Source organism: Scomber japonicus, chromosome 1 (assembly GCF_027409825.1).
Source record: "Scomber japonicus isolate fScoJap1 chromosome 1, fScoJap1.pri, whole genome shotgun sequence".
Taxonomy (NCBI): Eukaryota; Metazoa; Chordata; class Actinopteri; order Scombriformes; family Scombridae; genus Scomber; species Scomber japonicus.
The window spans coordinates 2,530,737-2,819,094 of NC_070578.1; the positions used below are offsets into that span (position 1 = coordinate 2,530,737).

Genomic DNA, 288,358 nt, shown 5'->3' on the forward strand with positions numbered 1-288,358 from the left:
TATGGTGTGAGAGTCTCTTGTTTGGTTACATGCTGGATGTCTCAGTGGAGAAATGAACTCAACCACAATGATCTAATAGCACACAGTAGACAGGCTCTGCTTCTGTACTGTACTGTACTGTGCTGAAGGAAATGGACCACACCTCAGAGGGAAAAGAGGGTAAAAAACATCCTCAGTAAACAGTCTGAGAGCAGGAAACCCTCTCTCTCTGTTCTTTCTGGCTCTGACCTGACAATGTTTCACTTCCATCTCTGAGCTGAAGCTTGCAGACGCTGGGTTGGGTAGATTTGGGCCTATATTTAAACACGTATACACTCCCTTCCCTCTGATCTGAGATAGGACACAGTAGACCTGCTTTGACTCAAAAAGCAGTGCATTTATTTCTTATGTTCTAAAGGATTCTGTTGTTGCTTTCTTTTGATTTTAACTGATTTTCAACACACGCAAAAATCACAATAATCCCCTCAACATCACACAGTGTGCCTGACCCAACTCACTGCTGCAGCCATCAGAGCAGATCAGGACATGATCCCCCACTGGCTTCTCACTGGCAGTCCTCCCAGATGTGTTAACTGTGACACATGTCAGAGCCTGTTTATTGAAGGTGGGCACTGTACACTTGCACTTGAGGTGGGAAAAAAGCAAGTGCCATAAAATATAATCACGGTCTGTGCTCAGGATAACTCACATCTTGAAATAGTGTTTAAAATATCAATGTTGTTAGTGCACATAAAAGACGAAGAGCTCTCTACAGCCTTTCTACAGTTTACATGACACTGTTTGTACAATTTAGTAACTGTCACAGATGTGACCGACAAGAATGATGCACGATAATGAAGGCTGAATGATAACTTAGTCAGCTTCAACTTCTTTTTTCTCCCTTTCCATGATGTTGGTGATTTTTCTCCCTTTTCACATGTTGGAATATTTAATTTTAATTTTTAATTTATTTGTATTTATTATTATTATTATTATTATTTATTTTTTTTTATTTCATTTTTTCACATGTTGGCAGATGTCTCAGCAGCAAAACATTTTTATTCACTACATATATATATACATATATATATATATATATATACATATATAAATAAATATATATATCATTCACTGATCGCTATTACATTCTGAATTTCTACAGTGGATAAAAGATAGTAGGCAGGGCTGGAGCTACACTCTCAGCACAAAGGGGCCAAAATATTCTTGAGGAGCCCTTCAGATAAACATTGTCACAGATTATCATTTTTTAAGCCAAAACACACAATCAAACCATTTTGTCACATGAGCTTGTTTAGAAGAACACAAAAAAGAAAAAACCAGATCGCCAGTTGTGTTCAAATGTTTCAGCAGTGAGGACAACATGCTGTGCTCTACGTGCACCTTTTATCCAAGGTGCTTGGAAAAGTTGCACTATTGTCAATTGTTTCACTTGTTACTAAGCAACCAAAAACCCCTTGTATTGTTTTGTTTTTTAATGACATTTGGCAACAAGTGTTGGCTGACCTTTCCATCGGATGTTGTGATGTCCTTGGACAGAAAGGGTGCGGCAAGTCCTGTGCTGTTTGGGTCATTCTTGTCACATGACCTGTAGTGCGCTTGCTGCATTTAAAAAAAGCTGAGATTTTTTTCATTGTGGTGCACTGCAGACTAACCCGAAAAAACAGCTGCGTCACAACATAACAAACCATACCAGAGGCCTGTACTACGAAGCTGGATTTTCTCTAATCGAGGTAACTTCAGGGTTAACTCTGGGTTTTCCGTACTACGAAGCTGGTTCACTTCTTACCGGGGTAAATCACCATGGTAACTTATGCTGAACGGCTAACCTGCTCCGGAGCAGGTTATGTTCTGGATAAGAGATCAATGAGTACAAAAGCACCACCTCCTGACCAATCAGTTCTCTTAGAAAATGACCTGCCCATTCTTAAAAGATCCTGTCATCATTGGTGCGGATCGTGAGAGGAGCGCTTAGGAGAGAATGAGTTTTTAGGGATAGATGCAATTTTTTAATTGGCCAAAATATATATTTAAAAAATAATCATTTAGGGAACGTGGGGGATATTATTCTGTAGGTTTGACATCCTGAGATCAAAGTGTGAGGGAGCATAATAACTGTATTTATTTATTGTAATTGTAAAAAATTGACGAAAATATATATTTAAAAAATAATCATTGAGGCACGTGGGGGATATTAGTCTGTAGGTTATACAGTTGGTTTGAAATCATTCACTCAAATGGTTGTAGCGCATAATAGGTTTGTATTTTGAATGTTGAATATTAAATTAACTTAATGTCTCTTATGAAAGGAAGGGCACTGAGGAAGCGCTCTGCCCCAAACGTCTGTGCCGTAATAAAGTGACATTGTGTGATCAGAGTGCTGTCCGTTTATATTGTCTGATAAATTAATATTGTATGATCTCATGAATTTACACATTAACAGAGTCGGCAATTTTCTGCCAGCATTCCTTCCTGGCTTTTGCTGCAGCATCAGAGTTGCTTTTGGCCTGGATGATGTGTTTGAATTCTTCATATTTATGAAGAATAATTGTCTGCTCCTCCATGGTAAAGTAGTCTGCTCTGCAGGGTTTCTGCATGTTTGTGATTGGTCAGATGCTGCAAACACCTCCCCTTTATGTGAGCGCGCAGAGATCCAGATTGGAAAACCCTGGGTTGATTTACCGAGTTGATAACCAGCTTCGTAGTACCGCTTATCCTAGACTGCGAATATCTGGATAAGTCAACCCAGGTAACGGAGAGAGATCCTGGATAGGTTAATCCAGCTTCGTAGTACAGGCCTCAGAAGTCTAACAAAAACTCACAAAACAACACTCAGTCACACAGCTGAGGCCTGTACTACGAAGCTGGATTTTCTCTTATCGAGGTAACTTCAGGGTTAACTCTGGGTTTTCCGTACTACGAAGCTGGTTCACTTCTTACCGGGGTAAATCACCATGGTAACTTATGCTGAACGGCTAACCTGCTCCGGAGCAGGTTAATGTTCTGGATAAGAGATCAATGAGTACAAAAGCACCACCTCCTGACCAATCAGATCTCTTAGAAAATGACCTGCCCATTCTTAAAAGATCCTGTCAACATTGGTGCGCGGCAGGAGCGCTTAGGAGAGAATGAGCTTTTAGGGATAGATGCAATTTTTTAATTGGCCAAAATATATATTTAAAAAATAATCATTGAGGCACGTGAGGGATATTATTCTGTATGTTATACAGTTGGTTTGAAATCATTCACTCAAATGGTTGAAGCGCATAATAGGTTTGTATTTTGAATGTTGAATATTAAACTAACTTAATGTCTCTTATGAGAGGAAGGGCACTGAGGAAGCGATCTGCCCCAAACATCTGTGCTGTAATAAAGTGGCATTGTGTGATCAGAGTGCTGTCCGTTTATATTGTCCGATAAATTAATATTGTATGATCTCGTGAATTTACGCATTAACAGAGTCGGCAATTTTCTGCCAGCATTCCTTCCTGGTTTTTGCTGCTGCATCATCAGTGTTGCTTTTGACCTGGATGATGTGATTGAATTCTTCATATTGTTGAATAATAATTGTCTGCTCCTCCATGGTAAAGTAGGCTGCTCTGCAGGGTTTCTCCATGTTTGTGATTGGTCAGACGCTGCAAACACCTCCCCTTTATGTGAGCGCGCAGAGATCCAGATTGGAAAACCCTGGGTTGATTTACCGAGTTGATAACCAGCTTCGTGGTACCGCTTATCCTGGACTGCGAAGATCTGGTTAAGTCAACCCAGGTAACGGAGAGAGATCCTGGATAGGTTAATCCAGCTTCGTAGTACAGGCCTCTGGTGTGGTTTGTAAGATAACATTGTAATCACAGTTACACATCCAACAGTTTTGAGACAGGCGTAAACATGCTATATCAACTTAGCTTGCTACCTTGCAGGTCGTAGTTGTCTCGATCATCAGTAATCAGTCAGAAATGCAATGCCACCAGGGGGCTATTCCAGGTAGGAGGTTCAACAAACTCTGAGTCTAACCCTGAACTCTGAGTTGACTTACTCTGAGATGGGAAACTCTGAGTATCCGGTTCCAGAACAGCTGATCTGAATTAGTTCAATCAACTCTGAGTATGTTCACCTTGAGTTTGGCGCGTGCGCGACCACCAGAAAAAGCCATCATCATTGGAGCCCCGATACCTTTATTCACCATGGCAACTGCTGAGAAAACAAGCTCGAGTTACGTCACCTCACTGTAACTAGACCTCCCCCTGCAGGCCTGTGGTGAATATGAACATATATTTCACAAAAAGTAACACCGCTGCAGACGCTAATAAGGAGAGAGAAGCGGCATGGGAGAAAATTGCTGCCCGAGTCAATGTTTAAGTTTTAATGCCCCCCTCCACTGACTAACATACAGTACCTCATGATTGTACCTCGCTTTGATTTTATTCATAGTTGACGTAGGCTATTAAACAAAGTAAATATTCATTCAGTGGCTATTTCAACATGTAGTAATTTAAACACCCAACAGAAAGCTGTTTAACACATATGTCCTCTCATCTAATATCCTGCTTAGTAGATTAACATTTTATACTATTTTACTTATTATACATATTGGAGTCATTGATTTTAAAATGTGAGATGTGTACTACATGAATATTAAATAAAATACTTCCTAAAAATAAGATTAACAAGAAGGCAGATATGGCCGGAGAATGCTAAGAAATGATTGAGTGTAATGAACAGTGATACCGTTCTAACAGATATTCATCTATGAATGAAAGCACATCCAATTGAGCCCTGAATACATCTCTAGACATAAGGCATTGAGAGTTAATTCTGCCTCGATATCTATCAGATTGCGAAGAAAGAAAGGGACAACCTATGTCTGGCAGCTTGCTTCAGGTAAGAGGAGACAGGTAGAAACTCAGGGTTCCTTAAAGAAATGTTCACAGAGCCAGTTACCATGGTGACTGACTCTGAGTTTCAGTTACCTCTCTTTCTGGAACGGATAACACAGAATTTCCCTCATCTCAAGGTTAAGGTTGAGTTTTTGATATAACCCGCTTTCTGGAATACCCAAAAAAGGCCAAAAAAGACTTAATCCCATTAAATGATTTTGTGCCATTTATGTGTGGTACAAACTGTGGCTTAAGTCCCCTCTGCTGTCAAAATTGGAGCTGATTTATATTATTGATATTAGCTAGCTCTTCACCATGTTGCATACACTGATGCCTTGCAGAGAAGAACTTGTGCAGTCAAAACAATGCTTCATGCTTTAAATCAACAATCAGTGGATTCCTGTGTATTCCTAAACTTGCCATGTTCCTTTTATTCATGTGAAACAGGACATTGTCTAGTGACTGTGTGTCTGACTGGAGAGTACAGTACATGGGTAAATGGGGAGGATGACGTCACACCTCTTGAATGTTCCTAGAAGAGATGGTTACTGCTGGTTCACATTAACTTGTGCACACGCTCAAATACACATATGACCCTGAAACATACCACATGCACCCTCCTCACTGCTATTCATATAATTGTGTTTTTAAAATGCTTGGATATACACAAAACAAGATGCCTGGCAGTTGAAGAGCAGGGGTTTAGCAATTAGGGCTGCAATGACTGAAAGATGAAAAAACAAGAAAAAATGTAAAGGAGAAAAAAAAGGTGAAATCCTACCTTATTTAAGAGTTTGTTTAGCAGATTGAGCCTTAAACAGCTGCAGCAAATAATCCCAAATTCCTCTCACAGGCCATCAAAACGGACAGTGAGCTGTCAGATATTGTACCTGTCAATCAAAAAATTAGAGAACTGCTTTGAAAGCAAAGCATGTATTCTACATAATGTCATTTGAGCCACTTTTGCAAGTCCAGATCCATTCGCACATAATGACAAGCCTGTGAAAATAACCCTGATGATGTCATCAGCTCGGGCTTGAGATGTCAATCTGCATTTAAAAATGAGAGCGGGGAGTTTGAAAGACTCCAGTGTAATGAAAGATTATGGGAGGTGTAAGATTCATGAACAAAAAATGAAAATGCACATCTAAACTTGATTTAACAGGTGCTGGGTGAAAATAACTGCAGCTGTAATAAGAAGGAAGACACCCGCACACTGTATTATGCGCTCCCGTGATTTTAATTACATACCAACACAACGTTTCAACCCGAAAGTTCTTCGTCAGGTAGGATTCATGACACTCATGAACTAAAGTCAGGATATCCCCTGCACTTTTCACCAACATTTTTCTTATCTGTCTCTTGCATGTCCACCAACTTCATAGAGGAGGAATGCTAAATCTTTGAAATTCTCTTTAAACTGACAGAAGACTGTAGATTATATTGTCTTGATAAAATGCTGAGTTTTACTAAATGAAATAGTTTATTATGTTTTTGACCCTAACCGGTCAAAGCAGATGGCTGTCTGAGGTTTCTTCCTGTTAAAGGGAGTTTTTCCCTGTTGCTATCATCAAGTGCTGCTCATGTGGGAATGTTGGATCACTTTAAATTAAACTAAAGAGTACAGTTTAGTGCTATGAGATGACTTTTATTGTGATTTGACGCTATATAAATAAAGATTGATTGATTGACTTTGACATGACTTTTAGCACAAATTGCTAGCAGTGCAAGTCATTACATTATGCACTATACGGCTTCTCTGATTACTCATGGTCACAATACAGCAACTCTTTATAATCACAAAATATTGCTATAATGAGACCATAAGTATGTCATCATCTCAAAGCATAATTGCCTTATCACAGCAAGCCCTACATATCTTGTTATAATAAAAAACAACAACACTTCCTATTACAACAATGAGGAAGATATGACGTTAGCAGACCTCTGTAGGAGGCTAAATGAAGCTAACTCCTCCCTGTATTACTCTCTCTCATTCATGCTCACTTATTTCCTAGATGTCAATGTTCAGGAGGTGTAGTTTGAGTTTCAGTTGTCACCTGTCACTCGCACGCCAATAGCACAATGCCACACTTTCATTGTTAACCAATCATCTAGTCGCGGCCTATTTTAAATATGTCTCTCTCTGTCTCTGCTCTAGTCTGAGAACTACAGATGTTATGTGCACCCCGCCACCTCCAAATCTCCACCCAATCTCCACAGTCCCATCTTTTCATCATTCTCTTTTCATTTTTTCTCATTTACTTGTCTCTCCTGATGGAAATGCTATTTAGGTGCTTCAGTGTCACGCTTCTGGTATTGTGCATGCTGTGTCAAGATGTAATCATGGTTGTCCAGGGTACACATACTGTAGGTGAACATGCACTGAGGTTGGGTTAGGGTTAGGGTTAGTATGGCTGTTTCTTTTCTACCTGCATGCAGCAGCTTTACATTTGTTGTTTCCCCGACAGCTTTTGAATCCAGCAATCAACTTGGTAGACATGCAGGTCCACACTTCATGTTGTTGAGATTTGGAAGCTGTACACGTTAGCTTCTCATAAGCAGTGTTGGGCAAGTTACTTCCAAAATGTAATATATTTCATATTACTAGTTGCTTGCATTTGAAAGTAATACATTTCTTTACAATATTACCTTCTGTGTAGTGTAATAAGTTACTCATTACTTTTTAGTGACTTTCACCAAAATAAACATCACAAAAGGCATCACAAAATAAAGGCGCACAATATTTGTTGCTGTGCACTCCAGGTGTTTCTTGAGGTTACTTGTACTATTTTTAGCCGTAGACAGTTCCCTCAGCTTCCCAACACCACATAAAGTCCACCTTACTGTGAGGTTCTTATCCTTTTCTGTGACAAATTCAAAATACTGCGTATAACCACTTAGAAAACGTTGAATTATCAGTTGTTGCCATCTTGCCATCTCCAAACCAAACCTCAAGCAAGCAGGAGAAGCAGGAGGAGCTGCAGACTCACACAAAGAGCTGTAATAGCTGTTATCATCCAACCTCCACCTGGCTTAAAGACAAGAGGAATTAGGATTAAAACAAAGCAAAACAAAAAACGTCTGCCTCTTCTGCAAACACTTTCCCACAGTACAGATGCATGAGGTGAGCTTCTTCCCTGTTCATTGTCAAACCAGACTGCAGTGACTGCAGAGGTGAACTGGGACACAGCCCTGTGTAATGTTTGTGTTTGTGTGTGAGGACAATAGTTAGCAGGGTGGGGTCCTGATCAGGGACAGGATATGAAGTGTGTATTCTGAGCGGGGAGTGGGCTTGTGTTAACAATGTGAACACTGTCTGCGCATCAGGAGGAAGTTCTCCAACTACTCTGAATCCAAAAAAAGATTCTGAAACCACTGTGGCTCAAAGGTCAGTGTGTGTGTGTGTGTGTGAAAGTGTCCAGCCAACCATCACTTCCCTGCACACAGGTCCAAAGAATAGGAGGGTCACAACATGGCTAAGGTCAAAGGTCAGACTTGTACTGTGGTGTGAGCCAAAGAAGGGCTGGGCCTGGAATTAAAAATGACGAGAGACAGCCAAGTTTCCACATTCTGAGCCTGCATGTGAACGGAGGGTGTTTTCAGTAAAACAGAGCAGATGTCAAGGCTGGAGAACAACAATTCAGTTCCATCACCTGCAATAACAGCATTGGATCACCTCCCATCACTGTTCACCACTAGACCTGCTGGGATAGATCATCTGAATCCACTGAATGCAATACAGCAAACATGCTCATTATAGTGTTGAGCCTCTCCACACTGCTCTTTACAATGGTTACAGTACAAACATTAAAGTCACCTGCTGTTTTCATTTAAGTTCACCATTTTGGGAAATATGCTGACTCGCTGTCTTTCCAAGAGTGAGCAGAGAAGAGCAATATCAATCTGATGTCTGTATGTCAGGTATGGAGCAGGAGTCAGGAAGCGGTTATCCTAGCTTAGCATAAAGACTGAAAGCTTTGGAGTAAAACCATGGATGTATTGTAAGAGCTGGATACTGGACCAAAAATGGTGCTTATTCAGTCCTATAAGAATTGCTCAGCTGGTGCATACTGTATACCAAAAAGAGTTTCTAGCATCTGGGTTTGCTTCCATGTTATGCAGCCCACTGAATATAGACTTTAGTGTTTCCCCTTGGAGTTCCTGCCCAGTCCATAGACTTTACATTGTGATGACATCACAAGAGAGTTTTAAAGATATAAAACCTCTATGGGATGAAATTTAATAACAAAAAGAATCATGATTGACCTTTTCAGTTGGAGGTGTCCTGTCAGCAGTTTTACAGACATCTCTTTTATAAAGGTGGTCTATTGGTAAACAGGGCAGCAGAGAGATTTTTCACTGCAATATCGCAAGTGACCACTAGGAGAAACTGGCTGCAAGGCTGAACGGAGCCCTATCCAAATTCCAAATTCAAATACTTGCGGTATGATTAGATAAAAAATAAACTACATTGTGTCTTCCCTGATACTCTGACTACTGCCACTGTGGAGCCACCGTGGAGCCACACTGGTAGTAATCAGAGAACAGTAGGATTCATCCTCTGGAACAGGAATGTGTGTACAAAATTTCATATTAATCCAACCAGTAGCAGGCTGACATTTCCACCCGTGTGGCCAGGAGAAAGTATAGAGTGTCACGTAAAACTATTGTTATCTCATCATACTTCAAACTATTGAATTTAGTGAATCAGTATCTCCTGAACAGTAATACTCTTCTGAGTGTGAGCAATAAATGAACTCTGATGCCAAGAGGAGAGAGGAGTGTTTTCTCAACCTTTTGTCTTTTGTCTGTCTTGTTTGTGTAACAAGTCTGCTTATTTTATGTGGTACAAATCACATTTAGGCCTGAAATGTACACTAATAGCGGCGAGGTCTAACCTGTGACTGTAGATAGATAGATAGGTAGATAGATCATGAGACCAATCTTCACCACACATATGTCAGATTTTATGCTTAGATCATGTGACAGATAGAATGTAACCACCACAGCACTCCAATTTTAGTAACGTGACTGAAAATAATAAAGGAACATTGCAAGTTTCCATTGATCTGCTTTGTTCTTGATGCAGATAAATAAGATCATGATAGAGTAATACCTTTGTTACTTGTTATTCATCAAGAAATACATCCAGCACATTACTCCCTTTAAAACCACTGCTTATAGTTTTCATGAACACGTTTGACTACATCTACATTGAGCCGGCTAGATTCTAAAACACTGTTTTCGAACAAAAATAACATGTGTAACACAGCAGACATTTCCGCTCATTTCTACAAATACCACATTAAAATTCTCCTTCTACAGGACAGACAAGCAAGTCAGCCTCAGAAAACCAGAGAAGAAGAAACAGTGCACTGTTTACATATCTGCGGTTTCTTCCTGACATTTTGTTTATTACGAGCAGATTACAACAGTTTCAACAAAAGAAAGTTGGTTGCATTTGTGGTTCAGAGTGAAATATCAGCATCCTTGCAATTATGTATGAATCATTGAAAGGATGCTGTTAAATATGTCTAGTGATGAAAACTCTGTGATGCAGTGATGCTGAGCTAAATGTATAATTTCCCTAATGGTAGAATACAATATATCTTATCTGACACCTTGATGAATTCAGTTTCAATAAAGTCTTGCACCAACTTGCCATACATTGTATGTCTGGTGAATGTCACCCGTTCATGAGCAGGTGAATTCAATCATAAACATAATCATATCCATAGTCAACACTACTAAAATTTTCTTATAAGACTACTGCTCCATTAGGAGACAAGTTTTTTCAAGAATACTCCCAAAGAGTACAAAAAAACATTTATACACTGTGTCCTCTTATGAGAAATCAGCAAATGAAAACAGATCATATTTAGCAGTGTCAGTAGTGTTTTTATGAAACAATGAGAAAACAGTAGGGCAGTCGACTGAATTTTATGAATTTTAAAAGCTTTCGTTTAGTGTCCACTAGTTTGGTTTGTGGCCAAATACCAGCCAAGCTCCATCAGTCTCGGCTATACTTTGTGTTTAGTGCTAATTAGAAAATATAGCATGCTAACATGATGAAATAACATGGTAAAAATTATACCTGCTAGACATGTTAACATGTCGATTAACTATCATGACTGCAGATTGTTGGTGTAATGTTAGCTGTGTCAGAGCAACAACAGCACTGTCATTTAATCAGACAAGCCTGTAAATAATTAAGACAGGATCAGTTAGCTCCTCTCAGGTTACTACAACTCAGCTGGAAACACAATGTGCTACCTTGCCTGGGTAACAGGAAGAACATCCACCTTACGTAGCACTAAGAATTCGAACCAGAACCTGAACACTGGTAAAAACAGCTGAACTGAATAACCAACAATAATTTATCTATCAGAGGCTTTCTTTATCCTGTCAAACCTGCTCTGAACAACAAAGAGATACAAGACAGTTGGCAGCAAGATCCGACCAAGCATGTCTTTACGTCTGTAAATCAGGATAAAGCTCCAGCCACTGCCAGCTTCTTTCCCCTCAGACACTGAGTCGTCCATGCAGCAGGGATTGGAGCTCCTCTGGGGAAAAGGATAGGCAAGTGTTTCCCTCCTGCAGCAGGAAATGGGCGAAACCTTGCCCGAAATTATGACTGCAGCATTTTGTCGTGTGAAGGAAGCCACTCCTGATAGCACAGGCTATAGGTTTCCTGTTGTGGGCTAATAGTTTTGGCTTCAGCTTGTGCTGGCAGGAAGGTTGAAGAATGCTGGGTCAAGAGCTGTTGAGAGCCTTACAGCTTTGTATTGCCACAAAAGTCTAAAGCACTGAAGGTATGAACTATTTAACATAAGTATATAGCTACATTTAGGGCTAGTTATTGTAAGTAACTATATTTATATAGCACCTTTCAAGAGCAGGGACATCACAAAATGCTTCACCTTTCTTGGTGAAGCATAACCATATAGATATAAAACACAATAAAGACAAGTCTAAACAAATGGGTCTTTTTTTGAAGGTGTCCAGGGAGTCCACAGATCTTAAGTCTAAAGCATTCCAAAGTTCAAGAGTAGCAACCTCCTTTAAGAGCTCTCCTTATGTTTTGAGCCTATATCGAAGAACAACCTGCAAACCCTGATCAGAGGACCTCAGAGGCCTGCTGGTGACATAAGGCTGCAATAGATGTAGACTCGTACCTGACCATGTAGAGCTCTATTGGTCATTACAAGAACTTTGATCCTGATTCTGAATTTGATGGGACGGCCAGTAAAGAGCAATCAGAATCAGTGTTACATGAGAGTTTAGCAGCAGCATTTTGGACCACTTGTTAACAATCCAGAGGTGAAAAGGGGATTGCCATCATCAGGACAGGAAGATATAAAAGCATGAATGAACATTTCCATCTCCGCTTGAGACACAATGGACCTGAGCTAAATCAGACACTTGATACATTAATCCAGAGTCAGAGCATGACATGGGGATTATGGAAAATTTAACTGACAAGATAAAAGATCCAAGACCATCCCTTATCTTAGGGAAAACACTAGGGTGGGGCAGAGATAAGTATTTCTGTTTTGTTTACATTTAGCTGTAAGACATGATCTGCCATCCAGTTTTTTACAGTGTACAGTTATTTAAAATGGACAATTTAGCTATGTCAAAGCATAGCTAAATTTAATGAGACATATAATTGAATATCATCTGCTTAGCACTGATAAGAGATACCTTTAAAATGCTGTATTATCTGTCTAGAGGGGAGCATATACAATACAAACAGAGTAGGCCTAAATACCATCATCATACATTTCATTGGTCTTTCAGTATTGACATGGGTTTAACTGCTGGAATCTTCTTATTGTATAATATTAAGATTCTAGCTAAAAAAGTCTTAACCCAAGGTCCATATGTAAGCTTTTTCAGAAGCAAACTCTACCCATTGACAGAGACCAAAGAAAACTGTAGACATGACCACTTAATGGACTAAATTGATTTTATTTATAACAAAAGGATGAGGAATGTACCACAATTTGATGAATGTGCCTTGTGTATTACAACTATATATTTCAATGATTTATCCCCATTTGAGTCATGGTAATAATGTTTAGGTGGATTATACCCCTCTGATGTCCACATGCATCATGCATGAACTCCCTCCTTATTTACCACACAGTGCACTAGATTTAATTTATAGCATGTACTACTACTCTCCGCTAACAATCCCACAATTCAATGGGGCACATTTTTTTGATAGATTTAATATTTATATTAGTTGGGCAACACTACACCTGTCATCAGACAAGACCAATAGTCTACAGACATAAAGTTGACTATACCCACCATCTTAATTCAGCATGCTAACATTTGCTAATTAGCACTAAATCTAAAGTGCAGCTGAGGCTTATGGAAATGTCATTAGTTTTGAAGGTCATATGTGACAAAGTGAAGTCTTTACCTGATATTGGTACAAGATGGGAAATCTAAGGATCAATTTTATTGCATACATTAAACTGAGAGTTATGTTCATATACAGTTCTGTGCAAATGTTTTAGGCACTTTAGATGCTGCTCCATAATGCAATACAATCAGGGAGGAATTTGATTGGTCCCAAATTTATTCTGCAGCATGACAACCAGCCCCAAGTATCCAGTCAGAGTCATAAAGAACCATCTGCGGCAGATGGTTTGGCCGCCAGAGTCCTGATGTCAACATCATGGAGACAGTCTGGGAGTACATAAAGAGACAGAAGCAGCTGAGGTGTTGAAATCCACAGAAGAAGAGGAACTGTGGCGACTTCTCTAAGATGCAGGAACAACCGTCTGGCTGAGTACCTGAATCACTGTGTGCAGGTGTACTGAGGAGACCTGCTGCTGTTGTAAAGACAAAACTGCTCACTGCTTACATTGGTTTCATTTAGGTTTCTGCTGTTTACTCAACTTTGGATTAAGGTAACTGAAAAGTAAAAACTAGTCATGGCATTATTTACTACCCAGTACTGTATGTTAAGGGAATTAACTTTATCTCTGCTCATATTCTTCAAACACTTCAATCAGCAGAGCCTTTTTCCACCAAATCTCACTGTATACTCATTTACTATAAATGGTCCGTTGTCTCTGACTGAATTTAGTTTATGAGTGTGAGGCTGTGTGAAAAACACATTTCCTAAAAACCACCCAGGATACCAAACTTGGCAAACACTCTCCAGAGTCATATCAGGGTTACCTGCACTGTGTTATGAAAGGATTCAGATGTGATTCAACTTCAAATGCTGTGTGGATGACATCCCTATATAATACATTTCATTAAATGAGGATTTGGGTTCTGTGAATTGCCACAACCCAAAGCTTATGATGGCTTTACTCCAGAAGGCGTGTGTCCTGGGATGAACTGGAAAGGGCAGGAAGGGAGCACACACTGGATACTGGTCCATGTAGTAGGAGGTGAAGTATCATGATGAGTGATACATCATGTGAGATTGAAGGTAGTGATGGGAAAGATTACTTGTTAGAATTCCCAGCCAGCATGTCCATGTGGGCCCCACGTGGGTTAAATGCGGGCTACGTGGGTACTGAATGGGCATGGGTTTGCCATCTGAAACCCAGTCAGAACCCACTTGAGGGCCATATGGGCAAACACAGGTGGGGCCACCATGGAAACTGTGAATAAACCCACTTGGGACCCATATTTGCAGCCCAAATTTAACCCTTATGGGGCCCACATAGACATGCTGGCTGTCGTGTGAAGATTAAAAGTACTGTGTATGTACAATATACTGTAGCTCTAGAGCCAGGAAATATGAGCTGTGTAATTAACAGAAAAAACAACCTTAACTCAAAGTCTGCTAACTAGCTTTTAACAGAGCTTTCAATCATCTCTCAGTCTCTGTCAGCATTAAGTGTCCAAAGCTGGTTTTATTTCCTTTAACTACACATTTTTAAAGTGATATTTCTTTAGTTATTTAGGCACGTCCATATTACTTAGTGTTATGTCAGATATATCTTCCACATTCTTTGACACTTGACCATGACAACAGACCTTTTCATGGCTGATAGTTTTACACGTAAAAGCAGGAAAAATACTTTTGGGAAATTCACTTATTTTCTTTCTTTTAGGAAACAAAATGAGAAAACAATATTGATCTCATGCCTGTGTGTTAAATACAGCGCTTAGTCAGCACTGGTGAGCCTAGCTGAGTAGACAGGAAGCAGGTGGAAACATTTAGTCTGACTCTGTCCAAAGCTCAAAAACACACCTACCATCACTGCTCAAGCTCACTTGATAATATGTATCATTGTTGTATAAAAAAAAAATGATTTAAAAAAACTGTTTGTTGTTTTAATGGGAGCTGGCAGCTGTAATTATTCTTGATTTGGTTACTTTGAACATGTATCTGTTGGTAGCTGTGGGCAGAGATGCTGCACAGAAGTAGCAGGCAAATGGATTCACTGTTAGTCAAGAAATGACAGCATGTAACTTTTCCCATCTAACTCTAGTCATTTTTAAATGTCCAGTTTCAGGGTGTTGCCAGCTCAACAGGCCTCTTTCACAGCATACAAACCTCCCAATACTGTCGAAAATCACATGAGACTTTTCTATTCTTCTAATAGTGCATTCATTCTTTACCTTCCCCACAGGGAGGCGAGCCGTCAGGGTCAGCTACAGAGGAACAGTCTGGATTCAGTGTGTTGCTCAATGCTTCAGCTGCTGTTTGCTGACACAGGAGCATGAACATGAGTCTAGTTGAAGCATTCAATCTTTATAACACATAACCACCAGAATGTGTAGACTATTATTTGTATTAACTCTCTTTTTTAAATCAATAGTTTAGTTTCAGAAAAAAGCACCTGTTACAATTTACCAGCTTTAATGAAGACATACTGTACTTTTTACATTCATCCACTTCTCCTGTGGAGGGTTAGGTGGATTAGGGGCCAGAGCCGATCTCACTGGACATTGGGTGAGAGGTGGGGTACACCCTGGACAGGTTGTCAGTCAATCACAGGGCTGACATATAGTACCAGTTAAAAGTTTGGACACACTTTCTCATTCAAGGGAATATTAAGGTGTGTCTGGTATTGACTGGTACTGTAGAAACATATAACCATTCACACACACATTCACACCTACAGAGTCACCAATTAATCCGAGTCAGAGTCTATACATAACACCAGTTGTCGGCTTACTAAAAATTCAGTTCTAAGTAAGTAGAACCATAACCATCTTTAACATTAGAATGGAGCTTAAATATAAATGCATCAGAAAACATCAATAACTCATGATAAAGTTTCTGCATAATGAATTATTGAAGTGTAATTCTTTTAAACCCTCAGGCACATCCTCAGGCTTATGTGTGTGAGGACTGTTAAATACTGCTGCCTTTTTACACACACAGCACGTCATGACAATAAAAGCTGAAAGAGTTGCTTTTTTATGTCTGATGGCAAGAGGTGAATACTATCCAAGTTAGCAAGTCTGTACTTAAATAGATACAACTCTGAGGGTACAGCACGAGGATGACATCACTGTTAATCTATTAAAATCATTGCTCTGCAGGACCAAGTGGAGAGAAAGGGGGAATGGCTCCTTTTTTGAACAGAAACCAAATCTATAACAGTGAATACTTGAGCTATCCTCAGATATGGAAAGTACAAACTGTATTCATTAATTCATCTGGTTGTCAGGTGACAATAGGAACACTGACACAGCTTTTCTTCTTATAATCTCTTCCTAACAAGCTTCCAATGGAAATGACGGGGTCAGAATCCAGTCAAAATTATTCTGGAGTGTTTTTGAAGATAATATGAGGCTTCCACTGTTGTAATATGGATTTCTGTCTCTGCGTTTCCCTGTTGAGCTCAGGTTGATGGATTGTAACAAAAGAGGGATATTTGTACTGATTCTGTTACTGTGGGAGATTTACACTGACTCAGACTGACTGATGAAGGCTCAAATGAGCTTCAAATAAGCTTTTGAATAGATTATGCACAGAGTGAGGACTGTGGATTTGTCCCCATCACTTACACTGGAATAACATTATGACACACTCATTGCTAATGCTGTGTATGAACAGGAGGAATGATTACAGTTAAACATGTTTCAGTGTTCATATTAAGATAGACTAATGGAAAAATTGTTAACATGTTCTTTAAGTACAAATGAACTGATTATGCTACTTCTTTTACAATGTTTTGTAGTTTTCCTACTTTTACATAAGAATTTGAATTTGTCCTGTTAACACCATTATCTTTGTAAAAAGTTACTACTTACAGTAAGACCTTCTTACTAAAATTAATTAAATGTCTGGTTTAGAACTAGCATGAATTTATCACATCCTCTGAATGCTGACTCACATCATGTTACAAGGAAGTAAACTGCAAATGACCTGACGGAGAGTCTCCTCAGACATCTTCAATCATTTTCTCTTTCGGGTCAGTGTCTCTCTTCAGTCTGCGCGCACATACTTTTGGTTTCATTTGTGTGCAGGTTTGCAGATATGTGTCTCTGGGATTTCCCACTGGAGACTGTTTGTGTACAGAGCCATCAATGCCCTCATCTTATATACACAACAAATGATTTGTGAGCAGATTTCAATCATCTTTTTTTTCCAAAGGCATACTGTATAAAAGGCTTTAGAAGCTGGAACGACAGGCTTTGTTGGTAGATAAGAAATAGTTTACAAATGCTTTATAGATCAGCTATAAACTGTTACTGACATCATCTGGATTGGCAGGTTGTGAAAACTCCCTCAGTCATACAGTCAGAGGGGTTTTCAGAACCTGCCAACCCAAATACTGTTTTCACTTATTCATTAGACCTAATCTATAAAACACAAGTAAATGATTTATTAAGCTCTAATAGAGTCATTAGATACATTTTATATCATGCTTTATTTTATTTTTTTGAGCACCACAAACTAAACTCTATTCAGCTCTGCTCTGTTTGGGTGGAGGCAGAAATCAGATATCTGCACACATGGATGAATGAGACCAAAACTTGGAAGCAAGACTTTTTTTCTTCTTTTTTGTTTGTAATTTAGGTGAACTGATCTGATCAATGTGGCTTTTCAAAGCACATTAGTCCAACAACAGCATGTCAGAAACAACATTTTTTAATAGTTGAAATAAATACTCCATTACATGCATGATCAAAACACATTAAAATACTATGGGAGTCTGGTAAATAGTGTAAAACCTATGGCACACACTCACAGCAGCTTTTACCAATTAAGAATTCACACACAATGAGAAAAAAAAAACAAAAAAAAACAAGCATTGAGACACTCGTCACTCTTCCCAATCTCACAAAGCACATGTACTCGAGCAGGTCAGCCAACCATAGGTTCACACAGCGAGGCTACATCCATCATCGAGGCTGGTGTTTTCGCTAGAGCTGAAAACTGAGGTAAACTTTTCAGGTTTGAAGGCTGCTGTCTGTTGGTGAGCCGGAGGTCAAGCTCAGAGCGGTGAAGCGGTCCATTTAACAAGGTCTGAGTCACATCCAGCGCGACACTGAACCCTGTAGCTGTTGTTTTAGTGCTGCTCTACATGTTAACACACTTCTACCACCTGAGCAGACCTGCAGACAGCCTTCCTCTGATGTTACTCTGACTCTAAACCTGATGAGCAGGGATCACCCTGCTGAGTCTCTTTGGTACATCGGTATAGGACAGAGGGGGGGGACTGGAGATCATATTGCCTCTTCCTGAACTAATTCACAGAATGAGAGTTGACTGGCGGCAGAGTCCTTGGAGAGGAGCGTTCTCTGAGTGCCTGAGTGAGCAGAGTGCAGCCGTCTGATACAGCACACGCCGAGTTACGCAGACGCTCCCTGTAGTCCGCCATTTTGGAGCTGCTCTCGGGATGCTGGGCGACGTCCCTGAGGCCCTGAGTGAGGAGGACGCAGGCTGAAACCACACTCATGGCCCCCCCTAAAACTGCAGTCTGTACCCCCTTCCCATCAGCGGAGATACTCGCAGCTCTTCCCAGGAACTGAGGCTCTGTGGCAAACCCCACCAAGGCGCTGACGGTCTGGACCAGAGCGGCGCTGAACAGGACGCAGCGGTTCCTGGTCAGCTCGCTGGGTTGAGTCTTCACCTCTTTGACACAAGCCAGGAAGGCAGTGCCACTCGTGCTCATGCTCTTCACGCTCAGCTTGAACTGTTCTTTTGCAAAGCGGTCCCTGGACCTCTCGATGGCCAGCGACGAGATATCTGTTAAAGTCTTGAGGTTGGTGGAGATGTTCTGAGAGAGCTCGAGGAGGAGCTGGGGGGTGAGGTCCGGCAGGGGCGTAACTCGGAGGACTCCACAGCTCTGGTCCACCTCGTGCCGGCAGCGAGTCACCTTGTAGCGGTCCACCAGACCGGGCGAGCAGGGCTGAGAGCCGGGGGTCTCCACCGCAGCCAGGTAAGCGGCGTGGGCCGAGCACTCAGTCAAGGAAACAACCAGATCGGCCATCTCCAGCAGGCGGTCCCCCACCTCTGTGAAGCGGCCCATGTTGAGCTGGCTCTGGATATCGTGGGTGAGAATGGAGAGCTCTTTAGTCCTGGCGATGACCGTGTCGCGGCACTGGTCGAATGTGTCGGCCACCGCCACGCCTTCGGAGGTCATGACCGGCCGGGTCTCGCTGGACAGCAGGAGGAGGTCGGCCACCAGCTGCATCTTGCCCTTACATGTGTCACAGACGGAGGAGAGCCGCTTCCTCTGCTGCAAACTGCCACCGGGTGTGCTGGCTGATCCCTCGCTGGCCGATTTGCCAGAGCCACCACTAGCCATAATAAGGAGGGGGAGTTGGGTGAAGGGAGAGGGTGGGGGGTGAGGGGGGTGGAGAGAAGGTCAAACTGCTCTTCTGGAGGGGTTCAGTTATAGTTTTCTGCTGCTGCACACTGCATTGTACTGTTTAAGACATTTCCAAGATAAGCCGCAGCTCACTGTTTTTTAAATCTTTTAAATAACAACTGGCCAAACAGTCTTCCTTATATTCCTTCAGAGTATGGATAAACTGTACATTATATGCTGACACACAGGACATGTAATCTCAATGTAAACATGAAGAAAGAGCAAAACTAAATTACTGCATTACTGGAATGACTTCCCCTTTGTTAACTGCTGTGTTTCTAAATTCTGTTATAATATAAGTCACACACTATGACCTGGCATATTCCCACAATGATTTACCTTGATGATTAATAATGTCACAATATTACACAGTCAAATCCAGACAACTGCTGAGTAATCAGTGTAATAAGCTATAATATGCTCTTATCTCGACACATTAATTTAAATGCCCTGAACAACATAATTCAAAAGTCAATATTCTTATTAAAGTCCCAAGTTTTGTGTGGAACAGAAGAATTCACAGGTTGTTGAAATAAAAAAAAAGAAATCACACACAAACTGCAGTGCCGCCAAGGTGCCTTCTATGAGGCAAAGTGCAGATTGAGATTTATATATTTTTTTAAAAGTCAAAAGCTCCTTATGTTTTGAAATAATAGCACACTATCAATTTGAATTACACTTGCTATACTGCCTTCGTGCTATTTTAGTAACGTTAGATGCCTTTACTGAGAATCTATCTGTGACTAGAACCAAGAAAACATCACCTCAACATTTACTAGATGCCTTAGATGAGTCTTTTTTTTTTTTTTTTTTTACTGTGATCAATAACATATCATTTTATGTCCACTCGCAAGAGAGCAAGTAGCCTGTAACAGCACCGAGATCTTGTCCGACTTGTTCCCAATGAGTTTAACCGGCCTGGCGTACTCATGCTGGTTCCAAACGGGGCACCACCCGGGCAGCTCTTCTGGACAGCGGGAAGAGTTGTGTTTCCCTCCAGCACCATCATTTCATGAGTCCTTCCCAAAGTTAAATCCACCGAAAGGGCGACAGTCCAACAACACAAACCACTCAATCCACTTTCAACCTCTTCTTTTTCAAACACAGCCCTGGGTTAGAAGCTAGCAGTTGCTCCGGTCGCTTCGACTCCATATGCATCCTCCGTCTGTCCGCCCCCCACCACCTCCTCCACCTCCTCCTCCTCCTCCGCGTCTTAACTCGGGACCAGAGAGTGTGTAGCCCCGCATATCCTCTGCTGGGACTCGCTTCTTATATCCATACCGGTCCGTAGTCACCGAACATGTAACTCACTTGTTGTGGTTGACTCCGCGCTCCCGTAAACGTCAGCAGAGCTGGAAGAAACAGCCGTTATTCCCAGATTCAAAGCCGCGCTGCGCGCTCCCGCTGCAGTACTATGAGGAAGCAGGGAGGGTGTGGTCGCGGCGGAACGGCGGCTGGACTGAGCGAAGTTGTAGCAACACACCAACACGAGGAGCTCTTCGCTTTAAAATGAACTTTCCACCATGTCTGAGAACTGGCTGCAGTCTCTCATGAACCACGTCGCGGGGGAAGAGTGTAATTAAAGGGTAGCCGAGGAGCTCCGGAGAGTTTTTACGACTGCTTTTCCTTTTAGGACTGACTACTCCGCTGCCATGAGACAGACAGACCCCCGCCTCCTTGCTGCGTCACGTGATCCGCGTAGGTCTTTTCAAAATAAAGGCAGTCGTTCAGCGCGCAGTTTAGTTAAAGGTATATTCAGTCATTCTGGAGAAAGCTTGTTTATATTAGAACTAAACACCCAAACAAATCCACCCCTTCCTCATGGATGCAGTATAAGAGCTGGATAAGGCTCCACTGTTCAGACTTGCAGCCACTTTTTTCCAGCGGTCAGTCACAGTATTGCAGTGAAAATCCCCCCTGCAGCCCCAAAACTGTTTCCCCATAGCATACCATTGTAAAAGAGACATCTATAAAACTGTTGACACCTCCAGGCAATCAATACATCCATGCCCTCCCTTCATGCTCCTTCAGAAGCTTCGCCCCCCAAATTCATAGACTGGTATTGCCAAGGCAAAGCAAGCCTCCAGGAGGAGCACAAGGCACTGCTCCAAAAGCATTTTTCCTGGATACAAAAAGGAGCGGCTATAAAACAGTGGGTACATTTTCTGAGCATCATAGCCCCCACAAAAAGACTCTCTTTACTGTAAGAACATTTTAAAAGCCCAGTAGAGCAGCACAACTGAACTGTTTTATCCCCATTCAAGTTAGTCAGAGGACTAAACCAGAAGTTAGCTCTCTTAGATGGTTGAAGAGAATATGTTTTCATTCAGGTAATTTCTTTTGAGCGGCAGTAGCTTTTTGGCTTCATGCACCACAGAGCAACTTTCATAGGAATGAAAAGGGCTCCGCCTCTATCCAGATACATCAGCTATTACTTATTATCTTTGATTCTGTGAGAGACATGCCGTCTAATGACAATGAACTAGTTGTTCAGTTCAAGTGTGCTGCCTGAGCCGTAGCCAAAGATCATTTGTAAGGTAAGATGCTACTTTGCTCTGTTTTTGTTGTCAGTTGCTGTCATCATTAGCAAAGTTCATCAGCTGCCTTCCACAGGAAACATTCCTTTTTAAACGTGTTTCACTTCTTCACACCTTGAGTCTTCATTAAAAACTTTGAAGCTTAATGGCTGCATCCTGAGTCATGTCTTTTGTGAACTGTGAGTTGGCTAGCTGTGTAATTGTGAACGCTCATATTAAGGAGATCATTATATATTTCCTCAGTGAGCAAGCACAACACACTTAGCCACTGATTTGTTCGTCAATAATGGTTTCTGAGTTTAATCTTCCAGTTAGATATCTGTTTATAAGATTCCTTCAGTCCATTTGTTAGAATAGGTGAAGCAACCTCAGAGGTATGATGGTCTATCATCAGCTTCCTTTCAACAACTGGGCAGATGTTCATCTTCTGCCTGTGCTTCCTATGTGTGTCCTAATGGCTCTGGAATAATTCAAACTCAAAGTTCTCTAAAGCCTTGACAGCTCTGGTAGACAGTTGGTGGTTGTGTGTTTTGTCTCGTCTATTATTCAGCTGCATTTTCTAATTAGTCATTTCTGGTCACTGCTGACCTCTTTTGGCAGGTCCAATCATTGCTGAATTTCAAGTCATCAGTTTCTTTTACTGCCTAGGCCTACTTCTAGCTAAGTTCAAATTGTTTGGTCAATTGGTCATGTGACTGTAATGACATGTTTTCCTTATGATATATTGCTTTATGATTTATGTGTTTATACTTTGATGTGTATGTGCAGTGGAATCTTTTTTTTTTTTTTTTACTTGTATAACCCGTGTGTGAATAGAGAAATTGTTGACCGACGCTCATCTTCATGGAGTGTCCTAGAACATTCTGTGACAGGCATGGCTATTACTATAAATGTAATATAGACGTAACTATATGCTTCTCTTAGCATGTCTCTGTCTAACCTGGACTCTCACCGTTAACCATTGCTGCCTGTTATTTCTGTTTGTTCTTTTATGTTACTTTTTATTTATAAGCACTTAAAGTCTAATTTTACTGTGTCATGCTTATTATTTCATTCATCTCAGAGCAGATTATGTTGGCTTTGTATAATTCATTGAGACCCATTGAATTCCTGCTTGGTAGCTAATAGCTGTTCAGGTCATTTCTGCAACGTTTTGTTTATAAAGTATCATTACAGGGGTTTACTATTAGAAATAAAATAAATGATTTGATTCATTGCTCTTTCGATTTTGTCTAAAGATTTATGCTTGAGCAGATTAGAAGTATGAGATGTGTCTGGTGGTGAAAGTGGATTGTTATCAGACAGAGTGATACAGAAAAATGATCTTTATAGAAGGATTTACATGTTGAAGGCTGATGTGAAAGTGTTTACATTAGCTGCCATAATGAGGGTGAAAGGGATAACATGGGCATAACCCTAACTCTAACCCTAACCCATACAGGTCGATATCACTACATGTTAAACATTAAATGAATTATGCATGTTTTCTGGGCAGTAAGTAATATTTTGTGTATCTGTCATGGAAATAAGAACTTTGGAGGAAACATTTAATTAAAATTCAGTTTAGCTAAAAATGAGTTTTAACACTACATGTGTCTTGGACTGAGACTGTATATTTTATACATACATGATCATTCCTGCAGCAAACCCTGTTTTCTGCTCGGTAGGCGGCTGTGATGAACACACTGTGAGTGTAAATGCTGTTGCACTGTCAGTGGGGCTTGCAGCTGCACAGGGCACAGTGCCATTGGGTGGAGTCGGTCAGAGAGGAAACAGCTCTACAGTTTGTGTCAGCAGGGCTGATCTCTGATCTCCACGACCCAGTGAACTCTGCTGGCCTTCACACACTCCTCTCTAAACTGTCTGAACAATCACACTACATTTTCAGTGAGGGAAAAAATATTTATTATGATTATGTTCATGACTGTACCAATAATTAAAAAAAAATGTATTAGTCTATTACTGGCCATTATGTTATCATTTCCTGCCTCTGATTATAATGGAGGCTCCTCTCTCTGGTTGTATTTTTTCCATTCATGCTTTTTGAACTTATTTGCATAAACGTGCAAAACAAGAAGAAATCGAAACAGACAACTATTAAACACTCTTGTATTTAAAGGATAGGTGTGGTCATAATAGATAGATAGATAGATAGATAGATAGATAGATAGATAGATAGATAGAAAGATAGATAGATAGATAGATAGATAGATCCAAAGCCTTATGTCTTATTCCTCTGTGTCATAGATATCCATTGTTGTCCAAAACATATTAAAAACACATTACTGACAAATTAACATTATTAACATTATGAATATTGAAGCATTATGTGAGCCCACTGTTTTCTTGTGAAAATGACAATAATAGAACACATGTAATCATACACAACCCTGTTCAAAAACAGCGGTTTTTAACAGCATACAGTCAATAAACTTGTTTCTCTGACATCTATAAATGCAGATCATTTATCTGATAGATTTCAGTTTGTAAATCCTCCATGCAAACAAAAGTTAGACACGGTTATCCTCAAGGTTCAGTGCTTGGACCAATACTATTCACCTTATATATGCTTCCTTTAGGAAACATTATCCGGAATCACTCAATACATTTTCATTGTTATGCAGATGATACTGAATAATATCTATCAATAAAGCCAAATGAAAGCAACCAATTAAATGGTAAATGGACTGTACTTATATCGTGCCTTTCTAGTCTTTGCGATCACTCAAAGCGCTTCCCATTACATGTCATTCACCCAACACTGTGCTCCCAGCATGCAGGCCTACTTGTGGTTCATAGTATCTCTAAAAGTAGAATGGGAGGCAGAGCCTTCAGCTATCAGGGTCCTCTCCTGTGGAACCATCTTCCAGATTTGGTCCGGGGGGCAGACACCCTCTCTACATTTAAGAGTAGGCTTAAAACTTTCCTTTTTGATAAAGCCTATAGTTAGGGCTCTTAGAGCTCTTAGCTTATGCTGCTATAGGCTTAGACTGCCGGGGGAATCCCATGATGCACTGAGCTCCTCTCTCCTCCTCCCTCTCTCTCTCTATCCATCCATCTATATCCATTAACATTCATGTACTATTAATGCATTCAGTAACCTAAACTTCTTCCCCGGAGTTGTCTGTGCTTTCTTACCTCACAGGTAATCTGGGCCTGTAGACGTCCAGATGACAGATTCCAGTCCCGGACCTTCTAGCTTCATTGTTGATTTTCATTGTGCTTCTCTTCTCTATCCTTCCTTTCTCTCCTCAACCCCAACCGGTGGAGGCAGATGGCTGCCCACTCTGAGTCTGGTTCTGCCTGAGGTTTCTTCCTGTTAAAAGGGAGTTTTTTCTTGCCACTGTTGCCAAGTGCTTGCTCATGTGGGAATGTTGGGTCTCTTTAAAATTAAATTGAGATGACTTTTGTTGTGATTTGGCACTATATATATATATATAAAGATTGATTGATTGATTGATTGATTGATCATTCCAAAAGGTGATTGTTGGTTTATCACTTACACTGACAGATGACAGACTGTAAATAAAAGTGAATGAGCCAGAGATACTTTTTAAAAATACAGACATATATGTGTAAAATAATAATAATCAACATAAAAAGTAAAAGTAAAAGATAACATTAAATGAGCAAAAAATACCGCAATATACAGTGGTATTAAATAAATGTGTTGATTCAAAACAAACATACAAAAAGCTCAAATGTATCAATACTATTTCAATTGTATTTTTATTTTGAAACTTCCTCCTCTGATGTGTGTACCTCCGGTCGGCTCGAGACAAGCTGGTCACGTCTTGTGACCGGCTGACTCCAGAACCAATCAGAACGCACCATCTGTAAACATGGCGTCAGTGTTCAGGTGGAGATGTGTGCTGTTACTGCTCTGCGTCTATCTTCTTTCTGTTCTAGCTACTGACAGCAAAGCAAAGCCCAAGAAGAAGAAAGACATCAGAGACTACAATGACGCAGACATGGCGCGGCTGCTGGAGCAGTGGGAGGTAAGCTGCTACTGCTGCTGTCTCACAGGAACTACTAAGCTACCGTTAGCTGTGTGTGTGAGCCAGGCTTCATCAGCTACACACACCTCAGTTTAATATGGAGCCAGTCTGAGCTGGAGAACAAGTTCCTGTCTGATAATCGGCTATTTTCTGTCCTGATACTTAACTCTTAAAGGACAGGTTCACACTTTTTCAAGTCTTCCATAAAACAACAGTGAGGAGCTGTAACCATTCTTCCTGTTCATACAGACAAAATCCACAGTCCTCCTTGTGTGTCAAAATGTGTTTAAAAGTTGATGTGAAGCTAATATGAAGCTTCAGCATCCAAATGAGTCAAATCTTCATCTTCTATGTTTCAGTGTTACAGTGTTTTTAGTAGCAAAGTTCCTCTTTTTGTTCCTATACTTCCACCACAGCTCAACAGGAAACACTAAGAGGGAATCTGATGGTAAAAAGACTGTAAATGTGTCAGATATCACTTGATATGATAACTCATACTGCTGAAGCTCAATAGAAGCTGATCATTTACTTTTAAATGATTTAGTCCTCCATCACTTCCATTGAAAGCACATTTGAAGGAGATCTTTTACTGTTGGACACCTGACTGCTGCTTTAACACATGCTTAAATTGTGAAAGAGTCCTTTAACATGTACACTAACTTACAAGCATGGTTTGTGACATCACAACTAGTTGGAGCAATTTGTGGTTTAATATTGTAGAGGCAGATATGTGTGCATCATAGTAAAATGTGAGAACAATAAGAGAGACGAAAGGTCAACAGTTGCACCAGTTGGGGATGTTGGAACAAGCTCTTTAAGGAGTTGTTTGAACCATATCCATATCCCCCAAAAAGAGATCAGATGTTAGGTTTCCAGGAAATCTGATGTCAGCTGAACATGTCGGGTCAGGTTGACCTGACACACAGGTTGACCAGACACTAAACAAATAACATCCACATGCAACACAGTAGTATAAAGTGTTTGGATGTATGGGGGTTTGGGAGCTGTTCTACTGTTGTCATGGTTTCGTTGGTGTCTGCAGTGTTTGCTGTATCATGATTAAAGTCCCAGTTGGCTGTTCGACGACTTCTGTTCTCAGTCTCTTACTTTAGGGTTACTGAAGTTAAGTAATCAAGTAATTATCTTACAATATTCAACTTAAACAAGTGTGATGTGGCAACTTGAAGCCTCCAGTGCACAAACACAGAGAATGGACTTAACAGTAAAAGAGGAGACATCATGTGTCCAGCAGAAACAAAGAATTATCCAAGCATGCCATAACATGTAGAATGATTACAGAGGGTGAGGCAGTAACAGTAGGTTAATCATTTCTCCTCTTGGCTCCACAGGAAGATGATGACATTGAAGAAGGTGACCTTCCGGAGCACAAGAGGTCTCCTCCTCCCATTGATTTTGGCAAAGTGGACCCGTCCAAGCCTGAGGAGCTGCTGAAGATGTCCAAGAAGGGCCGGACTCTGATGGTTTTTGCTACAGTGTCTGGGGATCCCACAGAGAAAGAAACAGAGGAGATCACAGGTCTGTGGCAGGGAAGCCTCTTCAACGCCAACTTTGATATTCAGAGGTACGAACTCACTGATCTCATTCAACATCAACCAGTACTGTGTTTAGCTGCTGCTCTTCCTACCAACACGCTCCACTCTGACTGTGATGATTGAAATAATAGACATCATGTGGTGTCAGTTTTAGAGAATGCTCACTTTTGTGGACATTACACAGACTTGCATCCATTTTTCTGGGGACTCTAACCTTAACTATTGAACGTGAGTGTGTATGTACATGCTGCAGTATTCCTCTGTAAAAGAGCCAGTAAATGCAGCTGGATGGAGTGATGACTGTAGACTGAAACCAGGATGTTTGGATCCAAACCAATAATGAACTGATCTACTGTATGCTACCAGAGTCTAATACAGCTGATTCCTCTGTGCCTCATCTGTTCACGTTATTGATTGATTGATAGATATTTATTTTGGAACATGTGTAAAAAAAAAATACATATATATATATATATATATATATATGTGTGTGTGTATATATGTGTATATATATATGTGTGTATATATATATATATATATGTATATATATATGTGTGTGTGTATATATGTATATATATATATGTGTGTATATATATATATGTATGTATATAAAACAATTTGTACATACAAAAGAAAGAAAGAAAAAAAATGAATCATATAAAGTGCTGATATATAACCAAACACTGTTCATTCATCATAAAGAGTTTTGGCATGATATCTTGTTTAGAAGAAAGATGAATAACTGTAATCACACTTTGAGTCTTCAGAGAGGAGTTGTGTGTGAGGCAGTGCTACTGAGAATGTGCTTCTGACTTTCTGTTACATTGTAGTAGGACATCATGGTTCTAGCAGTTTAACAACATTTGAAATCAAGTTATTTGCATATTCATAGTCTACATGTTTTAATGAGGGAGAAGAAGAAGGAGTAGGTGACATTTGAACAGTGGAGGGTCTTGATCCTGTCTTCCTGTCCTCCTGCAGGTTTGTGGTGGGCTCCAATAGAGTGATCTTCATGCTGCGGGATGGCAGCATGGCCTGGGAAGTCAAGGACTTCCTGGTGGGGCAGGAGCGCTGTGCTGAAGTCACCGTGGAGGGACAGGTGTTCCCTGGGAAGGCAGCCAAGAAAGACGACTCCAAACACAAGCAGCAGAACGAAGTGAAGAAGAAGAGCAAGAAGAAGACGGAGAAGTCAGACCTGGAGGGGAACAAGGCCAGCCATGTCAAAGCAGAGCTGTGATGCAGGAGCAGGGAGGGGGCACAGGTCCGTGTCTTCTGGACTCTTGACATGTGACGGCCTCAGACTCTGTTAGACAGGAGCACATGACCAGGCCATGGGTTCAAAGTCTCCTGGGTTCAATCAGTATGAGTGCTGAGCTGTCCCTCATCACTGCAGTGACACCTACATCCAAAAAGCTCTTTAATCTGTTGCCTTCTTTTTGTTCATTTCTGTCCTTTGATTGTCACACATGTATGAAAGGTACACTATAAACATTATTAAATGTCATTCTGGAAGCCATGAATCATGTGAGGTGTGGAAGTGGTTTTCCTGGTACAGACACCTTCAGGTCCTGGTCTGTGTTAGACTCTGTTCAGGTTCAGCAGCACTTCAACATTTGATGCAGCACCAAGTTTACTGTCTGATTTTTCACTGAATATGAAATAAAAGTTTTTATAAAATGGATTGATCATTGTTCTATTGGTGATATTTGAATATTAAGTCTTTGTAAGTGTCTTATAGAGTCTTATACTACTACTAATACTAACTGCATACAGTATATACTACTTACTAATCTTAACCCTTACAGTACATACTGTTCATATTCTACACCCTCACATTGCAGTATGTTCCTGGTCTAAGAATCCTCTCATAAGAAGTTTCTATCTATTGTAGTGTAAATGCTAATGCTCAACAAGGAGCTAACAGCAAACATTAAGGTTATTTTGTAATATTTCAGGTACTTGTGTTTGCAATGTCCAACAGGTTTCCATGGCAACCTGGGCAAATTTGGTGGGAACGCAGGCAGTTTTCTCTTCAGTTTAAAGGTCCCCCATGAACTATGTCACTACTGTCCCATAAACTCACGGACATGGCATGCGCATTTGGGTCAATAAGGTGACGCCTACATTTGCTGTCCGACTGCATTTTATTCAGTTAGAAAAAGGTTTAAATGGATAAATAAATACCATATATATGTAGTAGCTTTCCTTTTATATGTACTCACTTGAAGTTTTCAAAAACCACAAGTTATTAGTAAGTTTTCTGTTATTTAAAGTGACAAAATATCATGTGGTGCGACCGTCTGGCCATGACTGCTGTTATGAAAACTTATTTGAAATTACTCCAAATCTATTCAAATTTATTTTCTGCCCTTTTTGGCATGTTTTCCAGAGTGTTTTATAGTACTGTACAAAATTACAAACCCTTTGTATTTATTTTTCCGTCATAACATATAAACAAACTTTGTTTGATGATGATGATTTTATGAAATATCATGTGGTGCGACCATCAAGAAACAACCACTCTGGGACTTTTATGATGAAAATCATTCAAAGGCAGGATGCTGCATCATACACTAGTTTGCCAAGGACCCATGGATGCAACAAGCAGATTTGTAACTCGTTCTAAAATATGGAAAAAATGAAGCTTTTTAATGTCTGGTATGTAGTTGCCATATTTTGATATCATGTGGTATGACTTCAAGAAAACAATAAATATGACGTTATTTCTACAAATATATATTTTGATTATAAATTTCATAATGACCTTTTTGTGGCAAGCTAGCTTGTTTTGTTTAGGTGGTCAATTCTGTGCCTGTAAATTTTGACTGAACTTGAAAATATCATGTGGTGCGACCACTGCAGAGTGTTTTCAATGACAGATATGTCCAAGATTAGAGACTTATATTCAGTCAATGATTTATTTACATTAATTTCTTTATTTTAGTATTATTTGGAATATATTTGTATGCAATTTAAGTCATTTTTTCTAAGATTTCAGAAGCAACAGTTTACGTTTAATTTTTGTATAATATGAGAAAAATGCAATGTCACTTTGGCAATTATGCATTTATTTGTAATGCATCATTTATTTCTAACTGTTATAATCTATTTTACCAGATCACACTCCCATGCAAGGTAAAAACTGCTTGCCATTGGCAGTGTGTTAATTCTGACCCTGCAGTAAGAGCGGTGTACCCTGCTAGGAGAAGAGAAAGGTAAAAATTGTAAAAATGAAATCCAAAAATAAAGCACCATGAAGTACATATCGCTCTGGTATGTTTTTCATTACCTGGATGGATTGCTATTTTTGTATGCATGTTCATCTACACTATGTAGAGTATAGAGTAAGTATTGGGCCATGTGTCCATGACACCTACATGAGCATTCATGATATCCATTTTTAAATCCACAGGAATTAATATGGAGTTGTAATTATTACAGCTTCCACTCTTCTGGAAGGCTTTCCACAAGATTATGGAGAGTGGCTGTGGGCATTTTTGTCCATTCATTCAGAAGAGCATTGCTGAGATCAGACATTAATGTTGGATGAGAAGGCCTGGCTCATAATCTCAACGCCATCTTTGTGATGAACTAGACGTGGTCTGCCACTTTGTGTCTGAGTTTCTGTTGTTCTTAAACATTTCCACTTTTCAATAATACCATTTACAGTTGACAGTGAGATATCTAGCAGGGAACACATTTCACAAACTGACATACCAAGCTTGAATTCATTGAAGTCTTCAGAGCAACTCATTCTTTCACAAATGTGTGTAAATGCAGACTACATGGCTAGATGCTTGATTTCATACACCTGAGGCAATAGGTCTGAATAACACACCTGAATTCAATGATTAAGAGGTGTATCTCAATACTTTTCGATAAAATATATCAATAGTCCAAAGTGAAACACCATAGATTTATGGCATGACTTTGCATTTCTGTCTCAGCTAGCAATGAAGAAAACAGTAGAGAAAGATTCAATCTATAAAATTAAGTCAGCTTGATGATGACTAGATAATAAATATTTCTGTTCTAAATGATTCAATAATCCAAATTGACTTATTCCATTGTCAAGTTAAATGAAAAGTTTGTTCATGACAAAGCAATGAAGGCGTGCTGCACTTATGTTTTAAAAATGTTTATGAAATGTTTGAGTTTATAAAAATTATGTGAAATTGTAATAAAACCACTGGTTTAATTCTATTTTGTATTAAAGTCATTGTTTTTTTTATTTCTTTCAATACATTTTTAATGATATGAGGTCATTATGTCATTTGGTGTGACCATTCATCATGTGGTGCGACCAATAATACCAATAACTATTAAATTCAGAGTAAAATATCACTTTCATGTGGCAGTAATATTAATCACTGATACAGTATGTTTAACTGAATTGTATTTTTAAATTTTTAAAATAATCTTTAAGCAATTTACAGGAAAAATAAGTCTTACATTCAATTAAGAAAGCAACTGTGACATTATAGAACATAAATATGGGATTATTATTTACAAAAACTCAAAAGACATGCAAAAAGTTTGTTTCTAGACACTTTATATTACTCAAAACTTGTAAAAAATATTTAAGCATATTAAGGAAATTCATTTATTGTAAGGTAGATCATAGTTGCACCACATGACTTTTTTACGGTCAGCTCTATTTCATTGAGATGAAAAAACATAAAACACTTAATTTACTATTTAAATATGGATTTATGTGTACTTTACATTCTTAATGTTTGAACTACTGCAATATATTCCCATTTTTATTATTTTAAAATTGACCTGTTGAAAATCCTTTGACCCATTTACAAGATTCTCTAAAAGCACAATTTTCCTTGATTTGATCTAAAAGACATGTCAATACATTCTGTGTCAAATTTGACCCAGAACAGCTTCAATGGATACAAATTTGTAGCACCTACAACATTTTGGGCCACTTTAGAAAAAGTCATCAAATTTCTGAATAAAAGACATTTGTTTTTTTTTTGTTTTGTTTTTTTACAGCTGTCAAATGTCAAAATGGGTAAAATTTGACCTGAACGGTATGTACAGTAAGGGTTAATAGAGAACTGTTTCTGCAGCCACTATACAGTAAATCAGCATACTACAGGATTTAATTTATAGCAGGAAATGATGCAATCCATGCATTGTCAAACTGAGACCTCACAATACCACAGTGAGTTAAACAGGAATGTTTTCTGAGCAGTTTCACTGTTCATTCTTCCTCCTGTCATCAACAGCAAACTGAAATCATTTTTAAAATTTTGTCTAACTGATATTTTCAGTCACAATTCATTTTCCTTCATTTCTCAGATTAAAAGTATTATCTTCATGACAGCAGCATGCAGACAGAGCAATCTGGCTCTGATAATTCAGTGGAAAGTTTGGCACACTGAGCTGTATATTAGGTAATAACAAACTGTGATGTCTAGATTATCATAATATGAAGTGAGTACTTACCGGTAATTATTTTTGGAGGATGGACTCAACATATGCAGGCCACATTTCCTCCATCTGACCTCTTTTACCATTAAGCATAGAAAATACTGTAGTGTAGGGAATGAAAAAAGAGACTCTTAAATTAAAAGTTAGGCATCAGACAGGATAATAATGTAGAACCAGCTCTGTGGTTTTGTAGGCAAACACAACACACACAAATGAAACAAATATGTGAGTACCTGAGTACAGAACGAAACCCAGCTAGCCTGTCTCCCTAGCAACAAAAGGATATTTCCCTGAAAAAAACATGATGTACTAAAACATCTGAAATTAAATGTTAATAAGGACAACAAGCAAAACAAAACAAAACCAAACACTTAAATCCATTAAGGGTATAAAGTGAACTCCGTGAGCAGAGTGAGGGAAGAAGCCTGGAGAGTGACAGGCCCAGCACTTATCTGAAGGATCCAAGCTTCTGAACTCAGATGATCACACTATTTTTTGGATAGGGATTGGTGTTCATATAATAGGAAAGAACATGCTATTGTATATTTAATCAAACCTTAATAAATGATTCCAATCAAATAAGTAGAACCATTTATTTTACCAATAAGTTTAACTCCAATCTGTTAACTGTTTGGGACACATCCAGACGTTCCATCCGCTCACCAATGAAACAGCACGTCAGCATCACATGACAGAGCAGTTGTTGATTAATGAAGCAGATCATTAGTGGCTCTGGCAGATGTGGATAGCACCAACTGTAAGAAACTGATGAACTCACTCATTTTATCCAGCAAGCACAACAGACGGAAATTCATTCTTCATATCTGGGTAACCATCTGGACTTGATGGTATACCAATAGAAATATACACAACTCTCATTGATCTGATAAAACAACCATCACTAACATGCTTTAATCACTTCAATTAAATAAATGAATGTAGAAATACAGAAATAGCCTTAAAAATATTATTTATGGAAATGTAGAGAATAAATCCAGAACTGGGCGCTCATTAAATTATGGAATCATTTTTCAATTTTTTTTAAAATAGGCCTATCTGTGTGTTACATAAAAGCGTTACATTTGTTTTCTCCCTAATTGCCCTTTAAATAGTGGTCAAGAACCCCCCCCCAACACAAAAATGGTTCGGCCCCTGATCAAAATTTCATGTTGTCAATTGTGTTCAACTTCAAGTTAAGTACGCTCAAAATGTCCGGTGCTCAGAAAAGTAGAGAGAAGAGAAGAAGAAAATAAAGGCCTTAGAGATTTTCTAAACAAATATTTAAAAACAGGTGGTGACAGTGAAGCTGGAACTAGTGAAGTCAACGTAGAGCAAGGTAAGAAACAGCGCAGCCAACGTTTACCATACCAGCCTTGTAACGTAACCTAACAGGTCAACTCTAATGTTAACGTCCATTAGCTTGTATAAAGGCCTGACACAACACATTATCTTTGACAGAAACAGTTGAGTTCTGTCAGACAGGATGAGACAGAGAGGAGAGAGGTCCAGCTGCAGTCAGGTGACAGAGAGAGTGATGCGGAGTGACAGAGAGCAACGGAGAGACAGAGTCGGGCTACCGGTGAGAGAGAGAGAGAGAGAGAGAGAGAGAGAGAGAGAGAGAGTCACAGTGGAGCGGGAGGGGTCCGCTGCCCCGTCAGAGAGTCTGAGCATTATGGATCAGAGACTGATCAGATATTTAATTTCAGCAATCCTGCATTATGCAACTAAAATGACCGAGTCTGATAGAGACACACTATATTTTGCCTATAAAAACCCAATACAAGGTCATCTTTGGCTTTGTGCCATTTATTTGTACCATTATTTGTACCATTGTATGTACCATTAATTATGTGCATTTCACTTTTGAAAATTAGCCAACATATACTCACCCACACACACAATTACATCAGCACAATACTTCACTTAGGCTAATAATAACTGTTCCATAGGCTATGCAACAAATAAAACATATTGCAAGCAAATAACTGATTCACCTCTGTACCATTTATTTATTTAATGTATGGAGGCCTAACATTAACTATGTGCATTTCATTTTTGCAAATGAGCCAACATGCACTCACACACACATGCACTCACACACATGCACAATTACAACGCCACTTGAGTGTGAACGCTTCATTGTTGCTAAATATTAGGCTATGTGTCGTCTTGCCTGTCGCTTTGTGTGCTGTCTACTAAGCTGCATTTTGGATAAAAATTGTGTGATTTTGTCACATTGTATCAAAATGAAAGATATGGGGGGGGGGTTAGGGTTAGGGTTAGGGCCTCTTGGTGTCGCACCATCCCCCCAGATTGCTTAATAAAACTTTTTATTTTCTTGCACATCAGCAAAACAAATTACTTGACATAACTTTATGTATTTCAAGTGTAACAAAACATATGTGCCTTAAAGTCATGACTGAAATGGAAAAGATTAAACTCGTTACACAACAGCTCAATGTGTATAACACTGTGTGAATATATTTCTTTTTTTTTTTTTAATTCACACAAACCTTAAATCAAACACTGAATCAAACCCATATCAGTCCTTAAGTCAGCCTGTTCTGGTTAGACTAAATAACGCTGAGGCACTTTCACAGGCAGCTCCCACTTGCTGCCTTGCCTAATCCTCACATTTTCTCCATCTCTGAGATCAGGCAGTGCCCTGGTTCCATGGTCAAAGTATTGTTTCTGTTTTTGCTGCCTCTTCACAAGGTCACTCCTGGCATTTTTGTAGACAGCTGGCTGCAATAATGTCTTTGTCACAAGCAACTTTGATTTGAGCCTTCTCCCCATGAGCATTTGAGCAGGTGAGAGACCAACCCCGCTCAATGGTGTATTCCGGTATTCCAGCAGGGCGAAGTAGGGGTCACCCGCGCTGTCCTGTGCTTTTCTCAGCAGGTTCTTGACCGTCTGGACAGCCCTCTCGACTTGCCCATTTGACTGTGGAAAAGTCGGACTGGAGGTGGTGTGTCTGAAACCCTACTCGGCGCTGAAATCCTTCATCTCCTGGCTCACCAGCTGTCTGCCATTGTCTGAGAATAACTCGTCCGGCACTCCATGCCTTGCAAACATCGACTTGAGTCCAATGATGATATGTTTGCTTGAGGTTCCACTCAGTTTGACTAGCTCTGGAAACTTTGAAAAATAATCCACACACAGTAAAAACTCTGCATCATTGAAGTGAAACAAATCCACACCTATCTTTGCCCATGCTCTCTCAGACACTGGATGTGACATGAGTGGTTCTTTTGGATTACTGTTCTTGTGTGTGTTACGTACAGCACACTGAGCCACAACTTCCTCTATCTGTTTGGTCATGCCCGGCCAGTACAGTACATCACGGGCTCTTTCTTTACATTTCACCATGCCCATGTGTGACTCATGGATTTCACTGAGCATTTCACTCCTCAGTGTGTGTGGAACTACTAACGTTGAGTTCTTGAATATGAGTCCATCCACATAAGCCAGTTCTTCTCTAAATGTCCAGTACTGTCTGATGTTGTCTGGAAGATGTCTCTGTTTTTCTGGCCAACCACTCTGAATTGCTTTGGCGACGAGTCCTAACACAGCATCTTCTTCTGTGGCTTTTCTGAACTCCTGCAATTTCTCTTCTGATACTGGGAGTTGGTGGTTGACAAAGTTTACTTCCAGTTCTTCATCAAGGAGCTTCTCATTGTGTTCATTCAGAAACACTCTGCTTAGAGCATCAGCGATATGCATCTCCTTGCCTGGTTTGTATTTGACATCAAGACTGTACTTTTGTAGCCTCATGAGCATTCTTTGCAGTCTGGCTGGGGTGCTGAGGAGTGATTTTTTGAATATCACTTCCAGTGGCTTATGATCACTTTCAACATGGACCCGTCTTCCATAAATATATTGATGGAACTTCTCGCAGCCGAACACTATTGCAAGCAATTCTTTCTCAATTTGGGCATAACGTTTTTGACAGTCAGTTAATGCCCTGGAGCCATATGCTACTGGCTGTCCTTCTTGAAGTAGCACCGCTCCAAGACCCTCAGAGCTTGCATCCACAGATAGTGTAACTGGCTTGTTGACATCATAGTACTTGAGTACTGGTGCTTGGCTGACAAGAGCTTTAAGTTTATCAAAACTCTGTTGTTGCTCTGTTCCCCAATGCCACTCCACATTTCCATCCAATTTCCTCAGAGGGGCGCTTATGTCTGAGAGGTTAGGGATGAATTTTGAGAGGTATTGTAGCAGTCCGGTGAACCTCTGGAGCGCTGCTTCATCCTCTGGTGCAGGCATGTCCTGAATGGCTCTGATCTTTTCAGGATCAGGCTTGAGTCCCTGCTCACTGAGCACATGTCCGATGTAAGAGATTTCAGTCATTCTTATCTTACACTTACTTCTGTTAAGTTTCAGATTGATGCTGCGGAGGCGTTCCAGCAGCTGCCTCAAACGACGATCATGCTGCTCAATGCTCTCTCCCCAAACAAGGATGTCATCTATGACATTGACTACACCCTCTAGCCCTTCTAGGTGTCTGGCTATGCACCGCTGAAACACTTCAGGTGCTGAGGATATACCAAATGGAAGTCTTTTAAATCGATATCTACCAAATGGTGTGTTGTATGTACATAGGTGAGAGCTTTCTTCGTCTAGCTGGATTTGCCAAAACCCATGGTTTGCATCTAAAACTGAAAAGAATTTGGCATTTGGCATTTCAGCTACCACTTCTTCAATTGTGCGCAGTGGGTGATGTTCTCTCTTAATGGCAGTATTCAGATCTTGTGGGTCAATGCAGATCCGAACTTTGTTAGGTTTTGTTACAGTTACCATACTATTCACCCAATCAGTAAGTTCTGTTTGTTTGGTTATCACACCTAAGCTTTCCATTCTTTTCAGTTCAGTTTAAATTTTTTCTTTCATGGCGACAGGCACTTTCCTGGGTGCATGCACGACTGGAGTGACTTCTGGATCTGTCTTAATGTGGTATACAGCCTAATCCAGTGAATAGGTCCTCGTATTCACCAAGAATGTCACTCTCCGTTTTGAGCACATGTAGTCTCTTGACAAGACCCATTTCCTCACATGACTCTCCTCCCAGAATTGCAGGTGCCTTGTTCTTTATGACTTCAAACTCCACATCATACTTTTTATCTTTGTACTGACATGTCAACATGACTTTTCCTTTAGCTTGAATGCGCTGGCCTGCATAAGCAACAAGCTTGGAATGAGATTTGCTCACCTTTTTGTCCACTCTCAACTTTCTGAGGTCACTCATGGAGATGACGTTACAATCAGCTCCCGTATCCAGTCTGACTTTCAAAACTTTTTTGTTGACAATCAGATTTTCATGCCACTTTTCTTTCTTTGCATCCACAGTATTAACCTGTGAGACTGGGTGGTCATGTCTTCCTGCTTGGATTGAGCCAATAAAGAATTCTTGGTCATCTGCCTCTGCTTTGTTTATTTGTTGCACTTTATGGTTGTCTGTGGCCATTAACTTTCTTGTTGATAGCTTGTCGGTTGCCGCTAAATAAATGTATTCTTCATTCTGATCTGATCCTATCTGTCTGCCAGGACTCATCAAGAGAGACCAGACTCCCCTGGACCCAACTGTGTGTCCTTTAAGAGTGACCAGTCAAAGGAATCACCTATTATGTTGAAAGATGGAAACAATCCTCCTGAAAAAGAGTAAACTCCAACTGAAATTAAATTGCATACTACAACATCTGCTCTGTAAATCACTCCTGTGTTCTCCTTTGCTAAAAAAAATCAAACCAAAAAGAAGAAATTTATATTTTTTATAATTTATTTATATTTTGGTTTTATGATGGCACCACCTAGTTCTGCATTAATATGATGGAATACCATTAGGTATACAGGTGGGTCCATGCCCTTGGGTGAAGTGAAATAAACTCATCAATCAATGCTCTCAGCTCAAACTGCCACTTGGGAAACTACTGCCCCTGAATTCTCAGATTATATCTGTCTCCATGTACAGGATCAACAGAGACCAGATTCCCCTGAAACCAGCTGTGTGTCCTTTAAGTCAAAGGAAGCACCTATTGGGTTCAGACATGGACAGTGTTCTCCTGATAAGAGGTAAGATGTTACTAGTATTAGATGATTTATTCATCTGGTAAAGTTATGTTAGGCATGTGCTTTATCTATTATTGTAATGTTATGAGGTTTTAACTAAGTTGTTGTACCTAAACAGAGAGGTAGGTTGTATCAATGCTTCCCAAAATGATCGACTCAAATGGTCATTATCTGAATTGCAAATTGAATTTCAACATGAGAAGGATGATGTTTTCAGTCTTAAAGATGTGACAGTATGAATCATGATAGTATGGTAGATAGCAATAGTATGCAAATCTAAGCATATTTAACACCCAGAACAGATACAAACATTTTGATCCATACAAAAATATCAACAACTACTTGTTACATTGCCATGCATGTTGGTCCCCAGAGAATGAATCCTAATGACTTTGATGAAGCCCTGACTTTTCATTCAGTGCCACCAACAGTTTTTGACCAAATGGCTGTAAAAGTGTGTGAAAAGAGAAGAACATACTGAGTGGATCGAAATATCAATTTTATTGAGCCCATATAGTAACCCAGAAACCCAATAGTTTCTGGGTACCCAGCAGGTTCTGTGGATGATCAATTAGATGGTGATATTCCTATCTGTCTGTCAGGATCCGTCTGGAGAAACCAGATTTCCCTGAATCCAGCTGTGTGTCTATGAAGAGTGACCAATCAAGGGAACCTCCTTTTACATTCAGAGATGCACACAATTTCCCTGAAATGACGTATGTAATACTACCATCAAAATTACACTGCATCCATTATTTTTTTAAATGTATTATTTAATTAGTATTCCAATCCTTTCAGCTAATCTAAGATGTTAAAGGAAGAATTCCAAAATCTGGAAGGCTGGAAGACATATTGCAGTATGTGCCAACTCCTCATGCTTTATTTCATGTGTACTTCACAGAGTCAACCAGAAGAGGGCAGATGATCCATTGCCTGAGCATCATCAAAGAGACTTGGACTACATATTCATGGTGTGTAAATGTAAACCTTTTACTTCATCTAGAAGAAATGATATGAATTGACAGAGTCAGTTTTATAATAGTCTGAATGCAACATCCTTTAAATCAGTGAGATGTTACAGTATTTATGTATCAATAGACAATCCTTCCATTCATTTCTGAATTATTTTATAGGTCAGTGTATTGGTAGTAACCTAATAATAATATCATGATGTATCAATATATCAAATAATATGAAAAATGTTACATTTTAATGTTGCATATGATATTTAATGTAACATGAATTAATTATCTTAATTGTTGTTCTACTTCAGAATGTCCTGCAGCATGCCAGCCATTACCGTTACCGTCCTCTTCCGCTTATCCGGGGTCGGGTCGCGGGGGCAGCAGCCTAAGCAGGGAAGCCCAGACTTCCCTCTCCCCAGCCACTTCGTCCAGCTCTTCCCGGGGGATCCCGAGGCGTTCCCAGGCCGAGCCTCCTCATCTGGCTCCTCTCAACGCAGAGCTTCTCACCCTATCTCTAAGGGGTCTTTAAGGAGGAAGCTCATTTCGGCAGCTTGAACCTACAATCTTATTCTTTCGGTCACTACCCAAAGCTCATGACCATAGGTGAGGGTAGGAACGAAGATCGACTGGTAAATCGAGAGCTTCGCCTTTCGGCTCAGCTCTCTCTTCACCACGACAGATCTGTGCCGAGTCCGCATTACTGCAGACGCCGCACCGATCTGCCTTTCGATCTCACGCTCCATCCTTCCCTCACTCGTGAACAAGATCACGAGGTACTTGAACTCCTCCACTTGGGACAGGATCTCATCCCCGACCCGGAGAGTGCACTCCACCCTTTTCCAGTTGAGAACCATGGACTTGGATTTGGAGGTGCTGATTCTCATCCCGGCCGCTTCATACTCGGCTGCGAACTGATCCAGTGAGAGTTGGAGGTCACGGTCTGATGAAGCCAACAGGACCACATCATCCACAAAAAGCAGTGAGCAGACCCAATCCTGAGGTCAGCAAACCGGACCCCCTCCATACCCTGGCTGCGCCTAGAAATCTTGTCCATAAAGATTATGAACTGGATCGGTGACAAAGGGCAGCCCTGGAGTAGTCCAACCCTCACCAGAAACAAGTCCGACTTATTACCGGCAATGCGGACCAAGCTCTGACACCGGTCATACAGGGAACGGATGGCCCGTATCAGGGGGTCCGGTACCTGTATTCCCGGAGAACCCCCCACAGGACTCCCAGAGGGACACAGTCGAATGCCTTCTCCAAGTCCATAAAACACATGTGGACTGGTTGGGCAAACTCCCATGCACCCTCAAGGATCCTGCAGAGGGTGTAGAGCTGGTCCACAGTTCCACGGCCTGGACGAAAACCACACTGCTCCTCCTGAATCCGAGGTTCGACTATCCGACGGACCCTCCTCTCCAGCACCCCGAATAGACCTTACCAGGGAGGCTGAGGAGTATGATCCCCCTATAGTTGGAACACACTCTCCGGTCCCCCTTCTTAAAAAGAAGGACCACCACCCCAGTCTGCCAATCCAGAGACACCGCCCCCAATGTCCACGCAAAGCTGCAGAGTCGTGTCAACCATGACAGCCCCACAACATCCTTCCTGGCCCCAGGGGTGGATGAGATCCACCCCTGGGGCCAGGAAGGATGCCCTGCCACCCCAGAAATAGGAGAGCCCACACCCGAGCCCCAGGCCCTGCTTCCTTACCGGAAGGCGTGTCGGTGGGATTGAGGAGGTCTTCGAAGTATTCCTTCCACCGATCCACAACGTCCAGAGTCGAGATCAGCAGCACACCAGCATGCCAGCATAAACTCAATTCTAATCTGAAAGGGAGGTTTGAGTGTTTGTTCGAGGAGATTGCCAAAGCAGGGAACCCAACTCTCCTGAATGAGATCTTCACAGAGCTTTTCATCACAGAAGGAGGGTCTGGACGGCTCAGCAATGAACATGAGGTCATACAGATTGAAAGAGCATTTAGGAAACATTGATTACATCTGAAGAGATCTTCAAACCTGGAATAGATCCCCCTATCAGGACACTGATGACAAAGGGGGTGACTGGCATTGGGAAAACCATCTTAACACACACACGTTTGCCCTGGACTGGGCTGAAGACAAAGCCCACCAAAATATACAGCTCACATTCCCAGTCCCTTTCCATGAGCTAAATTTGCTGAAAGGAAAAAGGTACAGCTCGGTGGAACTTATTCATCACTTGTTGATGGTGAGACCAAAGAAGCAGGGATCCTCAGGTTTGAAGAGTTCCAGATTGTGTTCATCTTTGACGGTCTGGATGAGTGTCGACTTCCTCTGGACTTCCACAACAATGAGATCCTGACTGATGTGACAGAGTGCACCTCAGTGGATGTGCTGCTGACAAACCTCATCAGCGGGAAACTGCTTCCTTCGGCTCATCTCTGGATAACCACATGACCTGCAGCAGCCAATCAGGTTTCTCCTGAGTGTGTTGACATGGTGACAGAAGTCAGAGGGTTCACTGACCCACAGAAGGAGGAGTACTTTAGGAAGAGATTCAGAGACAAGCAGCAGGCCTTCAGGATCATCTCCCACATCAAGATAACACAAAGCCTCCACACCATGTGCCAAATCCCAGTCTTCTGCTGGATCACTGCCACAGTGCTGGAAGATGTGATGAAAAGCAATGAGGGTGCTGAGCTGCCTAAGACCTTGACTGATGTACATCCACTTTCTGGTGATTCAAACCAAACTCAACAATGTAAAGTATCATGGAGTAGGTGTGACAGATCAACACTGGAATCCAGAGAGCAGGAAGATGATTGAGTCTCTGGGAAAACTGGCTTTTGAGCAGCTGGACAAAGGCATCAATATCAGAGAGGCCTCAGTGTGCTCAGGAGTGTTCACACAGGTCTTCAAAGAAGAGAGAGGGCTGTACCAGGACAAGATGTTCTGCTTCGTCCATCTGAGTGTTCAAGAGTTCTTCGCTGCTCTTTATGTCCATCTGACATTCATCAACTCTGGAGTTAACCTCCTGGCAGAAGAACAATCAAACTTCCAGACATCTGATCTGTTGAGTAACAAATTCCAACTCTTCTATCAGAGTGCTGTGGACAAGGCTTTCCAGAATCCAAATGGGCACCTTGACTTGTTCCTCCGATTCCTTCTGGGCCTTTGCCTTGACACCAACCAAATTCTTCTATGTGGCCTCCTGACACAGACTGGAAGTAACTCACGGACCAACCAGGAAACAGCTGAGTATGTCAAGAAGAAACTGAATGACCATTCTCTAGAGGAGGAGATCCAAGCTGAATTCAGGAAGTCTCTCTACAGAACTCTCTCCCGCTCAGTGGTCAGCTCTGGTCTTTATCTTATTGTCCTCTGAGGAAGACCTGGATGTTTGACCTGAGGAAATACTCCCAATACTTCCAAAGAAGCTATTCTGAGCTTCCTGCCAGTGGCCAAAGCCTCCAAAAAATCTGTGTATGTAGACCCATACCTTCATAAGTCACTGCAGATATAATTTAAAATTATATTTTTAAAAGAGGTTTATGTTTAGGTTTTATCATGTTGTCTTACAGTACTGACATGTTCAGTAAGTATGTGGAAATGGGCTGTGTTAGCCAGTAACATTGCGACAAGTAGAGGTACTAGTCTCCTCAGTAGTGTGGTAGTAGAATAGCTGTTAAATGTAGTCCAGCTGGGCTACTTATCATGAAAAAAAGAGAGAGAATTTAGGTTTTTAGGTTGTAGATGTGTGATGCAATGAGGAAGTTGCTCTCAACTTGGAAAAGACAAATAAAATAAATGCCAATAGGAGAGAAGAGATTATGGAACAGAGGAAATGTTACTTATACTTATAATGTTACTTATATATCCAACATATGGTACAACAAAAATGCAAGTGTCTACAAAATGACTTGCATTTTTGTTGTATCACCAGTATGGTGGTGAGTCAAAATGATTTGTATGAAATTTATGTACATAAATGTACATACAGTGAGGAAGGTGTGTCCAAACTTTTGACTGGTACTGTATATACATAAAGGCAAATCTGTATTGTATTAAGACAGACAAATAAAACCTGCACCTATCCTTTAATGTATTTTTGCACTTTCTTATGTTCTCAGATTGAGTGGCTGCAACCTATCAGAGAGAAGCTGTGAAGCTCTGGCAACAGTCCTCAGCTCGAAGTCCTCCAGTCTGACAGAGCTGGACCTGAGTAACAATGACCTGCAGGATTCAGAGGTGAAGCTGCGCTCTGCTGGACTAGAGAGTCCAAACTGTAGACTGGAGACTCTCTGGTCAGGATTCAATCTGTTCATCAGATAACCCTTTAAATTTAGAACATTATCACTGAACAAAGGACCAACCTTTATAGTATTTTCTGTGACTGGTTCTGTTGCCAATCTTTGGCATAGCTTCTGGCAATCATGTAATATTGTGTCATCATGAGGATATTTAGTTATATTATCTAATCACTGCATCACTGCTGTTAAAGCCTAACAGAGTAAATAAATTTCAGTTTAAGACACATTTTCCCATTAATTTGTTAATTAATTAATTAGTCTCGATTTCTGCTTGCAGGCTGTCAGATCACAGACGAAGGATGTGTATCTTTGGCCTCAGCTCCGAGGTCCAATCCTTCCCATCTGAGAGAACTGGACCTGAGTTACAATCACCTCGGAAACATGGGAGTAAAACTGCTCTCTGCTGGACTTGAGAATTCACACTGGAAACGATGGTGGAAAGTGGTGCCTGGACAATTTTATTCTATTGTGTATGCAGGTGGCTAACTTACTCTCTTTTTGTAGTGTGAGAAATACACACCTGGTCTACAACAGTGGTCTCCAACCCTGCTCCTGGAGAGCTACTGCCCTGCATGTTTTATACACACCTGATTGTAATTATTAGCTGAAGCTCGTTAAAGGGTTTGATAACGTGCTAATAATTAGAATCAGGTGTGTATCCTAAGGGGAGATACCTAAGGGCAGTAGCTCTCCAGGAGCATGGTTGGAGACCACTGGTCTACAGCATCTGAAACAAATCACAAACCATTGAATAGACTCAAGGTTAAAAGCTGGCCAGTGGGATGAGAAAGATAATAATAATAATAATAACAACTTTATTTTGTATAGCGCCTTTCATATAACCCAAGGTCGCTTCACAATAACAGGAAAACGCAGAAAAAAACACACATTTAGCCGGCAAAAGCCTGCAGGAACAAGTGCCTCTTCAACAGAGATTTAAAATTGTCCAGAGTTGGTGTCTGGCGAATGTCCTGAGGGAGCGAATTCCACAATGTAGGGGCTACCACACTGAAAGCCCTGCTCCCGAAGGTTTGCCTTCTGGTGCGAGGGATGGACAGGAGGCCCAAGTCAGCGGAGCGCAGGTCTCGTGAAGGGTGGTAGATATGGAGAAGGTCTGTTAGGTACTGGGGTGCAACGGCATGAAGAGATTTATAGGTGAGAAGAAGAAGTTTGAAAGTGATGCAGAACTTAATTGGAAGCCAGTGCAGCTGTTTGAGTGTGGGGGTGATGTGCTGCCAGGGTTTCGTTAGATGGACTAACTGTGAATTCAATAAAATATTTGTGATGTGTTCTTTCATCTTAGGTTTCATATTTGATATTTTCACTCACACAAATATATTAATAGTACAGTTACATGATAGCAGATAAGTTTATTTTAAAAAAATGTACAGTTATGGTCAGATCTACCATACTGGTAATCAGGCTTTACAGAAATGTTGATAATTATGGTCACAGTAGTATGTCCAAAACAACATATGGAGTTACAAGGTTTCCACATGACAGCAGCAAAGGTCCCTTCTTGGATTTGAACGAGGGATTCTGCCGTAATGTGACATGCGCTTTAACCACTCAACTACTCAAGTGCCCCCACTCGTGTTTTTAATAGTATTTGGCAACAACGGAGGTCTACGGCAAAGAGGAATAAGATATATCAGACTTTGGAAACACACACAATGGTTGTCAGTAGATCAGTTCAGTTGGTTTGGCTCTGTTTCAAAAGAATATAGATAGTTGCCAGCCAGGGTAATAAGGACTTATTACCCTGTTATAGCTACTTGTTCCTGATTGATAGAACTCACTAGAAGCTAATGATCCAATTACAAGCCAGAGGTAATTAGCAGAGGCCTACTTTCCACAGAGTGACTCAGTTATAGAACGTGGTGTCCAAGCTCCAGTTACCCTACCAGTGGAATATTTAATGTGTTCAGCATTTAATGTCTTTCCTGAGAGGATTAATCCTGCACAATATGAGTGTTTGACCAAAAAGTAAGTGACCTATTTCTGCTGCATTTAGTGTCAGCTACAGTCTCTATGTGAGAATAGTTAGGTCATTCATTTGTACTTCTCTGTGTTGCTTTACTGTGTGTGTACTCCCAATATGAAACATTAGAGCACACCCCTAAATATGTTGAGCTGCTTCATTTGTCCTAATAAGGCCCAGTTCAGTTGCTGTTAAAAACCTTGCCAGCAGAGGGCACTGTCAACATTACTCTGCACTGTCAATTGCAAAGCCAGTCTTTAGCATTTGCAATGGACATGATGGCACCTGTATCACTGTCTTCTGGTGTAAACATCTTGTTACAGAGCTGAGGACAAAAGGAATTCAACTTTATTTGAGCTCTCATATGTTACTATACATGTGACATCCTGAATATTATACAAGGATATGCTATAAAGAGAAAAGGATTCAGAGAAGCAAAAAGGGAAAACGTTCATAAATGAATCCTCTGTTGAAAACTGAATCATCTACATGTTGGAATAACATTTTTTACAGCTCTCATGACAGCAGGTGGTAAAACAGACACAGTAACATAAGTTATACAGTAGAAAAAAAGAAACATGTTGGTGTGGTATGGGTAATGTAGTCAGAAGGTCATCACAGCTGGGATGGTTGAGGTGTAGTTTACATAATTTAAACTCCTGAAACAACAAGACAGAACAAGTTAGACGATTAATTGAAAAAAAAATCCTCTTGTTCTTGCAAACAAGGTAACTTTACAGCTCTCTTCACTGTGAGGTGCTGAAATAAAACATATCAAATTTTGCATGCATTAAACTCATATTTTGTAAATGTCAAGGCTAATTCAAAGTCAGTGTATAAAAGATTGGATTTCCTTTTCATGTATTTTTTCAACACTGATAAATCAAAGTTAAAAAAGACATATGCACAGTATAGAGTAAGTAAAGTGGAGTATACGTAACCTTAAAAATGTGAATACTACATATATTATAATCATCTATATACTTGTATACACAATATGAAAGATATAATGAGAAGATATACAGTACCAGTCAAAAGTCTGAACACATCGACACATTAAAGGGTTTTTCTTTATTTTTAACTATTTTCTGCATTGTAGAAAAACACTGAAGACATAAAACATATGGAATCACAAAGCAAAACAAATATGCAATCATGCAGTAAACAAAAAAAGAGTTAAACCAAACCTACCAAAATATGTTTCATATTTTAGATTCCTCATGGTTTGCTTTGATGACAGCTTTGCACACTTCTGGCACTCTGTCAGCCAGCTTCATGAGGTCTTCACCTGGCTGCTTTTCCCATAGTCTTGAAGGAGTTCTCACATATGCTGAGCACTTGTTGGCTGCTTTTCCTTCGCTCTGCAGTCCAACTATTCCTAAACCCGCTGCAGGATGTTGCAGTAGCTGTGCTGGTTCAAGTGCATCTTGAATTCGGAATAAACCGCCAATATTGTCACCGGCTAAGCCCTTCACACCTCCTCCACCATGCATGGAACACTGTTGGTACCCAGCTAGCAGGGAACGTTCCCACACCATTGGCTAACATTCCCTACAGGTTCTGTTTATGTTTTATAGAAAATGTTTTTATCTAATGTTCAAAGAACATCATAATGATGTTTATTATTTCAAATAATGTTCCTGTATTGTTAAATGTTAAGAAAGATAGAATGTTTTAGATGTTACATTTTAAGGATGTTTGGGGGATGTTTGTGAGGTAAACAATTATTGAATGTTCCCCTATAAAACATTATCACAATGTTCCAAAATAACAAAGGAAAGACATTCTCAAAAAAACATTTGAAAAACATTTTCAGTGTGTTATTAGGGCCTCTGATTGCAATATGTTATTTATAAAACATTCTTACAATGTTCTACAAAAATTAGGAAGGAACATTCTTAAAGCAATATTTCACAAGTGTTTTCACAACGTTATTGATTGTCATTTAGAAACATAGGAAGAACATTTTATCTATGGCATTCTGAGGATATTTTAGGAACAAAGTGTAGGTAACAGATTACAGAATGTTATCAATAAAATGTTCCAACAATATTATTATATGATGTCACACAAAGAACATTTTCAAAATAATATTCTAAAAATGTTTTGAGGATGTTATTGATACTTCAGGTTATGGGGATTACTGAATGTTCTTCTATACAACATTTCCTTTACGTTACAAGAAAACAACAAAGGAACATTCTCAAAGGAACATTCAGAAAACGTTTTTAGTATGTTGTTAAGGCCTCGGATTATATTATGTTATTTATAAAACATTCTTACAATGTTATATGATGATAAATGAAGAATATCACAAAGAAATATGTGGAAAATGTTTTCAAGATGTTATTGATGCATCAGATCACAGAATGTTTCTTTAATGTGATCTGTGAACAAATAGAAGAACGTTTTGTCTGCAACATTCTGAGGATATTTTAGGAACAATGTGTAGGTAACCGATTATACAATGTTACTTATACAATGTTCCCACAATGTTAAATGGTATCACATAAAGAACATTTACCAAGTAATATTTAGAAAATGTTTTGAGGATGTTGTTGATACTCCAGGTTATGGGGAAAAAATTCATGGACCTGAAATTATACCCCGTTGTAGTTCGTAAGTTGTTGTTGTTTTTTTTTTTGGAGGGGAGGAGGGGGGGGTATGATTATACAATACAAACATAAATATAAAGTGAAATCTGTGTGTTTAGGCAGAACTACAGTCATTTATGAAAGTAGTGGCACCCCTGGAACATCTCTTCTTCATCTCATCTGTTTCTTTTGTCTTATTAATATTTTTTAACTTAGTTTCAGTCAAGCTTTTATTAAATCTCTTTTATTTCATGTTCTCTTTTGTTTTGTCTTTTTTAAAATCTATTTTAACCTATTTTTTAACTCTAACTTCATGAAACGTTTCTTATTCTCAATTATTTTTATTTATTTATTTTTATTATTTATTTATTTACATTTTTATCATTCTTACTTTCTCTTCAGTGCATTGGTCTCAATTTCATATCGACTCATTGTTTTTATTCCTTTTCTTTATGTTATCACTTGTTCTGTCTTATTATGAGCTCGTCAATCAGCTGTGAAGCATTATGAACTACATTAACCTGTATGAAAGCTGCTGTATAAATAAAGTTTGATTGACTGATTGATTACGGTATACCAACACTACACTCAACAACTCAGAGAAGATAAAAAGTTCATCATCAAATAGTAAAAATAAAGACAAACCCATAAATTCAATTCATTCAAAACACTTTATTTGTCCCCGAGGGGCAATTTAAAAGGCATGAGGAGTAGTAGTTCAGTGAGAGCCTTTATAAAGGGTTAAACCTACTGAAGCACTCATGGAGCAGAAGTTACAAATTAAGATCATGTGATATATAATCTTATTTTATATATATATATATATATTATATATATATATATATCTATATATATATAGATATATATATATTGTTTGTTTTTCATTTTGTTGTTGTGTATATATATATATGTTGTAATTGCATTTTAAAGTCATTTTATTTAGTTTTTATTTGTATTGTTGTATACATTTGTTTTTTTTGTTTTTTTTCTATATCACTATTTTTTGAGCTGCTGTAGCAATGAATTTTCCCCACTGTGGGATCAATACATTTATCTTATCTTAATACATGCTGTATCATACAGTAGATACTAGAAATGACACCTGTGTGCTTGTTTGATTTCAGAAAGCTATGTGACCAAACATGAGTATCATGGACAGGGGCACCATGTTAACACATCATCATTGATAGACATTAAAAGAATATTTCATTTACAATTAAATTAACATTAAACTAAAGCTTTATTTATATGCAGACTGTTGCATGCATGTCTACACAGGGTTCTATTATCATATCATAGCTCAGTGTCAATACATATTGTTGGTTGGTGTGACCTGTGTGTGTGTGTGTGTGTGTGTGTGTGTGTGTGTGTGTGTGTGTGTGTGTGTGTGTGTGGTGGGGCCCAATGTGATGTATTTTCATGGGTCCCAAAATCGCTGGTGGCACCTGATCATGGATACATAGTATTTGAATGAGGATGCAGTCTTGTGTACAGTATGTTGCTGCATTTGTGCCAACAGCTGGATAGAAAGGAGCAGATGTGTAGAGCTAACGTTCAGTCAAAGTGACAGTCACACAAACTGTTCACCATCATTTATTTCTGTACAAAAGTCTTCAAAGGAAAACAAAAAAAGGAGTTTCATCACTTTACAAGCTCAAGCCACATATACAACATTTGGTGTACAGTGAAAACATGTCATATGTATGTATGCAGTGAGTGTCTGGTACAAGTCTTAAAATGGAACTATAATGCTTTCTTACATACAGTATACATACAGGACAGGAATAACATTACAACTGAAAAGATGTTTCTTATAGACTTGGATCAACGGGGTCTGTACAATAAATAAGTATAAAATATATCTCTTATCAATCTGAATTTTTAAAAACACATTAAACATACAAAACACTCAATTACTGCTACAACCTCCGAAAAAAGACCAGCTATTTCGGCAAAGGGAGGGGGAAATCTTTTTTCAAGCCAGATTGGAACAAAGATTTCTCTGTCATTTTGAAATGGGGGGGGGGGGGGGGGGGATTGCACATTTTAAAGTTCCCTGATTTAACATTCAGTGGAAAATTGAATTTCATCTTGTATATTGTTGTGGGATTTCTTGCTGGTTCACTGCATAAACAAAGACAGATGGATCACAAACACGGATATGAAACAAACAGAGGAAAAAACATCACAATATCAAGTGAGCGAGTGCTCGGAATGAAACACAGTTAACAACCACTGGTTTGGATGCAAACGCGGAATGTTTCTTTTTTTTCTTTTCTTTTCTTTCTTTAAACACTTGAATCAAACAAAGCAAGACAATCAAAGCACTCAAACTTCTATGTCTGTCACATATCACAGAGACCTGCATGGGAAGTGTTCTCATTGATGCACATATACATGCGTTTGATTAGCAGGCTCACACTTGCTTAGTATTTGTTCCCTCTGTCGATATTGAGGCTTTGCAGTTGCATCACAAATCGCCTAGCAACCATGGCTGACATCATGGAGGTCCATCAGAGTATTGGTCAGTAGTTAGTAATGTGTGAATATCAAATAAACAACAAAATCACAGCAACAATTACTGTTAGATTATAAAGTAAAAGTGATGATGTAATACCGCAGATGTAACTTACTGTGACTCAGCAAACCCAATCTCCTACAAACTACAATCATATGCAAATTATTTGTATTAGCAATTTATTTTGATTTCCAGTGTTCGCTAATTATAGTGTGTTAATTATTACTCTCTATTTGATTCAGTTCAAACAAACCTGTTTGCTTTGGTTTGACATTTTTAAAAGGAAACTCAGAACCTGTTCAGCTTGGCCTTTGATTAAGAACTGATCTTTTCATTGTCTTTTTATTTGTTTTGATGTTTTTACATTATTCTATTGTCATTCTATAGTTTTATCTTGTTTTACTGTCTGTTTCTTTTGTCTTTTAATCTCTTTTTAACCTAGTTTTAGTTGAGCTTTAATTAAACATCATCTTTTATTTTGACTTTTACTTTTTAATCTATTTTAACCTTGTTGTTGTTTTTAACTGTTAATAAACCCTTTTTCTTTTCTCTCTTATTTTATTTATTTATTATTATTATAATACACAATTTTTGTCTTTTAATTTGTTCTTTATTTGTATTCCTTTTCTTTATGTTGTCTCTTATTCTGTCTCATTTTCAGCTTGTCAATCAAATAATAGTAAATCACTTTGAACTACACTAGATAAATAAAGTTTGATTGATCTATTGAACTGAACTTGGATACTGACCAACCTGGACTGAGACCAGCTGTAAAGGTCTTGGTCAAACTGTTGTCAAACTTCTATTTCCATGAACAAGAATAAACTTTCCCAGCAGATTGTTTAGAAAAAGAATTGATCTTTTTTCCAGGACCGTTCAATTTTGAAGGAACAGTTTGAGTGAGGGAATAGTTTTCTCTTTACTTGGCAGTTAACATCATGTTTTCTTCTAAATGTTTTTTTGCAAACACAAAATATTTGCATATGATTGTGTTTGGTTGTGTAGGAGGTTAGAATGTATTCATTTCTGTGAGCACATGCATAGATCTGTAACAGACTTCACTATTAGTTTGATCCTAGGCTGTTTTTAGTCTGCAGGCCTCAACGTATGAAGCCCTACAGCAGTGGTCTCCAACCCTCCTGGAGAGCTACTACTAGTTTATTCAGCCCAGAGGTGTCTCCAACATGCCCAAACACCCAGCACTCACATACAAGCTCTTCTACAGTACCACATCTGGCTCCAGGAAGGGGCCCAGTTTCCTTCCCAGGTGAGACCGTTCTGTACTTGAAAGAAACCCATCTAGGTTGCTCATGCACATGATCTGGATGCCTCCTGGATTCCTCTATGGAAGTATTTCCAGGCACTCCCAAATGAGTGGGGACCCCAGGGGCAAGACCTACCACATGCTGGAGGGATTACATATGTCATCTGGCTGGATGTGCTGAGGGATAAGGACACCTGGGGCACTTTTGTTCAACCTGACCCTGACCAAAAAAGATGGATGGAATACACAGACTACACACTGAAGCTGGTAAATATCTTATGTGACTTGAGAATTCAAAAATTGATTTAGATTTCACTCTTTTAAGTCAAGCTCCTAGCTAGTAAATCACTAATCACTACTCTCCTAAACTTTTCAAAACATTTTTATCTGCCTTGTTCTGTTTGATTCTGTTGTGTAAAGCACTTGTTGCAAATAAGTTTATAATACTTATCATAATCAGTCACACCTACTTCATACAGTGATTGGTGAGGTGTGAGACTGTCTTTCAACCTACATCTGACAACTTTTGTAACTTTCCAGACTTGATCATATGACCAGCATGATCACTGGTGCAGAGTTTGAACTTCTTTCTGTCTCAAGATCTCTTTTCATTCCTCACACTACTACTTCTGTCACTTTCCTGTGTATAATCAACAAGAGCAGCATGAATGCCTTTGTGCAGTGACTGACTAAACCAGTTGGGCGATTATGTGTCTTTCCCCAATATGGTGTCAGTCAGTCAGACACGTTCACACCTGTCACCTAACTGTGTCTTCTAAAGGCCCATTTATGCTCAACGTACGTACGAAAATGTATACGTCCTTTTCAAATGATGCAACTGTCACTGCTCACATACTTCCATGGTTCCAGTACCCAAGATAGCCCACCCCAGGGAGCCCAAGCACTTTAGACCTGTGGCTTTAACCTCGCACCTCATAAAGACCATGGAGAGGATTTTGCTGAACCATCTGCAAACCCTGGTGAGTCCAAAGCTCCACCCTCTTCAGTTTGCATATCAACCATGCATCGGAGTTGAAGATGCTGTAATCTACCTCCTGCACAGGTCCCTCTCACACCTGGAGAGCAGTGGAAATTTTGTGAGTGTCTTGTTTTTTGATTTTTCATCAGCATTTAACACAATACAACCAGCACTGGTCAGGGGAAAGCTGGAAGAGGTGCGAGTTGACTGTCACCTGGTGGCTTGGATCATTAACTACCTCACCAATAGACCACAGTACGTGAGGCTGCAAGACTGTGTGTCTGACACACACTGATACGGCCATTGTTGGGTGCATATCTGAAGGAAACGAACAGGAGTACCGGCAGGTCATCAAGGACTTTGTTAACTGGTGTCAAGTAAACCATCTTCACTTGAACGCCAGCAAAACACAGGAGATGATCATAGACTTCCAGAGAAAGGCGCCTCCAACAACACAGGTGAACATCCTAGGCATGGACATTGAGACAGTATCATCCTACAAATATCTGGGGGCGGGGGGGCTCGGAAAGTGACAGGAAAAAAATAAACAAACTGATCAAAAGAGCCAGTTCTGTCCTGTCCGGCCCCCTTGAGTCTGTTGAGCGGGTGGGTGAGAGGAGAATGCTGCACAAACTGACTGCCATAATGGGCAACCTCTCTCACCCTCTGCATGGGACGGTGAGCGGCCTGAACAGGCTGAAACACCCCCAGTGTAAAACAGAGCGTTTTCGAAGGTCTTTTATCCCCATGTCAGTTAGACTTTTTAACAGTTCTATTTAGTTTGTAATGTCTGTCGCACTTTTTTAAAATCCCTGTGCACTTTAAATTGTTTCTTTATTTATAGCTGTCTACCAGCAAGCACTTTTTAATCTGTTATTTTGCCCAGCAGATAGGGAGCACAGTAGCATCTTCTTCTTTTGCCGCCTTCTTCTTTTAAAGTATTTCTACGAATTGTGTATTTTATTCTTTGTATAATTTGTCCTGTTTTTCCTTCTTGTCAAAGCTGCTGTCATGAACAAATTTCCCCTCGGGCATAAATAAAATGAGTCTATCTTTACGTTGGCATGGATGTTAACCAATACATCCACCAGGGGGCAGCACAGAGTCAAAAGTTTATGACAACAACAAACTCAAAAACAAACATGGCGACAGTGGAGGAGATATTGATAATGTTCCTCTTGCATAAAAGACAAAAACAATATGTTTAAAGTTTCTAACCAACTCGCACAACCTTTCCTCAAAAAGTTCCTCCATTGTTATTTCTTCTTCGTGTCTCACTAGAGTTACGTATCAAGTAGTGACAGCAACACTGCCCCCTCCATGGTTTCTGGTGGTACTGCTCCGTTTGGTCCGTATCTGTAAGCTTTATGGACATGTGCGAAAATGAAACGAAATGAACGCAGAGCACGGACAGAAGGCTCCGTCCATATCCATATCCGTGTTTAACGTTGAGCATAAATGGGCCTTAAAAGTGACACCAGAGAGCGTCTACATTTAGATTTAGCTTCATGACTCAAGGAGGTTAGCATCCTGACAGTGAAGTCTGTTAGAGAACACAGTACTATGATGTATTTGAAGGTTGAACTATCATATCAGTCTCTAGACTAAAGCTAAAAAAGGTGTGTTTGTCTTTGTCAGATCAGACCTGCTAGCTCATTTAGCAAATAGGCCAATGTTGATGTTAAGATGAAACTGTATTACGGTCAATGTTTGCTGGTGTATAAAACAGATGTTTTTACAGCATGGCAATAATGGTAAGCTAACCGAATCCAATGGTTACATAACAGACAAGCTAACAAGCTATAAACACAACAATGAGCAAACATGTCTGTGGAGACCATGTTTCTGCAAACACTGCTGGCTGTTGTGAGCCACTGTTGCCAAGGAACCTCCAATATGGCCGCCAGAGGGTGCGTTCTCACTTTAAAGCCCTCTACTAATGTTGGGGGTCTTACACACTTACAGTTCAACGTGGGCAGTGCTGGCTCTGGGTGTTTGGGGGTCTTCCCTTATCAACACATTGAATCACATCATTCTTTCTCTGTGTCGAGCCTCGAAATAAAAACACCACTAGTTCCTGGACCAATGGCTTGGAGCAACCGACTGTCACTCTGCAGTGCTGGCTGTGTGTGTGTGTGTGTGTGTGTATATTTGCGTGTGTGCTTGTGTGTGTGTGTGTGTGTGCTTGTGCATTCTTGTGGGGGGGTATGAGTGCCAGTATATGGGGACTACATAGTCTCTTGGTTGTCTGCCCCACTCTGTCTGCCACTCATAGCTTCATCTTGTGGACCACAGGGACAGGCAGGACCTGATGGATCTTGGCTCGGTCAGTGTCTGCCTCCAGATGGACCCAGTCAGGTTTAAAGGAGCCCTTGAAGCCCACAAATGCCAGCTTATCTGAAGCAAAATGACAAATGTTGTTTATATGAATGACTTAAGTGACTAATGAAGAGTTGTACTGTCACATTTTGACAAGGTTCTTTATGACCTGTCAGACCTGTTGCACTTTCACTTACAGGTTTCGTTCAAAGAAACAAACAAAAAAACCCCTCAACACCCAAACAGAAATCTCAGATGCATTTTAAAACTGATTCCTGATATAACTCTGTCAAAACATTTCTATGTCTCAATAAAGGAATTTCATAAAGAGAGAACTACTCATTTGTTTAGTTATATATAAATCTATCTTACATGATAATTCAGAGAGAGGCATTTCATAGACTAAATGTGTATTTAGTTGTTCTTGATAAATCTGTCAACACAGTAAAAGATAGTTATAGTGTTGGGTTGTAATTAGTTCCATGTAACATCATTATGTAATTTAATGAGAAAATAAATATAAGTGTAATCTATTACAGTTACTGAGAAAAAATGTATCATTAAATGACAGTTACTGATGAAAAAGGGAGGTTACATCTGAAGTCACACCTTTAAGATTTTGCTCATTTTTTAATATTCAACTTGTTACTGAATACATATATTGCTGTTTTTAATTCTTTGAAATCCATATATTTTTATATTTAGTACATTTTTATTTTTAATTTATATATACTCTCTCAATACATTTTCAAATGAGAGATAAATGTTGCTTTATAAGAAATGATCTCTCTTATAAATCATGTCAGTATCCATGAAGAACAGTAAATGAGAGCATTTACCTTAACAGCTGGAAACATTGGTTAGAACATTAGAAAAGTCATCAAATGTAATTAGTTACATTACTTTGATTAAGTCATTGAAATAGTTACATTACTTATTATATTTTAAATAGAGTAACAGAGTAACTAGTAATCTGTAACCTATTTCATTTCAAGTAACGTTCACAACCCTATTTAGTTAGTTAGTTAGTTGCTTTACTGCCCACACTGTGAAAAAGTATCTTTGGCTTTACCACATACTGTTAAAAACAATGCAGGACAATAATGAGGCATTATATTATTATATAAAAGCATAATTGGGGATGCAATATCAACAAACAACAAGATTTCAAAGACAGAACAGATTTTAGTGAAATTCAAAGAATACTTTTCTTTCCGCATCATGTTGCATTTGGTAAGAAGGAGCAGCTTTCCACATGTTTGGTGGCTTTTGCTTGCCTATAGCTCCTCCCTGAGGAGAAAAGCTCAAAATACAAGTACAAAGAGTGATAAGGAGTACTTAATCTATTGTTTCCCTATAATGCCAGCTACTGCATATTTACCAGATAGATTCAGATTTCCAGAACATCATATTCTATCCACCAAACCATTTCCACAGTTTGTCTACCAACATCATCGTCATGGAACATCTTAATTATGTATATATATATATATATATATATATATAAAGAGGCATTTACAGTAGTAGTAACACTACTGCCATTTAAAATGAGTATTTCTGGATAAGATAGGTTCATTGTTTTTGAACTTAATTTGTATTCATGAAGAAATAATACTATTTTACTAGTCAGCCAGCATGTCCATGTTGGCCCACATGGGTTAAATGCAGGCTAGGTGGGTTCTGAGTGGGTATGGGCTTGAACTGGGCACATTTTGCAGGTCCCACATGGTTTCAGTAACATGGGCCACACATATGAAGCCCACATGGGCTGACTGTATGAACCCCATGAGGGATGTAGGTGGGCTAAGCAAGGCAAATTGTATGGGCCCCATATGAATAAACATGGGCTGGCTAAATGGGCCCCATTTAAGGTCTATTCTGATTCCACTTTGACCCCATATGGGAAAACATCTTGGGCCTACATAGGTCTTGTGTAACTCACATAGTTGGACCCCACCTGAAACCCAGTCAGAACCCACTTGAAGCCCATATTTACAGCCCAAATTAAACCCTTATGGGGCCCACATGGACATGCTGGCTGGGTATTATTTTGGGTCACCAACTGTTGAAACAACAGCGTCATCTGCTGCAGCTTTGTTGAAAGTGTTGGATGTTCAATGCATTTTAGATATACTGACACATTCATCACAATACACCTACAGATATACTGTAGTTACAGTTACCTTTCAGTTTGATGCCTTTGTCTGCTCCAAGTCTCTCCAGGGCTTTAGTCCAGGCTCCTCGAGTCACCAGACGGCCTTTAGACGTCACGAGAACAACAGAACTAGAGAAGGAGTGAACGACGGTCATTGTAGTGTTCATGTTTAGCTATCAGAAGCTGCATGTGTCTTTTAGGCTTCAGCATGTGTGTGATACTGAAGTCTCAGATCCTAGTTAACCTATTTAGCCTTGTGGTAATGTAATTTAATGTCTGTGGATGTTTCAGCATCCCCTAAAGCATGATAGCTGTTCAATTAACATTAAACAAGGTCCACTTACTCATTTTCAATCAAATCTTTCTCAGTTTTGATATATTCCTGCATGAGTAAAATAGCATTAAACCCAGCAGAGTGATAGTAAAGTGGGACAGTAGTCCACTTCTTACCCGTCTCTCAGTCCACTGATGTATTTGTCCAGCTGAGTAGGAATGCCTTGTAGGATTGAGTTCCTGAAGCCTTTGCTCTCCACCACTTTCCCATCATGCCCGTCGATTACAGTCAGCTGAACCCCATCATCTGGTTGGTACAGCTTCCTGCCATTCACCTGCCAATCACAACAGAGCCAGCCAATCACACTGCTGTTCTAGGAGTGACCATAAAGCACACTCCAATAATGTCACAAACTCATGTGCATAGATAAAAGTTTAGATAGGTTACACTAGCTTGTTAAAATAAACAGCAAATGAAGCTGTAGTTTAAAGTAAAGAACAGTAATATTTAACAAGTCTAAGAAGAGCTGTTTAAGAGAAATAGTTTGAACATTTTGACAAACATGCTTATTCTCTGTGTTTGAGAGTAAGATAAGAAGGATCTCAGTCTCATCTCTGTGTTAATACAGAGCTGAGCTGTGTCCAAAATCAATGAATCAATCAAATGTATTTATACAGCAGCTTTCATACAGGCTAGTGTAGTTCAAAGTGCTTTACAAGCTGATAATAAGACAGAACAAGTGACAAAGGAATAAAAACAAAGAACAAATTAAAAGACAAAAATTGAGAACAATGCACGCAAGAAAAAAAAAGGATCATAAAAAATGTTTAAATAAAATAAGTTAATAAATAAAATAATTAAATAAATAAGTAAAATGAGACAGAAAAGACAAAGGGTTTATTAAAAATGAGAGTAAGCACTAGGATAGAATAGATTAAAAAGTCAAAATTAAAGATTAAGTTTAATAAAAACTAGTATTACTAGATACTCAATAGTTGACTAAATAATGAGCAAGACATTTCTGATCATCTTTTCTATTGATCATCATCACCAGTATCAGCTGTAAAGTCATTTTTGCATTTATAAAATAAGGCATATTACATCGTGGGGTTATTAGCATGAATAACAAATGCCCTGGACAATGTTTTCATCCAATTATGGAGTTTTTTGGATGTTGGTATATAATGGGTGAATTCATACACTCTTGGACAGTCAAATAAAATGGCACAGTATAGATGTAGAGCACTGTGCAGTGAATAGGGAGAACATTTGGACACTGGTGCAAGGATGTGGTTAGACTAGCTTAATATAATGACTAGAAACATATGGATTAGAGTATGTCCATGTACACAGTTCTATAGATGAAATGTCATGACTATATCTCATTGGTTTAGCCTGAACACAAACTGAAATGTAAGAACAGCACAGTGACTGGATACAGCTTACTGCAGTCATGACATCACAGTGAGGTTGGCATGTTTGGTACTGAAAGTAATGAGTTGATGTTTGTCCAGAAACAGTTCCAGCACAAACAGCTCTGTACAACACACACTCATCTCACTTTGCAAAGAAGAGTGTACTTTCTAAGGTGTTGAACCATTCCTTTAAGAAAAGATTTGAAAACTATTCACGTAAATGTGTGTCTAGTCTATGGAGGTTCTTCTCACATTGAGCCCTGACTGAGGCAGCAGCTGATCTCAGTAGCTGGGAGCTAAACCAGCAACGGCCTTAAACATGACTTATGATATATTACCATCAACCCTACAGTAGAACCTAGAGGGAGATGACATAGAGGTAATGTTCTCTTCCTTACACGAGTTCATGATAACTGGAACTACTTGTAACTGCTTGTCTGGTTTGTTTGATTGATTGATATGGACAGTTAGCAGTATGCAGGATAGGTAACCAACCAGACACTTACATGTAATGGGTGTAATAATGAAACCATTATTGTGTTCCCTAAATGAAGATGGAATACTTCTTATAGTATATATTATAGACATTCTATTATAAATGTAATGGTGTAAGTGTGAGCTGTGTAGTAACTGTCATCCTGTGTTGACTGTATGAAACAAAGGTTACCTCAGTGAAAGCAAAGTCCTCCTTGATGTGGAAGAATCGAGTGTTGTAGGACTCTAGTTTGACCTCGAGGAAATGTTCTGCTGAGTGCTGAGACAGAAAACACAACATTTGACATTTCACTGGAAACTCTTTAAAACCTGAAATTCTTACTAAAATGACAGAGCAAAACAACTGAGTTGAAGTAAACAAGGTTGCAAATGTCACTTTGATATAATGTGAAAATATTTCTAATGGTTGCTGTAAGGGAGACAGGAAACCATTTCCAAAATAAAACAAGATGCGTCATTCACATTATTCACATAATGACAATTATGTATTGTATGGAATGTATTACTAGAAATAGAAATATATGCATAAAATGTGTGAGTGACATCATTTATACAGTATGTAATAATAAAAGTGTGCTGATAAAGAAAAAAAACAACAACCTAATATCACATATGTTATGGCCTGAACAGTGTCAGTTGGGTAAAAACAAGCTCTTTATAAAATAAAGTCTGCATTACATTAGAAATAAATGGAGTTGATGTTTCTCACCAGCCTGGCGTTGGAAATCTTTCTGGGCATGGGAACATCTACAACAGGAAGCTCAGAGTGTCTGGGATAGGCCTGGGCCATGCAGTTGCTGGGTGGGCTGCCTTTAGGGATGATGGCTGTGATCTTTACTCTCTCACATCCCTTGATGGAGCAGAAGGCAAACTGCTCTCTGTCGTTGTGAGCCTTCACCTTCAGGAACAGCAGGCTGCAGCAAAACAACAGTACAGGTTTAAACAAGGTTGAACTTCTGTGTGTGTGCTCAGCTTTAAACCCTCTTATCATATCTATCCACATCTATTTCTCTCTATTCCTCTGCTCCTGATGCCATACACCCCTTCATCATCTCTGCTTTGCTCTTTACATTTTAACCACTACAATGGTTTTTTTTAAAAAAGCATTTACAACAGATAACAGAATTTAGTTTCCTTATTATTATTTTTTAGATATTACAAATGTTTTTTTATCCTGCACTTTACAATCAGCTGTATTGACTACTTATTTTACCCTTACATCTCCTTTTTATTGTCTGTTGTTTGTTACTTTATTATTTGTATGCTTATATTGAGCTGCAGGAAACCTGTATTTCCTATCAAAATATATTTATATATTTTAGGTGCATAAAGCAACACGTGACTGAATCCAATATGAAAACATTTTGGGGCAAATGATTGAACAATTTGTTGCTGTGTGGACATAAATTAAGGTGAAAACCACAAAAAGAAAATGTTTAATACAACCTAATTATCCTTTAATTTGGGGGCAGCTGTTGACAACAAAACACTGACATATTGCAATATTCCTATTTACCTATCCAGCAGACACAAAGCATCATTAGTATTTATTTGGGGTCATGTTTCTGTCTGCCTGATGAATGTAAGTCCAACATCCACCTGCTTTTAGCTCTGATTTAGTTTAATGAGAAAAGTCTCTGTGTGTTTCTTCACCAGCTGTGTCTTTCTGCTGTGTGGTGCTGAGCAGGTACTGTAGAGTGACTTTAGCTTTTTCAATAGAAACAGCTGCATGCTGCTGATGATGATGATGATCAGAGCTGAGTTGAAGGCTGAAGTTTTGTGCTGTAAAACCAAAACAGTCTCTGCACAGCTGAGCAGCAGAACTACAATGTTGTTAATAATGTTGTTCTCTGTGAGTATGTCACCATCACCATTACACACTTATTTGATCCATTGTTAATATATGTATATTGATTCATGCAGCTTTAATCAGAAAACATCAGAATGGACAGTGTGTCTGTTAGCTACATTAACACAGAGCATAATAGAAAAATCAACACAGGAAAACTATAGTAATCAAGTTCTGTGTGTGTGTGTGTGTGTTTTTCTATCCTGGTGGGGACCGCAACCTGACATATCACTCAACCTGTGGGGACCAATAGGGTTGGTTTTCCTGACTTTGTGTGCACCCCAGAGTTCACACACGGTACTGCAGTGTACGAATTTCCCCGGTGGGGACCTTTTCCTGACAAAGTGTGTAAGTGTGTATATTAGCATTAGATTTGTATTAGCTTAGCGATTAGCTAACCCTAACCCCCTCGCTAACTGGATTATTAGATGCAGTGTTAATGGTTAGGGTTTCAATCCAACATTTCATCAAATACTGAATATGAATTGTACTACAGTATGGCTAACAGTGATGTCAATTGTATGCTAATAGACGTTAGCATTACTGGTCCCAACGAGGGGGGGCAAAATTCAGGTTTCAAATTCATGTGAGAGTTATTGCTATTTCAAGACATTTTTTTGTTCAAACAGACTTATGATGACTATAGTAGTAAAAATTACGTCTCTAGACCCTTTAGAAAGGGTGGAACCCACGGGACATCACCCAGTCAGGAGTCCCCACGAGGTAATAAAAACGGGTGTGTGTGTGTGGGTGGGTGTGTGTCTGACCCAGTGTCTTCCTCCCAGTAGTAATAGCCTCTGGCCAGGTGGGAGTGGTTGATCTTGTCCCTCTGTGTAGTCTTCATGAAGACTCCAGTCTTGCGGGTCTGTTTGGTCAGGCGGTTGTGGATGTCAGAGAGGATGGTGAAGGTGGTGCCTTGTGGGTAGCAGAGGCCCACACTGATCCAGTCATTTCTGAAACATAAAAAAGCAGAGCAGTTTATACTCTGACTTCTGCCTTTGTCTAATAAAGTGAGTATCACATGAATAGAGAACAGATTAGTTACTGATCAAAGATAAATGACTAGGACTCTTCCAGCCTCTTCAATGTGATGACCTGCTGCTTTGTAAGCTCAAGTATTGTTTTTGGTTTTGGATTAATAAGTCAGACAAAACAAACTATATCAACTATTTTTTTTTCCATTTTCTAACATTTAATAACACATCATTTGTGCTATCATCTTGTCTCTCATGTTGATGATATTGGATCAAAAAAATGAAAAAAGAAATTCTGGTGTGAAATCCATATGCAGTGTATGCACGTGTTAATGAAGTGAATGAACAAATTGCTAAACTAAGTTTAAGGAAAATTCAATGCGAAATATACATAATATTCTTCTCAGTTATATTCTCACATAGCCGTAATTTTTTTCATGAGTGGAACTGAACTTGAAGTGAACTGAATTTAAAATGACTATAATATCCTGTAAACACATCCTCTGGCCATCCGTTATCTTCATATATAAATTATTCATTAGCAATCACTTACACTATGTCTCATTTATTCACTGCTCTGTGTGGCTGATTATCAGTCTGTTATATGCAGCCTGAAGGATACACTGTTCTCTGATACCACTTATTACTAATCAGATTATACATATATGTATATATATATATATATATTAAAGCAATGTAACCCATCAACTCCATTTATTCTGAGGGTCAGAGGTCAATATCAGACATCTTGTACATCTTTACTGAGTACTTTTTCAATACTTGAAATGTACACCAAATTAATTAAAAGTAGTGCAGTATTATGAGTGATGTAGTATGGAGTATTACAGTAAAAGAAGTGCAGTATTATGAGTGATGTAGTATGCAGTATTACAGTAAAAGTACTGCATTATTATGAGTGATGTAGTATGCAGTATTACAGTAAAAGTAGTGCAGTATTATGAGTGACGTAGTATGCAGTATTACAGTAAAAGTACTGCAGTATTATAGTGATGTAGTATGCAGTATTACAGTAAAAGTACTGCAGTATTATGAGTGGTGTAGTATGCAGTATTACAGTAAAAGTACTGCAGTATTATAGTGATGTAGTATGCAGTATTACAGTAAAAGTACTGCAGTATTATGAGTGGTGTAGTATGCAGTATTACAGTAAAAGTACTGCAGTATTATAGTGATGTAGTATGCAGTATTACAGTAAAAGTACTGCAGTATTATGAGTGATGTAGTATGCAGTATTACAGTAAAAGTACTGCAGTATTATAGTGATGTAGTATGCAGTATTACAGTAAAAGTACTGCAGTATTATGAGTGATGTAGTATGCAGTATTACAGTAAAAGTACTGCAATATTATGAGTGATGTAGTATGCAGTATTACAGTAAAAGTACTGCAGTATTATGAGTGATGTAGTATGCAGTATTACAGTAAACATACTGCAGTATTATGAGTGATGTAGTATGCAGTATTACTGTAAAAGTACTGCAGTAGGGAGAGTGGGGTAATTTGTGCCAAGGGGTAAGTAGTTCCACCCCGGTTATCTAGAAAACCATAGAAGAAGTTGCTCATGTGACCACATATTTTTGAAGAGGCATCCATTTCACTCATCTTGTGAAGAGGGGAGACACTTGGCTTGAGAGGTTGGCACATTTAAGTTCAAAAAACAATTTTTTGCCCTCCAAAGTAAAATTTCTATGATCAAGTTTTTTTTAATGCTGTGTTTGAACAATTGTAGACAACTTTGAAAACAGTTCATACATGTTTTAGTGCTTTAGTAAGCTACAGCATGAGTATATACAGTTAGCATGATACTAGCTCAAAACAGCTGGGGGATACATTTTTTTCAAAATGGTGGGTCTGGGGTAATTTGTGCCAAAGGCCTGGGTTAAGTTGTGCCACTGGGACAACTTAACCCAATTTATGATTATTTATGATATATTACTTAATTGTATTTTATTGTTATTGTATATTGTATTCTTACATTTGATCACTAAAACTATGTGATATTCTTAATTTTAGACCATCATGCCACACAAATACAAATACAAAAAGGAGACATTGAACCCTTCTATGCTCCGGAGGAGAATTTCACCTCTAGCAGCACAATACGAATGTTTTTATAAGTAAATTGTATTGAATTTGTTTTACTTTTATATAGCATTATCATTTGTGAGATTAAAATGATCTGTTTTACTTCAATTATCAATGGCACAATTTACCCCACTTTATTCTCTCTAATGGTACAACTTACCCCCTACCGGGGGCAAGTTGTGCCACAGGACACTTTTTTTTCTAAAGCTATATTTCTCAAACTGTTTGTTTAAGATCCAAAGTAATTGTTCCCAGGGATGCACAGCATCCTAAACTATATGTAGATATCTTAGTTGGAGGCATTACTGTTGTCCCCTTGTTTTAAGGGCACTTTAAGTAAAAATTGGCACTACTTACCCCACTCTCCCCCAGTTAGTTAGTTTACACTACTTTATATAGCCTACAGTTAGCTGGTTTACACTACTTTATATACAGTTAGCTAGTTTACACTACTTTATATACAGTTAGCTAGTTTCCACTACTTTATATACAGTTAGTTAGTTTACACTACTTTATATACAGTTAGCTAGTTTACACTACTTTATATACAGTTAGCTAGTTTACACTACTTTATATACAGTTAGTTAGTTTACACTACTTTATATACAGTTAGCTAGTTTACACTACTTTATATACAGTTAGCTAGTTTACACTACTTTATATACAGTTAGCTAGTTTACACTACTTTATATAAAGTTAGCTAGTTTACACTACTTTATATACAGTGAGCTAGTTTACACTACTTTATATACAGTTAGCTAGTTTACACTACTCTATATACAGTTATCTAGTTTAGTCCAGTGGTTCCCAACCTAGGGGTGGGGTCCCTCCAAAGGGTCAGCAGATAAATGTGAGGACTGGTGAGATGATTAATGGGAGAGGAAAGAAGAAAAAACTAAGTTCTGATACACAAATGTGTTTTCAGTTTTTGGACTTTTTCTCTAATCTTTGATTTTTGAATTTTACATGTGAGAAATTAGTGGGAAAAAATATCAGGCTGCAGCTGTTTTCTTCACTGGAATCTAAAATAAACAGATCAGATTTCAGCTCTCCTTGCAGCTACACCTGCTGTCATCTTCTGTAACCTGTAGATGGCGCCATTGGTGTATGCACCATCTGTGGGACTAAACTGCTGTGGCTCTCCACTGTCTATGTCAGGGTGGACTCAGGCTGTGGGGAATAGTTGACATGCCTGAAATGACACTGTGTTAAAACAGCTGACAGAGACGCTGTAAACATCATGAGAAGGGAGGAGCACAAAGTCTAAACAAAGTCAGGCTGTCCCGTTCCTGTGGGGAATCCTGCTTAATGTCAGGAGTGAGAGGAATGATGTGACAGCCTCTGTCAGCTTCATACACTCACCATGAATCATCCCACTGACCTCAGGATTTGCTCTGCCATTTAAACCAGGGATCAGCATTCAAAATACATATGAACCCTGACAGTTAACTTCCTGTGTCCCAAACTCATCTTTCACAACATGTTCATGTAATTCTCTACATCCCTTCTTTTTTATATTCTTTCTTATTCATCCACATCATGGAAGGTTTAGATATGATCAATATAATTCCATCAAAGAGCTCATCAGCCTTCAGCTCCACCTTTACATCATCATCATCTGTCTGTGAACACAACAAAAACAGCACTGGGAAGAGGTCAAAGGTCATTGAGCTAGAGTCAGTGGAAGACCAGAGAAAGTTCAATGAGGACATTCACACATCCCTGAACAGAGAGTATGATGATCCCTCAACCCCCATGTACATTACACTTATTTTTATCATGGGACCTGGTGTAAGTACGGAACCTCAGCACATGACACCTGAACTGGATAAAGACTCTGAAACACTAGAAAATTAATTTTTAAATTAAGATTTTTTTGTAAAAATAAAGTGAATAATAAATCTCTATCATCAACTTCATGATGACGTTTACATTAGACACTCTCCATTCCTGGAAGGCCAATGAATGTCTCCTCAATGTGCTTAAAGGAAAGTCAAAAGCTGTCAAACTGTACTGGACATTTCTGCAATGGACCTCTGAAAAATCATATAATAGACATTATGGTGATGAATGAACAAAAACCCAGCAGGCACACCACTTTCTTTTCAATGCTCTTCTACAGTTTACAAATCTAACACATGCTGCAGAGGAAAAAGGCCACCCGAATACTTAACCCTCCCTTTCACTGCTCCTCGCTTCCAGACATAAAGTCTTCCTCTTCCACCTCTCCTTTTCCTTTCTGAGTGTGTGCTTCAATGCTGCTCCAGTAACAGTGTGATGGAGGAGTTGGAGGTAAAATGGAGGTAAAATACAGGCTAAAATTCACTTCATGGATGGCTGACTGCAGCAGATGAAGCCCTCGGGCTGCTCGGCTCAGTCAGAGAAGCGGGCTTGTAAACAGGTCAAACGCTGCTGAGGGATTGGCTGGATGCTTTATGTGGGATCAAGGAGGTGAATTATGCTGCCTGGGATGATTTGAAAGTCTGTTCAGACTGACGGAAAAATGAAAATTCTCCTTTAAATAGACTGCCTCTCCTACTAATTTTGACATAACATCTGGCAGCTATAATACAGCTCACATCCACCTGACTCCATTAGCACATTCATTAATGTCAACAAAAGACACTCCACAGAGCACCAATAACCTTTTCTACTTCTACTACAGAGTTGATCAGGTGATTATTGGAGGAAGTAAAGGTGTGTAAGCATTAAAGAGAGAAGTCTGCACACTGCAGCTCCCAGTGCAGGTAGATGTAGGATATGACCAGTGTGATATTTCCAGCTCTACATTTTTCCTCAGACTAAAAATCAACTAGAACATCAGCATGTTAAATACACAAAAGGCCCAGGTCACCTGACAGTCACATGATGTGTCAATCCCACTTTATACAAACAAAGAATATATGTAAATACAAAATATGATAGTACCATGACCCATATGTGATAAACAAAAAATAATAGAAATATTTGAAAAATAAAGCTAGATATAGATGGGACCCACAATAGAGCATCAGGTCATATAGCTGTCATAATATCTATATCAGAGGTGTCATTTTCATTCAAGGGCCACATACAGTCCAATTTGATCTCATGTGGGCGGGATCATTAAAAAGATGGAAGGAAGGAGGAAAAGAAGACAGGAAGGAAAAGAAGACAGGAAGGAAGGAAGGAAGGAAAAGAAGACAGGAAAGAAGGAAGGATGGAAGGAACAAAGGAAGGAAAGAAGGAAGGACAGAAGGAAGGACAGATGGAAGGAAGGAAGAAAGGGTGGGAGGAAGAAAGGAAGGAAGGAAAAGAAGACAAGAAGGTAAGATGGAAGGAATGAAGGGAGGAAAAAAGGAAAAAAGAAAGAAAGAAAGGGAGGAAGGACAGAAGGAAGGAAGGAAGGAAGGAAAAAAAGACAGGAAGGAAAGTGGGCCGGTTTGGACCCCGAGGTGGGCGGTTCTAGCCCACGGGCCGCATGTTTGACACCCCTGATCTATATAGCTGGATTTAAAAAAAAGAGGTTCCTCTATATCCTAAAAAAAGATATCCCTCATTTAAATGTTACAGAATCTTATACATAAAAAATAGATCATCACATATAAGAAACTAAGCTGCCAACATGATACTGAATAATAGTCTCATCTTGTTCTGTTCATAACTGTCATATATAATATTTGATATATGTTGTCTTGGGTACCTGTGTGTGTTATCCAGTTTAGTATTATTTGAAGAAGTTTAGTCTCATCTATTGTTGTGAAGTCATGTCACGTGTTTGTTTTATAATCTGCCCAGTTGACGAAAATTATGAATTTGGCCAAATCTGATGTTAATTAACATCTGTACCTGCCCAAACAAACCCAATTAGACTGTGTCTGCTGTTAATATGCAGGTAGGGTTGTGGTGTGGGTATGTGCTGTATGTGCTGTTGCGGGTGCAGCTCGTGTGTGTGTGAGTGTGTGTGTGTTGACTGACTTGCTGAAGTTGATGAGCCAGATGGTGACCTCAGCAGGAGCCACCTGGTCCCAGTGGATGGTGTAGCCTTTAGCTAGTGTGATCACTGGCTGGAACTGCTGGTAGTGCTTCCTCTTCCCCAGAGCGCCCTCTAGTGTGAGGGGCCGATCAGGGTACTCGTCCTTCACCATGTACATGTTCTGGTTGGCAGGGTAACGTGTCTGGACGTAGATCTGGAGGAAACACAGAGTTGTAAACCTGATTCCAGTATTTACAAAGTTTTTTTTTGGGACATACCATCATCAGAATATATTTCTTCTAATATTATTTGAGTGTGCTAGACATCTAAAGTTTAACATGTTGCAATAGTTTTTTCTTATTTTACTCATTTAGCTATTCAGAATTAAGACTCAAGATTTTCTTAAATTTGGCCATACATATATATATAAAATAACAGACCCTACATAAATACATTGTGTGTGTGTGTGTGTGTGTGTGTGTGTGTGTGTGTGTGTGTGTGTGTGTGTGTGTGTGTGTGTGTGTGTGTGTGTGTGTGTGTGTGTGTGTACACTGGGCGAGGGTGTGAACTTCATGAGTGGACGAGGATGGCATCACTAATTTTGTAGAACAACAAACGTCATGAATATGTACTGTAAAACATCTGCTTTATAAATGGCTCAAAACATTTGCTCTCCATTAAAAGCAGCATCTGTACAGTCCAAACACATAAGAGATGATGTAGTTATGTTGCAGTCTGTCACTGTGGACATTAGCACATGAGCAACATTGTAGATCTTTATGACTGCACTCTGTGTGTGTGTATATATGTGTTATCTCTTTATGTCTCAGTTGCTGCTTTTGTGGGAGAAACCAAATCAGAGCAACTCTATAAGGAACCCCAACTGTCTAACTCACACACACACACACACACACACACATCTATCTATCTATCTATCTATCTATCTATCTATCTATCTATCTATCTATCTATCTATCTATCTATCTATCTATCTATCTATCTATCTATCTATCTACTGTATCTGGGTGACTAATATGTGTCTACATAATCATGATTGATTATATATTATATATTAAAGAGATGCTGATATTAAAATGCATGAAATTAATCAATGACAAACATGGTTTAACAGAAAGTAGAAGCTGAGTTGTAAGAATGGATGTGTGTGTGTGTGTGTGTGTGTGTGTGTGTGTGTGTAGCCTGCTGACCACACCTGAGCATAGTTGCCGCTGCAGATAGCGGCCTTCCAGTCAGGTACATCGATGCAGTCAGGGTGGCGGAGCAGCCAGTTGTCCTCTTTGACCAGGAACGCTCCAGGATATTCGCTGACCGAGCCATCAATATCGTGGAAGATGGTCGTCTTGTCCCCGTCCATCTCCATCTTATTAAACCAGGGACCAGGCTCCCCAAAAAACACCCGAGATGTGATCTACAGGAGGTGATAGGAACACATTTATACATGATCATAGACAGTATTTTGTGCTCATAATCAAAATAAGGACAATTCCAAATGTTCCAGTCCAGTTATTCCTATCAGTGAAGTGAAGCATTTCCGTTTTGACCAGAAATCTAGATTCTACTGAACAAGTCAACTGGCTTCATCTGATACTGCAGTTTACAGTGAGCAGGGAACAAGGGTGTCAAACTTATGGCTCACGGGCCAGAACCGGCCCACCAAAGGGTTCATTCCAGCCAACTGGATAGGTTTACAAAGTATGAAAACGGCAGAAAAGAAATTCTGCTTCAACTTTTTTTTCCCACCCTGACCAGAATACAATAATCTGAAAAAACAATACATACATATATTTTTAATATTGTATAACATGCCTGTTGTGTTCATATTTAAAACATTCATAGACTGAAAAAAAATGCAAAATGTTGTCAAATCAGCAGCTTATGTGCAAAATAAAAACTAGATATAATATTGTTCATATTGTTCATCTGTTTTCTAAATAAACAGTTTATTATAGTAAAGTAGTATTATATATATAATTTTGTACATTAGTATGAGATCAAACTGGGCTCAAGTGGCCCTTGAATTAAAATGAGTTTGACAGCCTTGACTTAGAAGCAGAAATGTGTGTTTTGCTTTTTGTTCCTTGAGTTGAATGTTTAACTTTCAGTGTGCAGAGTTTATTTTTACATTCATCTGCTGAAGGAGGAACTATGAGCAGGATTCCTCACATCACTACTCATTTGAAGCCAGTTCAGTAACAACTTTTTGATGAGGGAGAAGTAATTGGAAGTAATTGAGCTTTTTTGTCGTAAAAAATATATGAGACACAAATTATTATTGAATGTTTTATATATCTTTTATATATCACAGAGTGAGGGGGTGGAGGTTTAAGGTCTGGTCAAATATAAGAAATAACACACTTCAGTATGTATGAGAACACATTTTTACACTGCAAGACATTTGTAAACAAACTATACACAAACTGGATTATACTTTCTAGTATGTGTGTGATGACTTTCTTCCATGTCTTTCATGTTTATTACTTTTCACAATAACGTTGCCTACCTCTCAATGAACATTTATGAAACTGAAATGAATGATCTGGTTTTAATCTCAAAACAACATCGAAGTTCCTCATTGTCACTGAATCAGTCCACATGTTTCATTTCAGAATAGAATAGAACAGAATAGTATAGTATAGAATAGAATAGAATAGAATAGTATAGTATAGAATAGAATAGAATAGAATAGTATAGAATAGAATAGAATAGAATAGAATAGAATAGAATAGAATAGAATAGAATAGTATAGTATAGAATAGAATAGAATAGAATAGTATAGTATAGAATAGAATAGAATAGAATAGTATAGTATAGAATAGAATAGAATAGAATAGTATAGTATAGAATAGAATAGAATAGAATAGTATAGTATAGAATAGAATAGAATAGAATAGTATAGAATAGAATAGAATAGTATAGTATAGAATAAAATAGTATAGAATAGAATAGAATAGAATAGAATAGTATAGTATAGAATAGAATAGAATAGTATAGTATAGAATAGAATAGAATAGTATAGTATAGAATAGAATAGAATAGAATAGAATAGAATAGTATAGAATAGAATAGAATAGAATAGTATAGTATAGAATAGAATAGTATAGTATAGAATAAAATAGTATAGAATAGAATAGAATAGAATAGAATAGTATAGTATAGAATAAAATAGTATAAAATAGTATAGAATAGAATAGAATAGAATAGAATAGAATAGAACAGAATAGTATAGTATAGAATAGAATAGTATAATATAGAATAGTATAGTATAGAATAGAATAGTATAGAATAGTATAGTATAGAATAAAATAGTATAGAATAGAATAGAACAGAATAGTATAGTATAGAATAAAATAGTATAGAATAGAATAGAACAGAATAGTATAGTATAGAATAGAATAGTATAGTATAGTATAGTATAGAATATAATAGTATAGACTTTATTGTCATTGCACAAGAAGTACAACAAAATGTGCTGTGCCTGAATATAAAAAATACAAAATAGACAAACACACACATGTACAAATCATCCCATAATGTATATATAAAAAAGGCCGTGACTCACAGGTACTTGGTCGAAAGTGATGTCAGTGACGTTATTGTTGGGGCAGCTCTGCCACGAGTTGTTGAGCCTGAAGCCGAAAGCACTGGTGTGTCGTCCATCCAGTGCAGTGTATTTACGAAATGTACAATTCTGCACGTTGATTGGCCCGTCGTAGATCTGCATGCCACGGATGGGGAAATCACTGCAGGGAAACAAAGCCAACACACACCCTTCAGTTATTTCCTCCACAGATGGAAGGCGGGTGGTGTTGATGGTGTTAGGGTGTAGTTCAGTTCCATCTCATACTATCATCATTTCTTCCCTGACCTGAACCATTTACCTGCTTAGATTAGTCCTGAGTCAGACAGTCAGTGTCTTGCATAAGGAAGCATTTCTCTCAGTCATGCTTCAATGACTCATTTTAATGTACTTTCATCCATGACTGAAGCACAGACTTTGTTTGAAGGACTAAAGAGTGTTCTCCACAGAGCCTCTGGTCTCTACATTTTCAGTCTAAAAAGAACATTCTCATCCAAAGCGCTCTGCTAGCACCATCCAACTTGGCAGGAGTTCACTGCTTATTTATTTACACATACTGTCTTTGGTTCACACACTATTCCATTCACAGTATTGTGACTAATATGTTACAAGAAGGAAGTAGCACACTGGAGTAAAACATAGAAAGTCTATTAAAGAAGAGTCAAATTCAGCTGGAGTTAAAGAGTGAAGAGTGAACTTTTGTTGACTTTGACAGTTGGACTAAAGTTGAAGAATGAGCATTTCCACTGCAGAGACAGTCTTTCATCACTCAGTTACTGTCTGTCTTTAATAGAGTGAGTAATGCAAATATTTTAGAATAAGTGCAGACAATGCCAAATTCCTTAGAAGTAGCTGTAAAAAGCTGATGCTGTATAGATGTATAGTGCCTCCTTGTCACAGAAAGTCAATATATATATATATATATATATATATATATATATATATATATATATATATAACTGAACCAAACGATCGATGATCTTCATTTCACATTAATTGAAAATGCATACATCTTTTTTTTTTTTGAATGAACGATGAATCAAATGATTCTGTATAATATCAAATATGTCATTCATAGCTTATTGTCTTGGTATTCAGGCCCACAAACGTTGATCTTATCAATGCAGGCACACACACACACACACACACACACACACACACACACACAAACCAGGGTTATTATGGTTCTACATTTTTATTAGTTTTTATTTTTATTTCGTTTTTCAGTTTGCTTTGTTTAGTTTTAGTTAAACAAGTGATTAAGTAGTTTTTATTTTGAGGAATTGACTAGTTTAAGATGAGTTTAGTTTTAGTTTTCCAGGTATAAGAAGTCAAACTCAACAGAATACAGTAAAAAGAAAACTAAATCTAAGCTGATTTTATCTGCAATTCAGTTTTAGTTTTAGTCTTAGTTTTAGTTAATTATAATAACCCTGACCCAGCCTCATATTATGTGTCTTTGATTACCAGAGGTGCACACATACACACACGGACGGACGGACGGACGGACGGACGGACGGACGGACGGACGGACGGACGGACAGACAGACAGACAGACAGACAGACAGACAGACAGACAGACAGACAGACAGACAGACACAGTGGAGAATTCAGAACACTGACAGCTTGTATTTGTAATGTTAATATGAGCAGTCAGTCTGGTAAATGACAGTACGTCACAGTCTTGTGTTTTTGGATGTGGGAAGAGAAGCATGTGCACAGTTGACTCCCTGCTATGGATGCTGATGAAAATCTTTTCAACCCAGTGGCCTTCATCAAATGTTCGGCACTGCACAGCATGGGGGGAACTTGTGCAATGCTGTGCCCGAGTATGTCTTGTTGCATCAAAGAATGTCAGGCTGAAGATAAAGCATCCAGACACTAGTTCTTTCTGTGGATTTCTCTTTTTCCGACACAATAGAGGAAAAACACTGCTGTTGAGACATTCCATCTATACTCTGCCAAGTGGGCCAAGGCACAGGAATGATTACTATGTCTGGTTCTCACACATACCAGTCTCTATTAAACTGGTACTCCACCCAAAGTCTATCTTTGGGGTATTAAAGCACTCACCCTCCTCTGGCTTGAAAAGTATCTTGCAAAAAGAACAACAAGAATTCAGTTAGAATTCATTTTTAAAGGCTGACATACAGAGAAGCTACTCAAACCACTTCTACACAATAATCTACCTCTTTTCTGTCCATCTCTAGAAGTATGATCCAAACAATCATAATATATAACAGTGCACTTAAATTCCATGTAAAGAAAGAATAAATATGTGTTCTGAGTTTGACATACCACAGAAAAGTGTTTGATTGATTAAAATTTGAATGATTAAAAAAATCGCCAAATATATGAAATTAGTCTTCAAAATTGTGTAAAAATCAGCCTCTTTCTCTGATACCAAACGCTGAATTCGCTGAAACCCCGCCCCCTACCAAGTGTCACCTGTCAATCAAAGTCACCATCTCTACCAGAAACATGGACGCTAGAGCCTCTCTATGGCGCTGATGGATGCTACGTCTGAGAGCTTTCTGCTGTTTCCAATGTGATATATTTGAGGAAAAAATGAGATGCTGCTGCTCTTCAGCTAAAAATAAAGTTGGGAAGAAGGCTATGACGCACATGAGTGATGATCTCTAACCATCTGGAGTCAGGCCAAAGAAAAGAACACCATAATAATAGGAGAAAGTTATAACTGACCGGTTTGATGTGTATCTGGTGTCATTTTCAGGTGATTTAATGAAGGTAAGCACAGTGAACGACTGTGTGTGATGGTACTGAACTCTGACTTCTCTAATCAGAGGCTGCCGATTTATCTACACATCAGTCCTACTGCCTTCTGATGCTGCAGAGATTTAATGAAGTGAAGGAGAAGCTTTTCATAAAGTATAAAGCATTCGTATGAATCACTCGGACTCATTTATAAAGTAGATCAATGCAAACTGATTTACTGATGTATAGTAACCATTATTTTTTAAGCAGATTTAAACACATCCAGTAAATGGAAAGAGGTTATTTTAAATAGTTTCTTTGCATTTGAAGCATTATATTGTTATTACTGCACATTTGCTCCAAGTAAGATGCATACAAAGTAATGTAAGTAGTGATGCATACTTCAGGTTCTGACATTACTATTTTCAGTGCAACATCTAAGACTAAACTTCCACCAAAATATCAACAACTCGCTTTACACTACTTCATTTAAACCAATTCTCATCACCAGATTATCACACAAACAGGAGAATAAAGAGAATTTCAAGGTTAGAAAAATTGCACAGCATTCACATCTGCAATCTGCTCCGTTCTAAGGTCCAAAAAAGATTCTGCACTAATAATATGCTGGCAAAAATACGGTCATAAAGTTCTGCAGCTGAGTGCAATTGTCCTTGTTTTGTGTCTGTTTGTGTGAGTGGAGCAGTTTCCTGTTTCAGGCTTTTCTCCACATTTCAGCTCACAGATCGATCCATAATGAAAACTGCAGAGAGCACAAAAGCCTCAAATTATGTGTCTTTAATTAACAGAGGTGCACACGCACACACACACACACACACACACACACACACACACACACACACACACACACACACACACACACACACAGACTTCCATGTATTTTACTTATCTAGTATATCACATCTATAACATAATCTACTGAAATATCAAATATCAGAATACAGTTATTAATGTGACTCAGGCAGGTCATGTTAGATTAATGTCACAGCTGGCCCAGATGTGTGTCACAGCTGGCTGCAGCATCACACAATAGTTGAAACAATAAGTGCATCTCCAAACTGAGAAAGACACATTTATGCATGTGGCACAGCGGCAGTAATCTCATTAACACCAAATCGTTCAGGATCTGACAATAATTAATGTTCTGTGTTCTGCTGCACATCTACACAGGTCAGCTGTTCCACTCACATTCAGGTTTATATGGTGGGCTTGTAATAATGGATGAATCCTCCATCAGAGCTGTCAGAATGACTGAATGTTTGAATATTACCTCATTTACATACATATATATGGAACAGGTGCACCATGACTGTATTTTCTTGGCAGTGTGGTTTGTGGTGCATTTCAACCTTTTTGCAGGTACTTTGTGAATTAGACGCCATCTTTTTGTCTCATTCCACAGATTTAGCAGCTGCTGAAGCCACAAAATCCCTGTGTGAACTAAAGTTAGGATCTGCTATATGCTGAAATACAGTCATTTAAATAATTAACAACAATACTTATATGTAATCTAGAAATAATGCATTTTTCACTTTTTAAAGCTGCCACAACAGATTTTTGTGAGACAGCAAGCAAAGAAAGAAGAAAATAAAACATCCAATTATCTTTTAAAGTCCATGTAAAGTAAGAATAAATATGTGTTCTGAGTTTGACATACCACAGAAAAGTGTGTTGTTAACCACCCTGCCAAATTTGAATGATTAAAAAAATCGCCAAATATATGAAATTAGGCTTCAAAGTTGTGTAAAACTCAGCCTCTTTCTCTGCTCCCAAACGCTGTGGGAGTGCCCGCTGAGTTCGCTGAAACCCCGCCCCCTACCAAGTGTCACCTGTCAATCTAAGACTACGTTTACACATTCCCGGATATTTTCATAAATGGACATTTCATCCTCTCTGTTTACAAAAAAAACTGCGTGCACACCAGTCCATTTTCAGAAAAGTTTCCGTTTACATTAACCCGTGTATATATGCCATCAAGAGCAGCTCAAACCCACGTTAGCCAATCAGAATCCCGCATAGCGACAACAACAACAAAGGGATTGCACCAGCATAAATGCGACTGCTACTCTGCATGCATCCATGATCACCATAGATTGTAAACATAGACTGTAGATTGTAAACAATGTTGCATTTAACCATAGACTGTATAAAAGAAATGTATTTATTTATTTATTTAACCCAGGAGCAGTTTCTGTCACACAATCTGCCATCGGCTCCCCAAATCTCCATTTTTCTCTGTGTACATGCAAACGTGCAAACAGAGTTTTCAAAAATCTCCACTCTGGCCGGAGTTTTTAAAAAGCATCGTTTTCAGGGGCAAATTCTCTGTTTGCATCGAGGATGCAAACAATGGTTAATGTCTCTGTTTTTAAAAATAACCGGGTACGTATAAACGGGGCCCCAGAAACCAGAAACATCTACCAGAAACATGGACGCTACGTCTGAGAGCTTTCTGCTGCTAAGTATATTTTTTGGGGCTTTTTGCCTTTAATGTACAGGTTAGTAGAGAGAGACAGGGAATGGGAGTCAATGACATGCAGGATAGGACCGCTCGGCACAGGATTCAAACCGGGGTCGCCTGCAGCGAGGACTGTAGCCTCAGCACATGGGGCGGGTGCTCTACCCACTGAGCTAAACACTTCCAACTTTCTGCTGCTAACTTAGCTGCTAGCTCGGCGGCTAACTTGGCTGCTAGCTCGGCAGCTAACTCAACTAATTAGCTAACTGTAGACTGTAGTAGTAGTAGTGTGTGTGCTGAATGTATTTATACCTCTACAGCAGCAGGGGCGGGTTTATGCCCACTAAATCCTGAACACAGAAATCTTGAAACACAGTTTGTGAAGCCTAGCTCCACAATTCAAATCTAAATGGTTGAAATGCTTTTTACACCTTTTTTAGAAATACATTTATGACCTATTTAATGTGTTTAGAAGAAAATGTCTGAATTCACTTTACACTTTGAAGTTGTCATGGCAACATTAGCATTCATTGGGTGTGGTTTTTAGCCTCACTGATGTAGCTGGAAACACTGTTGATGAGAGCGGAGTTTGAGGGCAAAGAGCTAAAAGATGCTAGAAGTGTCACTTACATGCCACGTGGTAGGGTCCTGCCGGTGTGGTCAGCACCTCCTGGACCCCAGATATGGTTGTCAGGGAGAGACATCCCACGATTATCACTTTCACCCACAAACAGTGAGTTCTTCACCTGCTGACGAGAGCCGTCATCATCTGGAAACGTTCCTCCACTACACACACACACACACACACACACACACACACACACACACACACACACACACACACACACACACACACAGCAGTACTGGCATTAGTAATACTAGATGTAGCAGCAGTACTAAATGGTAAATGGACCACTACACACATTCATCCATTCACACACATTCATACACTGATGGTGCAGCAACGGGAGCACTTTGGGGTTAAGTGTCTTTACCATGGACACATCAACATGTGGACTAGAGGAGCTGGATATTGCACTGATCTTCCAATTGGTGGACGACCTGCTCTACCTCCTGAGTCACAGCCTGTTTTATTGACTCCACCGTTTGAATTGCTTTATTATTTAGTTAAACATCCAAGACCAAGATATTATTCAAGTGACTAAAAAGTGTGATTGTGTTTCTTTGTAAAGTAAATATAGGATTAATCTCTCAGCACTATAACATATAATTTCACTTAATGTACAAAACTGGTGGCTCTATATGTAATTTGTGAGCAAAAGATGATCTCTGATGTTCAATTAGGCCTACAACACATAAATAAAGACTGAAGTGAGGACAAAAAGCTTTATTATGATGCTCAGACTCTCTTATGAATGGATTAATGTTCCATCATTTCTGAAAACATCTCTAATGATGAGGTATCAGGAAGCAGTTTGTAATATGGATTTTAGGAGTGTCTTTTGATCATTTTATTCATGTTCAAATCTTTCATCATGTATAATCTATATTAAAAGGTTACACGTCTGCCTCTCTTCAGTCTGAAATCTATTTGGACAGTGTGCAGAGGTCAGTCTGTCAGTAATGTAGACGAGTGAGACAGCTGACATCACCCGATGAATGAGCATTACTTACAGGAAAAGACACAGCATTATAATGAATGGAGTTATTACTGCAGGGGCCAAATGCTCTCTGACATGATGTAAATTCATATTAAAAGTAAAAATTGGAAGTGGACTAAAATAAATCATACTGCATATGGTTTCAGTGGTATTTCTAAATTCTGTCCTCAGCAGTTAGTGATATGGTCACTGAACTGGAAAATCAGAAACCTGAAAGCTGGAACCAATTTGAATAATGAGCATACAGCATTATTCTGAATCTGCTGTGTGGGGTGGAGCTTCTAAAGGTACAGTAACACCATATACCATCAGTAGCGCATATGTTTAAAACCTGCCTATTAACCTGTAGCCAGGTTCATGTTATGCAGCTGTGTTTGAATCCCTTTAAATTGATCTGAACTGTCAAGAATCAAAAGCAGACTATAATAGCCCCACATGATCAATAAAGACAAATGGCTTGAAAATGAATGACATATATGCATATCAAACCAAAGTTTACTGGTGAAGCATATGTTACATCTGGATTATCTACAAGCCAAAGATCTTTATTACCTAGTTGAGAGCTGCTATGCTTCTGCTTGCACTTGAAGCTGGTCGATTCAAAAACATCTAGGAGGAAAACAGATTGTGTGAGCTATGTGATGTAGGTGAAGTGGAAAGCGAGACCCTCCTTCTTTTTGTACTGTCCACATTATGATGATTTAAGAGATTTAATGTTCCAGCAAATGACCCAACTGGCTCCTGAAATATTTTGGCATTCTGATGAGCAGAAAATGGAATGTTTATTTCATTTTGATATATTTAGGCTTGAAAGTTTTATGGTAGTTTTATTTGATTTTATTGTTCCACTTTTCATATCTCTATTGATCATTTATGCTGGATAATGTTCTGATTATGAAAGAAGCTTCTGTTACCTTATTTACATTTTTTATTGAAAAAAAAATCTTGTTGGTTTTTGTCACTTTATCTTTATTATTGTCAACTTTATTGTCAATCCTGCTACATGTACAGGATTGAAACCCACAGTGAGGTAGATGACAATAAGATAAATAACAACAACAATAGTGCAACTAAAAAGTAAAACATTAAAAAAAAACTGTACTGTACTAAGAGTAGGGGCAACAAGGCACTTGGAACACTGAATATATTTGTATATGCACCTTGCAGATCAATCAATCAATCAATCAATCAATCATATCTTTCTTTCAGGAGTTGTGTACATTCAGCATCCCCAGCTGATATTTGCTTGGTGTGTTCATGCTCAGTAAAGCCAAAGAATCACACAGAACCTTGAAGAACTGTTCATCTAGTCTTTCCTGAAATCATTTGCATCTCACCTTCATTATTCAACTAGATGAAGGAGGCAGAACCAACACTGTTTGACCTTCTCAGCCTTTTCCCACTAATTAAGAAGCAAACGATTCTGATTTTAAAACACAAACTCACCAGTTTTACACATTAAAGTCTGTGTAAAGTAAGAATAAAGAGTTTGACATACCACAGAAAAGTGTGTTGTTAACCACCCTGCCAAATTTGAATGATTAAAAAAATCGCCAAATATATGAAATTAGGCTTCAAAGTTGTATAAAAATCAGCCTCTTTCTCTGCTCCCAAACACTGTGGGTGTGTCCGCAGAGTCTGCTGAAACCCCGCCCCCTACCAAGTGTCACATGTCAATCAAAGTCACCACCTCTACCAGAAACATGGACGCTAGAGCTTTCTGCTGCTAACTCAGCTGCTAGCCCAGCGGCTAACTCGGCTGCTAGCTCGGCGGCTAACTCAGCTTAACTGGTTAACTGTAGACTGTATAGTAGTGTGTGCTGAATATTTATACCTCTACAGCAGCAGGGGCAGGTTTATGATTTTCAGACCCGCCCACTAAATCCTGAACACAGAAATGTTGAAACACAGTTTGTGAAGCCTAGCTCCACAATTCAAATCTAAATGGTTGAAATGCTTTTTACACCTTTTTTAGAAATACATTTATGACCTATTTAATGTGTTTAGAAGAAAATGTCTGAATTCACTTTACACAGTTTAAGATCAGTTTACATGCTGTGGTTACTATTCAGCCTTTGTTTATTACTCAGTTTGGAAGATGGGGACATCCAGGGTAGTATTAAGGTAAGGTTAAGGTAAGAATAAACTTTACTAATCCTCTTGGTGGAAATTCAAAATTGACAACAATATACTTGTAATAAGCGATTGAAAAAACAGAAAAAACTATATAGAATAAACAATATCTAAATACTATATATAATAAATGTAGGAGCGACAGTTCTTAGCGTGTAACCCACATTACAGATTAGAAGTGTCAGGATGTCTCGACCTCTTCTGCATCTTAATGGAAGTGTAGAACTAAATATGTATCACCTTCTCAGCCTCTCAGGTATACACACCTTAAACCTCCAGAATCTCTCTGCGGTTGTATCGTCAAGAGTATACATCCTGCTTTGTAAAGTCTGTTGAAAACTTCTCACCAATTCCCACCTCTGTGGCCATCGCACCCCTAAATTACTTTTCACACTGCATCAAAGCACTCCGTTTCCCAGTGCATCCTAAGCAGCCTCCATATAAGGTGTTTTCCAATTACTCACACAGACAGAGGGAGAAAGAGGGGGGTGGGGGGGGGGTCGGTGGGGGGTCGTTCCTGCATTGCCACCAGTAAATGCAAACAGCAAGCCCCTTTATTTTTAACCACGGAACACAGAAATATGAACAGTGATTTAATAGCGGGGGGGGGTCTTACCTCGCCAGAGTGAGGCCAATACCGTTATCGGCGAATCTAAACAAGAAAGAGAGAAGATTATCGCTATGAGCACAGTCTGAGGTCTCTAGAGAACACACACACACACACACACACACACACATACACACACACACACAAGAAGGAGGTAAAGTTATATTACATAGGGATGAATTTCTCACTTTCATCTCTGATATCAAACAGTAAAAACAACCTGCGCTATACTGTACCTGAAATTCAAAATGATGATTTTCAACCACATTCAGCCAAACTTCACACTTCAAACATGTACCTACTCATTTATTCATTTGACTAAAGTATCACACAGTATTGGCTGCATCCGTGCACGCAGTACTCACTGGCAGTCATCCAACCACACATCCCCTCCTCTCAGCCAGGCTCCGTGGTCCTGGTTCTTATAGGCTACCAGGTGGTGGATGAGGGCGGGGACTCTGGGTTTGAAAGGGTCAGCATCCTGATGGGGGCCATACCTAAATATCCAAACCAAAAAGACTGTTAGAATTTGATTCATTTATTTATATTGTCAGTCTACTCTCACTTCAAGTTACAGCGGTGGTTGCTTTGGTGAATCTATGGTTACTACTGCTGTCAAAATGTATCAGGAATACAACAGATGAAGAACTGTTTTTAAAGGATGCATTAAGAATGAGTCAGCGAGTTCTGCCAATTCACTCCTGAGGGGCAGAACTGCAACAAAACAATCCTCTACAGTCTTATTAAGGATAAGATTGTGAGAGCCAGTAACATTTAAGGTCATGTTCTCAAAAATAAAAAAGGCTCAATAAAGCTATCAATGAGCGAGACAGTGTGTAGGAGCCTTTTTTCATTTTTTGGTCATACATTCATCCTACTCATCACTACTCAGGTGTGTAGAGATTTCTTCATGTTCAGATTATGTTCTCAGAAAAATACCTGTATTGTTCAGATGCTAACAAATCTCTTAATCTCTTTTATTACCCATTGTTCTTTTTCATTGAGAGCAATAGAAAACAAAGGGCCTGATTTATTAAAAGTTTGTGTGTGTAAAAACGTGTGCAAACTTGACATCACCCGCAATGCAGCGCACTGAGGTTTGAGTCTTTCAACTGTGAAAGATAATACACACTGTCCATTTAGTACGTTTTCTATAATGAATATGTAATATGAGGCGTTTTAACCTCAGTGTGTAAAATACAGGGAGGAGAAAATGCAAATATGTTATTTAGCACGCACATTGTGATTTACCAAACCTGAAGGTAATGTTTCTGACACTAACTGCGTCTATAAATAATACCTTTGAAGGACAGGTATTGACCAGCTGTTACTATGGAGACGAGGAGGCACAATGACAGAATACATACAGGACGGAGTTTTTACACCTGTGTTATAATTTTGGAGTGGAATATTTTTGGTTTTACTAACAGCATCGACTTTATCAATAATACTCTCCCATATGTGTTTCTTTCTGGTAATATTAGTTTTTGTAATAACTGAATATATTAGTTAAACTCTTCCACTAGAACCTGATCACATTTCATTTTGCTCATGCAGCTTCTGTCTGCACCTGTTGCTCCTGTTTTCATGCACGCAATTTAGTACCCATTATTTGGGATCTTAGTAAATCAGGCCCTTAGAGTATAGGCAAGCAGCTTGTCATGTTTAGCCAACCATCGTGTCTCTGCTTAAGATGAGCAGCAGCAGATTAGATCAGGAAGGGTAGAACATGAATGTTGATGTAACAGCTAAAATGAAAAGTTTTTCTGCAGCTGAAAGATTTCACTGTGCCACGCCTACAATTATTACTACTATTAAGATTATTTACTATTATATATTATATTATATATTTTCAGGTTGTAGGTACAAATGAATATTATGTGTATATTATTTAAGCTGCCAATAAAAAGTGTTGTGTTCCTGCTTTCACACATGTTGAACACCTAATAAGATTCCATTAAGGATGTGAAAAGATTCAGATTCAGTGAAATGGATACTCAAATTAAATTTGATTAAATGCTATTAAACTCTATCCCTGGACCCCAGAAGTATTTTCTCCATAGACTTCTGTTATAAAAGCGACACCTGTAAAACTGTTAAGACAGACTTTGAATAGCAAACCAGATCAGTTACTATTCTGTTTATGATGGATTTTGAAAGTATGAAGGTTAATCAATTGTAAAACATTCCCAAGAAAAAATATATATTTGATGTTATCAAGAACAGACAGAATGATATTAAGGTCAACTTTATTCAAAGCTTCACAGACCTCATCAGTGAATGGAGTTTGCTCAGTTGTGACTCTTGTGTCAGGGTTGATGACCTTTGACCTCTTCCCAGTCAATACTGTGAGCAGCTTTGGTTCAACCCTATGAGCAAACTCTAAGCACTGATGAAGATGTGGTTAAAAGCTCTGGGAAATGTACAGTAAGCAGACTTCAGAGAAGATCTTTGTTACTGATGCTATGAATGGTTACACAACAGTTATATTTGCCTTTATTACTTTTAAATACATCTATCCAAGTAGATTTTTCATCAAGTGTTTTTTTTTTTTGTCTTTCCAGTCTTTCCATTACATGTGTTTCCTTTGACCCTTTTCCCATGGGGCAACAAGATTGAAAAGCATCCTTGAAAGATGAGGAGGGAGTGGTTGGAAGGGTGTATTCTTATTGACATTTTCAAGCCAGAATGACACACTGGTCCTTTCATGCTGACAACATGGGATTTACTGCTTAACCACCGTTTGTGCTTTTACTTGAGTTGATTTTAGTGCAAATAATCCCACCTCTGCTTAAGTAAGTGAGATCTGACGTGACACTCCCTGCTGTGGGAGTTGTTCTACATTATACTGAATCCTAACATTTGTCAGTTACAAAACATCAACAGGAAAACAACATGATTACAGATTGCAGATCCATCATGCTGAGTCATACTGGGTGTGAGACCTTCAGTTTGTAATTCAACATGTTTATTTATTACAGAGTGAGGAGAGTCTGACCTGGCTCCAACCAGAGACAGGAAAGGTCTCTTGTCCTTGTCGTTTGCCTGGGTGGTCTTTACTCCATTATCAAGGATTATTCCAGCCTGAAACAGAAGGAGGATAAAGTATGTATCAAGAGGTTTAATACAATGACCACACGTAAAAGAGAGTAGAGCACTGATAGACTGATTCTTGATGATTAAAGGTAAAATCAGCGATTCTAATCCAATACTTTTTTGTCACATTTTTTCAAATATCTCCTCACAGTCTACTAGCTGTCCATTCTGTATGTGTGCTGAAAAACAATCAATGTTCACACACAGCACTGGCTCTGTAAATAGACATGTATGGCATACAGTGGCTTGGAGCAAGTCACAAAATTGTTATTTATTCTTTTATGCTTTCTTTTTTTAATCGAGTGTACTGCAGAGATGCCTTTGAACATTTTGTTACACATCATATGATGACAATAAATGACTGTTCATTCATTCATTCATTAGAGCAGCTGTCAGGGTGAGGACATGACAGTCTCACTTCCATTTTTTCATGCTCAGAATCTGTTTCCGGCGCATTTAGTGAAGCGTCATTTGAATTTGAAATTAGATTTTTTGTAATTTGAAATAAATCAATAAATACAAATACTGTAGATTTCTTCCCTTGGAGCCAACATGTAAACTACTTTGGTTCAGTACATTTCTGCTGTCAGTCAGCCTGGTGAACACAGTTTGTCCAACCGCTGCAGCTGACAGACAGCTGCTTCTGTGGACAGAGACACTGAACGCAGGTGGAGTGAGAAGTGTGGAGGCTGCAGAGAGGTGGAGAGTGGGGTGGACTGTTGCGCTCACATGAGACCACATTTTTTTCCAATGAGAGAAACAGAAGTGACTCTACAGCTGATGCATCACTCTGAATTGTACCATATTGCCCTTTTGTTCATTGATGCAAGTCCAAGAATTTGATGGGTGGAGCTTCTGAAGGGAGGGGTGCATTTATTTGGGTGTTTAGTTCAAACATCAACAATTTTTCTCCAGAATGACTGAATCTAACTTTAACTGAGGAGTCAGATTGTGTTTGGCTGCAACGAAATCTTGTTTTTGTTGTAATAATGAGAAATGAATATGAATCAATATAATCTGTATTCATGTGCAGTTGTTAGAATTTTTAATTAAATACTTGATCTTTTAGCTGAGCTGAAAACATTATTCTGGTGGTCCTTCCTCTCTCCACCCAACACTCACCACGCACTAAAGTGCGTGGTGAGTGTAGTAGCAAAACATGTTTTTTTGGCTTCTTCAACCAATAATCAGGCTCAGTAGCAGAGGACTTACATATTTCTGTTGTGGTTCTTTCCAGACACATGTTGAACAATCTGACATCAGGTCTTAATTAGCAGTAGTGCATTCAGATGAAATCAGCTGCAGCTGCTTTCACTTGTATCGTCAGTCTTTAGGCACAGGCATAGACAGACCTCAAAGGAGGCCTGAGCACCTGCAGTTTGTGCCCTTTTTCAGGGGTGTTTAAAAACAATGTAAGTAAATAAATAAATAAATGAATAAATTCCTGTTTGGAATAAAGGAAAGAATGCTGTCCTCATGCTTAGGGAAGGCTGTTCCACAAGCATGGTGCAACAGGTCAGAAAGCTTCATCCCCCATTGTGCAGGGCTTGGTACTAGGGGCCCAGAGGAGCAAGCTGTTGGCAGATCTGAGGGTGCAGGTGAAGGTTTGTCTTATGATCAGTTTCTGTGAACATGGATGGATATGACTTTGTAGTCAGTCTTGAAGGAGACCAGTGGCCAGTGCAATGAACAGAAATAGTGTTTTATGTTGATGTTTTTGCACTCTCATCAGCATCCTGGCAGCACTGTTCTGGACCTTGTGGATGTCCTGCCAGGATCCCTATGAAGAGCACACTGCTGATGAGTGCAGCAATGCATCTACAGGGTTAGAGAGGGACAGAGTTTAGAGATGAATCACCAGCATAGCAATGTATAGACATCCCACATCTGCTGATGACACATCCAAGGGTGAGCATATAGAGGGTAAACAGGAAGGGGCTGAGAACTGATCCTTGCAGAACACCACAGCTGATAAGGAGCGATCTAGACCTGCATCCTCCAAGTGAGACACCACTTCAGTGCAGAGTCTGATAGTCCAATTGTGGTGTGGATGTGCTCTAAGAGGATAGTGTGATCCACACAGTCAAATGCAGTATTCAGATTAGTGAGAATCACATAGAGAAAGGGACCCTGCATCATCTGCCATCAGCAGGTCATTCACAACTTGGAAATTGGAAAGGTAGGTCTGTAACTGGGAAGAACTTTGGATCCAGGGTGGGCTTCTTGAAGAAGAAGGGGTGGGTGAGGGGACTGAGAATGGGGATGTATGATTTGAGCAGAGATGTGGGAATGGTGTCCAGGGTTTCATCTTCTTAAGGATTTCCTCGATGTGTCTCTGCCTGTAAAATGGAGTAAAGACAGCCTACCAGGCAGAGGGTCAATGACAGGAGGAAACCCAGAAGATGTTGTTGACATTGGCTCTGAAAATGTCATGAAGCTATTCCATCCTTCTACTGTAGCCTCTACTGTAAGATGATTGTGGCGTCAGATGACTTATGGTGGCAAAACGATGCTTAGGATTGCCAGGATTGTTATTAATTAGGTTGGAGTGGAACTGTGAACAAGCATCTTAAAGGAACTTTGAGTAAGTCCTTTGATGTTCACAGATGGTCAGTTTATGGATGGTGAGCCAAGAGCTTCTTAAGAATCATCCAGGACAAGTCCAGCTGTTTTTATTTTCCGCAGGTCATGAGTGAACAGGCGGCAGAGCGTGAAACATTGACCTCACGTGTCTTGACAGGAGCATGAAATCAAAGACACAGCTCACTGAGATGCATTGTAGAAACGCTACCAGTTCATCCAGTGACATAGCTGCATGGACAGGATGTGCTGACACTTTGTGGGGTTTGGTTGGGAATGACAGGAATGTCAAATCCATTGAGACACCTTGTGGTCAGACACACTCAGATCATAGACCTGTTGGTTATTGAGTGAGTAGGGGCATGCTTCTTCAGGCCATGACACTCAAATCACGCCACTTGTCCAAGATATGGTCATGTATGAGGAGGGATTTATCAGTGAGAGATTGTGTATTAAATAGTTCCATTGAGCTGAGAATGGAAGTATCTGAAAACTCTGCAGTACATTGTGATTCACTCCATATTTGGCATCTTGTCTGGCACAGGGTAGTCTTGCAATGCTGATGGTGATGCCCATGTTTGCTTTTCTTCTGTATTCCACATTGAAACAGCAGCATGAGCCTCTATGGGTGTAACAAGGCCTGTTTCTTAAAACTGTAAACTCCCCTGTCAATTGGAATTAGGTAGCTACATAAACTCTGTAGCTGTGTGATGGTGTAGGACATCAATATTAAAGCAACTGTGTTGTTTGGACAGAATGGCAGCGTGGTCACACAGTGGACATCTTACAGCAAACATGAGGAGTCCAGCCTAAGAAAAAAAACCTCAGTCACTAGAGTCTGTCAGTCACATCGCAGCTCTGTGTGATTCCTGCTCTGATAGTGAGTGCAGGGGAGTCGAACGGGGCTTTGTGGCACACCTGAGCTAGCACACTGGAGGAAGAGAACGTTGTCTTCTGGAAAAAAAGGGATCCCAGTAGAGCACACAGGAAGCACTTTACATTGAATTAGACAATATTTGTAAATCCAGTAGAGAAGATAGGCAGTAAAATAGTTAATCCAACATCCAGCAGTTCCATAAAATGTATTCCAACTCAGGGAGAGATCAAAATACGCAGACAGAAAACAGAAAATTATATAAGGTCCAACAAAAATGCTACAGGAGCACCAAAAATAAATAAATAAGTCTAATCTTGTACTTTTACAAATCTTGAAAATAACATTACTTCTAGAGCCAGACTGATATATCGGTCAGCCTATATTGGCCTGTCACAGATATCTCGGTGTTGCCGTATAGGTTGTTCAATATGTACTGTTATTTTTAGGTTATCTTTAAGTTATATAGGGAGCATTTGATCCTTTTTCTGAATTTAAATTAAATATATATTTTTTAAGTTCCCAGAGTATACTATTTCAGTGCATTGATGTCATTTTATTATTTACTATAAAGTTAATTTTCAAACTGTTTCTTACATATCTTTTTAACAAGTGTTTGATAACTACATTTAAGGGATCAATGCAAAAAAATGTATGTTCATGTATATATTCTTTGTATATAAAATTAGCGGCTGACATATCAATATCGCAATTTTCAACCCCAAAAATCCAGTATTGGTCAGGTCCCAATTACTACCAATGCCAGGAGTATATGATTAGCTACCTACATTATTATGTGGGTTACACTCATAGACTGTATAGAAGAAATGGACGTAACATCTGTGACGTCACCCATTGGTTTGTGGACTGCTGCTCGGAAGCCAATAGTTTCGAATCTGGGCAGCGCCATCTTGAAAATTTCAGTTGCATGCTGGGAAAAATAAAAACACGGATTCTACTTAAATGGGCATGAGGCGGGGCCATGGGCGGAGCGGGGGGTTGCGAGGGCTGGATCTCTGGAACATTGTGTAATCAACCTGTCAATCAGGACGTAGCCACGCCCTAATGCATACCCTGCTTTATCGTCAAATATAAAATCAGGGAGGCCAAAATTTCACAAATGAACATCATACTGCATTGAAGAAGGCTTTAAACTAGCGATTGAGACCATAAACACATTTTGAAAACATTTACTGAGGTAAGAAATCAAGTGAGAAGTTGGTGAATTCTCCATTGACTTGTATAGAGACGGAAGTCCTTTTGACACCAAACGGTCGCCTCCTGGTGGCCTTTTGATAGAATGCAGTTCTAAGTTACTTCTGCGTTGGCCTCATTTCAGAGGACCGGAGCCTGCCTGGTTACACTGTGTTAAACCAGTCCTGGATGCTACTAACTCCTGTTTCACATGTTAAGGTTTATATATATGTAGGATATCATGTATGCATATTTCAAGTTTCTGATTTCAAACAAGTCAGCTGAATTGATTAAAAGCAAACATTTTAATGACTCCACAGAGTTAATGTTAGAAACTATAACTATATTTGTCATTTCATTCAGCCAGATTGATCGGTGTTGGCTAAAACTGAGAAGCTCATTTTGTCCTCTGTTTGAAATAAAAGGCCAAAAATGTCAGAAATGATCAAGGTTTCTTAATTGATTTTTCTGCATTTTTTGGCTTTATTTGACAGTTTTTTAAAGTGCATATAGAGAGTCAGGAAACAAAGAGCTGCTGGAGCACAATAACCTTTCCTTATATAAAAATAGTAGTAATAATAAAAGCATCCTCAGCCAGCTGCCAGCTTCAAACAACAACCTCCAACACAGTGTTCCTTCCCCTGAAAAGCCCCGACCTGCAGCCCTGACGCAACTTTGTTTCTCACAAACATCCTGAGGTGGCAGCCTGACATGAGTTATGCTCCCATTAGGATGATCCAAATTAAAAGTGAAGAAGGGAACAAGGGAGTGAGAAGGGAGAAAAAAAGAGATCACTGTTGGGGGCAGACAAAGGAGGGAGGTAACAATAACACTTCCTCTCCACCAGCGCCTCATAAATCTCTCTCTCTCTCTCTCTGAGCTGTGCTTGATGCCGCAGGCTCTTCCAAACTCTCCCCTGTCCTCTCCATCTCATCCCTCTCCTTTACCTCACTTACCTCTCTTTCTGTTGTCTGTCCTCTATGTTGTTGTTCTCAGCTATTCACCTATTGCTCTTCCTCTCTCTCTGCTTTCAGCAAGTCATATCTGACCCTCCTCGTAGCTATTAGTGATGTCATTCCAGATGTTAAAAAAAGGAAATGAGATACAAAGTACAAGTGTCCTTTATAGGGGACAATAACATAAAATATTCTGATGGTACACAGAAAAAAACAATTACCATAACTAAAAAAAAAGAAAAAAAGAAAAACAAACAAAACCAAAACCAACCTTAATGCATGAATGCTTCTAGTGAGGGGTATGCGGGGGGCTGAGCATGGTGGGTTCTGCCTATTGATTTGATTATTCAAATAATTAACCTCCCAAAATAAATCAAGAGTCAACTGTCCTAAACTTTTAACAGCCCTCCTGGCTCCAGGCAGCTCAAGACTATTTTCAAATAATATTATATTATATATATTATAATTATATTATTATTATAATTAATTAAATTAATTTTAAATTAATTAAAATTTGATGTTTCCACTTCCACTGTGTTTTATGTGTTTCATTTGTTTATTTGACTACTGGTACTGGTGCAGTTCCTGTTCAAAATGTACCTGAGAACAGCTGGATTGTTTGGCCTCCAGCTGTTACTTTAATACATAGAAACATGAATACAGTTGATGTAAGATGTACAAGTACATGAAGAAACTAACAGAGCTGATGTAAATAAGTACTAATAATAAGTGCTCTACTTACAAAATGATCAATCAACAATCAAATCATCTTGAGCTCTTAGATTGTTCCTACTTTGTGTGCCTTCAGTTCAGATTTCAGTCTGTATGTTTGTTCCAAAGATTTATGTTTTGTCTGCAGTGCACTTCATAATCACTACGATCTCAGAACATATGAAACATACTGGTTTTAACTGCTAGGTGGAAGGATTTGCTTCGTTTTAAGCATTTAACTACAGTGATTGTTGGACTCTGAGCACTTCCAGATGACCTACGCTCAACCATGTACTTGAACGCCTCATGTGTATTCACTTGCTGCTGATCTGTTAAAAGTGCTGCTAACGTTATGCTTGTAGTCTAGAGTCAAAGTGTCTACTTGCCTACTTTTAGAGCACTTTTCTCTGACTTGTGTCTCATCTCTGGTCTCCAATCCATGCAGGAGTCAGGAGTAGAGCTCTGCAGAGTAAATGTTAAATGTACTGTACTTTTCTAGTCTTTGCGACCACTCAAAGCACTTTTACACTACATCTCATTCACCCATTCACACACATTCATACACTGATGACAGGAGCTACCACACAGGGTTCCAACCTGCTCACCAGGGGGGAAGCTAACCATTCATACACATTCATACACTGATGCTCATCAGGGGGGAAGCTAACCATTCATTCTCATTCACACACTGTTGGCGCAGCAACGGGAGCAATTTAGGGTTAAGTGTGACAGGAGGAGCCGGGAATCGAACCGCCAGTCTTCCAATTGGAGGATGACCTGAGTCACAGCCGCTCATTTGATCACTGCCTGATTCAAAACTGATCAATATCAATGTATCACTTGCTGAAATTGCGCCAAATTTGATGCAACATTTCTCTTTTTCCTCAGCAATGCACCCAACGAGTGTGGTGTTAATTAGATAAATGATTCAAGTGTCACGCAAAGGACAAACATACAGTCAGACATGCTTTTTGTTTCTTTCATTCTGGTGGTAATATTTTTTTGTAAAGCTTTTTGTACAAGGTATATAAATTTGGTTTATTATTATTATAACCTGCTAATGCTTATGTGGTGCTTTTAAGTGAGACTTCTTAAGAAAGATGATGGTGTGGATGGATGAAACATCAGACTGACATGAGAGACTCACCCTGTAGTTGGAATGAGCTCTGTTGTTGGTGAAGTGGCCCATAGGTACATGTTCAGTGTGTCCAGGAGAGTAAAGACCCTCTGATGGTCCAGTGGGCACATGGTGGAAAATAAACCAGAAACCTGTTTCCTGAGGGAACACACACACAAACAAACAAACACAAACACATTTTAAGACATATAAAAAATATTTGTACAGCTTTAAAAACCTTAAAATCCACTCCTTCATTCAATTTCCAGAATCTATAAATATGCAAACATATTTAATTTCAAAAGTATATCAGTTGGACTCAAGATTGTCTTTCACATCACACTTTCACAAAGAAAAAACGAATATTGGACCAGGATTGGCTTCAAAATGACTTGTAATGTCACAAATCACGCTCATAGGCCTTAAAAACTCATTTTCAATAAGCACAGAGAAACTTTCCACTGTCAGCAGATGAAAGTGGAAACAGCTTCTAGTGTTAAACTCTACACACATCATTATGCAGAGTGAAGCTTAAACATGTTCAGCTGGGGGAACAAAAAGATAAACAGTTTTGAGAGGAGGGGAACTTTGACTTGTATAAACAACAAATAATCTGAACAGGTGTAAGTACATGCAGAGCTCTTATTCTTCATACATAAACACACACACACACACACACACACACACACACACACTCCACTCAACACACAATAGAGTGCCTTGGCTTTCCCACTTGGCATGTCAGCCTGTCTGTTTCTATGTTGTTCTTTGCAGGTATGCAAATGAGAAAAATTATTACACCGGTGAGGATAAATGAGACTCCATTCTGCCCAACGCATCCTTGTGAAATCCCAGAAGCATGATCATAATTGGCACTCTATCATAGTGAAACTGCAGCAGTGCCTCTGTCTGTTGTCTGCTTGATTCTGAAGTTAATAGGAGTATACAGCCATTAATCTGACCTGGCAACGTGGTAATGAGACAGACCTCCACCTGGAGAGATGGGAGCGGGGGGTGGGGGTGGTGGGTGGTTAGGGGGTTAGAGGGGGGGAGTTGAGGAAGAAGAAAGTAAAAGCAGAAGTGAGAGACTTACCTCTGAGCCTGCAGCTGCACAGTTGATGAGGTTGTTATTGGGATTGGCGATCCAGAAAGTCGAAGTTGCACTAAAAAAAAAAAAAAGAGAGAGAGAGAGAGAGAGAGAGAGAGAGAGAGAGAGAGAGAGAGAGAGAGAGAGAGAGTGTCAGAGTAGGGGAGAGGTAGAGGAAGTTTTTTGGTTACTGGATTTCAGTCAAATAGTGATGTGATGGTCAATGAAAGGAGTGTGATCACTGATGGAGAGAGAATGACTTATATTTTTTGTATATCAGTATATTTGTATAAATTCAGTCCTATAAGGTAAAACCAGGCTTATTTGAATTTGACATTACACACATAAGCCCCATATAGAAAATAAAATAAAATGAAATGTATATTCTTTGAGATTCCAACACATTCAAGTGTTCAGTATCTGTCACGTTTTAAGGCATCCTGTGTCCTTTTCAAGGCTTCTAATTGGTCAAATGAAAGTCACAGTGCTGCCAGCGATGTAATTCACAAAAACAGAGGAGTTGTTTGTACGCTCAATAAAATATAAATAAGGTCATAAAATATTGATCCAACACAACACAAGCAAACATTGATTTTTATTAGAGCTCATAAATAACACAGCAGTTCCCTGATTGATTTCAAGTCCTTATACAGTAAATCATTTACAGAAATATTAACAAAAGTTACAAAGACTGCAAGGTGACTGATCTAATGACAGCACGGCTCCAACACATCTCTGTTAGAACATCCAGCACAAACATTTAAGAAATTCAATGACCTCGTCAAGAGAAGTTAGACTAAATAAATCTCCAAAATAAAACTTCTTTACCCAGAGCTTTCAACCACAACGTCTTCATCAGTGAGTGCAGTTGTTGACTCAGTTGTCATGGAGTCATCAAGTTATCATGTCAGCCTATGACAACTGAACTTCATTCACTGATGCAGACCATGAGATGCAGCTGAATGTTGTGAAAAAGTAAGTGGAACTGGAGTTAATATTATTTAGTCAAATAGTTGTTTTTTTAAATTTGCAAGCATATTTAAAGACAGTGTAAAGTGAATTCAGACATTTTCTTCTAAACACATTAAATAGGTCATAAATGTATTTCTAAAAAAGGTGTAAAAAGCATTTCAACCATTTAGATTTGAATTGTGGAGCTAGGCTTCACAAACTGTGTTTCAAGATTTCTGTGTTCAGGATTTAGTGGGCGGGTCTGAAAATCATAAACCCGCCCCTGCTGCTGCAGAGGTATATATATTCAGCACACACTACTACTATAATAGTCTACCATTAGCCAGTTAGCTGAGTTAGCTGCCGAGTTACCCGCCAAGCTAGCTGCTGAGTTAGCAGCAGAAAGCTCTCAGAAGTAGCGTCCATATTTGGGATAGAGGTCATAGACTATATATATATTTTCTGTGGTATGTCAAACTCAGAACACATATTTATTCTTACTTTACATGGACTTTAAAACATGTTGGCAGCTCATGTATGATTGATGTGGTAACAGATGCTCTCTCATCTTTACTTTGTATCTGTGTATATGAACAGAGCCATGCACTGCATATGACTGGAGCATTCTTTGTCTCCCTCATTCTCTCTATAACCAACTTTCCATGCAACTGTAGTACAAATCATAATCGGTGTTCCACCACCATTTAGATGTTAGTGGTGAAAAGAGGAGCTATCGTAGAGAGAATTCCTCATTTGAACTAAATGAATCAGCATCTGGAAACTGGCTACTAAGGGAGGGTGATAAGTTCCTTATATTACAGTTCATATGTTGTATAAGAATGCTGGCATTGTGTATATATATATATATACAATGCCAATATTTATTGTAAAATAATACATTTATAACTTGGATATCCAGAGTTCATTACAGCCCTCAGCTAAAACACTTTGAAACTAACTTGTAAGCATACAAAATAAATAAATAAATAAAATGTCTCATATTCCAACAATATCACATCAGTTTATACCTGGACCAAACCATTTGCAATTGAATTGTAGCAAGGTGGCTTTCCTCTGCTACATGTTGGCCTATGTGTTAACCTCTCTCCTCACTTCCACAGCCTTAACAAGGGTTCATGCTCCTCTAGCCTTCACCCTGCTGCTGCTGCTGCTCAGTTTGGAGGAGAAAGGAATTAGCTCTGGTGTAATCAAGGTCTCAGTCAGTCTCAATCAAGGCTCAGTCCTACCAAAAGCTTCTTAATGTGTTTTCTGTCTGAGAGGACAAGAGGGAGAAAAGTCCAGACAAGACAGTCAACTCTCATTTAGAGCAGACAAGCAGTGGAAGAAGTTTTTCTGATCCACTAATTACCAATACAGTAATGTAACATAGTAAAAGTCCTGCATGAAAACGTCCACCTGCAGTATTATGAGTGATGTAGTATGCAGCATTACAATAAAAGTACTGCAGTATTATGAGTGATGTAGTATGTAGTATTACAATAAAAGTACTGCAGTATTATGAGTGATGTAGTATGCAGTATTACAGTAAAAGTACTGCAGTATTATGAGTGATGTAGTATGCAGTATTACAGTAAAAGTACTGCAGTATTATGAGTGATGTAGTATGCAGTATTACAGTAAAAGTACTGCAGTTTTATGAGTGATGTATTATGCAGTATTACAGTAAAAGTACTGCAGTATTACGAGTGATGTAGTACGCAGTATTACAGTAAAAGTACTGCAGTATTATGAGTGATGTAGTATGCAGTATTACAGTATGTAGTATGCAGTATCTACACTACTTTATATATAGTTAGCTAGTCTACACTACTTTATATACAGTTAGCTAGTTTACACTACTTTATATACAGTTAGCTAGTTTACACTACTTTATATACAGTTAGCTAGTTTACACTACTTTATATACAGTTAGCTAGTTTATACTACTTTATATACAGTTAGCTAGTTTACACTACTTTATATACAGTTAGCTAGTTTACATTACTTTATATACAGTTAGCTAGTCTACACTACTTTATATACAGTTAGCTAGTTTACACTACTTTATATACAGTTAGCTAGTTTAGTCCAGTGGTTCCCAACCTAGGGGTGAGGCCCCTCCAAAGGGTCAGCAGATAAATGTGAGGACTGGTGAGATGATTAATGGGAGAGGAAAGAAGAAACAACTAAGTTCTGATACACAAATGTGTTTTCAGTTTTTTGACTTTTTCTCTAATCTTTGATTTTTGCTGAAATATTGGATGATTTATTGAAATGAACATTACATTTTAACATTTTCAACAATACCCCTCAAACCAACCCCTCCAGTGCAACACAGTGCAGAATAGGGTGACCAGACGTCCTCTTTTTCCCAGACATGTCCTACTTTTCAGGCCTAAAAAAATGTCCGGGGGGAATTTCAAAATTGTCCGGGATTTTGGTCAACAGTCTCAAACACATTAGGCTACCCAGTGCATTGTTTCGATTGACACTCCGTTCCACTAGTCCGTTCCAGGTTTCTCTCTCTGACAAATTAGTCACGCCCTTCTCCCCAAATCCAATCACTTTGCATTATGTGCGTGAGCGTGTGTGGGAACTACTGAAAAAAAGAACAGTCAGTAGACTTCGCTTCACTTGCTGGGGTTGCCGCTTGATCATCTTCTATCCTCAGTGTCAGTGACAGACAGGCGATAGCACATGTGTGTCCGCCGATTCAACGGCAACAATGCCTAAACGAATGTGTAAATTTACGGAGGAGTTAAAGAAAAAATTTCCGTGCTTCCGTTAGGGTCGTGATCCGTATGAGGCGGAATGTTTGACATGTAAGTCAGGCACGTATGTGTCTGTGGCAAATAAAGGTGCCAACGACCTGCAAGTGCACGTCAGTTCAGCAAAGCACACGAAAGCAGTCAGGGGCGAGAGCTCTTCGGCTTTGAAAGCTGGGTACATTTGCAGCAACATTTGTGTCACTTCATATCACCCCCCCCCCCCCCCCCCCCCCCCCGACATAATGTGTCCTCCATTTCAGAAACCCAAATATGGTCACCCTAGTGCAGAATAAAGCTATTATTTTCAATGCAAGGTGCAGCTCTGCTCTCCTGGTTTCACACCTGATTTTGCTACCAAAGCTCAACCATATGGAAATTGAAGTTCAAGCCCGAATATGACTTTTACAAGGCCAGAGGCAATCTGGCAATAACAGGAGCTGAACGTTATAATAGTGACATTACATTTTACTGTAGAGAGGAATGGAAAAGAAACAGGGATATAGGTTAGAAAAGTGTGTGATTGAGTTTAGAAGACTAGAACTAGTAGCTGGACAAACATATATATGACAATATTAATCTCCTCTACTCTGGATCCTCTTCCTGGCCTTATCCAAGGCTGACTTCATCAACAGATGGAGTTTGCTCAGTGTACATGAGCACCCATTATCACGTAAAGTTCCATAGTTGGGTCATAAATGGAACATGATAATAAGCTGAACACTCAGGAAACATGACTAGTCAGAGACAGACAGATATTCAGGGTTAAAGGGCTGGTCCAACCAAAAACTAGTGAGTGAAATTAGGCTGAGATTTATTTGCCAAACATGAGTAGTATCAGCAGTCTGTAGCATCATTGTTAACTGCTTCATGCTCTGTACGTCATGCAGTCTACTCACACACATTAACCCACTGACTGAGAGTAAAACAGAAAATATTTCTGGCAAGACTGCCTATTCCATTCTCCTCCACTATAGTGGATTCAATAGGGACGAAGGCAAGAATCTAATGGATCTGAAAACCTGTAACCTGTAGATACTGCTAGAGGAGACACGTGTTCTGTGTAACTTTGGTGACCCTTTAAAAAAACAAAAAGACACTAAATTCTAAACATGAAAGCTTCTGTTTAGTGCTCATATAACTGTCAGTGTGCTGTATTCTATGTATGTACTGTAGATTTGAGTAGAACTGGGGAAAAGTTCATCTTCTCTTTTAGACTGATTTTTTGTTAAAAAATGACAGACAGACAAAGGAAATAATTGGCCTATTTTAATATATTACATCCTGAAATAGCCTACATTCATGCCTATTTTATTTAATATAATGAATATAGTTCTGCTGTTTTGTTCTGTTATCATTTCTGTGCCATTCACACAGTTTCTGAATTTGCTTGTTTTTTTTGTTGTTTTCAGCAGGTTTGTGTGTTTCATTATATTTTCTGTTATTGTTGTGTTTTGTGTCTTTTGTTATGTTTTCTGTACATATTGTGTTTTTTTCCTAAATGCTGCCCATGTGTTACCAAACTGATGAAGATTCCTTTTTGCATGCAGTTCATAAAGTTGCGAAGCATTGAGCCACTGTCTATTTCTAAGTTTTTGAATCAACGTGTCAGTTATAGGCTTCTTTTTAATTACCCTTTATATTTATGTGGCACTCGCTCTAAGTATTATTTATTTTTATTTTTTTCATAATGTCATACATTCTTTTTGGTTTGTTTTTGTGTGCCTATATTTGCCCAAGCAAGCACCTTTCACACATGAACCAGACATAACACAAAAATCATTATAGTTCCATTTGCAAGTATGTGGGAAAAAGCAGCTTAGGGTAATGAGTAGGAATACCAATGAGTATGAATAGAAATGGCAGATGTGCAGTAAATGACAGCACTGCACCTTAAGCCTCTCCTTTCTCCACTTCCTCCTCCTGTCCCCCCTCTCTCTCACTCTCGCTCTCTCTCTCTCTGTCTCTCTCTCTCTCTCTCTCTCTCTCTCTCTCTCTCTCTCTCTCTCTCTCTCTCTCTCTCTCTCTCTCTCTCTCTCTCTCTCTATCTGTGTTAATCTCTCCTTCACACAGCTAATAGTCACCTCTCTCACTGAACGGACAGATTCTGGCCATTGCTTATGTCTAGACACACTATGACACACATGACAAAATAGATTCATGTCTTCATTTAGTTCATATAGTTGTGTTGTTCTGGATGTGGATAATAGAGCAGGAAAGTCCACTTATGATGGAGGTTGGGATGGAATAATGGCTCAACACCATATCAGACCATCTTAAAATTGTTTCCAGTTTTCTACCATCCTGTAAACCAACATTGTTTATTTGCTGTCTCTAACCTTAACAATGTTATTACTGCATGGAAGCTGGGCAGGCACATGAGGCCTTGCTTCTGCATTTAGCTAAATATGAATCAAATATTAACCCTGCAAGTTCAAGTGAATCATATGTGATCCATGAGTTTTATAGAGCACTACATCATCAGTGTAAAAACCTGATGTGTACGATCAGATACATGTAGTGCACAGATAGACCACCAGCGGACCTTTCATTTGAAGCATGGACGTTGTCAATCAGTGACCCACTATTTTTTGAAATAGTCAGATACTTCAATAGGAATAGTTACTGGATTGATGCAATGTTGAATGACTAAATATTTTAGATACAGCAGGTATAGAAGCTCATTTATCTGTTAATCTGTATGTTATTGTTTATTTGAAAGAAAAATACTCAGCATTTAGTATGAGGTGATATGACCTTTATGCAGGATCTATAATGACTTAAAAATGTTTCATGCAATGTTTTTATTTGTTTAACCTTTACATACTGTTCAGGGTCAAATTTGAAGTATAAAAACATGCTGTACTTTTCCTAATGTGACTAAGAACATACAAAAATGGAGATGTAGTCCATCATTGATTAATTTTTGTAAATGTCCTTTTCCCCCATAAATAAATAGAATAGACAGTTTGCTCTCTGGCAGCTCTCTGGTTAAAAATATATGCTACGAAAAATACATTGCAAAAAATTCTGGATGTATCAAATAAGATAAACAGAGTGCAGATGTGGCAGTTAACAGTTTCAATGTAATAGAAAAAGGACTGCTTGTTACAATCAGGTATGTTGATGTGCTAGAGAAAGTTAATTGAGGGACTTTGTGTGTGTATGAATGGAAACATCACCACCAAAAAAAAGAAAAAAAAAGAAAAGATGCTTAAAAACACAACCAACTGCCACAGCTTGATGCTGGAGGTGGCTCACACACACACACACACACACACACACACACACACACACACACGCATACACTTTAAATACATAAAGTGTTTAGGCTGAGCATTCATCTGGCTTTGTTTAAGTGGCAATTCTCCTCCTCCTCATGCAGCCTACACGTCTCCTGTTGCCAGCAAATCTGACTACAATTTATTGTTCTCATCCGAGCATTTAAATTCAACACACACGCAACTCAACAATGACATGGGAAGAGACAGAAGGAGACACCAGGGACTGTGCCATGCTGACTGGAAATTAATCATCATGAATCTTAAAGTGGTGAACATTGTTAGTGCAATCATGTTTGATTAAATTGGAATTTTTGATCCACAGTAATAAATACAGTGGGATTTGGAAATCATTACTGAATACAATGATCCAGACAAATCTGACAAAAAGCCTCATTAGTGATATAGTGCATTGTGTATATAACTGGATAAATTAGGAGAGCAGAGGAGAAGAAATGAAATGAAAGCAGTACAAAGCAGAGGCTAAGTAACATTAGACAGAAACAGCAAATCCTTCCAGTATATTCATGTTGGAGAGCAGGTGGATGGCTCCATATCAGTGAAAGCCTGTGTCATTATGCATCCCTAACCTTGGCCTTTATACTCTGTAGCTGAAGGCGAAGGCAGTGTGAGGAGATAAAAGTCATGTGACCTGGATTAAACTGCTTTATATTCAAAGCTGCATCTTTATGCTTTAAATATAATGCCTTTCTAACAAAGTGAAGGTGCCATGGGGGGAAACAGTGTACCTCTGCTGATAAATGTTTGTGTGTGCTCATGTGATCCAGAGAGCCAAGCTGGGTTTTTGCGAAATAAGGGTGAGATTCAGTGTTTTTTTGGTTTTACAGTAAAAAGAAGATTTTAAGGATGAGGACTAACTGGTTGGTTCTGGCAGATGTTCAGTACATCTGGTTAACCATCCCTCCTCCAAGAGTAGCGTACAGAAGTTTCCCAGAGCTTTACTTAGGGAGAGTCTGGGACTGTCTCCCACACAGTGAGTGAAACAGTTGGGAGTTTTGGCAAGACCACACAGCATCATCCATCAAAAAAGTTGAACCTTGTTGAACTTTGGCTTCAACGTAGCGTCATCCATAAAGGCACGGTGATGGCCAGTCACATACATTCCTGGTGGATTACTTTGCAACGTGATTGTTGTATTTCTACTATTTACCTCAAAAGATAAAGCAGTTGCTGCTGTGATAACTGTGTATATTACAAACTACCGTGCAGTGTTTTGGAATGTATTATATCTTTAACCATCCTGTTTAGGGTCAAATTTGACCCATTTTACATCTAAGAGCAGTAAAATACTTTTGTCTTTTAGTCTGAAATGTGATGACTTCCTCTAATGTGACTCAGAATATACAAAAAGGAAATATTTCATCTTTTTAAACACATCTTTGTAGCGTTTCATGGGTATCTATCCAAAAAATAAAAATGTTCATTCTTCACATTTAATATCATTCATTGAGATAGTTTTGTTGGATTATTAGAGTGTTTTTTATATAGATGTTTATCATAAAAACTAAAAGATAAACACATTTGTGCTCTCTGAAAGCTTCATTAAGGATGAATCACACATTTATGTGACTGATGAGTATTTATGAATCATTTGTGCTTCAGAAGACCAATTATGAGGAAATACTGTGATGGATCAGAATATGAACAGTATGTGAGGGTTAAATGCATTTGGCTATATTAGCACTTGAATGCATAAAATTAAAGTCTCCTTTAGAATTAAAGTGTGTTTTTCCTCGTTCCCCCAGTGGAATATTACAGCTTCACTGCAGGATGATGTGTACAGAGTTTAACACTAGAAGCTGTTTTCACATTCATCTGCTGAAATGCTGATTTTAATGATGAGCCTACAAGCAGGATTTCTGACACCTCAACCAGTTTAGAAGTCAGTCCTGGTCCAATATTACAACAACTTACACGTGTGATGTGTAAACCTGTTACCTACACTGAGAATGGATATTTTAACTAAATATGTCCAGCAGTTACATTTTTGAAAATGAAAATATTTGCATATATATAGATTCTGGACTCTTTAATGAAGAAGAAGGAATAGATGCAATTTTAAAGATTTTAGTGAGGTAATTATATTTCTTTGTGGAAAACCATAATAGACACATTATTGTTCCAAGCAGGGTATTTCTCTGTCTTAAAAAAGGAGATTTTTATGAAACAATACAGAAGAAATCCTATTGTTGTTTTGTTTGTTATGACATCAGTATACAGTATATGATCACCATCACTTATTGACCTTTAAAAATGTTAATGTGAGTATATATAAATGCCAGACATCCTTTTGATGGATGGAAAGTAATTGCAGTTGATGCAATAGTCACTAAACTAAACAGATTATAATAAAAAAGCATTATAGTCAAAAACAAAAGTGTGTGTGTGTGTGTGTGTGTGTGTGTGTGTGTGTGTGTGTGTGTGTGTGTGTGTGTGTGTGTGTGTGTGTGTGTGTGTGTGCAAATTTGCATTCAGCCTCTCTCCTTCTACGCTGTGAAAGTTGTAGATTGTTCTGACAGCTAACTCATTATTTGTTTTCTTGTTTTATTTTCTCTGGTGTGTCCCTCAGGTCAGAACAGAATTAGCGCTTTATAGAGTTTCTCTGCTGTCATGTGTAAGAGTCTTATTCTAGACCTAAATCTCTAACTTTAAATGTAATTAGCATGCAGACGTGCAGCATTTTACATAATTATCCAAACTTCTGAAAAAGTGTTGTGGCAGGGAGCAAACCACTTTTTGTGTAACAGTAATAATGTGTGGGAAGACGTGAGGAATTACTTAATTAGCTTGCGATGAATTGCTGTTGTTTGTGCTTGTGTGCTGTTGGAGCTGTGTGTTTATGTGGTGGGTCAGCACTAAGCCCTGCACCCCTCTTAAAATGATCATTTCACACTCCATCCAAACTCTGTGATTGGTTAATAGTGTATGTGTTGCTGCATGGTAAAAAATGAAAAGCTCCATTATTATTAGAAGCAGTCATAGTACGAAATGAGACTGCTGCAGATGTGTACTGCTGAAAGGGACAATGTGTATTACAGAGCATGGATGGAAAAGCTCTAAATGCACCCTCATTACAAACTAATTGCTTTCACTCTGTCTGTACAGCGGGAGAAGGAGAATGCTACACTTTTTTACTTTTTTTTTCTATAATACTGCTACAAAATAAAAAAGGATGAATCATGCAGGACAGTAATTAAAAGTAAACTTGTAATCAATAAACTGTAAAGAGCAACTAAAATGAACAAAACTGTAAACTATTTGAGAAATGTGTCTGCTGTATCTCTCACAGGCCTCTATGAGTAACACTGTCCTCAAATCACAATGTATGTAGGTAGTCAGGATGCACCTACTGATTACATGTGTCAAACACAGTAAACAGTATAAGGAGGCACTGCTTCTCTCATCCTTTCTCATTTAAGGTAGGGCTGGGCAATTAATCGAAAAATAATGTAAACTGTAAACTTAGAAACTCTAATCGACTTGATCTTGCTCATGTCAATTAATGGTGGTGTTCACTGTTGCCATGACAGTAAAGGTTGCATATCTTTAAGGATTGTGAAAACTTGTCTCCAGTGATCATTTGAACCCAAACCATGATCTTTACATAGTTCTAATCAAGTAAACTAGACATTAACCACAGCGTCACACCTTAAAACATCTTTATTTTCACTCCCTAAAGATCCTCATGTGTGAGGGCAGCAGTGGAAAATACTTAACTAAAGAAACTGTGAAAATACATCATTGTTCATCAAGGGTGGAGATAATCATTCATTAATCGTAATCGAGTTAAGTTAAGAGTTCAATTAATCATGATTTAGATTTTTGCCATAATCGCCCAGCACTAATTTAAAGGATGGCAAATGTGCTTTCTATAGATGGAGTCTAGCTTGATAACAGCCACCGATGGACATCTCTTCTCTTTTGAGTACCTGTGATGGAACCAAACAGAGAGCAATGTGATGTGCACCTCACTGTCTTCACTGTAAAGGTCTTCCTCTGAAATCAACAATGGTGGGACCATTTTCTGCAGTGTGACAACAGCTTGAGATAGATCTCAGCATTGATGACGAGTCCAACACTTTGTATGGCGCTCCACTGTTGGCAGGGACTGTCCTAATGGCTTCACTGATGGACAATGACAACAAGCTCTCATCTGTGTCTACTGACCTTCACAAAGCCTCCAACTTTGGTTAGGGCCATGGCAGCAGAGTGTACAGGGCTCACACTGCCCCCGTCCATCCTGCCCAAACTGGTTAGCTGGCTACATGAAGGCTTTTACAGCCCCTGCCTTTATTTCATCCCCTCTCCCAGACATTTGGCAGTTCGTCAAAATACTGATGCAGAGACACACAGAGAGAGGCCCCCCCGCCCCCCAACGCCCTCTTGGAAAAGGCCCGCATAGCCTTCCTGATTCCTCACTTAGCTGGCTGGTCAGCGAGCAGGAAGCTGTTACCTATGCTGGTGCATGTAAATGCTAATTTCAGTGGGTGATTGTGTGCATGTGATTGGAGCAGAATATTACCCATGGAGTCAAATAGAAGGCTCCATTTATAATATCATAACCTTCAAGGTAAAATGGTAAATGGACTGTACTTATACAGCACTTTTCTAGTCTTTTTAAACCACTGAAAGTACTTTTACTGACACAGCATCAGTACGGCTGAGAACATCATCTGGTCAGAGACAGAGATGAGTAAATTGGAGCAGGTTTGATATAGACACTGACACAATCTCTCTTGGAGAAACAAAAACCCATTAACATTACACTAAGAAACCCAAAGTGACAGAACTACATAGAAGTAACATAAGACAGATTTTGGTGTCTCCTTCAGACGACAGAACTTATCAGAGAGACTTCACTTCCCTTTTCTACCATCAGATTGGAGTCACACAGACCACCGTCATAAATTAAAATACATTCACATGCACATAACTGAGTTCCCCCTCTGTGTGTCTTGAAACAAAACCAGTTGAAAGAGGAAAGTGTGAAAGAGAAAATTAGGGTGTTAAAACTTGTAAGAATGTTAACTTAATTTGAGAAAGTGTTACATTGATGTTATGTTTACATTATGATGATAATCAGTTATCTATCATATAGTAAATAAAATGACAATGTGTTCTGCTTGATCATATTCATTCTAATGGATAGGATCCAAATATTTCATTAATCAAGAGTTGATGTAGTAGTAAAAGTAAAACTCAGTAGAAGTTTTTTAGTTTCCAATTAATTATATATCCTTTATTTAAATTCATCATTCACCTTCATCTTTCATTCATGTTGCTATATTGAGTAACAATCTGTTGAATTCATATTGTATTGCAAGTTTATCATTACATAATTGTATACATAATTTATTAGTAGTAGTAAAATTCACTCAATTGTGTATGTGTATTCCTTGAATTGATACAGGGGACCTATTTGACTGATTTCTCAAAATGTAATTAATCAATTAATTAATTAAAATTGTCTTACCAAATCTGGTAGGTGGTGCCCCTTTATGAAGGAGAGCTTATTGATAAAACATTCAAAATTGCTACAACACTATAAGACACATTCACCCGTTCACACACGTTCACACACTGATGACAGGAGCTACCACACAGGATGCTAACCTGTTCATTCACACACATTCATACAGGCCGTTGACACAGCCACTGGGAGCAATTTGGGCTTAAGTATCTTGCCCAAGGACATGCTGGAGGAGCTGGAATGGAACCTTCTCATTGGTGGGCAACTGCTCTACCTCCTGAGCCACAGCGGTCAATGTGTGATGTGACTGAGACATGACACGAACAGAATATGTGCAGGTGAAACCAACAGGCATGAGGTGTTGTGTTGTCTCTGAACTCCAGCATGTTGGATATGAAATGGAACAATGGATATGTGACTAAGTGCTAACATGCCTCAATACTAGAGATTACTCTATATGTGTTGGGTTTGTCATAACTAGTAATTTCACAATTACTTAGCCAATTGCTGAGAATCCTCTTCTTCAAAAAAGGGTTATTACCAAAGCTGTATTACTTACACCATATGCTGCATATAATCAGTGTTAAGTAACCACCATTTACATATCTTCAGCAATTTAATAGCTAAAGCAGGAGAGAATTGCCACATAAACCTTTTTTAGCCCACCCAATGTTTTTAAAGGCTGTACGTTTACATAAAATGGAAATATTCTACATGTCTTGCGCATTATTTTCAACGTTGAGCCTCTACAGAGTGGGAGTGAAGACAGTAAACAGATTACCTGCAGTCTTGGCGTGGGTTGGCTACATATCCTGGGTAGGCTCCTTCAGTGATATAACGGCACATTTTGCTGTTTCTGTCTGACGGCAGCAGACTCCCCGCTCGCACCATCATACCTAGGCAGTGGTCGAATGTGTTCCTCTCCTCCGGTCCATCCTCTGTGAAAAAACAGTGTCCCAGCGAATCGTAGCCTACTACATTCTTTACCTGTGAGGGCACAGAGATACATTTAGCTTATATGACACACTTCAGGTCTTCTCTCGCAAAACTAACTTGAGAAATAATCACAGGCAGAGTTCAGTCAGCAGTTAAAGTATCACATTTCCAATGAAAAATCCCTCATCTTTGCTCCTCTTTGTTAAAGTCCATGTAAAGTAAGAGTAAATTTGTGTTCTGCATTTGACATACCACAGAAAAGTGTGTTGTTAACCACCCTGCCAAATTTGAATGATTCAAAAAATTGCCAAATATATGAAAGTTGTGTAAAACTCAGCCTCTTTCTCTGCTCCCAAACGCTGTGGGAGTGCCCGCCGAGTCCGCTGAAACCCCGCCCTCTACCAAGGGTCACCTGTCAATCAAAGTCACCACCTCTACCAGAAACATGGACGCTACGTCTGAGAGCTTTCTGCTGCTAACGCAGGTGCTAACTCGGCGGCTAACTCAGCTAACTGGCTAACTGTAGACTGTAGTAGTAGTAGTGTGCGCTGAATGTATTTATACCTCTACAGCAGCAGGGGTGGGTTTATGGTGATTTTCAGACCCGCTCACTAAATCGTCCTGAACACAGAAATCTTGAAACACAGTTTGTGAAGCCTAGCTCCACAATTCAAATCTAAATGTTTTTTACACTTTTTTTAGAAATACATTTATGACCTATTTAATGTGTTTAGAAGAAAATGTCTGAATTCACTTTACACGGTCTTTAAAGTATCAAATTTCCAATGAAAAATCCCTCATCTTTGCTCCTCTTTGTTAAATGTACCAGCATTCTTAATGGAGGGTTCCTCCACTACCACCTTCATCCATGTTTCATCTCCTTACATCCACAACTCTATGTGATTGAACATTGCAAGAAAGTATGTAAATGTCACCCAGCGGTTCAGACTATGTGGCCATAGATGTACTGAGAGAACTGCATGCTGTATTCTATTCTTTCCAAAAGTCACTCACCAAGGACATTTCCCAAAAACATTTCCAGCTTTGTATTTTTATTTTTGAACTTCACTAGAATAGCTCTGCATGATTCACAGTTAAAAACTCCTTACTCATCTTACACTGGCCTTTTATGCAGCCCTCCAGTTCAGCCTCTATAGCTTCTCTCTCTCAGGTTTATTGGGGCTTTAATTCTATAGTTAACACACACATGTGCAGTGATGGGGAAATCTAGTTTGGGGTTATTGGGAGGATAAGACAGCATGGTCCTCACCTGGATCGTAGTCAGATTGTCCAAACTAAGAAATTTAAAATGTTACTAAAAGCTCTGGATTTTTGCAAAGCTCTGGATTTTTGCAAAAGACATATTTCAGTTTTTTTAGTGTTGCTAACATTTATTTCATGCTTATATGATATATGTTCCATTAAGCAATGTCCTATGTGTCCTGTATTTTGTTAATGATGTACAGTATGTCATTAGCTGTAATAAATGAGCTCTGAGATGACTCTGATATGGCAATGTGCTGTATATGATTAAAGGAATATTTTGACATTTTAGGAAAAATGGCTATATGTTATGAAGTGATAAATCTTATAAAGTCAGACAACAAGATCTATGCATACCATATGAACCCTTATATACTGTTCATATTCTACACCCTCGCAGTATGTTCTGGATCAATTTTGACCCGGGCTAAGAATCCCCTCATATAAAGTGTCTATATCAAATTTGGAGCCATGGATCTGTTTAGAATGCATCAATGGTGGATCTGACTGATCAATAAATGTGATTAAACCTTCATTCATGTTTCAGAGAGCAGAGAGAGTGTATTTTTTAGCTTTTTCATTTATGAAGAAAACAGCTACTATCACACAATATCATGTCCTATTTTACCTAAGACATGAAAATATAACATAACAATAATGATGGAAATGTATTTAATGTCAAATTTTGTCAAATTTTTGTCAAATTTGACCCAAACAGTATGTAAGGGTTAAACTGTAATCAGTTAGCTTATTTTAGCATAAAGACTACAATCAGAGGGACATAGCTAGCCTGACTCTGTCCAAAACACATAGTAGTTTCATACAAACAAACACAAAAAACTCACCAGTAGTCCGTTGGAGGCATGGATGGTTACACAGCGAGAGAAGGAGTGGTGGATGGATAGATCACTGACGAAGGTGGGGGGGTTGTAGCCTCCCCTCTCGTCCACGTCACCATTCATATGGAAGTGGACGGGATAGTGCCCCATTGTCTGCTGACCCATGTGCTGAAGCTCCATGCCAGATATATGAACTGCTCTGAAGCCTCGCTCTACCTAATGACAGCAGACAGGATGAAAAGGCAGTCATTCTTGCTCAATAAAGAAATAATAAACTGATAGATTATGACAAAATCACAAAAAAAATTCCCAAATGAAAGTAAAATATTGAAAATATGAGGAGGAAGATGAAGAAGAAGAAAAAGGGTGAAAGGAAAGAAAGCACAGAGGAGGCGATAGAATGATGTAACAAGAAAGGAAGGGTGTAAAGAGGGAAGGAGCAAAGAAAAAAAATATTAAGACTAAAAGGAAGAAGGTAATGATGATGAAAACAAAAAGAGAGAATGTAATACAATGGTGATGAGATGCAGGTGGGGACTGAGGATGGAAGGATGGAGGAATCAAGGAAAGGTGAGAAGGAGGGATGACATCAAAGACAGGATAGAGAGAGTGACGTTAGACAGTTTACATGTGAGGTGGATGAAAGGATGGATAGAGGTGAGAGTGAAAAAAGAGTGAAGAGGAGAAAGGCAAAAATAATGAGAAAGGCATGGAGAAGAGAAATAAAACTTTTGGATATAGGGAGTGGAACAGAAAAGGGGGTGCAACAAAAAATAAAGGGAAATAAAGAGAAGAAAGCAGAGAGACGAGGAGAATGAAGGAAAGATGAAAGGATGAGACAGTGACAGAGGAGTGGATATGGGCAGATGGAGCACTCTTCACTGTAACTTCAGTTGAAAGAGTGCAGCTTTTGAGGAGATGCTCCAACTGCAGCCGATCTTTGTGGAGATACGAGGTTTAAACGCAACAATAACAGCATGGAAGGGTAATGCTCCGAGGCTACTTCACTTTCCTATCTGTGTGTGTGTGTGTGTGTGTGTGTGTGTGTGTTGCTGGTATTCTGCACACATACCCATGCATGAGAAATATGTGAAATGACATGATGGAAATGTATAATAGGATATGATAGCTTGCCCTGGGCAGAGAGTGGAATCAAGCCACAGCCTCTCTTCTTCTTCTGTCTTTTCCTGTCTCCCAGCATCGCTCCTCTTTCTTTTTTTTCTTCTTCATGCAGACAGACAGACATGCTGCTACATAAAGCATAGGCTTTTTGAGCATCTTAACTTGCTCTAATTTAACCTTGAGTGGTATATTAGCGCATAGAATTGTAAAACTGATTTTTTATAGAAAAATATGGAAATATTTGCATTTGTCTTTGATTTTTCATTGTATATCTACAGTTAGTTGACTTAGCACTTCAAGAATTTGACTTAGCACTCCTACATTCACCCTTCCATGCATGAAGATAAATATTATTAAAAACTTGACAAAAGAGCTCATTGGTGCATCTCCTCTACGTGCAGGTTTTTAACTTATGATTTATGACAGAGAGCGCCAAAAATGATATTCAGATGGAATTTCAGATAAGACGGGGTGTTTGCCACCAGGATGGTTAGGACGTGGTACTACAACTTAAATGGTCCAAAATGACTTCCAGATATCTCTCTAATGTATTGGACACCATGCATGAAAGGGTTAAAGACCGTAATATGAATTCAGACATTTTCTTCTGAATACATTAAATAGGTCATAAATGTATTTCTAAAAAAAGTGTAAAAAGCATTTCAACCATTTAGATTTGAATTGTGGAGCTAGGCTTCACAAACTGTGTTTCAAGATTTCTGTGTTCAGAATTTAGTGGGTGGGTCTGAAAATCATAAACCCGCCCCTGCTGCTGTAGAGGTATAAATACATTCAGCACACACTACTACTATTACAGTCTACAGTTAGCTAATTTAACTGCCGAGCTAGCCGCCTAGCTACTAGCTGAGCTAGCCGCTGAGCTACCAGCTGAGCTAGCCGCAGAGTTAGCCACTGAGTTAGCAGCAGAAAGCTCTCAGATGTAGCGTCCATGTTTCTGGTAGAGGTGGTGACTTTGATTGACAGGTGACACTTGGTAGGGGGCGGGGTTTCAGCGAACTCGGTGTGCACTCCCACAGCGTTTGGCAGCAGAGAAAAAGGCTGATTTTTACGCAACTTTGAAGCCTAATTTCATATATTTGGTGATCATTTAAATTTGGCAGGGTGGTTAACAACACACTTTTCTGTGGTATGTCAAACTCAGAACACATATTTATTCTTACTTTACACAGACTTTAAGTGTTTGTATGTGTAAATGATGCTTTAGCACTTCCCAATCCTTTTTAATGGACAGTAATAACAGTTGATTCAACACTTTAGTTCAGACTGACAGATCTCCACAACTATGAGCTAGGCTAACAAAACAAAATGCCAACTCACTGTCCGCTTACTAGTTATTTTCCTGAGCTTTCAACTTTATCACACAGTTTTCATTAGCTTATGATCAATGAAGGGCTACAACTAACAATTCACTGAGTGTTTATTCCATAAAATAGACAACCAGGGGGCCTTCCCATGATGCACTGAGCTCCTCTCTCCTCCCCCTCTCTATCCATTTACATTCATGTACTATTAATGCATTCACTAACTTAAACCTCTTCCCCAGAGTTCTCTGTGCTCTCTTGTCTTACAGGTGGAGGTGGAGGATATCAGGATGACCGATTTCTGTCCTGGACCTACTATCTTCAATGTTGATTTTCAATCTCTCTCTCTCTCTCTCTCTCTCTCTCTCTCTCTCTCGCTCTCTCTCCAACCATTCGAGGCAGATGGCCGACCACTTAAGAGTCTGGTTCTGTCTGAGGTTTCTTAAAAGGGAGAGTTTCCTTGCCACTGTTGCCAAGTGCTTGCTCATGTGGGAATGTTGGGTCTCTTTAAATTAAAGAGTATAGTCTAGACCTGCTCTATGTGTAAAGTGCCTTAAGATGACTTTTGTTGTGATTTGGCACTATACAAATAAAGATTGACTGATTGAAAATGTGAGAAAATAGTCAAGTTTGTCCTAGGTGTGTATCAAATGTGTTGTTTTATCTAGCCAACACTCCAAAACCTAAAGATATTCAGTTTACTGTCATACAAGACAAAGCAGAAAGCAGAAACAATGACTGTTTGGTAGAAAGAGAACTTAATCAACTATTAAAATCGCTGCTGATTCATTTTTTGTCCACCAATTAATCAATTAGTCTCAGCTCTACATTGATAAATGAAAAGATCAATCTCCATGACAACTGAGAAAACTCCATTTGATGATGAGGATGATGTGATAAAGCTGAAACCTACAGAAAAATACATAGTTGAGGATGAACCTTAATGTATTGTGATGACTGTCTGAATTTTGGTTCATGCATTCATGTTCCCCTCACGATTAAAGAACTTGCTGTATGAGATAAAAAATCCATAAATATTTTGGCATTTGATTTATGTTTTAAATCATCAGTTTGTTATAATTCAATTTGCTTCCTTTGACTCTTCCTACTACATATGTATTCACTGATAATAAGTCTTATACATGATCATACTTTTTATGTTAAACCAAAGTAAGAACAGAGGAAATGCCTTCATGGATAAATACTGCGGTTAGTATAGAGTTTGGAATTTGACCTTTGACCTCTTTATCTCTATATTTGTTGATCAGCAGCTCCAGGAAAACGGTCTGGGTGGATTTCTTTAATTGCATTTTCAGTGAAGCTAATTAAGATGAATAATTTAGATATGGTTAAAAGCTGAATATGTCTATATTAATAAAACATAACTTGCATCATAGCTAAACAAACGATTGGCAATGGCCTCAATATAATTCATTTGCATTAAACCTGCTATGATTGGCTCCAGTCTGGTTAAGGCAGATCAGTGTGGGACAGAAAAGTTGGGAAGAAAAGTAAGAGGGTTTATGTTGTAATAATGAGAAGAAACAGTTCAATTCATTCTGCTGTCTTTATAGACCAGCTGTATTTAAAGACAGTTTACAGCAGGGGTGTCAAACATGCGGCCCGCGGGCCGGATATGGCCCGCCGAGGGGTACAATCTGGCCCACTTGACATCCAGTGCTCCATTCCTTTCTTCCACCTGTCCATCCTACCTTCCTTAATTCCTTTCTGCGTTCCTTCCTTCCTTTCTTCCTTCTGTCCTTCCTTCCATCTGTCCTTCCTTCCTTCTGTCCTTCTATCCATCCGTCCATCCTTCCTTTTGTCCTTCCTTCCATCTGTCCTTCCCTCCATTCTTCCTTCTGTCCTTCCTTCCATCTGTTCTTCCTTCCTTTCTTCCTTCTGTCCTTCCTTCCATTCTTCCTTCTGTCCTTCCTTCCATCTGTCCTTCCTTCCTTTCTCCCTTCTTTCCTTCTGTCTGTCCATCCTTCACTGTCTCTCTTTCCTACCTTTCTTCCCTCTTTCCTTTTGTCTGTCTTTCCTTCCTTCCCTTCTTATCCCCCCCCCCCCCCCCCCCCATCTTTTCAATGATCCGGCCCACATGAGATCGAATTTGTGTGTATGTGGCCCTTGAATGAAAATGAGTTTGACACCTATGGTTTACAGCATTACAGTCTGCTATAAACAGTTAAACTGTGCCATTTTTGCTCGTCTCAGGATAGACTGCTACAACAGCTGTAACCATGGTAACTGACCATGCACATCAAAGATGGTGACAGTTGAAAATGCTTAGAGGACTTTATAATTAAAAATGCTGAAGGAAACTGAGGGAAACTAGACTCAAATGTTTAGCATATGTTAAAGCACACAGAGCGCTGCAGACAGATGTGCAAACAGGTCTGACTGATATGTGGACACCACCGTACCTTCAAATGTCCTCCGAAAGTGTCGAAATCAAAGAATTTGCAGAGCTCATTGCCATAGCAGGCAGGTTCCATCTCACCACGGAGCAGGATGTTACGACTCAGCAGGCCGACCTCCGCCCTCATATCCACTCCATTCACCTCCTCACCCATGTGGATGAACTGGGCCTTACCTACACACACACACACACACACACGCACACACACACACACACACACACACACACACACACACACACACACACACACACACACACACACACACACACACACAGGAACACACACAGGCATACACACTGCTCAGCTCAAGGGGCTCAACATTAAAACATTACAATAAGCACAGTATATAGAGACATCTGTTAAACACTGCTGTGTGAATATACACTCATCTGTCAACAATGCTGCATTAGCTTCACTGTTTCTACTTAACACTCCATTCAGCATCAGATGTGTACAGTTTAAAAAGATGCATATTCTCACCACAGACTGAAAAACGTGTGTGTGTGCGTGTGTGTGTTTGAGCCGATGTTTGCATATAATTGTGATGCAGAACATAATGCTGAATGAGTCAGAGTTTGTAGCAGCACTTTCTTCTCTTTGTAAAGCAGAATGGAGAGGCAGGATGTAACACTTATAATAAAATAATGCATACTGTTTCATGACTTTGTGACTTTGAGAGCCTGTCAGACACTAAAACACAGCAATGAAGTTTGCAGGAAACCACAGGAATGTTTACAACCTGTTACATGTGAGAAAGATTTAATCAAATGTTGTCAGATCAATCTATTCAAGCTTGTAGCCAACTTAAAGGATAAGCACGTGATTTTCTCAATTTTTTTATAGTCAACAAATCTCATAAGCAGAGCCAAACCAACAATGAATTGATCAACTAACAAGTATTGTGTGTGTATTCAAAGTCTGATATATCTTAATCCGCTGTGCTGTTGATCTCTGTTATAATAAGCCACAGCGCTGCACTGGCTGACATGTTCCTTCACACTGAAGACAATCATTACAGTAGTTTAGAAACAGCTCCAAAGACTAAAACCAGGAGAGTTTTCTTGCTGATCTAAGCTGTAGAGTGCATATTAGTCAATTTTTACTTTTGGAGCCAGGTGTAGCCTTTGATGACTGTTGCACTGCACTGTATGTCAGGCTCATGCTGTGCAGGGAAAGTAATGTGCAATCATTTGGTGGTCCTTCTATTTCAAATTGCTCACTCTTGTGCCAGAAGTTTCAAAACTATTTCGTCTACTGAGCTCACTGCAGACACAGGTAACATGATACTACTGGTTACACTTTATGTAATAAACTTTAAAGTGAATTGTTTGACATAATATGACATGTTGTCATATTAAAGGAAATTGCATCAGAGGCTAACAGTGACATGAACATGTATAGTTAAGTGCACGCTGTATAGAACATATGCTGGTAAATCATAACATATCTCCCTTATGCAAAGATAATCTTACATTCTGACGTACACTCAGTTGCCAGTTGATAAGGTTCACTAAGCATAAACTAATGCACTCTTATACAACAGTCCTGCAGCAAGTCCTAACTTCATTCAAGTTTTAATGTTCAAACAGCACTACAGCCTCCAAAACCATCCTAATGTCCTGTATGAACTCAAACCTAAACTAATCATTCATTAACATTGTAAACGTGTAGATGCACATTTAGTTTTGAATCTTGACATTAACTTTTTATGCAGACTCAGCTTTAACCCTTTACATACTGTTTGGGGCAAATTTGACCCTTTTCTTACATTTGACACCCAAAATGTCTTTTATTCTGAAATATGATGACTTTTCCTAAACTGGCCCAAAATATTCTTAGACCGGGTCAAAATTGACCCAGAAAATTACAGAACAGTATGTCAGGGTTAATACAACTAATTGCTGATCTCTGTATATGGAATCAGACTGAAAACAGTCCTGTGTTAAAACAGTACATGGGGCTGTGCTGTTGGGTGTGTTGTTGGGTGTGTGTTGTTGGGGTGTGTTGTTGGGGCTGTGTTGTTGGGGTCGTGTTCTTGGGGCTGTGTTGTTGGAGTGTGCTGTTGGGGCTGTGTTGTTGGGGCTGTGTTGTTGGAGTGTGCTGTTGGGGGTGTGTTGTTGGAGTGTGCTGTTGGGGCTGTGTTGTTGGGGGTGTGTTGTTGGAGTGTGCTGTTGGGGGTGTGTTGTTGGGTGTGTGTTGTTGGGGCTGTGTTGTTGGAGTGTGCTGTTGGGGGGGTGTTGTTGGGGGTGTGTTGTTGGGGCTGTGCTGTTGGGGGTGTGTTGTTGGGGCTGTGCTGTTGGGGCTGTGCTGTTGGGTGTGTGTTGCTGGGTGTGTGTTGTTGGGGGTGTGTTGTTGGGGCTGTGTTGTTGGGGGTGTGTTGTTGGGGCTGTGTTGTTGGAGTGTGCTGTTGGGGGTGTGTTGTTGGAGCTGTGTTGTTGGAGTGTGCTGTTGGGGCTGTGTTGTTGGGGCTGTGCTGTTGGGGGTGTGTTGTTGGGGCTGTGCTATTGGGGCTGTGTTGTTGGATGTGTGTTGTTGGGTGTGTGTTGTTGGGGTGTGTTGTTGGGGCTGTGTTGTTGGGGTCGTGTTGTTGGGGCTGTGTTGTTGGAGTGTGCTGTTGGGGCTGTGTTGTTGGGGCTGTGTTGTTGGAGTGTGCTGTTGGGGGTGTGTTGTTGGGGCTGTGTTGTTGGAGTGTGCTGTTGGGACTGTGTTGTTGGGGCTGTGCTGTTGGGGGTGTGTTGTTGGGGCTGTGCTATTGGGGCTGTGTTGTTGGATGTGTGTTGTTGGAGTGTGCTGTTGGGGCTGTGTTGTTGGGGCTGTGTTGTTGGAGTGTGCTGTTGGGGCTGTGTTGTTGGGGGTGTGTTGTTGGGGGTGTGTTGTTGGGGCTGTGTTGTTGGGTGTGTGTTGTTGGGTGTGTGTGGTTGGGGCTGTGTTGTTGGAGTGTGCTGTTGGGGGTGTGTTGTTGGGGCTGTGCTGTTGGGGGTGTGTTGTTGGGGCTGTGCTGTTGGGGCTGTGCTGTTGGGTGTGTGTTGTTGGGGGTGTGTTGTTGGGGCTGTGCTGTTGGGGGTGTGTTGTTGGGTGTGTGTTGTTGGGGCTGTGTTGTTGGAGTGTGCTGTTGTGGGTGTGTTGTTGGGGCTGTGTTGTTGGAGTGTGCTGTTGGGGGTGTGTTGTTGGGGCTGTGTTGTTGGGTGTGTGTTGTTGGGGCTGTGTTGTTGGAGTGTGCTGTTGGGGGAGTGTTGTTGGGGGTGTGTTGTTGGGGCTGTGTTGTTGGGGGTGTGTTGTAGGGGTGTGCTATTGGGGCTGTGTTGTTGGGGCTTTGCTGTTGGGGGTGTGCTGTTGGGGGTGTGTTGTTGGGGCTGTGTTGCTGGGGGTGTGATGTTGGGGCTGTGTTGTTGGGGGTGTGTTGTTGGGGCTGTGTTGTTGGAGGTGTGTTGTTGGAGGTGTGTTGTTGGGGCTGTGCTGTTGGGGCTGTGCTGTTGGGTGTGTGTTGCTGGGTGTGTGTTGTTGGGGGTGTGTTGTTGGGGCTGTGTTGTTGGGGGTGTGTTGTTGGGTGTGTGGTGTTGGAGTGTGCTGTTGGGGGTGTGTTGTTGGGGCTGTGTTGTTGGAGTGTGCTGTTGGGGCTGTGTTGTTGGGGCTGTGCTGTTGCGGGTGTGTTTTTGGGGCTGTGCTATTGGGGATGTGTTGTTGGATGTGTGTTGTTGGGTGTGTGTTGTTGGGGTGTGTTGTTAGGGCTGTGTTGTTGGAGTCGTGTTGTTGGGGCTGTGTTGTTGGAGTGTGCTGATGGGGCTGTGTTGTTGGGGCTGTGTTGTTGGGGGTGTGTTGTTGGGTGTGTGTTGTTGGGGCTGTGTTGTTGGGTGTGTGTTGTTGGGTGTGTGTGGTTGGGGCTGTGTTGTTGGAATGTGCTGTTGGGGGTGTGTTGTTGGGGCTGTGCTGTTGGGGTGTGTTGTTGGGGCTGTGCTGATGGGGCTGTGCTGTTGGGTGTGTGCTGTTGGGGGTGTGTTGTTGGGGGTGTGTTGTTGGGGCTGTGTTGTTGGGGCTGTGTTGTTGGGTGTGTGTTGTTGGGGCTGTGTTGTTGGAGTGTGCTGTTGGGGGTGTGTTGTTGGGGATGTGTTGTTGGGGCTGTGTTGTTGGGGCTTTGCTGTTGGGGCTGTGCTGTTGGGGGTGTGTTGTTGGGGCTGTGTTGTTGGGTGTGTGTTGTTGGGTGTGTGTTGTTGGGGCTGTGTTGTTGGAGTGTGCTGTTGGGGGTGTGTTGTTGGGGCTTTTGTGTTGGGGTGTGCTATCGCGGCTGTGTTGTTGGGGCTTTGCTGTTGGGGTGTGCTGTTGGGGGTGTGTTGTTGGGGCTGTGTTGCTGTGGGTGTGATGTTGGGGCTGTGTTGTTGGGGGTGTGTTGTTGGGGCTGTGTTGTTGGGGGTGTGTTGTTGGGGTGTGCTATTGGGGCTGTGTTGTTGGGGGTGTGTTGTTGGGGCTGTGTTGTTGGGGTGTGCTATTGGGGCTGTGTTGCTGGGGGTGTGTTGTTGGAGCTGTGTTGTTGGGGCTGTGCTGTTGGGGGTGTGTTGTTGGGGTTTTGTTGTTGGGGCTGTGTTGTTGGGGGTGTGTTGTTGTGGCTGTGTTGTCGGGGGTGTGTTGTTGGGGCTGTGTTGTTGGGGGTGTGTTGTTGGGGTGTGCTATTGGGGCTGTGTTGTTGGGGCTGTGTTGTTGGGGTGTGCTATTGGGGCTGTGTTGTTGGGGCTGTGCTGTTGGGGGTGTGTTGTTGGGGGTGTGTTGTTGGGGTGTGCTATTGGGGCTGTGTTGTTGGGGGTGTGCTGTTGGGGGTGTGTTGTTGGGGCTGTGTTGTTGTGGCTGTGTTGTTGGGGGTGTGTTGTTGGGGCTGTGTTGTTGGGGGTTTGTTGTTGGAGCTGTGTTGTTGGGGGTGTGTTGCTGGGGGTGTGTTGTTGGGGCTGTGTTGTTGGGGCTGTGCTGTTGTGGGTGTGTTTTTGGGGCTGTGTTGTTGGGGGTGTGTTGTTGGGGCTGTGTTTTTGGGGCTGTGTTGTTGGGGGTGTGTTGTTGGGGCTGTGCTGTTGGGGGTGTGTTGTTGGGGCTGTGTTGTTGGGTGTGCTATTGGGGCTGTGTTGTTGGGGCTGTGCTGTTGGGGGTGTGTTGTTGGGGCTGTGTTGTTGGGGGTGTGTTGTTGGGGGTGTGTTGTTGGGGCTGTGCTGTTGGGGGTGTGTTGTTGGGGCTGTGTTGTTGGGTGTGCTATTGGGGCTGTGTTGTTGGGGCTGTGTTGTTGGGGGTGTGTTGTTGGGGGTGTGTTGTTGGGGCTGTGTTGTTGGGGGTGTGTTGTTGGGGCTGTGCTGTTGGGGGTGTGTTGTTGGGGCTGTGTTGTTGGGGGTGTGTTGTTGGGGCTGTGTTGTTGGGGGTGTGTTGCTGGGGGTGTGTTGTTGGGGCTGTGTTGTTGGGGCTGTGCTGTTGGGGGTGTGTTGTTGGAGCTGTGTTGTTGGGGGTGTGTTGTTGGGGGTGTTTTGTTGGGGCTGTGCTGTTGGGAGTGTGTTGTTGGGGCTGTGCTGTTGGGGGTGTGTTGTTGGGGCTGTGCTGTTGGGGGTGTGTTGTTGGGGGTGTGTTGTTGGAGCTGTGTTGTTGGGGGTGTGTTGTTGTGGCTGTGTTGTTGGGGCTGTGCTGTTGGGGGTGTGATGTTGGGGCTGTGTTGTTGGGGGTGTGTTGTTGGGGCTGTGTTGTTGGGGTGTGCTATTGGGGCTGTGTTGCTGGGGGTGTGTTGTTGGGGCTGTGTTGTTGGGGGTGTGTTGTTGTGGCTGTGTTGTTGAGGGTGTGTTGTTGGGGCTGTGTTGTTGGGGTGTTCCATTTGGGGCTCTGTTGTTGGGGCTGTGTTGTTGGGGTGTGCTGTTGGGGGTGTGTTGTTGGGGGTGTGTTGTTGGGGTGTGCTATTGGGGCTGTGTTGTTGGGGCTGTGCTGTTGGGGGTGTGTTGTTGGGGCTGTGTTGTTGGGGGTGTGTTGTTGGGGGTGTGTTGTCGGGGCTGTGTTGTTGGGGGTGTGTTGTTGGGGTGTGCTATTGGGGCTGTGTTGTTGGGGCTGTGCTGTTGGGGGTGTGTTGTTGTGGCTGTGTTGTTGGGGGTGTGTTGTTGGGGGTTTGTTGTTGGAGCTGTGTTGTTGGGGGTGTGTTGCTGGGGGTGTGTTGTTGGGGCTGTGTTGTTGGGGCTGTGCTGTTGGGGGTGTGTTGTTGGGGGTGTGTTGTTGGAGCTGTGTTGTTGGGGGTGTGTTGTTGTGGCTGTGTTGTTGGGGCTGTGCTGTTGTGGGTGTGTTTTTGGGGCTGTGTTGTTGGGGGTGTGTTGTTGGGGCTGTGTTTTTGGGGCTGTGCTGTTGGGGGTGTGTTGTTGGGGGTGTGTTGTTGGGGGTGTGTTGTTGGGGGTGTGTTGTTGGGGCTGTGCTGTTGGGGGTGTGTTGTTGGGGCTGTGTTGTTGGGACTGTGTTGTTGGGGCTGTGTTGTTGGGGCTGTGCTGTTGGGGGTGCGTTGTTGCAGACGTGTTTAAGAAACCAGTGAGACAATGAAATACAGTCCTGAAAGTCCAGCTGGAGATTGGTGCATTTAAAGTTTTATCAGACACTCAAACATCACACAGTGGTGTGAATGTGCACTTGCATGTATTTGATTGGCCAGAGCTGCGCCTTGCCGCACAATGTCACATTGCAGAAGTCGTTTTTTCTTTGGTTTGCGTTCTCTGCATTGACACCCCCACTGCATCAACACAGTGCTACCATTCAAATCAATGAGAAGGCTGTCTTTTAACACAGAGTCTTTCTAATCACAGCTTAATCTAGCTACGGTTGAAAACATTCGTCTCTCGTCTCTCAAGTTTTACTTTCTACTCTAAGACATTCTCCAGAGTGGAAACATTTGAAAACTCTGGTCCTGTATTTCAGTGTGAGTGGGAAAAAACTTGATTTTGGAAAACAACATAGTCTGAGGCTGCGTAGCAGAATATTTAACAGGACTACTTCCTGTCGCACCTAATAGCGTCTGGCATCACAGATGGAGATTTCACTAGCAGAGACTCAGGACAATGATCAATTTGTGTCTGTCATACTGCTAAACATATGTTGGCTGTGAGGAACAGTTTTGTTGTTTGTTGACCGAATGAGGGACAAAGAAAACATTTGTTCTCTTATTGTTCAGGGAGTTATAGTGTGGACAGAAGTGATTTTTACTCATTAACAGCGTTTTAAGACTTAGCCAGCTTAGTGTGGATGAAATATGGCACGGCTCTGGCTCCGTAGTTTTCCTCCCTGTTTTCTCCTGTGTCTCTGCCTCCCGTGTGTGTGTGTGTGCAGCTTCTCTGACCTGGCACCTGTTTCAAATCTACACCTGTCTGCAATCAACTCATCAACTCACAGCTCAAGTACTCTCCTTCCACTCATCACCAACTTGTTCAGTGGTATCTCCACTCTCTCAGTACTTGAGTTGAATTTTTTTATCATCTTCTTGTGCAACTATTTATCCAACTTCACCTGTGTCCAGGTCTCCATTGCCAGCTCATCCACATGTCATCTCTTGCTGCATCGCCATGCCAGGTTCACTCAGCCAACAACCAATCTCTGCAGCCTACCAGCCTGCCTAAGTGTGCTGATTAAGGATGTACTCACACTAGGCGATCCATGCTTGTAGAGGTTTGGGCAGTGTGTGTAATCGCTAACTGTGACATCAATGACGTATGCTTGCTCGGGCTCGGAGTGTTCTATGCAATGTGAGTGCAGGCCAGTGGGGGCGTGGGCGTGGGCAGGGGGGGACAATCGTGCTCGACATGGTACAAGGCAACCAGGCCTAGTGTGAGTACGCCCTAAAACCATGCTATCTCCTCCATTCCCTCTCTGTTTCTACATCCGACAAACAGTGTTTCTCAGATCATTTCTGACCATGGAATCAGAGAGGCTGCGGCCAAGAGTGTACAGATAGACATTAAAGACCGTGTAAAGTGAATTCAAATTTTTTCTTCTAAACACATTAAATAGGTCATAAATGTATTTCTAAAAAGGTGTAAAAAGCATTTCAACCATTTAGATTTGAATTGTGGAGCTAGACTTCACAAACTGTGTTTCAAGATTTCTGTGTTCAGGATTTAGTGGGCGGGTCTGAAAATCATAAACCCGCCCCTGCTGCTGTAGAGGTATAAATACATTCAGCGCACACTACTACTACTACAGTCTACAGTTAGCTGCCGAGATGGCAGATGTAAATATCAAACCTGATTAAATTGTAATGAGAAAGATAGACCACATGACAAATACAATCCAACACCTCACACACTACAACAGTAATAAACTGTAATGGCTGTCAGCACTACTGACCCCGACAGTCTCATTCCAGCTTGGCTCAATCATTTGCCAAACAGAAATCAGATTTATAATCAACTCAACAATTATAATGTATGTCCTGCCTTCAGGCAGTGTTTGAACTCTCTCTGGGTCATTATTTTCATTCTTCACTCCACTTCCTTCACTTTTTGAGTGAACCATCAAGTTCAACACCATAAAAGCTTTGAGGTCTGTCCATGTGCACTGCTAACCTCACCGTGCTGAGACTGCAATGATGAATAAAAGAGTGTTGGAGAGAAGTTGGAGAGACAGCAGGATGCAGTCAGGACTTTTCATCCCTCCATGACTGATTGTAATGATTCAGAACAGACCATTTCAGTTGAAGTTGAAGCATACTGAGGCCTTTAGAAACCCTTCAGTTCTGAACCTGAGTTTCCACCCACACATACACTCACACTGGGCTTCAACAAGTTTGAAAGGAGCAGTATTCTGTATTTCACAAAGAGCAGCTCACTGGAAGGCCAATTTGCAGCTCAGCAAATCAACAAGAAGAAGAAGAATCCAAAAGGAGTGCTTGTGAAGAAAAAAGGGCAACAAAATACCAGTAAGAAGTAACAGTGTGGAGGAGAATGGCGCAGCAGTGATAACAGCTCTGCTCCACACATCCTCCACTCCTACACATTCACATCTTTAACAACACAAATGTGCTGATTAGGAAAAACAAAGTGATACCAGGGGAAGAAAATGAAATCAAAGAAATGTTCAAGGATGAAATCTGAAAGACAGAAGATCACACACCCACGTGTTTAATCCTTTTTCTCCTCCTACTCTCTGTAGCAGCGGAGCAAGGACTACAAACGCACATTTGAATCTAGTGCAAACTTACCAAAAATATTGGATTTTTTAAGATCCCAGTTTACTAGTGGTGCCTCCTGCATGTTCTCATATGTCATAGACTTGTTTGAGGATGAATATCCAGCCTTTATTTTGTAACTCTCATGCACAGAGTTGCTGCTGGTTCATAAATTGCTCTTCATTAGGGATTAGCAGGTGTTGCCTAGCTGCCTGACACAGGATGCTGTGGCTGGTACACCCAAGGGAGCCCATGTGACTCAGCAGGAAGTGGTGTAAAATATGACAAAAATTAAACAGGTTATGTGCTCATAAGAATATAATCAGCAATATCTAATTACTTTTTTCTAATTCATCTAATGGAAATTGAAATTCCACGAGAACTCTGACCATATCTGTCTGTCCACATCACAGACATTGTTACTGTATCTTTAAATAGTAATTAAAGTATTACAAAGATGGTCTTTTCTGCATTTTTAACCCTTACATACTGTTCATAATCTGACCTGGCTCAAATATGATTAGTATAATTCATACTTTGCGTTCATATTTTCTTTTGGTTTGATAAAAATGGTTCATGGTGTGAAAATACATTCACAGTCACAATATATTATGATGATATATATATCTAAAGTGAGAACATAACTTATAATTATTTCTGTTCATTTATTTAAAAATAAAGGATGCAACATTAGAATGGTAGGTTTCATGATAACCTTTAACATTTATACCAGCTGCAATAAAAAATAAATCATTTGGAAATATTTAATTTTTTGCAGATGGCCCACTTGAGGAAAAGTCATACAATTTCAGGCTTAAAGATATCATTAGGGTGTTTGTATTGCTTTCAAATGTCAAAATAGGTCAAATTTGACCTGGACAGTATGTTAGGGTTAACAAATTCAAGCAACACACTGTCATTTATATGAATAGTTAAGTTGAACAGCAGGACATAATGACAGTATCACAATGAAAACCATAGGACAGGGAGGAGAGTCACTGATTGTGGTGATGAATTGATATGATGGTGGAATGTGCCATGCCTTAATGGTGGCACATTCTGATATGACTAATTCCTGTCATATGATGTTTATGAAATGATCCAACACTAAACAACAAGGCCGGTTGTGTTTTGCATTCAATGATGTCATGGTATTTGTATTTACTTGAGACAGAATTCTTTTCAAAAAGGCTGTTAGAGATCAATGACAGTTATAGTCTTTACTGAGACCTAACCACATCACCTGTACTGTGATGGTCTTTCCTTCTGATTTTCAATCAGGGAGACCATGGCAGCTACTCACCTTCAAAACTCTGGAACTGGCACCAGTTTGAGGAACATTATTTCCTGTTTCAGCAAAACAGAGCAACACAGGTCCATAAAGAAAGGCTTTGCACACTTCGCTGTGGAAGAACACCTTTTGGATAAACTGGATCACCAACTGTGAACCACAGTGTTGGAGCTAACTAATGCTCTTTTGGCTGAATGGGAACAAATCCCTGCAGCCAGGTTCCAACATCTGGTGGGAAGCGTGGAACCATAAAAGTGGAGGCGTTTAGAGCAGCAGAGTCACAGCCAGGGTTTTGGAAAGGTATGTCCAACTGTCTGTCACATATTGGTGGGAGCTTTTGTTTTGACAGTTCTTAATGTATGGTGCTTTTTTTCTTATCTTTAGTCAAGGAATACCAATTTGGAATATCAATTTGAGAGCATGATTTATTGATTTCATGTTGTCCCTCAAAACCCTGCTCTCGCACTCAATAGCCTCTGCTTGTGCTTAGATTTGCTCTGCTTCTGCTTAAACTGTATGTTTACACTCATATTGAGTCTTGGTCTGGCTCTGAGCTACATAACAGATATGTTTGACCCCGTATGAGCCAGCCCTCAGCCTCAAATCCACAGGTGGGGCCCTAAATCTAAAGGTGACCACGCTTTTGCCATCAGGGCCTGTTGGCTTTGGAATGACCTGTCTGAAGATAAGGTTCACAGAATCGGTAACTTATTTTAAATCACATCTTAACACTCATTTCTATAGACTTGCTTTTATGTGCTGTCATTTGTTCATTTAAAAAAAAAAAAATTATTGTCTAATCTTTTTGCATCATCTCCTTATTGTATTTCATTGTCTTCTACTTTCATTTCCCATGTTGGCCTTGTTACTGCTCTGTGTTGTATGTCTTTGCTTTGTCTGTCGAAGCACTTTGTGAAAAAAAGGGCAACATAAATAAAGTCCAGCAGATCACTGTCCAACATGAACCAAAGTCAAGGACCTCAAGTTTTTTATTTTAATGGTGCTATTAGTTACTTCAAGCTGAACTGATAAAGACATGCTTGGCTTTCAATCAATCAATCTTTATTTATATAGGCGCCAAATCCCACAAAAGTCATCTCAAAGCAATTAATTAGATTTAAAGAGACCCAAGTGTACATTATGTGAACATTGTTGCTAGGCAACAACTAATATCAAAATGAACGTTGCTGTATTTTAGAGGTTAGGAAATGGAGAGATACCAGCAGCAAAGATAAATAACTTAGCTAATGAAGACAGTAGAAAACTAAAGTAAATTCAATGAGCTCATATGTTTTACAAACACAACTGGTGTAATTGAAGAATGTGAAGAGAATGTGAAGTTATATGAACAAAGTGTTTGGTATGCACCAGGGGCAATATTACAAAATCTGAACATGAAATCAATAAATGGTGCTCTCAAATGAATAGTGAAGCTCTTGAATAAAGATAGGAAAAGAGCTCCATATATAAATGTGGTTTATGTGTTTTGAGAGGACTCATCATCTAAATAATCTTACTTGCTGATTGCTGGTTGAATTAGTTTGACAGTGGATATTAAATCTCATGGTGAAAAGATGCAGCCTGGCTTTACAATGCTAGGTAAATGTCAGGGTAGAAGTAGAATAATACTAAATCCTACACTACTGCTCCAGGCCACCGATCCTCTCCACAACATTTATTTTCTACACTCATCATCATTTATGCTATTTAGAACTGTCAAAAGTTCAACATGTAAAACCCTGGCACAAGTTATTGGACTCAAGCTGATAAATAGCCCTGGGCTATTCTGTCTCTCTCAGCCATCTCCCAGCTCTCACGTTAGCAACAACAAAAACAACACAGCCTCCTGTCTGTGTATAACCTCAGGGGGGCTGGGGAATAGACTTGATTATCACTACATGTTCAAAAACAGTGTTGCAAAGTGGCACACAGGCAAGAATTAATGAAATAGATTACAGTCAGGTGCAGACTCAGAGAAAGCAGCCTCATAAAAATAGGATTTCCAGTCTGGATGGCCAAACAGCCAGTGACGTCAGAGAGCTGAGGAAAAAACAGAGAGGAAGGTGGGGAGGGATGTAATGGACCAATTTTGTGATGCAGCTAGGCAGGAGAGAAATGCCAGCAGCTCAAGCAGGGATCTGAAAATAAATCCTTGACTCGGAAATCCATAGGCTTGTGAATGAATGTTGGGAAGTGACAGCTATGAGAGTACATGTCATGACTTTTAGCCACTATGGGCACTGGGGGCGTTTTCTAAGACAAAGGCCACTTTAAATCATACAAGAGAACACTGAGAGCTGACTAGGCTGATCTGAAGAACTCTGCACGATAACTCCATGTGTATTTGTGCATGTATGATAAGGGATGGGAATTGAGAAACGGTTCCAAATTGTCCAATCCATCAGAATCATCTCTGAGTTAATTCTAATAATTCCTTTAATCCATACCAGGCATGTGATGTTGATGGAATAAAAAAGGCAGTGTGAGGGCAGTGTAGCCTTCCAGACTGTCTCCAGCACACACATGCTGGAGTTATCCTCAGCTATCTTGTTATTCATCTTTGAAAAAAGGCAATGTTTGCAGGCATTTTTTCATTTAGCATTGCAATCCTTTGGAGACTGACCGGCACACTCTGCAGCATTAAACGACTTCAACAAACTATGTACTGAAAAGGAAAAGAGAATAAAAAATAAAATAGTCCGTTTCACTTCAAACCCCCCCCCCCCCCCCCACTCAATGGCCTGGACAATAATGTCTTTCCCTGGAGCTGTACTGCTGGAGACATGGTGGTAACACGGCACAGTGCTCTGACTTCTGCTCATTTTCTTATTCTTTTACAGGCAGGAGACTTCAAATTAATGCATTCATTAATTACTGCAGTTAACTTGTGGCTGCAGACAATTCATCTTATCTACCAGTTATGTTTTATATATTCATCAGCATGCAAGGCCATTGATAATCAGTGGAGATAATAAATGGTTGTGCTGTTACTGAAACTCTGTGTAAGCTAACTCTTTCCACAGAAAACTGGTCAGGAATCAATAAAGAATTGAACCAATAAACAGGATTATTAACATCATTGGTATCAATATAATCTTAATAATTCCCATCTTTATTTATGATGGTATTTGTAAGCAGTGAGAGATTGAGAAAGAAAATAAGTGTCTGTGTTCATAGTAAGCATGCGTGCCAGTGTGTGTAAGCGTGAATGGGCTCAGTCAGGAACACACAGTCCTTCAGGATGCAGGCTGAGACTTTCCCTTGGCCCTGAGTCAGTTCAAACACCTTCCACTGACTCCCACACACTGCTCAAGGCTGTCTCAACCTGGCCTCTATCAGGCAGGGTGTTTATGAGCACACACACACACACACACACACACACACACACACACACACACACACACACCACACACACACACACACACACACACACACACACACACTCACACACACACACACACACACACACACACACCTATGTAGGCTCAGTCTTAACTCTCATAGAAGGGTTCCTAAAAATGAAGATGTTTCAGTGTGTGATTTTAATCTTTTCAGGCGGATAGAAAGACCAAATCACTATAGACTACATCTTAATTAAATACAAATGATCTCATCCTGAAGGAATTTCTGTGTTTTGTCAGCAAAGAAAGTATTCCTGCCATTAAAGTCAGAATCCTTCACATTTCAGTCCTGGTTGATTTGGTAACAGCTGTGGTCACTGCTGGTAATAGCAGGTGTCCTTTGACACACAGCACAGACAGTTCAGTTGAAAATGATACATGTATGGACCATTGGCAGCAAACGCACATTGAGCAGCTACTCTGACAGAATGCAATAGAAGAAGAATGGTGTATCCATTTCCAGGGGAGCCAAACAGATGGCGAGTTGAGAAGATTCATCACCTGATTTCTGTTTTAATAGAGTTACAAAGTATGAGCAAAGAATTTTTCCCCACTGTAAATTCCTTTTTCAAAGTTTTCTTTATCCTAAATGGTTCCTGACATGGAAACAAAAGAGACTCCTGAATAATATAGCAAAAGCTTTTAGGTTGTTGTATGTTACAGGCATCACTTTGAATCATTTTTAACTTCATGGTGCATGGCTCTAAATGCTACAATACAAATGAGGGGGGGGGGGGGTTAGAGTACTTGGATTACTGTTTTGATGTAACAAGTAACCTCCACAATAAGTACTCATTTGTTTAGTTACATTTTCAAAAAGGTAATCTGCAGTAATTTTGTAATGTAATAATGTAATATGAGCTACAGCTGCCTTAACTAAAAAGAATAAATTCAAGTCAGAACTTAAGCAAACTCAAAATGTTTCATTGATTCATAACCGGCCATTCACACAAACAGTGTCAAAAGCTGGGATGGTGATTGGTTGCTGCTAGCTTTGCAGCTCAACACTGACCTCAAAAGACTGAGAAAACACCCAGCTACACTACAGGGTTAAAGCTGAAAGAGACTCAACTTTATGCAAATGGTCTTGAATACAATGCGGGAGCCAATCACGCTCACTTTAATTCCTGTGGTAACGGAAGCACATGAAAGACTGTGAAGAACCAAATGGAGGAAAAGCCAATCATGGCAGTCTCCGGTGTCCCAGTTCTATTTGTTGTGTGTTTAACAAGCTACTGGGACTTTAGAAAGAAAAGGAAACAAATTGTACATAACACGCTCAACAACACAAACACAGAGCTACAGATTCATTTAGGCCAGAGACTGCATACCACTATGTCTCAGGGAGGAGAACACTTTCACTTAGTTGCTGAAGTCATCCAACATCAATGCAGAAAAAAAACTGTTAAATGTTTAATCAACAGAATCTTTGAACAGTTCAGGATTTAGTGGGTGAGTCTGAAAATCATAAACCCACCCCTGCTGCTGTAGAGGTATAAATACATTCAGCACACAATACTACTACTACAGTCTACAGTTAGCCAGTTAGCTGGGTTAGCCGCTGAGTTAGTAGCCGAGCTAGCCGCTGAGCTACCAGCAGAAAGCTCTCAGACGAAGTGTCCATGTTTCTGGTAGAGGTGGTGACTTTGATTGACAGGTGACACTTAGTAGGGGGCGGGGTTTCAGCAGACTCGGCGGACACTCCCACAGCGTTTGGTAGCAGAGAAAGAGGCTGATTTTTACACAACTTTGAAGCCTAAATTCATATATTTGGCGATTTTTTTTAATCATTCAAATTTGGCAGGGTGGTTAACAACACACTTTTCTGTGGTATGTCAAACTCAGAACAATATTTATTCTTACTTTACACAGACTTTAAAGCAGCAGTTGGTAAGTCTTATAAAAGTAACTTTTTGTCATATTTTCTAAGACTGTCACTATGTAAAGACAGCATTACATGAAACTAGAATCTGTAAAAAAACCCAAAAACAACAGGCTCATTTAGCCCCACCTACTGCTCCTACTGCAAACGGAAAAAAGAACCAATCAGAGCCAGGATTGTGTCTGATGGAGTGTTTGACAGCTGTCGATCACTGCTCACTGCTCTCACACACAGCCCCCTCCCCTTCCTCCTCAGCTCGGTCAAGCTCATGTCTCTGAGTTTCTAGGTAAGGTATAGCCATGTGAAAGTCACTGTAAAGCGTTTTATATCTAGCTGTGTGGAGTGTAGTTCATGTATTGAACGTGGCCGCGTGCACGTCAGCCTCCTCTGGGGGAGGGACTTTGGAGGCAGGGCAGGAGTGCAGTGGAGAGGGAGGGGGAGGGATCTGATAGTTGTACTTCTTCAAATTTGATGCTAAGTCCTCTCTCTCCTCAAAGTTACCAACTGCAGCTTTAAATGCTTCAGATTGAAATGCATCTTGGAAGTCGTACTTTATGTAGTATACTTTGCTATAACATTGTGCTGTAACAACACAGTGACATCACTAAACTTTGGCCAAAAATGGGGAACCAATACTAACTGTTAGACAATCACAGCAGTGAATACAGACTGACTACTCTTCTGTGTTTTTCAAACTCTGTCTGCACTTTGCATTAAAGTAAACTCAGGGCCAAACTAAGTGTGATTAAGCTTTTGTTATTCCAACATTTACACTGTGCAACAAGCAGCCTCACTCTGTTAAAGGTTACCAGAATTCATTACCATTTTAAGAAAACGGATTCAAGCCACCGTTTTACCTTTCTGTGTAAATGACGCACTTGTACTGCTTGTTATATGTGCATGGTCTTTTTCATTAGGCTAGCTTGTTTCTTGTTCCATCACCTTTTGCTTTTAACCTTGCGAAACACTTTCCATCAAAATGTTTGTGTTTTAAGGCCTATAAGAGTAAAGTGGTGGCTCGCTATTTCAATTGAGAATGAAATTCCTTCAAATTAAGGACAAAATGTGTTTGTGGTTATTGTAGCTGGGCCTCTCTAATATATTTTGTTACAGCCTCAAATGTTCTTCCGGCACACTGTGGAAAACTGTGTTGAGACTTTTAAGGATTCAGCACTCAGCTGATTACATGCCAATCAGCCTTTTGGATTTGAACCCTTCTATTCAAGAGGAAATTTAGTCTGATATTGGCACTAGAGGAAAGATCACAGAACATATGGGATTATTATTGTCAAGATTTACAGAATATTTTATGGTAATCTGACCAGTTGTTGTCAGACTACCTTACTATATCCTCCATTTTCGTCTCAAAAACAAGTGGACTCTCTGTTTTAGCATGCTCCAGCAAACAGAAGGACATACTTTTCATTGATTTCATTGGTTATGGTTATGCTGTGCAGCAAATACAATTGCGTCACAGTGTATCATGGTGAGCATCCTCCATCATCTCTCTTCTCTCACACACTCCTCTATTGTATGTAATGTATGGCTGCAACCAATGAATATTTTAAATATTTGTTTGAATTATCTTTGGTGTGTTGTAATAAAAACACATGGTGTCCACTGATTAAATGCAGTTACTGACTGGTTCAAACCAAAAAGCTCATACTGCCATTCAAAAATATACATCTTTATAACTAACCAATTATGATCAGTCATCTTGTAATCAGTGAAAAGCAGAATAAGGGTTCAGCTCCAGTTGTGCCATTGAGCAGCTCCACATTGGTCAAAATTTGTCCGCTAGACTGTTGACCAAAACAAAGTGTATCTCACACATTACACCAATGGCAGTTTAAAGTACTTTAAATCACAAACAAGGCTCTGAATGATTTGATGACGGAGTATATAACTGAAGTTCTTACACCTTACTGTCCCAATATGCCCCCCAGGTCTTCCTGTCAGGGTCTTTTAACTATTCCAGCCTAGTCCAGACTAAACACACAAAACAAAACAAACAAAACAAAGGGTGATGGGGCTCCTCGGCTCTGGAATGGCCTTCCATTCAGGTGAGCTGACTCTGTCACTGCCTTTAAATCTCATGTGAAACGTGTTTCTATAGAAAGGTGTTTTCTCAGAGCTGATAGATAACACCTGTGTGCTCATCAGCTGTTGGTTGCATTGGTATTCCTTTCATTGAGAGTTTTATTTCTGTATTTGTTTATGTGCATGTTTCATTTATTACTGCTTGCTATTGTTTTGAATTTTTCTCACCTTTGGAGAGCAGTTTGTACTATTGGCTGGAAAATGTTCTGTAAATAAAGTTATTATCATTATTATTATGTGTTAGTTCTGCCTTGTTAATGGATGGGAATTGAAGGGGAACATCAATAATTCACATTCAATCACACTAAAAATCTTGTTTTGAGTACAAGGACACAGACCCTTATTGGTATCACAGTCAGTTTCAGATGTTTCTAGATGTAGGAAAGAACAGGCTACTTTTCCTACTTTTGTCTTTACCAGGACCAAGAAATTAAGTGAATTTTCCTGAATGGGCAGCATGCTCCTTTAAGCTAAACATTTAGTTCCAGCATTGTAGGTACAGTGAGAGCCTAAAGGCTTTAGTAGTGGGTTTATGGCCCACTTTTCCAGCCGGTGGTCACTTCAAATACAGGAAAGGAAAATGTGAGCAGGGAAAACTAGTTTCACTCTCTACATCCACAGCCACTCTCAAAATAGCCTATTACTCCATGGACTACACTTTATGTTAATAGCTAAAACTGAGTGTGAGACAGTGATAAGTCTGAATGCTAACTGCACTTATGTTAGCCTGCTAGGTAGGTTAATTCACCTTGGACCTTGACCTGGTTGGGTTTGCAGGTAGAGCAGGGAAGCAGGGTGAACTCCTCAGCCTGGTGCATGGAGTAGTCAGTACTGGCCACCACCACCCGATCCCCAGATCCCCAGCCCTCTGGATGGTCAGCCAGCTCCAGGATGCTGCTGTTGGACAGCATGTCGATGGTAATGGAGGCCTGTGGACGAACTGCAGAGGGAGACAGTGAGTGTTAGCGTAGCTGAATTTACACAGGCTAAGTCACACACAGCACTGGATTACATTGGGAAGGTTCAACCCCATTATTGTGGATCTGTTCCAGCGTCTTCTGGTCAAGGAAACTCATGTCTGCTTATCTCATACTTCAGGTCACTACAAGTATGATTGGTACAACAACCACATTATTACTGACACAGCACTAAACTACCTGTTTATCTTGTGCTACATCTTACCCTCACTCAATAACAAGACCCTCCAAGATACTTGAACTCCTTCACTTGGGACAGTTATTCTCATTTATCCTTCACATGGCCTGGGGAGGGGAAATGGCTTCATAATCCCTGCCACTTCAGACTCGGCTGCAATCAGTCCCAGTCCATGCTGGATTCATGGGTCAATACTGCCAGTAGATCAATAGAGATGAAATCCTGAGGCCACTGTGCCATAACTCTTTACCCCATATCTTTGACTGGAGATTCTGTTCATGGAATTAAAACTGATGCTCTTGTTCCTTTTTTTAGCATGACTCAAAGCAGCATCCTTAGCACCTCATAGTCCCCCAGCACACCGATCTAGATATCCTGAGGTCAAATCCAAAGCCTTCAAACCCAAAATACATATGACTGAATAGACCAACTCCTATGACCTGGAGCAGCTGTGGCACAGGAGGTAGAGCAGTTCATCAACTAATTGAAAGATTGGTTGATTCCTGACTCCACTCCACTCCATTTTTGGCAAGGTACTGAACCCCAAATTGCTTTTGATGGCTGCACCAACAGTGTATGGATGTGTGTGAATGGACAAATGTGACTTGTAGTGTAAAAGCGCTCTCAGAGGTTGGAAGTCTAGAAAACCACTATCTAAGTGCAGTCCATTTTCCATTTAACCCTCCAGTATCCTTGCGAGGGTACAGAGTTGATCCCCTATTCAACACCTAACAGAATTTGGGCCATGTGATTTACCCACTGCCCATTCAACGTGATTGTGGTGCTGGCCACCACCACGTAATGTGTAGTTAAGTGACCATTTCACAAATTTCTGTGAGATCAGGTTGATGCCAATTTCTACACCCCAGATCCAGGAGTGCCATAAGGGGTTTAAAAGTTAGGATGATTCTAAGGGCCCTTGACTGACAGGGGCCCTACATTTTTTTAGAACATTATATTTTAAATATTTCATATATCATCATTTCATTTAAAATGTTTATATGCAGTACATATTGTACAGTTAGTATTGGACTATAAGAGTTGCAAGTCATCACAGGTAGAGGTGTGCTTACACAAACTGCTCATGGTTGGTGTGACCTGTGTGTGTGGTGGTGTGATATATTTTCATTGGGTCCACAGGGATTAAAGCAAAAAAAAATCCTGAGCCTGAACTTTTTTAGACTTGTGCACGTGTTTTTATTGGTGGCTTCATCAATATCCAATGAAAACATGACGTTTTTTAGCTTGTTGGAAAGCTGTCTTTTGAACTCTGGTGTTATGCCGTGTGTGTTCAAATAGCTGGCATGTTGGTTAGATACTGACAATTTATTTAAAGCAATTTTGTCTTCAGCTATTTTTTGGCACAAATCCACCAGAGGTTGGGCGATCTTGGAAGACAGATCATGCTCAGCAATGAATGCGCACAAACAAATTTTCAGATCACACACACGGTCAGTAATTGATACCGGTACATCCGCCGTTGTTGTTGCTCCTGGTAAGCGCGTTGTGTGTGGTACAGTGCAAACAGCTGCTCTATGAGCAGGGTCTGACTCGTGACGAGGAAAACCTTTTTGCCGCTGGATGCGTATTTAATCTTTCTGGAGCACAGCGTGCAGAGTTTCGTGATTTGATGCAAAATACTCAGACATGTACAAACATGGTGATTCGTGACAGTATGCCTACGGAACATTTGTTTTGCTGCAACATGATCACCGAGCATCAGAATTTTTTTCCAAGTAATTAGAATTGGTTTCATGGACTGTGGCCAGAGGCAGATTTGACAAATGATCCTTGAAGCATGATCGCCTACTAACACCATGTTTACACAGACTATCGCAAAATAAGCTAATTTTGCAGCAGCAGCAGCTTCAGTCTCCGTATACACAGGATGGGTTCAAGCGCAGCACTGAGTGTAGGTAACCTGTGTTTTGGCAGTGCACAAAGCCAAACACATAATCACTTCAGCTAGGCGCATAAAACGTAAGAAAAGACTTGAAGCATAAAAATGTGCTTCAAGTTGTAGTTTACATTTACAGTGTGAGTGAATAACATGTCTCAGTTCACAATAAAGGGAAACAGAATGAGTGGGCATACAGCTGTACTATGACATCTAATGTGTGCAGGGCAAGTGTGGAATGATGTGAACGGATTGTACCCGTGGTTAACTTTGACAAAAGATCACGCCAGCACTCCCAAGCACTCTCTACATAACAGAAACAGAAACAGCAACACACACACACACACACTCAGACAGACAGGCCCAGACAGAGTTCTGTGGTATCGCAGTGTGGTTGGAGCAGCGCCTGTGAACTCTGAGCTTGCCGTGTGGCAGTGTTTGCCTGCACCATGATGTGAGCTCCATGCATTCCTTCCATAGCACCCTGCCCACGCACACAACACATACTCAGGAGCACAGCCAGAGTGTGTGTGACTGTGTATATATACACTGTATATACACACACACTAACCGATACAATACTGTTACCCAGAGAGCCACTCCACACTTATTTTGACCCAGTTTTAGTATCATTGTTTATATAACTATTGGGTTAACTAATGCTTATTGTAATCTATTCAACTCTTTTTAAACATACGTCACAATTAGAAATTGGCTTTTAATGACATGCATCTTTTGCAATTTTAAACCACATACTCACATCATTTCGTATAAGTAATGATACATTTTGGGCAGTTTTAAGCTTGAGCTTTGTGTGTTTAACACTATTTCAACCATATTTAAGTTTGGGTTAATAAACCAGAGTGTGCTTCCATTTAAAAAGCATGCAAATAAAAAAATGCTCATTTTCACATTACAGTCACAAACATACCGACATAGAATGACAAGCTTACCAAGTTTTCCACAAAGGAAACGGACTCTGTAGTTGCGACAGAGGCCATGAGCCTGGTCCTTGTTGAGACAGACAAAACCATAGTCCTTGGTTTTCTTATGGATCACGTCTCCTGTCTGGTTGGAAGGTATGCCATCAAGGGTTTCAGCCTGGACAAGGGAAAGGCGGATTATAAAATGTATACTGGTATTTATAAAAGCCAATTTCAAACATGAAAACCTTGTCAAAGTTTCTGACACACCAATGGTATAAGCCTTTTTCCCAGCAGATATTTGGACTTGTCAAAGTAGGAAAAGCACAGGAGTTACTAGACACATTAACAATAGACCATGAAACTGAAGCATATAAATGGAATTTAGCCATCGTTCATTTAATTAATTACACCTGTGTTCTTCCTTTTGTCACATGTTAAAATGTTTTCTCTAAGAAAATCCCTACTGTGCCTAACAATGCTCCTCAAGATTAAAGGCTTCAAAGTGCTGGGAAATATGCTTGTAAGAAGCTTGAGAGACAGACACAAAGAGATCGCTTGCCACTTGGCATTGGTACATCTCTTATTTGCAGGCATCAAAAATTAAGATTTTTTTTCACCAGACATCTGGTATTTGTCTGGGGCCTAGTTTATATTCTTGGCAAACTGCAGGAATTTCATTAAGACTACCAGTACTGAGAGGGAGTCCACTGTTTTCCATTGTTGCCTATTCTCAGTCCTGGGGCTAGTTCTGCAAACCGGCATCACAAAAAGACTATTTTCCACACTGCAGGCATCACAAGCATACAGCTATGTGATGTGATGACACTCATTCTGGTCAGTTATTTCCATATCGGTATTATGAAACTGTTACAGCCTCACTAAAAGATTACTGTGGTTTTGTTGCAGTTGTTATGATATCATTGGAGTGTCAGTTGCAGTGGGGTTTTTTTGTAAGTTGTTTGTCTTGGTAATTTCCTTTGTCACATAAAATCTGTGTACAAAGAATTCTTAAGGTCAATTTATGCTTTCTGTGTCTGCATGGCTGTCATGTGAAGATGTCTGTGGTGGTCTGTGTGACATAAATATCATTTGTCCATATCTGCAGCAGTACTGACTGTACACAGCGCATGTGCTAGAAGAGCAAACAGGAATCCCTTTCTCCTCTACTAGCTATATCTATGTACTGTATTCCTATTCTCATCAAGTTGCTTTGCTTTTTTCTCCTGCATTCAGACTGAAAACAGTCAGGTGTAAAACAGTAGAAGGGGCTGTGTTGGTGTTTAAAGTCCATGTAAAGTAAGAATAAATATGTGTTCTGAGTTTGACATACCACAGAAAAGTGTGTTGTTAACCACCCTGCCAAATTTGAATGATTCAAAAAATCGCCAAATATATGAAATTAGCTTCAAAGTTGTGTCAAACTCAGCCTCTCTCTCTGCTACCAAACGCTGTGGGAGTGCCCGCTGAGTCAGCTGAAACCCCGCCCCCTACCAAGTGTCACCTGTCAATCAAAGTCACCACCTCTACCAGAAACATGGACGCTACGTCTGAGAGCTTTCTGCTGCTAACTCAGTTGCTAGCTCGGTGGCTAACTCGGCGGCTAACTCAGCTAACTGGCTAACTGTAGACTGTAGTAGTAGTAGTGTGCGCTGAATGTATTTATACCTCTACAGCAGCAGGGCGGGTTTATTTTCAGACCCGCCCACTAAATCCTGAACACAGAAATCTTGAAAAACAGTTTGTGAAGCCTAGCTCCACAATTCAAATCTAAATGGTTGAAATGTTTTTTTACACTTTTTTAGAAATACATTTATGACCTATTTAATGTGTTTAGAAGAAAATGTCTGAATTCACTTTAAAGTTTAAATACAATCAGGAAATCCAACTGGAGTAACACATTATTGCATTTAAAGGCTGCCCTCCTGGTACATTACTTGCTGGTACCTGACCCAGTGTGGGGCAGTAGTCTAGTCTAACTTTATTGCTTGCTTGGTTGCCATTCCTCAACTGAATTTTATATCATGTTGGTTTAGCTAGTGAGCTGTAAGATATCTATAATTTACTCACTGTGAAACAGCTGTGGTAATGCAATGGTGAGAGTCCCATATCAAGTCAAATGTTTATACATTTTCCCACATTGTTTTCACTTTTTTTCAATTCACTGCCAACCTCAAAATTGCTCTCTTATATGGACGTTATACATGGGAACTGTGAAAGCATTACTGCTGCATGCTTATACCAACAGTGCTCTAGTGCTTTCCAAGAGATTTCCCTTCATAACAGAGCCATGGCAGTGGAGAGGCAAGCAGAAGCTGCCAATTTCCCTCATTTTTATAGACGTGTTCATTTGGTGAATGATGCTAATGTCTCAAAATTTATGTGGTAGCAAATTACTGACAATTCTGTACATGTTTTTTTCTGATAAGTCTCTCCCAAAAAAGTAATAAAACTACAGATTGAACTTCAGTATCCTCAGTGTTACAGTTACAGCACCAAGACTTGGAACAACAAGAGGAGAGTACAGACATTTGGCCTCAGGCACTGAGAAACTCCACATTTCCGTAGAATGGTCAGATAACCACATTATGTAACATATTGAAACGAGACCAAAAAAAAACCACTTGGTTGCTAAAAATAAAGATCCCACAGAGGCAAATTAGACAGTGAAAAGTGCAAACTGAGGAAAACTCTGACTATGTCCAGACTCTGCGGAAAAATGATGACACACATAAGAGCTGAAAACCCGAGCAGGAGATGGCCTTTCTCACTAATACATACTAAATAAATAGTTAGGGATTCCTACTAGTTGGAAAAAGACAATCAAAAAACTATGATTATTATTTCCAACAGTCTATTTGGAGTTGTTTTTCATTTTGCAAAAAGAAAAAAAACACTCCATGAAGAGATCAAGAGAAGAGGGCAGACTGTAGAACAGCTATAAAAAGATGCAATGAAGGTAGCAAATTGATCAAGTTGTTGCACAGCAGCCATAAAAAAGGGCAGCTACAGGCTACAGTAGCTATTTTTCATGGTAATGGTATGGGTGTTGGAGGCAGTGTGGGCAGATTTGGTGCTGCTGCTTATCTTCATAGAAGGCAAACAGCTGCTTCTTTATGGTGCCAGCCTGGATCCACATTCACTGACTGCAGCCTTGTCATGTCCCAGCAGCACAGTAATAGCAGGCTGCTTCAGTGCTGCTGAGAAGTTAAGCAGTTAAGCTTAAACTGTTGTGGGAATCCAACAGAACATCAGTATTGCTGGTTCAGCACAGCCTGTAGCTATATTTTTGATCAGAGAGTTGCTCTGTGGCTTCCTCTTTCTTTGGTGTGAGATTTGTCTGGGCAGTGAGAGAGTGAGAGACAGAGCCTGCAGGAGAGAGAGAGAGGGGAGAGTTGGCAACTCTCGTGGTCAATAAGAGATCAAGACCTGAGCTGCTGAGTGAGTCACTGTTGGTCCGATAATTCTCCGATGCTCCTGCTCTTACAAATACATTTTCATTTTCCTCTTTTCAGATACACTTTGTTGTTCCAGGGTTGCTTTGGTACTTTGGATTGTCAGGTGTGCACCTGATCATTTTGTATTTGAATTTTATAGTTAGTAGGTTTGTTGTGTTTTTGTTTTTGGGGTGGCAACTTTGTTCTTATTGATATATTCAGGCAAAAAGAAAGTGCTACATGATGGTGTATAGCAGGGGTACTCAATTAAAATTCACTGAGGTCCAATTAGTGAAAGTGTCCTCAAGTAAAGGTCATGTGTGTTATTTTTCAGTATTTCGAAGTAGCATTGTAGTTCCATCAGCATCTGTGGCTAGATTGTAGACTGTCACAACTTGTGGGACTCAAATAAGTGTAATATAAGTATATAAATAAAATACAAATAAAATAAGAATAAGGATTCAAACCAAGGACGCTGTGTTTATGTGGCATGCACTCTAACCACTCGACCACCAGAGCACTCCAGAAGAAAGCATTTTAAAATATAGTGCATTACAGAAAGCTTTTGATTGTGCTTTTAAATAAAGTGTTTCTCTCTGTCTCTCCTGTATCTTCGCGTGTCCAAATGCACAGATTTGATTGGCTGATTAGCATCACATGAAAAGATTGGCTATGCACATTGGTCTGTTAGTTTCTGAGGGCCGCTCCACTTTTAGCGTAATAGCTGGATAAGCTGCACCTCTTAAAATAGAAACTCTAGGACAAAATTTAACAATCCTCAATATTTCATCAGTTACAGGTCTGGGTCTGGATAGGACAGCGTCTGGGTCTGGATCTGGACCACGGTCCTCCTATTAGTGACCTCTGGTCTTTCATATTATGTCTACAACATAATGTTATTACATTTTATAGGGACATACTGTTTACAGTTAATTTTAATGACAATTGCAGTCCCTTCATTCTTTGTTGGGGGGTTGCCTTCAGCCATTTCTGCATGATTGCTTTCTTGCTGGTATACAAAAGTATCTTAAAGACACATTCATGACTGAATCAAGTATTTTGTAGTTAAACTGTGGCAAAAAAGCAATTCACTTCTATTCCAAACATTTTAGTGTCTCTTTAGAAGAGCCTTACCAGTATAAAAGAGTGACAGGGTGACTCAAAACATATGAAAATGATAAGGCCTCCAGCAAATCACTCTATCCCTGAGAACCCTGCTGTATGAATTTCAACTCTGGAATCACAAAATATTGTTTATGTTTTTTCAGCACAGTTCTCACCAGGATCTTGAGTTGGTGGTTATAAAGTGGCTTCCCTATTATTCCAGTCATCCTCATTTATCTACAGGCCCCATTCTTTCTTAAATTTTAGTTTCACAAAGTCAGTAGAACAGCTTTAGTGCTCCTGATAATACAGTAGATATTTGTTTTTTGTTTTTTAAAAAAAATCTTATTTCCATCTGTGAATATATTGACCCAATTTGAAAGGTATTTAAAAGCCTTTTCATTACTTATAGTGAAGAAAGCTGTCGCACTTTTCATTTCTACCTAAACTGCATATCAAGAAAGTAATAAAAAGTGTCAACCGATCATATGTTCTTGTTTGACTATTTCCTGTTCTATTCTATGTAAAACAGGGAAGAAAAACTGTGACACTAAGAAAAAGAATGCAGCTTAGCAGAGGGTGACAGCTACTGTGGGAGCTTGTGAAACATTCATTATTAAACAAATAACAGCTAGCTGTGGTAGTGTGTTTTTTAATAAAACTAAATCATGTTTACTATTCATTAAAGATAATGATAAAATAATGTGGTACATGTCAACGAGCACTTGAGTAACACTTCAACAGCGACTCAGCCACTATGGAGCTGGCCACACTTGGCCGTTTTGGAGCTTTGTTGCTCACAGTGTGAACATCTCATTATGTAGAATTAATAACTTGATATATCTGTTTGATGGATGGGAAATGAATGTAACTGCTTGAATTCCTATCAGCTCATTTGTAGTTCATTTTCATCCTCCTCTGTCTCTTCTTCTCTCATGCACCAACTCTTCTGTCATTATCAGATCCTACCACTCCCACCTGCCCTGCAAGACCCCCCCCCCCTGTGTTCCCAGCATGCCCCATTCCCTGGACAGCTGTTTTCACTTCCCCAGTCAACCCAGCAGTGGTTCATCTTTAAAATTCCATCGATATATTGGCTGATGTGGTTATCAATCACTTGTGAAAAAGATACATAATGAAGGCCATGATATTCAACAGTTTAAGAATAAACTTAATCTTTATAAAATGACAGTGCAGTTAATCAGTGCACTGAAACAGTAAACTTCACTGGGAATTTAATATGTTTTTATTAAACTTGAATTAGGAAAAAGGCTGAAATATCAAATGTAGCCTATATATATTTATATATATATATATTTAAAATAAATATCGGCATATATCGGATGGAATAAACATTGAGATACTGTAGTTATGATATAATATCGGTTGACCAATATATGAGTCTGGCTCTAATGGACACAACTGGCTGATTGTACTATTTACATACAAAAGACAATAAAAGTAAAACAAAGAGCATAATGTGGGTGATTGTGGATAGAAAGATCTACTGTAGGTTATGTTAACTGTAGAGCCTATAGAGGCAAGTGAAGGTGAGTCAACTTTGTGGAATGAAGCTAACTTCAGGTTAAGGTAATATGCGGTAAGTCTTCCATTTCATGTTGTTGAAGTGTTAATTCTCTGCAAGCCTTTACTCACCATTTCTCCTTCTTTTTTAAATTGAATGGTATCCATCAGGTGACACATGTGATGTCACTGCTCACCGATGTAATTTGCAAATATCAAACATTAAAATCTTCACATATCACACACTTACTTGGTTTCATCACTTGTCGTATCCAATCATATTCATAATTAGCTCTAAAGTAGTAATGTGTGTCCCTGCCTTATATTAACAAACAAGCATATTTTCCAAGAATGTTGGAATGTTCCTTTACCTCTCACATACATTTCATATATTCTACATCGTCACAGTATGTTCCTGGTCAATTTTGACATATGTCGTTGAAATTCTGTGCTCTTGGTGAAGAATGAAATAGAGACTTCTGCCGGCCGACAAGGTTTTATTTTCTTTGCAAAGAAAAGGTCAATCAACAAAACATGCGAGCGGTTTCTGAATGAAGAGAGACCCCGAACATTGGGAAACATGAACATTTATACCTGAGAGAAAGGCCCACCTCTGGGGTGTGTTTAACGTCCTATGTCTGCTGTGGGGTCAGCCTCTTACCTAAGGTGTGATTCCACACTCTTTTGTCTTTCGCAGGTATCGGCACCGACCCCCTGAAGTGTGAAATTAAGAGGTCTAGACAACCAAATTTAAAATACACAAGGTTTGAATGGGTGTCTCAGGTAGTAGAGATGCAAAGGAACTGAATTTACAATTATAAGGTCTAGACAACACAATTTAAAATACACAAGGTTTGAATGGGTGTCTCAGGTAGTAGAGATGCAAAGGAACTGAATTCACAATTATAAGGTCTAGACAGCTTGGTGAGAAGGTGGGAGGTTGGGTAATTTACAAAGGAGTTGAAATTACTATTACACATACAAAGTGTCTATATCAAATGTTGAAGTACAGATGTGTTTAGAAAGCATCAATAGTGGATCTGACTGATCAATAAATGTGATTAAACCTTCATTCATGTTTCAGAGAGCAGAGAGAGTGTATTTTTTAGCACAGCTCCTATCACACAATATCATGTCCTATTTGACCTAAGACATGAAAATATAACATAGCAATAATGATGGAAATGTATTTAATGTAAAGGTAAAATGAGCAGAACTTTATGGAAGTGTGGGGTTTATTGTAGAACCATTAGAGCCATCAGTCTTCACTGCTACATCATAAAAACTACTATCTTATTAAAACTATTAACTATTCATTTCACAAAAAGGGGTGTTTTTACAGCTGTTAAACGTCAAAATTGGTTAAATTTGACTCTAACACTATGTAAGGGTTAAGAGCAGGCCTGTGAAGAGAGCTACATTAAGACTTATGGACTACACACAGCATTGAAATGCCAGAGGCGTCTACTTAGAGTTACCATTACTTCATCTGAAGATGAACCTGAAATATTTCTCAAACATTCCACCTGTGCAGTTTGCTAGAAACAGACGTCCTCAGGCAGTAATTTATGTAGAATGACTGAATATTACCTTGGCACACTATTTAAGCTTCAGAGTTCCTGCTGATAACCTAACTGTGCTGTTTCATATCGCTCCAGAAGAATGAGATAATTACCCAGTTGCCAGCATCAGCAGCTCTCATCTCTGTGGCTTTCAAACTGCATTTTACTATCAGTGTCTGCTATCAGTAGACAGGCTATCTGTGGGACTTTGCATATATCTATGTGTGTTTGATGAAGTAAGAGGAGATTTACCTGGATGTCCAGTGGACTGCTACACAGCCGGTCTGGATAAGCCTCATGTAGGTCCGATAATTTCTCCCAATCTCCAGATCCCCTTTCATCATCCCTGTCAAACCATTCTGTCCACTCTGCCTCTGTGGGACACAGACACACACACACACACACAGACACACACACACACACACACACACACACACACACACACCACCAGTTCAATGGTCAGACAGCCAAGCGGTAGATATTACAATAATCTACGTCAAAGTTTTGATTTATAGACCATTTAGGCTGTCAGAGAGCATTTGTCGCAGAGTAATTGAAGGACTCTCTCCTCCCATTATGTTCTCTGTCTGCTTGCCACAGCGGGGGATATGCATTTGACTACAGGCCTGAATTTCAAACTGAAGCCCCAACACAGTCAGACTGCTTGAGAGTGTTTGTGTGAAGCTCTCACACCGTTCCTTCCACTGTGTGTTTATCTGCATGTGTGCGCACACATGTCCATATCTGCTGCAGAGTGGCAGTTTCATTAAAAGTGCTGCTATCTGATGGGAGAAGAGAAGCATCTAATTGGAATCAGCTATGAAGCGATGGTAAAGGAAGGGTCGATAACGGCGGCAATCCAGACGGCTGGGGCCGAGGCAGACGTATTGATGAGAAGATGATGTGGTGATGATATTACCGAGGCTGATCAATTACAGCTCAGGAAGAATTTAAAGAGCCCAAGTGAGATGATGAAACAAGCGTAGGAGTTTTGTTTGCCTGTGTGTTTGTATTTACTGAGGTCCTGTAACAACCAGCATACCGTCAGGCAGAAAATAAGCTACTCTTAGTGCTGCCTCTGTTTTACACTGAAGTAGCTAGCTTCATGTTATGTAATCTTATCACAGATACGTGGACTGGACAAGTTTATAAAATACTGCTGTGCAAGGTATTTATGCAAATATGCTATATATTGTTTTTTTAAATTTCCCATTTTATTTATTTGACTTCTCCTGTTTTATTATTTTTAATATACAGCACATCTATCTATCTATCTATCTATCTATCTATCTATCTATCTATCTATCTATCTATCTATCTATCTATGTCCACATCAAATAATTTTTTCCTGAAGATGGTTTTAGGTAGATCTTAACACGCTGATGTTTGTCCAAGTGTTCAGTTTGTTTTGAATGAGTTTTTTGACAAAATAAAAGGGGTGTGACACCATGATTAGCTGCAGATGATGGTAAGATATTTTGGCTTCACTTTTGCCAGACACATTGTGAAGTATCATATCTAGAGTTCAATTTCATCATAGTTCAACTTCAGAGATGTACTGATATTATTAATAAAGAAGCTGTGGTGGGGCAGAATGACTACAGAGAAGGCTATTGTATTGGTTAAACATGGAGCCCACTGAGTTCAGAATGCTTTGTAGTGATCATTTTATTAAATGATGACTTACATATTTTAAAAGGTGACCACAGCCATCCATTGAGAAACACTGTTTGGATTAGTTAGATTTGGACTACTGGACTCAATACAAGTTTTACAAGATTTATTACAGTTAGTTTATTGCACACATATGGTCTAAATTCAAGTGCAGTTGTGCTAAAAATATTTTTGTTCATTGTTTTTATCACAGAGGTCATGCCGTGGTCAAATAAGGCCTGTGGTGTTTGCTAGAGTTACCTCAGCTAATTAAGAAATAGTCTGGATACATGTGGGTCAACATGTGAACCATTCTAAACCACTCTGGAGTGGGTTTAGACATTTCAGACATGCATCTCCTTACAAAATGCTTAACTCATGTCTGACTAATTGCATTTATCATAAAAGTCACTGTGGTAATCTTTAAAAAGCCCTCAAACAACCACAGTAATAATAATAATAACATTCATTCATTCATAGCAACTGCATACATGAATAAATTCATATCTAGTAAAATGTGTCACATAGAGCATATTAACTAATAGGAATTGACCAAGAGTCCAAACTTAATATCCTGCCATTCAATGATTGTATGTGTCAAAACAATAACATTTAATTTAATGAAAAAATTTAAGTTGTGGAAAAACTAATAAGTGGACCATGTGTTGAGGACACACTTTGGAAATGGAAACAAAAGGGAACTTAAAATGTTACCTTAATGTCTATTATCATCAACACTATTTATGAAGAGGTAGCTTAAAGGGCGGATTCATACATTTTCAAGTAAAGCCAAAATGAACATTGTGACATGTTTTTCTTGCTGTAATGATTCCTCCTGTTCATACTGACCATTAGAAGATCTTTTCATAATGCTCTTACAATGGAAGTGATGGAGGACTAAATCCACAGTCCTCCTTCTGTGCAAAAATCTATCTAAAACATTATCTGTGGCTAATATGAAACTTCAATCAAGATATAGTAGATAACTTTCTTTCAGATAAATCAGGTAGATATATTTCACAGTACAGTTCCTCTTTTTGTTCCTATACTTCCACCACAGCTCAACAGGAAACACTAAGAGGGAATCTGATGGTAAAAAGACTGTAAATGTGTCAGATATCACTTGATATGATAACTCATACTGCTGAAGCTCAATAGAAGCTGATCATCTACTTTTAAATGATTTAGTCCTCCATCACTTCCATTGAAAGCACATTTGAAGGAGATCTTTTAATAGTCAGTATGAACAGGAGGAATGATTACAGAGAGGAAAACCTCTTTACTGTTCATATGAACACCTGACTGCTGTTTAAAGCACTCACTTGAATCAATATAGGACACTTCAAAATTGTACAACACTACAAGACATTACTGTGCTTCTGTGCATGTGTGTGAGAAGAGTCACCTTGCACCCATTGACTGCTGGCAGTGATGGTGAAATGCTCTCCATAACTCCACTGGAAACCACGAGAGCTCCGGGCCTGTGAGGAAGCCTTGGTTCCTTTAAAAAAACACACACACACACACACACACACACACACACACACACACACACACACACACACACACACACACACACACACACACACACACACACACACACACACATTATAGAAATGATTATAGTCAGGTAAGATTATACTGTGACAAGTTTATCATGCAGGGTTTTCTGCAGTGGTACAATGTGCAAATGTAATGCAGCAACACAGAGGAGCTGTGATGACCACAACTGACTCTACAGTTTAGTTTGCTTATCTATACAGGTTCATTTTAGTTACAGACAAACACACCAAACAATTGACACTACACAGTTTGTTTGAGTGTTTAAGTGAAGCGCACTATTATGTTGGGTTCACAGAGTGTTAAAGGAAGAAACAGAAGAGAGGAGGTCGTATTATTGGGTTAAAGTTTGATCACACTGGTTTATATAAGACATTATTTTTATTGGGGAAAGTTCATTCACAAACATGTACATCATGTAATATAGTTGAAAATGCTCAACATGGTATTAATGCACTGTTGCAAATATAATGAAGAGAGGGTAAGATTACAAAATAGGATACAATAGGTGGCAGTATGCACCTTAAAGCTGATATTGCAATCTGCCAAAAAAAACTCAAAGAGGAAGAGGAAGAATTATGTTTGGTCAGTTTTGTTGTTATATCTTTTTATTAGTTATTAAGTTGTTGGTAGAGCATTTCAGCTTTTTTCTGCATGTTGTGGACAGTGAAAGATCAGTCTGAAAATAACATTTAAAAGGGATTCCTACCTTGATAAACAGCGTGATCCTCCACAACAGATGAAGCATCACCTTTCACAACTATAAAAGTCCAGGGATGCCTGAAGAGAGAGAGAGAGAGAGAGAGAGAGAGAGAGAGAGAGAGAGAGAGAGAGAGAGAGAGAGAGAGAGAGAGAGAGAGAGAGAGAGCGAGAGAGAAACATCTATGTCAGAGTGCACACACACTGTATGGCATAAAGACAGCACTCACATTATTAACAAACATTATATTTCTAATGATGCTGATGTAAAGAGTTAGTGGCTGACCCTCATACATGGGTAATGAAATGAGCTATCCCAGCATGCATCACTGCGGTGATGAACAGAGGAACAGGATGGCTCGGTGCATGTGTGTGACTCCTGGTCTGGCTGGAGTGAATAGATGTGACGGGTTGTATATGAATAGTAGAGGTCATACAGCCTCCACCTGTCACATGAGGACGTACATCACTGTTCTGCATGGAGGCTCCATACACAAAGTGAAGGTAATCAGGGTTTCTCTGCCATTATGAAATCAAAATGGGATGGATAAGAATTTCCTGCAATTGAATGACTCCAAAACAGAAGTCATAATAATCAGGTCAACTATTTCTCCTCTAGTCTGGTCTGGGAGCTTTATCCAGTAACATGTGCAAAGAGGCCTGCAACCTATAGGTGTGATCTTTGACTCTGTTCTGTCCATCCTGTTTTGCTCAGCTGAGACAATAAACCAACATTAGGTTCTTTCTTTCACATGCAGATTTAGAGAATGTCATCTATGTTTTTATTACTTCTAAATTATTGTAGTGCATTTTATTCTGGCATTAGCAGGGGAAACTTACACAGACTATAGCTGGTAAAAAACTCTGCAGCCAGGCTTTTAACAGATACTAAGATTACACATTACTCTAATCATTGCTGCTCTTCACTGGTTACCTGGGAGTTTTAGAATGGATTTGAAGATTTGATTGCTTGTTTTTAAAGCATTGAATGGTCAGGCTCCTGCTTATATTTATGATCTGTTAACTCCTTATGAGCCTGACCGCTGCCTGAGGTCCTCCAGCAGGGCCCTACTAATGCTTCCTCTATCTATTATATGTCACTAGACATAGGCCTTTGGGCCTCAACTCTGCCTGGAGATCTCAAGCAGGCTAACTCACTGTCATCTTTTAAATCTCTTCTTATGACTCACACTTATCATCTAAATGTGCCATATAAATAAAGTTATTATTATTATTATCATCATTATTACTATTATAAGACTCTGGGGCAGCACCTCTATCACCTGTGCCTAAGCATAATGAGCAGTGTGTGTGTTTGTGCTACTTCTGTCCTCTGCTCTCTGTGTTTGACGTATGCACACACACATACACGCACGCACGCACGGACACACACACACACACACACACACACACACACACGCACACATACACAGCGAACAGCACAGCAGAGCAGAGAGCAGTGGACAAAGTCAAGTGAAGATAACTCAAAGAGAACTTAGGTTGATGTCTGTTAATATGAATAACCATATTTTACAATGATCATTTGAAAAAGCCACTGCTTTAACTTAGATGTTCAGTTTCTTATTAAGTCAAATATTGTTCTGGTATGGTTTTCTCCTGTTCCAAACAATCATTTTCATATTTGCCTTTAAAAATTTGTTAACCATTATCGGTCAGTCAAGAAAACATTGGAGTGTGTAAGCTGTGTGTAACACTATCTGAATCTGAGGGTCTAACCCAATATCCACACTGCGGTCTTGAGCACACAAGTACATTCTTAGGCAAGTGTGTTCCATATCTGAAAAATATAGAGCCAAATGGAAACTGCAGGCAGGTACTACTTTCTAATCTATTTATTATTTAATACAACTGTTTTTTATTGGATTGTGACTATAATTACTACATTGCAATATCTGGTAGCAGTATCTCACGTGGTTGTGTGATGTCATGACATGCTATAGTATATTGTGAACGTACTATCCAGTAGTGAGACTTTGCTTAAATATACAGTAGTGAAGGGATTTTTTGTTTGTTTGGTTTTGTTTTTTTAAAGCATGCCCAGTCTTTTAAAATAGTTTACCATGTTTACTTATAATAAGACAATAACTGGCTGTTGTAGACATATCAGTGGTATACAGTAGAGTTCTGTCCATATGGTAGATACTAAAGATGTTTTGGAGGAGCTGCAGCTTTGTGTTCTTATTGAAAATAACTGTCATTAGTCATTGACACCAGTGAACTTGCTGAACCCATGTTAGTACCCATGTATTGGAGGAAGCTGAAGACAAATTTCCACTAAGGACAATAAAGTCAGTTCTATTCAATTCAAGTGTGAATCTCCCTCTGTGTTTCTGATGTTCTCCTGTTTTTGAATAATGAATGTGCCAACACATGGCGTGTAGTTTAGGGGTTCTGGGGAGCAGAGCCAGAAAATCTGGACAGTCATACAGGAGGAGTGGCTGTCATTGATCAATAACTCTTGATGTTGATTGATTATGATCATTCTTTACAGTGAGTCAGTAACATTTTATTTTCTACACCATAAAACAGAAATGTATAATAAATCAAATTGAGCATCCAACATTTAACTTATATTATGCTGAAACAGTTTGGTTGGTTTCCAGATTGATCTGAGTTTCCATAGCTCACAATTTAAAAATGTATCCGTTATGTTCCTGACTTTAAATTCATTTTGGATGAGCTTTAAAAAAAGCAGCAGCAGCAGAGGTGTGCTGCTGCATATGTCTGTGCTGCCACCAGCACCACTGTGGCAGCTGCAGTAAACATATGCAAATGACATAAGTGAGAATGTATTGCATAGCCTACACTCTCTCATAAATTCCAGCTTATTAAAATGTCTCTGGGTGCGCCGCAAATTGCACAGCCTCTCTCCTGATGACACCAGCGTTGGCCTGTTTGGCAACGGTGTCAGGAGAGAAGGCGACAAGAGTCATTAGGCAAGAATCCCTCTGTCGCCTCACCATCGCTACCATCCATTTACTCTGTCCTCCACAGCATCCACAGTATCCACAGCCATGGAGCAACGTGCAAATTAGGAAAGGGAATGTTAACTCTTGCCCTGTCCTCGTGTCGTTTATGAAACCCTCTCAGTGCTTTAGGTTTCATAACACTGCCTGGCTCAGAGGCTGACCACAAGGCCCACACTGCCAACATTCAACAGCTTTTTTTTCTTTTCTCAGCCCACAACAAGCCTTCTTAAACAGCAGATGACTCGCTTTGTTCAAAACACATTCATACAAGCTTGTGGTTAACTGTGTAAAGCTCTAACAAAGAAATTTCTTCAAATTATTATTTTCTCTGTAACAAAAGAGCACAGCTGAGTCTTATTGGAGGAATCAGTTTACAAGTGTACACATTCTTAGAGACTCACAATACTATTATGTCAGAAACTCAGACATCTCCAAGGGTTTTATTATCAGGGTATGATTCACTTTCCATTTCCCATGCATTCCTGACATACTAACACTGCCGCTTTTTCCCCAAAAACATTGTGTGCAGTGAGAGACATCACTAAAGCACACACAGGATTAGCTGCCATAGTACTCCATAAATAGGAGTGTGTGTGTGTGTGTTTATGTGTGTGTATCAAGGCTAGGCAAAGTTTTTACAAATATATATTTTGGAGCATTTTTTTTGTCGTTGGCCAGCTGACAGAGAGGAGAGGAAACAGAGAGAGAGAGAGAGAGAGAGAGAGAGAGAGAGAGAGAGAGAGAGAGAGAGACATGCAACAAGGATCGCTGCTGGAATCAAACTTAGGCTCTTTTCCTTCATCCATCTATCCAGTCTACCCATCACCCAGGTAAAGACTTTTGCTTTCTTTTCTTTTTTTTAATCTGTATTTATTGTCATCATTCTGCACTTATACCCCCTATCACACAGCAATGACAACCTTTTTAAAAAAAAAATGTGATCAAGTGTATTTCCCAGTGTAAACAACACAATAAATACAAAATAAATAAAATAACTAGAGCCTGACCCATACTGGATTTTTGGGGTCGATGTAGATACCGATATTGGGGAGTTAAAAATTTCCGATATTGATATATCAGCTGATAATCTTATATGATAAGTATACAATATGCAATGGAGACATAACATGTGCACAGGAGGAAGGAGTGTGACACTCATACCTCGACCTTGACACAATCTCCTACCAGTGCTCGTTTCTTTGAACTGTGACCCTGATCTTAACCAGGTGACAGGTTGGTGGCTTTATTTATGGTTTAAGGATTTGTTGTTTGGAACAGTAGGGCTATCAGGCTCATTACTGGACAATAATGCCACTTGTTTCTTCCTGTATATTTTAGTGCCTAAAATGGACATCAGTGTTAGGCAGTCTGATGTGATGCTGCTACAGTCACCTGATGTCTTTGCTGCTGTTACATGTCAAAGTTAAATTGGATGCTTGAGGCTAGGTAACTGCTAGAGTTACTTAGGCTGCAAGTGGCTATTATGTAAGGGATAAGAGGGTCAAGTACTTTATCAAACCAGGGGCCCGTTTCAGAAAGCAGGTTTAGTGAAAACTCTGAGTTAGTTAACCCTGAGATGAGGGAAACTCTGGTTTTTCGGTTTCACAAAGCCAGTTCAGCTTAACTCTGAGTCAGTTACCCTGGCAACATACTCCGTGAACCTAACCTACTCGTTGGCAGGTTTTCTTCAACTAACCCTGAGTTTCTCCTCCTTTTTAGTTGAAGCCCGCAGACTTTAAGGAGCTGTCAGACATGGTGTGTTTCTTAAAGAGTCAGTTAATATTGAAGCACAAATACTATGCACAAATCTCCGTCAGAGGATCGGACCCCGCTAGAATGTTTTATCATTCTCTGGTGATGTTCTGTTTGAGTGTTTCCATTTTTCTGTACAATCGATAATTTATCTGAACAATATTCTCAGCCCTCGTATCGTCTGTACGACACCACATGGACATGCTCTCAGTTCAGAATAAGTTCTCTGTTCAAGTTCATGTTTCCAAGGCAACCGTCTGTCGGGCTGTCACAAACGCAGCATTTGAAGGTGATTGATAGCCAAGTGGTTACTGCGCATGCTTCATAGTGACAGTGTCGCTGGTTCATACCAGTGAGGATCTCTCTCTCTCTCTCTCTCTCTCTCTCTCTCTCTCTCTCTCTCCCAGCTACTGTTAAATTAAGGTGAAAGTGCCCAAACATAAAACTAAATTTGACTATTGCACTGAAACGTTTACACTAAAGGCATAGGTGTTGCTTTCAAATAGACAATATTAAATACTGGCAGTGTTGGGATGGCTGAAAAATTGACTCTTTTTTTCTTAGAAGATTTCATCAACTACTGAAATATATATAACATGTTGAATGTAGCATTTAAATGCTGTTTAATGAGGTAGGGCAGGCTAAACAATGCCACAATTGCTTGTAATCAATACCTTACTTGTTTGAGCTATATTTTTATATTTCATATTCAGTTGCTGCTAAGTAGGCCTATGTTTTGTACCTGTTGGGGTCTGCATGAATGTTAAATGTGTCACGCACACACATACACACATACACAGAATATAAATGTTGAATAAGTCGACCACTCGAGACAAAATGTTTCTCTTCTTTTTTCATTAATACTCACTGTTGACTGTCTTTTCTTAAATATACCGGTACTCATCATCTGCATGTATTCATTAATATTTCTATATAACTGACTGGTCTGATGAGTGTAGAGGTGTGTGTAGTTATATGCAGCAGCCTGGTGTCATCAGCTGATTTAATAAACAGTGAACAGCTGTGTGTAATAGCACTGCGCTCTGTGCAGCATCAGAGGCTACAGACTTTCATAGGTTGTTAGGACTGTCCACAGTGGCGCTCTCCATTTTTTACAATTAATTAATTCTGATAAATATTATGACTAACTAATATGACTTGTATTTTTAATATGTTGATGTACATCATAATACGAATACACATTGTGGTTCTTTTATTTGTAATGTTTTGCATGTTTGTTTTGCACAAGCACAGTGTCTGCGCCTACATACCCGCATATTGGACTCTTGATGATGCGCCCCTTAAATAACAGTGAAATATGCACCAGTGACTTTGTAAGTAGCAACGCACCACCAATGCGCCTGACCACACCTCATTTTAAGACCAACACGCCCATAGGCGCACAGACTGGTGCAAGTGCATTTGCTATTTAGACAACGTGGGCGCAGGGCGAGAAAATGAAACTAACAAAGACATATGCGCCAGGCGTGCCATCTGCTGTGCGCCGACCGCAAGATAGGGCCCCTGGTGTCTACAGGTCCATCCAGTGGTCGTAATACCATTTGCAAGAATACAACGCTCCCCAATCAAATCAACATCTCTGTGTGTATCTCACTGACGGTCGAGTCTCTCTACATGTCCCAATGCACAGATTTGATCAGCTGATTAGCGTCATGTGAGAAGATTGGCTATGCACATTGGTCTGTTAGTTTCTGAGGCCTGCTCCACTTTTACCATAATAGCTGGATAAGCTGTGCCTCTTAAAGTAGCAACTCTAGGACAAAATGTATCCTCAATATTTAATCAGTTACAGACTGTACACTGTAGACTTGTTACTGTAACATTTTCTCATTATGTCACAACAATGAATAAAACCAATGCTCCATACAATACAGTGCTGGGAGCTTAAGCAACAAATTTTCTTTGCTTACAGAGCGTGAACTTTATTACCTCTGAGTTTGAATTGGGAGAAGTGAGCAGATATGTTGAGATCATGGTACTGATCAGTTAGGGTGTGACTAACAATTATTATAATTTATTGTGATTTAACTATTAATCTGTTTATTAAATCTGTCTATTAATCTATTTTTTATTAGTTTTATCTTTGTCTAAGAAATTAAAAATGATAAGGCTACAGTGATGTCATCTACAGTAATAGAATATTTCAAGAGCTCACCGAAATCCCAGACTGCTGATGTGCTGGCTGCCCAGTCTGGAGAGGCTCTTCTTGGCTGAGTCCTCTAAGTTGTTGGAGCCCTCGTCATTAACCACCACGGCCATTATGAGTCCCGCCTCCACACTATCCACATACTTTGCAAGGCGACGACTCTCATCTTTACTGCGGTATGTGTCAAACCTGTGGGAATGAAGCAGGTAGTATTTATTGTGTAAATATTTCAAGTCTTCACTGGACAACTAACAGAATTGAATGTTATATTTCTATTTCAGTGGGTAGGTGTTGTATGATTTATGATTGTTATTTTATTAAACTCCAGGTCCTTTTTAAATAAGAACCAAATGCTGTGTTATCAATCCAAACATTAATCATCTGTAAAATCATTAGGAGAAATATTTATATAACCTCTTCTCTCTGCTTTTCCATGAGTGGATGAAGGACAGAGCTGTTATTGTGTACCATTAATGACATGGATATTATTTATGAGGTAAATTAGCCACAGTTTGCCCAGGCAGAACTACAGAGTGTCAGGTGAAGTTTGAAAATGGATTACAGAGTTAGTTTGTTTAAACAGAGAAGCACAGATTTTAGTACATATTCCATAAAGCAAACTTTGAGTCAGGCTCTTTGTATGTGTGCTCACATGTGCATGAAAGAGAAAAGAGAGATAGAGAACAATTTTGGTGCAAAACAACTCAAGTTAAAACCAAACCTATGCCCTTGTTTTGAGGTTTAGAAATGAAAGTATCATATTTATATAAATTCTCCTGCTAGAACAGTCTGGTAAGTTCAGAAAACTACACATTTTTACAGTAATGCAACATTTAAAAGCAGGAAAAGACAACACTGATGACATATCACAATATTACAATATCCTAAATCTAAGACAATATCTAGTCTCATATCACGATATGGGTATAATATCGATATATATTGCCCAGCCCTAATGTATACACACAGAAAGGACAAATGATCAATGGTCAAATTTAAGCATGAACCTCAAAAAATGACACAGAAAAGAGTGAAATTCTAGTTAATTTCCTTCTGATATGGTTAAAATTCAACTGATATCAGATTGCATGTTTTTCTTGTAACAGCACAATAACTCTTTGTTTTGTGAATTACATATCTCTGCTCACTTTTAAGAAAAAGGATTTTTTTATTTGAGTTGCTAATATCAGCCCTAAATCTCAAAAATATTATTCCAGCTCACTGGGTAATTACAACTTTTAGAATAAGGGGACACTATTGGTTCTCTAACAAAATCAGGAAGTGTATCTCCATACAAAGTGGAAGCTAAAATAATATCTAAAGAGCACAAAAGCTAAAGACCAAATATAAGTTGAATAACCATTTACATCCACTTGTGTAACACTAACCCACTTCAAAGCAATATTTTCTTCTTTTCCATTCATAATGAGCATTGAATTATTCTCTAATCTCTCACTTACACTCATGCATATTAAACATGTTATAATGACCCTGTATTAAACACTGTCACCTTTATATCAGACATGGTGTAACAACAGAAAATGACACTGAATTGGATGCTGTTCACTGCCATGCCTCCCCCTCTGAAACAGCTTAATCGATTTACCACAATAAAAACTATGATATCCATCTGGAATAAAAACATGATGGATAATTTATCACAAAACAATATTAAGGATGGCATCAATTCCTAAATTTAATATCTCTGCATGAAACAATACCAGAGCCATTTGAGGATTGTTTTTCTCTTTTATTACAATCCTGTGGTGAGACAGTTTATGAGCCATCAGCCATCGTATCATTTCTGCTCCAATTAGAAGTGTCATGATGGTGAAGCAGCTCCATGCGTTGATAACACCCTCACCTGTCATCACGCAGCACCTCTCCGGTCTTGGGGTCGATGACGTGGATAATGATGCCTCTGTTCCCCCAGCTTCTCTGGAAGAGGTAGTTGTTTTGGTTGCTCTCTCCAGGGTGGAGGGTCTTGTTGAGGAAAGTCCACGACAGCTTCTGTGCTCCGTGGATCTCCAGTGTCCCTCCCGTCCCTACGCCAATGTACTTCCGGCCAAAGTAACTGTGTTCCTGATCACTGTCATCCAATCTGAGAACAGTGATCATCATTCAGTTAAATACAAGTTGAATATGAGATTTAGATGAGATATGAGACTTAGGGTAAAAACTATGTGATGCTTGCTGATGCTGATCTTTCATTGATCCAGAGTGCAGAGGTTGCCTAGGTGACTATGCCATTTGGATGAGAATTTATAATATGGCAAATAGAGGGGGACAGGATAAAACAATTTAAAAAACAGGTAGAGTAGGGGAGAGAGTGTGATAATAGTCCCTATCTGGACATGAACTATATATTATTTTTCCTGACTCAAACCAACCAGTATTGTTCTGTCAGTAGTTTCTGAAAAACATTGGCTCCTACTGAGGATGCAAATCTTTTAAAAAGGAGGAGGAGGAAATGTGCTTTTGTGCAGGATGAATCCACATTTGGTGCTCTAGTGAGTATTTCTGGCAGCAGCACAGTGTGTGTGTGTGGGACTGAGTGAAATCAACCATTGTGTGTGTGTGTGTGTGTGTGTGTGTGTGTGTGTGTGTGTGTGTGTGTGTGTGTGTGTGTGTGTGTGTGTGTGTGTGTGTGTGTGTGTGTGTTGTTTTTTTATGTTAATGAAGGAACATGACACGCAGTGCAACAGCATGGCTCACTGATGTGTTTTAGTATGAGAGGTGGACAACAGTGGAGCTCTATGATACAGAGTAATACGATATAACATGCTATAGATACACACACAGTTATAGCCCTGATCCAGTCCAAAACACTTTCTACCTTTATAAACACTTTCTAACTCTAACTCACATCAGAGAATGACCACATTGACTACGTGGGATCAAGTTTTTAACAGTGCATTGCAGATTCAACACATCAGATATCATTTGTGTTAATAGATTTGAACTGCTTATAACCTGTGTTAATGTGTTGGTAGAGTCACTGCTTCAGAACACAATATCACCATGTTTGTATGAACGCTACCTTCCAAACAGGGAGATGGTGAGGTTGCCTTTATAAGGACAGTCTGGGCTTCCGATGTGTAGTTCCCCTTTGTTCCCAATCAGAATGTGTTTTGTTCGAAGCAGTATGGGCCGGTTGGTGTCAGCAATCACCAGCTTTCCTACATGAGTAAGAGACATAGAGAGAGAGAGAGAGAGAGAGAGAGAGAGAGAGAGAGAGAGAGAGAGAGAGAGAGAGAGAGAGAGAGAGAGAGAGAGAGTGATGAAGCCTCTTGGCAGGTTTTTCATGCCCCACTGCCCTCAGACACCTCCTGTCTTCCTACCATTTATGGCCCTGAGCTCATGCTGTCCACACACACACACACACACACACACACACACACACACACACACACACACACACACAGCAGTTGTAGCTAGTCAACCACCCCTGTTACCAGGTCTGCAATCCAATGATTCAATAGTGAAGTGGTGAATAGCTGTTGAACATCAGACATCACCTTCTACATGCCCTGCTTTCAACAGGTCTATTTTCTTAAATAAAATTATGCCGTTTATACCTTTGTTTTGTACAATACAATCCTAAAATAGGCAATCAAATCTTTTCACTTCAAAATCTCTTTCAGTCTGTAAGGAATTGGCCAAAGAGTGGAGAATAGACCATTTATATCAAAATGGCATTATGGTTAAATGTGGCAGAAAAGTCTTTGAAGACATGAACATTACAGCCTCAGTCCACAACACCACCCAACTACACTACAAAATAATCCTTCATTTTCATATCACATATCTTTCTATAAATCCAGTAGTCAGGAATATGAAAGAGAGAAAATGAAACCACTTTTTTCTAAAAGCCCCCTAATTAACACATTAAGTAAACTTTATGGGTAAATAATTTTCCCTTTAATACACACATTAATTTGATTATCAATGAAAATTGATAATTGAAAATGATGGTTTTATTTAGGTTGGGATTTTGGGTTATCTTAGGGAGCTGAATATTTTTAGATGAAAATTAATGATATTTCAAGGGAACTACTCAAGGATCTCATATGCTGGCCTTGCTTAGGTATCAATTAAGAAAAAGTAAATAAATGTGGGTTGATTAAGGGGTTTTATAGAGTAAAAATAACATCCACGAAGGTCCAAATTCAGGGGATTAGCAAATTTGAGAGATTGTTTATTGTATAAAGTATTTTTATTTTATGTTATTTTTATTTTATTTATTTTTTAATCACTTCACCATTACTTACTACTCACATGCACAATTTAGAATTTCCCCCAAAAGGATAGATTGAATGCCTTTCCATGCCATCCAAATATATATGTATATATATATTTAAATTATTGATATTCAAGGATTTTCACATCATGGATGTGATTGGCTTACCTCCACTGAGGATTTCGATGGAGTGGACAGTAGCTGAAGTTGTGAGGAGGACCTTCCTGCCATAACCAATAGTAACACGGTGGTCTTCACTGTGTCCCGGCATCCATGGCTGCAGTCCTGGATCCTTATCTGGACACACTGCAAGAGACAGGAAAATACACAAACATTTAACTTCATCCGTTCATTTGTGAGCTGATACATCTCATGCTGTTGATGTTCTGTCCCAGCACACTTCTAACAAAGTGTTTGTGGGATTGTCTTCATGTGTCTGAAACATCCTTTCAGTGGAATCAATGACATTGTCTAACAATCTTTAAATATTTTCATCCACTTTATGCACTTTAACCAGGTGTTGTGATATGTCAAAGAAGTCATGGGTTTTCAATAGGGATGCTCGATATTGATTTTTCTGCCAATATCCGATATTCCAATATTATCCAACTCTTAATTTCCGATACCGATATATTCAGGCTTTTTACACCAAAACATAACATATCTCCTACTGTGGAATTAACACATTATGCCTCATTGTATGCTCCACTGGATGCATACATAGGTAGAAACGCTGCTGCCTTAAACGTCTTTGGACAAAACATTGCACAAACTTATGTTTGAAGCATACTGAGGTGGAAAGAAAACATCCACAGTGATTCACAGCTACTATCTGCATTATTTATGTGAGATTGTTGACCTATTACTATTACATGTCATAATATTTCTTATTCATACAACAGGTTACACTTCACAATCAAGAGTTACAAAAACCTGTGTGCAGGCAGACCAGAGATATTGCACCAAATGAATACAACACTCTCCTCACACTAGTATAAAAATGAAATGAAATAAAAAATGTAGCTGTGAGTCATCCTTTCTCTCATCTCTTCCTGGCCTTCACTGTATCAACAAGCAACCTTGTAGCAATCCTGCAGTCCCTCTAAAATGTGTGTGAAGCCAAAGAATTGATGGAAAACATTCAGCCACTTTTAGAGCAAATGAAATATTTTACCACCTGCTTCAGCTGTTATCATTTATCAGGCTTTATTGCCACCTTGAAGAAATCTTTTACACCTGGAACATTGCTTTTTATAGGACAAATACAAAACACTCAGATGCGTTTTGAGCGGGAAAACGACTGCATAATATAGACATTAGGGTAAAAAATCTAGGTTTCATGTTAGTCCTTCAAAATCAAAACGCAACTTCTTTCTTGACTCACTGTTTTGTTCTGACATTCAACAATCAGAAAATCCTTCAAAACTATAGCAATAGGATATGATGTGTGTTGATGAAGAAGTGAACCTTTAACACCAAATCAAGTTGAACTGAGTGTACGAAATTGTCAGACTCTGACAATTGTCAGACTCTGGCTTATTGCACTTAACTGCATGTTTCTTAAAAACATCAAACAAGTTTATTAGACACATTTAATCACAGTGAAATGTAATTCTACCAGTTCCTTCACTTTGTGTATTTAAAAGAACTAAATTGAATGGGAACAGTTATAATGATAGGGGGGCTCATTTAGGTCTTTAGCTCTTCCATTTCTTTTAGGTAAGCTTTGTCATTGTTATCTGTGCTGTGGTGGGCCTTGTAGTTGGAGTTGACAGTTTCTACACAGTTGTTTGTGTACAGAGTACAGCAGGGGCCTCAAAACGAAGTCCTGGGTTGCTTCCATGTTTAGGATGGGGGTAGAGGAGGTGTGTTTGCCTACTCTCACTTACTGGGATCTGCATGTAGCTGTTTGGGAATGGTGTGTAGCAATGATACAGTGTTTATTCTCTGTGTGGTACATTCGTTATGATGATGGAAGGTATCATTTCTTAAGGTTAGTCTGAGTCACCAGCATTAGGATTACCGGACTTCAAGGAATGAATAATTATTAATAATAATGAATTAATTGTGAAATTAATGAAATGTCCTGAAGTATCAGAGCTACTACTGCTGATTAACTCTGTAATTTTGTCACTTTCTTGAATTAAAATATGCCCCTATCAGCAGGATGACATCATCCATTGATTACAAACCACTGTTAGATAAATGTTCATATGTTTCATCATGTGCTATCTGGTTCAGTTCACATATAACAGTAGTTAATAGAAACCTGTAATGAGTCACATTTTATTTTCATGAAACTTTGGAAGTAGCTTACAATTTGATGACCATCTTAGTGGAAACATAACTGATCATTATTAACAGTGCCATCACCAGTCCAGCCAAGGTATAGGATATCTTACAGTATGATGTATTGGAGTCAGCTTAAATAACCTGCAGTCAGTGAATATCAAATGGTCTAAATTAGGAAATTGTTTTGTAATGACAGACATGTCATGTCTGGACTGGCCATCGGGAGTACCAGGACATTCCTGTTGTTCTGCCTGATTTGTCTGCTGATTGGCCTGGGTGTCAGGTCAGTGTACAAACACAAACTTACTTAGGTAAATAAAAGCAGGAATAACACGGGACAGCCATATTCATTCAGATCTGTAGTCATGGACTCTTGCCCTCCCTTTCATTGCTTTTCAGTGATGTGAGATCCATGTCTATCTTGACACCTGATTGGTCCAGTGCACAACACCCCCTGCATCAATACCACCATCTCCTGGAGATGTTCCAGTCTGTTCAAAAAACACAATGATGCAGTGTTTTCCAACCATTATAACACTGAGGCACTGTGTTTTTTTACAAAGTTCAAACTGAAATGAACAGATAAACGCTGAGCCTTCTCTCCCAAGTTCTCTCCCATGCTCTTGGTAAACCCCTGCACATAGCCCAAATATGTGGAAGATACTTAGTTATTGCTATTTTTCTTTCAGTAGAGAGATGACAGTGCACAGTCCTTGTCACACCAGCATTTGCAGCAACAAAACATTCAGAATGAAACAAATTCATTGAAATTAGATTTGACAGATCAATGGATCTGCTCATGGAGTTGAAGTAACCTTTCAAGCATAGTTCAACTTGAACTTTTTTCTTGACAGGACTGACCTTTGAAGAAACAGAGAGAACTGCAGAGTAGAAATTGAGAAAGCCATCATGTAAGCAGTATTACACCATCGAGTATATATACCATTTGAGTATAATTTATGAGACACCAGTGAATGGAACAAATATATTCCCTTCAATGAAAAGTGTTAATGTGCTGTCCAGTTAGCGACCAAGGTTGCTAATATTCAACAAGCGTCCAGCGCTGCGTTGCTACTGTACAACACACAAATGAAAGAGGAGGCACTAAAGACAGAGCAGAGGATGATTACAGATGCAGGCACCAGAGTCAAACCAGGGCCAACCTCTCACCATTCATTGAACAGGTTAGCACATGTTTGTTTGGGGCTGTTGACAGGCAGTGTGCATGTAGCGAATCATGAGGTGGAACTAAATGCACCAGAGTTACAACACGCAGTAACCCACTGAACATCACAGAATGAAAAGATCAGCTGGATGCATGTTTGTCAATGAGTGCTCTGTGTGGGATTGTGTCATTCCCTCTCTATTCTGTGACTTTCTCAGCTTTCCAACTATTTACATGAGGATACAATAACACACAAGGTTATTGGATTGCTCACTCAAGAGTAAGAGTGACTGATAAAACCATTTTGTGTGTGTCTGTTATTGTCAGGATAACACAGAGACACAGTGTGTAAATGTCCATTCGGCCCAATAAGTTCGCTCTCCTGTGACTGTGGCGGTTACCTCATCTGCCTGCCACCTAATGGATTCATCAATGGCATTGACTGGTCATGGACCTGGATTGTCAAGTAGATTTCCCAGAGGTATAACACAGATTGATAGATGGCAATGTGCAATCAGCTGCTTTCTGCTGTTTGTGACTGATGGTTGTTTGTCTGTGGAAGTGTAGGTGTGTTTGTCTGCAGTCCTGCTGTGACTCTGTTGTAACCTGGATACTGTGCCATTATCTGTCTGTGTTACAATAAACCATCCATCTTAGTAGAAGTCTACTGACATCGGCATGGTGTCCCAGTTGCAGACTGCTTTGTATACTGAATGTAAAAGGAGAGGTTCACAATTTTTCCAAGTGTGTCTTAAATACAGTCAGATGTTTATATGAACAGTAAATCATTGCTCCTGTTCATACTGACTATTAAGATCCCCTTTTATATGAGCTTTCAATGGAAGTGATGGAGGTCAAAATCCACAGTGTGTCCACAGTCATTTAAAGGTAGATGAGAAGGATCATTATTTTATTAGTATAATAATAATAATAATACTTATTATTATTATTTATTTTTGAAAGGTTATTCTACTTTTTTTAAATGCTAAATTTATATATATTTGAATGTATATGTGGATGTACATAGGTACAAATGTGTGTATGTAAATGTAGGTATGGGTGTACATACTGTATGTGTATTTATTTATATTAGTATTAATAGGGTTAATTAGGAGTATTTTGGTAATGCTTATTTCTAAATTATGTGGATACACTCATCTCTTTTTTGTTGATTTAAAAAAAAATTCCTTATTGCTGAGACTGTTGTTTACAATAAAATGTCAATAAAGAAAAAAATCAATAAAACATTGAAATAAAGTAGATGTGAAGCTTATATTCAGCATCAACAGTCTAAGTGCTTCCTCCTTATAAAAGAAAAGAAAGTTACATTCTATTGACGTCATCTGAAATGCATCACTTCCAGTCACTTCAATGTAATTATACTGTAGGTAGTTTTAGTTTAGTTTAGTTTAGTAGCTTTATTGTCATTATATTGAGGGTCAGACAACAATATAATGAAATTTAGATAGCACTCCCTGAGCCATAACAACACTTCAGACTAAGCTGAATGATTGCGCCTTTGGAATCAAGTTGAACTAACTCACTCATGTCCATTTATTCCAATTCCCACATCCTTAAAATACTGAAGGAGACAGACATAAAATGGAAATGCTCACACTATAAAACCACAGGCTCGCTTACAGTATAAAGTAAAAAGTTCCATATCAGCAGCTGTTCACACCAGCAACCACACACACTTCTGAGTTAGCATCTGAACTTAGTCCTCTGAGATCTGCGGCTCGGCTGCCAGTAACTTCAGTGTTTGGCAGCTGTGAGGAAAACTGCTGAACCTGCTGCTTTGCTTTTCCAATTCTTTTAACAACACAGTGAACTGTGGCTGAACTCAATCTCAAAACCTTCAAAACAGGTGAGTCAGGGAGAATGACACCATAAAAAAAGTTAAAAAAAAAAAAAAAAAAAAGTAAAAGAAAAATATAGACTTCAAAGCACTGCACCTGGTTTCTTCACAACTCTAATTATAGATCAAGACAGGATAATAAATAGACTGTAACACATCCATTATCTATTGCATTATTGTTTAGAGCCACCATTGTTTACTCCAGTCCAAAAACACTTGAACTCATGGTTAAACAACTTTCAAACCCAGAAATTAAACCAAATTGTAGTCATGGTAATGGTCCATTTCATTTGGTCACCTGTCAATGGCGTCATGCACCTTCTACCCATGAGTATATTAGCACAAGATGATTATTGCCACTTGGTTGTCTGCCACAGAGTATATGTGGTTGTCCTCGAGAAACTGTCAGAAATGGACATGTATTCAGTTTAAGCCACATTTTTATAATAAACATTTAGATCTAGTTCATTTTAACAGGATAAACGGATTTAGTCATCAGTTATTAGAGAAACAAGCTGAGGAGAAAACTTAAATACACTGTGATGATGCTTGAGTCAAATGAAGAGGAAATGAACTGATGGCATACACTGTCTAAACAAAACATCTGTCTTAACAACACATTTGCTAATGAGTTGGAACCTGCTTAACAGCTGTCTAATTCTCATATTTTGCACTTTTTCATTTACATTTTTCTGTGTGTCTGAATGTAAAGATACTCTTTACATTTATTCTATCACTGTTTGCTTTTTAACGGCTCAATTTCCCCCTGACAGGCATCATTAAACTTTCATTTCACATAATTGCAAAGCAAAGCAAACACAGTGCAGGCAGCAGCTTAGCTTATAGTGTTTCTAGCCACGCGTGCAGCATGACTATGAATGGAAAAACCTGTGTGTTGGTCCACCAGAGGGGCCAGATGCATTAATGATGCATACACAGAAACCATACATACACAGAATGTACACATGTCATGCATTCTTTAGACCAGGTACAGGTGGATGAAATATAAGGCCACAAATGGAATCCTTTAGTAGAACATTGTTTTGGTTGATAACCAGCTACACTGATTGTGTGATTTTTACTTTTGCTTCATATAGGCACATTTAAACCTCTGCGGTATGATGTCGCCTCAAGGCAACATATAAAATTTTGGCCTTGTACACTCACATAACACATTCCCAAGTATGATGCAATACGTGTAAAAACTGACAAGACCATAAGTAACCAATGACAGTATTAATTTGTCACATGACTCATGAAGCCATGCTGAATCCCTTTCTTGTCATAGACTGTATAAAAGACATCTCTCTCCACAAAAATAGTGAGAACATATTTTCCTGTTTTTTTTTCAGTTTGGAAAAAAAAGATTCATAATAGGGGAGTAACATTTAATTTCTAGTTGTTATAAATAAGTCATTGAAAATGGCAAATATTGATTTGAGACAACACTGTACTATTATGGATTAACAATTAGATTTTTGCGATTACTTTTGTGTGATTAATTGCAATTATTTTAACTAACACAGGGTTTAACATTTTATTTTGCTATTAATCTTCTTTTAATTTCATTTGATATAAACACACTTTCTCATCATCCTAATCTCTCTTTCTGAACAGCAGATATAAAACTAAAAACAGCTATAAGACCCTGGTGGTGCTGAATGATTGTGCACTAGGGCATTGCAATATATATGTTTATGATATTTTAATTGTTATTTTAATGATGTGCCTGCTGATGAGATTGAATATGTCCTTCACTTTGCAAAAAATAAAGCAAGGTGTTGAAGTCATACTCCCCAGCTGTAATCAGTTGACAGCCATTCTCACTATTCCTTGACTCCCACCTACACTGTGTTATTTCATTGCTTATCATTTCTGCGCTCACATCTCTTCTTGAGCTGGATGATGATTTGTTATGGATGAAGATGAGTCTTTGAAACCCAAAGAAGAGAAGCATCAGAGGACGGGGCAGAAGACAGCAGTGCTGTTCATCATAGCTCCCGCCCAGCAAGAAAACCCCTTCTACTATTAATATAAAGAACTTGTGGTGGTTAAGATCCTCCACTTTCAACTGCGATATCTCTGCTGCTTGGAGTCTGCTCTTCCTATCATTACTTCTTACATTCCCAAAAAACTGTTCATCCACTATAAATGTTAGGTTAGGGCAGCAATGTACTAACTAAATAAACAAATCAATCAATCAGGCTTTCTTCTGTGCAGTATGTGGATCTTTTTCATACACAGTGAGCCTACATGATCATTTTCATGTTTTGCATAAATCCTATTGGTATTGCAACAAGCGTCTGTTAATAGAATGTCAGCCTCATTATGATAGTGCTTTAAGTATTAACAGCTTCTTACCTCTCACACCGTTTTCTCTGTTCATGCTACTGTTGATAATGCGATTGATCTACTAAGTAGCAACACAGACCTATCAGGATGCTTTGCCCTCACATACGCTGCCTAGATAGTCACACAAACACACACGTGTGCAGTCACTCTCTAGCACACGCTCTTCAACTTCTGGGAGAGTTGGGATGTCTGCTAAACAGGTCTTTATTAGACCTCCTTAACTTCACCATGAGAATGATTCACATGGCAGATCATTCATATCTAGATTGCTGGACCTGCATGCTTCCATCTCCCCTGCAAACAATGACCCCTCCCCCCCTGACCTTTCCACTTCCTGGGTTCCTGCTTCCACTCTTCCAGGGTTCGCTGGTCTTCAGGTGCCTAGGAACGTTACACTCGCTAGGGAGTAAATGAAATAATTGCAGCTCAACAGGATATGAGTGCAAAGACAGAAGGACTATGTCATATTGTGATCATAAATGCTGAACAGTTCAGAGCATCCATTCATTCACTGCTGCTTACCTACCTGTTGTAGCTTGTTGCTATTGCTAAAATTAGTCACATTTGTACAGCATATCAAACTACAAATGTTTTTAAACATAAAGTTTCAATCATACCATTTGATAAGGTTTCGTACCTGGTCCACATTTGTCTGGGGATCAGCTGTTGATTGACTTGGCCATGATTACTTTCATCTGCTTTTTACACTGGTTAATGTATTGTGCATCTGCGACCACTAGGTGGCACAAAAACGCGCATATGAATGAGGTCAACAGGTCAACGTTAAGCAGAATGAAGTATAAGGTCCAGCAAACCCAAAATGAGGATGTAGGGTCAAAGTGGGTTAAAGTAATGAGAGGGGTGGGAAGCACAGACCAACTATTTATTTCTTGTATGAAGATGTGATAGGTATTTTTATTGGTATATGAAATTACCTATATCGGGATATATTTTGGTCATATCATCCGGTCCTACTATGCATCTTTTTTTCTGTAAAAACTTCCTAAACCTATAAAGGAGCATGTAAAAAAAGAGGTAACATTCACTATTGTTTAAGAAAACTTGTCCAGAAAGGAAAAAGATGCACATTCAAATCTCATATTATTATTATTATTACTACAGTATTATTCATCCATTCATGCTGTCTATCATGACTCCTCTATGTTTGAGCCTTTCCATTTAAATGTGGCCCTGTAACTTAACCTCCAATAAAAAGTCAGTCTGCCTGAGATTAGACACTGTGATTAGTAAGATTTGCTTACAGCTTTCAAGAAGTCTGTCTGCAGCTGCAATAAAGCTGCAATAAAAAGAGCTGCTGAGAGAGAAACAGGGATATGTGTTAAGTTTATAGTGCAGGAACTTTTCTAATGCCTTGAGCACTATTCCTCAAACACACACACACATACACACATACACACAGAGCAGGATCATTTGTGGCCTTGCTTGGCGAGATGCCTGTTTGTAAGTCTGCCAAGAGAAGAAGAAATCTGTTTTCCTACATGACATAGAAGCAAACACAAGTCTGCAGTGTGTTTATATTTGAGGTTTTGATTTGACCCAAAGCACTGGTTGTAGGATACAAAATCCCTGAATGAACCTGTCCTGCTGCTCAGGTCGGTGAAGGCAAACATCCCTCACACCAGCTCGTCTGTCTCTCATCCTGGGAAATGAATTTGGGGCAGGAACATCATTTCTCGATAGAAATGTTATCAAGATGTATTTTAATGCTGAAACTATCTTAACCTTTACATACTATTAAAGACTGTAAAGTCAATTCAGACATTTTTTTCTAAACACATTAACCACTTAACACACGCCCCTGTTTTTTATGCTGTTAGCCTAAATGACATGCCCAAGTTGTGAGCAGCACAGATCCCACATAGTTTGAGACTCAGAGATGTGTCTGGTATCATTGGAAAGGAAACACTCTCTCTCTTGTAAAAGTGTCTGTATGATTCTGTGACTTACTGACAAAGAGTGGCAGAGGTTACAATGATGGGGTTGTTTACTCGCCCATAGGTTTGCCTTTACAATGACATGTGTACAGACATTCAGGAACCTCTCAGCAGGATATAGACACAATGAGGCCACACCCACAGGTCTTGGCTTCATGCAGTCAAAATTTGGAGTCAAAAGACCAAAAGATGAATTTTTCTGAATTATTTTTCAACAGGTATGTCCATGCGTTTTCCTCAGGTCCTTTTTGGAGACTCCAAATGGACACTTGGTTACCAAAGCTGTATAACCACAATCAAACACCTATAACTTCACATCCCCTTTGCCTACAATCAAAATCTTGGTCTCTAATGAAAGCTGACGCCATATTATTATTATTATTATTATTATTATTATTATTATTATTATTATTATTATTATTACATATAACCATATATTTTTTGTTTGGCCATATCTATCTATCTATCTATCTGTTTATTTTGCTATAAGTCATATGTCAAGTCGAAGAAGAACCAACCGTGTACCAAAACGCTGTGTGCGTAATGATATATGGTTCAACTCTTTTACACACAGGGCGCACGCCGGTTACGCTTGGAGTTTGTTTATGGACAGCCAAACTTAATAGCTTAGTGTCATACACCGTTGGAAACCTCTGACTATTGGCTAAAAGGTTATCAACTTCATTTCACCGAATATTTCCATAGGCTAGAACAGAAGTCAATCAAAGCCATGTCGTCATTGTTGTCGGTCACATGTCCTCATTGGCTTTGGAGACATGTACTGCTTAAACCTAAACACCGATTGGCTTGTGTGTGGTGTCGTCAGAAGCAGGAGAGGCTCACGGTCGTAAACATCTAGTCACGTGTACTCTGAGATGGACGTGCAGGTCAGGAAATGACGTAAACGGACCGTATATGGTTTGTTATTTGTGTTATTACGTTACGTGTTGGACTAAATACATGTTGACATATTGAGGAAAGTATTCCGGTTTTATGGAAACGGATTTCATATTTCACAAGAATGGATACTTGGCGAGCTCCTGAGTCATAAGATGAACGTTGTGGATAAAGGGAAGACTTTGAAGGTATGTAGGCATTATAGCTTTTCTTACTTAGCTCAGGGGCTAGCCGAGCTAATCGCTAATACTATTACAGCTGTGAGCAACCATATAAGTCGTGAGTGGTCTTGAATGAATCTGGACAATCTAAGCTTTCCAACGATGTACGGCATGAATATATATGTTTAAGGGTTGGTGTTTAAAACATTCAGAAGAAATTGTGGCTACCTCCTAACATCCGTCCCGTTCCGTAGACGGAACAGCGTGTGTTAAGTGGTTAAATAGGTCATAAATGTATTTCTAAAAAAGGTGTAAAAAGCATTTCAACCATTTAGATTTGAATTGTGGAGCTAGGCTTCACAAACTGTGTTTCAAGATTCAGGATTTAGTGGGCGGGTCTGAAAATCACCTGCTGCTGTAAATACATTCAGCACACACTACTACTACTACTACAGTCTACAGTCAGCCAGTTAGCTAAGTTAGCCGCCGAGCTAGCTGCTGAGTTAGCCACTGATCTTGCCGCCGAGCTAGCCGCAGAAAGCTCTAAGACATAGCGTCCATATTTCTGGTAGAGGTGGTGACTTTGATTGACAGGTGACACTTGGTAGGGGGCAGGGTTTCAGCGAACTCAGCAGGCACTCCCACAGTGTTTGGTAGCAGAGAAAGAGGCTGATTTTTGGTGGTGGTTAACAACACACTTTTCTGTGGTATGTCAAACTCAGAACACATATTTATTTTTACTTTACTCAGACTTTAAGGGTCAAATATGACCCATTTTATTTACATTTGACAGCTGTAAAAAATACCATATACACATTACTTTTAGCTGGACTTTTCCTGATGTGACCCTCAGTGTACAAAAATGAAATAAAATAATAAATGCTTTTTTTCTTTGCTTTTTTTGTGCAGCTGATACACATTTTCTATATATGCAAATGTACAAATTTGATCTGTGTTTATTTTAAAAAAAAAAGGTTGTTGTATTCATCACATTCTATCAAATGTTCTACTGGACCATAAAATAGTGATTGTGAATGTCTTTTAATCAAACAGAAGGATTAATCAAACATTTATTGACGACTGATGGGGAATTTATGAATGTGAATTGGTGTGGAGGCAGACTATGAACAGCACATGAGGGTTAAAACATTGCATTTCCACTCAGAATTAAATGAATTGCAGCTTATTTTTCTTCAAATACAGAAACTTGAGAGTCATGTGACCACATTTTAGAATTTTAGAGCCATTATTGTGAAAGTATGTTTTGCAGTGTAGACCAACGTTACACATTTTGATGCAAGCCTGAATTGTGTTGAGATCATGTTGGCCAGTACGACACTGGAAGAAATTGTTTATTACAAATATGTTTTATTGCCTGAATTATGTTCAGTAGCAATTTATTTTTCGTTGGAAGAAGGGCTGTGTTCATGTATTAGGCAATTACTGCCAATAACAAATGTTACAAAAGAGGGGAAAAAAACCACTTGACTAACTAAGCTCACCACTTAATAGGAAATTCAGCCTGTTATCACTTATGTGTCATTGGAGGGAAAATGCTATGGGAGGGTGTTTGTGGAGAAATGGTGTGAGGTGTTGAGGAGCAGTAAAATCTTCACACAGCAGAAATGAGAGAGGCTGCTAAGCTGAATGGGATATGAGGAGGTTAGCTCCAGTAGCAACATTACATGGACAGGTCTGTAAAAAATGGTGATCAGACACCAAATCCACACATAATAATTACACATAAAAAGCAGCCCATGAGCTATTATACATTCAAAGAAAAACCTGAACTTGTCCACACATACGCTCAACTGCAGATTTCTGACTAAAATAATATGCAGTGATGAGTTAGACAGAGAATAACAAGGCAACAGTGAGGTGATTGGAGAGAGAAAGGAAACAGAATGCAGTCATCAGTGGTAGAGCTTATCTTAGTGGTCCACATTCACTAAGTCAGAGAGTACACACATCCCATTAAAGGACAGCACCACCATTATGTTTGTCTTTTTATTCTTATCAATAAATCCTATTAAAGACCAAGCCAACAGAATGTTAGCTACAAAGTACTGTGTTTATCTAAAGCCTGATACAGCTTATTTCTCTGTCATAGGAAGTCCGACTGCAATCAAATTGCATGTTTTTGACAGCAGACACATTTATTCTGTTCATTACTTGGTCTGTGTTGTGCTGGTATTCAATATTTTTCTTTAAAAAAACACATCATTGAGCAATGTTTGCAGTACACAGCTGTTTTAAGAAATTACTTCTGCAACTTCTGCATTTGGTTGTCAGTGGTTGTAAAAGATTAACATCTTCAGTATGAACCAATTGGTGTGGAGCTGAGAGCCACAGACAGAGTAGGGAAGCCAGGAAGCAATGACAGACTAACACATTGTTGGTTTTGGTCTATTCATGGGATTTGTTGAAAGTATGAAAAATTAAGAATATTGCCAGCCTTATCCTTTAATCCTATTTCCATTTCCAGCATTTACAGAGCAACATCATTCATTAGGAGTCATGTTTCTGTCCACCTGCTGAATGTAAGTCCAATATTCACTCTCTTTTAGCTCTTTCTTACTGTCTACCAACTCCTGAGGGAAATATCTGGCTCTTTAGCTGCTAAATGCTCCACATGTTCACCAGCTAGTCTAGAGGCTAACTGTCTGTCTGGTGCTGAGCAGGTACCATACAGTTTATCAGAGCTTTTTAATGGGGGCTGTGGAACTGAAGACTGAGCTGTCAATGAAACATTTACACACTGACCTGAAGAGCCAGATTCTTGAGGAGAAACTGATCAATGTTTTGAAGGGCCTCCAAAGACCTTTCTGTCTTCTCTTCAATAACATATATTATTGACAATACATTTGAAAATGACTGATGTGGCTATTGACTGCATAAAGGGATGACTTGTAATTTCAGTTGGACTTTAAACACAAAGATCCACACTGTTGCGAAAGGTATAATATTTTTCATTACAATAAAAATGTCCTGTATTCTGAAACAAGACTTCACTATCAGTCTCTGGAGAGAAGCTCTTTGTTGGGCAATGTAGGGATGTGACAAGGTGACCGATTTTAAAATCACGTTGAATACATATCTGTATCATATCTGAATGTGAAAGCATTCTTTTGAATATCATTTACCTCCGAAATATTACATTTGTCAAGATAACATATATCCAAGGTTCAATTTTATCAATCACCTGCCACATTTCCTTTTCATTCATGTCTGATTTTCACTTCGATGGCAACAACATCCTGAAATGTGTACACTGAATAATGAGAATCAATTTGATATTACAGTGATATATAGGGTGGTAGAATCTGAATGAACTTGCTGTATTTGAAGTCAGTGTAAAATAGCAAAACAAATGTTCTCAGCCTACCGTTTCTGTGGAAATAAAGACCAGAAAAAGTGTGTTCCAACTCACCTGCTTGGATGCTGGGGAGCAGCAGAGCTGCCAGAAACAGGGCACATGTCTTCATCTCTCTTAACCCACTGCTGACCATCTTCACACCAGGGGCCTTCAAAGGTTGCTACAGACCACCTAGTGAGCTTCAGAGGGGGTTCCAGAGTAGGAAGAGCCAAGTTCACAGTGGGAAGCCACCAAAGCACCTAGAACATCACAATGAAAAGCAGAAGAATCAGCACGACATGTACAACAACAGTGATTGTAAACACTCTCTACAAGAACAAGCATGGCAGGAGGTCTGTCACATCTCTGGACAGTCATGTAGCACACGAGGAGTATTTCACAACACAAGCTTTAGTTGTAGGGTTTAGCTTCATCTTCAATGAGTTTGTGACAGCAGATCCTCTGATATACATGCAGACCATACCACAGCAACATGACACCGGTTTGATACACGGCACTGACAAGAACGAACAGATCAATTCAAATACATTTACTATTTGGAGTTTTGCGTATTGGGTACACAGTTGTAGACAATTCAAACAAACACCGGCACTCAGGTCAATTTTGTTATTTATTGTTGTCGACAATAAAGTAAAAAGATTGGGTTTTGTTTGATTTATTTGATATCTGACCTCAGCTCATCTACAAAAGATTAGCAGCAGAAATACTTTGCACTGGCATGATGGGATTCAGTGTTTAATCAGTTTCAACTTCTGTTTGTCAGTGAACTGGGTTAGGTACCTTTAGTTACTAGTAACCACATCACTTGAAAGCAATCTCTGATTAACAGGTGCTCATCCATTTCTGTCATGTAAAGCAGAACAGACTGAAGGCAGGGCTGCAGAACAATGTCTTATTTGCTTAGACGCGCATGCAAAAACCAAAAGTACAAAGCAGAACAGACCTGACAAAAATACTGACGAGAACTTGCGAAACTAGACAAGAACTGATGAAGACTGACAAGAACTAGACAAATTGAGACAAAGGATCCAACAGAGACTGAACAGAAAGCCAAGACTTCAATAGTGACAGAATTAATGAGTGAATGGGGAACAGGTGACAAGAGACAAGTTCAGGCTGGGAGTTGATTGGCTGAGAGGACACTGGTGACAGGGCAGGGCTGATGAGATTGACATATGACAGGAGTGAAAGCTGGGGAAAAACACTGAGGACAAGGCCTGGCTAACAAAGCAGATACAGGGAAGGTATGGAGTGAAAGTGGAGCTGGTTAGGAGCACATGAACAAGGGAAGAAGGAACCTAAGGAAAACACAGAGTGAACTGAAAATCAAAACCCAGAAAAACATGACATGTCCATTTCAGGGTTGCCAGAACAGTAACAACACTTTAAAATCATAACTATGATCTTGGCAAGAAAATATAAGAGGACAGGATGAAGCTAATTGGTTCAGAGAATGTCTTTGCTATGCTTTTTTTTTTTTTTAAAGATTTTGTTGGCATAGACGCCTTTATTTATCAGTAGATAGACAGGAAACATGGGAGAGAGAGGGGGGTGTGACATGCAGCAAAGGACCTCCGATCGGGATTCGAACCGGGGTCGGCTGCGTATATGGTATGCGCTCTAACCACTCGACCACCTGCGCGCCCCATCTTTGCTATGCTTGATTTTCATATTTAGATGTAAGTTGGTGATGTGAACCTTTGCCTTTGCACTGTGCTCTGTGACAAAGCTGTACTATTAGAGTCTGGTTTTGGTCTAAGGGTGTTTTTCTACTATCTCTTGTCTGTTGCACAGTATATTAAATTGTTTCTTCACACAATAAGAGTTCAGTTGTGTGCTTTGTATGGCCCAGTGTCACAGGTTACTCTCTAGTAGTAGACTGGAAAGGCTGTTCAGCTGTGTGTCTTACAGATACAGAATTCATTAATATAACATGCACTGTTCTTCACTGTCATCAACAAGTGCAGGCAGGCAATGCTAATGTCCCATAGTGTGCACAATCACCATCATCCTGCTTTTATGCATAATGCAGCTTTATGCACAAATGTGAGAAAGTATATGGTTATAGGTTAAGAGCAGTGAAACAATCTTTAAGTTAACTGAAATAAAAATAAAAATAATACAATTAAAAATGGAAACTAAATAAAAACTAAAATTTTAAATTTGATTGATTTTTAAAAAACAATCAAAAATCTATATTTACTGTGTCCTGTTCAGTTTGATTCCTTAAGAGAATGGGCTGGTTCCAGTAGGTGGCAGCAGAGAGGATACCGGCTGCTGCATAACGCACAAGAAGAATGCTTGACGTGCAATTTATGATTTTCTGTTCCAGGCAGAAAATGTCACTGCCCAATATGGGAATATTTTGACTAGTGAAAGTGTGCTGATGAAGAGTGACGGGAACATGTGAAAGTTCACCTTGGAAGCTCTCACAGAGAAGCAGGAGCTAACGGCTAACTTAAGCTTACAGTGAGAAACACAGCAGTGTCAGCATTATTTCATCCTAATCAAGACTTTCCTCCTAATACCTGAAAAACTAAAACTAAGGCTAAAACTTGATAGAAACTAAACTAAAGCTAGTCAATTCCTCAAAATAAAAACTAAAGTAAAACTACTTCATCACTTGTTAAACTCACTAAAACTAAACTGAAATAAAATACAAACAGAAAAACTACCATTGTGTCTAATGTTCTATTTTTAATATGCTCATAGTCATATTTTATTTCTCTGTTGACAAATAACAAATGACAAATAATGCAACATGTTAGACAGATGTATGTTGTTGTTGCTATCACATTCAGACTTTTGAGTGAGTCTTACAGTCAATAACAGGAAAACAACATGATGAAGGACATAGAATGGGTATTACTGTTATTATTGGTAATGGTCTTAAGCAACACCTGTGCCTGTGCATCTGCAATTGTGTCACTACAGTCTCACATATTCACATTGAACTCTAGTAACCTTAACCACAACCTATGCTGCATTTAAGAGAAGCCTTCATGAGTGAAGAGCCTGTACAGTCACTGTCTGACTGCCAAGTTGGCAGCAGTAGTTGGAAGTTCTTCTGACCACAGCATCATAAAAACATCTGGACAACATGCTGTGACATTTTGCATTTTTAAACAGTCATTACTGTAAAGACAAACAATGTTTACAACAGATTAATTCATCTAAAGGTAGCTCTGCCTTGTGGAGATTCTCTTACCACTGCATGACCTCCAGAAAATTGGCTGAATCACTGTAAACTGTGCAGCATCCGACATTAGCTTTGATTAGATTTAATTAGCTCATGCTGCCATGTGGAGAGCTCAGTAAGAGGCTGTGGGCATAAAGGAACTCTATAATAATTAATCATCATTTATTTTATCATGTAATTAGCTTGCTGTTTGACTTCGGGTGACAGAGTTAGTGCGAGTTTCTTGGTGCAGTAAGCTGTAGTATGCTGGCCTATTTACAGTAGTGTGCATGTACAGACACACTGTTCACACATTAATGAGCCATACCCAGCGTTATTTTTCATTCCATTTGTTTGCTGTACTTTTATGCTTTTAATTCTTGCCAACACACTTAATCTCTCTCCAGCTGTCTGCTGTTTATGGATGCAATGTGTGCATATGCTCTTCTGTGTGTGTATATATGCAGGTCACTGTATTGTAAACACTGGTAAACATTTCTCCCAGGTAATCTCCGCAGCATATTGGAATCATATGATTATTTTGTCTGGCAGCAGATTATTCCCTGGGCCGCAACAAAAGAATGTGAGACATTCCATTCCTTTTTGCTAGCAGTGTTTTAACTAATATGTGACTTCTCGTGGTTGTAGGTACGGCAGATTGAATTATTAATAGTCGTGAAGTGGTCTAATGCCACAATAGTTTCATTCATTAGAAGTTAATCATAAGAAAAACTCGGAAAATGTGGAAAAATTGTTGCTTTTATTATGTTTTACACAACACACTATCAGGTTACTCCATGAATAGCGTAGACTGTAAATAATTCTATACTAACTCAACAAGTTATTGAGTCTTTGAAACTGAATCAGATCAAATTACATTTAGATGACTGTGGATGCCTGATATCAAAGTATCTGAGCAGCAGCATTTTATAATCATTCAGCTCCAGTCCATAGAAAATGTGGTGAGTGCTGCCCTTCATTCAGAGACAACACAAAGTGAAATTTGCTTTCGAGGTAGCAGATACAAACAGAGTCAATGGATGCAGGCTTTGCTCCCAGCAGCAGTGATTCATGTTAGAATGCATGTCAACATGTTGAAAAGATTTCAACTTGACCAAGACATTTGAGGTTATTAGAAGATGTGTGACTAACATACTACAGTTCACTGGATCTGTTCAGCCACACTGCTTTTTACAGCTCTTACTGTTCCATACAAGCCAAGAAATATGCTCCAGTTTGCAGTGGTGTAAGTGTAGTGTGAGGTGTTTTGTAGCTGATATAGACAAGTGTATGCAAGGCCTGATTACTAACCAGGTAAAGTGGCGACTGAATCCCATACCCCAAGAGATCCCTAAAGCCCCAGGTCTTCACTATGTCAGCTTTATTATGATCATTTGATTCATAGAAAATGTCTTTAAGAATAGGATATGTACTACTAAAACACTGACATGACTATGTTGAAGGGCCAAGACATGGTTATGTAAAAAAAAAAAAGATTTTGGTTTCATATCCCGTAATACAACTTCAACCCTAATATACTGTTTGCATCAAATGTGACCTGTTTCAACATTTGACAGCTGTAAAAACTCCCCAAATGTCTTTTCCCCTGAAATTCGATGACTTTTCTTGAGCCGTATCTATTGATATTTAGTCTTTTAGTTAAATGAATAGTTAATAATTTTAATAAGATAGTAGTTATGAGGATTTCTTTGTGTGATAGTTGCTGTTTTTTCTCCAAAAATGAGTGGTATAAACAATATACTCTGTAAGGGTAAATCAAATTACTAAAACAAGTAATACACAGCAAACCCAGGGCAAGGCAATATTTCAGGAGAGGAGTAGTGGGTTACATGGGCTCTTGGCAAACTTAAAGTCTGTGTAAAGTAAGAATAAATATGTGTTCTGAGTTTGACATACCACAGCCTGCCAAATTTGAATGATTAAAAAAATCACCAAATATATGAAATTAGGCTTCAAAGTTGTGTTAAACTCAGCCTCTTTCTCTGCTCCCAAACACTGCCCCCTATCAAGTGTCACCTGTCAATCAAAGTCACCACCTCTACCAGAAACATGGATGCTACGTCTGAGAGCTTTCTGCTGCTAACTCAGCTGCTAACTCGGCTACTAGCTCAGCGGCTAGCTCGGCGACTAACCCAGCTAACTGGCTAACTGTAGACTGTAGTAGTAGTGTGTGCTGAATGTATTTATACCTCTACAGCAGCAGGGGCGGGTTTATGATTTTCAGACCCGCCCACTAAATCCTGAACACAGAAATCTTGAAACACAGTTTGTGAAGCCTAGCTCCACAATTCAAATATAAATGGTTGAAATGCTTTTTACATATTTTTAGAAATACATTTATGACCTATTTAATGTGTTTAGAAGAAAATGTCTGAATTCACTTTACACGGTCTTTAAGATGCCATTTGTATTCTACTGTGTACTGGCCTTCACAGACAGTGTGAAGACTTTAGAATCAAATGGGGCCCTCAGCTCATTCTTGCCACTGCATACTGTGAACACAAGACGAAAGACAGCAGAACAAACTTGTGCATCAGTGTTTATTCAGTTGAGAACAAAGCTGCCAGATGAACAAATCTAAATACAGAAGAATCTGAGTAAACGCTTAATGAATGAAGGAAGGAAATAAAAAGCACTTAGAAAAGTCATCATGGGGACCTCAATATGGCAAAGACACAGCAAAATCCTGCATGGTGATCCTGAAAGAAAAAGAACTAATTCAGAAATCGTGTCATGCAATTTGTTGATATTGTTGCAGTAAAATCATTGGTAGATCTTTTGGTGATTCTATGTATAGAACACTGCAAATTGTTCAAATAAGATGTGCTTTTATGCATTGCAATAGCATTTCACTGTGAAACACTTTGAACCTTCATTGCAGTGATTGCTAGACTGTGTGTATTTCAGCCACGGCAAGATCTAGATTCTCCAAATTCCTGGAGGAACTAGAATGATCCACACATCTGTTGGTGTGGAAGTAAGAGTGCGAGAGTGATTACAAGACTGTTCAGAGTACCAGTGTTTGTATTCCCATTGATGCATAATGAGTGGGATTGTCTCATGAGAGGGCTCACATGTTTCCTTCTTAGGACAAAAAGGCTCCTGACTTGGCAGGGAAATCTGGTACAGCGTATGTGTTCCTGGCTCTCAGTCTGCAATACTAACTCAGAGGAATATGCTACACTTTTCATCATTACTGTAAAACACTGCTCAATTCATCATGAAAACCTTTATAAAACTCCTTAACAAAAACATTACCTGGCCAAACTTTAATCTTAAAATGGTTATAGTCAACCGAGACATCCAGATGTGAACCCCTCAGAAGCTTCTCTTTACAGCTGCAAATGTATCGGACCCACAAAGGGCCAGAAATTCCCCTGAGGGTCTGGGTGCTGACTAAAGCTTAGTATGCTAAAAAAAAAAAAGAAACAGAAAGACGAAAACGAATTAAAACATCACAGAGGGAAGAGCAAAGTGTGATCTGTGATAGCCTCTAGCCCTTCCATCCTAGAACTCCCACACCTGATTAGCAGCTTAAGGCTTTATTATGTTTCAACCAAGTGCTTTTTGAATTTTCATACAGCCTTCAAACAGCGTCTGTCTGGGTCAGACATTTTTATAGCTTTCTAAAACATGAAAGCTGACAACCAAGTCCACATTACATAACAAGTGGCTTCACACAACTACATCCACCATTTCTTTGTAAATGCAACTGAGTGCAACACAATGAATGCCTTTAAGGAGTGACTTCAGTCATATTTAGACACAACAATGTCAATGGGATGATGCAATCATCAAATACTCAGATTATATCCAAAGTTTTCCAAAGTTTCACCTTCTACAAGATCTGCAATTGGCAGTTATACCCTTTGGATGTATTCCAGGCATGTCCAGCTGGGAGGAGACCCTGGGGGAAGACCCAGAACACACCAGGGGGGGGGGGGGGGGGGGCATTACATATCCTGTCTATTCTGGGGTCTTGGGATGTCTTTGGAGGTCTTGGGGGACAATGTCAAGGAAGATGGACTACTGTACTGTACTGTACTCTGCTTGGCTTGTTTCCATCACAACCCAGATACAAGACATAAAATATGTAAGTATGCATATAGGTATGCAGTGGGAGTCCCATCAAAAGCCAATAAGCTCTCAGCTTTTTAAAACAAATCCCTGTTGAAAATACGCTTCCTGATAAGACAACGCTATGGTTAAAGTCGGTTAGGTTTAGAGAAAGATCATCTGGGTTCGTCTGGGTTACTTGGTTAGGATGAGAGAATCATGGTTTGTCTTTGTGACCTTCATCATCATGGTTACAATAATAACAACATGGTTAAGGTTAAAGGATAATTTTGGTCTTTTAAAAACAGTGTTGACTGTTGGAAATGGGAAAGGTAAAAGTCACCTCTCATGCTATTATTTGATGTTTTGGTGACTGTCCACCCTGCTCTATAACAGGGGGGTCAAATTCATTTTAGTTCAGGGGCTGAAGTGGGCCAGACCATTAAAACCACTGCATAATAACCTAAAAATAATATATAATATATATTATATCTTTACTATAATAAACCAACCTATCTATTTACAAAACAAATAAACAGCCTGAGATATCTTATGAAAAATTAGTGCAATTTCAACAGCATTATGTCTCAGTCTGCACATTTTATTTAGCTGTATTGATGCTCATCAGAAAACAATAGATAAGTCAAGTCCTCCCAAACATGCACAACATTTTTGCAGCCTGGTCTGTCAGTTTGGGGTTACCTTGGTACAAACTGATAAAATGAGTCCAAGCCCACTGACGCAAATTTCTCCTTCAAATCTGAATCATGTTGCAAGTCAGTTATCCCAAGTTGGATGTCCACAAGCAGATCAGAAGCTTTAACTGTGAATGGCAAGTGAAAATAAGTGATAATAGCAGCACATTTTATTGAAAATTGTATGTACTTTTCTACAATTTTCATACTTGGGCCTTATGTTTGACACCCCTGCTCTATAATGATGATTTCCTCTTTAGCTCCTGTCATCATTACTACAACTGCCAGAAGCCCTGATGATTAACCCTGATGATGTTTTTCTTGGGAGGACAGTCTCTTAATGGCAGAAGATGCTCCTTCATCATTACGCTATGTAGCTATATCTTAAATCTCAATCTTCCATATCTTTGAGGTTCTCTCAAAGAAAGGTTTGCCACTCTGTACATTTTTATTTATTTATTTGGATTCTCATTTGCAGCTACCATTACTACAGCCTGAAGCACAGGGCATCTGTAGACAGCCTACAGTGTTCATGAAGGAGAGGAGAATCCCATTAACTAAACATCTTTAGCATGCATCATCAGGCAGTATTAATGTATTTTCAGCAAACATGTTACAATTACTGTAACAGTGATCAGAACTGTAAAAATCTAAGTTTCCTTGGGCTCCACCTTACTTTTGTTACAGCCTTAATCACATTATGACTGCATTTCTGGTGTGCATTTAAACACAGCCATTGATGTTCCATGCATGAGAGAAATATGTTCCTCCCCACCAGGAGAGGATTACATAAAGAATTCATGACAAGAATCAGCAATTTCACATTGAACCAGGCTGGAAGAAAGTAGGCTGCATAGCTTTGGGTGCTGGATGAACAGATGCATCTGACTTCAGCACTAACAGGTTCCATTCTGCTCTCATTCCAAAAATCTTTTCTGTTGGGAAGGATATTTTTGGTTTTAGGGAAGTTTTTCTTATTTACCCATGACCAAAATTTCATCCTCACCACATTGTTTAAATAGCCTAAAGCTGCCCGTTTAGCCTAAAGCTGACAGTTTCATCATGTGACTGCTTGGTATTTCTTATATTGTCATATATTCATGACGGAGAAGAAATGGATTCACAGAGCTAAAAACCAGCACAGATGACATTGAGCTTGTATTCAAAAAGAGTGTGAAGTATTTAATCTACTGATCAAATGTAGTCTCGCTGTCACACACAGATCAAACACACACACACACACACACGAGCACTGGCAGGAGCCACTTACGAGAAGCATTCATGCATTATTAATAATAAAAGCTTGTTCTGTCTTGACTTTCTTGAATTCTAAGTGTTCAAATGTTTTTGTTTTTTTTACTGTGCTCTGACTCTGCAGCAGTGGCAGCCACGCAGTGCCCTCAAACTTCATGATTCCTCAGTAGGCCAAGATGGACAGTCAGTAAAACAGCCAGTCAGCCAGGACAAAAGTTGTGTTAGTGAATGAGCTACATGAAACCAGAGTGTGTGTTGTGTCTGGTGGTCTCACTGTCTAAGGCCATGTCAGATTTTAGATGTACTTAGATCAGCAGCCACCCAGTCACATGATCCCTCCTCCGCCCCCAGAAAGTGTTCACTCGCTAGAAAGTATTTGTAACATTTGCTGAATATTTCATTTTATTTTCTCATTTTTATTTACAGTTTAATGTTTAATGTAAAAGTTGATTAATCCATTTGGTCACTATTTATTCATTCAATCGTTTCAGTCATTTTTAAATTGCGAAATGCCCCAAATCCATTGCATCAAGCTGTGACTATTTTTAGTAAAACAGAATATCTTTGTAAAATCCTTTGCAGTTATAACATAGTCAGTGTATGGGTATGAGTACAAACTATATTTAAAACAAACTCATCAGATTACCAAATGTCTTAATTCAGCTGCCCAGCCATCACTGTAGCAGCTTCCCTTGATCATATTATTATACCTGGATTGTGTTTTCAGCTGTATCATAAAAGTCCAGGCAGAATGGAGGATGTGGTAGCTCTGGTCCAGGTCTGTCTAAGCAGTGTCTCCATCAGAGCACAATGCATGCTTCTGTTCTTTTACCAACTAAAGAAGGAGAGAAAGGTATTGAATATTTTCTCTATCATTCTTGTCTCTTATAGAAGTGGAGGGAAAGGTTTTAGAAAATTATCTCAAAATGACAGAAAGGATGAAATCCTGCCTAACACACGTTTGTCTATTTTAAACGTAGCTCCTTACTGTGAGAAATGAGATAGTTGACTATATGTAAGTTATAACCTTTGTTAAACACTTAGTTCATATTGTTGTACCAAATTATAGTTATGCAGATTTCTGTCTCCTCAATGTGGTGATAAGAATATATTTTAGATTGTTTGTTCTGTACTTCCATGTGATCACAATATCACTCATCTGATGCTTTGTTCCAAGCCTGTGTGCTGTCATTCTATCATTTATTGTTGAGAAATCTTACTCCTAGACTAGTTGAACTGTTGACTCTTGTTTCTATCTGATGGTAATTTATTGTCTTTTAGGGTTGATTATATATTGACTTTTGATCCTGCACAGGATATATAACAAATGGCCAGTGTTGTGGAGTAATTAGTTCCATGTAACAGCATTATGTAATTTAATTACACAATGTAACGGTTACTGATGAAAATGTTGATTACAAAGGAAGTTACATCTGAAGTCACATCTTTGAGATTTTGCTCATTTTTCAATATTACTGAATACATATATTTCTGTTTTTAATTCTTTGAAATCAACATATTTTTATATTTAGTAAATAAATCATGAAGTGGGCTTATTTGGAGCACACATGAGCTTAAATGGAGTCACAGTACCAATGAATCCCTCTTTATTCATCAAATCTCTTTATATTATATTCATAAATCTACATGAACTAATGAATACATTTTACAATGAGAGATAAATGTTGATTTATGAGAAATGATCTCTCTTATGAATCATGTCAGTATCCATGAAAAACAGCTGGACTTAGATTTTAGTGGGCTTGCATTTCCAAAGTAACCTTCTCAACCCTGCAACTGACCAGCAGGAGAAAATGTGATTCTAGGTGATACAGTATACTCTATCTGTCAGGAATATTGTATTATTTGGTTAGAGTATTTCAAAACCTGACAATACTCTTTTTGTGTGTTATTGAGTGATCAAACAATTCTCCACTACAATTCCCTATGATATGCATGGATATCTGCTTTCCACAGCAGGGGGGCTCATACTGCCAGCAGGGACAGATAACTTCCTATTCACATCCTCAGCCTTTCACCTTCATCCCCTCAAGCTACCTGACAGAAAGACACACACACACACTCTGCTGGTGTCATGTATTGTTCTTATTATGAGGCCCATTTTAAATGATCGTGTTTATGTGTAGGGGAAGGCCCACAGAGCTGAAGCCATACGGTAGCTTATGTGTTCTTATGGCTTCCAGGCTCTGCTGGTTATTGGACACTTTATGAGCTCAGAGTGACTGTGAAATTATGAACACAAGCTGGCTCTGACAACACTCCCTCACACACACATCCTAAAAATGAACTTCTATGTGAGAAATTACTACTTTCCCTTCTGAAACTCCACTGCCATGCCACACTTACAGCGACACACACACACATACATTTGCCAGTAAGTTAACTAAGGGTGGAGGACGCAGTAACAAAAACTTACAATTAATCTCTTGCAGAAGCACCACTGAGTCCATGAATAGTGTGTAATAATATACCTCTGGGGGAGAACAAAGTGTTGGGTGGAGCTCTCTTAGTGGCATTAACAGCAGCTCTGGTTGAGGACTAGCTAAATAGTGGCCATATGGAGGTGAAGACAATTTGCTGACTCCACATACACACTTACTTCTTCCAAGTACATTTTTGTCTGAATAAATGTTTTGATCTCAGTCTCGTCTACAGGAAGCCAATCCCATTGCTGCCTCAGGAACGACATGCCACTACTGAAGATTTTGATAAGCTTATACTGCATTCCACCTGAAGCTTGAATTCAGAAATCCCATCTGATGATATCTAGGTAGCACCCCCCCCCCCCTCCCTCACCCCCTCCTCACTGGCTTCCCACCCACGGACACTATGCCAACTGTGTTTCACTCATGGCTGAGCAAGCTGGAAGCACTGATGCCTGGGACTGAACTCTGGTCTTTCAGGTGGATAAATGTTATTATTACTGAGCAAGGTTCAAAATAAAGCTCCATTGATATATCAGCTGATTTTTATCGTATCACAGATGTGTCTGTTTCAGCTTATGTCAGCTAATGTGTAACAGAGTACAGTAAACCCAAACATACATTTTGGGTCCTTTAGAAACAGTGTCTCCATCACATAATTTGTCCACCAATGAACAATGAGTTTATTTTTTTACTGTGTTAAAGACATGTAGTACTCTGTTTGTACCCCTGTTTTTGAGGACTAGTAGTGTTACAGATTAGTATATAGTTTTAAACATTGACTTTGCGAATGTATTTAAAGAAGGAAAATGCATTCAGTGCTCAAACACAAAAACAATACATTTGCATTTTAAAGTCTTTAAAGACCATGTAGTGAATTCAAACATTTTCTTCTAAACACATTAAATATTTCTAAAAAAGGTGTATTTCAACCATTTAGATTTGAATTGTGGAGCTAGGCTTCACAAACTGTGTTTCAAGATTTCTGTGTTCAGGATTTAGTGGGCGGGTCTGAAAATCACCATAAACCCATCCCTGCTGCTGTATAGGTATAAATACATTCAGCACACACTACTACTACTACAGTCTACAGTTAGCCAGTTAGCTGAGTTAGCAGCCGAGCTAGCCACCGAGCTAGCCGCAGAAAGCTCTCAGACGTAGCGTCCATGTTTCTGGTAGAGGTGGTGACTTTGATTGACAGGTGACACTTGAAGCCTAATTTCATATATTTGGCGATTTTTTAGTCATTCAAATTTCACAGGGTGGTTAACAACACACTTTTCTGTGGTATGTCAAACTCAGAAAACACATTTATTCTTACTTTACACTGACTTTAATTAAATTAACAAGACAAGCTCAAAACCTACAGTACCAGTCAAAAGTTTGGACACGCTTTCTCATTGAGGTGAATGGGAATGTGTACAAACTTTTGACTGGAACTGTACATGGCTGGATCTTGTATTATCAATGTGCCAAAGACAGTCAGTGGCACTGTCTATAATGTGTGCTATTAAACTGGAAACACTGGCTACACCTTAGCTATATAGTCTATGCACTACACGCACACACAGCTAATTATGCTAGCCAGCTAACTAGCATGCTGCTAGCCTCTGAGCAGGCTGGTAAAATGGATCCGTCACCCTGAAGAAGGAGCTGAAATAGTTCCCAATAGCACCAGTGTTTTAACTTCATCATTCAGTCAGTCATTTAGTAAAACATATTTGGGGTTATAGGGGTAACATCAATCAAGGATAAGGCACAACAGGTCGGTGCTCTTGGAAGTAAAGATATAAATGCATCTTGTAGGAAATGAATTAGAAAACTCAATATAATTTTAAGCAAGGTTAATGTAGAAAAAAAAATCCCCATTGACAAAATAATCTAAACCCAAGGTCCACTTACTCCCCTGGTCCACAGCTTGTGGACTGCATCGCATGGTCTTTAAACAGCAGATGTTCAAACTTTCCATTATACTGAGCTCTTTAAGGACTTCACATCCATGTTGTAGACCTTGAGTTAAGCCTGTTATAAAAAAACACTGCTATCAAGAATGGCAAGATAAATGAATAGATGAATAGACAAGTGACTGATAAGATTAACTTCCCTCAAACTTGAAGTGAAGCAACTTATTGTTGTTAGCTGTCAATGCTGATGTCTGTCCTATGTGGCCCAGTATACTCATCCATGTGCATCTTTTAATCTTAGTATATTTCTCACCATTCTCATCATTCTTGTCATTGTACACTAAGTTTTGTATACATTGTATTGGATTGAACTATCTATGGCTGTCAGTTCTGGTGACAGGGAAACAACTATTCATGGTTTTATACTCAGGTTTTCAGAGAGATTTACTTCGTCCATGTGCAGCTAACAGTTGGTGGGCTGGGGTGAGGGTCAAATTCTACATACTGTAGGGCCCCAGAAAAAGCATGGGCCAGCCCTTAATCACAGACACACTCAAAGTAACTGGGCACACAGTGCTTAAATATGTATGTCATTAGCAACATCCTGAGGCCTGCAGTGACAATGGATAATATGATTCACTCAGCAGCCATTCAGCCAGTTTTAATAACAGACCTGTCTGAACACACATGCTAAGGTAGGTGGTGCAGGTATGTATGTGTGTGTGTGTGTGTGTGTGTGTGTGTGTGTGTGTGTGTGTGTGTGTGTGTGTGTGTGTGTGTGTGTGTGTGTGTGTGTGTGTGTGCTTGTCTTTCCTGAAAACTAGTCTGGATTTGGTTGCAGGAAAATAACATTTGGTCACATTCTTAACATGCTGTCCTCAACCTGATCCAGGTACACTTAACAAGGTTAGCATGAGCATGAAAAACATGGAGTGAGACACAGATGAAAGCATTCTGTCACACAAGAACGGACACACATACACACACAAACACACACACACAATTACGTGCAGGGTTACCTTACAGGAGGTACTTGCTGTCATACTGGTTGCATTTACACATGCACCAATATGCACGTGTATGAAGTGGGGCCTGCACACAAACTCACACACATACAGTACACATACACACCACATAAGACATGCAAAGTCTAGCTTGGGGCAAACAAAAACCAGAAGGTCACGTGTCACACATTTATATTCAGAAGGTTGTTATTCAACAGCTAATCCCAGTACTAAATCATCAGATTAGCTGTTCTGTATGTAATTAGTATCTATTTGTCTTTTCTACAGTATAAGATACTGCTGTCAACTTATTTATAGTCTGTACTTGATTATAGAGGCATTATATACTGTATGTTCCTGCCTTAGTTAAACCCTGTTAATCACAGTGCTTTACACTTAATCACTGATGACAAACTGCATACTCATCTTCATTTTATGTATCACATAGCTGGATAGACTCTTAAAAAATGATGAACTACTAAAAGAACTTCTCTTACTGAATTATTAAAGCTTCTGCATTACTCCACATCTCTTCTTTAATTCAAACTTCATAACTATAGGGTCAGAATCTACTTAATTGGCCAAGTATGTTTAATTATGCTGAGAATTTGATTTGATTTTCAGTAAATATATATAGTAATAGACAGTCCTTATGCTAGTTTTGAATATTTTGTGAATAACTTGTTGATAATTGTATGAAGGCTTTAATGGTTTTTTGTTGTTGTGTGATTGCTAGTTGTCTAACTAGTGTATATTTTGCTTTGTGTATTCTGGTTGTGTATATTTTAAAAATTGTTAATTTCTCGCTTGAGAGGATTTTGATCTGAAAAGGATTACCTGATTTTTGCCTAACACAGAATAACAACAACATTTTTGTACATGTTTCTTTTTTAAAACACAGACTGTCACATACAGCTGCTGTTGGAATACATAAATCATGGAACTACAGGGAGCATCATTTTGACACCTGCTTGCTAAAACAGAAGATCAGAGGTGAGGAGATGTGAGACTGACTGACAGGTCAACATGCTTCCCTCTCAGGTTTCTGTCTCTTGTCTAATCCCTCTGTCGCCGCGATGAAATGATGAAATCTCTCAAGAGTTACATTAAAGCGGAGGAAAGGGAGAAATGACCTCATTAGAGCTAGCGGTAGCATCAACAACAGCATGGAGTGTGATCCTTGGTGAGCCCTGCAGTCACATCGTGCCATCCCTGCACAGCCCAGAGATTACAGCAGCTGAAAATGTAAGCGTGATGAAATTGAAACACATGCTGCAAATGATGAAACTCATTTGGCGTGAGCTGTTGGAGGGAGCAAGGTGCTGAGGGTTTGGTTGGGGTTTTTTTTTTTGTTTCTTTCATTGTTTGAAAGTACCTTTACTGTGTTCTGTGTTTCTGTCAAAATGCTGAGTATGAAGAATAATAATGCAAGAAGATCAAAAACAACACAGAGAATCAAAGAAGTGAATGCAAGGGAAGAGGAGGTGATAGAGCTGAAGTACTCAACACAGGAGATAAAACAAAATATATTAATGTGGCTACAATTGGTTCTGATCTACATCCTTTTAACTCTATAAAAAGCCCACATCCAAATGTGTTGCATTTTAGTCTCTGTCCTGTCTGCACAGCAGTTAAAGCAGTATAATGGTTTTCCCTTTCATTTCAGTCATTATAGCTCATCACAGTCCAGGCCTCATCAAAAACAACAAACACAGACATAATCACACTCAGTCAGGAATGGACAGTAACACAGCAGAGGACTGACACACCACACAGCTTTTTGTCCTAAGCAAAGCTGACTCACTGATGAACACACCTTCAAATAGAGAAGAAGAGCTGCATCATCCAGTGTAGAGGTTTTGGAATGACTGTGCTTTCAGCCTAAAATGTGGCCACACTAGACATTTCTAACCAGGTTCACCCACTGGAAATAAAGGTAGATTCAGATTTATTACAAATTAGGTCTTAGGTCATATAAATAAAGGCTGAGATCTGGAAATATTACAGCATCACTAAAAAGAAGTGTGACAGAAACAGGAGCAGTGAGAACACATTAGAAACAAGCTGACAGCTTACCCAGATCATCTAAGTATATAAACATAGATACAAGAGAGGAGGAGTTTCTTAAGGACTGTGTAGGAAGTTCCAGGTAAAATTTAGGAGGCGGGAACTTAACAAGAACGTCCTCTCAGCCGTTGTGTCTCTATTGCAGAGTACGACCTTGATAGGACCCACTGGCCTCTACCCAGCTGACACAGGACGTTGTATTAACGTTGGTCCTTGGTTGGATATGGGTTGTAACGTCAGACAACTAAAAGCCAACGTTGAGACAACGTCTAAAGCTGACGTCAGTTTCACATAAAAATATCAACGTCAAACTGACGTTGTTATTTAGTTGGTTTTAAGTTGTGTTGGCAAAAAATTAATATACAACTTCTAGTCACCCTCACCTGTTTACGTTAAATATACGTAAAATTCTGACATTCAGTTGTAGGGTAATTAACCAAAGCCCAATGTTGTTTAAACGTTATATTGACAACATCCATTGGATCTTGACATCAAGCCAATGTTATGTTTTAACGTAATATCATAATCCAATGGTAATCCAACGTTAGAGTACAACGTTGTTCTCATGCTGCTAACGTCGGGTGTCAGCTGGGTAGAGGTAATTTCGCACCAGTTTAGATCACTGGGTAATCGTTGTGCGACAGTTTTGACCATGACGTCACCGAGGCGACACACAAAAAGCGTAACAATACCCAATCAGCACCGAGTCAACCTGAAGCCCCACCCAGACATTTTTCGGAGTACATACCCCTTGGCATGGACTCATTTTGCCCTCTTCAGGGGCCGTTCCTGCTATGGAGACACACAGCAACAGTCACAACCCTGTAAAATTACCACAAACTTCCTGCAGTAGAGATGTGTTTAAAGACTGCTGTCTGTTTCTATATTCTTGGTGGACATGGTGTATGTAGTTTACCATCTATCATCAACCAACACAAATAACATATTACAAACTACATGCTTTAGCCATAGGTGCTGATAACAAATGGCTCCACAGTGCCTGCAGCCTCAGAAATATCCCTGTAATTTTCCTCTGATTTTCACTCCTGGCTGACAGATCACACAGCCAGCAGGCTCCCACTGATGTGCTAAATAAATATATAAGACCTTTGTTTTAATTACTGCTCCCAATTAAGCGTTTTCTCCTGGTGAGTCACAGCAGCCACGCTGAGAGGAGAGAGGAGGCAGAGTGAGAGCGGGTCAGAGAGTCGACAGTATCATTGGTTCAAACAGAGAGACCTGCTGTGCCAAGACAGGCAGTCGTATATACAGAACTACTGTGCTGCTGCAGTGTTAACTACACACACACACACACACACACACACACACACACACACACACACACACACATTCCACAAACAAGTCCTGAATTGAAAGATTGCCATTAAATCAAACCTTGATATAATTTACTGTCTGTATTTAATCATGGACACTTGCCCTGCTGGATCAGTGACAGACAAGTCAACATCTTTCTTTCTCATTAGAGAGGAAGAGGGACAGACATTTAATTCACTTTCATGCAATAAAACAAATACTGGATGTAGAAAATGTGAATGTGGACATTTAATAGACTACTCATACTCATTTTTATTCTGATATCAATCCATAATGTCTACACCGGGGGGGACAGGTCCGACCCCAGGAAGAATAGCTTCAGCAAGGCTGCAGCTGCTGGGAATCCTAATAAAACTTAACTAAACACCACGGTTCATGCTTAATATGTGCTATTTTTGAAATTTCTATATTTGATCATTCAAATAAATGCAAATTCCCTTGTGAATGCAGGTGTTCAGAAACACCTGTTGTCTGATGAATGCAGTTCAAACAACAAGAAAACTTAAAGACAACAAACATATGGTGTAAAGACATTCATGCATAATTTTGTTAAATCGGTGTAATATGTAGACCAGCCCAGTATGAACTAAATGATAAAACATCCACATTGCTGAAAGTCAGTAATACCCAGATTTATTTTTATTATTCATGCAAAAAGAAAAGTATGAAAGGGATTGTGTTGATGTAACTGCTTGTGAGCTAGGAGCCCTGCCCTCTGCCACACTACCCCCCTTCACTGGAATGACACATTCTTATTTCACTATACTGACACTTTCCTTACTGCATCCCCATTTTAATGCTGACACAACATGCTATGAATATTTCCCAACCCCTGTCTGCCAGTCTGTCTCTCTCACAGTGATGTGACACTGAAACACCAGTCAGTACATATTATTAGCTCTGACTCCTCTTGAGGATACAATGGTGACATGTAGCTTCAGTAAAATCTATTTACTTCACTGTTCTTTCCTGGAATTAATCTCTTAAAGGCTGTGTAAAGTGAATTCAGACATTTTCTTCTAAACACATTAAATAGGTCACAAACTGTGTTTCAAGATTTCTGTGTTCAGGATTTAGTGGGCGGGTTTGAAAATCACGCCGTAGAGGTATAAATACATTCAGCGCACACTACTACTACTACAGTCTACAGTTAGCCAGTTAGCTGAGTTAGTGGCCAAATTAGCGGCAGAGCTAGCAGCTGAGTAGAAAGCTCTCACACGTAGCATTCATGTTTCTGGTAGAGGTGGTGACTTTGATTGACAGGTGATACTTGGTAGGGGGCGGGGTTTCAGCGGGCACTCGGCGGGCACTCCCACAGCGTTTGGGAGCAGAGAAAGAGGCTGATTTTTACACAACTTTGAAGCCCAATTTCATATATTTGGCGATTTTTTAAATCATTCAAATTTGGCAGGGTGGTTAACAACACACTTTTCTGTGGTATGTCAAACTCAGAACACATATTTATTCTTACTTTACATGGACTTTAAGCTCCACTGAACCTACCAGTGGACCCATCTTTACATTCTCATCTTCTGCAAAAATACATTATTTAGTATGGACATTTTAAAGTTAACAAAAGTCACAAATACAGCATGTCAGACTGAATTTTTAGGAAACATATGACTGAAAAATATGCCTTACTTATAGCCATGGCCCTTTGATGAAATATGTCTAGTTACAATATTTTTCTCATTGTCAATAAATTCTATGATGAGGTCCAAACCAGCAATGTGTTCATTCATTCAGTACTTTCTGACTTCCTCAATTAGTCTATGGCTGTCAGCCCTAAGCCTATTGGTTCCTACTCATTTATGAAATACAGTAGTTTCTTTGTTTGGGACTATTTTCAGTGGCGGATTAATAGAATAGAATAGAATAGAATAGAATAGGTTTATTGTCATTGAATAGCAACTGTACAACAATATTTCTGTGCTTCTCCTTTTCATTGGTATATAAAAGAACAAACAAAAACTAAAAAAATAAAGTGCAGGATAAAAAGATTTAAAAAAAGAATATAATTAACCTTGACTGTGTTGTTTAATTAAATCCACATTTGGTGCTCTAGTGAGTACTTCAGATGTAAGGACTGTGCGCAATGGCCTTCGAGGTGAGATATAAATGTTTAGTACATTGAATCATTGTTAGTTTGACAATATAGAAATATAGAATATAGAATATCACCAGACTTATTATTTAAAGTCCACAGGATATATGTAATGTTTTTTACAGAGCAACAGCAGTATTATTTTATAAATAAGGTGTATATACACTCTGCTGTAAATGTGAGCGTATCAGGTCACAGAATCATTATGGTTTCTTAAATGATATTCCCTGACTGGCCAATGGCAGAGAAGTACACATTGCAAACATTCTTGCATTTTCTTTTTCTTTTTCAGGAGAGAGGAAGGAGAGAATTACAACAGGCATTTCCTCTCTAGCTTTAAAAATGCAGGGAATGCTTTGGGTTCAGTCCACAAAATGACAGCAGTCATGTCAAAGTGTCCAGCAGTCTGTTCAGTGTCTCAGTGTCTCAGTGTTCTCACAGCAGGCCACATCCAGCCACCAGCTTAATCAAAAGCAGCTTGAAACCTGACTGAAACATTTGATTAACCTGAAAGTACAGCAGTCACACCAACATGCCAGCTTCATGCTAAAGTATCAGTGAGGATGTGTGTGGAGGTGAGAAGACTGGAGAGGTGAGGAAAGAGTGTGGAAGGAAGAGAGGAAATAACTGCTGATCCTAGTGGAGGTGTTGCAGCCTTAAACTAATAAAACATTTAAGAAACTGACTAGCCATTTATTTCATTCCTCCCACAGCCTGCATGCACAGCAACAACACTCCTTCCTACATGCTTGACTAGGAGTGCAACTAAACAGCTAACAAATCTCCATTCCCCTGATAAACGACTCCTGACACAACAGGGAGCCGCTCTGATAACTTTCCTGGAAACATCACGGATGGTTTTTTAATAAGTTCACCTCATCTCCATGTGCCGTGTTTCTACGAGGGCCTGGCCAAACACTCCAACATTTGAAAGTCAGATGAGAGGAAGGATTTTTTTTTCTCAAGCACACACATACACACACTTACTCATTTTAAGCCAGCAATGCCAAACCACTCTATTTTAGCAAGTCCAATGTGAGAAGGTGGTTAGTTCATTGAGCTGGCCTGTCATGAGCAGAAGATGGAACATTCTTCCCCTCCTCTATTAATCTGACAAAATCTCCTCTGCTTGACAAGTTTGTTGATCTTTAAACCTGTAATATGGCTGCTGGAGCACATCACATATCCATAATGTATAACACATACTGAGTCCTGCCTACACATGCATAGCCAAGCTGCTGCGATGACACATCAGGGCTGCTAGATAGAACAGGGACATGAATCCAAGAAGGCAAACTCATTTACACATGCTGACATGCCTGTGATTTGTGGCGAGCTGGTTGCAATATGAATCCCTGAGGAATGCAGAGATTTCACCAGAACTATGAAACGGACATTTCCCCTGCACTACCTTTCTTGTTCAGAATCTTCTGAGACGCTCACTGCAATGCCCATGTAGGGAGCATAATAATTTAATCTCATTCAGTCCTCAGAGGAGACGCTGTAATAATGTGTAATGGTTTAAATGATAAGACATTCACTTAACCCAACATATGAGATATCACATACAATGACTACTGACTGAAAACCAACCATCATAGCAAAAAGTGAACTTATTTCTCAACAAAACATTATTAGTTATGTATTTAATGTCATATTGTGTAAAGCAAAATATATGCTTTACTTTAACTCTTGCATTTTAGAGCTGTAAAAACACCATATACACATTTCTTTTAGCTGGACTGTTCCTAATGTGACCCACAGTATACAAAAATAAAAATAAAATGCATCTTTTTAAATGTGCAGCTGATTAGTGCAGCTTTTTTATATATGCAAATGTAGAAATTTGACCTGTGTTTATAAAGACATTTTCAAAAATCACTGTTTAAACATGTTCTGCTATTGTTCATATTCTATAAAATGTTCTACTTGACCATAAAATAGTGATTGTTAAATAAATAGAATATACTCTATCTGCTTTCTGACAGCTTCATTAGGGATTAATCAAACATGCTTTAATAATGAATGGGGAATGTATGAATATAAACTGATGTAGAGACTAATTATGAGTGAGAATATAACAGTATGTAAGGGTTAATACTTTTATCCAAAGTACAATCTTTTTCACAACGCCTTCACAATGACTGAGAGTAACCCTACTCCCCTTTATACTGTATGATACTCTAAATTTGGATCCATGGCAAACATGAACTCAATAAATAATTCCTTCTATTAAAACTGCACAGGCAGAATAGGGTATTTCTGACTTGGGTTCTTCAAGACTCCAATACCCTGGTATTTTTAAAAAGCACTAATTAAAACAGAAAATAATTATATGAAGTCATTAGGAACAAATTGTCACAAAAAGGTCAAAAAAAGTGTAGCCCTCGGGTCTGTGGGTATTTCAGTCAGTATGATTAGGTTAAAAACATGCTGATGCTTGACTTTAATCTGAAAAGCTTCAGTCAGTTGTTAAGAACAACAGAGCACTGCTGGATGTCATTAAACACAGCTAACCTGTTCTACAAGCTTCACTACAGGAGCTTTACCAATTAGAAATATCTGTTAAGAGCAGAACATACTGTCATTATAGGAAGACACGATGAAGTAATGTGTGCCATGAAGTAGACGTCACAGGGCTTCAGCCACCAGTGACTGGCAATATTATAGAATTTAAGCAGTCAGTCGATAGCAGGATCCATCAAACTGTCAATCTATATGAGGTAATTCACAGAAATCACATGGCAACATGTCCAAACAACACATGTGTCGGGCCCCTGTTCACCCCATCCTGCCACCCACTGTGTATTGTGAATGTAAGTATGTGAGCACAATAAACTGAAATATTACATTTTTCTCCAGAGCTTTCAACCACATCATCACTACACATAACCTAAGAATGGTGTTCAAGAGAGGCTTTGGAGCCCGATGTGAATGGTCCACTTGATCTTTCTCTGGGTGTCTACTGACCTCAAAATAATTACATTTTTTTATGAATATTATCATATGATTGAAATTCCAGGATCTTGAGTTAAGAGACAGGATCACATTTTTCCAAGTCTGTCTTAAAACAACAGTCTAAGCCAGAGCTTCTCAAAGTCTGGACCTCTGTCTGCATCCGGGCCTAATAGCATTTCCTTATCATTGACATTGTTGTCATAGCAACATTAACTGCTAGAGAGAGTGTTGTGTGTTGTTGCTACCGAGTTCATGCATTAACGTTACATCCGAAAATTTGCTTTCAGCTCCTAAATTGCAGATAGAGAATGTGTCTCATTCTCTATTACACAGTTTCTACAGGTAGTGTGACTGTAAGCAGAGTGAGGCTGGCCTCTAACCACGAATACAAATCACATGTGGACCCTGGTCTAGCCCAAAAGAGCAGTGAAAGAGGTTTTCCTCTCTGTAATCATTCCTCCTGTTCATACTGACTATTAAAAGATCTCCTTCAAATGTGTTGGAGGACTAAATGCATTAAAAAGTTGATGTAAAGTTTTACATAAGCATACTGAGGTCATTAGTCTGTCCCTAAAAAAAACTCTCTCCCTCCAAAAAAAATCCTGCTTTCTTTTATACTTAGATACTTTATTCAGTTTTTCATATTTTATTCATTAGTTGATATTATTTAATGAACTCTTCAATTATATTTTTTCTATAGATGTTATTTGTCATGAAGCTCATGATGTCTCCAATACTACAATGTTAGATGATGATAAGTAAAAACTCTGACCTGCAGGTGAGATCTCATCAGGATTCACGACTACCTGTGCCACTAAATATAATAAATTAACCATCTCGGTCTGGAGCATAGTGCTGCATCATGTGACACTGGTATTTATAGAGCAACACTGCCAGCAGGTCCAACAGGTCTATGCATACGGATCAGAATCATGCCTCCACTACTCAACAATGAAGTATAGACGAAGTCATAATAAAATGACTTGACATGATATATGACATAAGCTGGCAGATCGCTGTGGTTGGGTGTGGGTCCACCCAATTAAAAGGCTTCCTTTTTTTGCTGAATCATCCAGTGAATAGTCAATGGATACGGTTTCAATTATCTGACTACACAACCAATAAAAATAAAACAATCATTGTTTCTTGTTGACCGTGAAATCATGATGACAGGTCAGATTTTATGAGTATTTCACAAACACCAGATTGCAAGCAGTGAACAGAAGCCTACTTTCTGTGAGCTAGCTGCTTTTAATGATCATACACTCTCACACGTACATACAGCGCACTCATCACCAGTAACTGATGGCCTCAATCTCCACTAAAATCAAAACCATATGCAAACTACGTCAATAAATCCACATAAAAATAAAGCCATGACAAAATAACCTTCTAACACCTCAAATCACAGCTCAACCTCCTGACACTACACACTCTTCAGTGTCTCTTTGGCCAAAACGATTTTTAAACATCAAATTAATAATTTTGAGAAATTATAATTATATTATTCATTTGTAATATTTTATTAATTCAAAATTACACTTCTCAAAAATGATGAGACCTGCAGAGAAGGCCTTAACAGACCTCATCTGCTTTTGATGTATGTTAAGATAAAAACACTGCAGAAACTTAAGTTAGTCAGAAGAATACAGTGTGAGGAGCAGGAGGAAGAGAATTCATCTCATTCTCAACCCAGACACCTACTACTCCTATACCAGTTTCTCCTCAACAAGGGCTTGGTAGTAACTAAATGCACATGGCTGCTAATTCAGCCCTTTCGTCGTCATGAACTGCTTAAAGTCCGCGTAAAGTAAGAATAAATATGTGTTCTGAGTTTGACATACCACAGAAAAGTGTGTTGTTAACCACCCTGACACATTTGAATGATTAAAAAAATCACCAAATTTATGAAATTATGCTTCAAAGTTGTGTTAAAAGTCTCTTTCTCTGCTCCCAAACGCTGTGGGAGTGCCTGCCGAGTTCCGCCTACCAAGTGTCACCTGTCAATCAAAGTCACCACCTCTCATCACCTCACATGGACGCTACGTCTGAGAGCTTTCTGCTGCTAACTCAGCTGTTAACACGGCGGCTTGCTCGGTGACTAACTCAGCTAACTGGCTAACTGTAGACTGTAGTAGTAGTAGTGAGTAGTAATGAGCAATCAAAAATGTGTACCTCTACATTCTGTCCAGAGTACATTTGTAAATTAAAGGATATCACACACAGACACACACACACACACACACACACACACACATACACACACATACATTTTTGTAAAGAAATTGAGATGAACATGCTTTAACATTACAATTTGACCTGCAGCCTTTTTCAGAATTCAACTTAGTTCATTTCTGTGACTGGAATGTGATCATGAAAGCAACAGCCTCAAAAGTAAAACCACTGGTTACACCAAAGGCTAGGCACTAAACTGTATGTATGTATATATGTACGGTGTATGAGCCACTGTACAGTAGGTACTTCCCCATTGTGTGTGTGAAGGGTTAGAACACCTTGCTGCTTCAAAGAGAGATAGCAGATAGCAGCTGCAGGGCTGAGGCAGGTGGAGGATTGGAGGGGATTTTTTTTTATAGAAAACACTGCACATAAAACTAGCGTGCCATTACCTTTACAACCAAGTAGACCTGAGATACACAAGCATGTTAAAACACACAGTGAAGATATGAGGAGACAAGAGAAGCTGTTTGTCTCTTACAGGGCAGTAAATCTGAGCAATCAGGACTGGAATGACACAATAGTGTGAGAAGGATCTTTACAAAGAGACTTTTATCATTTCACTATCACACTAAATCACTGCTGTCTCTCCTTGGCAAAGTACAACAATTATACTCCATTAAGCATTCCTGTGTGTGTGTGTGTGTGTGTGTGTGTGTGTGTGTGTGTGTGTGTGTGTGTGTGTGTGTGTGTGTGTGTGTGTGTATATATGTGTGTGTGTGTGTGTGTGTGTGTGTGTGTATATGTGTGTGTGTGTGTGTGTGTGTGTGTGTGTATGTGTGTGTGTGTGTGTGTGTGTGTGTGCGTGCTAGACTGAGTGTGTGACTTATTGGAACAAGAAGGTGGGCTGACCTGCAAACATATAAATCAACATAGAAGTGAGGAGAGCATTTATGGTCATTATTATTTATTTTGAAGGTTGGAAGGAAGGCATTCAACACACACACGCACACACACACACACACACACACACACACACACACACACACACACACACACACACACACGCACACACACACATCACTGTCATACTACAGACTGAAATCCTGCACCATGTATCAGTGAATGGGGCACACCACAGCTCTGAACCAGATGTTTAACGTGAACTCATAAAACATCCTTAAAACTAGGCCGCTACTCCTTCTATACATTATCACCAGGTTTTAGGCAGTTACACATTATTACTCAAATAAAAGGTTTATATATGACTTCATGAGAATAAATGATTAGTTTCACAACTTTTGGGTTACATCCTTAAATAGCTGTTTGAATGCAGTAAGTATTGCAGATGTGTCACCAGCCAGTCAGGAGTTGAAACAATGAATGACAGAAACTTTAATAGTTTTTAATAAAGACAGAGAGCCTGCAGCAGACTTCAGAATAAAACTAAGAGCTGCTATATCTCACTGCATCTCTCTCATCTTGTGCTTAAAAAGCACATTAAAACTCCAGATTCTGACTGAGAGCTGAAATGAGTCAAAAGTACAATTTTCAAATAAGGCAGCATTTATAAATGGGATATATGTATAGTAACCAAGGGCAATACTAATGATTAATATAACCTTTATAGATCAGTTATAAACAGTTTGTGGTGGAAGATCCTCATGGCTGGTATTCATAATTTGTGTTTTACATTTCACTAATGCTCATGGGTTTCTAATAAGCCAGCACGCATTCATTTGTTCATGTTAATAAATGGATTGTGGTTGTGATGGTAAGTGCTTGAACTGTTAGAGTGTATTTATTTTTGATGATGTGTTTTTAGTGGTTACATTAGGATACTGCCTCTTACTTGTTGCAGTGGTCTTATCAATGCACAGAAGTAAGGTTGGTGATTGATTTCACTTTATCTGATATGAAGCTGGGTATTTTGCCATCAAGTACAACCGAGCCCAAAATGACTACTGCAACTAAACATCACTCACTAGTGACTTAGATATAGACTTAGGAAAACTTTAATGTCTCCCAAGAGACACGTTCAAAAAACACCAGACAAACAAACAATCCAAATCACCCATAGCAGCATTGCAATGTCATCACAGTGTAGAAAGTGACTTGACCATTAGCAAGCTAACACTTCTCACATTCACTTCAGTGTAACTTCACCCAAACATCTGCATTCCTTCACTGTCCTCAGTTTTTGAACAATCACGATGGAGCTTCATTTTCATACATGTTTCTACTTTCAACCCTTTCCTTTTCTCCTGTTGTTTGTCAAACCTGATGATTGGCCTTCTATGTCGTATGGAAAAAGACAAGGGGTCAGCTTATCTTTGTGCCACGTCACATTCAGTTAGGAGATCTAAACCAAAGGAAACAGCAAGCTGTGATGCCTGTCAGTATTTGCAATGCAGAGTTACCTTCAGCTTCAGCCTGCACAATGACCTGGTTGCTGTTTTATACTCAGTGACATGCATCCTGTCCAGACCACTGAGAGCTCAAACAGAAGATTTATGCAGTCTAAATAAGGTACAGAAAGATTTAATGCTGTCGTTGTTGTTGTTGTTGAATGATGACGATGAAGGTTTGACTTTCTTTGACCTCACTGGACTTTAGGAAAGAATGTTCACTCAGTGTTCACTTTCTGATAAGCACAGTGTTCAGCTAAGCTAGGAGGATGATATCCAAAGCAATGTCAATACAATCTAAGTAGTTAATTGTGTCTGTTAACAGCACTGTGACTTGTGCTGGTTTTGTACCAATCTGCCTTGTTTTAAGTTCCTATCCACCAGAGATTCTGCACTAATGATGCCGGCACAAACACAGCAATGAAATGTTACTGCTGACTGCAATTTGTCTTTCTTTTGCAGTCTGCAGTGTTTCAGGCTTTTCTCCACATTTCAGCTCACAGATTGATCCATAATGAAAACTGCAAAGAGCACAAAAGTCTCAAATTATGTGTCTTTAATTAACAGAGGTGCAAACACACACACACACACACACACACACACAGAGAGAGAGAGAGAGAGAGAGAGAGAGTGAGAGAGAGAAAGAGAGAACTCTACACAATCACAAACTTCCATGTATTTTTTTTTATTTCACATCTACTGAAATATCAAATGTCAGAATACAGTTATTAATGTGACTCAGGCAGATCTGAAATGTGTTAGATTAATGTCTGAATCTTACAATAATGACACTCTAAATGTATCCAGGATGTCACAGAAACATCAGTACTGATATTGTGCTCGTTGCTCACAGCTGCGTGTATTTACACATGTGGACCAGCAGGTAACTTCATGATCCAGATCAGTCAGGATCTAAGGGTGATTGCATGTGGTAATTGGTGCTGGTCTTTATGAATCTGCAATCTGCCTTACTTGTATGGAAAAAGGCCAATTTATGCCAAATGTATGAACATATCTTACATACTTGCAACTACAACAGACACACCATGATGCTATTTGCTTGCCAGCACAGTTTGCAGTGAGTTTCACCCTTTGTGATTTTTTTGTCTCTCAGCTGCAAAAGTTGCACAGTCCTTTTGTGGAAGGGTGTGAGCAGCAATCCAGAAACTTCGAGTCAGGCATCATCAAAAGTGCACAACTAACTGAACAATGCATAGAAACGCAAACAACATGTAACTTCAAAATTCTAACCATGCATACTTCTTTTATCCTTTGAACCATCAACTTCTTTTCATTGCTTTTACTTAAAGGAGTCACTACGTCTCAGCTTTTCATGGTGTATATTGTTATTTTCAGAATAAATGAAGCAACTTGGAAAAGAGATTTTAACAGATTGTGTCAGGATTGTTTCTCCTTTTTTTCATGAGACTGGGCTCCCATCATGTTTTTGGTGATCCAGGTATTGTTTCAGCAGAGAAATACTGGATGCTTTCTCTCTGGGCTTTGGCCCAGAAGTAATATTATGCTTCAGGGCCGCTTAATGTCCTAGAAGAGTCTGCACAGATGTCAAATCATGATGATTATAAGGGCAGATCTGAGGTTATAAAGAGCATCTTTGTGTGTAATTGAAATGTGCATTTAAGTCTATCAGAGACATTGCTGCAGACTCCAGCAGTATCTGTCTGACATATGTGTGCTGGACTCTGAGGGGAAACATAGCGATTCAACACACAACGCATGAGTTGAGTTCAAAGAAGACAATCTGACCACACATTTTTGTTAAGTTATAGCTGATCATCAGTTCCATCTGCTTTATTTAAAGTGTATTTTAGTTTTTAGTTAAAGTTAAAGTATTTTAGTTTTAGTTCAGGTGAGGCATCAGAAATTAGGCTTCCCACAAAGGGAAACTTAAAGGAACAGTCTGTCATTTTAGAAACGCCTCTAGTTTTCCATCCCACCCAGAGTCAGATGAGCAATCTGTTTGATCTCTGTGTGTTCCGTACAGAGATGTGTTTATCTTAGCTCAGCACAAAGACTGGAAGCAGCATCTAACCGCAGAACTCTCAACCTCTGAGCTGTTGTTTTAACTTGACCCTGCCTTTTGAAGGTCATCGAATCATCTCAAACCAAAGACTTAAAGATCTTACATAACATAGTACACATGTACCTTGATTTGTCATGGTTAAAGACTCCAGTCACATGGACCTATAGCCTGGTTACCATTTCGAGAGACAAGGTGAGGGTTTTTTTTTGTAATGTGTGCCAATCAACCTGAGAAAGTGTCTGGTGGTCATTCAGTGGCTGCTTGGTTTGCTATGTTTGGTATTGTGTTACTCTGAAGACACCAGAGGCCTGTACTACGAAGCTGGATTAACCTATCCAGGATCTCTCTCCATTACCTGGGTTGACTTAACCAGATCTTCGCAGTCCAGGATAAGCGGTACTACGAAGCTGGTTATCAACTCGGTAAATCAACCCAGGGTTTTCCAATCTGGATCTCTGCGCGCTCACATAAAGGGGAGGTGTTTGCAGCATCTGACCAATCACAAACATGGAGAAACCCTGCAGAGCAGACTACTTTACCATGGAGGAGCAGACAATTATTCTTCAACAATATGAAGAATTCAATCACATCATCCAGGCCAAAAGCAAAAAATGCTGGCAGAAAATTGCCGACTCTGTTAATGTGTAAATTCACGAGATCATACAATATTAATTTATCAGACAATATAAACGGACAGCACTCTGATCACACAATGCCACTTTATTACGGCACAGACGTTTGGGGCAGATCACTTCCTCAGTGCCCTTCCTTTCATAAGAGACATTAAGTTAATTTAATATTCAACATTCAAAATACAAACCTATTATGCGCTACAACCATTTGAGTGAATGATGTCACACCAACTGTATAACCTACAGAATAATATCCCTCATGTGCCTCAAGGATTATTTTACAAATATATATTTTCGTCAATTTTTTACAATTACAATAAATAAATACAGTTATTATGCTCCCTGACACTTTGATCTCAGGATGTCAAACCTACAGAATAATATCCCCCACGTTCCCTAAATGATTATTTTTTAAATATATATTTTGGCCAATTAAAAAATTGCATCTATCCCTAAAAACATTCTCTCCTAAGCGCTCCTCTCGCGATCCGCACCAATGTTGACAGGATCTTTTAAGAATGGGCAGGTCATTTTCTAAGAGAACTGATTGGTCAGGAGGTGGTGCTTTTATACTCATTGATCTCTTATCCAGAACATAACCTGCTCCGGAGCAGGTTAGCCGTTCAGCATAAGTTACCATGGTGATTTACCCCGGTAAGAAGTGAACCAGCTTCGTAGTACGGAAAACCCAGAGTTAACCCTGAAGTTACCTCGATAAGAGAAAATCCAGCTTCGTAGTACAGGCCTCAGGAGCTTAAGGTTGTTTCATAAAGAGTGTTTGAGACTGAGAACCCCCTGGGAAGAGTAGTGAGGAAACATGAGAAGGCCACAGAAAACTCATAATCTGACCCTGCTGAGCGCACGTGCTGGAGTACAAACATACACACACATACACACACATGTCCTAAACATTACTATCACATGCTCAGTCAAAAGCATGTTTAAACATACATATATGCAGCAGACATGAGAGGAGGAGGGCATGGGATCGGGATCATTTTAAATATCTGAAGACTGATCACAATATCTCTACATTCCTGCAGAGATACAAGGAACAGGAACCTTTTATAAATAATGCATTAGCAAAAAGAGGTGAAAAGACAGATCTGAAACATTTAGTCATTTATCAATTGATTGACTAGGTTATTTTTTTTCACATTTGCATCAAAGTATTAACCCACTTTATTCTATTCCTTATTATCCCTTATCTGTCATTTTTACCTGAAATAAGCTGGTAACAGTCAACAGATGAATCTATTATCCCATCACTGCTGTGTTATTCAATTCAATTTCAATTTGATTCAATGTTATTTATGTAGCGCCACATCACAACAAAAGTTATCTCAAGGCATTTTTCACATAGAGCAGGTCTAGACTCTACTCTTTAATTGTATAATTGTAATTCCTGAGAAAGCCTGCCTCATTATGGCCTTGAGATATTTTTTTACTTATTATCACCCTCTTGTCTTCACCTCATAGAAATTATAATAGATTATAATTAACATTCTTCTATCCCGCATAGATGGAGTGTTTTAATCTAAAAGGAAAACAGACTGCATTGTACAGATGATAATATACAGAATACATTTAAAAACCAGGTGCTATCTTTGCTATCACATTGTTCTGTTATTAGATGATTATGCATCATGTTCTTATAGCTGGTCAAGCCTTTAATGTTTATGTGGAGTTCCATAACTAAACTGAATGAGATCTACTTATTAGTATCATAATCATGTGACATGAGTAAATTAGCTGAAAGGTCATTCTCTCATTTATTATGATCTGTCTGTTATTATACTCCCTTAAGATCCAACCAGATGCTCGCTCTCTCTCTCTCTCTCTCTCTCTCTCTCTCTCTCTCTCTCTCTCTCTCTCTCTCTCTCTCTCTCTCTCTGACACACACACACACACACACACAGAGAGAGAGAGAGAGAGAGAGAGAGAGAGAGAGAGAGAGAGAGAGAGAGCTAAAGAAGCACACAAATGGATGCTAAAGTGCTGGAGTACCAATGTAATGGCCCAGTGTCTTAAAACCATGTGAAGGTCAGCATGTTTGCCGCTCTGCACTCTCTGCCCATCAAAGGCTCTTTCACTCAGACTGCAGCTATGTTAAAGTGCACTATTTTGAGGCAGTATTTTAACAGCAATTTACCTCTGTAGCAGTGGCAGGGGAAAAAATGAGAGAAGAGCAAGTTTGAGGAGCAATTTATTCTTAATTTCCATCTGAAATGTCAGAGAGTGTTTCAGCTGGAGATTTTCTGTGATGCTTTCACACAAACACACACAGCAACCTGCAAAACTTGTTTAGTGTATAATGAACCCAAAGAAATAAAATGCTGTGCATGCTTAAACTGGGCTTTAGCCATGCTACTTTCCCATCTCTAGTCATGCTACTTTCCCATCTCTAGTCATGCTACTTTCCCATCTCTAGTCATGCTACTTTCCCATCTCTAGTCATGCTACTTTCCCATCTCTAGTCATGCTACTTTCCCATCTCTAGTCATGCTACTTTCTCATCTCTAGCCATGCCACCTGGAGGGAAAAGTCATGCAATAGCAATGTCCACAATTAAATATCTACTATCTATCATGGAATGCGGTGTAGTTAATACTCCCCAGAGAATGAATCCAGTAACTTTTCATCTGGCACGAGGATGAACAGACAGGATGGCTCACACTGAAATGTCTCCATCTAAATGGAGTATGTACTATAGTATGGAAAAATACATCACCATCATCAAAAAATGGACAGAAACTATGCTAGAGACTGTAATGCATTAAAAAAGTTGGGTAGAGTTGATGATAGTGGATATTTCAGGAGGTATTTTTCATTGACAATATTGGCAAACTCACACTAGCTTTGAGTTTTTAGTTCTGAGGTCTCTATATATGTGTGTGTACAGTATGCAGGTATTTGCGTGTGTTTGTATGTATGTAGATGTGCATGTGTATACTGTATATGTGTATGTAGTGTGTATGCGTGTATATGTACTTTTTTCCTTTTTTTTCTTTCTCTTTCTCTCTGTCTTTTTTATATGGTTATAATTTGTGCATTCAACATATTCCTGTGATATATAATGAAAAGATTGTAATGATGCTGTCTGTTCAAGTATATCAAAATGAATAAATACAAATATAATATCCTTGTATTGTTATATTGTATCCAGGTTACTGATAAACTAATAGTCTTATCCTTTAAATAGAACTTACAGTGCATACTTCAAGTCTGCATTAAATTAATAAAGCAATTTCAATCATTTTACAGCTGAAGAGTGAATAGTAGAGTGTGAATCTGTCAGAACATGATCCAGATGCTCATTAAAGTCCATGTAAAGTAAGAATAAATATGTGTTCTGAGTTTGACATACCACAGAAAAGTGTGTTGTTAACCACCCTGCCAAACCACCAGCTGCTACCTCTGCGGCTAACTCGGCAGCCAAATCGGCTGCTAGCTCAGTGGTTAGCTCGGCAGCTAATTCAGCTAACTTGCTAACTGTAGACTGTAGTAGTAGTAGTTGTGTGCGCTGAATGTATTTATACCTCTACAGCAGCAGGGGCAGGTTTATGCCCACTAAATCCTGAACACAGTTTGTGAAGCCTAGCTCCACAATTCAAATTTAAATGGTTGAAATGCTTTTTACACCTTTTTTAGAAATACATTTATGACCTCTTTAATGTGTTTAGAAGAAAATGTCTGAATTCACTTTACACAGTCTTTAACATCTGCATTAATGACGTCAGCAAGAATGTTTGGGACAGAACTGAGAGCAGGTAAATCAGCAGCAGTGAAATACTGATGACAGCACAGAGATGAGGAGAACTTTGCCAAGTTTGGCCGCATTCTGTCAGTCTATCTCCTATAATCCCTGAGAGAGGGGCAAGAGAGGAGCAAAGCTGCATTGATGGGTTCATCATTCTCAAATGTTCCCTTAATCACAGACAATGAAGCCATCACAGTAGAATAGGAGAGGCACAAAGACAGGCAGGATGGATTCCTCACCTCTCTCTTTTGAAGCCTTAGTCATTCTCCTTTTGCATCTCCATCTTCCTGTGAAGCCTCATTAAGTGATTCAGTTGGTGTGATAGAAGAGAAAAAGCCTGCAGCCAGTGAACATGCTGAGCTGAATGAATGGCTAGTCATGACCGTTTAAATGCCACCTCCTCCTGCATGCTAGCTGCTAATGAGGGCCAATGAGTCACACAGCAACAGGGTGGACATGGTGCAGTCTGCTAAACACTCAGGTATATTATCATTTTGTGTAAACTAATATTCCTCTTGTTTATACTGTTCCTATTTTTATTTTTCCTCTGTTTAATTGTTCATATTTTTTATATTCGCTATTTTCTCCTACAGTTCATATTGCTTGTTTACTAACTCATAACTTATTTATTAATTTTTATTGATGCATCTTTCTATTTTGGCTCTTCACTTTGCTGCTGCAACACTGTAACTTCCCCTGCGGTGGGACTAACAAAGTATATCTTATCTTATCTCATAAATCTTTATGTCTTCATAAAGATTTGTCTTATCTTTATGAAGGGTTAGGGTTATTATTATATATTATTTTAACTTTACCATATTATCATTCATTATCTTTATTGTTTACACTGCAGCAAACACTCATGAGTACTGTATCTACAGACGGTGTTATAACAAATACATTTTTATTTGAGATATTTGAGATATTTTATTTGGTCTATGGGTGAAGCAGGAAAAGTCACTATGAAGGAGGGGATACTTCTACTTCCCTATCTGCGTATGTACAACTACATTATAGAATGTTTTAGATCATTTCTGAACTGTTAATAGACTTTTTTAACATTATTTCTATTAGTACCAATAACAGTGTACTCACCAAAGTAACTGCAACAACTTAGGAACACAGCAACTTCTCTACAACAAAGTCCAACAAGCCAAGAATCATATGTTCAGCACTGCTTCTGACTAAAACACAACTGGCAGTATTCAGGAGTGAAAGCCGATGAGAGGTCAGGTCCTTGTCGCTTCAAAAGCGACTTCTACATGGGGTCAGGGGTCAAGGGGTCAGACCAGGATCATGGTTCAGGGTCCCTGCACAGATGGCTCTAGTAAAGACATGAACCTCTCTCATGTTTCCAGCAGGTGACATGTTTCAAAAGAGACACATGACTGTCTACAAGCTCTTCAGGTCAGAATCAGAGGAGACAAGTCAGAAGACAGTAAAAACCACACTGACTAACCCACTTCTGTAATGAGTGAAAATGTGAACTAAATGTCATCAAGTAGCTGTGATCAGTTTTGATGTTGACTAGTATTAAATATCAGATCAGTCCTGACTTACTAAACTGATATGTCCTCACGTAGAAATCCTCAGAAGCCGAGCTCATGCTGACAGCCAGTTCACGTCTCTGAGTTCCTTATAATTGATTTCTCTGCTGTAACTTTCACATCACATCTCTCAGGGGTGTCACATTAATGACTCTCACTCTCATAAACACACTTAGAGAGCTAAAGTGAGAGTCAAAAACAAAAATGGTTGAAAAACCACAGCAGAGGTTGTAAAAAAAGAACACTCACTGTGAGTCTGAGAAGATCAGAGTAATGCTCAGACACACAGAGCTAACGGACAGAAGGACGGTCCTACAATACACAAAAATATGAAACAGTAAACTGTAGCATAATGACAAGAGAATAGAAATGGTCAGATGTCCCTCTACCAATGAATATCATGTGCTGTGCATGGTGACAGTGTGGATCAGGCTGAAGAAAACAAAGGAAAAAAGAATAAATGGAGAAAGCATACTCAGCAATATTACATGTAGACAGCATTTAGAACCACCTGGCAAACACAAGAAGCAAAACAAATAAAAATAAGCTGCTCTTGTGGTTTTTTCACTGGCAAGAAGAAGAGAGAGAGAGAGAGAGAGAGAGAGAGAGAGAGAGAGAGAGAGAGAGAGAGAGAGAGAGAGAGAGAGAGAGAGAGAGAGAGAGAGAGACTAGTCAGACAATGACCCAAACAAAATGTCACTTTACGTTCAATAGCAATTTATCTCCAAAAATGACAGCACAGCAGTGTCATGTGAGAACAAAGTGTGCACTGTACACATATGTCACACCCTCCCTGAGAGGAAGACAGTGACATTTGAAGTAAAAGGAAAGACTGCAAGGCTGCAAATGTTGACGTGATATTTAAGTCGTACTTCACAACCCATGAGGAAACACCAAGCTCAGCATGGCACAGCAGGGGGGCAGGCAGTGATGACAACAAGCCCCCCCCTCCCCCATACTCTCTAATGGGAGGGTAGACTCACAGCCTCCAAGTGGATGCTAGGCTTTTACAAACATTATATGAACAGCTGCTGTACTATCAGTAAGTAGTGAGCAGAGAATACATTTCAATTAAAAGTGTGTGTTGGATGTATGATGCAGTTAGATGAATATGTCATGTGTGTGTAGCAGTGGCCTTGAGCTGGAAGCCTTAACAAGATCTAACACACACTTCATGGGTTCTTCTGTTTGCAATGAGCTTTGTCTTCCACTACATGGCCAACTCTATCATGTGTGTATCCTGGCTGTCAGTGGCCATATTCTATTCTTTATTATCATACACAAGGACTCACTGATGTGAAATTCTCAGATTAAACTAGATGTTAATTGTTAATTTGATGTTAGCCTGATGCAGAGCAGATAGTAACAGGGTTAACATACACTAGTTTCTCTTTTTATATCACTGTTTCATAGGTTGTAAAGGCTCTGTTCACCCAAATTACTAAAATCATTTTGTCTCAATTATTTCTTCCAGCTCTGATTTGTCCAGATTTAGAGATGTGTCTGAGAGTTCTGTTTCTACAATAACAACAACAACAACACTAATAAAGATACTACTACTACTACTACTAATGATAATAATAATGATGATGATAATAATAATAATAATAATAACATTATTTGTATAGCACAGTACAGTTTTATTTGTATTCACAATAAATGCAGCTCAAAGTGCTTCAACATGAAATGAGCATAAAGCAATGTTATAAAAAAGAAAAAGAGGAAAGAAATAAAAACATTAATGTAATATAAGATGGAATATATTAATACAAATAAAAATAGTAAAAGTAGCTAAAAAGTAGAATAAAAACTGCATAAAATCAAGTAAAATACAACATATTAAAAGAAGTGCAGCAGTAACTGGGGATTTCCACTGGGTCTGTCAGCGGCGCGGAACGGCTGTGCTACGGTTTAGCTCCGTCCTCTGCCCGGCGTCAACTCACACCGGGAGCGTTACAGCAGCGGACCGGAGCATGCTCTGGTAGAGAAAGCTGCCTTTTAAAATGACGTTGCACTGTTAATACAGTAATTACGGCAGCCCAATCAAATCCGAACGAGTGCCTTTAGTCTACCGTAATTACTGTAGTAGCAGCACAACTAAACGGCCCGATTTTGTTAACTTGCTCAATTTTGGTTGATTGATTCTAATTTTCTTTGATTTATGTGCTTATCCCATCTGTCAGTAGGCTACGTAGTTAGATGGAGTCTTTATCTGTCTGTTTTATTCCAGTTTGTTGCTGAAATACGATCGGGGGGCTGCACGGGTTGTTTTATTTTGAAAAACGGAAGTTTTATTATGCTGATTCAGTGTCGGACTTCCTGTCTGGTGCAACCTGCTCTGTTGAGCTTGTCGCGAGTTGGAAACGGCTCCGTCAAAAATAGAAATGCTACCTTGATACTGGGGATTTCCACTGGGTCCGTCAGCGGCGCGGAACGGCTGTGCTACGGTTTAGCTCCGTCCTCTGCCCGGCGTCAACTCACACCGGGAGCGTTACAGCAGCGGACCGGAGCATGCTCTGGGAGAGAAAGCTGCCTTTTAAAATGACGTTGCACTGTTAATACAGTAATTACGGCAGCACAATCAAACCCGAACGAGTGCCTTTAGTCTACAGTAATTACTATAGTAGCAGCACAACTAAATGGCCCGGTTTTGTTAACTTGCTCAATTTTGGTTGATTTGGTAATTTTCTTTGATTTATGTACTTATCCCATCTGTCAGTAGGCTACGTAGCTAGATGGAGTCTTTATCTGACTGTTTTATTCATGTTTGTTGCTGAAATACGATCGGGAGGCTGCACGGGTTGTTTTATTTTGAAAAACGGAAGTTTTATTTTGCTGATTCAGTGTCGGACTTCCTGTCTGGTGCAATCTGCTCTGTTGAGCTTGTCGCGAGTTGGCAACGGCTCCGTCAAAAATAGAAATGCTACCTATCGATAGCGCTGCGGCGCGGGAGCCGCTGCTGAGCCGTTGCTGACACGCTGCTGAAACGTTCCCGGTGGAGATACTCTCATTGATTATAGTGTTACCTATCAGCTCCGGTGACCGCGGCGCAGCTGTAACGCGCCGCTGCCGGACTCAGTGGAAATTGGGCTATAGCTTGATAGCGCTGCGGCGCGGGGGCTGCTGAGACGTTGCTGACACGCTGCTGAAACGTTCCCGGTGGAGATACTCTCATTGATTATAGTGTTACCTATCAGCTCCGGTGACCGCGGCGCAGCTGTAACGGACTCAGTGGAAATTGGGCTTAAGTGATAAGAGCTAATTAAAAGCTAAAGTGAAGAGATAAGTTTTTAAAACTTTCTCTTAAGAATATTTAGCAAACTGGCTTCCTTGATATTTATCAGTAGTTTGTTGCATAGTTTTGGGACTTAATTAACAAAGGCTGCATCCCTGATTTTCTTTCTGCTGTTGCTGGATACAAAACATTTGCATTTAAAACATCCACACATTTCTCTGGATGATCTACTAGCTACAAATGAAAACATTTGTGTTTGTTTTTATATTTGCATGAACTAAACCTTTAAAGTCCATGTAAAGTAAGAATAAATATGTGTTCTGAGTTTGACATACCACAGAAAAGTGTGTTGTTAACCACCCTGCCAAATTTGAATGATTAAAAAAATCACCAAATATATGAAATTAGGCTTCAAAGTTGTGTAAAACTCAGCCTTTTTCTCTGCTTCCTAATGCTGTGGGAGTGCCCACCGAGTCTGCTGAAACCCCGCCCCCTACCAAGTGTCATCTGTCAATCAAAGTCACCACCCCTACCCGAAACATGGACGCTACGTTTGAGAGGTTTCTGCTGCTAACTCAGCTGCTAGCTCGGTGGCTAACTTGGCTGCTAACTCGGCGGCTAACTCGGCTAACTGTAGACTGTAGTACAGCAGCAGGGGCGGGTTTATGCCCACTAAATCCTGAACACAGCTCTTGAAACACAGTTTGTGAAGCCTAGCTCCACAATTCACATTTAAATGTTTGAAATGCTTTTTACACCTTTTTTAGAAATACATTCATGACCTATTTAATGTGTTTAGAAGAAAATGTCTGAATTCATTCCTTGAAATCGGTACATTTTGCGTCATAAAATCACTATAATACCAAATACACTCATAATTTAAAAACATAACGTTAGTACTGTATGTCTTCTATCATCAACACTACCTCAAATTTAATTTAATTAAATATTACTTTCCATAGTTAAATTTGCATTTATGTTGATAAGGCAGGGATTTTCGCCTGTCCCTCACTATGAAAGGTTTTTTTTCAGGTATTTTTAGTTGTAAATTGTTGGGAAAATTATACAATTTTCACATGTGTATATTGTTCTAAAAGTAATCTCATTGTTAAGCAAGGTTTTCAGCATGAATACATGTCATCTTTATAAAATTTAAATCATTTTATCAGTGTCCCCTGATTTCAAGTCAACCCTGTTACCGACACAAAAAAAAACCCTGTAAAATAATGGCACATTCCAATAGTGACATTATTCACAGGAAGTCGCATCATTTACAGGACGAGGATTTTAAACAGTTTAAAAACACGGTAAGTTTCTCTCTTCTATAATGTATAATTTGGTTGTTTTATGAGATTGTTGGGGTGGGGATATCATACAGCGTCATTCCTGTTACCAATTTGTAACATATTAATTAAAATAATAATTTGTGTATCTTGATATTTACCATATCTACAAGTAATATTCTTTCAAACTGTATGACGTGCTCTTGTGACCCTTAACATTAGCTAGCTAGGGCCAAATTAGCTTGAACTCGTCAACCCTGTTACTGTCAATCCTTTTACTTTTCCAGAGTAACAGGATTGACATCTAGTAACACGAGTGACACTGATTAGGTTTCACTTTAGTCACACAGTTTAAAAAGTTTATTTAGATAAATTGCTAACATTTTTAAAAGTTATCTTGTGTGTATCATTGAGCTGATGCCCATATTATGAAATGTGGGTGACAAATGAGCATTTATTACAGTACAGTACATTTGTTATATGCGTCTAACATTTAATGAATTAAGGTGATACTACTGAGGTTGCTGTCTTATTTGCTAGCTAAAGATAATGTAATATTGTTGTTCTGATTGTTTTATGTATACTTCAATACACTTTTACAGATGCTATTAAGTGCAGCAGAAAAGCAAAGGCGTTATCACGCTCGCCGAGACAAAGATCCTGAGAGAAGGGCAAAGTACCTTGAATGGGAGAAGAAGAAATGGAGGAAGGACATAGAACAGGGGAGGAAGAAATCCATACATGAGTGCAGTGAGAAAGCGCAGAGGTTACAGAGAAGAAAATGGAAACAAGCTCAGGCAAAGTGTTAATGGTCTTGTGATGTTGCAAGTTCACCATGTTATTTACCTTCTTAACTTTGATGGAGTTTTTACCTAACTCAATGTGAATTTTGATACCTACTTCAAAGAGACTTGTGATGTGTGGTAGGTCTTCATGGTCTGGTTTTAATGTTGCCAGTTGATTTCCCTGACCAGTGTTGTGAGGATCAGTTTCAATTAAACTAACATTCTTCTAAATCACTTGTTAATGATGTATTTGTGTAAATGCAATGACACAGGAGCTGTAAGGTGACTACAGAACCAAATATATCAGCCAAAAGAACTTTGCCTGGAATGTATGATCCCGACTACAAACCCCTCAAAACATTACATTTCTTAGAATTCATTATGCTTCACTAATATAACTATGCAAATTCCATGCTACTGCAATTTAAAAGACACAGTTATTTATAAGGTATAATAATAACAACAATAATAATAAATGCAGTAATGTTTTTAAAAGATACAAATATGTACAGTGTGCAGAAGAATGTGTCTCGTCATCCCTGTTACTCTTGTCAGTCCTGTTACCCCAGGTACTACCATTCCACGTAAGACTGTAAAATGTTTTAGAACCTACCTTTTATCAATGCCTCTCTCATAAAATACATATATATATATATTCATTTATATGTGGGCTCTTTTTAAAAATGTGATTTTCTTGGTCATCTGAATGATGAAATTGAATGTTTAAAAATATATTCATAATCTAAAATAATCCCAGTGAAAAGAGGGACTGAAATACTGCTAATACATGTGTAAACTGTTACACAATTCTAATTCCAAATATTTTATATAGTAACCAGTTTGTCCGTAACAGGGTTGACAGATAAATTGTATCATGGAGTGGAAAACATGTCATAAAATAAAGAAAATAAATAGCCTGAGATGGCACCATATAATTTATTGTCACTTTAAGATGTCTTCTTTCCATAGATATTTTTAACATTGTGATAAAAATGATCTTATATTTAAAATTCTAAAAGTTGAAAAGGTTTCGTCTTTAACAATAGAGCGTAGGAAACATTTAATAGAGAAGGGAGTGCTAAACACACCTAACATTCAACAGGTGTGCTTCCAGACTGAGTCCCACACTATCATGATAGATTTAGTCTTTTCACCCTCCAGTACTCACACTGATATCTATCTCTCAACCCTCAACTGAGCAGCTGTAAAAACACCTTGTGGACAGACAGTTAGAGAATTAAAAGAATGAAAAAAAGCACATGAACAGACACAACTATAATCTCTTGTGAAATGGCGTGTAAAAAAAGCAGAATGTGCTGAGATGTTTTGGCTGTGCTTCAATAAGCCCTGGAGCAACCAACCACTATCTTTATGTTGTACAAGCTGTTTTCTGTGGCCTGCTGTGTGCTCTGATTCCTTCTGTCAGCTGTCACACATCTACCTCTGCACTGTGAGGAGGTGTGAAGGCTTTACTCAAGTGCTTCATTGATCAGCAACATGCATGCACACACACACACAAACACACACACGCACAGGCAGTCTGCTTATATTTACATCGACAGCAGCTTGAGTGAACTGCCACAGCTTGTTTGTGTCTATTTAAGGACTTTTAAAGATAAAACCCACTTCCTTCACGCCTTGTCTTTTATATTTCTTGACGTAATACATTTGCTCTCTCTCTGTGTTACAAACACACACAAAGTAAGTGTGTGGTCGTGTGTTTGAATCATAGGGGCCGCTATAATAACAAGCTACAAGAGCGCTCAGGCCTTTATGGAGCAAAAGTGCTACAGAGAGAGAGCTTGTCTTTAAATCGGTCCTGACAGTCACGAACCACAGACAACATGAGAGCAGCCAGACTTTAAACACAACAGCAACATGAAAAATGACATTAACCATTAAAAAAAACAAAAAAACAACTGTTGTGCATACCACTCAAGTTGTTTCTCAAAAACAAGGCAATTTATCACTCACGATAACAATAACTTGCTGTGCATACTGGAGAGAGCATAATTGTGAGCCTGGTGCACTCAGCCGCTCTTTTTATTATGTGGGATAGGGATGCAATTTTAACAGAGCCAGAGTGTGTCTTGTGTGTGTTGTTAATGGGAAAATGACATTGTGTCTTACATTTGAGAATAAGAAAATGCATTTAAAGGGTATTAAGGAAGTGGGAATGGGTTTCCGGCAGCTTCTGTGGTAACTGAATCAATCACAATCACAAGACCTGTGCAAAGACAAAGCAATGCTCTTACATGTCTTCACAAGTCCATGTGTCTCTAACCATCAACTCTAAATTCCACTTTCACTTTTCTGTCAGCTGGGCCACCGTTTGATTAGCATTTAACAAGTAGTGGATGGATAGCAGTGAAGTGCAGTGTGGACATATGTGTTAGCCTCACAGTTCTCTGACTTTTCTTGTAACTTCTGTGCAAAACTGTTTCCATCAGCCTGTGCTGCACTTTGTGTTTAGTGCTAATTAGTAAATGTGAGCATGTTAGCATGGATGTGTGGATAATACATAGAATATACTTTTAGTACTTTATTTAATCTTTGTGTCGTCCTCCTGGGTCAAATTGACCCCTGTTCTTTCTTTCCTTCCTTCCTTCTTTCCTTTGTCCTCCTTTCCCCCTTCCTCTTTTCCTTTCTCCCTCCTACCTTCCTTCCTTCTTTCCTCCCTTCCTCCGTCCTTCCTTCCTTCCTCCCTTCCTTCCTCCCTTCCTTCTTTCATTTCCTCCCTTCCTTCCTCCCTCCCTCCTTTCCTTCCTTCCTTTCTCCCTTCCTTCCCTCCTCTCCTGCCTTCTCCCTTCCTCCCTCCCTTCCTTCTTTCCTGCCTCCCTCCCTCCCTCCTTTCATTTCTTCTTCCTCTCTCCCTTCCTTCCTTCCTTCCTCCCTCCTTTCCTTCCTTCTCCCCCCCTTCCTTCCCTCCTCCCCTTTCTTCTTCCTCCCTTCCTTCTTTGACTTAAGGATAACAGGAGGGTTAACTTTATTATAACAGTGCTTTATTTAATCTATTATATTATAACACTATTATTACAGTTATTTATAATTATATATAGCATATATATACATAGTATATTATCATAATATACTATATTTGACTGACTATAAAATACCAAATAATGCTATGTCTTTTCCTCAACAACATGTCTACTTTCTTTTTCTCTTTCTCACTCTCTCTTTCCATGCATCTCTCTTGTTCTGTCTTTCCTCTCACTCTTCTTTTTGTCTTTCAGGATGTCTAAAAGTCTTTAAAATTACATCAATGTGCATTCCTGACCACTGATAGAATCAGCAGTTTACTGAAGCAAGGCAGTGTCCCACCTACATCCAATCTGCAACCTATTCAGATATTATTAGTGAAGGCGTTTACTTCATTTGCTTGTGTTTTGTCTGTTTGGATGAGTTTTCTTAAGGCACAACACAAACCCAATATACCACATAAGCAATGAGAAGGTATGTTATGTTTTATTTTCTGTTGGACACATGTAGAATACAATGTGGACAGTTCTTTGTTTCATTATGGAAAACTTAACCTCATTTACAACAAAGACAGAGGAGAAAAAACAAAGAGGAAAGCCAATAAAACCAAAAGAAACCCAATGATAGACAATGTGGTTGAGTGAAACAACAGAAAAATGGAAGGTTTATGTGATAATTCAGCCAGTAAATGTCACGTAAATACCCAGACGTCAGAAACCTGCTAACTTTGATTGCACTGTTCCTTTATAAGCCTGAGGAACAGGCATCGTGGTCAGAAATATACTTCCTATGTGTAGCACTGGTGTGAAATGTCAGTGGTGAGAGGGCAATCGCAGCTCATTAAACTCCTCTGATCTAATCTTTCTTCCTTTGTTTCTTTCTGTGTGAGAAAGACAAAGAATCAGCAGAGAGCAGGCAGAGAAGACAAGAGCTAATTATGTTGTGATACATGAAATGTCAGGTAAGCTGTAGGGTCTCTACACAGGACCATCTATGTTCTATGTGCTGGCATACTACATTATACATTAAGACTAACATTTACTGGACTCATGTAAAAAGTAACGTCAACAACTAGAGCAGTGTGTGAATGTTTGGCTGCGTGTTTTTACCCTGAAGGTCAGGTTATTCTTATGTAGAACAGGCTGGTATGATGTGCTGCTGTCCAACCAGTGGCAGTTCTAACCACTTTTGCCCCCCACCCCCTCAAATAGTATATATGTATATATAACCATAAATGCTAAAATGATATATAATCATAACAATCCCAAATACCAAAAATAAGTACTAAAAATATAAACGGGGGTGGCTGTGACTCAGGAGGTAGAGCGCTCCTTCACCAATCAGAAGATTGGCATTTTGATTCCTGGCTCCTCCAGTCCACATGTCCATGTGTTCTTGTGCAAGACACTTAACCCCAAATTGCTCCTGTTGCTACGCCAACGATGTATGAATGTGTATGAATGGTTAGTTTCCTCCTGATGAGCTACCCTGTGTCATCAGTGTATGAATGTGTGTGAATTAGCATCTGAAGAAGAGCCAGTATGGCTCGAAACATCATGCTTTATTAAAAGTTTTCCTGCATAGGAGCTCCTATGGTGTGCAGACTTTTCTCTTTTCTCTTACAGTTGGTTTTTGGTCCAGCACCCATCCCCAACTGGGTAGCGGATGTGCATGTTGTTTTGTTTTTTATTGTGAATGGGTGAATGAGGTGTAATGTAAAAGCACTTTGAGTGGTCATAATGACTAGAAGAGTGCTATATAAGTACGGTCCATTTAAACAATTCTAGTATATAAATAAAATAAAGAATGAAATGATCATGAATTATAATGTGTAATCATAGAAACACAAAAATAAAAGTAAATTGCGCAAATCCTACATCACACAAATACACAAATAGAACAACACACAGAGAGAAATAGGTATGACATGCACTGTAAGCACTCTGCTATCTCCTACTTCTGACTGGTAGACCTTCTATTCACAAACTCTCCCCTATCAGAATTTGCCACTCTATTTGCCCATAACACATAGCAGTCTCTCATGAAACACATTCATAATCTTACTTGAAAAATCAGACCTAGACAGAGAAGTTCAGCTTACGAGTCACTGTATCAAGTCAGTTCTAATGTCAGATCATCTTTTTCTGAAAGCTATAGAGATGGTTGGATCAGTCTGGGCAGATGGTCGTCCATCTCAAGGCCAGTCCTTTTTGAGGTTTCTTCCCTTTAAAAGGACTTTTTCCTTGCTGTTGTCGCCAAGTGCTGCTCATGTGGGAATGTTGGGTGTCTTTAAATTAAAGGATAAAGTGTAGACCTGCTCTATGTGAAAAATGCCCTGAGATAACTTCCTTTGTGATTTGGCGCAATATAAATGAAAGTGACTTGACTCAGGATCTCCCAGGAGTATTAGGAGGATTCAGTTGGGCAAACGCACATGTGGGCTTCCATTGCTTGTCCTTCTGTCATAGCGTACCACACCTGGATATACACTAAGAGCTGGGAAATGCATGGATTTAAAAATATGATGAAAACAAGTGTGTATCTATCTCTCTGCCTTCGTGTGCACAAATAAACCTTTGACCCTGTTTATTTTTATAGTGTCAAAAAGTATAGTGAAAATCTAATATTAAAGCTGAGAGGTGTTACATTGCACAATAATGACACCAACCAGATACCACACACACACACACACACACACACACACACACACTTCACACTCCATGAGTCTGAGTCTGAGTCTGTATGTATTCCACAGGCATGTATGATACGGTAAAAACATAAATAAGTCCATATGATGATCCACCAGCCATCACAAACTGCCATCTTACTAGCAGATAAAGAGTAGAGGTGTCAGATTCACCCAAGCATGAGTGTGTGTGGACTCTATGCGTGTGTGTGTGTGTGTGTAATCCTTCGACACCGTGATCTCACTGACCCACATAAAATCCTTGAAAGGAAAACCTGACTTCACCACGCTCCCTCATTAGGTAAATGCTCAATATCTGGCTGTGATTTATGTGCACTGTCTATGGAGGAGACAGCTACAGCACACACACACACACACACACACACGCACACACACACACAAACAAACAAACAAGCAAATACACGGATGCATGCACACTCACTTGTACACCTAGTGGGGTCAGAGGTAGATCCGACTGGTGTTGCATAAAAGCTGCTTTTTGTGTGTTGCTAAGTTGTTGAAAGCTGTAAGAAACCACTGCACCCCAACTCTACGCCTCCACCCCAACTCTACGCCTCCACCCCAACTCTACGCCTCCACCCCAACTCTAGGCCTCCACCCCAACTCTAAACCTCTACCCCAACTCTACACCTCCACCCCAACTCTAAACCTCCACCCCAACTCTATACCTCCACCCCAACTCTAAACCTCCACCGCAACTCTACACCTCCACCCCAACTCTAAACCTCCACCCCAACTCTAAACCTCCAGCCCAACTCTACACCTCCACCCCAAAGTTTCCCCTGTTTATTCTGACATTTGAAGGCCTAAATCCCAAATCACTGCTATATCTCATATCATTTATAATATTTATGTTTACTTGAGGTTCAAACTTGACCTCAGAAACAAAACAATGTCACCCGTTCAGGTAGCTGCTCTTCAGCTTTCAGTCATTTCATAAACCCTGAAATCTCATAGAATCAGCAGATTTTGCTCCATTGCCATGGAATGGAAGATTTTTCCATCTTTTTTTTAGGAGCTTATTTTTGCTGATGTGATATAAAGCAACAGCAAAGATGTCAAGTCAGTTTATTATGGAGTGACTACTATTGTGTTTTTTGTTGTTAAAAACTAGATTTAAAAGCAGCATCAGGTTTGTTGAAATGTACATTTAATATTTTTGTTAATAAATAATCTTCTTATTTGCATAAATGCCTTAAAAAATATCATCTTTAAAAAAATCCTAATCAGATCTTTTCCACATTATTTAAAGGCGTGGTAGTTTTCGAAGTCTCTCTCTCTCTCCCTTCTCTCTCTCTCTCTCTCTCTCTCTCTCTCTCGCTCTCTCTCTCTCTCTCTCTCTCTCTCTCTCTCTCTCTCTCTCTCTCTCTCTCTCACACACACACACACACACACACACACACATACACACACACACATACACACACACACATTGTGGTAGGTAAGGTCACCTGTTTGGGTTTTTTTTCAGCCAGGCTTGTTTCCACTGTGCAATGCTCCAGAACAGCTACTCAATTGACTTTTGAGGTGTTTTGTCAACTGTCTTTTTCCAAGTTCAAGAATGAAATTTGAACCTCAACATGCTCCAAGAATGGACATCGTATTACCTACAGTTTCAGGATTCAATGAACAGCTGTTGATCATGATCATGTGATATGAACAAAAACTGTGAAACAGAACAGAGGGATCAAAGCAAGACAAAATCTGTGAGCCTGAAAAGTTCTCCAGGAGGAAATGTGTAGAATGTATTGAATTAATTATTATGAATATAAAACTGTTCTATGCCTCAAGTCAGACATGATGCCTGAGAAGTTTAACCCCTGAGAACAGCAACCTAATAAGACTTTGATAACTTGGGTCTTGAGATTGGATGTTTATTCTTGACCTTATGTGTAAATTAATTTCAACTCATTCATTTTCAAGTCAAAGGCCTGTTCAATTTTTTTGGAGCTTTCAGCTGAATCGTAAGGTTTTCATCAGTGAATGGACAGTCAATGAATATTCATGGGTCATTTTGAAAAACAACTTATTTTGTCATTTGTTCAGTTAACCTGAGTTGCTGCAACACTGAAAAAAAGTTACTATTGAGTTTTCAAAGGACTTCTTTCCCAATCCATTAATCTCTATTGTATTGGAGTGCCAGTACTAGTCTTGAATATCTAAAAAATTATGCAAATAAAATCATCTGTATGGATACTCATCACCATGGGAGTGAGGGATATGCTGTTTTGTGATCTGGGACTGGGAGAGATTTCCTTTTTAATATTAATATTGTGTTAGCAGCATTTTTCATGGCTTGTCAGTTAATGTCATTAGGTGAATATCTCATTTTGGAACAATATTTTATGCTTTGCAATATTTCCTCTGGATGTTACCAGCAGAGAACTTGTGTGAAGATGTGATAGAGTCTATAAATATTGCATCAGTGATTCCTGGAGCTCACATCTATCTGTCCATCTATCTGTCTCTGCACCTCCTGCTGGGCTCAGCAGGATTAAAGCCTTTCTGACAGGCAGCAAACCTGTGGAAGCAATCCTCAGGTGCCTCTTCACTCTAAAGTAGGCCAGGTCAGGCACACGCATTCACACACACACAGACGCATATGCGCACACATATATACATGCGCACTGGGACTGACTGACTTGAACAGACATAGAGGTCAGCATGGGTTCCAATTAGACTGTGATACTACAGTACAACAGTAAGTGTATGTGTGTGTGTGTGTGTGTGTGTGTGTGTGTGTGTGTGTGTGTGTGTGTGTGTGTGTGTGCATGAGCACCCATAAGCATTAATCGTTTATTATCCACAAAGAGAGAGGAGGGTAATGGAAAATGTCAGTGTACTTGCATTTTGCAGCTGATAAATGATGTGATTTACAATGAATATAACTCAGTTTCAGTGAACAGTTTGAGCAGTAGAAGATTTTTCAATAATTTGGGGAAATACACTTATTTGCTTCCTTGATAAGAGTTATTTGGACTTCCTTTTAGTGATGTCACAGTGATACCAGAGCTCAGTTCTTACTTTAGTAAGGACTAAACAATTAGTCAATTAAACCTTTAGTTTGATTGATAGAAAATTAATCTCCAATATCTTTGATAAACAATTTTAGTCACTTCTTCAGCAAAAAATCCCAACATTTTGACATTTAACTGACAAAACCATTGATAGCTTAATCAAGACAATATAATCATCAGAAAGTCATTTACCAAATTTATAATAGGAAAACTAAATAAAAGTACACTACCGAATGTCATGTCCAGTCAGGCTCAGCTGATATATCTCTTCTGGCAGCTCTGTGTGTTATTACTGTACATGCCATCAGACCTGTAATACAGCTGAAAAGTTATAAGGAGAAGATATAACTACCTGTGTTCTGCAGCTCTGTAAACTCGTCCACCACACCTGCTGTCCTCCACATGTGGACCAGCATCCAGATGTTCCTCAACAACCATTTCCCCTTTCAAACTTATAATTATGCTCCTGCAGCGTTGCTCTGGGCCCAGTAAATATAGACCATCTCTCCACGCACCAGCGCTCTGCCTCCCTGCCACCAGGCAACACTCACATACTGAATACCTTCCACTGCATTGTTGTCATTTCACAAGTCTAATCCCCAACTCACTGACCTGTCGACACTCGCACTGCAGCTCAGACATACACGACACACACATTTTGAACGTTTCAACGGGATCGTAATAACATTATGCAGAGCTTAATCTTATTCTAGACAAGCTGAGACAAGCTGAAAAATATAAAATTTAAAAAAGTTAAATAAACAGTATCTATCTCTCTCTGTCTCTCTATGTGTGTGTGTGTCTGCGTCAACACTAAATAATGAAACAATTATTGTTGTAACATCCAGTGCTGTATTTAATTACAGAAAACAACAGTGTTGACCTGCACTGCTCTGACAGACATGACAAATGTTTCTGAGAGTGAAACACCTACGTTTCATTTTCCACACAGGCAGTTTCTTTGTCCATGACATGACATGGATTGCTAGAGATAAGAGCCACCAATAAGTCACATAGAGAGGTGAAAGGGGAGCTTGAGCTCATCTTACGCTTGGGACACACAGCTTACCTCTACCTCAGCTGTATGTGTGTGTGTGTGTGTGTGTGTGTGTGTAGCTGAACTGCTGTGGCTCACATGCTTGAGGTGTTCACACAGACAGTGCTGCAGCTGTCAGCCCTGTCTTCCTACATAAAGTGTGAATTTGATAATGGCCATCAATAACAGAATGTTTCATATCATTTCATTATACATTTAATTTATATTTAGTTAAAGTCCATGTAAAGTAAGAATAAATATGTGTTCTGAGTTTGACATACCACAGAAAAGTGTGTAGTTAACCACCCTGCCAAATTTGAATGATTAAAAAAATCGCCAAATATATGAAATTAGTCTTCAAAGTTGTGTAAAAATCAGCCTCTTTCTCTGATACCAAATGCTGTGGGAGTGTCCACCGAGTCTGCTGAAACTCCGCCCCCTACCAAGTGTCACCTGTCAATCAAAGTCACCACCTCTACCAGAAACATGGACGCTACGTCTGAGAGCTTTCTGCTGCTAACTCAGCTGCTAATTCTGCGGCTAGCTCGGCAGCTAACTCGGTGGCTAACTCAGCTAACTGGCTAACTGTAGACCATGCTGTAGACTGTAGTAGTAGTAGTGTTTGCTGAATGTATTTATACCTCTACAGCAGCAGGGTTTATGATTTTCAGACCCGCCCACTAAATCCTGAACACAGAAATCTTGAAACACAGTTTGTGAAGCCTAGCTCCACAATTCAAATCTAAATGGTTGAAATGCTTTTTACACCTTTTTTAGCAAAACACTTATGACCTATTTAATGTGTTTAGAAGCAAATGTCTTTAAGACAGAATAAGATTAAGCAGTATGTGCTCAGTTGTAGAAAAATAAACAATATATGATGAAAGCAGCTTTGTGTCTGGTTGGTGCTACTTCTCTGTCAGCCACACAGGAAGGGTTTTATTGATTATATTGATTATATCCACCAGTTAAACCCTGCTGTCATTGTTCCAAGTGAAGAAAATCCCTCCAGATGAAACCAAGTTCCTCCAAACTAACATATATACCATAATATACCATCAAACTGACAAGAAATGAAGAAAATAACAGCAAATGTCTGTCTGGAAGCAGGAATCCTGATTTAAACTACTGTAACATCACAGAAAAAGAGGAAGCATTGGACATGTTCCCCCATTTCTAAGAAATGTTCCTGCCATCAAAATTTGGCCCTATGTTCCTTCAGGCCTACATTCCTACAGGTATGACCATCCCTAATGCACATAACGTGTTGTTGTGTTTCATTGATGAAAATGCTTGAATTCTTTATTTTATTATTAAACTGGGGGAACATAGGGCTGTGGGAACATAGACACGCTCCCCCCTGCACCATTTACACTGACCTGCAGTGGTGTCACTATATTCTACACATATACAGTAGACATTGAACCTTTAGTGAAAAGTGTTATATTGCAGGTATTTTGTCACTATTTCTATCAAAAGCTCATTTTTACTGCCTATTTTTGCTGAGTACTGCGTATGTCACACAGAAAAATAGGCGAGCTCCCATAGGACATGCAGCTTACATGGAGTGTGAGGCTGCTCTAACCTGTTAACAGGGGCACCCAAATGAAAAGTGAGCCTACTGTATGTGTCCCAAGTCTCAGGACAAGCTATGCACGCCCTTTCCTGCCCTTCAAATAATCACCCAAAAATTGATAAGGTATCTTTTTGATGAATAAATATTGCATCATGTATATCGATCTGCCGTTCCAGATTAGGAGCAAAGGGGGAAAACATCACTGGTTTGATTTAGTGCTACAAAGTATAAGACACTTGTACATGCAGTGTATGAGAGAGAGACAGTGGAAGACAGCTCAGTCCTCTCCTACATTAGCCCTATCTATTCTCATCTTATCCCAGCTCAGTTCTTCTCTGACAGTGGCTGCTAATATTGACTCAACCCAAACTACTTATTAGAATTTCATGAAGATCGATCAGACCAAATTTTCACTTTTTTTTTTCATTTGTACCCTTCCTCCCCTTTTTTTTCAATTTACTTTTTTCCAATCTTCTTTTCCTTTACCTCCAAATGTGTTAATCAATGATTTTCCCTCACTTACATTGACAGACTGCAGCAACATCTGGCTCAGCTTCACATTTATTATGATCACAGCAAAAATTAGACCAACAATGTTAAACTACTGGCCATTTACTGACTACAGAAATCATACCATGGTGCAGGAGGACTACTACCTTAAAAGAACACTCCACTGTTCTTTAATCTCATGTAAAGTTCTTTAATGGTAAGAACGGTGATGAATGAAGAACTAAAAGAAAATGCACAACAATGGATCAGCAATGGACATGATGCTGGAATGCATTTTTGAGCTGTTCCTTATACCTACAGTACACATCAGCTGACCCTGCACTCTATCATCATTCAGCAGTTGAAATGCTTGCAACAGTTGTTATTAGTCTTGCATTGTGTGGTAAATGTGTGTAATGACTTTTTTAGACATATTCTGAAATGGTTTTGCATGTAGTCCTAATGGAAATAATCATATTTAGTATAGCGTGTTGCATGTAGATGTGAGCATCAGTGTAGTCTATGTGTAGGGTCATGTCTTTCTATTGTCTTGCATTTTCTAGTGGTAAAGGTTTAGCCTGTACATGATGCATAAAGTGATGCCAATCTATGGTCTTTATAGCCATAGTAAATTCTTTTTCTTTTTTTTTTTTTACATGTGAAGTGGGAGGAGTGGGGCAGGCACACTGTGTTAATGAGGGCCTGGATGTCAGACCTCTGCAATTTACCTGCTGAGCTTGGTTATATTATTATTTATAATTTATAAAAAAATAATGGGGGAAATAATAGGCTACAATGACATATAATTTCTTTAGAATACACTCAGTGTTGTCATTGCCTGCTTTTAGATTATTATCAAATTTGTGGCTGGTTCATAATTTTTTTAATGGTTTGGTTTTCCTCTGTGTGACTTTTTGTGTTTTTCAGTAATTCCAGTAGATCCTCGAGGATACCCTCTATATGAGATTATACCATACCATTTAATTGCACTACATTTGGACAATTAATTTACAACAGCCATAAATCAATGGGACACCCTGTCTGATGATGTGATGAGCTGCAGCTCTACCAGCACTTTAAAGAACAAGTTCAAAAGTCTGTTAAAAGCTGCTCAGCTCACATCTATGTTTTAGATGTAGAATCAGTATTTACCAGTGTTCTTCTTTGGCTTTGTAATTGATGTATGTAGTGATGAACACAGTAGTGGTGAAAAGAAGCTGAGAGGGAATAGACAGTGAAGTCAAATATCAGAACAGACAGCAGGGTTGTGATCATGTTTTATGTTTGAGGGTGTGTGTTGGGGGGGAAGATCAAGAACCTTGTTGAGCTGCTGTAGCTCTAACTGCACAAAGCTCGACACAAAAAGCATTTCAACAAACTTATCTGATGTGTTTGAGGAGCAACACATCTGCTACACACACAAACACACACGAGTCCACTTCCTACAGGAATAATGTGTGTTTGTGGTTGTGTGTCTACTTCTTTAGAACACTCTGAATGTGGTTGCCCACAAATAACAGAGAAAGAATTGTTTCAACCAACATAAAGTCTGTCAGGAATAATAGTATCAGCATGAGCTTATACACAGTGATGTAAGAGCAGTTTGTCTTTTTCCTTCATCACAGAACAGCTGACATTTTTGGAGATTCACAGTTTTAACAGCCAGCAGCAGGGTTAGGGTTAGGGTTAGGTCAGAGGGAAACAATAGGCAGTGGATGAATGTGTGAGTGCATAGCAGGTAGTCCTCAGCGTGATGCACTGTTCTTCACAGCAAGAACAAACCTGGGATGCTGCTATTCAACCAAACTGGCACCTGAGCACCCTAAGGCTCTGTCCATACTCCTATACATAGGTGATAGGTGTGTATGTGTATGTGTGTGTGTGTGTGTGTGTGTGTATGTGTGTGTGTGTGTGTGTGTGTGTGTGTGTGTGTGTGTGTGTGTGTGTGTGTGTGTGTGTGTGTGTGTGTGTGTGTGTGTGTGTGTGTATGTGTAAATGTCATTGTGTCCTGTGACATAAAATTCTTCAGTTGTCTGTCTCATGTGTGTCTCATGGAACAGTATGCTCCCATGTTAATCAATTCAGCAGTCTTCAGATCAAGGAACAGCTCATGCTACTGTCTGTGACCCAAAGCATATTTTCAGGCTTCAAGTCAACACTAAATGCTGAAACTTTCCAAATCAGAGGTTGTAAAAGAAAGGCAACTTACTGTTTATTCTGATAAATCATAAAATCATAATGCTGAGTGAAGGATGCTAGGTATGGAGGTGAGGAGGTGGAGGTTGGGAGAGGCTGCCAGAGGAGAGCAACCTCAGTGCATTTATAGTCTGAGCCTTGTTTTTCAGCCTAGTGCCACATTCATTAGCCTGATAGACTTATAGCATGTGGCCCCACACACACACAGACGCACACACACACACAGACACACACACACACACACACACACACACACACACACACACACACACACACACACACACACACACACACACACATTAATAAACACTGTTGCTCAACCACACACACACACACACACACAAATATCTACTGTCTGGCATGGTAATCCTTTGCACTGTTGACAGCAGAGGAAGTGAGAGACAGGAAGACATGAGTGCAACATATCTGATGTTCAGCTATTGAGGTGATTGATATTTTTCTGTTGGAGTAAGTAAGAAGGGTTTGAATTTTGACAGAAAAGTGTCACAGGAAATAAAATAAGAATGAATGATGCAGAATGCTGTTCTCTAACGGAGGAAGCCTGCAGAGACCATTGTTACTACTCAGAGGAAGACAGACGTTAATTATGTCAAGTTGTTGTACATGAACACATCAGCACAACGTCTCCATATTACACTCTGTTCATCACAGCACACATTTGTCTCTTTCATCATTGAGTTAGCTGTCCATTCCTGTACATACAGTACACTGAATGATTCACTGATATCTTTTTTATTTATAAAGAAAAATTGCATTGCATCCCTGCCAATATATTTCACAGAGCTCACCTGTCATAATAATATCTTAGATCACAACACACATCTGCTGTCTGTCTCTGATGTGTAAACACAGATTGGAAAGAAAGCATTCATTTTTACTGTTTACCAGCCACTTGTAATAGCCTGCAAAATGAACTTTTATTGATCAATCTAAAGTGTCTGGCAGTTTCAAACTATGTCAGATTGATTGCCTGTATTGCCCTTTTAGCTTGTGTGAGACTGTGTATTATTATGCTGGCATCTTGGCCAGTTTTCCTTGCAAAAAAAGTGGTACTGTATGACAGATCAACAGCTTCAGAAAGAGCTTTTATTGTGCAAATACTCACAGATCTACCTTAAAACACAAGGGGCACTAGTGGAGTTTAAACTTATTATATATTTATAGATATTTTTCAGTGGGGCTGAAGGTATGGCACTGGCAAAAGAACAGAAAAGCACCATTGCTTAAAATTTTATGCTTGGGAAAATGTTATATATTTAAAGGGCCCCTGCAGTATGAGAGTATACAGAATATAAGAGAAGGGAATGGAATTCTATAGAAATAGCAGCAGAAACGGACATATCATTACTGTCTGACTGTTGCATCAGAGTCTGCTCAGTCTGTGATTAAAGCTCTGAGAATAGCAGGTGTTAAATTTGCAGCACAGGTGTCAGGATGGAGGCTGCTGTTATTTGTAGGTGACTGACATTCGTAGGAGGAGTATATTTAAAAAAGAACAGGTTGTTTTTCATTGTATTGTTTTTGTCAGAGGAGAGTGTGAAGATGCTCCACAGGCCTCCAGCTCCACTTACTAAAATGAATTCAATCACTGACATTTTTGTTTGGCTGTCGGCATTATTTTACTGCCATTTATTTGAAGCAGCAGATATTTTTATTCATCAAGTGCCACAGGCTGAATAACCAAATGGACAAAACTGGTATTTTTAACCCAACTAACTGTCTTTGGAGAAGGTCACTGTATCAGATGAGGAAGACATTGGACTCTGACTCATCAAAGACAAAAACTACTGTATGACATGCAGGCGTCATGAAAAGATGATTCTATACAGTCATTATTGCACCCAACAACTACATTTCCATGCTCCATCTGTTGCCATTATCAGCCTGTTTTTGTGTAGTCTCGTCCCAGCATGAAGGACAGAAACAACTACGTGCTTCCTGCATCATTTATTACTTATCTATTATTTACTTAATGTTGTGGACCTTGAATTTTGTAGAAGGACCATGTGTCAAGGTATATTTTTCAGACCTTAGCCCTGTAATAACAGTTTTGGTTTTTTTTAACTTTGTGGGCAGCAGTGACAAGCTGTACACACAACCCTGACTTATGTATCATTATAGCTGTGGTGAACACACACACACACACACACACACACACACACACATTAGCATTAATTTGAAGTTGTGTGTTTATGTTTCAACATTCATTCTTCTTATAGCTTGTTTTGGTCAACTGTGTTAGTTAGTTAGTTTCTAACTGTGTCTGTCTGCTGTTGTAGTGTACAGAGGGCTTATCAGAGCTTCTTCACTGCTCCGGCTGGAAACTGGGTTGATGAGAATAACTAGACTGAACCAAACCAGTAAAGCTGAGGGCTGTAAAACCAAAACAATGAGCTGAAAGAGACTAAAAAGCTCAGCAGAGTTCAGGGGGACTGCAGTCAGGTAATGCTCATGTAACTCCTTTCACACACAAATGGTCATGATGTGATCCATTACTAATAAGAAATTATTGATTATACTGTATGTATTTATTTGACTTTCTATTTATCTCAAATGGTGCTTAATTACTAAATGCATAGTTGAAAAGAGATGAAGCTTACAGTGATAGAGAACAGAGGAAAGTGGAGAAAGCTTTGAACTGAAGCTGGTACCAACAAATGTTCAGTGAATGAAAGGGAACCTGTTATGCTCCTTTCCAACTCTACATTTTTATTTTTGGGCTCCACTACAGTAGCTCTTCAAGACTCACAGTTTAAAAACTCTTATTTATCTTATACTAGCCCTTTACGCCCCTCAGTTCAGCCTCTGTCTTGAACCCAGCAATATCAGTCATGTTAAGTTACCACAAACGCAAACCCAAAATTACGTGCTTCACTGCTTCATATTAAAATATTTTAAATGACTAAATAACAGGATTCTTTTATTGTTACAAATGTACAGGAAATGAAAAGTGTTCCTCACTGAATGAGCAAAGCTTCATTAGCATCAACACAACAACAACATATGTAGATATTTGGAGCTGCTTGTTGAGAGTATCAGTTAGAAATAATGCAGGGAGGAATAAAACAGCAGAAACAGCCACAGTGATGATGATGTTTGATGAAGATCTGCAGATGACCAGCACACCTCCAATAAGTAAACTACTTATTTTACTTAGCAGTGCTGTGTAATGGAGACATAGCTTGATGTAACTTACAATGGAAAAACAGCATAATGTTAGCGGTGTGGAGCAATGACCAGATGACCATATTAAGAAATCCGTCATGAGCTGATGTCGACTCAGGCTGAAAGTAGAATGAAGTGTTGGGAACAGTTCAGAGTAGTCTGAAACTGGAGCTTTTTTCACACAGGGATTACTTCAACATATGTTTACCTCATTATTTCAGTCTTTGGCCATGTTTAATATGAAAGTCCAACATTGTAGCATCATACTGTATATATATGATGGAAGATAAGGAAAAGCATAATAATTAAAAGAGTGATTAGCAGCTGTCATGGATTCCTTTTTCTTTAGATCAGCTGATCCTACAGTTAATACAGCTGTGCCCATCACCAGCCTTCATAAGTAACCTGCTAAAGTGAAAAGATGCAGTAAAATGTGTTAGCAGCCCTGATTATATTTCCAATGTAAATCAACCTGAGGGTGAGTTTTGGAGGGACTAGTTTAATGCTTAAGAAATATCAGTGACTTGTGCTCCAGATGGGATTAAATCAGTGAGTATAGTAAGTATTCAGATCAGCCAACCTCCCCTAGAGAAATAAATCCCATCTGAATGAGGCTTTAGGCTTATGAGTATATATTTATATAATACAAATCTTGGTTAGCACAGCTTATACGTTTATGCCAAAGCATAGATGAACACATAGCTATTATGATTTTATGTAATTGTTATTGTTCTGTGCTGGATGTAATTCATTTTGTCCCCTTCAGCTTTAGCAATTTATGGAATCACATGTCAGGGCTGATAAAAGAGCCACTAAAGTGACATGAATGGAATTAAAAGGAAGTGAAGTGAGAGACAGACAGATGGATATAGAAGCATGGCAGAGAAGAGGAGGAGAGGCAGTAGAAGAAGACAAACAAAGACAGGGTGGGGGACAGCTCAGCCAGTCATCTTATCCCACGCTGACTTGAAGTGCCACAATTTAAGACATTCACTTTCAATCACGGCCATAAAGGCTGCGAGCCAACAACTCCCCGGAGCAGCCCTGGCATCCCGCACCAAATCCATCAGGTCTGACTGAGAGAGAGCAAGATGGATTCTTTGTTGTGAAACAATCTTGTGCTTGGCGAATGAAAGGAATCTATCATTTGGAATAAAGATCGGTACTGGCCTGGCTTTTAAATGTGATAACCATCAGAGGAGAAAACAGAGGCGACAGAGGAGAAAAAAAAGAAGAAAAAAAACAAGTGGAATCTTGAGTGTAACTGACACTTCAGTGTTGGCTGAGAATACCATTCCAAACACAAATACAGTAAAGCCGACAGCAGCATGAACACTAGACAGTAAACACATTGCACATTATCCAGGGATTAAATAAAAGGTTCTCATCTACAACAAGAACCATTCCTGCCCATGCAGACAAAAACAACATTCTGAGCCCCAGTCTATGAGTTGTGCCTGAGAGATGTGGATTCTGGGGGACATTTACTGCATTATATGTGCAGCATGCAGTAAATTAAGAAAATGGACATATGCTTTCTTTGAGTTACTTAATGAAAAAATTTCCATCAACAAATCCCAGTCTGTAGGTACATGCATAAATATACAAGTCAAGCTAGCTACACAACTGATGCAATTCTCAAATGTAAATAGCTACCAGTTGTGGAAAGTTACTAAGTACAGGTTCTGTGCAGCTACAGCAGAGGTGTCAAAATCATTGTCATTCAAGGGCCACATACAGACCAATTTGATGTCATATGGGCCGGAACATTAAAAACATGGAAGGAAGGAAGGAAGGAAGGAAGGAAGGAAGGAAGAAGGGAAGGAAGGAAGGAAAGACAGGCAAAAGGAAGGAGGGAAGAAAGGTAGGAAAGACAGATGGAAGGAAGGACCAAAGGAAGAATGGTAGGAAGGACAGATGGAAGGAAGGAAGGGAGGAAGGACAGATGGAAGGACAGATAGAAGGACAGATGGAAGGAAGAAAGGATAAAAGGAAGGTTGGAAGGAAAGATGGAAGGAAGGAAAAGAACACAGGAAGGAAAGTGGGCCGGACTGCACCCCTCGGTGGGCCGGTTCTGGCCCGCGGGCCGCATGTTTGTCACCCCTGAGCTACAGGAAGTTCACTTTTGAGGTACTAGTGATTTGCTACTATTTTCTTTTTTCCCTGTATATTTCCCTGTATATTTTCCTATTATATGGCACCTTTTACTCCACTACATTTATCTGATGGCTAAAGTTACTTTACAGATGAATAATTTCTTATATTTTTAAACTTATAAAACTCAATGAATTGTCATTTAGTTAACAAGACAATAGTGTACAGCCATGCTAGCAGCTAGCACACCAATTAGCATGCTAACATGCTCACAATGATAATGGGAGTTAGCGGTTAGCAGATATTATGTTAACCATGTTCACCTTGTTTGTTTAGTGTGGAAGCTTGTTTACATAACTACAAAAATAAAATGAGTATGCATTTAATTTGAAATTCTACAGCATTAAAAACATATAACCTAATGAAAATAAGTCATGCTGAATAAAAAAGACTCACACATTAAGAAAGGCTGTTCCACAAGTTTATATCATATCCAACATTAACAGTAGGCCAATGGAAATTACAGGAAATTACGAAAAGCATTTTGAAGGTAGAACTTTAGCATAGCTGTTAGCTGCTACTTTTACTTAAGTATAAAAACTAACATGATGGCTAATGTGCCACACTAGTTAACCTTTCTGAATTCAGACGTTTGACCTTACACCCCGGCTGTCCTCAGATCACATTGTCTTTTCCTTTGGGAACTCAGCCTGAAGCCAGTTCTTTTTAATTTGGCAACAACACCGTGTAACCACGCTGAACCCTAACACACTCTGGGAGGGGAGACTTGCTCCAACATTCCTGAAGAAATGGCCCAAATATTTCCTGGCTGAGGGAGCCAGAGAACAGCTAGAGTGGGGTCACCTCTGCGTGTACGATGTGTATCAAATATTCAAACGGAAACATAATGTAATACAAGTGTTAAATTCAGAGGTATGTTTCCATCCAGATGCCAGCACAGATAAAAGGAAGAGAGCGACAGAAAGCGAGTGCAGAGATGATGGAGGAGGATGGAAAAGCACAGCTGCCTCTGTACGCCTACTGAGTGCCTCGCTCTCCATTACTGAAGTCTTTATTTATGCTGGATTTCTAAAGTGAATCATGAAAGTTTTAGAAAGTAATTTAAAATATTATTTTGTCAAACCTACCCCCTCAGTCAGGTATGTTCTCTATATTTATCTTTCTTTCTTTCTTTCTTTCTTTCTTTCTTACTTCTCTCTTTCCTCAGCATGTGACCTCTCACTTCATGGCACTTTCGACAAATATGGACTAAACTACACACACACACACACACACACACACACACACACACACACACACAGCCCTGACAGATATGCAGTCTTTTCACCTGTCCATCCATCCATCCATCCATCCAGTCCCAGCAGAGGCATAGGGACATTGAGGAGCAGTGCAGTGGCCCGTGGTCCTCCTAGGGCGCTTCCCAAAAAAAGCAGTGAACTGTACACCTCATGGTAAACTCCATAATAAAGGCCTTTTACTCCCTCCGCAGGAGCTGAAAACTCCAGCCACCATTTCCCAGCCTCTCCTACAAAACCATCTGCCAGCTCTCTCTAACAGGAAAATGCCTTCACACAGAAAATTGGAGAATTGAATCTAATTTATCATGGTCTTAAAGTCCTTGCAGTTGATCCAAAATGCACTCCCACTGAGTTTTGGTAATGAAATTACAAGTAATGGCATTAGCATGATGATGAAGTGATGTTATTAGAAGCAGAATTTATGAACATCTGATGAAATGTATTCTGTGTGTAGACTACAGCTGAAAACAGACATTAAAGCAGCTCTATATGAGAAGCTCTATGTGACAACATAATAATCATACACATTTATGCTGTGTGTGTGTGTGTGTGTGTGTGTGTGTGTGTGTGTGTGTGTGTGTGTGTGTGTGTATAGAGATGAGGGCAAAGACCATGAACTCTGCAGACAGGCCTGTACCAAACATTGGGGACATTTTTTTTCTGGAGATTTGGCAACCTATGTTAATATTGTACAGTGGGTGATATGGATAAAAATGTTATATCATGTTATATCTACTGTTAATTTATATAATAAGTAATGCTGATATACTGTATATTGTGATATAAGTCAGTTTCTAAACAATCTTTAAAGAAACTGACAAAGACACATGACAAAGCTCCTCTCATTATTAACTGAAAACTGCTTGGTTTTTTTCCGATCATTTCTTTATTGTTCTTCCTCAGGTAATCCAGATGCAGTTATAATAATTACACAATGATCTTAATGAGAATGTCCGTCAGCAACGCCAATGTTTAGAACTTAATAACAACACATGCTGTTTGAATCAGACTGTAACACACTCAGTTCAACTTGAGCTGATGAGCCATCGTGCCCAAATCATCAGTTTAACAATAATAACGTGTAATAATAACATGCTCAAAGTGATATTGTGAAACAATTATGAGGCTGCACACACCCAACTGGATGAAGATCTGATTGAGGAATGGTAGCAATGCAACATCAAAGACAAAAAGATAAACAGACTGTTTAACTTCAGATAATTCACAAGGAAAACTAGAAAACATGAGACTTCTTCTTAACTTAATACAGGACAATTCAGTATTTCTTTTACAGATCGTCTGATTTAAATGACTCTTCCTTCTAAGGGGACAAGTGAACCCAAACCATGGCAGCAAAATGCCCCCCACAGTATAACAGAGCCACCAGACCCCCTCACTGTAGGGCTCAAACATTCAGGCCTGTACTGTTCTTTTGCTTTATGCCACACACACACACACACACACACACACACACACACACACACACACACACAGAATAAGGTGAAGAATTACTCATCTGACCAGATCCCTTCTTTTTCTCCACATCTCTGTAGACCAGTGTCTCTGCTTGTTGCACCACACAACTCTTAAATGTGCATTCATCTTTGTAATGAGGAGTTTGTGCACTGCAACCCTACTATAATATCCTTCTCTATGCAATTGTGGAGAGACTGTTCTTACTGACAGTCTGATCACATCCTGCATTGACATTCTCAGTCACTTGAAGAAGAGTTGATCTGTTCTTCCTGACATATCACAAGCATCACGCTCATCAGATGTGCATTGTTGACCACAGTGTCAGTGTTGGTCAGTGTTCCTAACTTCTGCATCCTCCAACAATCAACCCTGTTGAATGTTTCTTCCTACATTTTCTCAGGTTTTTCCTTTGTCACGCATCTGTGTATATATTAAATTCACATAGTATACAAAATCACATCCATATCAAAGACAGATTTGTTTTTTTGGCTTGTGCATGGTGTTGTTATGTCCTGTAGCCATGTCTAATGGTTAGCTGTATTCCCATGTCTCTGCATGAAATTACATCATTTGAAATGTCGGCCTTGACCACCTGCTATATTTAGCACATTACTTATGTAGTGTACTAATTAAAACAGCAGAGTGTGTGGCTGGGGTTGGTTTAACATACTGCTGGTCTGTGTGAATTATCCATCCATCCATCCATTTACAAGTTGTCATCAGATAAAAAGCTTTTCTTACTGCTCAAACCTCGAGCATATTTGTGTCACAGAGAGAGTAAAGGCTCAAAGAACCTTACATCACACTTGATGCTATGCACCACATAGTTTGCAAGCTATCTAATTGGCACTAGCAGTCTAACCTGAGGTAACAGGGGTGTTCTCCTTGTGCTGCACATGACAGTGAGAGCTCTGCTTAAGGAGGCTCTGCAGGAGAAAAGGATGAGGAGGCTGCTCTAAATCAAGTCTACTCTGAAGCTGCTCACCGCAAACTGGTAAGAGGCTGCTCACTTCCCTCCAGGTGCAGCTGTTTTATTCTCTGCCTGACACTGATGTAATGTGTGCTGAAGCTAAAGTTGAGACACGTTCTACATGGATAGCCCTGAGCAGAGTCCCTAAACACATTGTGTATTCAGCACTGGATACATAGCTTGGAGAAGCTGCACATCTGTTTTGGAAAACCATTACAAGTAGAAGAAGGTGTGCAATGCCCCACCTCTAGGCTAACACACACATAAGAGCTGACACACACCTGCTGTCTGCTAACAAAAAAACATGGTCCAATTTATGGTTTGCTGATATCGTTGTGGATCAACATAGAGAGACAAGACCCGTTGGAGATATTTAATTGCTGAACAAACTGGAGATGTGGCAGTGATTCAGAGGTCTGGTATCAGACTGATTCCAAACTGAGAGAAAAAACTAAATCCAAAAAATTAAAAAAAGGTAGTATACTGTTTTTTATATGGTCTGACAATCAGACAGCTACAACTTTATGCACTGGATTAATTATCTGTCTACTTGACATCTGTGTAATATATAAAAAATATAAGACATAGTCTCTATCAGCAGCGATGTAATCCCATGAGCCACTCTCATCAGACTACAAACACCATGCATGATTATGTTTTGTTATTGTTGATATTAGAACTGATTACTGACTAACAAAACACCTTTAGAGTTGACTGACTCTAAAAGACACTCACTATCCTAGCAATATAAAGGCTACGAACAACCCATAATGCAACACTCTGTCCGGGATGTTTATTTTACACTTTTACTTCATCCATTCAAAACTAACTTCTGATAACACATAATTGTCTAGACACAGAATATAATAAGACCCCATTTTTTCAGGCGTATTTCCAAGGGAAGAAATCCTGTCTGCATCCTGACAGCAAGACGCCTCCCTCTAGAGGTTTTATAGACACGTCCAACTGGTAGAAGACCCAACAGCAGGCCCAAAACACACTGGAGAAAATCTCTCCTAGCCTGGGGGTGCCTTGGGATCCCGCAGGAGCTGGTGGGCGTTGTTGGGGATAAGCAGCAGGAAATTGATGGATAGATGGAAAATCCTGTCTTATATACAGACCAATACAGTCAACTTTTCAAATGCATTTATTCCTCTAGCGTTCTATTGTACTCTGGTAAGAGGACTATACAGCAACAGGCCTAATGTCAAGCCTGCCAGAATAACTAATGTCCCATCACTTGAGCCGCTCACTCAGCAGTGAAACAGTGATCAGCTTGACTCCACGGTAGGCGTAATATGGTTGCAGCTCTACTGCTCAAATAATCATAAGCTGGCAATTTATAAATGTATACTCTAATACATGCACACACCAAGGCACAGAGTAGCTTTGCCACCACACACTGCCTTATCTGCAAGAGGCTTTCACTGCCACTGGGAAGATGAGGAATGGAAGCTATGACAAAAGCAAGGAGAGTGAAATGCAATGTGCTGCTGTGGCTCAAAAACAATTGCAGCTTTAGGAGGGTGCATGTGCAGCACACAATCATTTTCAAAGCAGAGCCATCGATCATTAAGGCTTTCTTGTTCTCCTGTAGTCACTTGTCACTTGTTGTACATTTTGTTCTCAGAGCAAACACTGAAGCATTTGTAGGCTGACCCTGAATCTTTCATTTTACAGGGACTGCATGTAACTCTCTCAGATTGACACACTGTATAATTATGACTTCTACTGCATATAAAAACAACAAAGTGCGTGGGTGTGAACTGATTTAATTACTTGTTAGTGGTGACTTTCTTACCTTTCAATTTCTTTAATGTTTCTTTTCCCTTTAAAATGTTGTGGCCTTTTTATTCATAATAATGTACATATTACTTTGTCTCTACTATTTTTCAGTTAACTTCTGCTGTATTCTCTTATAATGGCAGGTAATTACAATTACCTACCAATCCTGCCCACTTTCAATTATTATTTGCCATATAGCAAATCCAGGTAACATAATATATGTAACGCACTGTAAATACTATGCTAGATTGACATGGTCTTTTTTAAACATGAACATACAGAGTAGGGATCTGCCACCACATCATTTGAATTTGATAAATCAAAGGTGTTTTTAATACTTTAAAAAAATTGTGTTGGACCAGTGTAATAATATTAATTCATGTTTAATATATAGGAGATACCCAGCGCTGGTAGTTTTACATTCAGGAGTAACCCGATACTTCTTTAGTTCACAGTTGGAGTATATGTTAATCATGCAGCTGAGGTCGGGACTCCTGCAGTGCTGTGTGCAGTCACTGAGGCTATGATAACACTAGCTGCTGAATGGTCGGTAAAATTTTCTAAAATATTTCCCGCCTGCTTGTTAAACAACAAACATCTCATTTCCTATTTCTATGAAAGATGCAGCGTGTGGGTGTGGAGGAGCTGTGTGAAGGTGTCTTTGATGGAGCTGACAGCTGAATAAGGAAAGTAAAGTGACATGTAGCATTACTTTTATCCATCCATCCATGCATCTTCTTGCCGCTTATCCGGGGTCGGGTCGCGGGGGCAGCAGCCTAAGCAGGGAAGCCCAGACTTCCCTCTCCCCAGCCACTTCGTCCAGCTCTTCCAGGGGGACCCCGAGGCGTTCCCAGGCCAGCCGAGAGACATAGTCTTTCCAGCGTGTCCTGGGTCTTCCCCGGGGTCTCCTACCGGTGGGACGTGCCCTGAACACCTCACCAGGGAGGCGTCCGGGAGGCATCCTGATTAGATGCCCGAACCACCTCATCTGGCTCCCCTCGACGTGGAGGAGCAGCGGGTCTACTCCGAGCTCCCTCCGGATAACTGAGCTTCTCACCCTATCTCTAAGGGAGAGCCCAGCCACCCTACGGAGGAAGCTCATTTCGGCCGCTTGTACCCGCGATCTTGTTCTTTCGGTCACTACCCAAAGCTCATGACCATAAGTGAGGGTAGGAACGAAGATCGACTGGTAAATCTAGAGCTTCGCCTTTCGGCTCAGCTCTCTCTTCACCACGACGGATCTGTGCAGAGTCCGCATTACTGCAGACGCCGCACCGATCCGCCTGTCGATCTCCCGTTCCATCCTTCCCTCACTCGTGAACAAGACCCCGAGGTACTTGAACTCCTCCACTTGAGGCAGAATCTCATCCCCGACCCGAAGAGTGCACTCCACCCTTTTCCGGTTGAGGACCATGGCCTCGGATTTGGAGGTGCTGATTCTCATCCCGGCCGCTTCACACTGGGCTGCGAACCGATCCAGTGAGAGTTGGAGGTCACGGTCTGATGAAGCCAACAGGACCACATCATCTGCAAAAAGCAGTGACCCAATCCTGAGGTCACCAAACCGGACCCCCTCTACACCCTGGCTGCGCCTAGAAATCCTGTCCATAAAAATTATGAACAGGATCGGTGACAAAGGGCAGCCCTGGCGGAGTCCAACCCTCACCGGAAACAAGTCCGACTTATTGCCGGAAATGCGGACCAAGCTCTGACACCGGTCATACAGGGAACGGACGGCCCTTATCAGGGAGTCCGATACCCCATACTCCCGGAGAACCCCCCACAGGATCCCCCGAGGGACAAGGTCGAATGCCTTCTCCAAGTCCACAAAACACATGTGGACTGGTTGGGCAAACTCCCATGCACCCTCAAAAATCCTGCAGAGGGTGTAGAGCTGGTCCACTGTTCCACGGCCCGGACGAAAACCACACTGCTCCTCCTGAATCCGAGATTCGACAATCCGACGGACCCTCCTCTCCAGCACCCCCGAAAAGACCTTACCAGGGAGGCTGAGGAATGTGATTCCCCTGTAATTGGAACACACCCTCCGGTCCCCCTTCTTAAAAAGGGGGACCACCACCCCAGTCTGCCAATCCAGAGGCACTGCCCCCGATGTCCACGCGATGCTGCAGAGTCGTGTCAACCATGACAGCCCCACAACATCCAGGGCCTTGAGGAACTCGGGCCGGATCTCATCCACCCCCGGGGCCCTGCCACCGAGGAGCTTTTTAACCACCTAGGCAACCTCAGCCCCAGAGATAGGAGAGCCCACACCCGAGTCCCCCGGCCCTGCTTCCTTACCGGAAGGCGTGTTGGTGGGATTGAGGAGGTCTTCGAAGTATTCCTTCCACCGATCCACAACGTCCCGAGTCGAGGTCAGCAGCGCACCGTCCCCACCGTACACAGTGTTTACGGCGCACTGCTTCCCCCTCCCGAGACGCCGGATGGTGGTCCAGAATCTCTTCGAAGCCGTCCGGAAGTCTTTTTCCATGGCCTCACCGAACTCCTCCCATGTCCGGGTTTTTGCCTCAGCGACCGCCCTAGCTGCGCTCCGCTTGGTCTGCCGGTACCTGTCTGCTGCCTCCGGAGTCCTACAGGCAAAAAAGGACCTATAGGACTCCTTCTTCAGCTTGACGGCATCCCTCACCGCCGGTGTCCACCAGCGGGTTCGGGGATTGCCGCCCCGACAGGCACCGACCACCTTGCGGCCACAGCTCCGGTCAGCCGCCTTAACAATGGAGGCACGGAACATGGCCCACTCGGACTCAATGTCCCCCGCCTCCCCCGGTACATGGTTGAAGCTCTCCCGGAGGTGTGAGTTGAAACTCTCTCTGACAGGAGACTCCTCCAGACGTTCCCAGCAGACCCTCACAATGCGTTTGGGCCTGCCAGGTCTGACCGGCATCCTCCCCCATCATCGGAGCCAACTCACCACCAGGTGGTGATCAGTTGACAGCTCCGCCCCTCTCTTCACCCGAGTGTCCAAGACATGCGGCCGCAAGTCCGACGACACGACTACAAAGTCAATCATCGAACTGCGGCCTAGGGTGTCCTGGTGCCAAGTGCACATATGGACACCCTTATGCTTGAACATGGTGTTCGTTATGGACAATCCGTAACGAGCACAGAAGTCCAATAACAGAACACCGCTCGGGTTCAGATCGGGGGGGCCGTTCCTCCCAATCACACCCTTCCAGGTCTCACTGTCGCTACCAACATGGGCGTTGAAGTCCCTCAGCAGAACGAGGGAATCCCCAGGGGGAGTGTTTTCCAGCACCCCCTCCAAGGAGTCCAAAAAGGCTGGATACTCTGAGCTGCTGTTCGGACCATAGGCATAAACAACAGTCAGGATCCGTCCCCCCACCCGAAGGCGGAGGGAGGCCACCCTCTCGTCTACCGGGGTAAACTCCAACATACAGGCACCAAGCCGGGGGGCAATAAGTATTGCCAGCCCTGCCCGGCACCTGACACCAGTGGCAACTCCAGAGTGGACGAGAGTCCAACCCCTCTCGAGGAGACTGGTTCCAGAGCCCTTGCTGTGCATCGAGGTGAGGCCGACTATATCTAGCCGGAACTTCTCAACCTCACGCACCAGCTCAGGCTCCTTCCCCACCAGAGAAGTGACGTTCCACGTCCCTAGAGCTAGCTTCTGCAGCCGAGGATCGGACCGCCAAGGTCCCCGCCTTCGGCTGCCGCCCAGCTCACTACACACCCGACCCCTTTGGCCCCTCTCACTGGTGGTGGGTCTGTGGGAGAGGGGCCCCATGTCCCTTTTTCGGGCTGTGCCCGGCCGGGCCCCATGGGTGAAGGCCCGGCCACCAAGCGCTTGCCTCCGAGCCCCACCCCCAGGCCTGGCTCCAGGGGGGGGCCCTGGTGACCCGCGTCCGGGCAAGGGACACGAAAGACCAACTATGTTGCTCGTCATTGGGGTCTTCTGAGCTACCTTTTGTCTGGCCCCTCCCCCGGGACCTGTTTGCCATGGGAGACCCTACCAGGGGCATAAAGCCCCCGACAACTGAGTTCCTGGGGTCATTGGGACACGCAAACCCCTCCACCACAGTAAGGTACTAGCTCAGTTTTAGTTTACTGCTGAGTAATAAGTCATTGAATTGCTTTTACAAGGAGTAGTCTAATATAAAACCAGTAATTCATTACAAATTCCAAGTAACATGCCTAATTGCTGACAAGTACTTCAACTTCAGGTCAATTCTTGTCATGCTACTGTTGGAGCATCTTTAATAAAACCTGTTGATGTACTATGGACCTGAGCCTATCTTTAACATGACATGGTAATGTCTTATTTTCTTTTGTGTGATGGATCTATTGTGGATTATTACTATTTTGTAACATTTAAATGAGGGATATCTTTTTTAGGGTATAGAGGAACCTCTTTTTTTAAAATCCAGCTATCCAGATATTATGACAGCTATATGACCTGATGCTCTACTATTGTGCTCTGGGCATCCCATCTATATTATTAAATATATACATTTTTCATTTATTTTTTTAAATCAAATATGGGGTTTAATACTACTATTTTGCATTCATGTACATAGATGGTTCTTTTTCATTCTTATGTATCGTTTTTCGTTTTATTTATTTATTTATTTATTTTTTATTTTTTTTCTAATACGTACCTGTATTGGGAGCTGCAGTGTGCAGACTTCTCTCTTGTTTTTCCTGAGCCTAACCTTAAAGTCCGTGTAAAGTAAGAATGTTCTGAGTTTGACATACCACAGAAAAGTGTGTTGTTAACCACCCTGCCAAATTTGAATGATTATGTGGGCGTGGTCGCCGAATTCGCTGAAACCCCGCCCCCTACCAAGTATCACCTGTCAATCAAAGTCACCACCTCTACCAGAAACATGGACACTATGTCTGAGAGCTTCCTGAGGCTAACTCGGTGGCTAACTCAGCTAACTGGCTAACTGTAGACTGTAGTAGTAGTAGTAGTGTGTGCTGAATGTATTTTTACCTCTACAGCAGCAGGGACAGGTTTATGCTAACACGGCGGTGATTTTCAGACCTGCCTTTTAGAAATACATTTATGACCTATTTAATGTGTTTAGAAGAAAATGTCTGAATTCACTTTAACCATCACTAATATAAATCTGAAAAAAAGGATCTGGTTGGTGGAATATGTTCCCTTTAACACTGGCTACCACTGCATGGAGATGTTTGGCACTAGCTGACATTGTTTTGGTCCTCTACTTCTAAAACCAAACCTCCGGGGTTGAGCATAGCTCAGCGGGTAGAGCGCCCACCTCATGTGTTGAGGCTATAGTCCTCTTTGCAGGTGATCCCAGTTCAAATCCCAAGCCGAGCAGTCTTATCCTGCGTGTCATTCCCCCTCTCTCTGCCTCCTGTTTCCTGTCTATCTCCACTGTCCTGTACAATAAAGGCAAAAAGCCTGAAAAAATATACTTAAAAAAAAAAAAAAAAAAACGAACCTCCAGCCTCAATGTCACTATGATGGTTTCTCTGGTCAAACATACATCTCACTGACAAAGCTGCTGATTAGTCTTGGATTCAGTGGGAGGTTTAGTGTCCCGTGATGCTCTCTAAATGTTGTTGTTGAGGTTTTTATACACAATCTGGAGGACATACTAAATCGGCTTTATTTGAGCTGTAAATGGTTTCCATTAGAAAGTCAGAATATCAGCAGGAAACATACATCTGTCTGTCAAGCAAAACTACTGAAAGGGAACCAAACAGTCATATATCCAGATGAGTGCTCACCACTGCTCCGTGTTATTCACCTGAATTAAAGTCACATTCATTATGCATTTTTCTCTCTGTGTAACAGAGCAGTGACAACATCTATCTGAGAACAAAGCCTCATCTTCTGCAGTGTGTTATGAAGGTTTATTTAAAATGCAACAAGGGACAAATAACTTTTCAGACAGACAGTGAGAGAAAGAGCACAGAACCTTTGTTGGCACTCCTAATCCAAGAGGAGCTGTCTTTTCCTGCAAGATATTACAGACTGCTGTTTTAATCAAACCTTGCCTCTCTTTCTTTCTGTTACTCTGTCAAAAACAGACAAGTTAATATGGAGCGTAGAATGAATAGAATGAGGCTTGGTTTCTACTAGACAATGACAAGTATTCAATTGCAGTAATTGTTTGGCCGTAGGAAAGTGCTTAAGAGGCTGGGGGCCTGCGGTCAACACTCAGCCAAAGCTCCTTTTCTTCGTTAAGAGGCCCCTGCAGGGTGGAAGCTTACTTTAATTGGATGTTTTCTTTTTTTTTCCTCCAGGTTTGAAATTGATTGACCATTAGTAGAACTGTAAATCCTCTACTGCTGAGGGAGTGAGGAGAGCACAGAGAGCCAGAGAGAGGGACGCAGCATTTCACTGCTGATATGATCAGTGGCCTGTAGTGACACCTCAGGGACCATTTAACCCTCCTGTTGTCTTCCAGTCAAGGAAAGAAGAGAGGAAGGAAAGAAGGGAGGAAGGAAGGATGGAAGGGATGAAGAAGGAAGGAAGGGAGGAAGAAGGAAGGAAAGGAGGGAGAGAGGGAGGGAGGTAGGTAGGAAGGAAGGGAGGAAGGAAGGAAGAAGGAAGGAAAGGAGGGAAGGAAGGAAGGAAGCACAGGAGGGAGGAAGGAAGGAAGGAAGGAAGGAAGAAGGAAAGGAGGGAAGGAAGGAAGGAAGGAAGGAAGGACAGGAGGGAGGAAGGAAAGGAAGGAAGGACGGAGGGAAGAACGAAGGAAGGTAGGGGGGAGGAAAGAAAGAGATAAGGACGGAGGGAATAAGGAAGTAAGGAAGGAAAGAAGGAGGGAGGGAGGGAGGGAGGAAGGAAGGAAGGAAGGAAGGAAAGGAAGGAAGGGAAGAAAGGAAGGAAGGAAGGAAGGAAGGAAGGAAGGAAAGGAAGGAAGGAAGGAAGGAATGAATTAAGGAAGGAAGGAAGGAAGGAAGGACAGAGGAGAGAACGAAGGAAGGAGGGTAGGGGGGATGAAAGAAAGCGATAAGGAGGGAGGTAGGAAAGAAGGACGGAGGCAGCAAGGACAGAAGGAATGAAGAAAGGGGGATGGAGGAAGGAAAGAAGGAAGGGAGGAAAGAGAGAGGAAGGAAAAAAAGAGAGAAGGAGGGAGGAAGGACTGACGGACCGAAGGAAAGGAGGAAAGAAGTCAGTCAAAACAAAACCGGGAGGACGACACAAAGGTTAAGAACATGTGACCAGTATGCACTATGTAACTATAGCCTTTGTACTGAACATCATGACTGAATGTTGACTGAAAACAAATGAGATACCGTACATATGAAACTCAGATATTCAATTTCATCATTGGTCTTTTTCACATTTGTAAGTTGGTTTATACTTTGTTGCTTTTTAGTTCTGACCTGCTTCATAATAAGACCAAGATACATAATCATGACATCATGTGGACTGATAGGTAATCATGTAATGTAAAATTCATTCTGCATCATCAGCACATAGACCTACATGAGGAAATCAAATTGATTCTAGAAATGAAGTTTATAGACAAGTAAACTGAAACTGAAGGAAATGCAATGCTGCATCTTCTGTCAACATGAGAAAATATTGTTCATTAAAAACATATTTAGCAAGTCACAAAAATGATGATACTGCACATATGAGTAAAATGTTCACTGACAAAATATTATATGTTCTTCATCACGTTTTTAAAGAAATCTTGGTTTAATACAAAGAAACAGTCTGCAGTGACTTGAAGAACAAGACACAATGGACAAGTTGTTCTGCGAAGCAAATAGCATCATGGTACGTCTGTCCCATTTGCATGCATGTAAATGAGGTAATATTCATACATTGAAAACACAAAATAGCTCCTTTCTATGCAAATAAGCCTTGTTGCAAAAACAGTCTAATTCACAAAGACCAGCGCAAATTACCACACTTCATTAAGGTGGAGTTATTAGCGTCTTCTGAGAGTCTGTGTTAATGGCATGCACACTATCTCCTCACTCCTGAAGTGATACTGAATGGGGCAGAGGTGTCATCTAGGACTTTTAGCCGCTTAAACATAATAATGTCCTGACAGCACTAGCTCAGGATTCATCCATAAGGCCTGCTTTATTATAAACAATCCCATCATAGAAACCTGAATCTGAGATGCACTTATTGTTTCAGCTGCTGTATGACACACACATCAGTACTGATGTTTGTGTGTGTAATCCTGGATGCATTCATTGACACCTGAACAACATTACTGTCAAATAATTAATTAAATCAGATAATAATCTAACATGTTTCAGACCTGCCTGAGTCACATTAATAACTGTATTCTGATATTTGATATTTCAGTAGATTATGTTATAGATGTGATATACTAGAGAAGTAAAATAAACAAAATACATGGAAGTTAGTTTGTGATGTTGGAGAGTTGTGGGTACACCTCTGTTAAAAAATACATGCAATTTAAGATTGTTGTGCTCTCTGCAGTTTTCATTATGGATCAATCTGTGAGCTGAAATGTGGAGAAAAGCCTGAAACACAGGGAACTGCTCCACTCACACAAACAGACACAAACAAGGACAATTGCACTCAGCTGCAGAACGTTATGGGTGTGTTTGCACCAGCGTATCATTAGTGAGAAATCTTGTGGATACAGAGCAGATCTTGGGTACAGATACTTCACAATTCACAGTGCGATTAGCAGGCTCGGTCCATTCTTTGTGGATTTGGCCCAATGTGTTTAAAAACATTTAACTGAAACCACCAACTTTAACTAACCTTAACCACAGTGCCTTTGATGACTAAACTTAACTACACACAGAACCATCCATCTCTGGCATCAACGTCCTGCTTTTGTACAGACTCCATGCACCTCAACCTCCTCACTATGACTGCAGTGCACTATGGATGCATGGATAAAAATGGATGAACATAATCCAGGCATCAATTAAGTTTGACAATGCCATGCAACTGAAAAAAAAACAATTTGGTTGTATCCCAATGTAATCTGTAGGAGACATGGTTGAACCAAGACCCCCATTAAGAAATAACAATTTACTACTAAGCATTATTAGTCCAAAATCCAAAAATGATCTCATTTGTCATAAATAATGACAGACAGGTAGAAAGATGACTAAATAGAGGCGTCTTGTGCTGTAATATTATGGAGGAATGTGTGTGTGTGTGTGTGTGTGTGTGTGTGTGTGTGTGTGTGTGTGTGTGTGTGTGTGTGTGTGTGTGTGTGTGTGTGTGTGTGTGTGTGTGTATGTGTGTGTGTGTAGCAGGACACCATCACAATACACCTGTTTTAACTTCTGTTTTGAACTCCTTTGTTATTTATCAGGGAAAATGTTAGCACATATGCGTCACCATGGTTACCAAATGGTTTGCATTAATACATATTGCCTATACAGACTGTGTATGCACTCTGGAGAGTTCATGGTCAGCAGATGGATTTAATAGAAGTAGTTTGTTTAAATTCATGCTAAATCATCTACTGTCATATAATCTTGTGGTTGCATTCACCTCACAAACAAACTGCATCACATTCTGCTCTGAAGTGGACAAAGACCCTCCTTTTTCGGCCAGTGTCGGTTCAGTTGTTTAGTCTGAGCCAGAGCTTGATTTACATCTTTCACACCGGCCCAAAAGACTCACCAGAGTTTATTTAAAGTGAACCAAACAGCCTGAAAATCAATGTTGTTCTTGGTCTGCTTCCAATGAACTCAGGTGATAAACTGTCTAGGAAGCAGTTTCTATAAGTAACACCATTACATGTTAGTCTGACATGTTCCATCATTACCATGAATACACACACTCAATCCCACACACACCACCCTGCTGCCAGAAATAATCACCAAATGTGAATTCATCCGGCACTTAAATATATTAATATGTGTATGTGTTAGTGTGTGTGTGTTAAGAATATTATTATTCTTGTTGCTTGTAGTACTTAAAAAGTTTGAATTCTAATTACTTTATTCTATCGCTTTATGACTCAATATACAAAATTGTCATAAGCAAGTGGTCAGACTTCCTGCACACACACACACACACACACACACACACACACACACACACACACAAATCTGAATAGAATTCAAAATCCTTCTCCTCACCTTCAAAGCTCTCAATGGTCAGGCTCCATCATATCTTAAATAGCTTATAGTACCTTATGTACCTACTAGAACACTGTGCTCCCAGCATTCAGGTCTTCTTGTGGTTCCTAGTATCTCTAAAAGTAGAACAGGAGGCAGAGCCTTCAGCTATCAGGCTCCTCTCCTGTGGAACCATCTTCCAGATTTGGTCCGGGGGGCAGACACCCTCCCTACATTTAAGAGTAGGCTTAAAACTTTCCTTTTTGATAAAGCTTATAGTTAGGGCTCCTAGAGCTCTTAGCTTATGCTGCTATAGGCTTAGACTGCCGTGGGACTCCCATGATGCACTGAGCTCCTCTCTCCTCCTCCCTCTCTCTCTCTATCCATCCATCTATATCCATTAACATTCATGTACTATTAATGCATTCAGTAACCTAAACTTCTTCCCCGGAGTTGTCTGTGCTTTCTTATCTCACAGGTAATCTGGGCCTGTAGACGTCCAGATGACAGATTCCAGTCCCGGACCTTCTAGCTTCATTGTTGATTTTCATTGTGCTTCTCTTCTCTATCCTTCCTTTCTCTCCTCTCTACCCCAACCGGTCGAGGCAGATGTTCTCCACTCTGAGTCTGGTTCTGCCTGTGGTTTCTTCCTGTTAAAGAGTTTTTCTTGCATTCCCACAAGAGTGCTGCTCATGTGGGAATGTTGGGTCTTTAAAGTTAAAACCTGAAGAGTTCGGTTTAGAACCTGCTCTATGTGTAAAGTGCCTTGAGATAACTTTGTTGTGATTTGGTGCTGTACAAATAAAGATTGATTGATTGATTGATTGATTGATTGAAGAGAGAGAGAGAGAGAGAGAGAGAGAGAGAGAGAGAGAGAGAGAGAGAGAGAGAGACCTTAGTCCAGCTGTGTGTCCTGACATCCATTCTCACTGTTAGCTTAACAGTCCTTCAAGGCTGCTACAACAAACTAATTGCTATTGGCTAATGCAAGTATCTGCTGTCCAATAAAAAAAAAAAAGGGAACCGTAAATCCAAAAAACAGGAAATTTGGACTCTTGATGTAGTGTTATGCTCGGCATCACTCCACTTCAGAGCTAACCCTAACCCTAACCCTGCTTTACATACAATGGCTGCGTGTGATTGGAAGCTTTTAATGGAGCCATGATGCCAAGGCCAACTAAATTTGCCATAATAAGTATGACAGGAATGTTTCTGACTCAAACAGGCAATGCAGAGTTTGTATGAATGCAATTAAGTCACAGCTGCCAACCATTGAGGCCAGGATCAACACATCGATCCCACTCACAGAACATGATGTTTGATAGCTGCAACTGAAGACATATGGAAGGAATTACTAGAATATCTCAGCTGTTTTTCCTTATTGCTCTGAGATATATTTCTCTTTTTGGCATACAGTGCATGTGTGTGTGTATGTGTGTGTGTATGTGTGTGTGTGTGTGTGTGTGTGTGTGTGTGTGTGTGTGTGTGTGTGTGTGTGGCAGCTTGTGAAGGTTCCCTTCAGTCCTAGACCTGCCACATGATTGAGGGCTTCATCTACTGTACATCTGTAATTACAGAGCAGAGTTTTTAAGTAGGCACTTCAGACAGCTTGGATTGTAAGTTCTCTTTTTTAAGTGTGGCAGCTCTGTGTGTGTGTGTGTGTGTGTGTGTGTGTGTGTGTGTGTGTGTGTGTGTGTGTGTGTGTGTGTGTGTGTGTGTACTTAGTGCTCGTCAGAGAGCAATTGAGAATTATTTCTAAAAATACTTTGCGTACATCATAATGATATCACCATAATGATGTGACCCTATTACAGGTTAGTGGAGGGAGAAGAAGACCTACAACAGAGCCTTTGATTGGTCTGTCACTCTTCATGTATGTCAGTTGGCTCTTGGCTAAGTTCTGTAGGACTAATTTGCTGTGTTTTCTTGGGAAATCAAGACTTCAAACTACAACACATGACTGACTGAGCTTTAAACTCTGTTCTGTACACTTCAGCAACATTCAACGGACTTCTGGAAGAATTTAACAGCTCGGAGGATGTTTAACTAGAAATTTCCATTATAATTAAAGTAATAGCAGGAAAATATATCGAAGCTACCAAAACCAAACCTAAGGTCAGATTTTGGTCAGTTACCACCAAGGCTGGATTATACATCAATTGAAGTGGGCAACTGGCCCGGGGCTAGAAAAACTCCAGACCATTAAATAATACATTCAAGTTAATACTCAGTAAGTGCAGGGAACATATCAGTGAAAGAGACAAGAGACTGACTGAACAAGCATCAGCTGTGAATAGCAAAACAAAACCCCTCACATCATCCACTGGAAAGATCAATGTCCACTTGATCAAAGTCATCGACATCGATCGGTTGTAAACAGTATATAATACGTCCTTACCACTAGTAATGCTTTTCAAATGTAATAATGTGCTGCTTCTCACTGTTTTATATAGTTTTAAATTGAGTATCTTCAAATCAAATGTTTGGCTTAAACACTGGGAAAGTGTGATGGGTATATTTAGTTATGCTAGTGATAGGGCTTTGAGGATAACAATATTGATTAATCATCCAGATGTTGCTACACCAGTTTGGCTCAGACTGAAATCTGTCAACAAATGGTGGATGGATTACCATGAAAATGATATACAGACATTCAGGGTCATCAGAGGATGAATTGTAACCACTACCTTTCATCTATCTTCCATCAGGTTAAAGTTGAATGTTTTTTAATTTAATTTTGGTTCATGAGCACATACCTGCAAAACGTCCATCAACCTCAGCTCTACTTTGATCGTAATTAGAAATGTTAGGTTGCTATTTCACTAAACTAAGATGGTGACCGTGATAATATGTTAAATATCAACATTATACAGATTCATCAGTGCGACTAACATTTAACTCCTACATAGGTTGACCTAACTCATACTTTGTAAAGCTACAAGCTTTCTGCCAGCAAATGAAATGATGTGTATTTAGTAAACATACCCACACACACTTCCAGACAGTGTGGCATTTAGTTACCGTTGGAGATTTTTTCTGAATGTGACAGTAAGTCAAAAGACAGCAGAATATTTAAGTATATCAAAAAGACTCCTTCATGATAACAAAGGTCTGCCCACGCAGTGTCAACACAGTACAAAGAATGAGCATCAGCAGCACTACAGCACAGAAAACACAGGGATGATTCTCAAACTTCTAAATAACAAACTATTTCCATGAGAAAGAGATTTGGAAATCTCATTTGGGCCTTTGAGCCTCCATGCATAATTGATCCAGCAGAGTGTTTGGAGAGCTTTTAAGTGATGGTGATTGGTTCAGAGGATACAAATTAAGATGCTTTAAAGGGAGAATGGTGCTCAAAAGCAACCAGAGAGGCCCAGAGTGGGACTTCACACACATCTGAGTGATCACAGACAAACTGAATGTTTTCCCAAACTCAGCCTCCTTTAACACTTTTGTATGGTACATAATTACTTTCACTTGTAGTGTGACAAATTGCTATTTCAATAATACAATGTATGTGTGTGTAACACTGTCACCTACCTATAAATATAAGTTTAGTCATGGTGGAAATGGAGGAAAGTTTTAAGGGCACTAATAGTCGCTCCAATGACTTTGATTTATTCAATTTTCAGGATGTAATGAAAAAATATCGTATCAAATTACTGTTCCCATATAGAAAAAAGCAATGTGATAGTAGTAGTTTGGCAATGTTGTTAGTCAAACAGTGTGGCTCAGTGCCAGAAAATCTTGGCTATGACCTCCATCAATCTGGGCCAATTTATTATCATCCTGTTGGTCCTCTGAGATATGAATCCTGCAGTATAATCAGACAATCCAGTGAGATTGCTGGCAGAGTTACCACTAGTATCTTGTCTTGTGTGAAGATCACATTGCCTCCAGCTAAAAATGACATGTGTCTTAATATGTGGTGACAGACAGATGGGATGATGAGTGAACAGAGAGACAGTGATATTAACAGATCAGAACACAGATCTAACCTCTGATACTGTCGATAATTCAGCATCCCTGTACTCTATGAAGGACATTCCTATATTCACAGACAGTTGCCTAAAGCTAGGAACACATCTCTGGACTACTAAATGCTAAGTCTAAGTCTAAGACACCTCACACATACAGGCCATTTCTATACCCTGATGTTCTAGTATAAATTAAGCAGAACAAAAAATATACTAACTTGAAGAAGCAGGAGGACTTTAGATCAATAAAGATGCATCACATGCAGTTTATTTCATGAATTCCACAGAATAAAGTCTGCCAACAGAGGTGCCAGACATAATAATCTTTCAAATATGGTGATAATGCCACAATCTTTCCTCAAAAGCATAACAGTGTTGCACTTGTTGGCACACACAAAAAGTGAAGAATGACAAGAGAGCTTTAAGCGAGACGTTCAAATCCTGTCAACACCCGCCTGGCTAATAGCTGTGTGGAGTGAGTGGCTTTGTTTGGTTGTTTGCTGGACCTCTGATTCCAAATCATAAAAGATTTGCAAGAAGGGGGTTTCAGAAGCTGTTCGACCATCCAACAAGCACTTCTATTGAAGCATACTGACACCTTGAGTTAATGTTCCCTCAGGAGGGAAATTTGTTTCTTTATTGCCCACTCCCTGCTGTCCTGAGCTTGGTGTTTCTCTGTGGAAGGAAAATGTCAGAGCCCAGATGCAAAACATCAACACTGTACGCTCAGATACAGTAATAACCCATTCTATGCCAGATGGCTGACTCATTAGGTCGTGTTCAGACGAAATCTTGCGTGAAAATCAACAGCCTTCCCAATTATCTGAATGTGCGTGGTACACTACACGCTGTTGGAGTGGTGACTACAAAAAACTGTATTGGTCATCTGGCAAGAAGTTGAGCCCGAATCAATTTTTGCCAAAATGCAACCCAATGTTAATGCTGTATTAGCCAATCATAACACGCCATCGCACATTCTTGGTGGATTGCTTGGTGATGTGAACGTCATGTTTTACTGTTTACCTTGTCACCATTGGGACACAACTTTCCACAGTTGTTAAATCCTGTCTCTTCTTTGTTTGTCCTCAAACGTATTAATCTGTAACTCCAATTCAGCTTCCTGGATCAAATATCAATATGTCCCCACTATCTCAAACAACACACCCTCACCTCCTGCATTGTAATGCCAAGATTGTCAGATTTGGTCTGAATGCAGCCTTTGTGCTGCTTAAAGACCGTGTAAAGTGAATTCAGACATTTTCTTCTAAACACATTAAATACGTCATCAATGTATTTCTAAAAAAGGTGTAAAAAGCATTTCAACCATTTAGATTTGAATTGTGGAGCTAGGCTTCACAAACTGTGTTTCAAGATTTCTGTGTTCAGGATTTAGTCAGCGGGTCTGAAAAACCCGTCCCTGCTGCTGTAGAGGTATAAATACATTCAGCGCACACTACTACTACTACTACTACAGTTAGCCAGTTAGCTGAGTTAGCTGCCGAGTTAGCCACCGAGCTAGCAGCCGAGTTAGCCGCAGAGTTACCTGCCGAGCTAGCAGCTGAGAGAGCCGCTAGCGTCCATGTTTTTGGTAGAGGTGGTGACTTTGATTGACAGGTGACACTTGGTAGGGGGCAGGGTTTCAGCGAACTCGGTGGGCACTCCCACAGCATTTCGTAGCAGAGAAAGAGGCTGATTTTTACACAACTTTGAAGCCTAATTACATATATTCGGCGATTTTTTTAATCATTCAAATTTGGCAGGGTGGTTAACAGCACACTTTTCTGTGGTATGTCAAACTCAGAACACATATTTATTCTTAATTTACACGGACTTTAATGTATATAGGAAAAACTGAAGCAGCTGCTGCTGAGGTGGCAATTTTATCATGATACTCCACCACAAACATTTACAAAATCAAATCAGATTTTCTCTCATGTTAGCTATTTTGAAGTGCTTATTTAGGTGAAATAAAATTATGTGTCTGGGTCTCCTCAGTGGTTTGTACCGTCACTTCTCAGCTAGAGCCTGCTCTCCCAGTGTCTGTGGGTTCCAGATGCTCTACTTTCCACCCACAGTCCAAAGACATGCAGACTGGGCAAACTGGAAACTCTGAATTGTCTGAGTGTGAATATTTTACATATGTGAGTCAGTCATGTGATAAACTGGCAGTCTGATCAGACTGTACTTTGCCTCTTGCTAAATAAATGCTGGATATGTGTCGGCCCCCTTGACCCTGAATAGAATAGAGATAAATGGATGTTCTGCCTCTTTCATTAATCTATTGAAGGTCTCAGGTGTCAGGCATTTTACCTCTAAATATGCAATTATCCTCATTAAGCTGAAGATGTAGTGAAAGGCTGGAATATGACTTTATGTCCAACTGTCAATCACACACTGGCTCTACTTTTATAGCATGCCAAACCACATTAAATCTGGCATTTAGAAAGTTGTATTATATCTTTTTAACTAAAATGTTGTACCCTCATGACTCTTTTCTGTGGGAAAAACTAACAGAGACTCTGTCTGTCACGCTAGTTTCATTCACTAACTCGTTTCCATTCGTCTCTATTTTGCCCTTCTTTCCAATAATATTGAGCTGACCATAAAACTCAACACTTCCTGCATGTGTTTCACATTAGTCTGCTATTGTTTTTGCTGTTGGAGTTATAATTTGAAACATGAAGTGCTGAGTTCACTGACATTAGCTAAAATTTCATAAAACATACTTATAGTATAAAACAGGACATGTCTCCAATATAAGCCTGCTTCAAATAAACGTAGTAGTATAGGTAAGATTAACAAAAGGCCCCAGTCACTATTTGAGAATTTACAGTCAACAACAAAATTAAATGACAAAATGCAACAAAATGCTTTTATTTGGAGATGGGTTATTAAAATACAGTGTATTAAAAGAAACATTTTCCCAACAGCACAACATACTAAAGGCTCCAGATCTAGGTTCTGGAAGATGTGAGCCTGCACAGACTTTCTACCTAATTACTGATGTTATAATGGGAAGCAATACACATGAACACACTGAGCCCTGGGCTATGAAGACCTGGAGTAGCTACTTTATCTCTAAGAAGCTAATTTGCTAACACACAACTACTCATACACTAGGATTACAGAAATGATTACTATCAACACACACATGCATATCAGATTGTGTAGAAATCCACACATGCCAGACTGCATACACATCACTGAAGTCATTGATTTGACATCAGAATGAATTATGAGCTGGATGAGTGGAGGCTTCCATTTGACTGCGTCATTTATTGACAAAAACCTTTTACAGAAGCGAGGTGGCAGCAGCCTGACACTGAGCTGGCCATTATCCTACGCCTGTCTATTGGTCTTTGAATGAGAAAATATCTGCATCAGACAAATAGAAGATAATTGGAATCAACCACAGAGATGTGAAAAGAAAATCATAATCATCACCCGCTTCACTATCAACAAATGCTAATGCCCTCACCCAAGTCTGCTGCACAGTCATGGTAAACAGTAGCATCTCTCTAGTCTTACCAACCACTCAAAGCACTTTATAATACATTCCAGCATTCACCCATTCATACACTGATGACAGAGGCTACCCTGGAAGGTGTGATACAGCACTTCCTTTCTGAAGCGCCCCACAATGTCCCTGTGGTCACCCATTCACAGACACACTCAGTATCTTGCACCAGGATGGAAACACCAACCTTCTACAGTACATAGTGGACGACCAGCTCTACCCCCTGAGCCACATGAAAATGATTGTGTGTGTAAATGTGCATTTTTAAGGCAACACTACAAAGCGATGCCTACATAATGATCTCTCTATTTTGATTGAAGTATTGCCTGTGTGAAACCAGACACAATTCCCAGTTCAAACTTTGTAGTAAACATCATGCTCCTCCAAAATCTGTCAATATTCACACACACTATTGTACTTTGCTACTGCAATCTGAAAGGACCTGTCTGTGTCATCTCTTTCACCTTAGAAGGGCAATCTCACACACACACACACACAGTGGGTAAGGCCTGTAGGTGCAGGTAGCTGCAAAGAACATTTTCCTGCTAGAAAACTAACTCCCTACAACATCTTATAGGTGTCAACGCAGCATGAATACAAATGAATGAAAGAGTTTGACTGAGAGCATGCTGCTGAATTTTAAAGGGTCAGTCACCCAAATTATAGAAAAACATATTTGCTCTCTTCCCTCTAGTAGTGTCCCTCTGTGCAGATTAATTTGGTTTCGTATGTGAAGGTATGGAGATATCTAGAATTTCTGCCCCGACCCTAACACAAGTGAGGGGAAGGGAGTTTTTGCTGTGGTTCTCATAGCATTCAAATATATATATTTTTGCAGATACAAGTCCAGTTTGATCTTCTAGAACATGTTTTAGTTTCCTTCAACAAGTCCTGTCTTTATGACATGAAGATGGCATTTTGACCATCTTGGAACACAACAACTAGAACTCTCCCTGGTGTATATCTGCATTGGTCTGCATAATGTAAATTTCATAATCCACCCATGTCCACAGGGTCTGCATGGTACAACCTGCACAGCAGACTGGACTTCACACCTTAGTTATCATGCTGCAACTCTGTTTAGTAGTACATACATGCACCACAGACCCTGATGGTAGCATGTATGGAACACAGGTGCTTATCTGGGGCCGGCAGTCCACACCTGTCAACTGACAGATGCAGAATGAACAAAGCATGAATTGGCCTTTAGATGGATTAGCAGCTCCTCAAGGCAAGGTGAGGCTGCTTTTACAGACTCCACTGAAGTAGTAATATTATATCCTCATTTTCATCACACTGGTGCACACACACACACACACACACACACACACACAACAGTGTCATTACTCACTGATGCAGGGATCACGAGGTCATAGCAGAGCTAGCGAATTGAATATTTCTGCCATCTTTTAAATAATGGATAGGGGTTGCGATGAAAATTGTGCAACGCTGCAAGCATCCTCACAATCACCTTGGCGTGACTGCGCACTGCTAGCTGAGAACAGATGAAGAGATTTAATCAATTCTCGTGTTTCTTTCTTTTTCACCACCCAACATTAATTCAAAACACGGGGAGAGTATGAGGAGAGAAGCCTGGACCAGCTGGAAAAGACAAACAGGAGTGGTGTTAATGATGTGTGCAGCTGATATTCTCCTCTGGAATAATCACATCAGCCACACCACACAGTTTACCCATGATAGTATATGAATTCTTCCAGGTCTATGTAAAAGCTCTTTTAGATATGCTCAATCTGTCATGTCACACATTACACTCATCTTCCTGTAAAACATCTTAAACCAATATATCCATGGCATAGAAAGGGATGATTCCAGCATGTAAGTCTCTTATTTTGCCAGCAAATAAATAAACAAATTCTTGTTAAAAATATTGCGGTAGTTGAGATAAACGTGTAAAATTAGCTTAGACTTCTTACATAATAATTTCTCAGTAATTACAATTTTAGCATTAGATTAGGGGGGATGTGGGATGCCTTACCATCACTAAATCTTAGGTGATGAGATTTAGTGATGTACATTAACAAAACGTGGGCTTAGATGTTATCACTGCCATCTTTGAGAATTCAAAAGTCATTTTTTTATGACTTTAATAACTAACCAGCAACTAGCCAGCCAAATGCTGAACTAACACTATTCACAAACCTTCACTTCAATTAAAACCTCACAAAGCTGTGTGAAGTCTCCAGAAAAGAATCTGTGTGGTTCTTCGCACCATGCTCGGTCTAAAAACACAATAACCTAACAAACAGCACTCTGATCTTTGGAAAATCAACTCAAACCAAGAAAAATCTTAAAAATCTGTGTAGGACAGTCAGAGATATGACATTTAGTTCCTTATATGGTCTTAAAATTCATTGTCTTCTGTAAAGGAACCACAGAAAGGAGCTCTCAATAAAGATCCACGTCCTTCAAACTCCACACCTCCCATTTGTATACTATAGGCTTTCTCTTAAAAATGTGAAATCTTCAAAACTTGCTGAAATGATGACATCATCAGGATTGGAGCTGGACAATTGGAGCTGCAACAGTTAGTCAATTAATTCCAACTATTAAATGAATCATAAAGAATTTCACAAATTCTTCTCAGATAATTCTTCTCAAATATGAATACTTTCTGGTTTCTTTGGAACTTTATAATAGTAAACTGAGCATCCTTGGAATTGTGGGCTTTGGGAAACATTGATAGACAGTTTTTGCTATTTTCTGGCATTTTATAGAACACACAACTAGTCGATTCATTGAGAAAATCACAAACTGATTCAGTGATCATGAAAATATGTTAGTTGCAAGAGACAGAGATTAATATAGTGAGCTTGATGTATGAATGTGGTGGACTGTCCCTTCATAATATTATCATTGACAAAAAGAATACATTTCATTCACAAAAATACATACAATGATTACAGAGCTCCAGACTTCAGAAACCTCAGTGGTAGCTATCAGGTAATGTAAGAAATATTGAAGGAGTAGGTTTAATAAAATACTAACATGAACGTTGCACTGCTAGATAATTGATGAGATATGAATCATATATCTAAAGCAGCTTTCTTCAAATTGTGGCACAAAGTATTTTCAGTTTCACTTCAAAAATGTACGCACAAAGGGTCTGAGGCTGTGACAGCAGCCAGGAGGAATGATTGGCAGCCAGCATATGGATGAGAGGTGAAACCCATCAGCAGTAGAGAAAGGACACACTGTGGTAGCACAATGTGCACACTCTTTGTGTTAATGGATGAATATTAAAAATGGTAGCCTACTGGGAGTGTGTGATATTACACACACCATTCTACGAACCTGATAAGGTGTGTGTGTGTGTGTGTGTGTGTGTGTGTGTGTGTGTGTGTGTGTGTGTGTGTGTGTGTGTGTGTGTGTGAGTGAGTGAGCCATGATGAGAAACTGACAAAGTCATTTCTCCGCCTCCTGAAAATTATCCCTGTGGAAATACTGCATGTCTGATAGCAGCTCTGGACCGACTAGCAGAGAGGAATCCCAGGAGAGAGAAGGGGGGAGGAGAGAGAGAGAGAGAGAGAGAGAGAGAGAGAGAGAGAGAGAGAGAGAGAGAGAGAGAGAGAGAGAGAGAGAGAGAGAGAGAATATGAATTAATAAGATTAAATTAGTATGAAAAGAGAAAGTCCAGAATTTTGGATGGAATACATACACTGTGCTTGTGTCAGCTGTTTATGCTTTAATGAAGAAATGGATCAGATATTCACTGGTATGCTGCTGATATCAACCTGCTGTCACATACATCCCCATATCTGTGTCTCATATTGAAGTAATAGACAAGCTGCCAAAGCTTACCTTTACCATTGACACATATTTTATATATTAGTTTTAAAGCTGTGTAAATGTTTAATTATAATTCAGATGATTGTAATGACTCTGGTTTCCAGTCCTGCTGATCTCATGAGGATTGACAGTGCAGCCCACTGTGTTGCTTCTGTGGTCCATCCTGAAAAATATAATTCAATTCAATCTCAGTATTAATATGAAGCTAATTATAGAGGGGTGTGGAAAGATGCAGATTGGCTCAAGGCTGCAGAATAGAAGCGATGATCTTACTTGTATATGAATAAGTAGAACAACATGAATAAGTGCTATAAAGTTAGGTTGGCAGTGCACAGAGGCAATGCATAGAATATTTCCAAGTTTTTTTGTTTTGTTTGTTTGATTAGTTTTTTTGGTCATCAGATACAGAGGTGGTGAAAGAGAAGAGAATCTTTAGTCTTTTCTTAAACTTTAAATGGACTCTGTGGATCTAACAGAGTTTGGTACTACAGAAGAGAGGAGTCTAGCTAGTGCCCTGCTTTGGTGGTTGTACCAAGCGCCTTTAATGTGATGTTTTGGGCTCGTTTAAGACCAGACTGTGCTGTGTTCTGGATCATCTGAAGAGGTTTGTACATGCTGAGAGGCCCACCAGTAGGGAGTTACAGTAGCTGATGCATGACAAAAGCCTGTATCAGGAAGGAGCTGTGCTGCATGCTCAGACTGGAAGAGTCTGATCCTCCTGATGTTGTCCAGGGAAGATCAACATGACACAAGAACCTCACGGGTGAGTTGGTCATCAGTCATGACATTGTTGGCATGAGTTGGGCTGATTGAAGCTGGGGACTGGAGATGGACTGGCTGGTATGACGAGGAGCTCAGTGTTAGAGAAGTTAGTCTGTGAGACTGTGTGGAATGATAGCAATACTATAAGAAACTATGGGACTCATCTGCATTACATATTTAGTTTGAAATAGAACACATGTAATATCCCTGTTCCTCCTTTTGGATTACACATGCTAATGATTCTTAAACTAAGATAAACTGTAATGGAGACAAAGGACAGTCTTGTCTGCTGAGCTGAAAAGAAACTGAGATTAGGCCATTGCTTTTAACTGATGAAAAAGGTTCATGATACAGTGATCTAATCTATTGTACTATGTCATGAATTGAAGTTGCTGAGATTCATTCATTCATTCATTTTTCATACCACTTATCCTCTAACCCTTACATACTGTTTATATTCTGACTCATAATTAGTCTCTATTCCAATTCACATTCATAAATTCTCCATCAGTCATTAATAAATGTTTGATTAATCCTATTTTATTGTCCAGGATAAACATTTACGGCCCACCGAGGGGTGCAATCTGGCCCACTTGCCATCCTGTGTTCTTTTCCTTCCTTCCATCTGTCTTTCCTACCTTCCTTTTTTCCTTCCTTCTGTCCTTCCTTTTTTCCTTTCTTCATTCCTTCCTTCCTTCTTTCTGTCCTTCCATTTTTCCTTTCTTCCTTCCTTCCTTCCTTCTGTCCTTCCTACTTTCCTTTTTTCCTTTCTTTATTTCTTCTGTCCTTCCTTCCTACCTTCCATTTTTCCTTTCTTCGTTCCTTCCTTCCTGTCTTCCTTCTGTCCTTCCTTCCATCTGTCCTTCCTCCCTCCCTTCATTCTATCTGTCCGTCCTTCTGTCTGTCTGTCGGTTCTTCACCGTCTGTCTTTCCTTCCTTCACTTCTTATTTCCTTCCTTCCTTCCTTCCTTCTTTTTAACGATCCGGCCCACATGAGATCAGATTGGTCTGTATGTGGCCCTTAAATGAAAACGAGTTTGACATCTCTGGGCTAGAGGGTCAAGGGGGGCTGGAGCCAATCACAGCTGCCACTGGGCAAGATGTGGGGTACACCCTGGACAGGTCGCTAGTCCATCACAGGGCTAACATATAGTGACATATAATTATTCACACACACATTCACACCTATAGGCAATTTAGAGTCACTATTTAACCTAACATGCATGTTTTTGGTCTGTGAGAAGACGCAGCAGTACGTTCTAATCACTGCACCTCCATGCCACCTATTTTTGCCAATTTACTGAGATTTCAGTTTTAAATCCAGAAGGCCTGTGTTTGACTGGCAGGTGGAACAACATCACAGCAATGAGCACTTCACAGCAAACATTGGGAAAAAATAAAGACACGCGCACACACACACACAGTAGAACACAGATCTCTAAAATATATTAGTTCCATTTCCATTCAATATGTTAGTAGCATTCAGTGCAGAAAGGAGCTGTGACAGAGTAAATACTTTACAACTATATTTTTCTCTTGCCAAAAACAAATTTCAAACAATACAGTTGTTCTCTGCATGTAGCTGCATCACACACACACACACACACATACACACACACACACACACACACACACACACACACACACGTACACACAAAGACACAGGTGTTGTGTTTGTTAACCTGGGCTGTGTTCCCTGCTCTGCGGTATGTACTGCAAATGTTCCCTGTCACAGCCAATCAGACTGCATTTGTAAAAACCACTGCTCTCACTTTCACCTTTGTTATTCATCAACAACCGTACGCACACACACACACACACACACACACACACACACACACACACACCTTAGAGTCCTTCCATATGTGGATAACAAGACTTGCCTGTCCAAACACATATCTTGGCACATTAGAGGTCTTGATAAACAAGCAGGACATTCTGTCTGTGCATGTGTGTGTCTATGTGTGTGTGTGTGTGTGTGTGTGTGTGTGTGTGTGTGTGTGCTCAGCCGCCATTAATACAGGGTCAGTGCAGTGGTATCGTGTTGAGATCTGCTGTTTCCAGAGCACAGACAAGCTTCTTTATCTCTGTCGACAGCTCCATGCCTGCTCTGATTCTGCTTTAAAACTACTAATCACTGCTGAGACATTCTTGGCCTGTTGCATAAAGGCCCTGCAGCAGCTTCACACTTGACGCTACAAAACGCCATCCAGCAGCGTTCATGTCGGAGTCTACTCTGAATGAATGTAGATGAGGAGACTTCATGGAGAGGACTTCCAGCTGTAAACAGGATCTGTGTATCTGAAGGTTGCTCTTCCTGAAAATTTAATTCAGAGCAGTTATGGTGCCCCAAACTTAGCAGCCATTGTTCTCACTAGAAAGGAAGCTGTTATATCCAGTCAGAGATCTTTATGAAAGAAAACACATATATTTTGTTGTGAAAGAAAATAAATATGTATGCACACAGAGAAAGTGCTTTCCATTTAAAGCTGGAAATCATAAATCACTCTGCTGATTAGAATCACTTCACTTTCCCAGTCATTGTATAACCATTTAAATGTACTTCTATACATACAGAAGTAAGTGCATCATTGTTCATATAGCCAGACATCTAGTGCTGACTGACTATTCTGTTTATTCTATTTGATCATTTTCTTCTTCAGAAGCACCTTTTATGTCTGTTTTACTTCATTACTTTTACTCTCTTACTCCTAACATTCCCTGTTTTACCCACTTTATTCTATAGTGACTTTATTTTATTCTTTCCTTTTATATATTTTTAAAATATTTTTAATATTTTACTTGTTTACCTTTTTGTTTATTCATTTTTCATTCATTCTTTTTTTTTCATCCAATCTCTGGTGTTTCCTCATTGCAGATTCTTGAAAGTTATGATAGTGTTTCCTGAGTTCCTATTTTTAATGTTTTTTTCCCTGTTTGTTTGTTCTGACTATGTAAAGATTTTTGTGTTACATCACGATGTATAAAAAGTACAATACAAATAAAGTTTGATTTATTTAAAGACTGTGTAATATGAATTCAGGCATTTTCTTCTACACACATTAAATAGGTCATAAACATATTTCTAAAAAATGTGTAAAAAGCATTTCAACCATTTAGATTTGAATTGTGGAGCTAGACTTCACAAACTGTGTTTCAAGATTTCTGTGTTCAGGATTTAGTGGGCCGGTCTGAAAATCATAAACCCTGCTACTGTAGAGGTATAAATACATTCAGCGCACACTACTACTACTACTACAGTCTACAGTTAGCCAGTTAGCTGAGTTAGCCGCCGAGCTAGCAGCCGAGTTAGCAGCAGAAAGCTCTCAAACATAGCGTCCATATTTCTGGTAGAGGTGATGACTTTGATTGACAGGTGACACTTGGTAGGGGGCGGAGTTTCAGCGAACTCGGCAGGCACTCCCACAGCGTTTGGGAGCAGAGAAAGAGACTGATTTTTACACAACTTTGAGGCATAATTTCATATATTTGGCGATTTTCTTAATCATTCAAATTTGGCAGGGTGATTAACAACACACTTTTCTGTGGTATGTCAAACTCAGAACACATATTTATTCTTACTTTATTGAATGAATACAGCAGCTTTTAGTGGAACTCCTCACTGCTGATGGAGATAGCTATTTTTTTGCTCAGCAGAGATTCAAAGTATCCTCATTGAATCATATTAAAAGTCTGTGTAGTCAGTTCACTTCAAATATTCTGCTAGTGTGTGTACTGAACCATCTCTCTCCATTTACAACCTTCTGTTATGACATTTCTAAAATGATGACCATACCTGTCATGCTTTAACAACTTAACCATCTCAATAACAACTGAAGCTCCTTCCACTTAAGAAGGCTATGCTACGACAACTTTCCACTTACCAAGCAAGTGGAAACTGAGTTGATTTTTTTTCTTTTCTTTATTTTGCTCAACTATTTCCCAAGTCTAAGAAAAATATTCAGTCTAACCAAAATGCTAAGTTCATGTTCCTTAAAAACAGCTGCTTGTTACAGTACATTCATATGTGGTGAACAGGTGGCAGTTTGTTGTTTCCACAACATAATGGCTTTCAGCCCATTTAGCAATTTGATGGCTGTGCTGACAACATGTATCATATTTCTATGTGTCAGAGATCTTTTCTTAGCCTACAAAAGGTGCTATAGTAAACTCAAATCCTGCAAATGAACAAGTGGGTAAACAAGAATTCCAATGGGTGTACACTGCACTGCACCCCTCCTCTCAGTGCTTTCATCTAAATTGGACTCTTGGGATCCAAACTAAACATGGTCTGGAGGACGTGGCTGTGTTGTGTACTTTTTATTTCAGCTTTAAGAGGCTGCTGTATGGAAGTGTTATGCTCACTCAGGTAGAGATGGATGGATATCTGTATTTTATGTCTGTCTGGATCACATTTGAGCAGGTCCTGGAATCAATTTACAGCCAGTTATCCACACGAGCTCCTTATTGCTCTTTTATTTAATTCATTAAGAACACGGAAGACAGGTTGACCTAGCTTGTGTAGCAACAAGTACAACCAGGATAACAACTGTTCTGAACAATTTCACAGCCGATTAAGAAGTTGATTAATGGGTCAAAAAATATATTTTCTAGATTTCGTCTGGGAAGGCTCATCTATGAATATGGAGCTATTTACTCTCCAAAGCAGAGCAGAGGAGAAAGCAGAGTGACTCCCCCCGCCCCCTTCCTGACCAGAGGGGAGACACATTTTCCTCTTTCAATTGAGGCTAGAGAGCTGATGGTTTCCTCAAGTAAACTGTGGCCTTTGGCTGCCTGCCCAATCATCCACGGTGGCAGCTCTGCCAAGTCTTCCCTCTGACTGTACTGTGTGTGTGTGTGTGTGTGTGTGTGTGTGTGTGTGTGTGTGTGTGTGTGTGTGTGTGTGTGTGCGTGTGTGTGTGGAAACTCTAACCTACATTGGAAAATGAAGCCATTTTTGCTGCCAAGACTTGTGTTCCTCACATTAGATTTCAATAGACATAATACGAGAAAGGCCAAAAGGTTTAGTGTGTGTGTGTGTGTGTGTGTGTGTGTGTGTGTGTGTGTGTGTGTGTGTGTGTGTGTGTTTTGGAATGTGTAAGATATGTCAATAGCCTGTGCTTGCCTAGTTGCTGTTTTTAAATGTTTTACTGAATAATAATACAGAGCACATGCAACGTGTTAGTGTAAATAAACATGCATATTAAGCAAAAACTAAATAAGTAAAACTCTGTGTGTGTGTGTGTGTGTGTGTGTGTGTGTGTGTGTGTGTGTGTGTGTGTGTGTGTGTGTGTGTAGTACACGTGTGTTTGCTGTGTTTTCTTCTCTTTAGATTGTACATTTAAATTTTTGTCCAATATCGATGCCAAGCACTGTGATGCATATGTGTCAAGCTACATACATTCAATTATTTATGACATTTTTACAGGAGACCAAGCTGATTGTCTTATAAAGATCTTGTCAACTTTTTAGCAATCTTTGCCCTCAGAGTTATGTGTGTGTCCACCTGATCATTTTAAGTCCATAATTCAACCTTCTTCTCGCTCTGTTTTGGTCTCCATCTACTTCTGAGAAAAATACCTGGCTCTTCCTAGATGCTAAATATTATATTATTATCCTCTTGATCTGAAACAAAAAGCTAAAACAGACTGCAAAGCTTTGTAAAGCTTAAAGATACTGTATAACTGTCACTTTGTCATCTTTCATATTACAGAGACATTTCATCAATTTCTTATATTAAAAAAACTTTAAGCTGCACTTGTAAGTGCAGCTTAAAGTTTTTTGAACTTGTTGTACCTTTTTCTCTTCCAGTTAAGCCACAGCTCATATTACACAGCTCCAAATAGTGAAGCATGAAAGTCATGAAGACATTGATGACTCATCAACTCATCAACTGAGAATGTTTCCCAGGAAACACCATCCAGCCACTCAGAGGCTTGCAAACATACCATGCTCTGGTTTGAGCTGGGAGATTTATTTTATTGCTATTTTCTGCCAAATAGCCATCCTTCCTTTTTTTAGCAGCAAAACAACTGTGTGATTGCAGTTGCTGTTATTTTTTTTTCTTTTTAGCCAGTATTTCTGGTTCAGCAGCAGAGAACTTTCTCTCGTTTTGGGCTCAATTGCTGTCAGACATGCTCAAGATGCATCTTTAACGGTCTAACATCAGGGCTTAATTAGCAGCAGTGCATTCCAATAACCCAACCACAGCTTTACTCATTAACATCATCACTCATACTAAATACCCTGTTATATTACAAACACTATGTTTTGCAAACTCAACAGTAATTTGTGGTAGTTTTGGGAAATCTACTGGCAGTGTTTAGAACAACAAATGTCAAAGATTTCATGAGCTGGATAAATTAGATCACCATCTGATTATATCAGTCAGTGAACCAGAGCAGCAAAACAGACACTGATCCATTCAGAGATGTGACTCAGGCGGGGAGTTCCTGTCCTCTGAAAAGAAGCCAATGCGGAAGTAACTTGGAGCTGCATTCTATCAAAAGGCCACCAGGGGGCGATCGTTTTGTGTTCAAAAAGACTTCCGGCTCTATACAAGTCAATGGAGAATTCACCAACTTCTCACTTGATTTCTAACCTCAGTAAACATTTTCAAAATGTGTTTATGGTCTCAATCGCTAGTTTAAAGCCTTCTTCAATGCAGTCTGATGTTCATTTGTGACATTTTGGCCTCCCTGATTTTATATTTGACGATAAAGCAGGCTACATGGCTACGTTGTGATTGACAGGTTGATTTACCAATGTCCTTGAGATCCAGCCCTCACAACCAATCGCAGCCTCCCGGCTCCGCCGTTGGTCCCGCCCATACTTCCGTCCATGACTCCGCCTCATGCCCATATAAGTAGAATCTGTGCTCTTTTTTTCCCAGCATGCACCTGAAATTTTCAAGATGGCGCTGCCTAGATTCGATACTATTGGCTTCCGAGCAGCAGTCCACAAACCAATGGGTGACGTCACGGATGTTACGTCCATTTCTTATATACAGTCTATGATGTGACTATGTAACTTTAGCTGAACAGCAGTCACTGTGGCCACAAGTGGCAATTACAAGATACTGGGACATTACATTCCCATTGATTTCCCAAGACTCCTTTGTCGCTTCAAAGACATCATGACTTTGACCCTATTTTCACCTGATATTAACATGCAATCTGTACCTGGATAAGGCTGAAACACAATCAGCATGTAATCATTAGTGCGGACCATATCTGGAGATGATTCCAGGTTGTCTCACACATTGTATATCCCACTGCCTTTACTGTATGCATTAGTGTTTCTAACCCTGGCCATGTCTGGGTCAATAGACTCCAAGGAATACTTGCAAATGTAAAACCTTCATGATTGAAAAATACAAATGACTCTGTAATCATGTCATTATTTAGACAGCAGATCACATATTTATACCAGGTGCAGACTGGTCTGAGAGGGTATGAATATTGAGGAGCCATGAAGTCAGACTCAATCTGATGTAAGTGATGCTGCAATATCTATCTAAACTGTAATACCACTAGCTATTACTAATTTAACTAGTCATAGCAGACAGTGATGTGCAGTCAGGGTAGGCAACAAAGCTAGAATGAAATGTTGACATTACTTGTTCGTTGTATGTATTAATAATGTATTCATATTCATATTTTTATTGACTTTATTTATTTTATTTTAAATTTTCATGATTCATCAGTTTTGTCAGGATTACACATAAACTGGTCCGGATATGAAGTATAGTAAGCTCCTTTTACCATAGCTTGCTTCTTAGAACTACTGTTTCTGATGCAGGAAGTTTAAGGCCACAGGCTGAGGCTGAGTTTATCTGTCTCTGTCTGCAGGTTCGGTGCAAAGACCAATGTTTTTGTAGATTTGTGCATGTCTGTTCTCACACTGTGTTAAATGATCAACGATGAGGCAAAGACCGACCCTGTCACATCGCACACACATCACGTGAAGTCCACTCCCTCTAGCTCTGCATCCTTTCCTAGCATAGTGCAGATAGCTTGATGTTGGCAGTCAGCATGGTCTCATGAAGAAAAATGAACTGAGGTTGCTGATGCAAAACCTACAGGATGTTACCCAAGAGAAGGGGCAAAATATTACAAAAATGTTTTTAAACAGCGTGTGGGACGCCTGAAAAGTCCACAACCTATGTCCACTCAGAGATGGCCTTGAAAACCTTCAGTAACAGCTACATTTACACTGCCCTGGATGAGCACTGCAGGCTCCATATCAGCGTGCACAATGCATAGATAAGGGAAAACCTAAAAAATCTTAAAAAGCCTCATCGATGTGGCTTCTTACCTCGCCAAACAACAGCTAGCCTCACTGAGAAACGACTAGAGCAGCAGCTACTGCCAGTCATGGAAATTATGTTGAACTGTTGCATGTGTTGGCAGAAAAAGATGAGAAGTTAGCCACATATTTCAACTCCTCAAATGTGTTCACCAGCACATCAGAAACACTTAATTAAAGTCACTACAGAGGTTATTAAGGGTCGTAAAAACAAGGCTCAAATATATTTTGTGTTACTCATGTCAACATGAGTGAGTAATGACAGATGTACACAGAGAATATCAGATTCAGGTGGAACTCCAATTCTAGGTTGGAACAAACTATCCTCCAACTCCTACTGCCAAGTGTTCTAGAAGATGATGGAGAACCCAGATGATGGTGATGGCACGACAGTTGGTCAAATAGTCACGTGATTTAATCTATAGATTCATGTAGATGGACATGAATGAAAGCATTTCAATTGGTATATTTCATACCTACACCACATTTAAGTGACTGGCGTTATCTATGATGCTGTTTTAGAGCAGATTTCCATTTTTGCAGGTGAAAGGTTTGGTGGATGGTTACATAGATAGTGAACGCAGGAGACAGTTGTTCACATCCCATTTCTAACTACACTTTCATGTTTCTTACAGCAAGTCGGAACATTCTTTTGTCATGGTGTTTCTATTGCCATGCCAACTTCAAGGAAGTAACAGTAGTAATTTGATCATTTAAGTGATCATTTTAACCCAAACCATGATCTTTCCCTAACCCTAACCTAAACTTAACCAGACCTTAACCACACCATTGCCACACCATAAAACATCATTCATTTTTAAAAAGGGATTTCCAAGTCCCTGCTGACAGGAAAACAACATACAGGCAGGAAAGATACTTCTAATTAAAATACATACATTTGAAAGTCATGTAGAGTGTGATGAAAAAAATGGAGAATTTGTGTCTATGTACATAAATCTATGGATGAAACTTCATGACCGGTTTTCTCCTGATGGAGTACAATGGCATCTTAGAGGGAAGACATGCAAGTTGGTTTGTGCAACAGAGGAAGATACAGAGGACATGGAAACGGATGATCTACTGTGGCGACCCCTACTGGGAACTACTGAAAGAAGAAGCATATTTCAACTTAATGGTGCTCTGACACCACACAGTATCACTATCACTGTCTCTCTCTCTCTCTCTCTCTCTCTCTCTCTCTCTCTCTCTCTCTCTCTCTACCTCTCTCTCTCATGAGTCTATATTATAAGATAGATGTGTCCATTGATTAGGTTTGATTGTGCATCTGACTGCAGTAGGTCCAAAGCATATTTGTTGATTTATAGCCTACCTAATGCATACTATATTTCATCTATTCTTGCATAGTATGAACTTAGTCACCGGCTCATGAGGCAGAGATTTCACTGCATGTTACTGTTACCAGACTAACAGTAAGGCTGCTTTTAAAACCTCTGAGCGTACATCTTTTGTGCTTATCTTTGAATGTATCATTTGTCAGAGAAAGATTTTGCTATTTTAGTGTTCAAATGTGACAGTCTGACTTTTAAATCCAAATGGAAGCAGTGAAATGTTACGCGGCCCTTCCAGGACTGAGTCTCTGTGTCAGCAGCTGAACTCAGACCAGTCGCAGCAGATCACACACATCAGGGCAGCTGCAGATTAATAAGCAAAACAAGGCTACAATGAAACAAGATATCACTCAGCCTCCTACAGACACACACACACACACACACACAGCTTGTACATTTACAAATCAGTCATAGATGAAAGGCAGTGCTACAACCTCAGCTTGTGTAAGCCTCACTCCAGCTTCACACTTTCAGGAGACACCTCTCTCTCTCTCTCTCTCTCTCTCTCTCTCTCTCTCTCTCTCTCCCTCTCTCTGTCGGTTAATTTTCATGATTCTTTACACATCATCATATTCCATGTTTTCATCTCCATCACCACCATCATCAACTCACACCAAACTGATAGCCTGTTCTAGCTGCTAGTTTAAACCACCACTGATTGTGTAACATTCTTATTTTATACTTTATTCTGCTTTTTTTAACAGAGCAGGTCACTTACACAAAACATTTCCCCACAAGAAAGCTTCCCTGCACTTCCTCACTATCATCACTGCTGCCACTCTCTTCAGCATACTCCTAACTCTTTGTTACAGTGCTATTCTCCTTCTTGTCATCATGTCTCTGGAGGACAATGAAGGTGATAAGGGAACACATGAAAACCAGCAGTCAGACACAGACAGCTTCAAGGCATCATCATTTCATCAGTTGAAGCATAGATTCTACTGGCCCACATTTTACTGTCAGACACTGAGTCTCTGTCAGCTGCCTGTAGCATGGATGACTTCCATCACACATGAAGGCAAAAGAAAAAAAAGGTATGACAAGCATATTAAGCACCAGGCAGTTAAGCAACCAAGTAAGTGTACAATGATAACCATCATCACAATGTTGTAGTGAATAACAGGCATTATGTGATGCTGTGCGGAGCCACTGTACAGTATTAAACTGAAAACATTTTCAGATGCTTGTAGGAAAGTCTCATTTACTTGTCAGAAACATCCAAAGAACTGCTATTTCACAGGCTACATGTGTTAAACAAGGCTTCCATTGGCACACTGCTGCTACATGTGCTCACAATTCTTTTAGGACACATATTTTTTAGAGTCATATTTGTTTAATTGACCAAAACAAAAAACATAAATATGCCAGGATTTCTTGCAAAAATAATTCTATTCTGTCATTGTGGAAAGGGATTTAAACCAGCTTAGACATTTTGTAGGCAGATATAATAAGCAGAAATGATATGATTATAGAACAGTTTAAATAATATAAGAAAAGTTAAGGGTGGATTAGAGGAATCTTGTCCTCAGTATTTCTAAAATCATGGCTACAGCTTTGTATGGACAACAGCTGATAGCATCACCCCTGCAGACATTAAAGGAGAAAATGGTCCACTAACCTGTTGGCAGGAGGCTGGGGAGCAGAGTGCGTTTGTTTTCTCTGGAGCCGAGGAACCACAGCTGGACTGTTGATACTGGAAGAGAGAGGAAACCTGCAGACGACGTTGTTTGGTGGTGAATGCCAATCACCAATTTGAACCTATTTTAGTCTCAGAAAAGCATGATGTTCTTACTATTTTTAACAACGCAAACTTTTAGGCTAAAGTTATTTTTAAGGATCCAGCAGACTAAATGTGTGGCTTTACTCACTGTCCGCAAATTAAAGATTCGCGTTCATGTCTTCAGATAAAGCCACAACAGAATAGGAGTGCTGCCTTCACTCTGTCCTGATGGAGACTACATTTGGTTATTTATAATCATTTTTGCGCTTGGCTGCACGCGCGGTGCGACCACAGCGTGAGGACCGGGGCTGGACACGGAGCGGTTCAATCAGCGCGCATTGACCGGGAGTCCACTTACCTTTGCCCCTAAAGTCGTGGCAGGACAGGCGGCGTGCCTTCAGCAGTTAAGCCCGCACCTACAAGCTGACAAGACGCACGGAGCGACCCTCTCCAGCCTGCCCTGACAGCCTGCCTTCTCTTCCAGTAACGCGTGCTGCTCGCGCAGAAACCGTATTTACCGACACGGATCTTTCCCAGCACACCTGTGGCTCCCAGCAGAGAGACCTAACCCTAACCCTCAATACTCATTCTATGGGATGCCCCACACAATCAGTGCACTCACACCATGCACACGTTCCTGCAAAAGGGTGTTATAAGAGACCTACCGACCTGGAGCATATAATCCGTGCCAGTCCCGGAGCCTGAGAGACGCGCAGACCGGAGCAGTGCAGTGATGGAGCGCAGCGCTGCTTATGTGTCAGCCGGTGTCATAGCGCAGAGACACGGCCATTCCCTGTCCGGCGCACGGTGCGGCGCCGCCTCTATTTACTCCAGCTGGAGGAAAGACACGCCCACTGTGTGTGTGTGTGTGTGTGTGTGTGTGTGTGTGTGTGTGTGTGTGTGTGTGTGTGTGTGTGTGTTAGGAGGATGTTCCATGGAACCCTGCTTATTTGATTATTTTGCAGGGGCGTAGCAAGGATTTTAAGAATAGGTCAAATAAGAATGCTGATGAAGAAATAAACACAAATACAAAACAGGGTGTCAGCTTAATATTAATATTAATTCATTAATAAAACAGCCAGTCCACCACTCAGGACCAAGCACCAGACCTGGGGTGACAGAACTTTCTCCATAGCTGCCCCCTCCCTCTGGAATCTCATCCCAAACACTTCTGGATGTGTGTATCATCATCCATGTTCAAATCATTAAGCAAAACACACCTTTCAAGAGGTGCTTTTAATTTGCAATTAATGATGCATGTCATATGTTGTGTTATTTTCCTATTACTATAATGATGATAATTATTATTATCATCATTATTATTATAATAAAAGGAAGGAATTAAATATTACATAGTATAAGATGCACAGTAGATCACACTGACCCAGACTACGAACGACTCATGAGCTTTCCTCCTAAAGTCTACTTCTTATCTAACTTATAATGAACACATGTCTTATCCTGCAGCTTAGCTTGTTAAATGAGCCACCAAACAAACTTTTATCAGGGAACAAGCTCACTGCTAATGTCAGTCAGCAGCTAGATGGTTAATTAGCTGCTCAGCTGTAGCGTATCAAAGAGTATGAAAACAGACCTGCAAATGTCACTCTGGACCTGTTAGATGCTAATGAGACTCTTAACCTTTATTACCACTGCACAACACATATCTATCAATGATTTGTAGCTGCAGCACTTTCTTTACTGTCTCCATGTATTACAGTATAACACTGGCACTCAGCCTTCCAGCTCCTGTCAATCAAACACAGACACGCCCCTCAAGATGCTGGGATGAAAGGAAAAAGCTATTTCCAAAACATTTTAAATAGAGTTGATAATAGTTTTGACTGTATAACAGCTGACTAGTAACATTCAGGCTTTTCATTCACATGTTTTTGTTCTTTTCTGTTTTTGTCTTGTCACTTCCTGTTTTATTTTGATATATTACTTACTTCTCCTCTGTTTCAGATAGCTTCACTTATTGCTGTTGTGTGATTGTGATAGTCCTGTTAATCACCTCCCTAGAGTATATAGTCTGTGTCATTCCCTCTGTGTGCCACTAGTCTGCTGTAGTCTCTTTGTGTTTCACGTTCCAGCCTTTTTCCCTTGTGTTAGTCTAACGTGGTTTTTTTGGACCCTTCCTTTTGCCTTTGCCCTCTGGATTTGTTTGCTCTGTCTGACTGCCTGTCTGTCTCTTATCGACCTGTTTTGGATTAAAGGACTGAGTTTTGTGAACTGATCTGTCTCGAGTCATGCATTAGAGTCCAAACTGTGTTCCAGTCATTACACACACATTCATATCATTTAGTAAACATGATAAATACAGTGTTTGTGTAGGCTACATGGTAAATAGACTGTGTTTGTATAGCACCTTTCTAGTCTTCTGACTACTTAAACCACACACCGATGGCACAGCCTTTGGGAGCAATTTGGGGTTCAGTATCTTGCCCAAGGACACTGGAGGAGCCAGGAGCCACAGCCTCCCCAAAATAAATGTGTATCACACACAATGTAATCACACGTTATGTCACATCACACATGAAGTAATCTGATCAGTAATAACAATTTATATACATTGAATTTGGCTATATAGCAGGGGCACTGTAAGGGGGTGAAAAGTTAGGATGATTTACCGACAGGGGTCCTATTAGAACTTTTTTTATATATCTATTATAATTAATTGACATATTTTATTTACAATTAAATCAACACTTTATTTTCTTGTTTTTGGAAAAAATTAACCATCCAAAGCCTCTGTATTGCCAATACACCCCCCTCTATTTACATGAAATGGTTCAGTCCTATCTCCCATTATCACAGCTCTGTATCAGTAGATATTGTATGGTTAGTATTGGACTACAGGAGAGCTGCACACCTTCACAGGTAGAGGTGTGGTTACAGCAATTGCACCTGGTTGGTGTGGCCTGTGCTGTGTGTGTGGTGGTGGGGCCCAATGTGATATCTGTTCATGGGGCCCAAAATTCCCTGGTGGCTCCCCTGGCTACTAGTATTGGCTTTATAATTTGTTTCTGTTTTTTTAAGCATCTGAGGGAGTGCCAAAGAAAAATCACTTTCTCTGTCTGAATACCTTTGGTATAAAAGAGTAAGCTTGGGCTGAGATAAGGAAGAGGAGGCCTAGAAAACAGAGGATGATGATGGAGATGTATTTGAGAATAGATGGAAGCTGCTGCTGTGGTCTGTGGGAAAATATAACAATTTCTTCCCACACCTCAGTTTAAAAATGTTCTCAGGCTACAGCCCTTCCAAAATGACAGCAGGTCATGAGGATTCACTGAGTGGTTCAATTAGGATGAAAATGATGGGAATCATATATTATGGCCTTGACAGTCATCAGATTTTCACCCAACTGAACGCCTATGAGATTTTTGACAGTGCTCTCCACCATCACCATCTACACTCCTGTCCTTTCCTTTCAGCATTTGCTCTGCTGATGACAGTCTGCCATGTCATGTTAGCATCCATGTTAGCATTCTGTCTTGTTTTGTATACTTTTGTGAGTTTTTTGAGTTGTAAGTCTTGATTATCTGGCATTGCTCATCTGTTGTCTAGCAAAATGTGCTAAAATATTCTCTATTATATTCATAACACTATGGATCATCAAGAATGGCTCAGCACTACATTTAGAGGTTAGAGGTTATAAGATCTTCCACATCTACGGTCTTCTATTGGCTGCAACATGAAGCCAGAATATCCTTCTACCAGAGAGCCAACCTCAGGATAGAGGGACTATAGGCAAGAAGGTGTACACACCAGACTGAGGAGGGGCTCCCTCTGAATAAAATGGATTTACTGTAAGCCAAATGCAGAGTGGAGAGGACTTTAAGATACCACTCTATCATCCTCCAGGCCATTCTGCACAAGGCAAGGCGAGGCAGTTTTATTTATATAGCGCATTTCATACACAATGGCAACTCAATGTGCTTTACATAAAACAGAAAAACATGCAATTTGAGAAACATTAAAACATACAATTAACCCCCCCCCCCACACACACACACACACACACACACACACACACACACACACACACACACATTAATAATAAAAACAAAGTACAGAAAAATAGAAAGAGAGAAATAAAATGCTAGAATAGAGCTTTAAATATAAGATTGCAGCATAAAATAATGATTTGCTTTAAAATCATTAAAAGGACATAGAGTGCAAATGAAAGATTAAAATATAAAGTGCTTTAAAAGAGCTCAATCATAAGCACAGGAGAAGAGAATACAGAGCTCAATCTCCATCACTTTTCCTCTGTAAGGGTTGACAGTACTAGCCAGTCAAGCAAGGAGAGGGGCAGTTGGGTCTGCATCTTGATCAACAAGAGGTACAATGACATCACATCCCAAAGCATATGTATACACCAGACATGGAGATATTGACTCTGTCATTACACCCCTTCTGCTTCCCGAGGGAATTTCCCCACTGAGGTCATTAACTTTACATCCCACCCAGCAGTGTTTATAATGGGTGATTTCAACAACTGCAGACATGATGGTGTTCTGCTCCCGTTCCATAGGTATGTGGATGTTCCCACAAGATAACATTCTGAACTTGGGTTATGACAACATTATGGATTTGTTCAGCACTTGGGTGCAATCCCTGCTCAGATCCTCCATCACGATGTTGTCTTCATGCTCCCACACTACAAAGTTGAACTGAAACATATCAAGCTTCAAATCCACTGTGCCACCCAATAGTCAAAGGAAGCCTTCACACAATTACAGGGTTAACAGGCATGTACAAACTAGGACATTTATCAAGGTGATTTGGATAACAGTGTATCACTTATCATACCCTAACCCTAACCCAAAGCCCACAAGAAAAGATATCCAAATTCCCTCCTACCTCACCCACTATAACCACCAATACTACACCAGTATCCAAGAAACCCCCTAACTCTTAACCAAACCACTAGCGACCGGTTGCTCTTACCCCAATAGCCATGAAATGCCTGGAAAAACTGATCCTGTGCACCATCCAGCTGTCTGACCACAGCTGGACCCATAGCAGTTTGCCTAACAGGGCCAAATGAGGGAGGGAGGATACTGGTCCTTCAACATCTGGAATCACCTGGCAACTTCACCTCAATCCTATCTTCTTTTTTTTTTTTTAACACACCCAATAAGAGGACATATTTAGAAGAATACTGTTACTCCAGTTCTACATACTTGGAGAGTCTATGACTAGGAACACTGAAACTGTTCTGGAGGCTCATGGTGGAACATAATCTTACTAACACACTTCATGATGGTTTTGCCGTTTATTACTCACCCATCTGTATCACTGCAAGTGTGGGGAAAATATCTAATTACTCAAGTAGTGAAATATAGTGTTCAGGCAATTTCCATTCAGTAAAACTGACTCAGTATTCTGTACATGTGTGTGACATTTCATTGCATTTTCTGTTTAATTTAATTTCACTGATATGAATGCAAGGTGAGAAACATTGCTAGAAAGTCTAATTATTGAGAATAATAAATGCAAACCTCTAAACTTCTGTCCCCATTTAGACTGTTGACTGGACTCTTCCATTCCTGATACCAGCGTCACAGATATTGTGCTGTTCCCTGATCAGTTGGTACAAATATCTGCAATCATTTAATCGTCTCCAAAACTCATAATGCATTGCATCATACAGTATCTAGAAATGTTCCCCCAGAACATAAAAACAACAACAAACTTGTAAAAGGATTGTATTTAATGATGATCTTAATTATCAGTGAAAATTCTAAATCAGTCATGAATTTAAATAAATAAAGAGCTGACAGGGAGCTTTTAATTTGTCTGTCCCTTGAGGATTGTCGAAGTAGTTTGTGAAGTGTGTGTGTGTGTGTGTGTGTGTGTGTGTGTGTGTGTGTGTGTGTGTGTGTGTGTGTGTGTGTGTCAGTGGGTGTCTGCGGATTTTTAAAAGGGAAATTGGGAAAGAGAGTTTTAATGTTAAGACTGAGTTGGTCAAGTGCCAAAATTTCCTCTGTCTATTTTCAGTGATTTTTTGATTAACAGGTATATTATCTGGTATATAGCTGACAATAAATCCAGATGTTTTTCCTCTGTTTTGTCCGGCTTGTACTATGTTAAGGATGAGGCTGGTGATTTATGGTGGCACACACAGACGCAGCGGCTCCTCCAGGTCTTTGCACAATTTCATTCTGCTGTATGTATTTAATAGATATGGTTGGAAGGACACATAAATAAACTTGAACTGGATTTTCTAAATGTCTCTTATTGTTAACAAATCTTATGTGCAGATCTAAACAACAATGAATGAATCTACTAAGAAGTATTGTGTGTGTTACCAAAACCTGATATATTATTATATTATTTTTATTATTCTCCTCTGTGCTGTAGACCTCTCCTGTTGTCCAAAATCTATTAAAAATATGTGTGTTTGCACAGCATTGTAAATGTCTCATCCAGTGCAGGTCTGAATCACACTGACATGATCAGAGGCTGTGTGCATTAACACACGCAGCACAGCAGAGGTAACATCATTCACACCTGATCGGTCAGGATCTGACGGTAATTTAATGTTCTGTGTTGTACCACACATCAACACAGGTCAGATTTCTGGTTTATACAGTAGGACTGTTTGTAATAAAGCAGCCTTTATGGATGTGCCACCCTGCACAAGTCCCAAATAAGTGGGTGTTGCTGGGCCATGCACCTCAGGGCCAGAGACACTGTTCATGAATTAAGAAGGGGAATTATCAGCACAGTTTGGCAGTTTACCAAATAAAGCTGGTCACGGTGGCATGCCTTGACTTAATGAAGTGGAAGAAATGCCATGCATGCCAAACTGATTTGCATGAAATTGGACTCCCTGTGCCACTGGCACTTTGCCTTATCTAATCACACTACAGTGCAGTCTGCAGGCGGTGTGGATGTATGTTTGTGAAATAAGCTGATGCAGTCATTTCATATCATCCTGCTGTCATCATTCTGTCTTCCTTCACAGACTATAAACAATTTGGCTTTGTAGAGAGTTGCTTCTGCTGTGTAGTAACATCAATTATGGAAGTAATATTGACTTATTGTGTGAGATCAGACTGTCATTTCTTCTCATTCACAGTTGCTGAAAAAATCTGTGAAATTTGTTGTAACATTTGGCTGCTATGGAAACCAAAATCATCCAATCTATCAACTAATTTGTATGCTTGTTATCTCAAGATTGCAACTTAAATGTATTTTGTATAGTTCTGAGGGAAACATCTATTAACTTTCTGGTGAGAACTAAAATAGAGCTAGAGGAAGTAGCTGGTTAGCTTAGCACAAGGACTGGAAACAGGAAACCAGCGAGCCTGGCTCTGTCCAAAAATAATACAATCCAGTGTGAACATATCAACTTGATGTTTTCAGTTGGGTGATGGGTTGAACTATTACTTGGATGGGAGCAGTATTTTTTTATTTATTTTTTTTATTTTTTTTTAAATTTCCGTTGTTGCCTGGCAACTGCTCAGTTTTTGGTATTGTTGACTGACACTTCTTTAGGTTATGGACCAAAAAGAGATCAAGTGCCCGTTTGTGCTGGATCATGAGGGAGCTGCCACAGACAGACAGATTTTAGCTTCTCCTTCTTTCTTTCTCTGCCTCTCATCATCATGTTCATATTCTACAACCTCAGTTTGTTCAGGGTTGTAAGAATCTCCTCATACAAAGTGTCTATACCAAATGTTGAAACACAGATGTGTTTAGAAAGCATCAATAGTCAATCTGACTGATCAACAAATGTGATTAAACCTTGATTCATGTTTCAGAGAGCAGAGAGAGTGTATTTTTTAGAACAGCTACTATCACACAATATCATGTCCTATTTTACCTAAGACATGAAAATATAACATAGCAATAATGATGGAAATGTATTTAATGTAAAGGTAAAATGAGCAGAACAGAAGTGTGGGGTTTATTGTAGAACCATTAGAGCCATCAGTCTTCACTGCTACATCATAAAAAACTACTATCTTATTAAAACTATTAACTATTCATTTCACTAAAACACATGTCAATAGATACGGAGATAATTTGATCCAGAACAGCCTCAATGGACAAATATTTGTAACATTTATACAACATTTTAAAATATTTTTATTTTGTGCATTTTGGGCCACTTTAGGAAAGAAATTTCAGAATAAAAGTCATTGGGGTTTTTTTAAGCTGAGAAATTTCAAAATGAATCAAATCTGAACAGTATGTAAGGGTTAAAACTGCATATGGCACTAACTTACCAATGACAGATTCATTTATTAACTTTACTTTCAATCATATATTTTTTGATGATTAGTCTAATGGCTTATTGTTTTCATGATAAAAAATTGACTTCATGCGAACACAATGAATAAGAAACTATATAAACGCAACTCCAAAGCATTTGTACTTATATACCATCTTTATCAAGACACCTCCAGCACTTTGAGCTGTCAAACAAACCCACTTTAACCAGCCTGGATGGTGTCCAGTAGACTCTATTCATCATTTTGTATTGGGTCATCCTTGTTCACACCTCCCTTGACATTTTATTCACATCCACAAGAATTCCTCTCCATTCTGTCTCTGTAAATGTTACCTTTAAATCAGTTTCCCATGTTGATTTAAGGGACAATATATTGGAAACAGAGACGGTAAGAATTGAATAGTAGGCAAAAATGTTGTTTTGGACCTTCTCTAAAGTATCAATGCTAGGTGCTGCTAATGAAGACGAGCCAAAAGATTGCATCTTGATGGCAAATACTTCCTAAATTGATTGTGTGGTAAGTTGAATCCTGTCCAAGTGCCTCAAAAGATTCAATTGTTTCATACTGATACAAGTCCTCTAGAACTGTGCTACCTTTTTGAAAACAGGGCTTTCACAAAACGGGTGATTTACGTATACAGAGCTTGAAAATTAGCCAAATCCCAGCAGACCGATGAGGATAAGGGTCAAATTTGAAGATCTGAACTATCCTCTGACTAAGGGAAGTGTACTTAAGCTATTCTCTTCCAAACCCAATGAAAAATGTCACAATGGTGCCAGCTCCTTGGCATAAGCCTGCTTGATAACATCAGCTATCTCTTCAATGGTGATGGGTGAGTCAAGACATTCCAGCTGGTCCTGTGATAACGATGGAAACTGAGAGTTGGCAAAAAGGATGTAATTTTTTTTGCCCACCTTTGACTCAGAGGTGTAAAGTTTTACATTAAACTCTTTAAATGCCTCATATATCTCCTTGGAATGAGACAGACAGCTCCCATCATCCACCCTGATATAGCTGGAATAGCGCTCATTGCTTTTCTTTGTTTAATGTAACTGGTGAGTAATCTACCAGCCTTATCTACCTCCTAAAATTTGTCTGGAACAAAAGAGAGAATTCTGCCCTTTGGATCAAAATTGAATCAAATTTGTACATCAGTTCAGTCAACCCGGTAAGATTTGTGGAGGATGTGTTTTTTTAAGAATGACTGCAATGATCTGTTTTTCAAGCTGACCTGAAGTTTAGCATAGTTTTCTGTCTTCTTAAATGAAGACTATTGATTTATGTGACCTCTAAAAAGGCTTTCAAAGCCCCCTAGGCTACTTCTGCTGATGAAACTGTTGGTAAATTAGTTTCTAAGGGGAGATTAATTTGTGATCCAAGTGATTCCTTAAAGGTCTTGTCTAAAAAAGGATAGAGTTTAATCTCCATCTAGTGGTTCTATCTGTCCTATTAAAGGACAGTATATGGAGACATATTAGGATATATTGTGAAGAAAGATATCCCTAATGTCACGTGATACTTTAGCAGATATCAATGACTGAGATAGCTATCCTAGAAAATGAAATATGGGATGAACAGAAAAATGTTTAATCCCTTAACGCTAGGTTTTGTTGCCACCAGACATCTGCCAAACCAGACACCTCGGACATGTCTCTATGTAACATATGGTCTGATTGAGAGGGTCCATTACTTCATTCAAATCACCATTCATGATTGGATAGTCTTCCATGTCATTCTAATTCTTCTCAACTAGTCCAAAAATGCAGGATCATCTATATTTAGAGTATACACATTTTCTGGATACTGTTTCCCTGAAATACACAAAGCATCATCAGCCTTATCCACACTTTCTATTGGGTGTTTAAATTGTAATAGCTTATTAAGTAATGTTGTCACCCTCTGCTCTTTCTGCTACCACAAGCAGCCCCCACAAAGCCTGTCCAATCAGCATGAAGCTTTTGGGATTCACATGCTAGAAGGTGGCTCTCAGTACTATTTAAAACTTGGATTTGATTAAAGTGAATGCTTTTGTTGTTCTTAACTATTGTATGGAAGCCTGGACATTCCAGATCATAACCTTCAAACCCGTTTTGCCACTGATTGAAATAATGTATAGTGAGTGATCTTCTGCATCTTCTGAAACAAGCTATTTCTGCATCTAATAACAGACAAAAAAATAAAATAAATCTAATTATACATATAATAAAGGCTACAAAAATGAGTGTGTATTCAGCATAGCAGTGGTGTGCGTCACCTGAGAGTGAGGGTGAAACATTTTCCTTTCTAACCATTAACACAGTGAATTGAACTATTTTCTATAAATAGTTAATAACACGTGAGCAATTTCACCTCCAAAATCAAATGTTACACAGTGTAAATGATTTCTCTACCCTCTGGAGAAAAACAAATCTGTGAAAAGGAAGCAATTTAAATTGTCCTCAATAAATGTCAGATTAGCTAGATCTCTGAGAGATAATCAATAACTCACACTTGTCCATATACAAGGGTCCACTAATGATCCTCTCTGAACGTTCTGCAGTGTCACCACTTAGAGAGGAATACAGGGAAAGTGTGTGTGCATACACCTCCACATGTACATGGGCTCAGTGGTGAGTGGTAGTCCAACAGACTACGTATATAGGCCTATATGCATTATTAATTATTTGTCTATTTTTCAAATAATCTTTTTTTTTTTTTATCAAATATAGGACTTCCATTTTTCATTTATGTACATAGATTGTTCTTGTTCTTCTTTTAATTTATGCATTATTTTATGAACACCTGCCAAAAGTGTTAAGTGGGATTGACACATCATGTGACTGTCAGGTGAACTGAGCCATTTGTGCATTTAAGATAAGAATAAATATGTGTTCTGAGTTTGACATACCACAGAAAAGTGTGTTGTTAACCACCCTGCCAAATTTGAATGATTAGAAAAATCGCTAAATATATATTAAATTAAGCTTCAAAGTTGTGTAAAACTTTTCTCTGCTACCAAACGCAGAGTTCGCTGAAACCCCGCCCCCTACCAAGTGTCACCTGTCAATCAAAGTCACCACCTCTACCAGAAATATGGACGCTACGCCTGAGAGCTTTCTGCTTCTAGCTCTCCTTATATACAATCTATGTACTAGCTCAGCTGCTAGCTCGGCGGCTAACTCGGCTGGTAGCTCGGCGGCTAGCTCAGCTGGTAGATCGGCGGCTAACTCAGCTGATAACTCGGCAGCTAACTGGCTAATTGTAGACTGTACTTAGTAGTAGTGTGCGCTGAATGTATTTATATCTCGATAGGGATGGGCGTATCGATCCTGTGGTATCGATATAACGATACTCACACGCTACTCATTTGGCATAGATTTCCTTAAACAAATATCGATATTAACTAACAAATAAGAATTGGGGGTGCATGCATCACTTTCAACTGTTTTAGATAGCTTACTTCAATTACTATGTGTCGAGACACCCCCGTACCTGGCAGCATATTGCGCTGGCCCCAGTGGCCCGTATCACGTGACAAGGAAATTTGAGACATGAGCCATTCAGCCGACAGTGCACACTGCACAGTCAACACGAATGCAAGTTATTTTTCACCAGTTGATAAAGTTACAGGAAGGTGCAAGGTGTGTGACAAAAAAGTTGCACACAGCAGCAACACAACCAATTTAACCAAACACCTGAAGACCACACATCCCGAGAGCCACAGTGAGCTTGAAAAAAGACAAGCTGCTGAAAAAGTTCAGTCTCCTGCACCACCCACTGTCCACCAAAAGACCTTGCTGGAGAGTTTTCAAAAAGGCCAAGTGTATCCAGGTCCAGACAGCACTGTTACCTTTGCCAGTGTAGTGATAAAGACAACGCTTGTGTTGTGTCTGTTCCTGAATCTTTATGATCACAATCTAATTTTAACACAACACACTTCAGGTGAAGGGTATATTTATATCTAGTATAGTTGAGTTGTTGATTACTTAAAACAGACATTGGTTTTAGTAATGTCATTCTTCGGGCAAGTATTTTGCTGAAGTAATTATGCAAAACGTATATGTGTGAATATACATTTATTTTCAGAAGTCTGAACACTTGATTAAGCCAAGTATGAAATCCTTATTTTATTATGTGAATAAGTAAGAGGCAAAAGCTTCTACAGAGAGGAATTAAGTCATCTTGATTTCCACACCATAAAAATACATTTACTGAAGTTGAACATTTCTGGCTCAGAGTAAAAAAGGTAAGAAAATATGAGATACAATTTTTGGGGATTTTTCATCTTTGTATGACAGTTTTATTTTTCCATTGGAAAAAAAAATTAAAATTGTGATGTTGTGATATTGGTTTTAATCTATAACATGATTTTCATATTTGATTAATTATAATACTGTTTATCACAAACTTAAAAAAATAAATAACTCCAGCTTCTTGTGATTCAGATTCAGCCATATTGCAATTTGACAGTTATTTGACAATATTTTGACTGGAAAAAATTGCCAAAAAGAAATTATCAGTATCGATATCAATATCGATGAAATTGCAAGAAAAAGTATCGGTATCGTATCGAATCCTAAAAGTGTGGTGTCGCCCATCCCAATACCTCGACAGCAGCAGGGGCGGGTTTATGCAAATTTTTCAGACCCGCCCACTAAATCCTGAACACAGAAATCTTGAAACACAGTTTGTGAAGCCTAGCTCCACAATTCAAATCTATTTAATGTGTTTAGAAGAAAATGAATTCACTTTACACGGTCTGAAGAAGAGCGTGGAGCTGAAAACGTCACGCTGGTGATATCCTAATAAATACCTTAATTTTCTGGTAGTCATATTTGGGTAGGGGGTTAATTCCTCATCACTGCATAGGGGTGATACTAAGGTGCACAAAAAAAACGACATTAACCCAAAGCAAAGAGCACCAAGTTATATTAGGGAGCAAATGTATGCCAGGGCCTTTTTATGATCACCAAACTGACAGGAGCCCTGTGTTGATCTCATGGTGAGCTCTGCCGTATAACTGAGGGAGAATCTCAGGCACTTTTTATGGAGCATCTTCTTGTATTTAACCAGTTTGGTGTAATTAGCAAACACCACGATGCAGTTCTCTTACCAGATAACTTGACCCATCTTGCGTGCAGCCTCTGTGATGCCGTTCCCATCCTGTAATCTCAGGAATCTGGTGATGATAGGTGTTGCTGCTAAGGATTGTTCAGTATGGGCTTTTGTGTAATACCCCAGACTTTTCCAAGATGAATGCAATGACTTTAACAGTATGGCCACTTCACAGGAGATGGAGCTAGCAGCAGGTTCATGTGTATCTGGTGCATCATGACGCAGTGATTTCCTCTGGTTAGCCTAGATCTGAGCCAGTTCTTAAGGGATTCATGTACTTATTCTAGTACTTATGAACTGACACCAAGTTCCTTCTACATTTAGCAAAAATGTGAGGTTTTTCTTTGTCCTGTCAGTTTGAGATATGAGACAGGACTGACATCTCACTGAAGAAATGATTGCTTCAATTCTCATTTTATAACTGTGAGGTGAAATAATACAAGCCACAGAGAAGAAGGATGAAGTGAGAGCAAGGACAGTGACATTAATTACTTTAATGACAGTAAAGTGTTCTATAAGGAGCTGTATAATATCAATCACTCACACTCACACCTGCTCTATGTGTAAAGTGCCTTGAGATGACTTTGTTGTGATTTGGCGCTATAAAACATAAAGATTGATGATCAATAATATGAAGTACTGTTTATGTTTTCAACCTCGCCATACGTGCAAATGTTACTGCTCAAAGCAAACAGAGACAGAGACATTTCAGTCTGGTTGTGGTCTTTTTTGGTCTCAAACAGTTCTCGTTTGTTTCTCCTAAAATTCACTAGGAGCAATAGGTAAGACATAACAGCTATATTTGAGACTTCCATTGGAGACAAAAATGAGCAATACTGGAGCTATTTAAACAATAACAAACCCACCCAGAGGGATATTTTACTGCTCAAAGCTTGCTACTTTCCAGCACAAGGGAGACAAAACTAAGCTTTCTCGTTTATTTTTCCTAAAATTCAGTAGGAGCAATAGGTGAGACATGACTGCTAGCAACAGGAGCCTTATTTGAGACATAACAGAGCTTTATTTGAGACCTCCTTTGAAAACAAAAATGAGCAATAGTAGATCCAGTATTGCTCATTAGCAAAGAGTCATTGAAACAATGTTAAATCAACATTGTTTTGTCAACGTTAAGTCATTGAAACAACGTTGAACTCTGATGTTGATTCATTTTGCACCCTCAATTAATATTGAAATGTTGATTTTCTAACTGAAGATCAACAGAATTTCAATGGTATTTCAACTAACACAAATGTTGAAATTTCAACCTAACTATAGATCAACGTGCTTTCAATATTAAATATAATAATATTAAACCACAATAATTACTAAATATGCCTATATAAAAATAGGCTAATAATACAAATCCTGCTTTATCTACAGTCAGGGTGTTATAGACATAGGCCTTAATATGATGGGCCTTATTAAACAGGTTTTTATCTAATAGCAAATGACAAATCCACACTTTTTTTTTTTTTTTTTTTTAAACAAACAGTCTTTATTAATTTATTTAATCAATAAATGTCACCAAATTTCAAAGCTTCTAAGGGAGTCCAATCCATCCTGACTGGTCTGGGGTGTAATGCAGCCTCTTCTGATCTGCCTGAGAAAAGGCTAATTCGTTTGCAGTCCCCATTTGTAGTGTCAGGGCATCTAAAACAGAAAACACAAGCAAAACACAAACTGTCAGTTAAATAGCTATTTAATATAAAGTGGTGTGCAGATTCAGATATTAAAAAGAAACAAATATAAGGCCTAAAATACTTGAAAGACTTGCTTACTTGATAAATGATGGGGATCAATGATCTGTAAAAAGGACAAAAAAGGTTAAGTAAGCAGCAATTTAACTTTAACAACCAACCACAGTCCTGATAACTCTACAGCAAGTGTTTTTGTAACCATGGAAACACACAGTGTATACGTGAATCTGCTGTTACTGTGCATGTATTGTGACTTTAACTTTAACTTATAATATTCAGTACGTTATAGTAATCATTGACGATTGTATCCAAGCACCATCCATAGCTGTCACGTCGCTAGCATAAATGCTAACTTCAGAAGAAAAGTGAACATATATTTTCTAATATCTCTGTAATTAATAAAATGGCTGCAAATTGGTCATATTGCTTTTAAATTGAGCGATAATATGGACTGTATGTATCCTCGATCGCTGATCCTAGATAACATTGTCCTCATACAGTTAACAAGATAAGCTATCTTAGCGAGCCACGCCAATGCTAATGCTAAGGTTAGTATACACTTCATCGATAATTTCACATCCTGTTTATTTAAAGCTAACATTTCCATGAATAAACCGGTAGGCCTGAAAAATAAACATGTATCAACAAAATAAGCAATGTACTTACTTAGATCTAGATTAGACCCAGATCTGTTGGACCTGGAACACAAGCCAAGTTGTTCACCCCTGTAACACAGAAAATGTTCAGTTTTATGTTCCACAATTAAAATAGCTTGGTTGCTGTTGTGACTGTGTTGAGTAGAGCTACATGTTGCTCAGGTGAATTATATGAAGATGTGGTGAAGGGACGATGAAATCCATGAAAGTTGGGCCTAAATATCTATGTTTTTAAACCCACCTGAATCTCTCCACAGTGGCAATGCTAGCATGCTAGCTGCTGATGGCTCTAAGTCAGAGCACTGGTAGCTAAGATAGGCCAAAGACTGCAA

General features: G+C 39.6%; 3 protein-coding genes across 3 annotated transcripts; 1 reads left to right on the forward strand and 2 right to left on the reverse strand.

Moving 5' to 3' along the window:
• Nucleotides 1–17,952: 17,952 nt before the first annotated feature.
• tlnrd1 (talin rod domain containing 1) lies at nt 17,953–21,335 on the reverse strand. The gene has a single exon (XM_053323111.1). The coding sequence runs from the start codon at nt 19,622–19,624 to the stop codon at nt 18,560–18,562; it is 1,065 nt and encodes a 354-aa protein (XP_053179086.1). The 5' UTR covers nt 19,625–21,335; the 3' UTR covers nt 17,953–18,559.
• A 4,731-nt stretch (nt 21,336–26,066) lies between these two features.
• mesd (mesoderm development LRP chaperone) lies at nt 26,067–29,450 on the forward strand. The gene is made up of 3 exons (XM_053317394.1): nt 26,067–26,222; nt 27,572–27,804; nt 28,757–29,450. Exons 1-3 carry the CDS (start codon nt 26,067–26,069, stop codon nt 29,010–29,012), a joined length of 645 nt encoding a protein of 214 aa, XP_053173369.1. The 3' UTR covers nt 29,013–29,450.
• Nucleotides 29,451–56,071: 26,621 nt separating this feature from the next.
• On the reverse strand, nt 56,072–173,346 carry cemip (cell migration inducing hyaluronidase 1). The gene is made up of 28 exons (XM_053321159.1): nt 173,183–173,346; nt 159,241–159,378; nt 157,873–158,011; nt 156,697–156,933; nt 154,842–155,021; nt 147,934–148,004; nt 147,070–147,165; nt 144,264–144,385; nt 136,415–136,562; nt 133,158–133,349; nt 114,588–114,757; nt 109,727–109,936; nt 107,464–107,669; nt 94,201–94,270; nt 93,138–93,266; nt 85,578–85,663; nt 82,945–83,076; nt 82,589–82,624; nt 78,848–79,003; nt 73,006–73,186; nt 70,639–70,854; nt 69,428–69,639; nt 63,159–63,344; nt 61,252–61,456; nt 60,715–60,801; nt 58,809–58,966; nt 58,387–58,487; nt 56,072–56,281 (listed from the first exon to the last, which is right to left on the reverse strand). Exons 1-28 carry the CDS (start codon nt 173,259–173,261, stop codon nt 56,154–56,156), a joined length of 4,071 nt encoding a protein of 1,356 aa, XP_053177134.1. The 5' UTR covers nt 173,262–173,346; the 3' UTR covers nt 56,072–56,153.
• Nucleotides 173,347–288,358: the final 115,012 nt, after the last annotated feature.

Bases quoted from the DNA above. Each gene is read 5' to 3' on its own strand.
- tlnrd1 (XM_053323111.1), bottom strand. From the start codon at position 19,624: ATGGCTAGTGGTGGCTCTGGCAAATCGGCCAGCGAGGGATCAGCCAGC.
- mesd (XM_053317394.1), top strand. From the start codon at position 26,067: ATGGCGTCAGTGTTCAGGTGGAGATGTGTGCTGTTACTGCTCTGCGTC. The intron at 26,223-27,571 runs GTAAGCTGCTAC...TTGGCTCCACAG, and splicing joins GGCTGCTGGAGCAGTGGGAG to GAAGATGATGACATTGAAGA. The intron at 27,805-28,756 runs GTACGAACTCAC...GTCCTCCTGCAG, and splicing joins GCCAACTTTGATATTCAGAG to GTTTGTGGTGGGCTCCAATA.
- cemip (XM_053321159.1), bottom strand. From the start codon at position 173,261: ATGGTCAGCAGTGGGTTAAGAGAGATGAAGACATGTGCCCTGTTTCTG. The intron at 85,664-93,137 runs GTGAGTCTCTCA...CTTCTGTTTCAG, and splicing joins GAGCTCATTCCAACTACAGG to GCTGGAATAATCCTTGATAA. The intron at 56,282-58,386 runs GTAACTGTAACT...ATTTTGCTTCAG, and splicing joins CAAAGGCATCAAACTGAAAG to ATAAGCTGGCATTTGTGGGC.